This window comes from Danio aesculapii, chromosome 14 (genome assembly GCF_903798145.1).
Source record: "Danio aesculapii chromosome 14, fDanAes4.1, whole genome shotgun sequence".
NCBI lineage: Eukaryota > Metazoa > Chordata > Actinopteri > Cypriniformes > Danionidae > Danio > Danio aesculapii.
This window is the reverse complement of record NC_079448.1, coordinates 51,246,451-51,448,413: the sequence shown is the minus strand read 5'-3', so window position 1 is coordinate 51,448,413 and position 201,963 is coordinate 51,246,451. Positions and strand designations below refer to the sequence as shown.

General features: G+C 35.8%; 7 protein-coding genes across 9 annotated transcripts; 4 read left to right on the top strand and 3 right to left on the bottom strand.

Moving 5' to 3' along the window:
* Positions 1–7,249: 7,249 nt before the first annotated feature.
* Positions 7,250–27,018, bottom strand: rmnd5b (required for meiotic nuclear division 5 homolog B). The gene is made up of 10 exons (XM_056472462.1): positions 26,954–27,018; positions 21,492–21,665; positions 16,789–16,931; positions 14,607–14,744; positions 14,412–14,512; positions 14,164–14,330; positions 13,553–13,718; positions 10,986–11,088; positions 9,210–9,364; positions 7,250–8,755 (listed from the first exon to the last, which is right to left on the bottom strand). The coding sequence occupies exons 2-10, from the start codon at positions 21,628–21,630 to the stop codon at positions 8,692–8,694; spliced, it is 1,176 nt and encodes a 391-aa protein (XP_056328437.1). The 5' UTR covers positions 21,631–21,665; positions 26,954–27,018; the 3' UTR covers positions 7,250–8,691.
* Positions 27,019–29,597: 2,579 nt separating this feature from the next.
* Positions 29,598–95,970, bottom strand: nsd1a (nuclear receptor binding SET domain protein 1a). The gene is made up of 24 exons (XM_056472490.1): positions 95,634–95,970; positions 94,089–94,918; positions 87,493–87,634; positions 85,466–85,638; positions 82,123–83,881; positions 78,261–78,373; positions 76,667–76,877; positions 76,492–76,583; positions 76,344–76,397; positions 73,335–73,383; positions 66,239–66,375; positions 66,010–66,144; positions 63,027–63,150; positions 60,055–60,255; positions 55,403–55,582; positions 51,569–51,725; positions 51,178–51,383; positions 49,000–49,112; positions 47,742–48,011; positions 44,561–44,677; positions 44,339–44,480; positions 40,690–40,796; positions 37,796–37,997; positions 29,598–33,250 (listed from the first exon to the last, which is right to left on the bottom strand). The coding sequence occupies exons 2-24, from the start codon at positions 94,899–94,901 to the stop codon at positions 32,595–32,597; spliced, it is 6,153 nt and encodes a 2,050-aa protein (XP_056328465.1). The 5' UTR covers positions 94,902–94,918; positions 95,634–95,970; the 3' UTR covers positions 29,598–32,594.
* Positions 67,602–72,249, top strand: LOC130240835 (uncharacterized). Of its 3 annotated transcripts, none has more exons than XM_056472494.1 (3): positions 67,602–68,600; positions 68,702–68,792; positions 71,985–72,249. In XM_056472494.1, the coding sequence occupies exons 1-2, from the start codon at positions 67,894–67,896 to the stop codon at positions 68,787–68,789; spliced, it is 795 nt and encodes a 264-aa protein (XP_056328469.1). In that variant the 5' UTR covers positions 67,602–67,893; the 3' UTR covers positions 68,790–68,792; positions 71,985–72,249. The 3 variants fall into 3 exon arrangements, with proteins under 3 accessions (XP_056328469.1, XP_056328467.1, XP_056328466.1); XM_056472492.1 differs by having other exon boundaries at positions 71,977–72,249; XM_056472491.1 differs by lacking the exon at positions 71,985–72,249 and having other exon boundaries at positions 68,702–69,549.
* Positions 95,971–101,129: 5,159 nt separating the features above from the next.
* si:ch1073-44g3.1 (uncharacterized protein LOC797133 homolog) lies at positions 101,130–105,418 on the bottom strand. The gene is made up of 2 exons (XM_056472556.1): positions 105,192–105,418; positions 101,130–104,732 (listed from the first exon to the last, which is right to left on the bottom strand). The coding sequence occupies exons 1-2, from the start codon at positions 105,231–105,233 to the stop codon at positions 104,133–104,135; spliced, it is 642 nt and encodes a 213-aa protein (XP_056328531.1). The 5' UTR covers positions 105,234–105,418; the 3' UTR covers positions 101,130–104,132.
* Positions 105,419–107,542: 2,124 nt separating this feature from the next.
* On the top strand, positions 107,543–121,631 carry ppp2caa (protein phosphatase 2 catalytic subunit alpha a). The gene is made up of 7 exons (XM_056471808.1): positions 107,543–107,971; positions 111,265–111,474; positions 113,146–113,319; positions 114,159–114,248; positions 114,365–114,526; positions 117,845–117,963; positions 118,039–121,631. Exons 1-7 carry the CDS (start codon positions 107,870–107,872, stop codon positions 118,109–118,111), a joined length of 930 nt encoding a protein of 309 aa, XP_056327783.1. The 5' UTR covers positions 107,543–107,869; the 3' UTR covers positions 118,112–121,631.
* Positions 121,632–127,069: 5,438 nt separating this feature from the next.
* sfxn1 (sideroflexin 1) lies at positions 127,070–160,675 on the top strand. Its single transcript, XM_056472948.1, has 11 exons — positions 127,070–127,157; positions 137,057–137,226; positions 139,945–140,115; positions 142,454–142,552; positions 144,981–145,056; positions 145,175–145,260; positions 147,678–147,805; positions 149,044–149,093; positions 152,906–152,955; positions 153,048–153,095; positions 159,405–160,675. Exons 2-11 carry the CDS (start codon positions 137,063–137,065, stop codon positions 159,499–159,501), a joined length of 969 nt encoding a protein of 322 aa, XP_056328923.1. The 5' UTR covers positions 127,070–127,157; positions 137,057–137,062; the 3' UTR covers positions 159,502–160,675.
* Positions 160,676–175,318: 14,643 nt separating this feature from the next.
* On the top strand, positions 175,319–194,822 carry septin8b (septin 8b). Its single transcript, XM_056472548.1, has 10 exons — positions 175,319–175,369; positions 178,815–178,929; positions 182,265–182,460; positions 182,918–183,104; positions 185,224–185,385; positions 186,011–186,107; positions 187,493–187,661; positions 188,031–188,163; positions 190,486–190,664; positions 194,309–194,822. Exons 1-10 carry the CDS (start codon positions 175,340–175,342, stop codon positions 194,310–194,312), a joined length of 1,272 nt encoding a protein of 423 aa, XP_056328523.1. The 5' UTR covers positions 175,319–175,339; the 3' UTR covers positions 194,313–194,822.
* The last annotated feature ends 7,141 nt before the right edge of the window (positions 194,823–201,963 follow it).

The following is a 201,963-nucleotide window of genomic DNA, read 5'->3' as shown; positions in this document are numbered from 1 at the left end:
AGCTAGTGTGAAATAAACGTTTCAAATGTGTCTTCCAAACTGTACTTGCACTGTATTTTACTGTGTCTTATCCTACATTACACCTACATTCATGTAAAGAAAGTGTTTATAATCTGATATTGCTGTTAGTAATTTTGTATTCAACTGTACACAAAGGAGAAAGCTAAATACAGTTTGTTTTGTTTCACAGAAGGATTTAAAGAGATTTTCTTTACAGATTCATAATCATAAAAACCTATTTTTATGCAAACATTAAATAATAAATCATCTTCAATTATATTTTAACATGATTTTTGTTTTTTAGATCTTAAAAGTTTTTTTTTTTTATCAAAATGCTAAAGGTTTTCATTGATTCTATAAAGTTGTGCATTGCATATTACTTTCTTATTTTAGCCAAAAATATTCTGAGGGCTACCAAATTTAAGTGAAGTCATCAAAAATGCTGGCACTGAATGGCAACTTTAAAAAAACAGGGAAAGTTAATGTAAAGAAACTGTTTATAATCTGATATTGTCTTTAAATGTGTAAAAACTTATTTAGGATGTTGATTATAATCTTGTAATCAACTGTATAAAAGGAGAAAGCTAAATATATTATAGTTTGTTTTGTCTCACAGAAGGATAAGTGGATTTTCTTTACAGATTCATATTCATAAAAACATATTTTTAAGCAAACATTAAATAATAAATCTTCCCAAATTATATTTCAGACATGATTTTTTATTTATTTTTATTTTTTTATAAAATGCTATAGGTTTTCAATGATTTTATAAGTTGTGCATACTATTTTATTTTAGCCAAAAATATTCTGAGGGCTACCAAATTTAAGTGAAAGTCATCAAAAATGCTGGCACTGGATGGCAACTTTTAAAAAAACAGGGAAAGTTAATGTTTATAATCTGATATTGTCATTAAATGTGTAAAAATGTATTTAGGACGTTGATTATAATCTTGTATTCAACTGTATAAAAGGAGAAAGCTAAATAAATTATAGTTTGTTTTGTTTTAGAGAAGGATAAGTGGATTTTCTTTACAGATTCATAATCATAAAAATTTTTTTAGATGCAAATGTTACATAAAAAATCATCCTAAATTATATTTAGACATGATTTTAGTTTTTTTAGATCATAATGCTAAATGTTTTCCTTGATTCTATATATTGTGCACATTACTTGTATTTTATTATTTTGACCGGAAATATTCTGAGGGTTACCCAGTTTAAACCAAAAATGCTGGCAGTGACTGGCAACTTTTTAAAAACACACTGGCAGGGAAAGAGTTAATGAGATGAAAGCGTTCATAATCTGATATTGTCAGTTTTTTGCTTTGTTTTGTTTTTATTATGCAAGAAAGAACATTTAGAAAGATCCAATATGAACAAAGAGACAAAAAAGGTTACATAAATAAAATTCCAGCAGATTAAACAAGTTTAAATGATTTACACAAAGAAAGAGTTTTATATGCAATATAATTATGAGTCCTTTAAGGAGTTCACATATAAACTAAAATCCCTTCTGAAAATAAAAAAGGTGTTTCTTTTAAAATGTACATTTATGGATGTAAAATTCAGCCAGAAAGAGTAATATATTAATAATAAATTTACAATGAGAAGGATCTGAGTTCAGAGAGAAACCAAAGAACACAATTTTTGGGGAAATACAAAATTTAAGAAATAATACATTTTTAATGGAACTGGAAAAGTCAACTCAAAACACTTTACAGTACGTACACTCCCAAAATAAATGATTAAGTGTTTCGTCATATTGAGTTCAAAATGAGCATTTAGGGGAAATATTGTTATTAAATTTAGTTAGTTTGGTATTTATTGGGTAGCAGTAGGCTGTATACACAGCTTGTGTTTTTCAGCCAATGACGAACTTAGGTTTATGGCTATTTTCAATTTCATTAGGTTCCTTTTACAGCAACAATGTTGTAATGCAATTCAAATTTAATGATTAAACAGACTTAACTTGGTTGTTAAAGCGTAAAAAAAGACGAAAGACCGTTTCAACGTAGGGGCCATCATTTGCAACAGGCTAGCGCAGAATCTCTATTGAAAATACTGGAGTAAAATTAATTTCCATATTTTAAAGACATGGCATGAACATTTTTTTATTTAATGCAGTGTTTTATTGTTTGGTCTGACACTCACTTTATATCGTATCTCAGACAGGCAGTGAAGATCCCTGTTTTTTTAAAGAAATCATATCTTTTTTTTTTGATTGGACTATTCTACTCATTGTTTTTGTTAGTTTGTTTATCGTGTTTGCTGAACATTTCCATTTAAATGCATAACGAATCTTACAATAGGATATTCACATTTTAGCATAATATAAATAAGCAAAATAACAAAAAGAAAAATAGGAGGAGAGAAAAAATAAATAAATAAAGAACAAGAGCAGGTATACATGACAATTACCATAGAGAAGAGGAGTTTCATTTTTGGAGTATACTCGCAGTTCTGGTCGCTTTACAACTTGAAAGTCTTTTTAGAGTTCCAAAATAAAAAATTTTAATCAGGGGATGAAAAAAAACAGGACGACAATTCACCGGAAGCCCTGAGGCTGGTTCACTAAAGTTAAAAGTCTGTGTGCATATAGGCCATTATGAATGATTTTGATTGAGACTTTGACAGCTTTGTTAGATAAAGATTTTTTTTTTAAATGAAGAAGCCAAAACTGTTCCCAATCTGTCACCAAACATATTATTCCAAAAACCTATGCAGTTACATCGTCCTTAAATGTGTAAAAACCAGTCTATGGTAAAAACCTATTTAGCGACGTCGAACCTCTGCCTTATTAGCCACGCCCCCCTATTTTTACTAACCCGATCATGTCAGCAAACTCACCGTCTGTTTTCTTGTGATTTAAACTTCCAAAAGTCGCTCCAACGACGTTTTGGTGAACTCTAGTAGTCTCTGAACGCTAGTAGTCATGATTGTGCTTTTGGTTGTCGAGTTTTGTCAGTTTGGCTCCTGCAAACTCGTGAAAACTGCTCCAAATGCTCCTCGCGCGTTGTTAGCTTCCGTTTCCACTTCCCATATATGGGCCGCCCACTCAGAACGTTAAATAATGATTGACAGGCAGAATAAAAATCGCTAATTCGCTAAGCACACATCACACTTTTATTTATTTTGATTTATTATTTTACTATTTGCCAGTGCTACTACACTCAACTAAAATAAATGTAATATTTTTACTTAAAATATAACAGATGCTACCTGAAATATCTAAATTATACACACACGTTTATACATACACGAGTGGCAAAATTAAATACAAAACAAATAATGAATAAATAAACTTCATATTTATACAAAAGTTTTACTTTATCCAGTTTGAATGACTGAAAAATTATATATATGGACTTTTACTGCTTGTGGGGTCACGGTGGCGCAGTGGGTAGCACAATTGCCTCACAGCAAGAGGTCGCTGGTTTCTGTATTGGTTTTCATGTTCTTCCTGTGTTCGCGTGGCCTTCCTCCGGGTGCAAAGTCCAAAGACATGTTGTAAAGGTGGATTGAATAAGCTAAATTGTCCATAGTGTGTGTGAAAGAGTGTGTTTGCATGTTTCCCAATGATGAGTTGCAGCTGGAAGGGCATCCGCTGCGTAAAACAAAAGCTGGATAAGTTGGTGGTTCATTCTGCTGTGGCGACCCCAGATTAATAAAGGGACCAAGTTGAAAATGTTTGTTAGGGCTGCCCCTCAATATCTTATTCCAATTGGTTCCATATTATGATAAAATATTCAATATTTATCAGTGATTAATTTTGAGCATTTTATTTTTACTGTAAATTTTTTTACTGACACTTTAAATCATAATAAAACGAGCCAACAATCTTGAATAAATGCATGTAAGCTAGTCTGAGAGGAGGAATGTGACTCTGAGAGCCCCTGAACACCTGCATGATCAGATCTGGCTTTACTGAGAGGAATTCTGTGCTTGGTGAATCAGAAAGAGCCATTATCACACAGACAATACAGAGTCTATTCTGTCAGACCTCAGCTGCTCCATTAAAAACATCAAGAAGAAAGTCAGGTTTGAGAAACGTAGCCTACTAGGACACATACGTTAAAATTCATGTTACATAGTGAACATTTTTTAAATTAATAAATAAATAAAATAAAGCTTGCTGTTTTATCTTGTTTCTGAATGCATGGCTTTGTGCCCTATGGATTAGATTAGATTAGATCTTTATTGTCATTACACATGTACAAGTACAAGGCAACGAAACACAGTTTCGGTCTAACCAGCAGTGCAATAGCAGCAAGTGCAGGATACAGGTATAAGTTATAAAGTGCAGTTATAGAAAAACTATGGTGATATTTACAGATGGATGTACTATAAACATTATATACAGGTTGTATTAGCTATGAACAGATTTACAATAAATGAATATATGTACAGGATGCTATTAATAGCAGAAGTGTGCAGATAAACATAATTACAAATGTCCATGTGCAGTGGGTATGTACAGTTCAAGTATAAGTATAGGGTTATAGTCCTCATTTTATAGTCAAGCTCCTTTTAAGCAGGGTCAGAGGTCAGGTAACATTGCAATCATAGGTGGAAACTCAATGGACGAACAAGACAAGATACTCAATAACTGTAACGCAAATAATACATACATATGAAGAGTTCAGATGCGAAAACCTCTAAGTGCTGTCTGAAATTTCCATCGAAAAGGAACATTTTTCTCAGCCTCCTTTGTTTATGTTGAGGCATTTCAATTTAAAGACCAGGAAAAGGACTTAGTCTTTGCCATAAAAGTGAAATTACTGAACACATTAATATACAGTTGAAGTCAGAATTATTAGCCCCCGTTTATTTTTTTCCCAATTTCTGTTTAACGGAGAGAATATTTCTTCAACACATTTCTAATCATAATAGTTTTAATAACTCTAATAATGGATTTATTTTATCTTTGCCATGATGACAGTAAATAATATTAGACTAGATATTTTTCAAGACACTTCTATACAGCTTAAAGTGACATTTAAAGGCTTAACTAGGTTAATTAGGTTAACTAGGCAGGTTAGGGTAATTAGGCAAGTTATGGTATAGCGATGGTTTGTTCTGTAGACTATTGAAAAAAATGTAGCTTAAAGGGGCTAATAATATTGACCTTAAAATGGTTTTTAAAAAATTAAAAGCTGCTTTTATTCTAGCTGAAATAAAACAAATAAGACTTTCTCCAGAAGAAAAAATATTATCAGACATACTGTGAAAATTTCCTTTCTCTGTTAAACATCATTTGGGAAATATTAAAAAAAAAAAAAAAAATCAAAATCAAAAGGGGGGCTAATAATTCTGACTTCAACTGTATATATACAGGCCCATAGCCAGCCTGTTGAAATGGGTGGATCTTTTTGCACTTGTTTGCCTCATTTTCTATTTAGTTATAAGATTTAAATACTGAATTTAGGTGATTTAGGCATTTTTTTTACTTGAATTAGATCGTCTGATGGTCCTCAAAAGCAAAAATATTTCCTAAACATTTAGAATAAAGAAATATGACAAATATTTTTTAAATACAAATTTCATAAATATAATTAGAAAAAAAAACTTTGAATTAAAAACTGTAGCCTATTGTAATTTATTAGGCAAATAACAAGCTGGCCAGCACATTCAACTTTGCTCAGTCAGAATTTGGCCATTTGAATAACAAAAAAAAAAATTTAATATAATAAGAATAAGAATACATTTTAATAATAATAATAATTCATATTAATAATAAAACATTCATAATAATAATAAAAATAACATTAATACTATTACTACTACTACTACTAATAATAATATTAATAATAATAATAATGAAAAAATAATAATAATAAGTTAATAATATTAATAATAATAAAGAATAGTAATAATAATAATAATAATAATAATAATAATAATAATAATAATAATTATTATTATTATTATTATTATTATTATTATTATTATTATTATTTAGAGCATCACAATTTTTCTAGCCTCTCTTTTAAAATAGTACATTTGAAAATTCCTGGATAACATTATACAGCCAAAATATTCGTCAAACTGATTTTAATATGGGCTTCTTTTAGTGCTTTACACTTTTTTTATTGGTCATGTTTTCTTTCAAGAATAAGATCTAAGATTTAGAATAAAAAGTTACCTGTCAAGTGTTCTCTCTATTTAAAAACAATAGAGTAGCGAAAGACGATTTTGCTTATGTCAGATGTTTTCTTGCACAGCTGGATGTTGGACTCTTGAAAAATAGCTGTTTGCATTGGCCAAAACTGATTAACTAAAGTCACACCAGAATTCTGCTCGGTTTAAAAGCCTTTTTGGATGGGTTATTTTTACTATTTATATAGTAAAGGTATATCGTCAAAATGGGACAAATAAGATTATAAATGGGACAAATTCTGGACCTAGAAGAAGGCTTCCCCCTTGTGTGAGTAAAGGGTCAAAATCTTATTTCAACCATTTTGCTGTCCACTGTTTACAGTATTGTTATTAAAAGAATTAATAGTTCATGCAAAAATCTACATTTTAAGATGAAATCGTATTTTTTTATTTAAGAGACTTTGAACATGGCGTGGTTGTCGGTGCCAGACTGGCTGGTCTGAGTATTTCAGAAACTGCTGATCTACTGGGATTTTCACGCACAACCATCTCTAGGGTTTACAGAGAATGGTCTGAAAAAGAGAAAATATCAAGTGAGCGGCAGTTCTGTGGGCGCAAATGCCTTGATGATGTCAGAGGTCAGAGGAGAATGGCCAGACTGGTTCCAGATGATAGAAAGGCAACAGTAACTCAAATAACCACTCGATACAACCGAGGTCTGCAGAAGAGCATCTCTGAACACACAACACATCCAACCTTGAGGCGGATGGGCTACAGCAGCAGAAGACCACACCGGGTGCCACTCCTGTCAGCAGAGAACAGGAAACTGAGGCTACAATTCACACAGGCTCACCAAAACTGGACAATAGAAGATTGGAGAAACGTTGCCTGGTCTGATGAGTCTCCATTTCTGCTGCCACATTCTGATGGTCGGGTCAGAATTTGGCATCAGCAACATGAAAGCATGGATCCATCCTCCCTTGTATCAACAGTTCAGGCTGGTGGTGGGGGTGTAATGGTGTGGGGATATTTTCTTGGCACACTTTGGGCCCATTAGTACCAATTGAGCATCGTGTCAACACCACAGTTCAAATAAAATGCATTAATTTCTAAATAAACAGCTCCCAAAAGCAGAAAGCACGCTCAAAAGAAATTGAGTATAAATCTTTTATTATTTAGATGCAAGTATAATAAACATACTGTACTGTCAGAAGATAAATATTTACAATATTTAGCCTTGCAGTTGTTAGTAGAGAAAGCAGAGTCATTACTCAAACCACTGAATGAAAACTAAAAGAAAACACTTTGCCTAATCTCAGATCATAACACACGTTACTCTGCCTCAATCTCACAAACGTCAGGGAGGTAATAAATGATTGTCTACTTGAACAAACAGACAACACTTATTATCAGTGGCCACACAAGAGGAAAGACTTCACCCTTACCGAAATAAAAGAAAAACGATATCGGACATCATTTGCTGTGCTGGTTCATCCACCTCAGAGAAAGTAAAGTTAGTTTTTTGATCTCCAATAAGCCACTGGGTTTCAGGTCTGTCAGAAAAGCTCAATCACCGCAAAATAAAGAGCAATTTACAAACCACACGCTCTGCTCCTGCATGCACACCTCCAGAAACACAATCCCTATGGTGAAACGCATTAATCAGCAGTTACATTAAAGCCAATGAGGAATATCCTGAGGGATCAAATATTACTCCAGCGTCACCTGTACACATATAAACAGAGTGAACTTTACATTCAGGGATTATTATTATTATGGGAAACGCTCATCTCCACGAGGAACATTAAAACACACTCAGTCTACCGTCAACTGTACAATAATGGACAAATATTCTGCTGGCAAAAAAACTCAATCCACAACCCGTTTCGATTATACAAGCCTGAAAGCCGAGTCAGATCAGAGTGTGTGTGTATGTGTGTGTTTATTAAATACGCTACATATGCAATTACACTAATGGAGAAACGTTATAGTCACAAATCACTGCTGTTTATTAATTCAACTCTTAAAAACACACACAGAGCAAAGGCTTCCGCACGCAAACCCGCACTTATATCATCTCATGAATATTCCAAGCCTTTATTATGCTGAAAGGAGACGTGATTGGTGTAGAATAACCTGCGCAGTCTTTATTATCGGATGTCACGTTTAATATACATACTGAAAAGGCAAGTTTAAATCAAAGGATCTCTGTGTGTGATCTTAAAAAGAGGAAATTGTGGATGTGATCTGGCAACCCGCACAGATGCATCACACCCGGTTGCTTGAAAATAAAAAAATTAGGAGGCGTTCGAGAATGGGAACTTAAAATGTTCTGCAATTAAAACGAATGGAAGCGAAATGCACACATACGTACTGGCGAAAAGAAGAATGACGTGCCGAGGTCTTTTTTTTTTTTCCCTCTGCTTCTACAGGAACGCTGCCGTGGCCACCCGCCTCTGGAAACTAAAGCTTTGGAGAGGAAGGTGGCGGCGTTTTCAGGGGTTAAATCCGCCACTGGAGGCTCATCGTTGCCTGTGAAGGAGAATCATCTGAACTGCCTTCAACGTTTCATCCAGAAGAGAGAAGAGAGAGACATCAGAAGTAGATCTGTTTGGCATCTGAGGGATTCTGCTCCATTGGACAATACGGGCATTTAAGCCTGAGAAGAGAGAAAGAGAGAGTACAGTCAGGAATATTTTAGATTCACATGTCATGTCTTATATTTGTTATTTAAAGGGGACCTATTATGTAAAAATCACTTTTATAAGGGGGTTAAACACAGTTGTATGGCAGCAGAGTGAAAATATAACCAGCCTCTAATGGTAAACATTAATTTATTGTATGTTTTATAATCAGACTTGATAAAAACTGCAGCAGATTGCTTCACCATGTCTACATGCATTGAGTTGCTGCCATGTGATTGGCTGATTACAAATTTGCGTAAACAAGCAGTTGGACAGGTGTACCTAATAAAGTGGCCAGTGAGTGTACAGTGTCTTACAGACAACATGATCATCGAGCGTCATTTCTGGGTCGGTTTGCCAGCACAGATTAAACTTTAAATGCAATGTGGATATTAAGTACTCTTCAGGTGTGTGTATCTGATGCCTTACTTTCCAGCATTGGTGAGTTTGTTCAGAGCGTCTCTGGATATGACGTGTCCACAGATGAGCTTCATGGGAGGATTGCTCTCTGATGTTTGCTGCCTCAGGATAGGACAGGCGAACACTGAGTGATACCAGCACTTCTTCCCCAGGTCTATTTCAATCTGAATACACGCAAACAGATAAAGCACAGATATTCATGCGTAATTAAAATTAGCAGACAAAAAAATATATCTTACCAGTTGTAATCAATCTAAACTGCTTTGTGTTTCAGTGTTTTAATAACTGAGAGCAGTATAATGCAATTTATTACACGGGCGGTCTGGAATACTCAATTCTGATTGGTCAGTGGTGACATTACTAGGTATGTTATTCCCAGATAACAACCGCTAAATAACGCAGGCTTATTCGAGAACTGAGAATCACCGCAGTGAATACATTCACATTTATATACTTACATCCACATTCATATGTGTCTGCCTGTGTGTCACGATGCGTTTCTTGACTGTTAAATTAGTTTTTACTCTCCATTTTACATATTTTGTCCTCATATTACACAAGCAAAAAATAAATAAATAAATCCACCCACATCACAAGTCATCTCTCAAAAGACTTTTCACAAAGACCTGGTTAAACTGCAGAGTATTACAAAAAGAATATTAAAACATTACATAAACATAATGCATTAGTTCATATGGTCTTTGTAGAATAATAAAAGGTTGCCAGATTTTGTCAAATTGCTCAAGTTTTCCTTTCAAACTGTACCTAATTCGCTCCAAATCGCTTGTGACTAAATAATGTGCAGGTTAGTGTATACTCCATTCAACTAGTATAGTTTCTGTCAGCTTTGTGTTTTTGACTGTTTGGCGCCATCTTGTGTCTGAATAACATGCTGGTTAGTGTATACTCCATCAGCTGTTCTCCTTTCTGTTAGGTTCACATTTTAATAAATAATTAATAAACTACTATGGCTCAGAACAATGTTTTGTGGGAAGTAGCCTTGTAATAAGAGGGCTAAAATACTTCCAGGATGGTTGTTTTCAAAGAAAGAACCTTCAACTTTATACAACAGTGCTCCACTTCATATCGGGCTGCTCGTAAACCAGTCAGGCTTCATTCTGTGATAACAGCCTCCTGGATCAACTTTATTCCCTAACATTCATTCATTCATTTTCTTTTCGGCTTAGTCCCTTTATTAATCCGGGGTCACCACAGCGAAATGAACCGCCAACTTATCCAGCATATGTTTTACGCAGCGGATGCCCTTCCAGCCGCAACCCATCTCTGGGAAACATCCATACACACTCACTCACACTCATACACTACGGACAATTTAGCTTAATCAATTCACCTGTACCGCATGTCTTTGGACTGTGGGAGGAAACCGAAGCACCCGGAGGAAACCCAAGCGAACGCAGGGAGAACATTCAAAATCCACACAGAAACGCCAACTGACCCAGCCGAGGCTCGAACCAGCAACTTTCTTGCTATGAGGCGACATCACTACCAACTGCATCACTGCATCACCATTCCCTAACATACCATTCTAAATTTTAGTAGTATGTAATCTACAAATACATTTTAAAGTCTGTTCTTTGGGATATCTCAGCAGGTCTTCATTTTGAAACACTGATATAACTAAAACCAAACGCTGTTCCAAATAACTAGTGCATTCCTAATACTAATGTAAAGCTACTCTGTGGCAAGTAAAAGTTTTCAACAAAACCTTTTAGACGTCCCTCAGAGCACTGAATAAAAGCATTAAAGTGAAAGAGAGAGACTTACTGGCAGCTCATCCTTATGCGTCCAAACCCCACTGCACTGTCTCTGTTCAATGACCTGCTTGATGTTCATGAGCACAGGAAGTGCCATACAGCCGGACGCAAAACTGATGGAGACCAATAAATAAATAAATAAAAATCAGGATTTAGTAATAAAATATATATAAAAAAAAAACATTTGGGGTTTAACAGACAATACAAATTAAATGCAATAGTGCCTAAAACAGAGCACTTTAAATTGTAATTATTACAACAAGCTGAAAAATTGCACTGAATTATAGACACACATTTTCAATAAAAGCAACAACAACAACAAAAAAAAGATCACCCATGAAGATTACAAACAATTATACAAAACACAGAACTGGAGTAATGATTGTGAAAATTCAGCTTAAGTATATATATTTAAAAAATAAATAAATAGTGAATAAATAAACTCATACATAAAAAAAGTTATAATAAATAAATAAATACAAATAAAATAAATAAACAAATAAAAAACAACAATACATACAATTAATATAAATAAATAAATATAAACTATAAATAAATATAAATAAAAAATACAAACAATAAATAAATATTAATAAAATAAATAAACAAAAACACAAACAACAATAAATACAAATAAAATAAATAAACAAATAAAAAACAACAATACATACAATACAAATAAATAAATAAATATAAACTATGAATAAATAAAAAATATGAACAATAAATAAATATTAATAAAATAAATAAACAAAAACACAAATAACAATAAATACAAATAAAATAAATAAACAAATAAAAATACAAACAATAAATAAATATTAATAAAATAAATAAACAAAAACACAAATAACAATACAAATAAAATAAATAAACAAATAAAAATACATACAATAAATAAATGTTAATAAAATAAACAAAAACACAAGTAACAATAAATACAAATAAAATAAATAAACAAATAAAAAAAACAACAATACATACAATTAATATAAATAAATAAATATAAACTATAAATAAATAAAAAATACAAACAATAAATAAATATTAATAAAATAAACAAAAACACAAATAACAATAAATACAAATAAAATAAATAAACAAATAAAAATACAAACAATAAATAAATGTTAATAAAATAAACAAAAATACAAATAACAATAAATACAAATAAAATAAATAAACAAATAAAAATACACATAATAAATTAATATTAATAAAAAAAAATAAACAAAAATACAAATAACAATAAATACAAATAAAATAAATAAACAAATAAAAATACACATAATAAATTAATATTAATAAAAAAAAATAAACAAAAATACAAATAACAATAAATAAATGTAAAATTAAAAACAAAATCGATGGACGGATGAGTTATTTTAAATTGTTAAACAATCACTGTTTACTGTTTATTTGATCAACTAAACGCAGCATATAAGACTTGCAAAAACATTATAAAGTCTTACCAATCTCACATTTCAGAAGGAATTGAGCAGACAAGCACTGAATAAGTGAAAAATTTAGCATTTAAATTTTGAAAGTGTGTCTTGAGAGCTCTGCATTCAGCTCCATCTAAAACTTTCATAAACAATTGCAGTCATAAATAAATCAATTTTAAATCACTGGTTTTAAATGGCTGACATATTAGGGTTGGGCGATGTCGACCAATTTGGCATCGTACGATGTCTAATGTAAAACATCGCGATGGACAATGGCATCGTCGTCATAGGTGTCGGTGAATTAATTATTCATGAATAATTAATGAATTCATAAAGAATTAATAATTTGTAGCCTACCATTTCAACTACCTGTCGCGCATGGTCTTTGTTTTACCCATAACCAAATCATAAATAAAGTAACACACTAATTACTACCCGTCAATCACTTTTCCCGCAGGACTCTGGCATGAATAGGCAGAGTGATCTGTGTCGTTATAATGGCTTCCACAAACTTGGTTGGTAAAAAAAGCTGCACAACCAACAGGAACCAACCAACAATATCTGAGGTCTCACTAAAATTACTAAGTACAAGCGTGAAAGCGAAAGATTGAAGCAGTGTACTGACCCTGTGACACGTCACCTGATAGATTCAAAAGAGCGAAGAGTCGTTACATAGAGACAAGATCAATTAAATATCATGCTTAACAACTATAGTGAGACGCCATCAAGCGGTACATCCTTCATAAACTGTCCGAACTGCTTAAAGCATCCGCTAAGCTGGAGCTTGAGCTTAGACGAGCACATGACAGTATGCGTCTATGTGTGTGGTCACATGATGTGCGTTTTCAGCAAGTGGTGCTCGTATAGTGTGGACGAAGGGCTGTTCAGAAATGCTAGCTAAAACGCTAGTGTGGATGCCAGTGCGTTTTCGTTCTAAAATGCCACTTTAAAACTAAGACGTAGTGTAAACGGGACTTAAGTGTGTATTTTTTGTGAGCGAGTTTGCGAAAGGGGGCGTGGCGGAGGATCGAGACGTCTATCGACCCAACCCTATGGTATATGTTACAAATCTCGCAGAATCCGGAGAGATTTTAGTACTCGTAAGATCAGATGTAGCAGTCGTTTTTCTGACCTGACACTGAGTGGAGACTCCACAGAGAGGCCGAGCAGAGCACAAGCGTCCCGTGTGAAGATGTTACAGATCTCAGCCCACTGGTCTGTCTCCAGAAGACTGCGGTACGGAGAGTTCTCAATCCCATGGCGGAGGTACACTAGACTGCCCATTAAGATCTGAATATCTGAAGAGGAAATAAACAAAAGGTCACATGTCAGGAAATCTCTGAAAGCGCATTAATCCATCAAAAATATTAAAGTGCCCGTATTGTGCTAGTTTAAATGTTCTTGAATCGAATTTGGAGTCTCCTAAACTAATTAACTGTATCTGAATCTCACTTGTAAACAATAATACAAACACTAACAATGACATGTGTTCACTTTGTGTATTAGATTTTAAGTTAGCAGCAGAAAATAGCCCCTTCACCCAAACTAGGACTGGACAATATGACCTAAAATCAAAACTAAAATCCTGATTAATTGAACACTTGACCTCAATTTTGATTGCTGAATGATTTCTTTATTTTCAATATATTTATTTACTGTCATAGATTTAAGACATTAAGACTTCAGGACCCCGCAGACACCCTGTCGTAGTTAAAGCAGTATTTCCTGAATTGTTTGGCTCACCTCTCTGATGCTGTGATGCGAAGGGTTGGAAATGTCGAGCGTACTGTAACGCCTCCTGCTGTTTGCCGATGCCCCCGTTGAGCAGGCTGATGAAATACAGTCTGTGCAGCTTAAACTCAAGGGTGCTGTTCAGATCCAGCAGCCGCTGACGGTTTGTCACTGCCCATCTAACATAATCACACAAGTGAATGAGACCCAATGTTAGACCCAATGTTAGACCCAACAGAGCAGAAGGATAGGACACATACTCTAAAGCTGGTCTGAGATCTTGTGTTCTTAAAGCCTCTAAAATGCGGTTGAGCTCTAGAAAGGGTTGTTTCATGCTCATGTCGATTACTACACCAGACTCCTGAGAACACAGACCACAAGTCAACATGAATACATTATCTAAAAAAAAGCACTTTCACTTTTGCAGTATTTTTTGGGAAGAGATAAATCTGTACCTGGCAGAGGTCTTCTGCAACACTCAGCATGCCCTGTCGATACAGGTGTTCAACGATAGTTTCACTGAGGTATTTCTGCCTCTCTGGAGAGTCCCACACATTCTCAGCAACTACTGCACTCACCTCCGCATCAAAATTCTGCAGCAGGGAACATGACACATTTAACAAAGAGTTTCAATGTTTTAAAACTATGTTTGAATGCCATCTCAGCAGCATTGGCTATAAACATTGGTAATATATTCAATGCAAAACTCACAAATTAATAAACATTATTTTAGTGATGTTGGTGGCAGTTTTTGCTCCATTGACGTCCATTTTAATGACATTTTTTGATTGCAAAGCCATGACAGCATATAATCATGCTTTCTTGATTACTGCTGGTTTTCCCTGTTGACATGAAATGCGTAAATTTTACTGTTGATCATCAGTTGGCAGCATTAACCCTCTGGATAGGCCTGTGCAAAAGAGTTTCTAGCTTTTATATGGAGTAAAACAGCAGATTATAGTGTGTGTGCAGGAATATAATACTGTGTTTACTCTGTTCTGAGAGCTGAGCTGCTTTTTTTTGATTTTCTCAGACATACCAAGATAAGTGCGCAAAGGTGTCACTCACTCAATACTCCATATAGAAGGCAGAAAGTGTTTTTGCACTGCAACTGATGATCAACGGTTAAAATAAAACCTTTTACCTCTTCCCATCAGGTAAAACCAGCAGCAATCAAGAATGCATGATTATATGCTGTCATGGCTTTGCAATCAAAAAAAAAATGTCATTAAAATGTAAGTTAATGGGGCAAAAACAGCCACCAAAAGCAGTTCATCACTATGGATTTTTTTTTCTACAAGGCCGATCGGCCATTTAATAAAAAAATAATAAAATAAAATAAATAAATGCATTTTATATATAAAAATATAATTTTTAAATCTAACCTTTAATTTAAATTTTGACACCAACAGACATCATCACCAAATATAAATCAAAGAGGTATGACTTTCTCATACATAACCTCACTTCAGTTTAAAAAATCTATTGAATTAAATCCATCTATTGAATTAATCTATTAAAAAAAAAACATTGGCTAGAATTCTGCATTATAGGTCTAAATTATAGAGAGAAATAACAGATGAACCGAGACTGCAGTCAGATCAATGTTGATCTTTCTTAAGAGATGTCAGTGCAGAAATGAACAAAACAATAGGCCTAATACAACAAAACTAATACAACCAATAAAATATGAAAAATATCAGAGGATAATTTCTGTAAATTTTAACAGATAAATGGCACTCTGTAATATTTCAGCATGCTTTCATATCTATATTCGACATGAAATGCACATTTGCCAGTAGAAACGATGACATCCCGTCCTACTCATATTTCTCTCTTCATATAGCGGTATATATGGCTATTACACATGCATAACACACAGTGAGTGGTTCGTTAGTTCGTTTTTGTTTACTACAATCGAGCCGCTCCAGAGGTAGTTTCAATCGAGCCGAGACCACCTCATTTTGGCGATCTCTGACACATTCATTTGTCGTGGATCTAAGCGTAATCGTGGGATTCACATATGCCAAACGATCCGCGCTAGCTGGCCAAACAAGACAGGTTCTGAAACTAATGTCTAGTTGTGAAAGCATCCTGTTTAAACACAATTGACCTCCGGGTGCTTCGGTTTCCCTCAGCCCAAAGACATGCGGTACAGGTGAATTGGGTAGGCTAAATTGTCCGTAGTGTATGAGTGTGTGTGGATGTTTCCCAGAGATGGGTTAAGGCAGAAACGGCATCCGCTGCGTTAAATCATGCTGGATAAGTTGGGGGTTCATTCCGCTGTAGCAACCCCGGATTAATAAAGGGACTAAGCCAAAAAGAAAATGAATGAATGAATGACAAAGCAGCACTGGCCCGATTGGTCCAGTAACAATCCTGTGTACTGTCTCGAGTGTCTCGCACACTGGCCCTGAGCCAGCAGGCAGTCCTTAATGTCGAGCACTGAAAAGGGAAGTCAATTTGCCCAGTGTATAGTTCAATTTTTGAACATTTTCTACACATTTTCCCAAAATATGTGTCAAAATAAGAAACACGGAGAAAGTTGTGGCCAAATTAAGACTCAAAATCACCCCAGAGTGAATGAAAACATCCCCAACATAATACAAGGGTTAACAGCAGAACTGAAGCTCTTACTCTGTCGATGGCTTTGCCCACTTTGGACACGCTGCCGTGGATGTCCTTGTGTCTTGAGGCGAGCATCTGCACGGTTTCCTTGATCTCCTTACAGCACTGGGCCATAGTTTGATGCAGCACTGACAGATCTGCATCCTGAACACCTGAAGCACATTCAAACACAACATCACCATCATCATCATCATATATTTCCATTTTAATGGCTATTTTCATGGCAAAACACTTCATTAATACATATACTATTAAAACAACATACAAAAGAATACATAAATTAGTTAAGATTTTTAACATTTTGATGATAGGTGGCAAGGTGGCTCAGTTGTTAGCACTGTCGCCTCACAGTAAGAAGGTCACTGGTTCGAGTCTCAGCTGGGCATGGGTTTCCTCCGGCTGCTTCCTTCCTCTGGTTTCCCTCACAGTCCAAACACATGCGGTACAGATGAACTGAAAAACTAAACAAGTTTTCATCCGTAACCTTCGCAAGTTACAAAAAAAATTTGACCTCACGCTGCTGTTTGGCGATTGCATGTGTGTGTCCGTCGATACGTTTACCGTACAGCCAGACTCAGTTCCGGATTTGTTTACGCATGTAAATGTGCAAAGTATCACAACCAATGTCTCAAAATTCCACTGATTTCCTGAAATAAACTTTGCATTTGGAGATGAGGCTGACATGGTGGCTCAGTGGTTAGCAAGACAAGAAGGTCACCGGTTCGAGTCCTGGCTGGGCCTCTTATCATTTCTGTGTGGTGTCACAAGCAATGTATCAAAATTCCACTGATTTCCTGAAATAAACTTTGCATTTGGAGATAAGGCTGACACGGTGGCTCAGTGGTTAGCAAGACAAGAAGGTCACCGGTTCGAGTCCCGGCTGGGCCACTTATCATTTCTGTGTGGTGTGTGTGGAAACCGGGTGCTCTGGTTTCCCCCACAGTCCAAACACATGCGCTATAGGGGAATTGATTAAACTAAATTGGCCGTAGTGTGCGAGTGTGAATAAGTGTGTATGGATGCTTTTCCAGTACTGGGTTGTATAATAACAATACTACAAAGAATGCTACAGAAATAAAGGTGAATTAAATAAGTTGGCGCTGTGGCGACCCTTGATGAACAAAATGACTAAGCCGAAGGAAAATTAATGAATGAATTTGGGGATAACCCAGCGGAGCTCTTTGACAAGGAGCTGAACTCTCCTTCCTCTCTATGCAGTATTGGATGAACACAATATGTAGTCTATTCCTCTTTCTTTTTCTACTTTGAAAAAGAGAACAATGCATCACTGCTTGAATTGACTCTGAAATGGATTAATTAATATGCATCGAACTCAGTGTGCGAGGTTTGTGTACGTGACAAACGTTTCAGATATGAATATGAAAAAAACATACGAAAATTTTAGACTTCAGAGCGCAAAAGACCAAAGTCCAATGTGACATCTGCTAAAAAAAAAATCACTAGAACAAATCTAGTCTTAAAATGCATTTAAAATGAGTTGGAAATGTCAGGTTGTATTTTAAAAACAACAACTCAAGCTCAATCTAAACGGACATATGCTACTGTGACTCATCTCGGAAACTTTATGTAAGCATCAGCAAACCTACAGTGTGGGCTCGAGGTTATACTGTTAAACACAGCTGTTTGCATGTTCTGCAGGCTATTATTTATGCAGGCATCTGAAGTACACCTATTGTTCTTGACTTAATGTCACTGAATTTGCTTTTTTCAAAGCTGAAAAAGCACTTGCTTGACTTCCTCCTCCTCCTCCTCTGCTGCTTTTTAGACTTGTTTTATATTCTGCCATTGATATATGAATCACTCTCTCTCCTTCTCTTTTAGCGGTTTGTATTGAAGCTAAAAAAAAAGCCTGCATCACAGTATGATAGCATCATTTTGCACTTTTGAGTATTAATGCGCTGCTGTTAAGTACTGATAAGAAATTATATTGTAAAAATGAACTAGAGCGCTGTATTGAGGAAAAAAATAATCAAATTTAGTCTTGATGTGCGATGAATGAATCTGTATTTTAAGGATTTTCTCTTCAAAAACAAGATGTTTTGAAGAAATCTGAAAACCTGTAACCATTAACTTTCATAGAAGGAAAAACAAATACTATTAAAGTCAATGGTTACAGGTTTCCAGCTTTCTTTAAAATAGCTTCTCTTGTGCACTGTAAAAAACGTTGGGTTCCACACAATTGATTTCTGTTGGGACAACATTAAGAAATTAAGTTAACTAGTTTCTTATTTTTTACAAATTTAAGTGAATTGAACATAAAACAATTAAGTTGTTTCAGCTCATTTTATATAAGCCGTTTAAACAAACAGCAAACATCATTCTTAGAATATCTTTAACAGAAGAAAGACACTCAAACAGGTCTGAAACAAGTAAAACAGGGCGTCAAACTCAGTTCCTGGAGGGCTGCATCCATGCACAGTTTAGTTCCAACCCTGCTCCATAACACGACAGCTGCGGTCACACTACAGTTTGAGCATGCAAAATTCTGTAGTACGGCGCTGCGAAAAGGGGCGGGATTAAACAAGATTATTAGACATTTAAAAAAGTGAGCGATTGATCCATATTTTACATTTCTGCATGGAGAGTTCATGTTTTGATCCTCGATTGGTTTCACGCAGTCAAGCGATTTTGCAGGTCAGAGTTCACCAAGCTTGAACTTTCCAATGCAGTGAACTGCGAAACATGTCGCACGAGATTGCGTTTCCGGTCTGACGCATTAACGTGCGTATGAATGGAAGTCTATAGAGAGAAAAATCTAGTGTGACCGCAGCTTTCCCTGTAGGTTTTAAACAAGCCTGAAGGACTGTTTAATTAATCTGATCAGGTGTGTTTAATTAGGGTTAAAGCTAAACCATGCAGGGCTGTGGCTCTCCAGGAACTGAGTTTGACACCTGTGAAGTAAAAGGTGAGTAAACAATGACAGAATTTTCATTTTCGGGTGAACTATCCCTTGATAAAGAAAATGTAATCTTGAAATCAAAATCATTAATTAAATCGTGAGTTCAGGGAATCATTATTCATCTTTAAAGGGATAGCTCAGCCAAAAATGACCTCCCTCCTCCGTTCATTCATTAAATTGATTTAAGCGGTTTATATGCAAGCGTTATTGCAATTTATATGGGCTGAATTTAAACAAACAAATGAAGTTGAACACTACTAATTTAATTTGTATGTTTAAATTCAGCCTATATGAATTGTTTGCAAACACCTTAAAAAAGTGTAGTAAATCCAATGGAGCGTTTTTTTCAGTGTGTGGTTTAAACCTTTAAAAGTTTCTTTCTTCTGTTGGGCACAAAAGGAATATTTTGAAGATGAGCTGCAGCCAATGAAAGAGCATATCAGCTTGAGCTGAATGGCCATGTGCTCAGGAGATCAACAGAAACGCCTGTGATTGGCCAGAATGGGCATCGATGCACTTGCTTCATTCTGCGTTAAAACGGACACGAGAGTAGGCTAAATTAGCAGGAGAACTAGAATTCTGTAACTATTAGAATTACCATACTGCTCATTCTGACCGGAGCTATTTCGCTGCACAGTTTTGAAAGATATATCTGAAGTAAATTTATGTTTTTGCTATCAGAAAGTTTAAGTTAGCAGGAAGTTGCTAGGCAAAAAAAAATGCGTGCATATTTAAAGTCACAGCGAAAAGTAGCGGACATGAATGCAGTCATTTTGACCAAGGTGGTAATTAAAGGTAGAAATGCTCAGTTCTTTACTGTTTTGTAATTTAAAAAATAACAATGTTAGAAAGAAATACACAGATATTTAGGAAACGTCAGGGTGTTATAGATATGTTAGTTTTATTTCAAAGGGTTATTAAATTACAAAAATTAAAAACTCTCTGTGTATCAATCCACTCAAACCTTGGAGAGGAGCGATTAATCTGCTGATGCATCAGCTGACTGACGATGTTTTTAAATGCTGTCAGTGATGTCATCAGCACACAAGCAGTGTCCAGCTTTTTCTGACGACTCCTCCCTCAACATTTCATTGGCTGTGGTTTGGCAGCTGGACTGAGCTGTTGGGGAACTAGTTGTTGTCAGATCTTGTAGTGTGTCACCCCCCTCTTGTGGATTATTTACATAGTGTTGCGTAGTGTGAACGCCACAGTGATTAAAAGGCACAAAATCAAGTCATGTAGTGTGAACAGCACAGGGATCTGCCGATGTTTAAAGTCATGTAGTGTGAACTAGGCATTGGAAAATCCCATGGTGCTGATTGTTGGGGCAAGGTCAGATGAGTCTGGGCATTTAAAACCTTTGAGATTGACATCACTTGGTCTTACCAGACGATGATTGAGAACAATGCATGACGCTGTCAGATCTCAGCTTTCCAAAAGGGGCAGTGCATGCTATAAACTCTGCAGGGTGCCCAAACTTTTGCAGACGCCGTTTTTTTTGAAAGTGTAAATGATGGAAATTTGTAAATGATCAAAAACATTTTTTACATATTAAAAGAATGTCTAATCTGTAATTTGATACCTTTCGGAGATTTTTCCATCTTTCCTTTGCTTCTTTATGCACATTTATACAAGTTTTTACCTGTGGTGCCCAAACGTTCGATCCTCACTGTGTGTGTGTATATGTATAATATATATATATTATGAGCTCACAAACGTTATCTTTGATTACTGACAGAATCATTTAATTGTGGGTGAAATATTCCTGTATTCTGATCTACCAATTCCTCACCGTAAGCGAGCAGTCGACTCCTCAGCTCACAGACGTTATTTAAGAGTTCGTCTAGCCGTTCCTCTGACTGATGTCCATATGTGACGAACCGGTGCAACACCTTCTCCAGTTCTCTCTCCACACACGCACACTGCTCCATCGGCACAGCTTACAAACACACACACACGCGCCGTCCTGCAACACAACACAAACATCAACACAATTATGAGCGATTCCATGCAAATATAAACCTTCCCATGAAGAAAATGAGGCTGACCCAATTAGTGAAATCCTTAATGACTGTAAAAATACTCTACATATATGGAGCCAGATCAGTCTCAAAAATAATACATTTGCATTCATAAAATTCATAAACGCACAGCACAAATCAGAAATCCACAACTCCAAATCGTAAAGTCAAAACACAATTCAAAAGTAAAAATATTTCTGGTGTCTTGAACATTTCAAGCATTAAAATACTGAATTCAGCATTGAATAATTCTCACACATATGCATCTTACAAAAATACATTTCAAATGTTTACACCATTATGTATAGTGCTCAGAATATGAGTACACCCCCACAAATCTCTCATTTAAATTAGTATTTTCTATAGGATGCTTTACAATATTATATTTGAGCATATACATTAAATTAGTCAGTACTAGGGGTGGGCGGTACACCGGTGTTATAGTCATCACCGGTGTGACATTGCGCCTCGACATGGATTTTCTAATACCGTCAATACCGTAATAAATCAATTATGCGCCTTGAACGGCTGCATTTACATCAATAATAGCTCATTCTAAATAATAAGGCATTCAATTTTCTTCAAACGTTCAGTTGTGGTCTGAATACATGTCCTTATACTACAGGGCTCGAAATTGCAACCATTTTGGTCGCATGAGCGCCCGAAATTTAATCTATGCGCCCTCATAATATATTTTAACGGCTGAAGAGTGAAAAGTGCACAGGTTTGCAAACCTCACCTAAAGTTATAATAATAATAATAATAATGGCGCAGATGACAGCGATCATAACATGAGGTAAATGTTGATCCGCCAGCTGAGATCAATCGAGTGTTTTTGGTGAAGGTGCCCGAATCTCGATGCGTTGCATTCACCGCGTGTTCAGCGCAAATGTCCCCTAAATATAAAGTCTAATACTGTACACATCATCGCCAAAGAAACTCACCTTTACTAAGTTTACACTGAAACTACGGCTCATAACAGAGCGGAATTGGTGGTGGTCATCGCGAGAATCCTGCTCTGTCTGCTCATAAATTGGTGCGGCTGACTCGCCTGCTTTATTCCACCAACACAGAGAAATGAAGATCAGCTCATAACGAGACTGAGCATTTACAATGACCCAAACCAAAACTTTTAAAGAGTGATAGAAGTGAGACTTTCTTTTGTCCGTTCTTTCTTGAGATGTATATTATTTTGCTATTGAAAGTAATACCATGATATTATACCGTCACCGTTCAAAAGATGAAAAATACAGTGATATTAATTTTAGGTCATATCGCCCACCCCTAGTCAGTACAGAAGCCAAATATGGAGCTAATCTAACAAAATAGCTTACAATAATAGTTCAAATGTATGCTACATATGCATATACAAAAAATATATACAATTTTGTTGAAATGTTGTAGTTTGTAATTTCATTTAGCAATGTTTAGCTAGAATTAGATTGTATTATCTTTGCATTTCTGAATATGTTTGGTGACTAAAATATTATTTTAATAAATATATCCGTTTAATAAATCTGTTTTGTTCAAATGCACCAATATATATTACCAATAATATTCCTTTTCAAACTGGGGTGTACTCATATATGCTGAGCACTGTATATATGAAGTTCTTGGATTACTTTCCTCATGCATTTATGAATTATGTTACGTGTATTTATGAACCACTGAATGTGCATTGGAAAATGCTCACACGAGCATGGAGTCCTTTGAATTGGTGTGCGATACTTTTGAGACCTTCCTGGCAGGACACATCTTTTATTGGAGGATATTCTGTTTAGCCAACTGCTGTGAGTTTTTAATCCACCAATCAAAACACTCCTTACTGCAGTGTTTCCCCAACCCTGTTCCTGGAGGCACACCAACAGTACCTATTTTGGATGTCTCCCTTTTCTGACCCATTAACTTCAGGTGTTGGAGTCTCTTCTGATGTTATGATGAGTTGATTCAGGTGTGTTTGATTAGGGAGAGGTTGAAAATGTGTACTGTTGGTGTGCCTTCAGGAACAGGGTTGGGAAACACTGCCTTACTGAACAAACTCAAGAAGCTCCACCATTTAATTATCAGTATTTTATATAAAATAAATTGTTTTAGCAGTATTATAAGACATTAGTCATTAAAATAACGTCATTGTAAGGTGTTTTGAGCAATTTTATCTTAACAGACTGGCACAAATATTCAGATTCATCATACTTAGGTATTTTAGCATGTCATCTGTTTTATTTTGCTAACCAGCTCTCATAATCCGTGGTAAAACTAATGGTAAAACATGACATTATTAACATAATATAACATAGTTATTATACAGTTCATATAATATAATAAAACATAACATAATGTAACTTAACAGCATGTAACAGATTCTTATAAAACATAATAAAATTTTAAATATAATATATAAATTGTACTGCTGCTAATTAATCTATTAATATTAATTACGCGTTAGATCTCAGCACAAACTTCATGATTGCAACAGATCAAATTTTGACTAGTAAAAGTGTAATTAAGTGTGATTTTTTTGCTCAGTCATGACATAAGTGGCTAGACGTCTGACAGATTTGCTAAATTAATTTATGTAATTAAATTGTAATGCTGCTTATTAAGTTATTAATAGCAATTAGTTACTAAATGTCAGCACAAAATGAGCGCAACAGACCTAGTATGATGAAATTTAAAAGTAAATATGATAAATTAATCAAATATTTTGACTAGTAAAAGTGATTAAAAGTGTGATTTTTTTGCTCAGTCATGACACAAGTGACTAGACGTCTGACAGATTTACTAAATTAATTCATAGATAATAAATGACTGAATGAGGACTGATTAAATCAAGCTAATTACATTAAAGGGAAGACAAGTGTGCAGCAAGTCTGACAAGACACCAGAGTTAAATAAAAACCAAACCAACAATAATAACAACAACAAAACAGTGCTTAAATTAAACTTCCAATACATGTTGTTTTTCTTATCGGACATTACTCCATGAATTAATCTTGATAGGTCTGATGTTAAAGATACACTATAGAGACTCTGATGCTTTATGCACCACTAGCTTTATTCAAAAGTCAATTTAACTCAAATCTATTGTGTATTTTTCTTATTTTCACAGCATTTGAGAAAATCTAATGTGTTTTTATAATTATGTCACAATTTAAGTAAAATACAAAACATAAAATAAATAAATTTTTAATACAACAAAATAAGGAAAATAACAAAATCCCTTATTTTTACAGCATTTAAGCACTTTTTTTAAACTGTTACAATTAATTTAAGTAACTTTAACTTTCTGTTAAATTTAATAACCATATTAAACTAAAAATTAAATAGTAATGCTGCTAATTAATCTATTAATAGCGATCGTGTTAAATGTCAGCACAAACTTCATTATCACAATAGATTGGAAGTAAATATGATAAATTAATTAACATTTTGACTACTAATAATGTGATTAAAAGTGTGATGTTTTTTGCTCAGTCATGACACAAGTGACTAGACGTCTGACAGATTTACTAAATTAATTTATAGATAATAAATGACTGAATGAGGACTGATTAAATCAAGCTAATTACATTCCAGCTAAAACAAGTGTGCAGCAAGTCTGACAAGACACCAGCGTTAAATAAATAAAACATCAACAACCAAAAAAGTATTCTTCCAATATATTAGACATCCAATATCATTTGTTTTCTTATAGGCCATTACTCCATGAATTGAGCTCTTTAGGCCTGATGCTAAAAATAAACACTTTAGAGACTCCAATGCTTTGAACACCCCTAGCTTTTTTAAACTAAATTTTACTCAAATCTATCTCTATTTTTCTCATTTTCACAGCATTTAAGACAATCAAATGTGTTTTTTAGAATTATGTTACAATTTAAGTATAAAATAAATACATTTAATACAACAAAACAGGGTTAAACAAAGTAACTTTGACTTTCTGCTAAATTTGATAACCATATTAAACCAAAGATTTTATAGTAATGCTGCTAATTAATCTATTAATAGCAAATGCTTATTAAATCTCAGCACAAACTTCATGATCTCAACACATGTAGCATGATGGAATTGGAAAGTAAATATGATAAATTAATCAACATTTTGACTACTAAAAATGTGATTAAAAGTGTGATTTTTTTGCTCAGTCATGACACAAGTGACTAGACGTCTGACAGATTTACTAAATTAATTCATAGATATTAAATGACTGAATGAGCACTGATTAAATCAAGCTAATTACATTCCAGGGAAGACAAGTGTGCAGCAAGTCTGACAAGACACCAGCGTTAAATAAATACCAAACCACCAATAATAACAACAACAAAACAGTGCTTAAATTAAACTTCCAATACATGTTGTTTTTCTTATCGGACATTACTCCATGAATTAATCTTGATAGGTCTGATGTTAAAGATACACTATAGAGACTCTGATGCTTTATGCACCACCAGCTTTATTCAAAAGTCAATTTTACTCAAATCTATTGTGTATTTTTCTTATTTTCACAGCATTTAAGAAAATCTAATGTGTTTTTATAATTATGTTACAATTTATTTATGTATTTAAGTAAAATATAAAATAAATATACATTTTATTACAACATACAATTAATTAAATATGTTGTTTTCCTAAAATAACTAGATGTCTTATAGGCCATTACTCCAAAACTTGAGCTTTATAGGCCGGATGTGCAAAAAATAAACACACAATAGAGACTCCAATGCTTTGTGCACCACTAGCTTTATTACTTAAAGCTTTATTTTACACAAATAAATCAAATTTAACTACAAAATAACTAACCCTGCTCGAGAAATTAAAGTTAATTTCTCAGTTTAGAAATATAAACAAATATCCAAAAGCCTCTGTCAGGGTCAAGAGCTGTAAAGCCCAAACATTGCAGAATGATGAGCTAGAAACAGCCAACAACTACTATCATCGCTTTGTTTAACTTCTCGAATGAGGCACCGCAGTGAGGTTTGTGTAAAGCACAAGAAAATTATAAATATGATTGAAACTGTGCGCTGGAATGACAAACTATGTGATCAAAACAATCAGTTAGCATGCTAGCATAACCGGGACAAAATCTAGCCAGCAGTGCGAGTGCAATGCTCGCAAATTCAACACGTACACTGACATTTGCGACTGTTTTGAAGGAGGATTCGTCTATTAGTGATCTCGATTTAATTTTATTATGTTAAACCAAACGTGTAAATGGAATAAAACAGAATGTTCTTGCCTGTTTGACACCAGTTCACCAGCAGACGTCCCTGAAGCGCTGCAGTGAGCTGTTCTTCTGGGCTCGGACGCACTGCTGCCTGCTGCGGCTTGGAGGTGCAGCCGCTTTTACGTCAATGGTAAAACGAACAAAGCACATTGCCCTGATAATGTTGTTGAAGACAAATAAAGAACTATTTATTTATTTAGTAATAAAAGTTTAAGAAATGTGTTTCAGTCAAGAAAAATTTCTTTGGAATTCTCTAATAGACAAAATTAATTGGAAAAAGCTTGGCTCTTACCTTACAAATGTTGTGCTCCCAACACAGATAAAGAACTACATTTAAACGTGTTACTCAATATCTACCCCTCAAATGAGAGTGTATCTAAATTTGGCAATCCTAATTCAAATAGTGTCTTCTGTAACTCAAAATCGTTTTGTCAAATGCCCACGTTAAAGTGTTTTGGTCTGATTTATCCATCTTTTTTACATCAAAATGTAAGTTTAACATTGATTTTTCCATGTGTGATATAATTTCTTACTTTTCTCATGACAATCATAACATAGAATTTATAGGCAATTTATTTATTTTATTGGGTAAAAATTATACTCACAAATGTTCTTCATCATTACCTGTTAACCTCTTAAGGCCCAAGGTGTTTATTTACATGCATTTTTTATTTCTCTTTGCTATTTGGGCATATTAGAACATAATTAGAATAAAAATCTAAGAATCATCTTTTGATATGATGTACTTTATGTCTATATATGTGGACTCGTGGGCCGACTTTACATAAAACTTTTTCCTGAATGTTTTTAATGCATATTTAACAGAATCTTTTTTTGAACTTGCTTTGACTAACAGAGAGTTGAATTTAAACAAACAAATTAAATTGAGCAATGTTCAACTTAATTTGTTTAAATTCAGCCCAAATAAATTGTTTACAACCACTTAACGTAAAAAAAAATCTAGTAAATCCAAGGAATCATCTTTGAATAATTTTTTTTCAGTGTAAAAACAACATTTTTTCCCATTTTGGACAGTTAAATATAGTGTTTGGGACATTTCATATGCTGCAAAACATTTGCAGGATGACACTTTATGTCTCTAACAAAATATAAAACAATCAAAGTGTCTTAAACAGCCTCTTAAGAGCTGAAATGTACAGTCCGTGTGTGTGGACACTCAAGCCCTATAGAAGGTTAATACTTAAATTGTTTTATTACTACTTTACAAAATGTTTCCAGCAAAAAAGTGTTAAAGCTGAAATTTTATAAGGACTCTTTAAACATTATTTCATGTGATAGTCTGCCTCTCTACCCTGTTTTTATTATCTCATTATTTTTTTTATTATTAATAATAATTTTCCTTGTTTATTATTGTGCTTGATGTCATTCATTGTTATTGTTAATATGATTGTTTTGTTAAAACACAATAAAAAACAATTTTAAAAAATGTGCTGCAGATTTAACAAAAAATCTAATTAATTCCTCTGATGATCCCTGAATGTAAAGACATTCTGTTGACAGTATTTTATTTTTTGCATATTTTATTATTACTATTATTATTATTATATTCATTTTTTGCAGTTGTTTGTCTGTTCCTGTTAAATTCTGCAATAAATAGATAAAAAATACACTTTTAATGCATGTATTATGGTTTTTAGTGTTAAATGTTTAACATAGACCCACTGGCCACTTTATTAGGTACACCTTACTAGTAACAGTTGGACCCCCTTTTGTCTTCAGAACTGCCTTAATCCTTCATGGCATAGATTTAACAAGATACTGGAAATATTCCTCAGAGATTTTGCTCCATATTGACATGATAGCATCATGCAGTTGGTGCAGATTTGTCGGCTGCACATCCATGATGAGAATCTCCCATTCCACCACATCCCAAAGGTGCTCTATTAAATTGAGCTCTGCTGACTGTGGAGGCCATTTGAGTACAGTGAACTCATTGTCATGTTCAAGAAACCAGTCTGAGATGATTCACACTTTATGACATAACGTGTTATCCTGCTAGAAGTAGCCATCAGAAGATCATTAAGGGATGGACATGGTCAGCAACAATACTCAGGTAGGCTGTGGCGTTGACACGATGCTCAGTTGACATGATGCTCTTCTGCAGACCTCGGTTGTATCGAGTGGTTATTTGAGTTACTGTTGCCTTTTTCAGCTGGAACCAGTCTGGCCATTCTCCTCTGACCTCTGGCATCAACAAGGCATTTGCGCCCACAGAACTGCCGCTCACTGGATATTCTTTATTTTTCAGACCATTCTCTGTAAACCCTAGTGATGGTTGTGTGTGAAAATCCCAGTAGATCAGCAGTTTCTGAAATACTCAGATCAGCCCGTCTGGCACCAACAACCATGCCACATTCAAAGTCACTTAAATCACCTTTCTTCCTCATTCTGATACTCAGTTAGAACTGCAGCAGATCATCTTGACCATGTCTACATGCCTAAATGCATTGAGTTGCTGCCATGTGATTGGCTGATTAGAAATTGGCCAGGTTGGACAGGTGTACCTAATAAAGTGACCAGTGAATGTATATAAGTGTAATGGAATGAATGATTTATGTTTATATATGCAAATAAGTCCATGTCTTGGACTTAATACTTTGTCAGCACTCATCATAATTAAAAAACACGAAGCTGCTTTCTATTGTAAAATTGTACTTATAATATTTATTATGCACAAGGTACAGTACAAAATCATGAGTTTATCATGGCAGCAAACGTTTTGCCCAAATGTCCTCAGGAAACTGTCGTCTGCATTTCATCGTCCTCACGGTGTCACAGAGCGCATGTTCAACAAACATACAGAAACACAGAAAACAAGTGGAAAAGATTATACAAGGTCCATAAATACAAAGACACAAAAAGCATGACTGAAAGAAACGCAGCTAAGAAAAGAGAAGTACAAAGTTTCATGATGATGCTGATGATAAAAACACAGCTTTTTAAAAAAGCGTCTGAATGATTGAGCTGCAGAAAGAGATACAGAAATAGAAATAATGAGCATAAGGCCTAGAGGCATTGAAACACATCGAATATCAGTCATGGAAGATTTCTCCATTTCCTAAAACAGTTCTTTATTATGAGGCAGTTTTTCTTTTCAGTCAGGGATTGTACCTGGTGCACAATGATATATATATATTTATATATATTGCAAACAAAAGGTGCTTTCATCATTTCAGACAATACAATGATGGAAAGTTTTGATTTATAATCTTAAACCATACCACTGCAAATTTAAACCAAAATGTGACTTCATGAAGATCCACTATGACCAACATGTCTATTAATGAAATAAACATTGATTTTTTTGGGAGACTTTTGACTAAATATGCTTTTTAAGGGGTGTTCTGGATCCCTTCAATGTTAATGCACATAAAATCCCCAAATATACATGCATACTAAATATTTCAGCTTGAAATTTGGTAGATACCGCCCAAAAAAGGTGTTTTATGTGTATGAATGATGCTTTGGAGTATCTCCTGATCTCTGAAAAGTGCGCAAAACATTCAGAGTTCGCAGACATTTCAAGTTCACAAATAAACCAAGCAAGTGGACACGAATTCAACTTGCGAACACAGAATTTCCATAATTAGTCATTTCTGATTATAATTTTGAGAAGGTGGTTGAATTTAAAGGGAGAGTTCACCTAGAAATCCTATGTTGGGTGAGTAACTTAACAGGAAATGTTCATTTGTGTGTGAACTATCCCTTTAAGTACGGGCAGGCCTTGCGCAAGATCCAACTAAGAAGCAGAAACTCATCTTTTCTAAAAGCACGAAGACTCAAAGGCCACGAGAATGGAGGAAAAACAACACAATTACTCCTCTAGACTGCTGAGGTTTCTTCAGTCGCTTGCTGACAGGTGAAACAAATGATGAAAACACAAAAGTGCATGATTGAAATCAAGCTGGGAATGTCGTATTTCCTATTCATTTTGACTCTTTTTCTCATTTACAAATCAGTTGTATGGGACTCCTATCACATGTAGACCTGCTGACAGACAGACCTGGAGAAATCAGTTCAAGTACTGTTAAACTGTGGTGTTTAAAGGGTTAGTTCGCCTAAAAATTGTTGATATCCCTTGATTTACTCACCCTCAAGGCATCTTATAGGCGTATAACTTTCTCCTTTCAGTCCAATGCAACTGGAGATGTTTTAAAAATGATCTTGAGCTTTTCCAGCTCTACAATGACAGTGATTGTTCAAATTAAATCCAATAAAGAGCATCCACCATAATAAAAAGTGCTTCATAAGCTAATTAAACATCTCCTTTAGTGAATCCATGTGTTTCTGTAAGAAAAACATCTTTATTTAAGACTATATAAACTGTTTTGTGTAACTTCAGGCGAGTGGCATCCATAAATCTTCTTATTTTGGAGGTGTATTTTTGGTGCATTAGCGCCACCAGCTGGACTGGAGTGTGTTTTTTTAAATATCTTTAGTGCACAGGTGTCAAATCTAGTTCCTGGAGGGCCAAAGCTCTGCACTTTAGTTCCAACCCTAATTAAACACACTTACATGTAGGTTTCAAACAACTCAATTTGATTAGGTGTTTTTAATCAGGGTTAAAGCTAAACTGTGCAGAGCTGCGGCTCTCCAGGAACTGAGTTTGACACCTATGCTTTAGCGCAGTGTTTCTTAACCACGTTCCTGCAGGACCACCGGCTATGCACATTTTCTATGTCTCCTTAACCAAACACACCTGATTCAGATCATCAGCTTATTAGCAGAGACTGAAAGACCTGTAACGAGTGTGACAGACAAAGGAGACACCGAAAACATGCAGTGCCGGTGGTCCTCCAGGAACATGGTTGAGAAACATGACGTGCATGGTTAAAACGAACACAAACCCAACAAAAAAAAAAGACAAAGAAAACCCATTTTTGTCCAGCTGGTGGCGCTAATGCATTAAAAAAGTACACATATTACGATGGAGGTTGCCAGAAGTTTTAAATATGAATATTTTTCTCACTAAAGGAGACTTTTATACACACCATTGGATCCACGAGAGCTACTTTTCATGGATAGATTAGCTAATTGTTCTCATTGTTGAGCTGGAATAGCACAAGACACTTTTTTCTACATTTCCAATTGGATTCGACTGAAAGAAGAAAGTCATATACAACTATTTGATGCCCTGAAGGCCATAAATGAGAGAATAATTTACATTTTTGCGTGAACTAACCCTTTAAATCCATATTTGTGTGGGACGATGTGGCTAAACCGTTCATAAACGATCAGACTTGTTCATCAAAACTGATAATCATAACCTATATTCAGATTTCCTAAGTAAGACAACAACAGTACGGTCCATGATGCGCCATTTTAAACCCCCGTGAGGTCATCCTTCTGTTCAGATCAGAGAATGTAAACAATTCCAGGAGGAAAATGTAAAAAATAAAAGAGCACCAGACACTAATCATCATTATCCAACAAACGGACTGAAGTCACAATCCCACAGCACCGGATCCAACCCTCTATGAGGATTCTCCAAGAGGACTTGGGTTGAGAAGGCAAGCTCATAGCCAGATCAGTGTTCATCGTTCTCAATCCATGCTTGAACCAATCAGAAAAACAACGGCAGCTGATTTCCCAGCGTGTCGTCAGTCACAGTTCATATCCAGCAGGATCAAGCTCATTTTTCTGCTTCCACCACCTCATCCCATGATGTGTCCTGTTCATCTCCTTCCACTTCATCCCCATCCTCGGTCCCTACAAAGTCAACATTAACGAAGTCATCCTCATAGTCTTCAAACTCCTCCTCCTCCTCTTCATCCTCCAACTCCATTCCTCTGCAGTCGATTTCTTCTTCATCATCTTCATCATCCACAAGCTCGAGATCTTCCTCTTCTTCATCATCTCCAAACACCACCTCTCCGTCACTCATATCCTCCTCCTTGATGTCTTTAGGAGAAGATGAAGGTAAAATGTTATCCACCACTTCGTCTCCATACGGGTCTCTTTGGGATTGAAACGCTGGTCTGTTTTGAGCGGGAATGAAGAGCGGTGCTGCGGGTGGAAGAGCAGGCTGGGTAATCCTGCCAGATGCTGACATATTGGGTGCTTGACCTACAATGGATGTACTGGGAACATACTCTCGAATCTCTCCCGGTTCCAGCGGATCTGGACCGCAGGGGTCGTGTTCGCTGCAGGAGAGTTTGCCGTCCAGTTTGGATATAAAGAGCATTCCCTCGCGGTGCTGCTCGCAGTAGGAGTTAGGACACATCTCGCAGTAGGACGCCGCTTCTCTGCCGCATTCATTACACTGATGCCACGGACACTCCCAGCGGCCTGAAAAACACAAGAGAGGATTCAGCCCCATGAAATAAGCCAGAAGAGCTGATTCAGACACATTCTGAAGCAGTGGAGGTGACTAAAATGGCTGCCAGAATAGTAGAGACCGTCTCTATTATGTAGTATTACTAAGGATGCTTTAACACCTAGATGTTTGATTGGGAACCTGGTGCATTTGCCCCATTAGCTATGTTCGCTTGAGCATACATGAACACTGAAATCGTGATTAGATCCGTGCCAAAACAATCGGTCTGATATCACCTGAATGAAGTGGTCTTGGCTCAGTTGAAACAAACTTCGGAGCTGTTTGGGTGTGTGAGAAAGCAATACGATCCACAAACTAACGAACCAGGATATATCACACAGTATTATGGTTGTGTAATAGCTATACGTAAAGAGAATTATGAGTAGAGCAGGGCGTCATTCTACCTAACAAATGTGTGTTTCATGTTGAATATGGAAGTGAAAGCATGCTGAACTAACAACGAGTGCTGTTTATTATTATAAAATTCCACCGAAATGATCACCTGGTACTTTCTTCATATTTTAATCTCATCATATTTTATATTAGGCCTATTGTTTTGTTCATTTCTGCGCTGACACACAAGAAAAAATTCAACTAGGTCACTTGACTTTTTACTAAGCTTTCTTTCAAGTCAGCCGTCAAAGTTTTTGTCAAATGCATACAGAAAACGTTTGCATAATGTTGCTTATGTGAATGTAAACATATGGGAAAGAAATCATGTGTATTAGAATATTAATTCATCTGCTTCATGATCTGACTGCAGTCTCGCTTCATCTGTTAACCCTCCCTATAATGTTAAGCACATAAATAATGAAAACTAGAATAAAAATAAAAGTTATTACACGTCTTATTTTAATAACATTTTAAAACAACTAATTAAATATTACAAAAAATGACGGTCAAAAGATTGATTGATTCAATAGACAGATTTTGGGGCCATGTATCAGAAAGTCTTTCCTCTGATTTATATATGGTGATGACTGTGCGTGTCGGTTGGGATGGGTATCGTTAAGGTTTTAACGGTATTACTACTTTTATCAATAGCACTTATCGGTTCGGTACTTCGGTACGGTTCTCTTATCGGTAATTTTTGTAGTGTTTTTAACGAAGAAACAAAAAACAATTTGAACAGAATGAACACTTTATTTTATTATTATGTTTTAATGTAAAATAAAACAAAACCAATAATTGTAAAGCAAACAAATACATTATTGTCTGTTAAAAAATGTAGTGGAAAAACTTTTTTTGGAGAAAAATCAACATGTTTGCCTATTCTGGCAGAAGTCAGGATCTTTCTTAGTTTACTGTGCTCCCTGCAGTTGGCTATACCCTATTTGAGTTGCAAAATGCAGTTAAATGAGATCATGTTAATGATTTTTCATTGACGCATTCACATACATGTGTTATCAGTGTTTTGGGAGTTAACTGTGATTTTAATACAGTTTTGGAGCATTTTGCAATGTAAAAATAAGCAGTTTTTTTATCATTTCTTAATAAGCATAGTTTATTATTAGGCTATTCATATGCTATACTTGTAAATACTGCTGATGTAAAAGCATTTTTAATGTATAAGATTTATCTAGGCTACTGCAGAAAAAAAATACTGTTTTCATTGTAACCGAATGCGTGTTTATCAAACTATTAATATTATACTAATTAACGATGTGGATGATGTAATGTTACCGTTATTAGCTATAGGCAGTCAAAAAACATTTCATTTGTCTTTCTGCAGTTAATCCACTTTCGAAAGATCCTGTCACTAAGCCAGATTGCTTGCATTTTCGCTTATACAAGAAAACAACTTGTTGCGTTTGTTGCAACGGGCATTGTCGCTGACCACTCAGGAAGCTTACGAACTATGTGTGTGCGCTTAGCGCGAGCCTCCACTGAGCGCGTGCGCACAGCTGAGAACTGTGAAGGCTTTTATACTTGACGCGCTAGCTGGAAACACGAGCACTTCTCATGTGAGATTGCCAACTGTGCAGACGAATATCAAATATCGCAAATTAGAAAAGGTTAATTATGCTACTACTGTAAGTAATGTTTATTCAGCAATAATTCTCCAGTACCGATAGCAGAACGGTTAACGTCAGGGCTTATCGATACTTTAGTCTTTTATTATTCAGGTTCAAATCAGTCGGTCCGAGATTGCCTGAATGAGGTGGTCTTGGCTTGATTAAAATAATTTCTGGAGAGGATGAATTGAAGTGAAAAAGTAAAATGATCCAACGAACTAACAAACCAGGCTATATCACAGGGTATTATGGTCATCATAGCCATAAACAGTTGAAGTCAGTATTTTACCCCCCCCACAGAAGAGTAGTCTAGTCTACAGAACAAACCATCGTTATACCATAACTTGCCTAATTACCCTAACCTGCCTAGTTAACATAATTAACCTAGTTAAGCCTTTAAATTTCACTTTAAGCTGTATAGAAGTGTCTTGAAAAATATCTAGTCAAATATTATTTACTGTCATCATGGCAAAGATAAAATAAATCAGTTATTAGAAATGAGTTATTAAAACTATTATGATTAGAAATGTGTTGAAGAAATATTCTCTCCGTTAAACAGAAATTGGGGAAAAATAAAGAGGGGGGCTAATAATTCTTACTTCACTGTGTATATGGCTATTTGAATTGAATTGTAAGTAGGACGGGATGTCATCTGTAAATGTGCATTTCATGTCAAATATGAAAGTGAAAGCATGCTGAAATATTAATGAATTATTCGTTAGGAAAACTGACAGAAATTACTCTCTGATATTTATTCCATATTTTAATCTCATCATATTTTGTATTAGGCCTATTGTTTTGTTCATTTCTGCACTGACATCTCGTGAGAAAGATCAACATTGATCTGCTTCATGATCTGACTGCAGTGTCGCTTCATCTGTTATTTCTCTCTATAATTTAAACCTATAATGCAGAATTCTAGCCAATGTTTTTTTAATACAGTAGATAAAAAAAAAAAGTTAGATAAAAGAAAAGTTATGCTGAATAAAAAGGGTATGTATACAATTATGTTTGGCTTTTGACACATTATTTAAAATATGTGGCTAAGAAATAGCTATTAACATTTTTTTTTGGTGGGGCCAGTGAAAATTTTGGCAGGGCAAGTAAAAATCTGAACCACTGGTCCGATAGGTTGTAAATAATAAGAAAGACATGCACGTTCAAATTTATTACAGCATATCATAAAACATGCAACAATCTATGTAGTTTAAATTAGGGGTGGGCGGTACACCGGTGTCATAGTCATCACCGGTGTGACATTGCGCCATATGGATTTTCTAATACCGTCAATACCGTAATAAATCAATTATGCACCTTTAATGGCTGCATTTACATCAATAATAGCTAATTCTAAATAATAAGGCATTCAATTTTCTTCAAACGTTCAGTTGTGGTCTGAATACATGTCCTTATACTACAGGGCTCGAAATTGCAACCATTTTGGTCGCATGAGCGCCCGAAATGTAATCTATGCGCCCTCATAATATATTTGGGAGCATTTGTGCGACTGAATATAATGGTTGTAGTGCATTCTGATTTGATTTTCTCTAAAAACTTGCTTAATCGCTCTACCCTGCTGCTGAATTGGTTCATATTAGCTGTCAATCACTCAACGCTTCCCGCTGTCAGATAACAGGGAGCTTTTGTTACTGCAGGAAATGCAAACGGCTGAAGAGTGAAAAGTGCACAGGTTTGCAAACCTCACCTAAAGTTATAATAATAATAATGGCGCAGATGATAGCGATCATAACATGAGGTAAATGTTGATCCGCCAGCGGAGATCAATCGAGTTGCATTCACCGCGTGTTCAGCGCAAATATCCGCTAAATATAAAATCTAACACTGTACACATCATCGCCAAAGAAACTCACCTTTACTAAGTTTACACTGAAACTACGGCTCATAACAAAGAGCGGAATTGCGCCGGTGGTCATCGCGAGAATCCTGCTCTGTCTGCTTATAAATTGGTGCGGCTGACTCGCCTGCTTTATTCCACCAACACAGAGAAATGAAGATCAGCTCATAACGAGACTGAGCATTTACAGTGACCCAAACCGAAACTTTTAAAGAGCGATAGAAGTGAGACTTTCTTTTGTCCGTTCTTCCTTGAGATGTATATTATTTTGCTATTGAAAGTAATACCGTGATATTATACCGTCACCGTTCAAAAGATGAAAAATACTGTGATATTAATTTTAGGTCATATCGCCCACCCCTAGTTTAAATGTATTTTTATATCTATGTAAAACATATTTAGATGAGGCTTACACAGCACTAATAATGTGAGAGCATGTTCTTAGCTAAGGACAGAAAAAAGGTAAAGACAACTACATTCACGTATAAAGATATTTGTTAAAGTAATTTCCATGAGGTTTTTCTGTTTTTCCAAAACTTTTCCAGGCCTAGAAAATGTCATGTCAAGATTCCATGACTGTATGAACCCTGATTATTATATTCAATATGATTTAATGTTCATTTCAATGCAAAAGTGAGTTGTGTTACCTGCAGGTCTTTTGGACAGATTCAGACAGTCGGCGTGATAGACTTTGGGGCAGCCGGGTTTCTTACAGGACACGATCTGTCCTCCGTCACCACAGTAGAAACATTCATCCTCTCGCTCCTTGGTGACCTCCGACTGACTCTTGCGCTTCCCTGAAACTTTCCTCCTCAGTTTCCGCGTCTTGTCATCTGATGGGGGCTGATTCTAAACAAGCAGAGAGCTTTGTCAGATTACAGGCTTTTACACAGTGTTTTGTAAAATAGATCTGCGGATATACAGTTGAAGTCAGAATTTTTAGCCACCCTGAATTATTAGCACCCCTGTGTATTTTTCCCGCCAAGAGGCCGAATAATTTAGCCTTCCACTCTATGTGGAATGATTTTGAGAGGTGAATAGGATGTGAATACATATTAAAATAAAACAATAATAATAATTGATTACATGTTTACAAGGCAAATCAATTAGATCCACTTGACTGGTAAACAAAGCTGCAGCAGCTCTAACTTCTCCACAAATCGCCTAAACACTTGCATATTATTCAATAATGATATTTTAATATAAATCTGAATAAATACATATTTCATTCATTCATTCATTTTCCTTCAGCTTAGTCTCTATTTCAGAGGTTGCCACAGCAGAATGAACCGCCAATTATTCCAGCATATGTTTTACGCAGCGGATGCCCTTCCAGCTCACCCATACACACTCATTCACACTCATACACTACGGCCAATTTAGTTTATTCATTTCACCTATACCACATGTGGTTGGACTGTGGGGGAAACCGGAGCACCCGGAGGAAACCCACACCAACATGTGGAGAACATTCAAACTCCACACAGAAATGCCAACTGACCCATACGGGACTCAAACCAGCGACCTTCTTTCTGTGAAATGACAGTGCTAACTAGGGCTGTGCAATCAATTGAAAATTGAGTTTCGATTTTAGCTTCCACGATTCCAACATTAATCGAGATAAACGATTATCGCATCATATACCGCCCCCTTTCCACTGTTACACATTTGTTGCTCTGCAAAGCTCAGTTTCACATGAACATGGCTAAAAGCATGTGCTGTAATGTAACGTATGCAGCCCGAATGCGCATCGCTCACCCATGTGCATTTGAATCATTCATGCTTTTAAAAGCGCGAAAGAGATCGCATGCTGTTGTGTGTGTGTGCGCACGCTGAAGAGCACACGACCATCATCTTAATGTGAGCACTTTACAGGCCAAATACATGCACATTTGTGTCAAAACGTGACGTTTAGTGATTTATATTAACCCTCATTTATGTAATAAACAAACGAGTTGAGAATCAAAAGACAAGTGAAAGAGAAACTATAATCAGAACCACACTGCTCTTAAAGTGACAGCGCACAGTATTCCTGCTGCCGACTGTTTTATCATTAATCAAACAACAAAAGGAGAAAATCCCTCACTGCTCCTGACTGAAGGACTTTTGTAGCCATAATTAAAGTTCTTTATTTACAGTGAAGATGCTTAAAGCAGGGTTTGTTTCATATTTTTATTCTATTGTATTTATTTCCCTTATTATTCTTATTTTCAGGGAGGAAAATAACTATATACAGTTGAAGTCAGAATTATTAGCCCCCCTGTTTATTTTTTCCCCAATTTCTGTTTAATGGAAAGAAGCTTTTTTTTTCAACCCATTATTAAACATGATAGTTTTAATAACTCATTTCTAATAACTGATTTATTTTATCTTTGTCATGATGACTGTAAATAATATTTGACTAGATATTTTAAAGTGTGATTCAAAAGCTTAATTAGGGTAATTAGGCAAGTCATTGTATAACAGTAGTTTCTTCTGCAGAATCAAAAAAATGTGTTGCTTAAGGGGGCTAATAATATTGACCTTAAAATAGGTTTCAAAATATTTAAACCTGCTTTTATTCTTGCCGAAAAAAAAACAAATAGGAGTTTCTCTGGAAGAAAAAATATTATAGGAAATACTGTGAAAATTTCCTTCCTCTGTTAAACATCATTTGGGAAAATTTATAATAAAAAAAAAACTCACAGGAGGGCGAGTAATTTGACTTTAACTGTATATCATTTTGAACAATCATGATTACAATTATGACCAAAATAATGGTGATTATGATTTTTCCCATTATCGAGAAGCCCTAGTGCTAACCACTGAGCCACCGTGCTGCCCACAGAGAAGGGTAGTAACAAATTACATTTACTTTGTTACATTTACTGCTGGGTAACGTGTACTTTTTTTTTTACATTTAACTATTTTTTACTCTTAAATTTACATTTAAAGATGTGTACTTTTACTCAAGTAAATTATTAGAGAAAACTCATTACTCTTCGCTACATTTGGCGGCGTTCCTCCATTACGCTGAAATGCTAATAAATATGGTTCATATGACTTGTTTGCAAATATTGCAAGGTGCTGCATTGGAGAGGTTGTGTCGCGAGAGGTCACTATATATGCTCCTGCTTTCGGTTAGAGCGCACGCGTCTATGTTGGAGTGACTATGACGGCTGAAGTCGAGGAAGACGTGCAAGTTTTTACTGCGGTCAAGCCATGGCCAACTGAGGTTCCGAGAAGGATAGTCACGCTTTCGGTGCGGTGAGTTTATCGGACCAGGTCACCTCTTGGTCTCAAGTTCAGTCTATGTTTTCACTTAAAGACGTCAACAAGAATAGTTTGATTGTTAAGTGTAATAACTGACTAGCCCTGCAAATTCTAGTCGTTCACAGTGTTACTACTCTACCCACCTCTGGCTGCCCATAAATATATATTTACATAAGCAAATGTATAGAAACTAACCATGGGTTATCGCTATATAAACCCTGCTTTAACACCAGGTAAAAGAACATTAGCCTAAGTGTTACCCTTTAATAATGAGTTTAGTATATCCTACCTTTGGTCTGACTCCCAGGAATCCGCTACAGTTTGACGCTCCACATTTACACACTGTTTTCCCGTTACCCAGACACTCCAGGTTATAATTAAACGTGAGTTCAACACCTGAAACAATGCCAACAAAACTGTTTCATTAACACTGCAATGTATGAAGAGAGACACTTGCATTGCAATTCATTAAATATACTTATGTATACGCATGTATAACATATTTATTTATACATGCTGTGCGGTCACTGAATGCTTGATTCTGATTGGTTGATGAGTGTTCTTAGGCAGGGGTGCAGAGTTTAGTTCCAACCCTGCTTCAACACAACTATCTGAAGGTATTAAACAAGCCTAAAGCACTTAATTAGTTTGATCAGGTGTGTTGAATAAGGGTTGGAACGAAACTGTGCAGAGCCGCGGCCCTCCAGGAACTGGATTTGACACCTGTGTTCTAAGGTGTGCTATTATTTCCAGATAAACGCACAGTTAAAGTAGTTCTGGCACGTTTTGAGCAGGTTTTTCAGTCATTTCACAGTCAAAAATCACATCAAAACACAACAGAAGGATGAGATAATGATTAGATGAGAAACTAGTGCTGCACACAGGAGCAGTCTGAGGACAAAAACCTGAGAAATGTCTGAAATACAACATCTAAGCAGTGGCTTTAGCTGTGGGAGTTGCAGTATAAGCAGAATAATTGACTCAAGTCCGTTGAATGATTAAATAATAATGCACTCCAAGGTGTAATGTCCAGTTATGATTTGTTAGGAGACCACAATATTTGTGAATTTATCTGGATTTATCTAGGATTAAATTGTTAAAAAAATTTAATTAGCAAAATCCCCTTAAAAAACAGTACTTAGCCATGCATATGACTTATCCACAATTAAGTTGATATATTTACAGTGGTAACATTTATATAATGTCTTCACGAAACATTATATAACACGAAACACAACCTTTATTTAGTATTCTAATCATTTTTTCCACAAGAAAAATAAAATAAAAAGTATAATTTTATACACGCAATGTATTTTTGCTCTTCCTACTAATTTATTTTATATGTTTTATCAAAAGTTTTTATGGTCCAGGGTCACATCCAGTTGAAGTCAGAATTTTTAGCCCCCCTGAATTATTAGCCCCCCTGTTTATTTTTATCCACAATTTCTGTTTAACAAAGAGAAGGTTTTTCCAACACTTTTCTAATCATAATAGTTTTAATAACTCATTTCTAATAACTGATTTATTTTATCTTTGTCATGATGACAGTAAATAATATTAGACTAGATATTTTTCAAGATACTTCTATACAGCTTAAAGTGACATTTAAAGGCTTAACTAGGTTAATTAGGTTAACTAGGCAGGTTAGGGTAATGACTAGGGCCAGACAGAATCTGCAGATTTTTTTTCTATTTCTGTGGACAATGATTTTCGGGAGTATCATAACTAAAACCTTAATATATGAAATAAAAATAATAGCTTTTAAACTTTTATTCAATGTTTACAATGCAAATCCATTTAAATCCACTTATTAGGTAAACAAAGCAGGTTTGTCATATAATATTTCTACTAAAAGACAGAAAATATGACTTTACAACCTGTATTGTCAAAAAAATCATATGAAAATTTTCATATTAGACAATAATTATACTGAAATTAATTTAAAAACTCAATAAATATAAATGTACACAAGTAAATAAATAGACTCGATGATGGGCTAAAATGTGCGGAAATCTGCATCGCGCAGGTTCCGTGTGGGCCTAGTAATTAGGCAAGTTATTGTTTAACGATGGTTTGTTCTGTAGACAGTCGAAAAAAATAGCTTAAAGGGGCTAATAAATCCGACCTTAAAATGGTTCATAAAAAATTAAAAACTGCTTTTATTCTAGCCCAAATAAAACAAATAAGACTTTCTCCAGAAGAAAAAATATTCAGACATACTGTGAAAATTTCCTTGCTCTGTTAAACATCATTTGGGAAATATTTAAAAAAGGGAAAAAAATTCAAGGGGGGGCGGGGGTCTTCAACTGTTTATACTTTGTTCCTATATGATTGCAATGACAGCGTATGATCATTCGTTCTTGATTGTTGGCGATTTTCCCTGTTGGGAAGAGGTAAAAATTGTCATTTTTACTGTTTATCATCAGTTGCAGTGCAAAAAAAGCTTAGTTTCTGGCTTTCATATGGAGTATAGTGTGTGTGACTTATATTGATATTAGGGGTGGGCGATATGACCTAAAATTAATATCACGGTATTTTTCATCTTTTGAACGGTGACGGTATAATATCACGGTATTACTTTCAATAGCAAAATAATATACATCTCAAGGAAGAACGGACAAAAGAAAGTCTCACTACTATCACTCTTTAAAAGTTTTGGTTTGGGTCATTGTAAATGCTCAGTCTCGTTATGAGCTGATCTTCATTTCTCTGTGTTGGTGGAATAAAGCAGGCGAGTCAGCCGCACCAATTTATGAGCAGACAGAGCAGGATTCTCGCGATGACCACCGGCGCAATACTGCTCTTTGTTATGAGCCGTAGTTTCAGTGTAAACTTAGTAAAGGTGAGTTTCTTTGGCGATGATGTGTACAGTGTTAGATTTTACATTTAGCGGATATTTGCGCTGAACACGCGGTGAATGCAACGCATCGAGATTCGGGCACCTTCTCCGAAAACACTCGATTGATCTCAGCTGGCGGATCAACATTTACCTCATGTTATGATCGCTGTCATCTGCGCCATTATTATTATTATAACTTTAGGTGAGGTTTGCAAACCTGTGCACTTTTCACTCTTCAGCCGTTTGCATTTCCTGCAGTAACAAAAGCTCCCTGTTATCTGACAGCGGGAAGCGTTGAGTGATTGACAGCTAATACGAACCAATACTGCGGCAGGGTAGAGCGATTCAGCAAGTTTTTAGAGAAAATCAAATCAGATTGCACTACAACCATTATATTCAGACACACAAATGCTCCCAAATATATTATGAGGGCGCATAGATTACATTTCGGGCGCTCATGCGACCAAAATGGTTGCAATTTCGAGCCAGTATAAAGACATGTATTCAGAACACAACTGAACGTTTGAAGAAAATTGAATGCCTTATTATTTAGAATTAGCTATTATTGATGTAAATGCAGCCGTTCAAGGCGCATAATTGATTTATTACGGTATTGACGGTATTAGAAAATCCATGTCGTGGCGCAATGTCACACCGGTGATGACTATGACACCGGTGTACCGCCCACCCCTAATTGATATGTCTAAGAAAATCTAAATAAGCAGCTCAGCTCTCAGAACAGAGTGAACACAGTAAGTGTATTCCTGCACACACACTATAATCTGCTGTTTTACTCCATATAAAAGCCAGAAACTCTTTTGCACAGGCCTATCTAAAGGGTTAATGCTGCCAACTGATGATCAACAGTAATAATTACACATTTTACCTCTTACCAATAGGGAAAACCAGCAATAATCAAGAGTGCATGATTATATGCTGTCATGGCTTTGCAATCAAAAACTGTCATTATAATGGAAGTCAATGGGTCAAAAACAGCCCCCAACATAACAGAAGGGTAGACAATTAGAACAATACACAATCTTGAATCATTCGCTCATTCATTCTAGTACTGATTCCTCAGCGTGATATTTGTCCTCACCTTTAGGGATATCCTCTAAAGCAAACAGCCCGACTCTGGTGTCTCCATTCACCGTCCACTTCTGAGTCTCGCAGTTTGGCTGGCAGCTGTGGTTCATGAAACGTGACTCGTTTCCCTTCGGCCCGGCATCTATAATGCGATCCTGAGTGGATGAGAAAACCCAAAGTGAGCAGAGAAGAGATTATTGGGTAGATCTGGACTGAGGATTGACCACTGACTGACCTTATCCAGTGTGAGCATGTAGAAGTTGCAGATGTCGTTGTCTTGTGCGCTTTTGATTCTGTTTCGACACTCCTCCTCATCAATGACCTCGCCAACATACTCGTTCACAAACGCTCCCTGCGGTGGAGCAACAGACTCATTATTAATAGCGCATCAAAACCCAATTGATAAGTTAATAAAATGCTGCACAATATATCGTTTCAGCATCGATTTCGCAATGTGATCATTCGCAATAGTCACATCGCGAGTGTACGCAGTGTTGAGTCTGGATTATAACTGATCATTTCACACGTGTTTTCAAAGCCTGTAACTCTGTGAGGATTTGAAAAGCATTCAGGCTTAATAAATTGTACTGTTGGTAACTTTAACGAATTAAAATGATACATTTTATTATATTTGCTTATAAAACGAAGACTATGCTGTATTATTTTATTATATATCATTTGATTATTGCACTACTGTATAGCTGAATATAGTGCGACTCCTCAGAAAACTATCAAATGCTGTTTATTTAATTTGTATTTTTTTCTTCATTGAACTGATCTATGCTTGTAGACTGTATCTTATATTTTACGCATATGCAGTAGTGTTGTCACGATACCGGAATTCAGTACCAATTGGTACTGAAATTTAAAAAACGGCAATTTCCCGCTAACATTTGAGCGCCATCTTAAACAGCGCTGATTTGCCATTGTGTTCACGTGCTCAACAGAAACGACTGTGATTCTTTGTGAAGCTCATCAGTTCACCGAACTCACCTCTGTTTACTGAGTGTAACCACAGACACAGAGACACTGGAGCATTTAAAGTCTCGTCAATCAGCTGGTTTGGTTATAAGCGGACATAGGAGCGATTCGATGATGAATGGCACCTTTAAAAGCGCTAGAAAAAGCGTTGCTGTTAGAAAAGTGATGCTGTCGGATAATAAGTATTCAGACTTTAACTTTTCCAACACTGAGTGAAAGGCTTGAGGAAGCCACCATATGTACTCTCACTGAACTACTCAATGCATTGTTTCCTGCCTAAAGCTCTAGTATCACCTTACCTTCTTCGGTGACATAAGACATTTGCTATAACCAGGAGTAAAACTAAACGTCATGAACTCTCCTTTATTCCTTGTGCTCTAAAATTGTTGTATTAAAAGACTTATAATTTATAGTGTTTTATTTTTATTATTGCTTTGAATTTCTTTGTTTATCATGTGTACAGTGCATCCGGAAAGTATTCATAGTGCTTCACTTTTTCCACATGTTTTAATGTTACAGCCTTATTCCAAAACGGATTAAATTCATTTATTTCCTCAACATTCTACACACAATCCCCCATAATGACAATGTGAGAAAGAGTTTTTAAAATTATTGCAAATTTATTAAAAATAAAAAAGCTGAAAACTCACATGTACATCAGAATTCACAGCCTTTGCTCAATACTGTGTTGATGCACCTTTGGCAGCGATTACAGCCTCAAGTCTTTTTAAATATGATGCCACGCTTGGCACACCTCTCTTTGGGAATTTTTGCCCATTCCTCTTTGCAGTTCCTCTCAAGCTCTATCAGGTTGGATGGGAACTGACGGTGTACAGCCATTTTCAGATCTCTCTAGAGATGTTCAATAGGATTTAGGTCTGGGCTCTGGCTGGGCCACTCAATGACATTCACCGAGTTGTTGTGAAGCCAGTGCATTGATATTTTGGTGGTGTGCTTTGGGTCATTGTTCTGCTGGAAGATGAACCGTTGCTGCATTCTGAGGTCAAGAGCACTCTGAAGCAGGTTTTCATTTAGGATGTCTCTGTACATTGCTGCATTCATCTTTCCCTCTATCCTGAGTAGTCTTCCAGTTCCTGCTGCTGAAAAACATCCCACAGCATGATGCTGCCACCACTAGGGTTCACAGTAGGGATGGTATTAGCCTGGTGATGAGCAGTGCCTGGTTTTCTCCAAACGTAACGCCTGGCATTCACTCCAAAGAGTTCAATTTTAGTCTCATCAGACCAGAGAATTTGGTTTCTTATGGTCTGAGAGTCCTTCAGATGCCTTTTGGCAAATTCCCGGTGGGGAGTGGCTTCTGTCTGGCCACTCTACCATACAGGCCTGATTGGTGGATTGCTGCACAGATGGTTGTCCTTCAGTAAGGTTCTCTTCTCTCCACAGAAGAATGCTGGAGCTCAGACAGAGTGACTATCGGGTTATTGATCACCTCCCTGACTAAGGCCCTTCTCCCCCACTCACTCAGCTTAGATGGCCGGCCAGCTCTAGGAAGAGTCCTGGTGGTCCCAAACCACTGTGCTCATTGGAACTTTTAGAGCAAGGACTTCCCCAGCCTTGTGTCTCAAGACAATCCTGTCTTGGAGGTCTACAGACAATAGTTTGTGCTTTGACATGCACAGTCAACCCTGGGACCTTATAGGTGTATGCCTTTTCAGATCATGTCCAATCCACTGAATTGACCACAGGTGAACTCCAATGAAGCTGCTGAAACATCTCAAGAATGATCAGTGGAAACAGAATGTACCTGAGCTCAATTTAGAGCTTCACGGCAAAGGGTGTGAATACTGATGTACATGTGATCTTTCAGCTTTTTATTTTTAATAAATTTGCAAAAATTTCAAAAAAACTCTTTCTCACATTGTCATTATGGTGGATTGTGTGTAGATTTTAGAGGAAATAAATGAATTTAATCCATCTTTCCGGATGCACTGTAGATATTAGTATTTTTATTAGTCAAATGTTGTTTGGAGTGAGTGTTTGACGCATTTCAGGGAATTGTGCTGCAATACCTTGTCCTGTCAAATTTTAAATAAACTAAAACCCCAAAACAAATATTTTTTTTACAACCCTATTTGCTGAAATAATAAAAGAAAAACTCCATGACGATGTTAGACTTTCAGAAAAAAGAGCCAGAAGAGAGAACAACATCAAATTTACTGTCCTGCCCCCTTAGATGCTGCATTACAAATGCCTCACATAGGATATATAAGTAATTCATAAGTAATTTACATAAGTAATTCCTTATTCTATTAGTTGATGCAAAGACGATATAATTCATACAAAAATACATATAAATGTTCATACATTTACTACAAAATCGAAACATAAGGATTTAAGATTTTGATGACCGTTAAACGCGTCATAACACTCATGTGAAAAGGGTCTAGGTTAAAAATAAAAATATCAGCAAATACCTTCTTGATGTCGGATATGCTGCGCAGTCCCCATCCCCGTGACAGAGTCCTGAAGATCTCCACCTCGGTGTACTGGCGTTTGGTGAAGCTCTGGTTCTGACAGCGCTCTCCTGCGGGACACACTTGCGAATGACACTCGTACAGCAGCATGCGGTTGATGCACTCCGAGTCGATGCCGCATGGGTTCTCATCAGTGGCTTTACAGTTGCAGCGTGGGATTTCAGACAGATCCGCCGTGATGATCAGCACCTTTCCTATTTGTTTGTTCACCTGAGGGAAAATGTATATATGTTTGCATGAGAGATGGCACGTTTTAAAGGGATAGATCACCCAAAAATAAAAATTTCCTTACTACTTCCTCTCATTTTTATAAACTTAACCCTTGTGTATTTAAATGTACTACCCTTTCATTATGTTGGTGGCTGTTTTTGTCCCATTGACCTCCCTTTTGATTGCTAAGCCATGACAACATATAATCATGCGTTCTCTATTGTTGCTGGATTTTCTTGTTGGGTAGAGGTGAAATGTGTAATTATTACTGTTGATCATCAGTTGGCAGCATTAACCCTTTAGATAGGCCCGTGCAAAAGAGTTTCTGGCTTTTAAATGGAGTAAAACAGCAGATTATAGTGTGTGTGCAGGAATACACTTACTGTGTTCACTCTGTTCTGAGAGCTGATGGGCTTATTTTGATTTTCTTAGACATATCAAGGTGAGTAGGAAAAGATTTCTCTCACACACACACTATACTCCACATAACTCCGTATAAATGCCATAAACTAAGCATTTCTTTGCATTGCAACTGATGATCAACAGTAAAAATGGCAAATTTGACCTATTCCCCATCAGGTAAAACCAGCAACAATGAAGAATGCATGATTATATGCTGTCATGGCTTTGCAATCAAAAAATGTCATTATAATGGAAGTCAATGGGGCAAAAACAGCCCCCAACATAACAGAAGGGGAGTCAATTTAAGTGTATTGTTTAGTTTTTGAAAAACTGCAAAGAATTTTCCCAAAATATGTGTCAAAATAAGATTTGTCCCCAAAAATCACTCCATTTGCTGAAACAGAGAAAGATGAAGGCAAATTAAGAGTCAAAATGAGCCTACAACAGCACACAAGGGTTAAAAGTTATTTTGTTAAAAAGACAATTGCTCATAACAATAAAAATTGGGCAGTACAAAAAAGGTGTTACATACAAGTTAACTTTGTTTAAAAATAAATAATTGTGTTAAATGAATGTTCATCATTACCTTGATGTGTTTGTATGGAGGAGGTTTCTTATCATTCTTTCGGTCTTCCTGAAGCTGCCTCATCTCCTTCTCTTGCAGCAGTTCTCTGAATCTATCAGCCGCTTCATTTAAAGCTGAGACAAAGACAAAAACAGACTCTAAAACTATTTGCTCGCTATATATTATAGTAATCCACACTTTGAAATAAAATCCATAAATGCTGCATCAGAAAGGCTCTAAACACTTTTCCTTTCACATTGTTTTGTATTGAAACCTGTATTTACCTATTTACCTAAATTGTGACTTTTTATTTAAATCAGAATTGAATGTATTTTGAATTAAAAAAAATTATAAATCTGAATTTCAAATTAAAATTGGATTTTTAGTGTACTACTTGCAATTCTAAAAGCAAAAGATGCACATGCAACTGTATTTTTTATTGTTTAACTGTATTTTATTATTTGTATTTTTTAAAACTCCAACTTTACTTTGATAATTGCGAGATTAGAGGTTTTTAGTCTCACAATTCAACCTTTTTTCTATCAGAACTATGACAAACCTACAATTGCACATAAAGAAAATGCAAAACTGCAATTCTACAAACTACCAAATTATAATCTTTAGCAGCAAGAAATAAACTTGTATTTAAAAGAAGAAAGGTCCACATTGCAACTTGCAGAAACAATATACAATAGTGTCTAGGGCTGGGCGGTATATCGAGTTCTGGGGATATATCAATATGATTCCCCAACACGATGCGGTATCCAATATTGTTCACATCGATATGGGTTGAGGCCACACGTGCGCATTCTGCGCGAAACAGATCACTCCAAGGTAGCACGTGAGCTCCACTTGCACAAATGAGCGCATGCGCAAATGAATGATTCACTCCATGAGTCAAATAAAAGATTTGTTCAAAATGAACAATCGTTCAAGAACGACCCATCACTGACACGACATTGAGTGACACACAGTGCCTGCAGCAGCTGTGACAGCGGTTTATCAGAAACCTTTTATCGATCATTTCATCCGTAATAGACTGCAGAACAAACATACAAGCCTCCTCAAATTGACAAGCAGCACCTGAATGTGTTAAAAGAATTAAAAACGCCAAAATGGGACGAATTTATACCGCATTACGAAAGTGAAACCACCTCATATTCACTGATTATAAGTTCAGGATTTATTACACGACGGTCTCTTCTTTACATTTACATTGTACACATGTAGCTCTGCGTTCTGCTCTGTTATAATGACTGTTTACATTTATATGCTTAACCAGCACTTCATCACAGCACTCTGAAACTATTTTGTTACTTCTCATTTCTATAGTCTATTCGTTTTCATCTCCTTATTTAATATTTAGTAAAACAAGTTTAGTCAAAACAAAAGAAAAAGTGTAGCATTTTTTACATGGAGTGAAAGACTTGTGCACTGTTTAATAATTGTGCATAATACATGTAAACGTATAACTAAAAAAACATATACAGCTGATTCAACTGTTGTCTATAAATCACAGAACTATGGTATGCAGGATTACATATAACACTGTAATTGTGACAATACTGTGATCATATTCACATTCAATGTGGTTCTTTTCTATCCTACAATACTTTTGTTGTGTTACTATTTAAGTGTGTTCCTTTTTTGCTCTGACAGTGTAGTTGTTTTCTCTACGGTTCTGTTTAGTTTGTCATTTGCACAACAGCACAGTAGTGTTGTGTATAGTGTTAAGCAGGAAAAACCCTGAACTGTATTTGTTTTATAATTTGAAATGTTGTGCAACTTATAGCTTTAAACAGGAGCAAACCTGTACTGTATTTTATTTATCAAAGATTTTGTGCAGCTGTTATTTTTTTGTGCAGCTGTTTATTTGTAAACAGGGAGGGAAACCCCTGTGTTTGAATTATATTTTGCTCAAAAATTGTTTAACAAAGTTTTAATATATCATATTGGATATATATCTTATACCGTCATTCCTCCAAAAAATACCGGGATATGATTTTTTGCTCATAATGTCCAGCCCTAATAGTGTCAAGATACATCCAATACCTAACAGATTACAAAAGGATACAACTATTTGTCCAAACTAACTTCATGTCAAACATTATTTTCGCTACAAAATGCAGAGGAGTATTTATATGCATTAAATATGCTCTTACTGACTGTGATATATGATGTGTTTTATAATAAAGCTACCTTTCTTATAGACGGCATCTGCACCCTTTCCCATCTTCTCCTTATTGTTGGCGTCTCCTTCCATATAGGGGAAACATCGAGCCTGATACGTCCACACGTAGTCTTTAGAGCCGAAGAAGTGCACGGGAAACTCTCCGACCTCGTGTTTCATGCGGGAGATGTTTTCAGGAACGCTTTTGGGTTGCGTGACTTCAGCAGGCCACCATCTGCCAGAAAACACAGCAGACAAACTCATCAACACTGCGTAGGGTCTTCGCCTTTTTAAACAGTGTAATTCAAATACAAATGCACAGACAACTGCAATAAAATATCAAGGTAACGATTATTTTTTGATATTTTGTACAGCTTTGATGAGGAAAAATCCTGATGAAACACACACACACACACACACCTGTAGCGTCCCACTTTGACCCAAAGTATGTCCTTGTAATGAGGTTTCTTTCCTGCTCGACAGTCGTTGCAGAACCAGCTTCCTTGTGGCATATCAATACTCAGACACTCTCGGTGAAAGGCAGCAGGGCAAGATTCACAGCACAGCAGACTCCCGCCTGTTTAATGGCAAAACAAACCAATTCAATATGATTCAAGATATTCAATATAAAGTATGAGTCAATAATGAACTAAAATAAACAAAACTCGTAGAGCATTTATTAAGCATCTGCGTCCCAACATGAAGCAGAGGAATGTTATAAGCTTTATTCTGCAAAAACTACCATCATGGATGTATTTTATAATGCTTATTACACGGTTAAATGACATAATATAAAAATAGACACAAGATGGCGCCAAATACAGTAAAAAAAAAAAAAAACTGTGGATGTGAGTATATTGTTTTGAAACGTGTTTACTGACAGTGATTTGTAGCACCCGGATGAGCCGGTGTTATTCAGCAGTTGTTATCTGAGAATAACATACTATCAATGTAGAATAACTGATCAATCAGGAATAAAGGAATCCCCTTCACACTGAATCAGATGCTATTTGTTATAGTATTCTACACTCAATGGCCACTTTATTAGGTACACTGTCCAATTGTTTGTTAACGCAAATTTCTAATCAGCCAATCACATGACAGCAACTCGTGGACATGGTCAAGACGATCTGCTGCAGTCCAAAGCGAGCATCAGAATAGGGAAGAAAGGTGATTTAAGAGACTTTGAACGTGGCATGGTTGTTGGTGCCAGACGGGCTCTGAGTATTTCTGAAACTGCTGATCTACTCGGATTTTCACGCACAACCATCTCTAGGGTTTGCAGAGAATGGTCTGAAAAAGAGGAAATATCCAGTGAGTGGCAGTTCTGTGGGCGCAAACGCCTTGTTGATGCCAGAGGTCAGAGGAGAATGGCCAGACTGGTTCCAGCTGATAGAAAGGCAACAGTAACTCAAATAACCACTCGATACAACTGAGATCTGCAGAAGAGCATCTCTAAATACACAACACGTCCAACCTTGAAGCGGATGGGCTAGAGGAGCAGAAGACCACACCGGGTGCCACTCCTGTAAGCTTAGAACTGGAAACTGAGCCTACACAGGCTCACCAAAACTGGACAATAGAAGATTGGAGAAACGTTGCCTGGTTTGATGGGTCTCCATTTCTGCTGCCACATTCGGATGGTAGGTCACAATTTGGCATCAACAACATGAAAGTATGGATCCATCCTGCCTTGTTTCAACGATTCATATGTACTCAAATGGCCTCCACAGATGGCCTCTAGAGTTCAATCCAATAAAGCACATGATGCTATCATGTCAATATGAAGCAAAATCTCTGTGGAATATTTCCAGTACCTTGTTGAATCTGTGTCATGAAGGATTAAGGCAGTTCTGAAGACAAAAGTGGGTCTAACCTGGTACTAGTAAAGTGTACCTAATAAAGCGGCCGGTGAGTGTATCATGTAGTTTTCGATGGAAATTTTTGATGGTAAGTTTGCTCCAAGCAAATCATTAAATTACTGTGATTTACCCTCTTAAAAAGTCATTTATTCAGATCATAATATGTCATCTTTCATCCTAAATTTATATTAATTTTAATTTTATGAACACTGGTTCGAGCCTTGGCTGGGTCAGCTGGCATTTCTGTGCGGAGTTTGCATGTTCTCTCGTGTTCGCGTGGGTTTCCTCCAGCTGCTCCGGTTTCCCACAAGTCCAAACACATGTGGTACAGGTGAATTGGGTATGCTAAAATTGACAGTAAAGTATGGGTGTGAATGTGTGTGTGTATGGGTGTTTCCCAGTACTGGGTTGTGGCTGGAAGGGCATCCACTGCTTAAAACATATGCTGGATAGATTGGTGGTTCATTCCACTGTGGTGACCCCAGATTAATAAAGGGACTAAGCCAAAAAGAGAATGAATGAACTGTTCACTCATGAATTTGCTTAATCAAAGGGTGCAGATAAAAAAAATTGAATAAAATACAATAAGTTCACACTACAGCAATAGATAAGACATAAGATATAGAAATACCCCTCGATCCAGTTGTGTGCTTATTGGGAGCACTGTCCAAAGAAATGTTTAATGAAGAAACAAGATTTGTACTAAGGATATTATTACTGGTTGCAAAAAAACAGTGCATTGGATGGACGAAGGTCCTCCAAAGGTGGCTCAGTGGATTCAGAGACTTAAACAGGTCTATATAAAGGAAAAGATGACGGCATGTCTACAAATGAAGACATTGATATGATAGACATATTGATATGACATTGATAATGATATTTTTCTGAAGAGGTGGAAAAGTATCATGACATTATAATATATATGTATATTTAGAGGTTACTTAACCTATCACCACTGTAATTTGAGGTAACTACAATGTAACTTGATGTAGAAATGTATCCCCCGAAAAGTAATTATGATGGCAATACCTTTTATTTATTTATTTTATTTATTTTCTTTTAATTATTATTATTTTTTTAATAATTTCATTATTTATTTATTTGTATATGTATTCCCTCATCTGTAAGGGGTTAAATTGTTGGGGAAGGGGTTGTTCTGGAAAAAAAATATACTGAAAAATCTTTAATAAAAAGCTTTTACCTGCATTTCGTTGCCTTGTACTTGTACATGTGTGATGACAATAAATTGAATCTAATCTAATCTAAAAAAATAAATAAAATAAAAATAAAAAGATCACACTGCAGCCACATGCACAGATTTTGGAAAAGTGAACCTAACATTGATTTTAAATTAAATTAGATGGTTATTTCTTACCCATTTAGTAGGATCAATTATTCTGAATGCAAGACGTTTCAAGCACTTTATTCATAATCATAGCTCTTTTAAAACCTTAAAAAACTACATTAAAAGTAACTTAATGTACAAATGTATCCCCTGAAAAGTAATTATGATGGCAATACCTTTTATTTATTTATTTTAATTAATTTCTTCTAATTATTATTATTATTTTTAATAATTTCATTTATTTTTATATGTATTCCCTCATCTGTAAGGGGTTAAATTGTTGGGGAAGGGGTTGTTCTGGAAAAATATATATTGAAAAATCTTTAATAAAAAGCTTAAATAAAAAGATGACGCTGCAGCCACATGCACAGATTTAGGAAAAGCGAACCTAACATTGATTTTAAATTAAATTAGATGGTTATTTCTTACCCATTTAGTAGCATCAATTATTATGAACGCAAGACGTTTCAAGCACTTTATCCATAATCATACCTCTTTTAAAACCTTAAAAAACTACATTAAAAGTAACTTGATGTACAAATGTATCCCCTGAAAAGTAATTATGATGGCAATACCTTATGTTTATTTATTTTGATTATTTTCTTTTAATTATTATAATTTTTTTATAATTTCATAATTATTTGTATATGTATTCCCTCATTTGTAAGGGGTTAAAATGTTGGGGAAGGGGTTGTTCTGGAAAAATTATATTGAAAAATCTTAAAAAAGATGACACTGCAGCTCCATGCACAGATTTTGGAAAAGCGAACTTAACATTGATTTTAAATTAGATGGTTATTTCTTACCCATTTAGTAGGATCAATTATTATGAACGCAAGACGTTTCAAGCACTTTATCCATAATCATAGCTCTTTTAAAACCTTAAAAAACTACACTAATAAGTCAAGGACTTCAAGCACGTGTTCACTTTAAAGGAATAAGACAAGCTGCTTTGGAATACAAGCTAAAAAAGACGACTTATACCATTGAAATAGCTCTACTAAGCAGAACTAAGAATCAACAGAATAATATAGACTGGACTCGTACCTTCAGAACACACAAAGCACCAGCTGACGTTGATGTGTTCGTGGTTTTTGCAGCCTTTACGTGGCGTGAAGTGGTTTGGGCACAGAAAGCTGTTATTGGCCAGAGGAACGCTGCCCGCTGCCATACAGTAGTCATTGGCATGGTAGGCCACAGGGCAGCGCACGCAGCGGGTCAAACGGCCTGTGGGATATCAGACAGAAAATCATATGATGGTTAGAAGTTCTGTTTGTTCATATCAGTGTGTTTTAAAGAGCAGGTCATATGGGTTTGCAGTTTGTAACTGTTCCTTTAACGCTTGTGTGCTGTTGGGCATGTTTTCATGCACTCTGGGGTGATTTTGAGTCTTAATTTGGCCATAGCTTTCTCTGTGTTTCAGCAAATGGAATGATTTTTGGTGACAAATCTTATTTTGATGGATATTTTGGTAAAATGCTTTGTAATCTTTCAAAAATTCAACAATAGAAATATTTCAGTTCTTTGCTAAGGTTTATGATTGTGTTTTACTGCCTGACCCAATGATAGCAATTTTTGGCTGGTCAGATTTTCTTGAGACTCTCAACTGAAATGTATGGTTACCTGTTCAGTAATGCGAGATCATAGCTAAACAAGTTATCCTTTGTTTTTGGAAGAATAATGTTAGGCCTCTTTTTTCTGACAGGCTTCTTGGACTCACCTCTACTTTACATTTGGAGAGAATAAGATACACCACCTCTGGGAGCTCTGCGAAATTTGATAAAATGTGAGATCCAGTCTTTTATTTTTCTGAAACACCGTAAAGACTGATAGTGTTGTTTAATTTCTGAAGATTTGTACGTTTTTTTCTCTCTACATCTATTGCTGTGTCTTTTTGTAGGTCATATATGTTTTGTATGTCGCCATTTTCTCTTGTTTCATGCTTTATTTTACATTTTGCACAGATTATTGTTTCATGATGAGTTTGTCTGTCTGTTCGTTGTTTTTCTGTCCGCAAAAATTATAATAAAAAAATACTTTAAAATACTTAATATATATATATATTCAACAATAAACTCAAATCGACTACCCTTTTGTTATGTCGGTGGCTGTTTTTGCCCCATTGACTTCCATTCCAAGGACACCTCTCACCCTGCTCACAGACTGTTTTCTCTCCTGCCTTCAGGCAGGCGCTTCAGGCTCCCCCGGACAAAAACCAGCAGACTGAGGAACAGCTTTTTCCCCAGAGCTGTCTCCCTTTTGATCTCTGCCCCTCACTGACTCTTTTGCCCCCCCAATACATCCCCCACACTCCTCTAACTTATACTCCTCACAATCACTGCACTATTTAACATTTGCACATTTAAAGTTTGCACATATTCATTGCACTGATTCACTTATTTGAACTGTACACACCCACAGCACATGGACATTTGTAATTATGTTTATCTATCTGCACACTTCTGCTATTAATAGCATCCTGTACATATATTCATTTATTGTAAATCTGTTCATAGCTAATACAACCTGTATATAATGTTCATAGTACATTCATCTGTAAATATCACCATAGTTTTTCTATAACTGCACCTTATAACTTATACCTGTATCCTGCACTTGCTGCTATTGCACTGCTGGTTAAACCTAAACTGCATTTCGTTGCCTTGTACTTGTACATGTGTAATGACAATAAAGTTGAATCTAATCTAATCTAATCTAATTATAATTTTTGCTGCATTTACACTGCATGGTTTTCTCCCATGTGGCATAGATCGGATATAGCCCATGTACATATAAACAGGAAAAAAAATCACATTGATTCCGATTATTTCAGGCCTTGTTTATATGTGGAAATTTATCCAATATGAATCGGATCTGTGTTCTCGTGTCTGCAGTGTAAGCAGGTAGATCAGATTTTCACCTGTCAATGCGAGTCGCACATCATTAAAAACCTTAGCGAATGACGTCAAGTCTGACACTTTCATTTCAGAACAGACTTCAGCAGAGCCCCAAGCCTTAAATCTCATACACGAGGACTTAAAAGCTTTTGTTTTGTCATGTAACACAAGCATTTGAGCATGTTAACTAGAGAGAGAAAGAGAGAGAGAGCGCAACGTCCGCCACGTAAACAATATAAACTAAAACGGTTGCATAAATCACGCCATAGAAATGACATTAAGATACCTACTGGTTTAAAATGCCTAGATTAAAAGAAGATGGCAAAATAAGAACTTTTCTGCCATAAACTATAGTTAAAAAAGAACTTAAAAAATGAAACCCTGCGACCAGATTAAATACAAGTGGAGAAAAGAGCGCTTTTATTAGCCGCTGTCAGTCAGCGCCCGCTCTTATTTTCCTAGTCATTGCGCCTTTGCCGTGTGCAGTGTAAATGCAGTCAATCAGATACGGGTCACAGTTAACAGATGATGCAAGTAGGTCATCAAAAAAGTCAGATATAGTCACAACATTGGATTTGATCATCAATATCTGCAGTGTAGATGCAGTCTTTGATTGCAAAGACAGCATATAATCATGCATTTTTGAGTGTTGCTGGTTTTTGCTGTTGGGAAGTGGTGAAATTTTTCCTTTTTAATGTTGATCATCAGCTGCAGTGCAAAACAAGCTTAGTTTCTGCCTCCTATATAAAGTATAGTGTGTGTGTTAGAGAGAGAGAGAGGGATAGAGAGACCTTTGGGCACTCACCTTGATATGTCTAAGAAAATCAAAATAAGCCCATCAGCTCTCAGAACAGAGTAAACACAGTAAGTGTATTCCTGCACACACACTATAATCTGCTGTTTTACTCCATTTAAAAGCCAGAAACACTTTTGCACAGGCCTATCTAAAGCAGGGCTCGGGAACCTTTTTTCAGCAAAGAGCCATTTCAGATTTTTTTTTTACCAAATGCTTTTTTTTAAAGAGCCATGTGTGTAAATAACAAAACCTTTTATATATATATTTTGTTTATTTATTTATAAAAAAAACCTTCATTTATGTCCATGAACAACTCAAAAATAAGAGAATTTTTATAGATTTCTTTACTATTTTTGCCCTTGCCACTTCTGAATGAATTGGTGTCACAATTCAAGTTAAACCACAGGGCCACACATGAGCATTAGCTCAAATGTCCATTTATTGTAAACTGAGTTTTTATTTATTTTGCCGTAGAAATGTGATATAAAGGGAATTGCGATTGTATTTTCAATAGGAAACTGATTTCTACTCACAGTTATGATTTGTTAAACTTTAAAATATTATTGAAGAGAGACAGCTGGAGAGACACATATGTTTGGTGAAAAAGCCACATGTGGCTTCCGAGCCATAGGTTCCCTACCCCTGATCTGAAAGGTTAATGCTGCCAACTGATGATCAACAGTAAAATTGACAAACTTCACCAATTCCCAACAAGGAAAACCTCCAACACTGAAGAATACATGATTATATGCTGTCATGGCTTTGAAACCAAAAAAATTATAATGGTAGTCAATGAGGCAAAAAACAGCCCCCAACATAACGAAAGGGTAGCAAATTTGAACAATACAGTCTGAAAAATTGTTAATCGAAAACGTGCCTGAAACATAAAGTCATCGTCTCTCAAAAGAAGGCTTTAAATCGGTTTAAAGGCAGAGACACTCCAACGTCTAATCTGATACTCAGACTAACACTATCCTACACACTGGTTTAGAGCTGCACGATATTGGAAAAATCTAAGATTGCGATATTTTGTTATTGTGTGATATATATGTACTGCGATATGAATATAATTCCTCCAAAGACTTGATATCTCTACTTGGAAATCATTTAGTTTGGGATTGTTCTGTAAGGCAGCGCATCTACATATAATCTAATAAACAATCTACGAGCGTAGAGAAATACATATAAAGATACAACTGAGCAGTGTTTTATCATTTTCCGAGCCGAACGGTATTCTTGTACAGTAATTAAATAATGAAAATAAAAATAACTCAAAATTAATTGTTATTAAACTTACAAACGGTACAAATTTTTTTATGCCTGAATGTTATTAAAATCCCAGGCCTGAAATTATAATCCAGACTCACCTTTGCATATTCTGTGATGTAACAATTGCGAACGATCACATTGCGATATCGATACTGAAACGATATATTGTGCAGCCCTACAGTGGGTTAACGTAATAATCCTCATACTAATCGCATACTATCTAGGGAGTTTCATTTATAAAACAGAAAGAGTACTCAAAACATACTTGGCCAGCTGACCAATCAGAGCAGAGTTATCTTAAGGGTGGGAGGGGTTTACAGACCCTAAGCTTCGAATTTACTCAAATGCACCATTACAAAAACATTGTACAATCATTCTCATGTTAAATGCGTATTCAGGCAATGTTTACTGACCTCAGATGCATGTTGCAGGGAACTCCAGGACAATGTTGGAGCACTTTAAAATACCATGAGCTGCTCTTTAAATTGTGTTTGCACATGTAACACCTGAATGTTTGTGTTTAACACCATGCCAGCTTCCATGGCTATATTCATAGTCAGAAAATGTATACTGTAGTTAGAGATGAAGTTTTTTAATACATTTTAGCTAAAATCTCTGACACTTTAACAGTTTTACAGCTTGACGGTGTTAAAAAAATCAACCTAATAGAAGAAAATCCTCAGATATAAAGCAGACACACACTAATGCTTTTTATGCAACATCTGAATGCCCCTCACCTTTGGAGATGCCAGGGTTGTTGGGGTTTGTGATGTAGCAGGACAGACAGACGTGGATGGAGCAGCGGAAGCCTCGATTCTGTGCGACGGTGGGGGAATATTTTAATATGCAATCCATGTGATAAAACTTCCCACACACAGGGATCATACACCTCCTGACCTCCTTGTCAGGCTTTTTACACACAAAACACGTGTGCACACCTAGAGGAATGAAAAGGAAAACAAGTGTCAAATTAAAGTGTTGTTGATTAATATGACTTTGCGGGTTTATCTCGTCCATTAGAGTAAACACTGAATCTCCTATGCAGCATTGAAACATTGAGAGCATACCACTATAAGCTGTCAATCACTTTCCAGCTCAACCAATAGCGAGAGCTAGGGGTGTGGCTACTGCAGCAGCAGGCTGAGCCAGAGGGTGTTCAACCAGTGTGTGTACCTTTTAGATTTGCTTACAGAAGAAAACACTTTATAAGGTTGTATTAGTTAATGCATTTACTAACATAAACAATAAACAATCAATTTCTTACAGTATTTATTTATGTTTGTTAATGAAATAGCTGTTCATTGTTAACTCACGGTGCATTAACTAATGTTAACAAGCTTGAATTTGGATGTTAATAATGCATTAGTAAATGTTGAACTATGATTAATAAATGCTGTACAAGTATTGTTCATTACTAATTCATGTTAGTAAATACGTGTAAATAACATTAATGAAACCTTATTGTAAACTTTATTGTGACCAGCAAAATTAGATGAGTGGTCATTAAATGCAGAGCTTTCACACGGTGGAGGGATTTACTGTAAAAATATAAATAAATAAATAAATTTAGCTGCACATGAGCTGTTTACTATTAAGGCCCATATTATTCAAAATGTAAACAGAAAATCAGTAGCGATGATTTTTTATGTGAAATTTATGTGACGTGGTGGCGCAGTGGGTAGTGCTGTCGCCTCACAGCAAGAAGATCGCTGGTTCGAGCCTCGGCTGGGTCAGATGGCATTTCTGTGTGGAGTTTGCATGTTCTCCCCGTGTTCGCGTAGGGTTTCCTCCGGGTGCTCCGGTTTCCTCCACAAGTCCAAAGACATGCGCTGTAGGTTAATTTTGGTAAGCTAAATTGTCTGAATGTATGAGTGTGAATGAGTGTGTATGGATGTTTCCCAGTAATGGGTTGCGACTGGAAGAGCACCCGCTGCGTAAAACATGTGCAGCATAAGTTGGCGGATCATTCCACTGTGGCGACCCCTGATTAATAAAGGGACTAAGCCGAAAAGAAAATGAATGAATGAATGAATGAAGATACACAAAGTAAGTAGCTTTAAACAAAATATGACTTTGAGTTTCTCATAGATGGGATTTTTCCTTTTTACAATTTAAGATGCAATCAATTGTATCAACAACAATGCTTGTCAAGGGCAAAGAGCATTTTAAGGAATCCAACCCACCCACCAGTGGTGGAAAGAGTACTGAAAAGTCACTCAAGTAAAAGTACTATTACTTGCCTAAACATGTAGTGCAGTAAAAGTATCTGTTGTAAATATTACTCAAAGTATGAGTAAGGGCGTACTCACACTATGTACATTTGACTTGAACCGGGCCAAAGCACGCTTGTCCCCCATCCCGTCTCCCCCGACGGCCCGCACTCACATTACATTCGGCCTGGGCACGCTTACGTCATCGATGATGCACTGTTCAGTAGAGAAGCGTTCTCGCTCAGCTCAGTGGAGATTTCTTTAGTTATATCGTTTAAGTCATTTGATATGCAGCGACATGCATATCATAAGTCATAAAGTCCTTGTGCTGCGGGAATTAGGAGGTTTGCTAAAGGCGCATCTGCGGTGCAGTGAGGAGTTTGCGTCTTCAATAAACTACCACAGTTTGCGTTTATTGAACGGTAAGAATGATTAATAAATACATGTGAATCAGTCCCTTAAAAGTCAAGTCTCGCTTTCAGTTTCGGCCTTAGGCGCGTTTTCCACACACACACACACACACAAGCGTACCGCACCAAAGCCCAAGTGAACCGTGCCTGAGCCCGATTCAGAGCACTCACACTTCTCAAACGATCCGGGAAACGGGCCTGGGCACGGTTCGGATAGCATAGTGTGAGTAGGCCCTAAAAGTAGCCCTTTCAAAAGTACTCAAGAGTAGTGGGTATTACGCTGTAAAAAGCTGATGCGTTTAGATTAGATACATGTAATTTGTACATGTGTGTGTAAACGTAACATTCTGTAGTGTATTTAGTTATTTCCCAGCAGGCGCACAATGCCATAAGACATTAATATTAGGTTAGATTTAGGTTGTGATGTCAGGTGACCAAAATTCAACGTCTAGCCAGCGTCCAAGGACAATGTTATTTTGATGTCCAATAACAACATCAAATGATGTGATATTTGGTCGATTTTAGGCTGTTATAAAGTGACCAAAATCCAACGTCGAGGCAACATCTTAAACCAACGTCATATTGACGTCAAATACTGACATTTATTCATCAGGTGTGGCAACCAAATCCAACATCTGATAGACGTCATAGGTGAATTGAATAAACTAAATTGGCCGTAGTGTGTGTGTGTGTGTGTGTGTGTGTGTGTGTGTGTGTGTGTGTGTGTGTAAATATGAGAGTATATGGGTGTTTCCCAGTACTGGGTTGCAGTTGGAAGGGCATCCACTGCATAAAACATATGCTGGTATAGTTGGCGTTTCATTCCGCTGTGGTGACCCCTGATAAATGAGGGGTTAAGCAGAAGGAAAATCTAATGAAATATATATTATTTAATATAATTTTTTCCTTACTGAGTGTCCATGTAATGGAATATCATTCTGCATTACATCTACTGATGTGCTGAATGACAAAAATAAAGGAAACTGAACTGAAACTTAAGAAACAGGCATCGCCACGTTTTCTGCCACAAGCTGACAGGACAGTATGGGATGGACGGCAACCCTAGCTGCTGGTTTGCAGGTTTCTTACCCATCTTACACTCCTGACAGATGAAGCGTCCTTTAGGAGTCTCTGTGAGGCCGATGCACTGCAGATGAAAAGCTCCACAGCACTGACCCTCACACAGCAGCAGCTCTCCGGTCTTCTCACACACCTACAGAAAAACACACTCACAATCTAATACACACAATACACAGCGTCTTCTTCCCAATAGAGAGGTTAAAGTCTGCATGAACGGGAAGCTGCGACCGTTTTTTACGTTCGTTACAGTTTCTAGAGAAACGGAATATTAAATGGGAAGCAGTGGGCGTGGCTTGTCTTCTTCTACTGCAAACTGATTAGATGTAGTAAAGTAGGTGTTTCATTCAGAAAGATCTGGAAACGAGGGGGGGAGGAGTTATTATAAGCTAACAGACTCCTCCTCGCAATTTCTGTTTGTTGTCAAAACTGACAGCTGGAGGGGCGTGGTTAAGTGTGTTAGCCACGCCCAATACCTCAGACTGACATAATCTGAGAATTTAAATGAAAACAAACATGAAGTGCCTTTTCAGATTTCACTTAAAGATTACAAGAGCAAACTATTTAGTTTTTCTTAATGACATGCACAGATGAATTGTTCCACACAAAACTAGCAAGTTGAACAAAATCAATATGGTTAGTTTTGATTTCATGCGTACTTTAAAAGAATATCATTTTTGTAACCCTTATAAATATCTCTATTTTCATTTTGTATCATTTCATGCATCCATGTCAAATAAACAAATGGCACCATGTTCACGTCTAGCCAATATAGAGAATAGTGGTGTGAACCTACATTGGTCTCCCGGTTCGGTTCGGTTACGATTATCCTGCCATTGATTCGGATCAATTCGATATCTCGGTGCATTGACGATGCTTTCCATACATAATTCGATTTTTTTTCTTCACAACACAATAAAAAAACTGTTTTAAAATCTATAAATATATTAATATTTATATATTATTTGTAATTTAATTTTGTTCTTTAAAGGGCCCATAGTTGACCTCTTTTTTATGATTTAATATTAATATTATGGTTCTTCTGAGTGTGCCAGTTTAGGTTCAGTTTAAAACACAATTCAGATTTTTTTATTATAATGTGTTAAAAAGTGTCATGTTGGGGGCGTGTCCACAGCTCGCTGATTTAGGGGTGTGTTGCTTCACATGTAGACTAGTTTCGGCTTCCCGCCAACGTAACAAGGGGGAGGGGCCATGAGCTCACCCGCTCTGCATTTGCAACAGATAGGTAGACGGAGAAGGAGAGAGAGAGGATCCCCATTTAGTCGTACATATACGACTCTGACACAGACCAAGCAGAGAGTACAAAATCATTTGTGTCTTTGTACAGTTTTCGACTCACGCTGAAAATGGCGGACGTGAATCAACAAACTATGGATATTGTGACGCGCTTGTCAATCAATATTGGTGGGCGGGGGGACCACTCTACTATGTCAGGTAGCGGTCGATTTGAAAACCGCTGCAATTGGTCGACCGTTTTTATGTTGTTAAATTGAAAAAAAAAAAAAGCTCTGGGTGTGCTTATATCACCCTAATATGACAATCTATACAGCATACATGCACATATGTCTGTCCAAACAGCTTGAAAAGTAGATTTTTTACCATAGGTGCCCTTTAATACAAGCAGTCAGATATATGAACTATGCTTATATTTTTTTATCCATTAATATAAATACAGAACCCTGCTGAAAAAAAAGCTTAAACCAGCCTAGGCTGGTTAGCTGGTTTTAGCTGGTTGTCCAGGCTGGTTTTAGAGAGGTTTTGGCCCTTTCCAGGCTGGATTCCAGCCATTTCCAGCCTGGTCTTAGCTGGTCAGGCAGGAAGATGACCAAGTCAAGTCAAGTCAAGTCAAAGTTTATTTATAAAGCGCTTTTTAAAAACAACAAGTGCTTACCAAAGTGCTGTACACACATACACCATTTAAAACAAAGGACAAATTCAACAGACACATGACTCTCATATGGTATTAAAAGCCAAAGAGTAAAAATGGGGTTTAAGACTTGCTTTAAAAACAGAAAGGGTTGCAGTCTGCCTAACATAGGGAGGCAAATTATTCCAAAGTTTGGGGGCCACCACTGCAAAGGCACGGTCCCCCCTGGTTTTTAACCTTGCGCGTGAAACAGCCAAAAGTAGCTGATCAGTACATCTAAGTGCCCTTGATGGAGTGTACAATTGGATTAATGAGGACAAGTATCTCGGTGCTAGTCCATTTAGGCATTTAAACACCAAAACTAAAATCTTAAAAACCAGCTAAAACCAGCTTGACCAGCCTAACCAGGCTGGGAGCACAGCCAAAATCAGCTATGTCCAGCTTAAACCAGGCTGGAAATGGCTGGAAACCAGCCTGGAAATGGCCAAAACCCCTCTAAAACCAGGTTGATCAACCAGCTAAAACCAGCTTAGGCTGGTTTAAGCTGGATTTTTCAGCAGGGAAACAATTTATTTTCTGATCTTAAAGGGACGCATTATGCAAAAGTCACTTTAAATAAGTGGTTTAAGCACAGTTGTGTGGCAACAGTGTGAATATAACCAGCTTCAAATGATTTTAAAAGATAATCTTATTTTTAATAATCACACTTGATAAAAACAGTCTGCAGAAGCACTTTGATTGACATTCTGTCTTTGTACGTGTCATCAGAGGGGGAAAGCCCCGCCCATTAGTGACCATCTCCCCCTCATCAGCATAGGACATTATAGATATGTTTTTGAATCTGCCACTATGCTGACACACAGGCATTTGTAGCTCCGCCCTCTTTTAAAAACATCACAACCTCATTTGAATTTAAAGAGGCTAAAAGGGTCAGTTTCAAAGAGTTATAACACATTATTTGTGTGGTATTCTAAGCTGAAACTTTACACACACGCTCTAGGAACGTCAAAGACTTATTTTACATCTTGTACCACAGTGTTCTAGATGATGAAATGATTTTGTCCCTCAATTTTTGTCCCTGGCATTTACTATATGTAGTCATTTTACCTGGCAGACATTCTCCTTCAGCGACGCACCTCCGCCTCTCTCCACTGATCTTTTATTGGTCGAGAGTCCAGACAAATCCCCTGATAATGAATCTCTGCTGGAAAACGCACTGTCATTGAGTCCTGCACCAAAACCCTAAAACAATCAAACACAAAAAGAAATTTTAACACACATTATAAGTCTTAATAATCTCTACAGCACTTAATAATTACAGCAGGTGAATAAAGACCTCAGAGATCAGCGATTCTTCGTTGTTAATCTGAGGTTTAGATGGACTGCTCTGCTCTCCTTCAATCGGGATCTGACCCACACTGGAAACATCCGGCTGGATCGGGGAAGACGTTCGTATTTCACCCTCACTTTGTGCTGTAAATGAGGTAAACAGAAACTGTAACACTTTTAATGGGATCAATTCTTATTATCACCTACCTAGTCAGTTCCCAATTTCGTGCAATGGTCATTTCTATGTAAATGAGTTCTATTTTCACAAAAGTGCATCAGACTACTTAGATATGTGATGGAAATTTTTAATATTGATGATCATATATTGATTATTGACGATTGATTAAAGTTTTGCTAAAGTAAAGATCAAATGCATTACAATCCTGTGTAATCTACCGGTTGTTTGAGAGTTAAGGAGCTGCAGAGAAATTCTTATCTAAAGCATTGTCTTTAGTGATAAGGGCATTAGAGTGGTGGGTGATGTTATTCAGGATGGTACTATTCTCACATTCCAACAGATTAAGGACAAGTTCAGGATTTTTAATGTGGACTTTAAGTATCTACAGGTTAAAAATTTTACTTTGACAAAATATAAAGATTACCCACGAGGATTTAGTATTTCCCCCAGTTGAATCACTTCTGGCCATTGATAAGCAGGTCAAATGTATCACACGGCGTGTCTATAACACCCTTTGTAATATCAAAACTGATAACCTTGACTCACTTAAGTGTAAATGTGAAGCTGAACTGGGTGGTGTAATTGACAATGATTTCTGGCTGGATCTATGTAGCAACCCTCTTGGTGTGTTAGCCTCAAATTCTGCTTGGGAAAGACAATTTTAAATTTTATATAGACTGTTTATTACACCTGAGGTTAGACATAAAATGAATGCAGGTCTGTCTGAGCTGTGTGTGAAATATAAATCGGACATTAGATCTTTCTATCATTGTATGTGGAGTTGTCCTCTTATACAGCAGTTCTGGAACTTGATTAGTCTGCAGCTCAACGCCATCTTTAAATGTACATTACGACTGGGAGCAAAGACTTGCTTACTGGGTCTCAATGATGATATACCTCATACTTTTCGGAAAAGAGACCTTCTACATGCCTTGGTTTACTTTGCTCGGAAATGTATCCCTGTAAAGTGGATTAATGAAGAACCGCCCAGTTTAAATCAATGGCTGCTGGCAGTCTGTAGTATTATCCCACTTGAGGCTTTCTCCACAGCTATGAAGAACAAAACCTTTCCTATTTTATCGAACCTGGGACCCTTTCTCATGCGGCTCTCGGTCCCGCCCACACTCGTCAGCGCTACCAAGCCAACCAATCACAGAGCTTGCGCTATGCGTCATTGCGATGTGTAGTCACTGCTTCGCTGCGTTTGTTTGGAGTTCGCTGCGTTTGTTTGGAGTTTAGATTCGCAATTTACATTTTTATCTTAAAATACTTCCTCATTCACTAAATATTTATCTCTCCTACTTGGGGTGAACAACCCCCCTAACACACTCATACAAACAAATCTACTTTTAAACGTTCTGTTTCTCGAGCATCCGCTTGGTGTTTGTAGCTTTAGCCTGCTAGCACCGCTGGTCAGCTAAAGCTACCAACCCCTTTCACACATTTATTTTCTCACTTTCTGGCTTTGCTCTTCACCTTGTACAATGTCGCTTGCGTGTCTGTCCTTGAGTGCAGGAGAGGCATCGATGGAGGCGCTGGAGCTGGAGCTGGAAGCGGTGGAGTCCCAGATTCGCTCGCTGGAGACGAAGCGAGAGGGCATCAGGGCTCTGCTCTTAACCCGTACTCGCTCGTCTGAGGTAAGTGTCCGATACAACGACAATCTCCCAGTTTCTTCAACCCCGCGTGTTTCTCTGTCCAGGCCCAGCGCACCGAGGACGCGGTGCACCCAGGCGTCGTTCACGCCGACTCCCGGCTACCACGGCCCCTGGGTGCAACCGCGTAAGGTGCTTGCCAGGTCCCGGGGCAGAACGTCTCCTCCTCCGGTGTTCGAGATCCCCACGGAGAACCGCTTCGCCCCTCTCCGCGAGACGGGTCGCGATGTTGCCATCATTGGCGACTCAATCGTCCGCCACGTCCGCTCCACTTCCTCCAAAGGTAACAAAGTACGCACTTTCTGCTTCCCTGGTGCCCGAGTTAAGAATATTTCTGCACAGATACCTACTATCCTGAGCGCTGCCGAGAGCCTCGGTGCCGCCGTCCTCCACGTGGGGACGAACGACACCGGGCTCCGGCAGACGGAGATCCTGAAGAAGGACTTCAGGAGCCTGATCGAGACGGTTCGACGCACTTCGCCCGCCACGCAGATCATCGTTTCTGGACCGCTTCCTACCTACCGCCGAGGAAATGAAAGGTTCAGTAGACTTTTTGCTCTGAATGAATGGCTATTAACATGGTGTGAAGAACAGAAATTGCTCTTTGCCAATAACTGGAATCTTTTCTGGAGCGTCCTAGGCTTTTCCGCGCTGACGGGCTGCACCCCAGTCGAGCTGGAGCTGAACTCCTGTCGGACAACATCACCAGAATACTTCGCTCTATCTGACTAGTAAGTAAAAATTCACAAAACTCACAAATTAGCCACACAGACTCCTATTCGTCCCACAAAAATAACAGTAATGCATACCTAACTAACCACATAGAGACTGTGTCTGTTCCTCGTATTATTAGATCAAGAAACAAACGTACTGTGTGCTCCAAAAATAATCTATTAAGAATTAAACCAGAAAAAACACGAAAAAGTGAAAATACAAATTTCATGAAGCTTGGTCTCCTAAACATCAGGTCACTAGCACCTAAAGCACTTATCATAAATGAAATAATAACAGATAACAATCTTAATGCACTCTGTCTCACTGAAACCTGGCTGAAACAAAATGACTATATTAGTTTAAATGAGGCAACTCCTCCAGGATTCTTATATAAACATGAGGCTCGTCAAACTGGTCGTGGTGGTGGAGTTGCGTCAATCTTTAGTGATATTCTTAATGTTAATCAGAGAAACGGACTTATGTTTAGCTCCTTTGAAGTACTAGCGCTTAATGTTGTCCTTCCAAACACTATGCAAAAACCTATGTTATCTCTCGCTCTAATCACCATATATAGACCTCCAGGACCCTATGTCAATTTTCTAAAAGAGTTTTCTGATTTTATCTCTGACTTACTAGTTAAAACTGATAAAATACTAATTGTAGGAGACTTTAACATCCACATAGATGACGCTAACGACACGTTAGGGCTCGCGTTTACGGACTTGCTGGTCTCACTAGGAATAAAGCAAAATGTTATTGGTCCAACTCATCGCCTAAAGCATACACTAGATCTAATTCTGTCTTATGGAATTGAGGTCACTGATGTAGACATTATACCACAAAGTGATGATATTACAGACCACTACCTCTTACTATATAAGCTGTGTTTACCTGAAATTAGCAGATCCGCTCCGATATATCGTCCTAGTAGAACTATTGTTCCATCCACTAAAGATGAATTTATAAATAACTTACCTGATCTTTCTCTACTTCGAAATGCACCCGCAAACGCAAATGACCTTGATGTAGTAACCAGCAGTATGGATGCCATCTTTACTAGCACTCTAAATACTGTGGCACCCATCAAACTAAAAAAGACTAGAGAGAATAAAACTACACCGTGGTATAATAGTCATACCCGCGCTCTCAAAACAGCAACCCGTGCCCTGGAACGTAAATGGAAAAAAACTAATTTAGAAGTCTTTAGAATTGCATACAAAGACAGTATGTCCAGCTATAGGAGGGCTTTAAAATCTGCCAGGGCTGAGCACCTCCGCAAACTGATAGAAAATAATCAAAACAATCCTAGATTCTTATTTAACACCATCGCTAAATTAACAAATAATCGGTCATCTTTGGAACAAAACGTTCCACCGCAAATTAGTAGTGATGACTTCATGAATTTTTTCAGTGATAAAATAGAAGGCTTTAGACAGAAAATAGGAGATATTAAACTTTCTGCACCGCCTTATACTTCAGATCCAGTAAACACGCCACTGAATCTAAATAACCTACAGTGCTTTAAAATCATAGAACAGGAAGAGCTAGACAAAATTATAAATAGCTCTAAATCAGCTACGTGTATATTGGACCCAATTCCAACAAAGTTACTGAAAGAATTGCTACCTGTTATAGGAGAACCTCTTCTTAACATTATCAACTCTTCTTTATCTTTAGGCCATGTTCCAAATCCCTACAAGTTAGCTGTTATTAAACCTATTATTAAGAAACCACAACTGGAACCCAGCAACTTAGCTAATTATAGGCCTATTTCAAACCTTCCATTTATATCTAAAATACTAGAAAAAGTTGTTTCTGCTCAATTATGCTCCTTTCTGCAGACCAACAATGTTTTTGAAGTGTTTCAGTCAGGTTTCAGAGCTCATCACAGTACAGAAACTGCATTAGTGAAAATAACCAACGATTTACTCTTAGCTGCTGACCAAGGGTGCATCTCGCTATTAGTTCTACTCGATCTTAGTGCGGCATTTGACACCATTGACCATGGTATCCTTATTAATCGCTTAAAGTCTACAGGTGTCCAAGGACATGCCCTACAATGGTTTAAGTCATACTTATCTGACCGTTACCAGTTTGTAAATATAAATGGACAGCCTTCACAAATCAGCCCAGTAAAATACGGGGTGCCTCAAGGATCAGTTTTAGGCCCTTTACTGTTTACAATATACATGCTACCCCTGGGAGACATTATTAGAAGACATGGGATCAGCTTTCACTGCTATGCAGATGATACTCAATTATATATTTCAACTAAACCTGACGAGACGTCTAATCTGTCCAAGCTAACTGAGTGTATTAAAGATGTTAAAGACTGGATGACCAACAATTATCTTCTCTTAAACTCAGACAAAACAGAATTATTACTTATTGGGCCTAAATCCTGTACACAGCAGATCTCACAACTCGATCTACAATTAGAGGGATACAAAGTTAGCGTTAGTTCTACTATAAAAGATCTGGGTGTCATATTAGACAGCAATTTAACTTTTAAAAATCATATTTCCCATGTCACAAAAACTGCTTTCTTTCATCTGAGAAATATAGCTAAGTTACGAAGTATGCTATCCATCTCAGATGCAGAAAAGCTAGTCCATGCTTTTATGACTTCTAGGCTGGACTACTGTAATGCTCTGTTTGCTGGCTGCCCAGCATCCTCTATTAACAAACTTCAATTAGTACAAAATGCAGCTGCCAGAGTTCTAACCAGGTCTAGAAAATTTGATCACATCACCCCAATTTTATCCTCCTTACACTGGCTGCCTGTTAAGTTTCGTATTGAATTTAAAATATTGCTTCTTACATATAAAGCTCTAAATAATCTAGCTCCTGCTTATCTAACCAATCTTCTGTCTCGCTACAATCCAACTCGCTCTTTAAGATCTCAAAACTCAGGACTTCTGGTAGTACCTCGAATAGCAAAGTCGAGTAAAGGAGGTCGAGCCTTCTCATTTATAGCTCCTAAACTCTGGAATAGCCTTCCTGATAACGTCCGAGGCTCAGACACACTCTCCCAATTCAAAACTAGATTAAAGACCTATCTGTTCAGTAAAGCATACACTTAGTGCACCACTTAGGGGGCTTCCACACAGGTTATGCATCTTGCTGATATACACTGTGAACATCAGCTACGCTAATTATTTTCTTTATTCTCCATTTCCACCTGGGGATACTCTTCCCGAGGCCCTCAGACTATGCAGAGTCACTGATTCGATCCAAGACCAACGACGAGATGATCCCAAGGTTTCCATATCCTGGACCTGGCCGAATCCTGAACAACTACTGCGATGGTCATGGAAGAGTGGAGAACATGAGACTGTTTCCTATGACGCTCCAGAGACAGACGAGTCTTCGCTGAGGCCAGCTTCCAGCCTCCGCCACTGAGACTGCAGCTCTGCACAAGACGTTTGGCCAGCGGAGAAATTAAAATGGTCGTGCCCAACTGAGCCTGGTTTCTCTCAAGGTTTTTTTTCTTCACTTCCGCCTTTAGTGAAGTTTTTTTTCCCTCTCCGCTGTCGCCACTGGCTTGCATGGTTCAGGATCTGTAGAGCCGCGCATCGTTGGATTTGCTCTTCAGTGTTTGGACTCTCAGTAGTGATTATTAAACCACACTGAACTGAGCTAAACTGAACTGAACTTAAACACTACAAACTTAACTACACTGTTCCTATTTACTGTGACCTTTTATGTGAAGCTGCTTTGACACAATCTACATTGTATAAGCGCTATACAAATAAAGGTGAATTGAATTGAATTGAATAGTTACATTTTTTCAGAGATGCGCGTCAGTGACGCCACGGCGAGGGCTATGCATCCACGCTTTAATTCTGAAGTGAATTTGACGTGCGAATGAAGCGAATTTGACACGCGAATAGAGCGGATTTTGATGCGCAAATGAAGCGAGTAAACTCAAATGTTTACGCGTCTATTTAAGCATGAATAGCGCGATTTATCCACACGTTCCGCATCTAGTGTGAACACAGCACAAGACTAAAAGTTTGTCTGTTAGATTCAGCCGGGACAAAAGAAATGTAATATGCCTTTATATAATATAATTTAGTATTTTATGTCATAATTATAATTATTTAATTTGTTTGTTTATTTAATTACAATCTAATTTATTTACTATTATTATTTCTCTTATAACTTTTTTCATGTGGGGGTCAGAATCCAAATCAGAATTCAAATGACATGTATGATAGATATTATCTTTTTACTCAATGTAATTTTCTGACATGTTTTTGCACTAAAAATGTTCAATAAAAATATATTTAAAAATAAAAAATAAAATGAATACATTGTCTTTAAAAATGCCTGTGAGCACATCCTGGTGTATAATTAAAGCAATTAAAAGACAAACTTTGTCTGACTTCTATGTATTGTCTGTATTATACTGTATTCAATTTCAGTCTTCACATTAAAACATATTCCTTGTGAACAGGAAGAAAATAATTTGTCATTACACATATAATGCAAATAAATAAATGCTTGCTGTTCAGATGAAAGCTGTGTAAATTTAATCCACATACGAAAAAACAAACCTGATACAGCACATGGGCTTGATGGTGGAGGTCCAGCCTCTTCCTGTTTCTGAAAAAAACATCAGCAGCATTGCTTAACTAAATTATTGTTTTAATAACAGTGGCATTTAATAATGTTTAAGTGAAGGTTTAAAAAACTCACTTTGTTAATTATTAGAGCTGTAGCAAAAAATCCTTTGAGAAATCAACTCAGTGGCAGTTTTGAGATTTTTAAAATGCATCACTATTATCTTCTGAATCAAATCTAGGCTTAGTCTTTGAAAGCAAATGGTGCTCTAGGCTATGTTTTAACAGTAGATGGCGCTCTGGGCTACTTTTGAACAATAAATGGCGCTCTAGGCTACAATTTAACAGTAGATGGCACACTGGGCTAGTTTTTACCAACAGATAGTGCTCTGGGCTACCTTTTAACAGTAGATGGCACTCCAGGCTAGTTTTTAACAGCTGATGGGCTACCCTCTAGCCTAGAGTGCCAACTGCTTTTAAAAACTGGTCTAGAGAGCCGTCTGCTGTTAAAAACAAGCCAAGAGCTAGAGCGCCATCTGCTGTTAAAAACTAGCCTAGAGTTCCATCTGCTGTTAAAAACAAGCCAAGAGCACCAACAAAAACTAGCCTAGAGCGCCATCTGCTGTTAAAAACAAGCCAAGAGCACCATCAAAAACTAGCCTAGAGTGCTATCTGCTGTTAAAAACTAGCCTAGAGTGCCATCTGCTGTTAAAAACAAGCCAAGAGCACCATCAAAAACTAGCCTAGAGTGCCATCTGCTGTTAAAAACTAGCCTAAAGTGCCATCTGCTGTTAAAAACAAGCCAAGAGCACCATCAAAAACTAGCCTAGAGCACCATCTGCTGTTAAAAACTAGCCTAGAGCGCCATCTGCTGTTAAAAACTAACCTAGAGCACCATCGGCTGTAAAAAACTAGTCTGGAGCACCATCTGCTGTAAAACAACTAGCCCACAGTGTTGTCTGCTGTTAAAAATTAGTCTACAGCTCCATCTGCTGTTAAAAACTAGCCTTTAGCACCATCTGCTGTTACAAACTAGCCTAGAGATCCGTCTGCTGTTCAAAACTAGCCTAGAGCGCCATCTGCTGTTCAAAACTAGCCTAGAGGACCATCTGCTGTTCAAAACTAGCCTAGAGCGCCATCTATTGTTAAAAACTAGCCTAAAGAGCCGTCTGCTGTTCAAAACTAGCCTAGAGCGCCATCTGCTGTTCAAAACTAGCCTAGAGGACCATCTCCTGTTAAAAACTAGCCTAGAGAGCCGTCTGATGTTCAAAACTAGCCTAGAGCACCATCTGCTTTTAAAAACTAGCCTAAAGCACCATCTGCTGTAAAAAAAAAACAGTCTGGAGCGCCATCTACAGTAAAAAAAAACTAGTCCGCAGCACTGTCTGTTGTTAAAAATTAGTTACTGTTAAAAAGTAGCCTACAGCACCATCTACTGTTAAGAACTAGCCAAGAACGCCATCTACTGTTTAAAACTAGCCTAGAATGCCATCAACTCTCAAAAAAAAAAATTAGCCTAGAGTGCATCTTCTGTTAAAAACTAGTCTAGAGCACCATCTGCTCTCAAAAACTAGTCTAGAGCGCTGTCTGCTGTAAAAAAACTAGCCTGGAGTGTCATCTGCTGTTAAAACTAGACTAGAGCAGTGCCATATGCTGTTAAAAACTAACCTAGAGCATATTCTATTGGTACTAACTGTACTCTCTCTCTCTCTCAAAAAAAAAAAAAATAAATAAAAAATAAATAAATAAATAAAACACCTTTTTTTTACTAATGTTTTGCTTCTTAGACTTTACACACCTGAAACTTGTCTATAGCACTTTTTCACTGTTGCTCTTATAGTTGTGTAAATTGCTTCCTTGTCCTCATTTGTAAGTCGCTTTGGATAAAAGCGTCTGCTAAATGACTAAATGCAAATGTAAATGTAAATGGTAAAAACTAGCCCAGAGCTCCGTCCAGTGTTAAAAACTAGCCTGGAGCGCTGTCTATGCTTAAAACACTAGCCGAGAGGATTACCTGGTGTTAAAAACTAGCCTAGAGTGCCATCTGTTGTTTAAAACTAACCTAGAGAGCTATCAGCAGTTACAAACGATCCTAGTGAACTATCTACTGTTAAAAAGTAGCCTAGAACACCATCAACAGTTAAAAAAGCAGCCTAGAGCGCCATCTGCTGTAAAAAACCAGCCATCTACAGTAAAAAACTAGGCTAGAACATTATTTACTGTTAAAAAGTAGCATACGGCGCCATCTACTGTTATAAACTAGCCTAGAACGTCATTTACCGTTAAAAAGTAGCCCACAGCGCCATCTGCTGTTAAAAACTAGCCTAGAACACCATCTACTGTTAAAAAAGTAGCCTAGAGCACCATCTGCCGTTAAAAACCAGCCATCTACAGTTAACAACTAGCCTAAAACGTCATTTACTGTTAAAAAGTAGCCTACAGCGCCATCTGCTGTTAAAAACTAGCCTAGAACACCATCTACTGTTAAAAAAGTAGCCTAGAGCACCATCTGCTGTTAAAAACCAGCCATCTACAGTTAACAACTAGCCTAAAACGTCATTTACTGTTAAAAAGTAGCCTACAGCGCCATCTGCTGTTAAAAACCAGCCATCTACAGTTAAAAACTAGCCTACAACGCCATCTACTGTTAAAAAAGTAGCCTAGAAGGCCATCTGCAGTTAAAAATCAGCCATCTACAATTAAAAACTAGCCTAGAATGCCATCTACTGTTAAAAAGAAGCCTACAGCGCCATCTGCTGTTAAAAACTAGCCTAGAATGCCATCTAGTGTTTAAAACTAGCCTAGAACTAGCCTAGAATGCCATCTACTCTCAAAAAAGTAGCCTAGAGTGCATCTTCTGTTAATAACTAGTCTAGAGCGCCATCTGCTGTTTAAAACTAAGCTCAGAATCTATGCAGAATCAATTTCTCAATCTCGCCACAGCTCTACTAATTTCTATAATATTACCATTCAACAAAAAACATTCCATATACAAAGCATTACCTGCAGATCTCTGACACCTGAGTCTTCTGAGTTCGATTTGTGTTGTTTACTCTCCTGATTTAAGAATAATAAAAAAACAATAACATTAAAATACAACAAATGCTAAAGTCTTAAAAACATTTCACATATGCAGACCACACACACTCACCCCTTTCTTTGGGACCTTAACACACTCCCCTTGAATGGCGCAGTCTAGAACTTTTTGCACATACTTGCGTGTCCTCTTTCTTACCAAAGGAGCTGCAAGTGCAATATAAATCAGGTTTATACATTCAGCTGACAATTACAAGTATGGTAAGCTATCCTAAACAACCCATTCTCACCAGATTTCTTCTCACACGGCTCTGTCTCTAAGGATGGGGTACAGGATGGAGATTTGGGTGCTGAAGGAGAAACAGGAGCATCTGCAGGGGGTTTCTGCTTTTCTGGTTTGGAATGTTCAGAGGGTTTTTCAGCTGAAGAGCTCAAAACAGCATCAGGTGTGATCTGGTCTGACGCCGGCGGTTCAGGAGTAGTGTTAGAGATACAAGATCCCTTCAGGAAAGACATGAAATTATTTAATTTATGCTCTCACCTCAAGATTTGGTCAATTGGCTGTACTCGAATGTAAAGTTAACGTACTACTGAATATGCTGTTCTCTTATGGCCCGTTTCCACTGAGTGGTACGGTACGCTTTTATGGCCGTTTCCACTGTCAAAAGGCGTACCGAACTGAACCGTACCACTTTTTCGGCACCCTTTGGAAAGGGTACCAAACACGAGAAAGGGTATCAAAAGGAGGAGCTAGATGCGCAGCTGAACGCTATTGGTTTTCAGAGACACGTCATTCGCTTACGCAACAAGCCAGAATGAAAATAAAAAACCCGCCATGTTTAAAATACACAGCGAGAGATTACAGCGGGATTATAAATGCATATAATAACGAGCCATGGTCGACCCGTGCTCAAACAAACGTTGTCGTCGTCTTGATGAACAGCCACAAAGGCAAAAAGAGCAGATTTACCCTGTGCCCCTTAGTTTATTACGAGCCAGTCTGAGGCGCGAGCGGTTTCGCTTTCTTGCCTGTGCGAGCTGCACATCTATATCTGAAATAACAAACTTCTTGAGCTGATGATAATAACCTGCGCTTGATTATTGGCGTGTTTTTGAAACCCGATCCTGTCAGACACTGACAAACGCGAGAGTGAAGCGTGAAGAAACAAAGGAGAAGCCGGAAAAAAGGAGCACATTATTTTTTTCAGCAAACGTGATTAAAAATGCCATGTTTAATTATTATCTTCACCTTTTGGACTATTATGAACTCAGAATGACGGAATTACTCGAACAGAGGCTACATGTGCTGCTGAAGATTAAAGACACTGACTGTGAGCTATATTTCATGTTGTTTTTGAACCTAAATAAGGACTAAATGTCCACTGTGTGTAGTTCTTCTGTAGTTGGTAACATATCGGAGACTGTAAGGGGCTGTATGTGTTTATATATGTTCATTTATTTATTTATTTATTTAATATAATTACAGACGTTACAGTAGGCTATTTTGCACTGTCATTGATCTGCAGTTATAATCAACTCATGTTCATAGAAAGGTTAGTAATAAACATTTCTACAAAAGTATTTATGTGTATGAAGCATCTGTTTTTTGAGAAGTGCTTCTCATATGATATGTGAACAACCTATACAGCTTTACTGTAGACATTTTCTTGAGCGAGAATGACGTTGAAACTTTCTTTCATACACCACGCCCACCAAAAGGGTACCCTTGGTAGTGGAAACGCAAGCCTGATAAAGGTGACCCATACCGACCCGAACCGTACTGTACCAGTCAGTGGAAACGAGCCATTATTTATGCTGTCTAAACCAGCGGTCCTCAGTCCTGTTCCTCACTGGTCTAAATCATGGAGAAATGATGTAGCTTACCGTTTTACAGGACTCTGCGGATTTCTTCGTTTTCTTGTTAGTGGGAAATATTTGTTCATATTCTTCACTGCATTCAATCAGCCTCTTGCTTGGCTTTCGAAGTCTTTTGTTTTCTGAGAACACAACAATTTATTTAGCATAATGGATATACATGATATAAACAGGAATAAGAGAGTGAAATTCAATGCCATTTAGGACCTTTTTAAAACTCTTTCCGTACATTTTAAAACCTGTTCGCCACTTAAGGTTTCAACTGGTAACACTGACAACATTTTAACTTACAGTATATTTATTAAATACTGATAGTAAGAAACTAATCCTAAACTAGAACATTATTCATATACTGGATAAAAATGCTAATCCAGCAGCAGGAATAATGGCGTTGCCTTGGTTACAGCAGTAAACAAAGCAGCGTAATGTTAAATCTAGCAGGACCTTATCAATTTCATAAACCACAGAGCATCCAAATGTCACAGATTAAAGGCAAACTTTAGCATGTTTAATCAAAAATTATACAAAATCTAATAGCTTGTAACATAGCATTTAGACTTTTTAAGGGCTTTAAATTACTCTAAATTGATTTATTCAATTCAATTTTTCACCTTTATTACTTTTATTTATCAATTTATCAATTTTTATTACTTTTTAAGACCCCGCAGACACCCTGTTAAACTTCTAAAGGTAATTGTACACAAAATGTGAAATTTTCATCCCAAATTTTTGCACAGCTTAAGCCTGGTTTATACTTCTGCATTGAGTGACCAGCGTGACCCACGGCGCATGCCTTCTGCATGCTGTTTGTGTTGCTCTGCAATAACACGTCCGGAACACTAGCTAGCAGTAGGTTTTTATGTTCCTCTGTGTCGAGTTTCTTCGCTGGTGTTTGTTTTTCTAAACGCTACCTTTTTGTAGAACAGGGGTGTTAAATCTAAACTTGGTAAAGGCTACAGTGACTGTTGTGAATAAACTCAGGGGCTGTACATGCACATTTAAAAACATTATTTATTGGAGAAAATAAAAGTGTATTAACAACTGTAACATCTCTTACACTTCATTAAACCACATTTATCAAAATAGCCAGGTTTTACATTTAATTTGGACCACATTTATGTCACAGCAGCTTTTATCTCTATCAAAACATGAAGCTCTCTAACCAATATAAGCATATAACCGTACAGTAGGCTAGCATAGAACAGTAGTCTACTTTAAAAGCCATTTCCTATTCAGAAAAACTGATAATAAAACAAAAAGCCAACAACTGATATACCACATCATAACAAGCAACAGATGGATTCTGATATTGTATTATTAAACGTATTCTTTTAGCTTTAAAAAGGCAACCTAATGATGAAATGATCCATGCCAACTGTCGATGCCTACAACTGAACCTGTGGATTTTAGCAGAAAAAAGTTAAAGCAATATATTTATTAGTGGGCTATTACAGATAAATGGTAGCCTATATAAAAAATAAATGGTAAGACATTTTATTATTTCGATTATTTTGCTTCAAAGGACACTTGTAATATTTGAATAAATATTTTGTTTCCCACCTTGGTTGAAATTGTTGATATTCTCTGTCCAGTCTGTCTGCGTTTTTTTGCCATTGTGCTAGTCCCAGAAATATTTTACCTTGTTTACATTTAGCGTAACGTCTAAATTAGAGAGCAGGGTGAAGCGCAACAGCACCACCTGCGTCTCAATATTGTAATGGTCTCAGACCTAATATTTAAAGTGAGCGCGGGCAACTTCATTACCAAAACTTGTTGTCGGGCCTGATTAAATGTTTTGACGGGCCGCATTTGGCCCGCGGCCCTTGTAATTGACACATGTGTTGTAGAAGTAGCTCAAACTTGCTCATTTTGAGAAGGGAACCGGGGGACATGCAACCACTTTAATCATAAGATAAACACAAAACAGTTTCTATCTGGAGCTCCTTCACAGGACTTGACACTTGACACTAAGGCTATGCAATTAATCGAAAATTCGATTTCGACGATTATGAAAAAACATTAATGGAGATAAACGATTGTTGCATCATATACCGCCCCCTTTCCAGTTGTACACATTTGTTGCTCTGCAAAGCTCAGTTCCACATGAACATTACTAAAAGCATGTGCTGTAATGTAACATCTGCAGCATGGAGTGCGCATCGTTCACTGATGTACATTCGAATCATTCATGTTTTTAAAAGCGCGAAGTGATCGCATGCTGTTGTGTGTTTGTTAGTGTGCACGCTGAAGAGCACACCACTGTCATCTTAATGTGAGCACTTTAATGGTCAAATACATGCAAATTTGTGTCAGAGCGCGGTGTTTAGTAAATATTCATATTAACCCTCATTTGTGTAATAAACAAACAAGTTGAGAATCAAAAGACATGTGAAAGAGAAACCATTAAACAGAACCTGCTTTTAAAGTGACAGCGCACAATATTCCTGCTGCCGACTGTTTTTATCAATAATCAAACAACAAAAGGAGAAAATCCCTCACTGCTCCTGACTGAAGAACTTTTGTAGTCATAATTAAAGTTCTCACAGTGAAGATGCTTAAAGCACAGTTTATTTCATATTTTTATTCTATTGTATTTATTTCCCTTTTCTTATTTACAGGGAGAAAAATAACTATATACAGTTGAAGTCAGAATTATTAGCCCTCCTGAATTATTAGCGACCCTTTACCGCAATTTCTTTTTAATGGAGAATTTTCTTCAACACATTTCTAATCATAATAGTTTTAATAACTCATTTCTAATAACTGATTTATTTTATCTTTGCCATGATGACAGTAAATAATATTTGACTAGATACTTCTATACAGCTTAAAGTGACATTTAAAGGCTTAATTAGGGCAATTAGGCAAGTCATTGTACAACAGTAGTTTCTTCTGCAGACAATCAAAACAATTGCTTAAGGGGCTAATAATATTGAGCTTTTAAAATAGGTTTCAAAATATTTAAACCTATTCTAGCTGAAATAAAACAAATAAGCCTTTCTCCAGAAGAAAAAATATTAGAGGAAATACTGTGAAAAATTGCTCTGTTAAACATCATTTGGGAAATATTTATATATATAAAAAAATTCACAGGAGCGCAAATAATTTTGACTTTAACTGTAATCGTTTTGAATAATCATGATTATAACTATGACCAAAATAATCGTGATTATGATTTTTCCCATAATCGAGCGGCCCTACTTGACACTCACTCCAACGGGTTCGCATGGATCTCGGTACCGCCCACACTCGTCAGCGCTACCAAGCCGACCAATCACAGAGCTTGTGCTACGCGTCGTTGTGACATGTAGTTACATATTTGAGAGGTGCGCATCAGCTTCGGCCACGGCGAGGGCTATGCAACCACGCATAGGCTGCGCCAGAGCATACGTGTGCACTTGACACAGAAGTATAAATCAGCCTGTACATTAACTCTTGTGCAAACCTCTTAGTAATAAAGCTTGAACAGACGTTGAATCCAAATAACACACAAATGCAACTTTATGAAGAATTGAGAAATATTGAGACTTCTTCATTTAAAAAATAGTTTGTGTTTCTCTAAACAGATGCAAATCAGATATCCTGCCACAAAATAAGCTCTTATTAATTCTGAAAATGATCCTTATTTTTGCAAATGTTTACTTTGTTCCAGTTTGGATGGACTGATACAATATGTCCTCGGTTTTATTTTGAAGGAGAGAGAGGAGAAACAAAGCATCACTGACTGAATTGACTCTGAATAATTTTTTCCCAATGGATTAACGTATCGGACCAGGTGTGTACAGTTTCTGTGCATGACCAAAAAAATAAATAATCAGACTTCACTGTGCAAAGATTTGAATCATTGACTATTCAATTTTTCAGGACTCACCTGAAGCATCTTTTTTATCCGGGACATCAGAGTGAGCCGATTCCTGAAGACTGTCTTTGAAGACTCCATTGGGCTCTGTGGACACACTCTTCACTTCATCTAGAGTCGAATCAACCTGATCGCTCTTTGGCTTGATGCTTTTCCCAAGTTCAGACTCAAATGTTTTCCAGCGCTTTTTAGGAGCAACCTTGGAGATGGTTGCTTTCGCACAAACATCAGTAACCGCAGCAGAAACATTACTAGACTTTGAAAGATCTCCTAACAGAGGCAAACTTTTGTCAAGTACATTCAAAGCTACAGGCGAGATTGGTTTCTTTAATGGAGAAACTGAATCTATAGCGTCAGGCTTTTGAGTCTCCTTTTTCACTGTTGATTTCAGATTGGCTTTGCTTTGTTTTGAGTTGTTCGGTGTGGATGTTTTTCCAGGCAAGCTGTTTTGCTCTGCAAACTCCTTTTCACAAAGCACCTCATTTGCTGCATCTTCTCCAACAGGGATGAGTGAAGGTTCTTCCTTTATTAATGAAGATGGAGATGTTGGAGGAAGAGTTAAAGGTTTCCCTTCCTTCTCCCGGCTGTCATGCAAATCCTTCAGGAGCATCAGGAAAGTGCTGAATTTGTAGTTGGAATCAGCACGGAGCGACGATTCTCCAGAGCTGCATTCCTCTTTAACAAGAGATCTAAAGGAAAGCTCCTTGATGTCTTGGAAAGCCTCCATTGGAGATATTGAAGGAGATGGGATGGATGAAGATGACGTGTCTGAGAACATGCTTTCATTTTTTATTTTAGATTCTGATTGCTCGTGTGATTTAGACGGACGTCCTTTGTGAATGCCATTTTTCTGTTTCCGGAGGGAAATTCTGGTGAATTTATTTAGAGTTGGGTTTGGCGGGGTGTCGGAGGCATCTGTTGATTCTTCACTAGACTCGCTGTTATTTTTTACCTGCCATTTTTGTTTTGATACCTCTTGGTTTGTAGGGGACGAGTGTTCAGAACTTGGCGAGTGAGAATTTGGCTCATGGCTTACGTCTTTTTCCTCGGTTTCTTCCCCGGCGGCAAGTGCTCTCGAGATTAAGCCACTGCTGGCAGGCAGATAGTGAGAGTGCATGGCAAAAGAGCCATCCGACGAGCCCGGGGAACTGCTTTCCTTCAGTCTGGAGCTTGTAACTTTAAGTGTTCTGTCTTTGGGAGTCGACTTCTTCAGCTTACTGTTCTTCATGCATGTTACATCAGATTTCTTCCCCGGTTTGTCCATGCTGTTTTTGCTCGTCTTCTTACATGCTGGTACTTTTGTAGTTTTAGCGCTCAACTCTTTCTCCAGCGATTCATTGATACGTTTTGAACACAGAATCCTGGGTACCGAGTCGATATCTAAATACGGACTATCTAGGGGCTCTGTGGCTGTGGAGGGTTTATCTGATGAAGGGTTTGATTTGGATTTAAATAATGAAGGGGTCTCGCTTAATCTGATTGATTGAGATTTGACCATCTTTTTAGTTGTCTTCTTTTTGCCTGCAGTGCCTGGTTTTAGTCTGTTCTTAACGGATGCATTGAGTCCATTGGACAAAAGGGAGCTTGATGATGTGGATAGCGTTGTAGACTTTGGACAAGCAGGACTTTTTTTGGGTGCCTTGTCTTCTGTAATTGGCACACACACATCCCGGATTAAAGTCAATGGAGGTTCGCTGTTTAACTGTTTGGTTAACGATGCCTCTGCCTCTAAGACACTAGCTTTCCATGATGGGATTAGACGCTTGGGAACCTGCAGAGCAAACATCTCTTATTATGCTACGTTTGTGCAATGAAAATACATAACTAAATAAATAATCAAGATGAAGCGTGTAAAAGGTTATAAGATGCATTTTTTAACTCTTTAAACTAATCAAACACTTAAAACAGGTGCAACACATTGATATATTTGATATTTTATGTTTCTTTCATTGTGACATGCTGAACGCTGCAGTTATTTTCTTTGTTTATGCATAATATTTACAGTAATAACAGACTACTGATGTGATGCTAACAGTCATTCTTAATCAGAATCTTCTTGACTTTTTAGTTTAGTTTTTTAAGTTCAAATCTGATTGTTTATATTTTGGTTAAAAATATTTGAATGTTGTATTTTGAATAGTAAAAATACTATTTTATTGCTGTTATTTCTGAAATGTGTTTATACAATATTTACCTTCTATACAATTTGACCTATTTACCATTACTTACGTAATTTATGCAACTTTTCTGCATAAAGTATTATTTTATTATTATTATTACATATTTATTGCCACATCAGCAACTTATTGGCTATTTCGTGGCCAAATGGATATACATTAAAATATTACATGATAAAAACAAATTCGTATTATATATATATATATAAAAAAAGGTGACTTAGACAAATATATAAAATATAAATAGATAAAATTTACAAACAAATTTATTCAAAGTTAAATAAGGTTTTTCAGTTCTATTTTTGATAAAAAAATGTTAAACTCTTCCTGGTGGTACCTTTTTAAAAATGTCCATCAAAGTCCTCTCCTTATAAAAATTTTGTCTAATGGAATTTAAACTTCTACATTCCTAAAGTATTATTTTAAAATATTTAATAAGATATTTTAAAGATATTTAATACATGCTTTGTTTTACATTTACCCCATGCGCAATCACTAATTTTATTTAACAGTAGAAATAAATCAACTTAAATTGAAGCTAATTTGAGGCTAAATATGTACATTTACTCATTTAGCAGATGCTTTTATCAAAAACCACAGTCAAGTAAGGTTATAAGAAACTCTTCAAATCAACAGAGAGCAGCAATCTATAGATGCAATGACGAGTCTATGTTTTATTTAATAAACAGAGTAATGGAGTGTTTGCAGGAAAGTGTCTGGTGCATATGGAGGTGAAAGAGTGTCTTCTACAGGTGGTTTGTCTACGTGAGGCACACTCAGAATTAAGCTGCGGTCACACTAGAGTTTGAGCATGCGAGATACGGTGTGCGGTGTTGCAAAAAGGGGCGGGATTAAACAAGATGATTAGACAATAGAAAGCGAGCGATTGGTCCATGTTTTAAATTTCTGTCCAGAGAGGTCATGTTTTGATCATTGATTGGTCTTACGCAATCATGTGATGCGATTTCGCAGGTGAGAGTTCACCAAGCTTGAACTTCACACCAACGCAGTGAACTGCGAAACGAGCTTGCATTTCTGGTCTGCCGCATTCGCATGCATGTGTGTATGAATGGAAGTCTATGGGGAGAAAAGTCCAGTGTGACCGCGGCAATACACACTGTTTTGGGTATAGCAGCAAAACATGCACACACCGAAAACTATAAAAACAAAAGGTTTACCGTGTACTTGTAATCCTTATCCTTCTGTCTTCCTCTCCGTCTCAATACCGGGAGTTTTTCAAACTGATCACCTCCTTCAAAAGGAAAAGTGGCTTTCGCTGGGACCCAAGCTTGGTCCACGATCTCCCCAAACATCCTGACAAAATAGAGGCGGCATGGCCGACGACTGGGATCTACAAGAAAAAAATGCCATCATTGAGACAATATTACAATAAGGAATTCTAAGGCATTTTCACACCCACAGGTTGTTTGCAATCACGTGATTCTGGTGATGCACAAAACTCAGATGGAGGGCAGGAAGTAAAAAAAACTGAATGGAAGAGATTGAGGAAAGCTCATATGTGATATGATACGTATTATGAAGAGGAACAAGTGTTTTACTGAAACATATTTGCCTGCCATCAAGGCGGTAGATACTGTAAGCTTCAAGAAAAAATACTACAGTAAATACTAGTATTTTACAAGTAAACTATAGCTAATTACTTGAATTTACTTTTGTAATAATTCTATGGTTGCTATTGTACAACACAACTATAGTAATATAAACTAATTATCCAAAGGGCTGTACAGTTTTCTACACTTTAGTTATACACCATCACAATCCACTACTATATTTATTACTGATTATCAGTTTACTATACTACAGGCTGTAGAAAGAGTTTTACATTATACACTTTACTATAGTGTAGTTTAAAAAAACTCTAGTATTTACTATAAATTACTATAGTATGTTTCATGCAGATACTGTTCTCTTCCAGACACCCTTAAACAAAAAAAAACAGATGAAAGCATACAAAAGTGCGAACGCTTAGCCTACATTATTATTGTTTTTATTGTTTTGATCGCAGGGGTAGCATGGTTTTTTTGTTCTGTTGATGAACGTAACCAGCAATAATCAATAAAGCTGCTGTGCATCTCGATGTTAATGTTATGTTGTTCATTTTATTCCGGCAGTAAAAACATGCAAAGTTATTTACATTCTGTTGAATTTCGCATAAGTGTGGTGGTGATTGTAGTATATGTTTTATTATATAATATATTAACATATAATACAAACAGCCATTGGCTGTGTTGAGAAATATTCATAACAAGCCATCTTTTCTTCTGTTTTTCTGTCGATTTTTTTACTTTTCCCATTTATGAGCAAAAACCTTTGGAACTATAAAAAGCGTTTCGGTAACACTTTATAATAACAACACACTATGAACCATTTATTAAGCAAATGAAAGCTTATCATTGGCATGTGTTTTACTGCATTTTAAGAGAATTTGGGCACAAAAAGTACTACATTAGTAACTTTAATGAAGAATAATCTTACTGAAATATTAATACAAGGACGACTGCACAGTATTGTTTTACATTTGACATTTAATTGTTCAATTTCTGTCCCTGAATACTTTTTTCTTTGCTCTATTGTAATTATTGCTGCTTATTATTTTTATACATGATTCACACCCTTACAAAATCACCCAGTCTATCTGAATAGAACTATTCAAGCCATCTGGTAAAATTGCATTCATACCGCAATATATATAGCAGAAAAACTAAATATCGCGATTTTTCCAATATCGTGCAGCCCTACTTGGCACATAAGATTAATTTTATCACCTCTCTCTGCGATACAGATATTGCATATACTATTAATCGCAATAAAGATAATGTTTAAATATATTGTGCAGCCCTGCCGACGCCAGTGGTGTAGTGGTTAGTGCGTCGACACATGCACTCCGGCTCACGGCGACCTGAGTTCGATTCCCACCTCGCGGTCCTACGCCGACCCTTTCTCTCTCTCTGCTCCCCATGCTTTCCTGTCAGTTCTCTCTACTGTCCTTTCCAATAAAGGTGAAAACCCCAAAATAAATAATTATATATATATATATATATATATAGTGCAGCCCTAAATGAGCAGAAAGCTCATGTCCTTATATCACATCTGTCCACATCATGTCCATATATCACAAATGTCCTTATATCACATCAGATGGACCATCATAACACAATGAATGATAAAGATCAAAATAAATCACCTTTCATTTTGGTGTGGACATCGATCTGTGGGTCAGTGGTTACATGACAGGGCCACCAGGGTCTGCGGTTGAATTTGGCCCACACAACATCCCCAATAGAGTACTTCACACTGAGCAGCTGCTTCTTCTTTGGGCTGTTTGACTTCAGATGAAAACACAAGCATGTCATTTTCAGGATCACCCTTAAAACATCAATGGCAACTGTTAAAACTACATCAAAAGTACTCTGTTAGCATTTCAGATACCTTCAGAAATAGCCGTTTGTGGTTACAACTGCTTGCTATGCATACAAGGGAGTGAACTACAGGTTTTGCGCGTACTATGGCCTGTGTCCTTACTATGGCAAGATTGTGGTCAGATAAGTAAGTATGAAGCATCAAACACACTCAGAGGAAAACAAAAGCTTTGTAGGTAATGATTCAATGCACTTTTCTAGTTCATCTGTGTCCAGCTTAATAAAAATTACATTCATGTTTTATAAACAGCTGGCCAATAACATTTGTAAATAAGCAAATATATAGTAAAGGTGTGATCTACTACAATATCATATGTTAGTTGATGTGTAATGTAGCTGTGTGAACATAAACAACATCTCTGAATGTAATACGCTCAAAGTTCAATGCAAAGGGAGACATTAGCCGCGTTTACACTGTCGCGCCTAAAGCGAGCAAACCAGGGACAGTCGGTTGTCCACTGTCACTTCCAGGGCCTGATCGGGCCAAAGCAGGGCTTTCTCTGGGCCATCGGCCGGCCTTTTTCGGCCCGCCGAATACCTTGGGTCGAAGAGGGCCAGCTGGGGCTTCGGGCGGAGTGAAAGGAGAGGCGGACTTTGCCCGAGTCTCATAAAGATGTCATATTGTCATTACACTAGTTTTCCGATTGCACACGAGTACATGCGCCAAACAAACAAATAAATAAGGGAAAGAAAACATACAGCTGGTCAGTTTAAGATAGGCTATTCTATAGGTGAGTAAATAAATATAATGAATGAAAACACACAGGCCTGTGCGTATAGACATATAATGTAATGCGGTACAGTAACGTGTCATTTGTTTGTTTCGGTTGTCTTCAGTTTAATCGTGTTGTGATGATGTGATTGTGTACTTTATCTGCCTGATTCCCGCTGAAGTGGGCGGGTTGTGTGACGTTTGATTCGGGGGACATTCTGGGGATGGGGTTTGCGTGACGTGTTCCGAGCTACTAGCCTGACAGTGGAAACGCGACATGATTTCGGCCTCACTACTCAACCTCCCGGGCGATTGGCCTGGCCCGGCCCGATAAAAGCCCTGGCTCGCACTGGCCTGACAGTAGAAATGCGGGCCTTGGCTTTTACAGAGTTAGCTTAGCAAAGCCTACAGCGAACAAAGTTTGGGGACTACAAAAAAATACATCCGGGTTAATGATGTCATAAACCCTTCAGGTTCCATGCATGTGAAGGGGCGTGGCCAAAGGTGCTGTAATGTTATAACAGAGACGCTTCCAGGTGATGTGAAGCTGATCTGTGAATCACAGCACATTATGTTAGCTGACCAATCAGAGCCTCTTGAGGGCGGGCTTTCAGAGGAACTAGGAAATATGTTAGCTGAGTAGCTGTATATAATCAAAGTAAGATATATGATAAAATAACATGACTTTTTTACAAATGAAGCATGAGCACACATTGATTTGCATCTTATAAACACAACCAAGCCTTAAAAATACACTCTGGACCACCCCTTTAGGAGTACATTAAGTCTAAGGGTTTGATTTCTGTACCCCTAATGTGACCAAGCTGAATTGCAAAAATAAGTAGCACTACCTCAGCATGCTATTGGTCAAAAACACAGCCTCACACTATTGGTTTGAGCCAATATTAGTGTGCCAAAGTAGGGCTGGGCTGATAAACGATATCATATCGAATCGCGATAAAATGTCGATAACGATTAGGGATGTTAACGATTACTCAATCATCTAATAATTGTCGATAAGCCTTTAATCGATAGACCTTATCGACACGATTTTATACAAATTAGCTACTAAATCAAGAAGTTACGAATTGCAGTGAGTTAGCGTTGATCTGTCATATATATTTACAATAGCACAAGCCACTGTTCAGCTCTTCTTTAGCCTCTAGCCTACTATATAATAATTTGTATATTTTTACATATGTTACATTACGTATAATGTGTTTATTTTTATAGTTTCTAAATAAAATAAGGCGTCATGGTGGCGCAGTGGGTAGCACGATCGCCTCACAGCAAAAAGGTTGCTGGTTCAAGCCTCAGCTGGATCAGTTTGTAGTTCAGTGTGGAGTGTGCATGTTCTCCCCGTGTTTGCGTGGGTTTCCTCCGGGTGCTCCGGTTTTCCCCACAGTCCAAAGACATGTGGTACAGGTGAATTGGGTAAGCTAAATTGTCCGTTGTGTATGTTTGTGAATGGGAGTGTATGGGTGTTTCCTAATGATGGGTTGCAGCTGGAAGGGCATCCGCTGCGTAAAACATATGTTGGATAAGTTGGCGGTTCATTCTGCTGGGGCGACCCCTGATTAATAAAGGGATATTCCGCTTATTCTTCCACAATTAATATCTGTAATTCTCCTAATGAATATGGCGTGGGTGGATTGTTAGCCTACTTGAATGTACCAAAACTGAGAGGTAATCAACGATTGATTGATCTTTAATTTAAATTATCTTAAATGATCATCGATCACATGATTTTGAAGAAATTACCATCATAATAACGATGATAAGCTATGGATATTTTTACTCGATACAGATCAACTAAGAGCCAATCACACAGCAGATATTTGAAACAACAGGAATATGTAATTGTGTTGATATTAGAGATATGCTACCCAGTATGGTTTAGCGAGCTCGATTCACTTTGACGCCAGCAGTATTTGCTGTTAAAGTGTTGTTTATTTTAATGACTATTTTTACCATTTATAATTAAGTAAAACATTTATTTTTAAATATTTCTGTAATAATTTTTTTTAGAAAATACAATAAGTATATTTTGTTTGTGTACTGTATATTTGCTTTCAGTTCGACTTCATCAGAATATTATATTTTATATTATATATTATAAGTATAGTACCGAAAATCTGAATCTCCCAAAAAATCTGAGTGATGTGTAAACTTGTTGGGATACTCTTTTAAAGCTGGAAGCATCGACGACTTATATGGAAATATATGTCATTCAATATGGAAAAGAATTATCGAGATTGCATTTTTGCTATATCGCCCAGCGCTATGGCAAAACAATGTTTTAATGGAGTCCGTGTTTACTTTTTAGGCAAATCAGCCAATAAATCACTCGAGTTTCTGGATATTAAACTGAGATCCGAGAAAGCATGCAAAAATTATGCAATCATTTCTGTGATGCTCATTAGCATGTTAAACAACATGGATAATGTGACTACAAGGTTTTTTACATATAAAAACAGACTAGTCATACAGTACCTGACAAAAGTCTTGTCACCTATCCAAGTTTTAGGAACAGCAAATAATAACTTGACTTCTAGTTGATCATTTGTTATTAGAAGTGGCTTATTTGAAGGGCAAAAGCCTCTAGATTACAAATATTTTACCAGAATAAAACATGATCATGCCTTGATTATTTAATGATTTCATTAGGACAGTAAGGCCTGACTTTGCTTAGACTAAAGTCTTGTCACTGAACAGCAATAATGTCCAGTATAGAATATGTGGTCATGCTGCAGTGGAAACAGAATGAATATTGTGTCTGACTCCATCATGAGCTTGGAGGACTGCATCCATACATCTCTGCAATGACTCAAATCACTGATTAATAAAGTCATCTGGAATGGCAAAGAAAGCGTTCTTGCAGGACTCCCAGAGTTCATCAAGACTCTTTGGATTCATCTTCAATGCCTCCTCCTCCATCTTACCCCAGACATGCTTAATAATGTTCATGTCTGGTGACTGGGCTGGCCAATCCTGGAGCACCTTGACCTTCTTTACTTTCAGGAGCTTGGATGTGGAGGCTGACGTATGAGAAGGAGCGCTATCCTGCTGAAGAATCTGCCCTCTCCTGTGGTTTGTAATGTAATGGGCAGCACAAATGTCTTGATCCCTCAGGCTGTTGATGTTGTCATCCACTCTGCAGATCTCTCGCACGCCCCAATACTGAATGTAACCCCAAACCATGATTTTTCCTTCACCTAACTTGACTGATTCTGTGAGAATCTTGGGTCCATGAGGGTTCCAGTAGGTCTTCTGCAGTATTAGTGATGACTTGGATGCAGTTCAACAGACTGGAAATTCACCTTCTGCCACTTTTCCAAATGATCAACTAGAAGTCAAGTTATTATTCGTTGCTGCTTTTACAACAGACTTTTGTCAGGTAGTGTAGACTAAAAATATATATTTTTTTAAAGATCTGTTTTACTATACTCAACTGACAGAATACATAACAAGAGCTTTGTTAGAAACATTTTTCCCATTTAAAGTTCTTAATTCATGTGTAGAAAGTGTGCCAATCTGGGTTTCATTTTAAAGGGATAGTTCACCCAAAATTTTACTAATTTATGCACACTCAAGTGGTTTTAAATCTTTACTCGTTTAAACACAAATTATTTTTTTTTAAATGCTGGAAACCTGTGAGCACTGACTTTCATAGTATTAGTTTTTCCTACTATGAAAGTCTATAGCTATGTTTCCATCCAACTATTTTTATGTGCATCTTGGATATGTGCAACAAAAAAAAAAACGGTTGATGAAAACGCTAAGATGCGCATTAATTTTGAAAATGCACATAAAAACATATGCGCATAACTGAGTAGAATATACTTTTTATTCGATAAGATGCGCATAAACTACAATAGGAACACTTTTACTGAACAAATTCCAGTATGCGCATTAAAAAAAGTGTTAAAAGAGATCATGTGATGACGAAAATGTGCGTGAATGGACAAACCAGCAGGCTGAGCACATTGTAAATGTTGTTTTGGTAACTCTTAAACGCCTAAATCATTTCAGTATTAGCGTTATTATATTATTAATGACCTCCAGAAATCTCAAGAGCGTCTGTACTCCACGTCTCACGCCTTCAAACGCCACCACGTGTTCATTGCGTGTCGGCATCGTCTTCTGAGGCAAAGGTCATTTATTAAATGAAGAAACGATTGACGCAGCTTCTCCTACCTTAATAAATTCCGTTTTTACTTGTGATATTTGGCGCCAGTTAATCAGGAAGTGACCCTTTGGTTCTCTTTGGCTCATTGGATGGAAACGCTGCTTTATTCGCACGTCTTTAATGCGATAATAAAGTTTTGCGCATAAATTTAATTTGCATGTTTAGATGGAAACATAGCTAATGGTAAGAGCAGGTTTCGAACATTCTTCAAAATATCTCCATTTGTGTTCAACTGAATAAAGAAACTCATGAAGGTTTGAAACCACTTGAGTGTGAGTAAATTTCCAAGTTTGGGTATCCAATCCCTTTAATTGAATATTACATACAGTGGGGTCCAAAACTTTTCTGTGAAAATGTGTCTGTAGACCAGGGGTGGGCAAACTCATTCCTAGAGGGCCGGTGTCCTGCGAAGTTTAGCTTCAACACTAATTAAACACACCTGAAGATGCTAATCAGTGTCTTCAAGATCACTAGGAATCTATATGTAGGTGTGTTTGATTAGAGTTGGAGCTAAACTGTGCAGGACACCGGCCCTCCAGGACCGAGTTTGCCCACCTCTGCTGTAGACCATTTCAATGTGGTGATGTCATTGGCCCATGAACATTTCCTGCTTGTTATCAAACTATTTCATAACTATAACAAGAGGCAATTCAATCATAACGTAATGTTAAAACAGCTGTCATAACATTAGTTATCAATTTGTGTCTCTTGTTTGATTCTCAGAAATTATAGTAATTAAAAATGTAAAGCAGGAAATACATTGGGACCACTGTTTTTGTTTGCATCCCTCAAAATGATCTATAAAACACCTCAATTTTGCAGTATTCAAAGTGCTTAACATATTTACGTAAAACCTAATGGTGCACGATTTATGATGACCTAAAAATGTCACACATTTTTGGCAGAAAAAATTGTGCAGAATATTAAAGTGAGATCTGTTATAATATAAGCGTTGACATGGTGGCTCAGTGGTTAGCACTGTCGCCTCACAGCAAGAAAGTCGCTGGTTTGTACCCCGGCTGGGGCTTTGCATTTCAAGTCTGCATGTTCTTCCTGTGTTGGCGTGGGTTTCCTCCGGGTGCTCCGGTTTCCCCCACAGTCCAAACACATGCGCTATAGATGAATTGAATAAACTAAATTGGCCGTAGTGTATGTGTGCGAATGAGTGTATGGATGTTTCCCAGTACAGGGTTGCAGCTGGAAGAGCATATCCTGTGTAAAACATATGCTGGAATAGTTGGCGTTTCTTTCCGCTGTGGCGACCCCTGATGAATAAAGCGCCGAATGAATGAATGAATTATAATCTAAACTTCAATGTAGTTTTAGTCCTTCAGACCCCACTGTGTGTGTATGAATGTGTACACATTAGTTGAAAACTCACTCTCAATAACAATGTTGTACACCTGTTGGAGGGAAAACACAACACAACAATAAATCCTTTGAATAATAAACCATCTTACAGGATTTGAATGGGAGTCGCTGGGTGAGTGTGCTCTTTTGGAGAGATTGAATATTGATGCGCAGTTCTCAGTGCTGGGCAGATCGCAGTCACTGTCAGAATAATCATCCATACTGTCAAAATCCTCCATCATGGCCTCCACCGGTAAATGTGAAGGACTCGCTGGAGGGTCCGACCTTGCTGTGTTTTTACTACTATGTTTGTTTGCGTCCAATCTGTGGCTGCTCTGAGTTTTTGTTTTTGCCACATTTCGTTTCTGGCATTTCTTTGACGTGCTTTTAAACGTCGCCACCTCTCCATTGGCATCCTCATCGTTATCCTTGCTGTCGCCGCTGTCAAACAGGGTCGACCCGAAATGCAAAAATCCATTGGGGATTGGGGAAAAGTGTTCCAAGCTATCGGAGCTTACTGGCGAGAAACCATTCTTGTCCAGATCCTGAACAGCAGTGTTTGCTTGTGAATTGGTTGTGTGATAAACGCCTATCCCGAACTCGTTCGCACCAATGGGATTGTGCATGAGCAATTTGTTTCGCCCGTGGAAGTCCTTGTCCTGCAAACCTCCGTCCGCATGGTTCACCATAGTGGTCAGGTCCTGGAGTCTCCTCAGCGGGCTGTAGCTGGATTCTCTCTGGTTGTACGCAAACGGTGCAGAGAGTTTGTAGCCAGGGTTTAAGAAATGCATGGCAGAGCTTTGGTCGGCCTTGGTGCTCTGCTGTCCACAGGAGCCGATTCGGCCATCAAGAGCCCTGCTGTCCTGTGGATCTCCACGACACTCCGAGCCATCCCTGCCGGCCACTTTGTAGGACTGATTCATGTTGACATGGCTCCATCCTGACACATTCAAAATCAATAGAAAAACAGCATTAGGATGCATGATTAGACTTGTAAATTCTGAAGAATTCACATATAATGTTATATATTAATCAAACAAACAAGATTATTTGATATCTATAACAAGACAAACACAAGTACTATGTGTAACAGGAAAAACCCTACTACTATGTGAAACAGGAAAAACACTGTACTACTGCAAAACACCGCATGCACGTGCATTACATCTCCCTGCTGGTGGAAATGCTAGCTAGTTTGTAAGTTGTAACTAACAACCACTAATCTAAAATCTAGCACAAGGTGCTAAACGTGTATTTTGAAGCAGGTCAACAAGCTAACACCGGCTAAAAAATCAGCTATCACGCTCCAAAACACAGCTAGCATCTTAAACTGAGGGTGGCTACTCGGGTTTAAGCCGCAAGCTCGTAGGCCGTCTTGTCAAAAAAAACCCATCAAGACAAAGATGAAAGAGGTTTAAAACCTCCAAATAAATCGCGATGTCGAGGACACTAAGACATGCCCCTGCTGGACTGCCTGAAGATGACCTCAGCTTGAAAACGCGGCAGAAGTATGATACATTATCATCATCATGTGCATCAACAGTTCCCATACAGTCAGTCACACAACAGTAAAGTCACCCTCGACGGTCAGATCAAAACCGCACCAAACAAACAGCACCACACAAGCTACATTAGAAAAATCGCCGGTTTCTTACCATTAACGACTCGGTCACGACAGAACCACCGGAAAGCCCTTAAAATTCGAGCATGTAGCGTTAGTTTTTGTCAATTTGTGAAAGCGGATCTGCAAAATCCCAGCAGCATTTGCACCAGTAGGCCCGACCTCGGCACTCATTTCTCTCTCCAACATCAAAAATGGAGATTCATGAATAAACGAGAATGAAACTGGCCGCCTGTCACTTTCCCCCGAAGCATCACGTCAGTGAATCAAAAGCACGTTTTTTGTCAGCGGCCACGATTTCTATTGAAATACATGATTGTTTGCCCCGCTTGCCGAGTGCCCCTGGATCTGTGTATGTGTGTGTGTGTTAAAACGAGTGACTGACTGCGTGTGTGTGTGAGTGTGTGCTGGGGAGAGCGACCAATAGGCACAGCACACCCAACCCCCAGTCGGTATACATTCACATCCACTTAACCCGATTCACTATTTTCCAGGTACATCTCTTACACTTGCGCTAAATGAGTGTGGATAATGTGCACGCAAACGCAAGTTCCTCTTCATAGTTTCAGCGTTCATACAATTGACGCGCGTTGCTTGCATCTGAAACCACACAACATCCAGCGTTTGCTTTTTAACCCTCACGCCATTTGTTTCCTTGTCCTAACAAAGGCGTAACTTCCTCCATTTTAGAGAGACGGCTCGTGGTTTGCAAGGTAGCCGACAACTCTGGGTCGTATGAGGAGAAAACATTATTTATTTGTCTCGATTAATGGGAACAGGTTTCAACGTGCTTCATTTTCTAAGTTTTCTTTGCGGATTTTGTGGGTGGTTGGAAATTAGGCCATGCCACGCATAAGTGTAATATGTCAGGCAGCTATGGCAAGCGGGTTTCACATGTAGCCTATTTATTTGCAGAGCTGACGCCACCGACAGGGGGCGATCGAATGCATGCAAATACTGTGGTGGATTTTTCGATTTTGTGGTGGTAATTCCCAGAAATTTGCGGACAATTTTGTTTATATATATATATATATATATATATATATATATATATATATATATATATATATATATATATATATATATATATATATATATATATATACACAGTTATTAGCCCCTTGTTTATTTTTTCCCATTTTCTGTTTAACAGAGAGATGTTTCCAACACATTTTTAATCATAATAGTTTTAATAACTCATCTCTAATAACTGATTTATTTTATCTTTGTCATGATGACAGTAAATAATATTTGACTAGATATTTTTCAAGACACTTCGATTCAGCTTAAAGTGACATTTAAAGGCTTAACTAGGTTAATTAGGTTAACTAGGCAGGTTAGGGTAATTAGGCAAGTTATTGTATAACGATGGTTTGTTCTGTAGACTATCGAAAAAAAAATATAGCTTAAAGGGGCTAATAATTTTGTCCCTAAAACGTTTTTTAAAAAATTAAAAACTGCTTTTATTCTAGCCAAAATAAAACAAATAAGACTTTCTCCAGAAGAAAAAATATTATCAGACATACTGTGAAAATTTCCTTGCTCTGTTAAACGTCATTTGGGAAATATTTAAAAAAGAAAATAAATTCAAAGGGGGGCTAATAATTCTGACTTCAACTATATATATATATATATATATATATATATATATATATATATATATATATATCAGGCCCGTAGCCAACCTATTGAAAGGGTTTTTTTCTAAAAAAGTAGACTTTTTTTGCAGTTATTTGGTCTAAATACTACATTTAAGTGATATTTTAAGCACTAAACTTTGCTGGATTAGCTTGTTGGATGGTGATTATAACTACACTTTTTGATGTATCAAAATATTTCCTACAATCTTGTCAAAGTCCTTACCATATCATTTTATGATGAAGTATTTATTGACAAATTTGCATTTAAACTGTAAAATATTACAGTTTTAAAAAGTTGAGGTCAGCATTTAAAATAAATTTTTTTATAAAATACTTATTTTTAAATACAAATTTATTATCATCCATCATTTATAAAATCTGAAATCTGGTAAAACTAGTTTTAAACGAAAAAATGTAGCCTAGAGGTGAATAAAAAAAATCTCATTCAACTTTCCTCGGTAACAATTTGGCCACTTTATGGCATATCAGTCAAAAAGGGGACAAACGAGCACAGCAGAGGAGGGTGGATCTTTCAAACCACTCGAACCCCTCCCCCCCATATCATTCATTCATTCATTCATTTATTCACTTTCTTTTCGGCTTAGTCCCTTTATTAATCTGGGGTCGCCAGTTATTTAGAAAAAAAAACTTCAGAAATACAGAAATAGCAAGTTTAAGCTGTTATCATTCACATCAATTGATTAAAAACATGAAATTATAAATAAATTCTACAAATATATAATACAAATAAATGTACAATTGTCCCCATGTTTCTGTCAGTCCTGTCACAACTGCATTAAGTTCTGTCGTTACAAACATAGTTAATGGATTTGGCGTTTTCCCAAATCTGTCGTTTCAACTCCGGAGCTGTAGTTAGTTCCTGAGTGTGTTCTATTCCTAGTTATCCCCCCTATGCCCTATTCATTTAAAACTTTCTGACATTTAAACTTGGAATTATTTTAAAAGCATTAAAGTCATCTCTCTTAAGTGTAACTTGCTTTCAAAGTATTTTTACAGTTCAGTTTTAGTGATCTTCATGTTTACAATTGCGTTCCCTTCACAGTGCACCTTGACAACATTGATGTCATTGTGAACACAGCCGTGGCTCATGATGAAAGATATAGATGACCTATTATTTAAAAGATAAATTTGTTACGTCTCCAAAGCTTGTGAAAACAAAAAACATAGCATACGTTAATGCTTTTAATTTATAGCAGGTTATTTATGAAGTATCTGTACTGTATATGACATGAGCCTGCTGGTTACAGCATTTCTGCAGTGGTTTGCATGTGTCAAATTTTAAAAGTAGACATTTCAATAAATAAAAAATAAATAAACAATATCCTACTAATTAAAAATAAATAAATACAATAATAATAATAATAATAATAATGATAATAATAATACTAATAATTACCATCATCATTAATATTATTATTATTATTAAAGTTGAATTTTTTTTCATTTCCTAATAAATAATAAATATTAAATTTCATTTCTTAATAAATAGCCTTATTATTTATTTATTTATTTATTTATTTATTTATTTATTTATTTATTTATTTATTCATACATATGATTTATATGTTATATTGGAATACGTGCTAGCTTTTGTAAGTGATTTCATGTTAATTTAGATTAGAATATGTAATGTTCTCAATAATATTTGTAAAAGTCCTATTTGTGCCATATACATATATTTCAATTAATATGGAAAGCGAGTGCATGTTTTTACCAAAACTAGTACTGGATTTTTTTTAAATGCATGTGCGTTTAAAACAATATAATTTGCACTGGTTCTTCTCTAAAGAAGTAGTTACTCCACCCCGTTTAGCGCATCATTTTGGGCGTTTTAAGTTATAACTAACGTGGTTCAAACGATGGATCTGCGACAGAGAAACTACGGGTTTTGGGAAACACTCGTCACTACATCGTTCTTTTCCCAAACGATGCATCGTACTATGATAGTTCAGCAGCGAGTTACGTCGTTGTTTGGGAAAACGCACCCAGTAGGCTACTTTTTCAGACAATGTAATAATATATGAGTAATAATTATATAGCTTAATGGGCGACGCAGTGGCGCAGTAGGTAGTGCTGTCGCCTCACAGCAAGAAAGTCGCTGGTTCGAGCCTCGGCTGGGTCAGTTTGCATGTTCTTCCTGCGTTCGCGTGGGTTTCCTCCAGGTTTCCTCTGGGACATGTACAGGTGAATTGGGTAAGCTAAGTTGTCCGTAGTGTTTGAGTGTGTATAGATGTTTCCCAGAAATGGGTTGCACCTGGGAGGGCATCCGCTACATAAAATGTGTGCTGGATAAGTTGGCGGTTCATTCCGCTGTGGGAACTCCAGATTAATAAAGTGACTAAGCCGAAAATAAAATAAATGAATGAATATAAAATCAATTATATAGTATAAAGTTACTATATTATTATTAGACAGTGGTTCTATTCCAGTTGTTAATATTTATATTATTGAATATTTTCAAGAAAATTATGCTTTTATTTAATTAAATTACATTCATTTTAATAAAAAAAAAACCCTGTATATAAATATAATTAAGATATAATTAAGCATTAAATAAAGCCACGGTCTGGCTTGCAGTGCTCATTAAAAACAGCATGTCTCTTGAACTCTGGAGCTACGTTTGTCTAATTACGAACATGATGAGTCTGGCACGTATAGACCATTTTGAGGGATGTAAACAAAAACAATGCTCCCAACATATTTCCTGTTGTACATTTTGAATTTCCATAGCCTCCGAGTATCCGAAAAGAGTCTCATATTGATCAATAATGTTATGACAGCTGTTTTAACATTAAGTTATGACTGAATTGCCTCTTGTTACAGTTATGACATTTGATAACAAGCAGGAAATCTTCATAGGCCGATGACATCACATTGAAATGGTCTATTGTTCTGCAGACAGATCTAAAAAAAGTCCCAGTATATATGAAACTGTAATTACAATCCATATCAATCATTATTGGAAGAGTCAATACTAAATAACATCCACTAACCTGCACTTCTAACAAAGAAACAGACCACATTTAAGGTTAGAAATGTTAAAATGGCTTGCCACATACGTGCGCCAACCTCTATTGTGTCATTAGATAAAATGTCATTTGTGTTCGAGCCTTGATGTTAAGATTGCACATACAAAATTCAGTAGTTGCAATACATTTGCAATTAAAAATATTCTAATATGTTAACTTATTAGAATTAGAATTTTATTAGAATTTGCTCACGTTACAGCTCAATACCACTCTGGTATTGTAAATTGGTTTAAAATCATAACAAAAGATAGGAGAGGACATTTTGGTCTAATCTACCTCCTGTTTCCATAAAAATATTCATCATTATAATAGGTCAAGACATTCTAAGTTACTTTATAATAGCCACATTTAATTCCTTTATGTAATACTGTTAAAATAAAGCAATATTGCAAATATTTTAGCCACATATTTTCTATTGTTGAAGCTTGAGTCACATCATAAAGCACATTAATGTATATTGATAAAATAATTGATAATTAGATATGCATTTGAGCACTTTTGAGGTGGCACAGTCGCTCAATGGTTAGCATTATTGCCTCACAGCAAGAAGGTCGCTGGTTTGAGTCCCGGCTGGACCAGTTGGCATTTTTGTGTTTGCATGTTCTCCCCGTGTTCCTCCGGGTGCTCCGGTTTCCAGCACAGTCCAAACACATATGCTATGGGTGAATTGGGTAAACAAACATGTGTATGTGTGATTAAGAGTGTGTATGGGTGTTTCCCAGAACTGGGTTGCAGCTGGAAGGGCATCCGCTGAGTAAAAACATATGCCGGAATAGTTGACGGTTCATTCTGCTTTGATAATCAGAGACTAAGCCGAAGGAAAATGAATGAATGAATACGTTTTGAGTGATAATAGTTTATTATTATCAGATCATGTGTATTCAATAACACAAAACTGTGACGTATAGTCCAGCGGTTAAAAAGAAAAACAAAAGTAACATGGGGCGTCTAGACAGAATCACTGGAAAACAACTTCGGGTGGAACGAAAACACACTGACTGATATAAACTCACAGCTATATTTACAATGTGTAAAGGTTATGCCATTGCTGAAATAGCTTATCAAAAATCCATCCTCAGTCTTAAAAGAGCACCAGACGCGTTATAAATACAACAACAAAAGTAAACACGTGGTTATGGACATCACAAACAGAGCACTTTTACATACACGTCAGGTGGAGATATTACTAGCCATCAGTCCTAATAAAATCTAGAGCGATACAAACCATGTGTGATGAAGTAACATCAAAAGCATCAAGGAAAAAGGTTGAATGTAAAATAAAAACACCGTTGAAGTTCTCTCCACTCGAGCAAAGACCGAAAAGATTATTATACTGCATGTTCAATACTGTAACTTTATTTCACGATACTACCGTCATGCACATCTGTATAACAGGTTAACATGCACTGTAAACATGTCTGTAAATTAGCAGTTTTCTGTATTTTATGATTTGTGTTTTTGTTTTTCCACATTTATTTATGCTTCTGAATTGCATTATGGGTGCTTGATCTTTCTTCTGACTTTTAACCTTGAAAAGTTTTTTTAAAAGTTACTTTTATTAGCATTTTTAATAGTTTAAAGCAAGGGCGCAATCAGAGCCTCTCGAGGGCAGGACTAGGAAATATGACAGTCGTTTTCATGTTAGCTGAGTAGCTGTATATAATCAAAGTAGGATAATTTTCTACAAATGAAGCATGACATTGCCTTGCATCTTATGAACACAACCGAGCCATAAAAATACACTGTGGACCAACCCTTTAAAGCACGTTCAAGTCCATTGTTCTGTCATAAGATGCACACCTGTGATGTATTCTTCAGTGGAATTTTTATAAAAGCTTCTTAAATACCTTAATTTAACTAGCACTAGGGCTTAGTCCTGGCTTAATCCAAGCCCTGTCTTTGAAACTGGGCTTAATAGTCTAAGCCGGGAGTGTCCAAAGTCAGTCCTGGAGGGCTGGTGTACTGCAGATTTTAGCGTCAACTTACTTCAACTTTGCATGGATGTTTCTAGAAAGTCTAGTTAGAGCTTGATTAGCTGGTTCAGGTGTGTCTGATTATAGTTGGAACTAAACTTTGCAGGACACCGGCCCTCCAGGACTGAGTTTGGGCACCCCTGGTTTAAAGTGATATACAGTATTGTCTGGGTTGATGTTGTTTATTACGCTACAAATACCTTGTAATAAACTGCCAGAACATTTTCTGTTATTTCACAGACTTATTTTATTCATTCATTCATTTTCTTTCCAGCTTAGTCCCTTTATTAATGTAGGGTCACCACAGCGGAATGAACCACCAACTCATCCAGCATATGTTTTATGCAGCGGATGCTGTTTCAGCTGTAACCCATCCCTGGGAAACATACTTTTTTCTCTATTTATTATTTTTTAAACATCATATTATTTCACCTGCCAGTATTTGTCTCTGAAAATCTTGAGTGGTTGCTCTGAATAACACAGCTAAGTAACTGTACTATGCACCAGGTTTCGGGCAATCGTTGCAATCGGATACCAAAGTCGGCAATCTGAGGTGAAATTGCAGGAAAAATAACAAAATAAGAGGGTGGCGACTCTCAGACACTCAGAAATAAAGGTATGCGAGCTGTCACTGGGGCGGTACCTTTTCTAAAGATAAACATTTATACGTAAAGGGTCGATATTGATACCTCAAAGTTACATATTAGTACCTAAAAAGTACATAAGTGTTCCTCTTAAAAGTTTTTAGGTACTAAAATATACTTTTGAGGTACCAATATGGACCCTTCAAGTACAAATATGTACCTTTTGAAAAGGTACCACCCCAGAGACAGCTCGCATACCTTTATTTCTGAGAGTGTGAAATACGGGAGACTCCCGGGAAAAAACGGGAGTGTTGGCAGGTCTGTATTACTTTCCCAATGCTGGGTTGCAGCTGGAAGGGCATCCGCTGCGTAAAACATATGCTGGAATAGTTGGTGGTTCCAAGGGTGTAGAATTGGCATGGACAGAGAGGATGTGTCCCCATCAGAATCCACCAATTACTGGAATGTTCCTAATAATAAATTAATCAACTTAAATAAAATAATGCTGTCAACACTTAGTAACCTACACATGCACAAAGTCAAGTTCACTACGAGTTCACCAATATACTATTAACCAAGGCTGTGCAATTCAGATTTGATTTTGGCCTCCATGATTATAAAAAACAACAATGGGGATAAAAAATGGGGAAAGAACCTCTCTAAACTTCTCTATATTCACATCTCCCCAAAGCCCAACTGCAGTAACAATGTTAATTGACTGTTGCAGCATTGGACGTGATTGTTATTTATATTATTAAATGCTTATTTTATAGTATTAAGTACTTTATTCATGTTTTTAAAAGTGCGAAACAGAATTTGTGCTGTTCAATGCATTGGCTCTAGGGATGTGTGTCCCCATCAATGTCAAGAGCTAATCTACACACTTGGGTGGTTCATTCTGCTGTGGCGATGAATAAAGGGACTAAGCTGAAGGAAAATGAATGAATGAAGACTAAAACATCAATAAAAGTCACGTTGTTTAACTGCTTTCAACATTAAAAGTCAACACAGAGCCGAGATCAACATCCCATAATGCAATTCACAACTGTAAATAAACTGAAAACTCAAAATACTGTTCATTAACAGCTATGTTTTACAGTGTAGTAAGAAACGCTAATGATATTTGGGAGGGGAATAATAAAAGATACACAAAAGGATAACACTAGCACATACACATGAGCTGAAGTATCAAAAAATGGGTTTCTTCTTCCTCGCAAAACACAATTCACGGCCACTTTGGACATGCACCCTCATCCCCCCGCTTGCGAATAAATAAAAAAAGGTTTTCACTCGGTAGAGTCTTTCTCTTTCACAGTGGCTTCGCATAGGGCCGTCTTCTGCATCATGGTGTATGGGAACGGAGCACCGTTGCATGTGCCAAAGTCCAGTTTGTTAAGCCTCGCCAGTGTTTTGATGCTGCCCGGAGGCCGACCTGGGCTCACTTTATAGCCTGCGGCTTTAGTGGTGCCAAGTGGCCGTCCTGGGCTCGTTTTAAACCCCGCTGCTCTGGTGGTTCCAGGCGGCCGTCCTGTACTTGTCCTGTAGCCTGCAGACTTGGTGGTACCCGAGGGCCTGCCTCGTCGCCCAGACTTCCCCATGCCCTTCTTCTTCTTGGAGCCTTCCTGAGCATCCCGCATTCGCACGTTCTGGCCGTGGAACTCATTCTGGGAGTCCTGCATGTGGCAGGACATGGGCTTGATCATGCTCTGTGGCAAAGGGGGCAGGTTCGGGAGTGGCAGTTGCAGCGAGGGAGGTGGAACGCTGGGGTAAAACTTATTGGATTGTGAAGTGCACAACTCAAAGTGACTGGCTGGGTGTTGGCCATCATCCCCAATGCTACCCAGACCATAGTCGTTGCTGTTGCTTGCTACTTGGTGCATCATTTTCTGTTAAAATAGTAATAATAATAAGAATTTAAATAGAATGCAGGGGGTTATTAGAATGTGTTCTGTATAATAACAACCGACTTCAAAGCTTTGATGTGTTTCATCTTCGAACGCGTTCCATTGAGCGCGTGCACGCAAATGATTGATTGGCGACGTCAATCAAAAAGAAAACAACAGGCCTGTGTGAATAACAGCGGAAAGTTAAAGCAGAGACAGTCGTGGCCATACAAAGTGTGTAATAGTTGAAGAATAACGACTGAAATTAAATGTTTACAAAATGCAGAGCGCGCGGAATATCGCGTATGCAAGTCCACCGTTGTTCTGTCGTATTAGCTGTCTTTTATTCAGCGCTATTCGGTTGTTATTATAAAATATTAATATAATTCCAGCAATTAAACTGAAATTTAATATAAAATACATGACATTTTTTGCGTTTAATAATGCAATAATGTACTTTACCTCATCTGGAACGCGGATCACGGAATGTAATGGGTTAAACATGAAACAGATCTATCTTCCATTCTTGAGAGCAGAAGCATAATGTTATTTACGCAGGAACAGGCGCATGCTTGAAGCGCGAGATGTTTTCCTCTTGAACGATCGTGCTGTTTCTGGTTTATGGGATGGATGTTTTTTCCATGAAGCGCTGAGGTTTAATGCTGAAAGGCAGCCATTTTCATTAGAAAAAATAATAAAATAGTAAGAAGAGCTTATACGCATGCGTCAGCCGCTGGTGGGAATTTATACTATTCTTCAGCAAATACCACAAGGCCCTTGTGTCAGCTCACGCGCCACTTTTGTTCTCGATATTTGTTTATTTAATATATGTTTATTTGTTGCTGACATTTGAAACTGTGGCTATGCCTTTTGAAGACATAAAAAAACTGTTTAATGAAAAAATTTATTTATTGTGAGAGATCAAAGTGATACATAAACTGGACTAGGCTCTATGATATATATTAAGTAATAATAATAGTATAATAATAATACTTATTAATAGTTTAGCATATGTATATAAATATAATAATAATAATAATAATAATAATAATAATAATAATAATAATAATAATAATAATAATAATAAGTAAACTGTTTAATTAAAAACTCCATTATTATGAGAGCTCAAAGGGATAATTCTGCATCACATAAACTAGACTAGGCTATATGAGATATATTAAGTGATAATAATAGTAGTCTATAATATAAATAATAAAGTAAATATGCCAAACACTTCCCTGTTTATAATAATAATTATTATTATAATGATAATAATAATAATAATAAACACGATATTATTATTATTATTAGAAATTTTATTTTTAATACTTATTAAAATATTAATTGTTTAGCATACGTACATTATTATTATTACTATTATTATTATTATTATTATTATTATTATTATTATTATTATTATTATTATTATTAGTATTATTATTACTATTATTATTATTTATTACTATTATTATTATTATTAGTATTATTTATTATTATTATTATTATTATTATTATTATTATTATTATTATTATTATTATTATTATAAGTAAATTTTAATGAAAAAAAATATTTATTATAAATAAGTAATTATTATAATAATTTTGTGCCACATAAATAGTTTGACTAGGCTATATGATATATATTAAGTGATAATAATAGTAACCTATAATATAAATAATATAAATAAGTAAATATGCCAAACACTTTCCTGTTTATAATAATAATAATAATAATAAAAACACGTTGTTATTGTTATTATTATTACTAATACTTATTATTACTTATTGTTTAGATCATGTACATTATTATTATTATTATTATTATTATTATTATTATTATTATGTAAAGTGTTTAATAAAAACTATTTATTATGAGCTCAAAAGAATAATTCGGAGTCACATAAACTAGTCTAGACTATATGATATATATTAATAATAGTAGTAGCATATAATAGAAATAATTAAGTAAATATGCCAAACACTTCCCTGTTTATAAATAATAATAATAATAATAATAATAATAATAATAATAATAATAATAATAATAAACAATTTATTATTATTATTATTATTATATTATTATAGCTCAAAAAGATAATTCTGCGCAGAATTATCCCTTTGAGCTCTCATAATAAATAGGTTTTTCATTAACCAGTTAACTTATAATAATAATAATAATAATAATAATAATAATAATAATAATAATAATAATAATAAACACGTTATTATTACTATTATTATTATTATCATTATTAATACTTAACTATTATTATTTGTTTAGAATATGTACATTATTATTATTATTATTTTATTGTTGTTATTATTATCTATAAATAATTATGGATTGTTTTGCATATGTACATTATTATTATTGTTATTATTAGCGTAATAACAACAACAACAATAATAACTTTTATTCTTTTTATTGTTTTTTGCATATGTACTTTACTATAAATTGTTTTCATCACTATTGCCATTATTATTGTCGTTATTAACAGAAAATCTAACAATAACTGTCTCGCTAAAAACACATCTCATTTTCAATCCTCTTGTGCATCAATAGGGGGTACTAAAAGCACAAAAGACAAAGCAATGCATCTGCGACAAACACTACTATGGCGAAGACTGAACCGCTCAATATTAACATTATTAATCCGACGTTTACTGACAACCTTCCTATTGCAAACACGGAACTCATGAATATTAATTAGATCAGCGCCGTAAACAACCAATGGAGACGGCTCGGCTCAAAAATATTAAGCATCCAGCCTTCGCGGTAGTAGGATTCGTTATTTTGAATGCGGATTAGGTGACGTCAACCTACATGAGCGGATTCTTCGTCGCTGCTGCGCATCAGAGTCTGACCGAAATCAAAGGAGCTTTCGGGCTGTAACGTTGGTTTTATTCGTTTACCGTTCCCGCTGCTCGCAAAACAACAAGAGGTTCGTCGTTTTATAACCAGAGGGAGAAAATTAACCGTGTTTCGGTTCATTTCGCGGCCTTACAAGTGTTAGAAGTAACTGCGGACTCCCAACGGCTTTATTCCAAAGCGGGATCGATACTTTGACGCATGACGCTAAACCTACGTCAATTATTTTGATTTATTTAAGCATTATTGTCATTATTACGCTTTTGAGAGAATGGACGAAAAGGTTTTCACGAAAGAACTGGACCAATGGATCGAGCAACTGAACGAGTGCAAGCAACTGTCGGAAAACCAAGTGAAAATACTATGCGAAAAGGTGAGTTTTTCAACACTTGTGTGTCATTGTATGCTAAAACACGTGTTATGACAGGCGCAGCAGCGAGCAGACCGTCTAAATTTGTTTTCGGCACGGATACAGTTGCTCTGCGCCCTTCCCACTGGCCGCTGAGCCGAAGATGGCGGTGCAGAATTAGTCTATTATTGGCCGTCTGTGCGCCATGAATCTGACTATTGGTTGTCGGCTGTGCGGCGCAGTTGGCAACCAGAACTCGTCAGGTTGTGCCCACTTTACTGTTATTCGTTGTCAGGCAGAGTTTTGGGTTTGTATTAGGCATGGGCCGGTGTGTGACAATCTGACGGTCTGATATCCTTGGATTAAAATATCACGGTATTGCGATACTGCCCTAAAATACGTTATATAAACGCTTAAACTTCCTTCATCATACATGATATATTACATTTTAAGAAATATTTCGGAGCAGTAAACATGTAAGGGTAAATAACCCAAATAAATAATTGACTTCTGACATCATTAGTTTCAAAATCACATTTTTTATTACTTAAAAAGGAATCTTTGGATATCTATCTTTTCTTTGGATATAAAAGTAAACCACTGTACTGTTCATGTCTATAGCATGCTTGTATGTTGGTGCATAAAAGATTTGGGTTTCAGATGTTTGCTGAATTGTGGGCTGAACAGTAGATTTTAATTCTGGAGAGATTGCTGCACTAAAAAACTTAATAAATGAGTCGTAAAAACATGCATGTACTGGAAACCTTGACTTTTCCAAACCTCTGTAAACCCTAAAACCAGTTATAATCCCATGCCTATTGTCTATTGTTTTCTAATCATGCAATCTGACTGTAAAACACTCAAATAAGTCATTATCAGTATCACTAGTAAAGGAAATTAAAGAACAAACAGCCTAGTTCTAGGTTATAATGTAATTTATATTCATATTATGCATTTATAACGCACACATTTTATTGAAATTGTTTAGCAGTATTATGAGTGATGTTAAAAGTAGTCCACTTTCATGAATAAATATGTATTTGGTCTTTTTTAATCTGAATATGTGGTGGGTACCTTAAATAGTTGACCTAAAAATGAAGATTCTGTCATCACATACTCGGCTCGCCCACATGCTGTACAGCCTACTGTGTGGAGCACAAAGGGATCTGCCTGTGTTTGTAGATATTTATAGATTAAATAAGTATAAATTCTTTATACTGTTATTATAGTAGCATTAATGTCAGTTTTTATTATTGTCTTCAGTTGATTTCCATATGAAGTACATTTTCACATTTGCTCTATTAATGGATCAAAGTCGAGACATCGTAATTCATTTGACAAAATTGAGTTTACAGATAATAAGCATCTTATAATTCAAGCTAAGTGCTTTAAAGTTTAAAGTTTGGTGAAAAAATGTTGAAATGCGAGTACAGAGTAGGGCTGTGCAATATTGGAAAAAAAAAGCAAATTATTTTTTAAAATCTGCAATATATATTGTGATATGAATATAGTTTCACAAGATGTCTATTTAGAAATAAACTGTGTTGCATCTGCATAAAATATACAAAATTATATCAATAAAGCACAGATGAAAACAATAGAACAAAGATAAAAATTAAATAACACTGGTTTTTGGTGCAGTCTAACAGTATTGAGATATAGAAATGTCATAATCAAATGTAAAATAACAGTTTCTTTTTATAAATATATAATTTCTTCAATATTATATAATGCATATACTTTTTCCTCTATTTATAATCATATAAACCCAATCAATTAAATCTAATCTAATTGTTGAAGCAGATAACATTGTCATGTCTGGTGTCCAAATGGTTTAAATGAATCTCTTGAGATCCTGCGATGTGACTATTGCAGATTTACACATTGCGATATCGATGCTGCAACAATATATTGTGCATCCCTAATGCAAAGGTTTTATTATTCAGTGTAACCTACATATGTTAAAAAATATGTTCTCAGTGTCTCTACATATGTTCTCAAACGTAAAATGTATTATATATTAAGTGATAAAAAACATCTTGTTAACAAATAGGTCAAACCAAGAGGACGTGATTTATAAATGAGGATTAATGGGCTGCACCGTGATCTTTAAGTAGTTTTGGTTAACACTACTTATTCTCAAATGTAAAATGTTTTCTTAAAATCGATTATATTTTAAATGATTGCTGAAAAATGGCTAAAACCAATTGGAAGTGGCAAAAAAAAAAAAAAGTAAAAATGAGAATGAATGAAATCTGTCTTAATAAAACACAGAGATACCGACATATTGGTATTTTGATGTCAAATTATTCATATTTTATTTAAATATGTCTGATAAAAGTCTTATTGTTACGGTGAAGTTAATTTATAAACTAATTTCGAGAGGACCACGTGCTTATGATTACACCAATTCCAATTTATGATTCACCAATCAGACGATTCCTAAGCCGTTATAAATACTCCATATTAGTTATAATATATTATATTTATATATAATAGTTCCATATAACAGCCATCTTCATTTTGAAGAATCCCCCCTTCCACCCCTACTCCTCCTACTTTCTTAGATGGGTGGCACGGTGGTTAGCACTATTGCCTCACAGCAAGAACGTCACTGGTTCTATTCCTTACCAAGCCAGTTGACGTTTCTGTGCGGAGTTTACACATTCTCCCTGTGCTCATGTGGGTTTCCACCAGGTTCTTTGGTTTCCTCCCACAGTCCAAAAACATGCAACTTAAGTTAATTGACTAATCTAAATCAGCACCATAGACATGCTACTAGTAAGTAGTTATCTCTTAAGAGCAATCACTATCTGTTCATAAGCTACTACTACAGGGGAGTACTCGAGATCTACCTGAGCTCAAACTCCCCTCTCGCCTTGCAAATGGGAGGGAGCCCCGGGCTCGAGGATCTTAAGAGATCAGAGATCTCTTCCAGGACAGGATGCCAAACCAGCTTTATAATAAATTATTAGCTAAGTGTTAACTCTTGAAATGACAATTAAGGGAGTGTCTTCTGTAAATCAGAAAAATGTATGAATCAGGATTTCAGTAATGTTTTTGTACATGTAATACAACAAGTATAAATAATTCATGAATGCGTTCATGTTAGAGACTGCTGAGTGATTCACTTAAGAATTTACAGTAACTGTATTACCTTCCTCTAACCGTACTTAAGACAATAAACTCTAAGAACGAAGGCCCATTAAGCATCTGCCAATATTGATTCACCACTGGTGCATGTCAATAGTTTGATTTTAAATGCATTTTATGGTTAATTACTGAGACCCTTGCATCTGTGCATTTGTGTATTACAGGCTAAAGAGATTTTATCTAAAGAGTCAAACGTTCAGGAGGTGCGTTGTCCGGTCACAGTATGCGGAGACGTACACGGCCAGTTTCACGATCTTATGGAACTGTTTAAGATCGGCGGTAAATCACCAGATACCAATTATCTGTTTATGGGAGACTATGTGGATCGAGGTTACTATTCGGTCGAGACAGTCACACTGCTGGTGTCTTTAAAGGTATGTAAATAGACAACGCATTTAACATTGGTTTTGAATGTAAGAGTATGTGAATTTGTATTGTGTTGATGACAGTGCTGGGCTATGATTAATTGCATCTAAAATAAAAGTTTGTATGTACCTTACATAATATGTGTGTAATGTGTATATTTATGTATATGTATATTTATACACACACACACACATGCATATAAATTATGTGTGTTTTGTATATTTTTATGTATGTGTGTGTGTATAACTTGATTCCGATTGGCTAATGAACATTGTAAAGCGTGCCGTTATTTTAAGATGAGTTCCAAGCAGATTTTAAATGCATTACAGTTCCATATCATTACTCTGTATGATTTCTGTTATTTCACAGCTGGACCAGTAAAACAAAAAGCTTTTGGATAAGATGTAAGAATCTACATACAGGATCAAATACCTGAGAAATGTCTTTAAATACAACATGTAAACAGTGTCTTTAGCTGTGGGAACTGTAGTAAAAAACGTATAATTGGAATAATTGACTCTGATCTTGAAAAGAACCCACACCTAAGGTTTAATCGCCACTCTGGTTTAACTTGTATGCATTACATTTAAATAAATAAATATACATATACTTTACTACACTACCTGACAAAAGTCTTGTTGTCAAGCCCAGTTTTAAGGGCAACGAATAATAAATTGACTTCTAGTTGATCATTTGGAAAAATGTCAGAAAGTAGAGATTTCAGATGAGTCGTCTGTTGAACTGCATCCCAATCATCACAAATACTGCAGAGGACCTACTGGAACCCTCATGGACCCAAGATTCTCTTAGAAATCAGTCAAGTTTGATGAAGGAAAAATCATGGTTTGGGGTTACGTTCAGTATGGCGGCGTGCGAGAGATCTGCAGAGTGGATGGCAACATCAACAGCCTGAGGTATCAAGACATTTGTGCTGCCCATTACATTACAAACCACAGGAGAGGGCAAATTCTTCAGCAGGGTAGCGCTCCTTCTCATACTTCAGCCTCCATATCAAAGCTCCTGAAAGCAAAGAAGTTCAAGGTGCTCCAGGATTGGCCAGCCCGATCACCAGACATGAACATTATTGAGCATGTCTGGGGTAAGATGGAGGAGGCATTGAAGATGAATCCAAAGAATCTTGATGAACTCTGGGAGTCCTGCAAGAAGGCTTTCTTTGCCATTCCAGATGACTTTATTAATCAGTGATTTGAGTCATTGCAGAGATGTATGGATGCAGTCCTCCAAGCTCATGATGGAGTCAGACACAATAATTATTCTGTTTCCACTGCAGCATGACCACATATTCTAGGCTGGACATTATTTCTGTTCAGTGACAAGACTTTTGTCTAAGCAAAGTCAGACCTTACTGTCCTAATGAAATCATTAAAAATCAAGGCATGATCATATTTTATTCTGGTCAAATAAGCGTAAGCTAGAGGCCTTTAACCTTCATATAAGCCACTTCTGATACCAAATGATCAACTAGAAGTCAAGTTATTATTTGCTGTTCCTAAAACATGGATAGGCGAAAAGACTTTTGTCAGGTAGTGTATACGTAATGTATATATACCTAATAAAATATACACAGTATATAGACTTATATTGTGTAAAAACAAGCGCTTATTTTGCATGTGATTAAATCGTTTGACAGCACTAGTTAATGGCTTAATTTCCTCCAGGTTCGATATCGAGAGAGGATTACCATTCTCCGTGGCAATCATGAAAGTCGACAGATCACACAAGTTTATGGCTTTTATGACGAGTGCCTGAGAAAATACGGCAATGCGAATGTTTGGAAATATTTCACAGACCTCTTCGACTACCTTCCTCTTACAGCCCTCGTAGACACACAGGTTTGTGATCAACAGTATTTCATCCATGCAGGCCTGTCACAATAATCAATAAATCAGCTTCACACAACACATAGACATGACCACAATCATTTTTGGTGATGCAATATATATCAGCCATACATAAAAACAATTCTAGCAACATTTTAGCAGATTGTGCAACATCGTGATCACTATTGGAGGTGTCAGTGTCAGTATGGTTAAAGAAACACCCTAGTATTTAATATAAATTACTGAAGTATATTCTCATGTGGGTGTCTGACAGCTGATAATAGATCTGATAGCAGATATTGCAATCTCTGTTACTCTTAACTTGCATTTTTGTGTTGACATTTATTATTATTTATTTAGGAGATGTGTTTTCACATTCTGATTCTAATGCCTGATTATTAAATAGTTAAAATGACTATAATTAAATTAAATAATCTTAAGAATAAAATATGATGTGTTCTTTGGAGGAGTGTATCTGCATTGTGATGATATTATATTGTTATTCTGTCATAAGTGGCATGAAATGGTCTTAAAATGACAACAATATTGTTTACCGCAATATATTTTGGCGCAATATATCATACGATAAAAAATAGATATCATGACAGGCCTACATCCATGTAAAAAATGAACATGTATTAACGTTAAAACTCCTATATAACTTATGAATTCATTTGTTTGTTGTTTTTAATTCGATATTTAATAATGATATGTTTTTGCCATGTAAATAGCCTTTGTTGCTGACATGGCTTTAAATAAAAATACATCATCATCATCTTCATTCATATTAACAGTTTCAATAAACACAAAAAAAGTAGACCTCACTGACGTCTGTTTGCTTCCCTGTGCAGATTTTCTGTCTCCATGGAGGATTGTCACCTTCAATTGACACGCTGGATCACATTCGGGCTTTGGACCGTATTCAAGAAGTTCCCCACGAGGTATAAATTGCACCTGTGAATATCCGGCAGATGTATAGTGTTGCTATCGTTTCAAAAGTGCTACGAGTGCCAGCTGAGAATAGTACTCAGAAACTCTTATGAAATCTGCTTGGCAGGGGCCCATGTGTGACCTGCTGTGGTCAGACCCGGATGACCGTGGAGGTTGGGGAATTTCCCCCAGGGGTGCTGGATACACATTTGGCCAGGACATCTCAGAAACGTTTAACCACGCCAACTGCTTGACCCTGGTCTCTCGAGCTCACCAACTAGTGATGGAGGTAAAACTGAGCTTGTTTATGAAGCATTTACAGGGACAGTACACACTAAAATGAACATTTACTCACAGTTTACTCAGCCTCAAGTGATTCCAAAGCTTTATGAGTTCCTTTAGTTCAACACAAACTAAGATATTTTGAAGAAAGCTGGAAACTGCTAACCTAATACATTTGCTAATAAAGGAAAAACAAATGCTGTCAATGGTTTAACCCTTTTCAAAATGTTCTCTTTGTGTTCAAAAGAAACTCAGACAGGTTTATGATACGTGAAGGGTCAGTAAATTAAGACAAAATTCAGTTTTAAGTGAACTAATCCTTTTAACATCTCCAACAAAGAGGATGCATAAATATGTATTAAGGCAATATATCAAAAATATCATGCTTTTTTCCTCAGGATAGATCTGGAATCTTTATCTTCTGATTCTTTATCTAGCACCAGCTTTGCTTAAGTATTTAATAATGTAGTGTAAATGTAAACATGGGTTTGCTGTATTGGCAAACTAATATTTATAGGATTTGTTTTTGATAGCAATACTTATATTCCTAATTAATCAATCATTGAAATGTTGATGTTAATGATTCCTTCAGAAATGTAACTTGGTTAATTATTTGAAAATATTAATGAACAAATATTATATTATGAGATGTTTGGAAATATTGTCATTAAAATAATGTGCCTATAATTTTTTTTCCCCTGATAACAATAATTATATTTCCTGCTGGTATGTCAGCTTGTTTATTGTTCAAACAATACATTTAAATTGACTTCTTCATTTAGAAATGATGCAAATAAAACATACGTAATATTAAACTACTCTTTCAATTCATGGTTATTTATTTAGGAAGCTCTGATATCCAAATAAGTAAATCTGATAAATACTTGATATTTTAATAATAGCAGCCAAACCAAAAGACACTGGTTACTTCCTGAATCCCCAACTATCAAAGAATGGCTAGAGATAGTATATAATATTTATCTGATAGAAAAAAATTACATTCTCCATTCAACTTCAGATTAGTGCATGTAGAAATATCTGGTCCAAGTGGACTGATTACATTAGATTGCTCCATCCAATCTTCATAGAAATATAAAAATATTACTATCTTAATTCCCATCCACAGAACAAACATTTGTCCAAATTACGACCCATTGCACTCCGTCTCTGTTAATTCTGTCTTTAGATTAGGAATTCACAGTTGATAATAACCTAAAGTTGAGTGAATAAATAAAGATTTGACCCTCTCTGACCTATGTATATTTAGTAATGATATTATTTATGTCACCATTTTATTGCTACTGTTATTTTTATATATTTTATTTGATGAAACCTTTTTTTTGTATTGTGTTCTGTTACTTTATAGTTTGTTAAAAAGAAAAATGTTAAGCATTAGGAAGTGTACACTCTTTTAAGTGGAATCATTGTACTGTATTTATTGCTACTACAAAAAAAATGGTGCAAATGACTCAATCAACCAATGAATCATTGACTAGTTGTTTATTGAAAATGATTAGAATTTATTGATAAGCATTTTTCCTACTAATTTTTCCAGTTTATTTTCAGTTCAGACAAAACTTTAGCAGGGTTCATACGGTCATGGAAAACCTGGAAAAGTCATTGAATTTTGACATGGCTTCTCCCAGGCCTGGAAAAGTTTTGGAAAAACCCACAAAGTTTTGAAAGAATTGTTGGAAATTAGTTTAACAAATATCTGTATTCTTGAATTAGGGCTGCGCGATATTGGAAAAATCTGACATTACCATATTTTGTATCTCTGTGATGGATATTGCGATGTGAATACAATTTCACCAGATGATTTAACTGGTTTATTTGGATTAATTGGGGGGGATTTTGTGGAGGAGTGAATCTCCAATAATATATAACAAATAAATTACAAGCATAGATAAAATATAGTAAAGATAAAAGTGAATGATAGTTTTTCAGAAATTAACCATTCAGGTACAGATATTGAATAATCAACACTGCTTAGTCTTCATTGTGTGTTATTTAATCTTTATTAAAGTTACAAACATTTCTTGTGGCCGGATGTTTTAAAATGTGAAGTATTGAAATGTTCACACAGTCACAGGCCTTAAAGAGAGAGTTCACTCAAAGATTAAAATGTACTCTCTATTTACTCACACTTCACTTGTTTCAATACTACAGGAGTTATTCAATAATATTCTTTTTGTGCTCATAAAAAAAAAAAAAAAATGTTTGAAGCAAGTGAAGGCGTACTGAAAATGGTTAGTAATTTTTGGGGGAACGATCTCTTTAAAAATGCATGCGGATGATAAACTTTTACTTCATTATGATTAAACTCTATATTAAACTATAAACCCAACAATGCATGTCCTGCGATGTGACTATTGCGGATGCACACATTGCGATATCGTTGCTGAAACGATATATTGTGCAGCCCTAACTTGAATACAGGTTAGTTACTTCTTTTCTGTTCTTGGCCAAAAACATGCTCTCACATTGTTAGTGCTGTGTAAGCATGAACAAAATCAATTTTACATAGATATAAAAACTAATTTAAACAAAATAGATTGTTGCGTGTGCTATGATATGCTGTAAATTTGAATGTCATTGTTTTTCTGTTTATTTAACATGTATATGTAGACATTACATGAAACATTACGTCATGAAAGTGTACTTTAAAGTTCTGGAAAAGTTGTAAAAGTCATGGAATTTTAGTAGTAAAAATGTGTTTGAAGCAATTAAGGATTTAAAGACTACTTTATCAATCATAAACATCTCATTATGTGTTAATAACTTCTGTAAACAGGAGATTACCTCTGGAATTTGCAATAAATATTTGCTCGCTTATGACAGTTCTTTACAGTATATTATAATATATTTCCTGTAAATGTGTAAATTCTGTTTCAAATGTTATAATTTAGATCACAAGATGAAAAGTAAAATAAAAATAGATGTTTAAGCAACTCCTAAATTCATTCATTCACCAAAAAATTAAATTTACTCACTATTATTTTTCTCCCTCAAGTGGTTTTAAGTCATTATGAGTTTATTTCTTCTGTCGAACATAAAAGAAGATACTTTGAAGAAAGCTGAAAACTAGTATCCGTTGACTTCCATAGTAGGAAAAACAAATAGTGAGCAAGTCACTTGTTACAGGTTTTCAGCATTCTTCAAAACATCTTCCTTTTGGTTCAGCAGAAGAAACAAACTCGAACCGCTTTGGAACATGAATGTGAACTGTCCCTTTAAATTGTGTTTTTAAGTCAAAATAGTAGCACATCGATATTAAACCTACTGACTGTTAATAAGTTGTTATTTTTTTGTTTGTTTTTAACAGGGCTATAACTGGTGTCATGAACGTAACGTTGTAACAATCTTCAGCGCTCCTAACTATTGTTACCGATGTGGAAACCAGGCTGCGATCATGGAGCTTGATGACACGCTCAAGTACTCCTTGTACGTATAAAACAGATGAATAATAATTCTACATCCTGATTCTGTAACGTTAGATATTAACACACTTTCCTTCAGTTTACAGTTTGATCCTGCTCCACGCAGAGGAGAACCTCACGTCACTCGTCGCACTCCAGATTATTTCCTGTAAAATAGGAAGGCCTTTTTTTTCTAATTCCAGTATTGCAGCACTATCTGACCAGTGGACAATGATTATTCATAGAAGACATGCTCATCGGATCAAAGTTTCACACACAAACCCCTGCCCTTGGACCAAAATGATGTGCCATATGTCTATGTTACTGCAATAACACAGATGCAGTCATCACAACACACTAATATAACAGTAACATCTCATTCTTTCGGTGGCCCAGTAGTGCACAATGCAGCAACATTTCAGAAAGCAAACATTTATCTCACAACACAACTACATTTCAAATTCACATTCATATTTCTTAAGCTTAGTCCCTTATTTATCAGAGGTTGCCACAGCGGAATGAACCACCAACTAGTCCAGCATATGTTTTACACAGCGTATGCCCTTCCACCCGCAACCCAGTACTGGGAGACGCTCATACATACTCACATTCACACACATACACACAAAACAGACAATTTAGTTCACCTTGTTCACAGTTCACCAATTTAGTTTATCCTATTCACCTATAGCGTATGTGTTTGGACTGTGGGGGAAACCGAAGCACCTGGCGGAAACCCACACCAACTGCCAACTGGCCCAGCCGGGATTCGAACCAGCGACCTTCTTGGACTGTGAGGCGACAGTGCTAACCACTGAGCCACTGTGTTGCATACACATTTCAAATAGCAAACAATAATCTTAAAACACAGCATTAAAATCACAATGGAACTACATTTCAAGCAAACATTATTCTCAACAACATTAAGATTACGCAACACAACATTTCAAAAAGAAAACCTTAATCTCACAACACAGTGACATTAAGATCACAATGCAAGGACATTTCAAAAAGCAAACATTAACTCACGAAACAACGACATTAAAAAAGAAAAAATGTATCATCTCGCAGCACAACATTCTAGAGAGCAAAAATTAACCTCACAACACAACGGAAATGCTCCTGATCACTAGGTGGCAGTGGAACACACATTACTTCTGATTGAGTGACGAGCTTCAGCAAAATGGCAATTACTTCTAGACGCCACAAGGAATTCATCAGCAGTGTTGGGGAAAGTTACTTTTGAAAGTAATGCATTGTAATACTAAGTTACTCCTTAAAAAAGTAACTACTTGCTTTACTTTGGTAATTTTTATGTGGGTTACGTTACTTTTGAGTTACTTTCATGTGACTTTTTCAGACCTGGCTGAGGCTTGATGTCTTTCAGAACTTGCAGGGTTTTTTCTTCTTTTTTTAAAATAGAGGAGCTCTGCAATTAACAACACACTGTATAACCTCCATTTATTCATTTTCGTAGTCCCTTTATTAATCTGGCATCTCCACAGCGGAATGAATTGCCAACTTATCACAGTTTAACGCAGTAGATGTCCTTCCAGCGGCAACCCATCACTGGCACACATCCATACACACTCATTCACACACATACACTATGGACAATTTAGCTTGCCAAATTCACCGCACTCAGAGGAAACCCACGCGAACACGGGGAGAACATGCAAACTCCACATAGAAATGCCAACTGCCCCAAAATGCTCGAACAAGCGACTTTCTTGCTGTGAGGTAAACGTTGTACTCGCTATGCCACCGTGCAGCCCAACCTCCATTTACCTTAAAAAAAAAAGCATAAATTTATGTAGGATAATGTTATCTTCTGAGAACTTCCTGACCCCATGCCGTATAATGACGTTTAAAGCAAGGCATCTGCTACTTTTCTACTATCACTGTCCATTCAGATAATCCTCTTTTCCTTTTCCTCCATGTGTTTAAAATGCATATTTCATAGCAGAAATGTAAGGCCCTGCCATCTTGATTTCTGTCTGTTCCTGCATTGTATTGAGTGCAGGATTCAACGTGACTACATTCATTTTAATTCAGCAATTTGTTTATTAAAAGCGAATTAAGCAAACTAAAAAGTAAAGTAAACTCAAACATTACAACTTATTTTTATTTTTAATAATTATTTATTTCTGGGGTTTAATCTTTAATTGAGAATACAGTAGAGAGTATTGACAAGAAAGTGTTGAGCAGAGAGAGGGAAAGGATCGGCATAGGACCACGAGGCGGGAATCAAACTCAGGTCGCCGTGAGCACCGGAGTGCATGTGTCGACGCACTAACCACTACACCACTGGTGCTGACTACAACTTATTTTTTTTAAGTAATGCGTTACTTGTTACTTAGAAAAGTAATATTATTACATAACTCACGTTTCATGTGAGGTGTTACCCCCAACACTGTTCATCACAATACATTGCTAACAAGGAGCAAGAAGCTGGTTTTACCTCTGGGCTTATGCATCTCCAACATCCCCAAAGTTCACGAATACTCGTGAGATCTGCGCACAATTGCTCGTTTGTGGAACAACTGCCACCTAGTGGTTGGGAGCATTTCCGTCGTGTTGTCAGCTCAATGTTTGCTTTCTGAAATGCAGTTGTGTTGTGATCTTAAATTCTGCATGAACCAGAAGCTGCGATTGTTTAGTTTTTTTACTATTGTTTCTGCATATTTTTTTTTTAGAATAGTTTCTGCAGTCCCTACAGAAACTGAATATTAAATGAGAAACAGTGGGCGTGTCTTGTTTTTTCTACTGCGAGCTGATTGGATGTAGTAAAGTAGGCATTTCATTCAGAAAGATCTGGAAAAGGGTTTGGGGAGAGTTATTACAACCTAACAGACTCCTCCTCCTCCTCACTATTTCTGTTTGATGTCAAAACTGACAGCTGGAGGGGCGGGGTTAAGAATGTTAGCCACGCCCAATAACTCAAATTCTTAGATTAGGTCTGTCTAACTCAAAACAACCATGATTTCTTTCTTAATGACATGCACGGATGAATTATTCACCACAAAAATAGCAATGTGAGCAAACAAACTCATATGGGTAGCTTTGATTTCATGCGTTCTTGAATGTCGTCGTGATGTGAGAGTAGTTTTCGCTTTTTGAATCGTCCTTGCACTACTGGGCCACCATACATTTTGCATATTGGTCATTATTCTCTCTCTTCTGTACTAAAACAAGCCGCTGTTGTGTTTTTGATCAGGATAATAAGGGTTTCTTTAGACTAACGGGTTTGTGTGCATTCTTCTAAAGCGCCGTGTTTTGAAATAACGACATTTTAATATACACTAAATGCTTCTGACTGGATAATGTACAAGTTGTGACGAGCTTCAAAACAGTGCTGTGTGTTATCGCTGCATTTGCTGCATGGCCGTGCGGGTTCATAATGAGCCGTCAATCATCAGGCTAATTTCTGACTGCTGTTTTCTGACGATTCTGCCTACCGCAGTGTTTTTTTACAGGTGGGTATGAGACACTTTAGTTTTAGTCCCTTCTCGGTGTCCTTCAAGCACTTTTTCAACGCAGTATTTGTTATTGTGCTTAGTTTACAGAGCAGTGCTTTTGTTCGTTTGACGCTTTTCTATGTTACTGCATTATTTCCCAATCATTTGTAAACCAGAGCACAATTAAATAGGGATTTGAACGGCAATAAAGACTCATGCTATTTATCTACGTAAAGTCTGTTTCATTTGTTTCTGTTGATATTTTAGGGAGCAAATTATATTGGTGTTGTGAAACTTGGAGTATGTTTTCAGCACCAATATTAAAGGGCACCTATTTTACTCCTTTTACAAGATGTAAGATAAGCCTTTGGGGTCTCCAGAATGTAAAGTTTCAGCTCAAAATACTGCAGCATGACTTTATATTCTATACTGGACATTATTTCTGTTCATTGACAAGACTTTAGACTAAGCAAAGTCAGACCTTACTGTCCTAATGAAATCATTAATAATCAAGGCATGATTATATTTTATTCTGGTTAAATAAGTGTAATCTAGAGGCCTTTTCCTTTCATATAAGCCACTTCTGATACCACGTGATCAACTAGAAGTCAAGTTATTATTTGCTGTTCCTAAAATTTGGATAGGCGACAAGACTCATGTCAGGTGTATGGTAGCATACAGTAGCTTATGGGTTTAGTATAATAACCCAGGTAGAAAATAGAGGGAAGATGTCCACCTAAATTAGAGAGAACACTTATTCATTCATTCATTTTCTTTTCAGGTTAGTCCCTTTATTCATCAGGAGTCACATCAGATTTTACACATCTGATGCCCTTCCAGTTGCAATCCAGCACTGGGAAACACACATTCACACACATACACTACGGACAATTTAGCATACCCAACTCCCCTATAGCGCATGTGTTTAGACTGTGGGGGAACCAACATGGGGAGAACATGCAAACTCCACACAGAAATGCCAACTGACCCAGCCGAGGCTCGAACCAGCGACCTTCTTGCTGCGAGGCGACATACCCACTGCACCATCATGTCACCCCAGAACACTTTTATATTAATATTAATTTATAGCATTAATTCTGTACAATATTACAACCTTTTTTTAATTGATGCTTTAATAACAAACATACAATTTCGAACCTACAATAAAAGACAGTGATACTAACAACGATAGTAACTTAAGAGCAGGTTAAATTATATTATAAATACATATAAATATCATTTAAAAAAAGAACAAAAATTAAAATTAAGGCAAAGTGGTGGCGCAGTGGGTGGCACGGTCGCCTCACAGCAAGAAGGTCGCTGGTTTGAGCCTCGGCTGGGTCAGTTGGCATTTCTGAGTGGAGTTTGCATGTTCTCCTCGTGTTGGTTTCCTCCGGGTGCTCCAGTTTCCCCCACAGTCCAAACACATGCGCTATAGATGAATTGGGTATGCTAAAATTGAGTAGTGTATGTGTGTGAATGAGGGTGTATGGATGTTTCCGTGATGGGTTGCAGCTTGAAGGGCATCCGCTAAACATATGCTGGATAAGTTGGCGGTTCATTCCATTGTGGCGACCCTAGATTAAATAAAGGGACTAAGCCGAGAAGAAAATGAATTAAAATTAATAATAATAGAAATACAGCAAGAGGAAAGGAGGACTTATGTATTTGTGATATTTTCAAAACAATTATCGTAATATTTACAATATTATAACTTAATATTTAGCAAAATGTTAGAATTGTATCCACTGTGTAAAAATTATATGCTGGATAAATTGGCGGTTCATTCCACTGTGGCGACCCCAGATTAATGAAGGGACTAAGCCGAAAAGAAAATGAATGAATGAATGTTGTAATTATATCGAATAATAAAATCCTGTAATAATCTAGCAATAAACACCAGTGCTCAGTGGTGATGCCATTTATTCATGTTTTGAATGCAAAAATAACTCATGAACTGAAATAATTAATTAAAATATTTAAAACATCCTTATTAAAATTCGATAAAAGCGTAACAAAAGCTCTTTTACCATTACAAATCCTTTAATATTTTGCATAACATGAATAAAACATCCGCAAGAGGGAGCCATTTTATTAGCCCTCTTAACTAAGTCTTGCTAATTAAACCTTTATTCTTTAAAGGGGTGATTTGTTTATAATAATGATGATAATATTATTATCATTTTAAGTTATTTTGCTTCAAGAAGCTTCTGATATTTCGAAAAGGCCTTTTGGAAGTAATGATATAATCAACAGCTTCAATCGTCTCTATGTGCAGTGATTCAGTTTCCATAGCCGTCAGTGTGTGATACACAAATTACATGCCAATTTAAGAAATGGCCGATTGTAGATTTACTTTGTAAACAAAATCCATACACACGTATTAAACTGTTTTGTAATATGTTGTTTATCCTACTAAAACCCGTAATGTCATATAAACTTGATTTGGGAACATCTCTGAAGTACATTCAGTACTAAAAAGACATTTGCGTTCATTTGATTTCATAATAAAAGTCTTTTCGTTGACTGACTATTTCTTTTTATGTAACTTGTTATAAGCAAGCATTTAAAATTGGGTTGTTGATTCTTTCTCTTTTTACTAATGCCTTTGATTGCGACTCGAATTTTATGTTAGTCTTTAGACTTTATTTCGAACATGTAACCCTGCTGAAAAAAACAGCTTAAACCAGCCTAGGCTGGTTGGCTGGTTTTAGCTGGTTGACCAGGCTGGTTTTAGAGGGGTTTTGCCCATTTCCTGGCTGGTTTCCAACCAGTTCCAGCCTGGTCTTAGCTGGTCAGGCTTGAAAATGACCAGATAAATCGAGATAAAACCAGCTTGACCAGCCTGGTTTAAGCTGGACAGAGCTGGTTTGGGCTGGGCTCCTAGCCTGGCTAGGCTGGTCAAGTTGGTTTTAGCTGGTCATCTCCCAGCCTGACCAGCTAAGACCAGGCTGGAAATGGTCAAAACCCCTCTAAAACCGGCTGGTTTAAGCTGTTTTTTTTTCATTAGGGAAATAATAAATACATAACTACATTTAATAAACAAAGCGTAATACAACACATTACAACTGTAACTCACATGTCCGAAAATATATAGTAAGAAGCAAATGATAATTTAATCCTAGCTCTTCTCCACTCTGAATCAATTATAACTAGCAATCCAAACGATATTATCTACAATCATCAAATTAACGCAACGCATCCGTCATCTCATTCTTATCCTAATACACTTGTTATGTTCTAACTATATAGACTGTAGGAACACCAACCAAACCAGTTCTTCTTAAACATTCATTCTGAATAGCAGAACAGTTGTCTATAAAATATTTGGTGACAACTTGTTTCACTGGATAAATTAAATTCATTAGTTTATATACTCACCGACAACTTTTTTAGGTACCGGGTTGGTTCCCTTTTGCCTTCAGAACTGCCTTAATCTGTTGTGGCAGAGATTCAAGAAGATACTGGAAATATTCCTCAGAGATTTTGCTCCATTTTGACATGATAGCATCACGCAGTTGCTGCAGATTTGTCGGCTGCACATCCATGATGCCAATTTCCTGTTCCTCCACATTCCAAAGGTGCTCTATTGGATTAAGAACTGGTGACTGTGGAGGCCATTTGAGTACAGTGAACTCATTGTCATGTTTCTGAGATGATTTACGCTTTATGACATGGTGCGTTATCCTGCTGGAAGTAGCCATCAGAAGATAAGTACACTGTGGTCATAAAGGGATGGACATGGTCAGCAACAATAGTCAGGTAGGCTGTGGCGATGACATGATGCTGAATTGGTACTAATAGGCCCAAAAAAAAAAAAATCCTCCACACCATTACACCACCACCAGCCTGAACCGTTGATACAAGGGAGGATGGATCCATGCTGTCATGGTGTTGATGCCAAATTCTGACCCGACCATCCGAATGTGGCAGCAGAAATGGAGACTCATCAGACCAGGCAACGTTTCTCCAATCTTCTATTGTCCAGTTTTGGTGAGCCTGTGTGAATTGTAGCCTCAGTTTCCTGTTCTTAGCTGACAGGAGTGGCACCCGGTGTGGTCTTCTGCTGCTGTAGGTTCCGCCTCAAGGTTGGATGTGTTGTGTGTTCAGAGATGCTCTTCTGCAGACCTCGGTTGTAACGAGTGCTTATTTGAGTTACTGTTGCCTTTATATCAGCTGGAACCAGTCTGGCCATTCTCCTCTGACCTAATAAAGTGGCCGTTGGGTGTGTGTCATTTCTTTAACTTTATTGGTGCAGTATTTACTAGGTCAATTCCAACCTTTTTCTCCCATTTAATCTGCTGAAATAATCCCAAAAAGGTTTGCATTAAGGAAACAACGTGGTTTTGCATAATTTAAATGTAAAAGTTATTACTTAACCACACCATCGATACTTAACTAATTAATATGTAATAATAAACTCGTGCTTTCATGTTATGTGTTTTTTTATTATAATGTACAGTTTCATTATACAACAAAATCATTTCACATTCCTTAGAAGGATTAAACGAGGAAAGAAAAATTAAATAAAAGAAAATAATAATCAAAAAAGAGGCTACATAATGATCAAATTACACACAAATGTATATATATATATATATAGATATCAAATTTAGTTATTAACAGAAGTTATTAAATGCACTTTTATAACAGAAAATACACATATACAAACATTTTATGCAAAAAAGGAGCTCAGATTGACCGTTTTAATAGCTTTTCTATTTGGTTAGCTTTTTAAAAAATCACTTTTATACATAATTTAATCTCTTTTTCTAGCACTATGAAGAACTTTTGCAAACTTGCATTCGTGTATGTAAAATTTACATAATAACAGAATATAATAAAATAAAGCGACGCGGTGGCACAGTGGGTAGTATGTTCGCCTCACAGCAAGAAGGTCGCTGGTTCGAGCCTCAGCTGGGCCAGTTGCTGTTTCTGTGTGGAGTTTGCATGTTCTCCCTGTGTTAGTGTGGGTTTCCTCCGGGTGCTCCGGATTCCCCCAGTCCAAAAGACGTGGTATAGGTGAACTGGGTAAACTAAATTGTCCATAATGTATGTGTGTGTGTGTGTGTGTGTGTGTGAATAATTGTGTTTGGATGTTTCCCAGTAATGGGTTGCAGCTGGAAGGGGATCCGCTGCGTAAAACATATGCTGGATAAGTTGGCGGTTCATTCCGCTGTTGGTACCCCAGATTAATAAAGGGACTAAGCCGAAAAGAAAATTAATGAAAAACAATAAATATAGTAAGTTTATAATAAAACCAGCATCTTTAAAAGCGCGATCATTAACATAACCCAAAATCACGTTTATAAGATAAGGAACATGTTATTTTTAAATATTTCGAGCAATAAAAGGTTCAAATTTAATCCCAAAAATGTTAATTATATTGGCAAGATCATGACAAATGTGAAATAGTTTCACAAAAAAAGCATTTTAACTCGATATCAATTTTAAATTTTTGTAGAAATATTTGTGTAAATGTATGCATTAATTTAAACGATATTTCTTTAGCCTGATTTAAAATGAAATATTTTTGAGATAATGACCATATTCGAGTCCAGTTTACTTTATTAATGTCACATTGTCAATGAGTTAAACTATAAACCTTTATTTTGAAATCTGAGCGTCCTCTCTGATTGGTCGGCGTTTGCTGCAGGGTGCTTCACACTCATTCGTAAATACCAAATTAGCGTCAGTGCGCGAGTCTCATCTGATATCCGCTGCTGTGATTCCCTGACGCCGAGATTTGCACTGTTGCACTGTAAGTAACCGGGCTGTTCTTTAGACATTATCTCCACAAATGTCATCCTCAAGACATTGTTTTAAATCTCCTTTCCCCCCTGTCCGCATCAGAATGTAAAGCTGGATTTGTGGAGTGGATTTGTGATGTGGCATCCAGAGGTTGATGGAGAGATGCACAGCTGGAGTTGCACTGATGCTTTTACTGATAAAATTAATATTTATTAAGATCTATAATATGGAATATACCTCTAATATATATATTTTATAATGATATTTATAAATAATATCATTCATATTTAGGTTTATGACATATTGGAAGCCTCAATGGAAGCCACCTAACCGGTACTGACTGGTTTTGAACCATTCTTTGCCATTGGGGTACAATTATGAAATTATAACTGTTGATTTTATAACGACACACAATCATAAATCATTTCATTTCTCTTGTATAGTTTTGGTGTTTAAAGAGAATTGATGTTTTAAAATATAACCTTTAAAGGATGCATGAATACTAGGCTTACAGACTGATGAAAGCTCAATATTGTGCAAGTGTTTGGGGAAAGTGTCATAAACGCGGAGAGTCGGTTCAAAGTTCATTCCGGATCAAGAGGCCCGATTATCGATTAATATCTTATCACTGCAATGTACAACGCGGTGCTCTGATGTTTACAGGCTTGCGAAGCATCATTTGTGTGTAGTCTTCCTTGCTGTGTCCGATTCGTGAATACATTTTTGAGTAGGATCTTTCACGAATCGCTTTCACTGCATGAATACATTGGTGATAAGACGATTCTCGGTTCAGTGAGTCAAATGTTAATTCGTTTATTCTAAACGATTCAATCCGAAGTAATTCGAATCAACATTTGATTCGAGTGATGAGGCGATTCTCAGTTGATGTTGTGACTTTTTACGGTGAGACGATTCTCGGTTCAGTGAATCAAATGTTTATTTAAAACGATTCAATCCTAATCTTTTCAAATTTGATTTAAATGTTGAGATGACTCTCAGTTGGCCTTTTCTGTAATGAGACCATTCTTGGTTCAGTGAATCAAATGTTTATTTAAAACGATTCAATCCTAATCTTTTCAAATTTGATTTAAATGTTGAGACGATTCTCAGTTGGCCTTTTCTGTAATGAGACCATTCTTGGTTCAGTGAATCAAATGTGAATCAAATAGCATTAATTGTTTTATTAGTAAAATTATAACTGAAAATAAGAAACTGAATTGTGATTCGAATGATGAGACGATTCTCAGTTGATGTTGAGACTATTTTCTGTAATGAGGCGATCCTCGGTTCAGTCAAATGTGTTAAATGTTAATACAAAATTCGATCCAAATAATTTCGAATCAACATATAATTCTAACGATTAGACGATTCTGTTGATGTTGAGAAGATTTTCACTAATGAGACGATTCTTGATTCAGTGAGTCAAATGTTGATTTGAAATTATTCAATCTGAATCATTTTGAATCCACATTAAATTCGAACAATTAGACAATTCTGTTGATGTTGAGATGGTTTTTGGTAATGAGACCATTCTTGGTTCAGTGAGTCGATTTTAAATGATTCAATCTGAATTACTTCGAATCAACATTTAATTCGAATGATGAGACAACTCTTGGTTGATGTTGAGACTATTTTCAATAATGAGACGATTCTTGATTCAGTGAGTCAAATGTTGATTTGAAATTATTCAATCAGATTCATTTGGAATCAACATTTGATTTGAATGATGAGATGATTCTCTGTTGGTGTTGAGAAGATTTTTGGTAGTGAGACGATGCTTGTATCAGTGAGTTAAATGTTCATTCAAAATGAATCCCTCTGAATCATTTCAAATCAACATTTTATTTGATTGAGATGATTCTCGGTTGACATTGAGACGATTCGTGTTGATTCGAAATGACTAAAATTGTGTATACACAGCGCTCAGCATAAATGAAGACACATCCTTCACAGATGAGGATCATCTCATAACTGAAAAATCAAGAGAAACATAAAAAAAATCATAAAATTGTGTCGAAATTTAGTAGTTTGTAATTTATTTTCGATAACTAATTAGAATTGAAATGTATTTTAAAGATGTTTGGTGACCACACTATTGTTAAATGGACATAACGGTTTAATATAACGTATTATATTAAAATATGGTCTATATTCACTGAAAAAATAAAAAATATACATTTTCAAAATGAGTGTACTTATGTATGCTAAGCATTGTATGTGTATATAATCATAGATAGGCCTGAGCATGTATTAAATCCCATTGCAATGTCAAAGATCACACGATGACATTTTTCTTTTCAAAGCTTTTTAATTATCTATGCATTTTTAATCAAAATGTTCATAATAATGAGCTGGACTTTCATAATAATGGATAATGAGCTGGACTTTCCCTCATCACCGATTCTCATTATAAAGGGGAAGCAGCACAATCCACATTGCATCAGACTCGCTCAGAGCGAAGTCATCTCGTGTGAAACACATCAACCATGATGTGATTTTAAAAGGGACTCACACAGTTTTATGGTCAAGTCTAGATGGGATACACATGCGGATACATCAATATAGCATCACACTGTGTGATGATAAATAAGATTTTTACATTACTGTGAGGGTAGGTTTAGGGTTGGGGTAGGAGTAGACGTTAATAAAATACAATTTAATGGGTCATTTCATAAATAATATGAATAATACTCTGTATAGCTACTGTTTTTACATTACTGTGATGGTTGGGTCTAGGGTTGAGGTGGGGGTAGATGTTAATAAACCACAATTTAATGGGTAATGTAATAAATACTATGAAAAATACTGGGTATAATTACTGTTTTTACATTACCGTAAGGGTTGGGGTAGGGGTAAACATTAATAAAATACAATTAATAGGTGATTTCATTAATAATATGAACAATACTCTGTATAATTACTGTTTTTATATTACTGTAAGGGTTAAGTTTAGGGTTAAGGCAGGGGTAGATGTTAATAAAATACAGTTAATGGGTCATTTCATTAATAATATGAATAATACTCTGTATAATTACTGTTTTTACATTACCGTAAGGGTTGGGGTAGGGGTAAACATTAATAAAATACAATTAATAGGTGATTTAATTAATAATATGAATAATACTCTGTATAATTACTGTTTTTCACATTACTGTAAGGGTTAAGTTTAGGGTTAAGGCAGTGGTAGATGTTAATAAAATACAGTTAATGGGTCATTTCATTAATAATATGAATAATACTCTGTATAATTACTGTTTTTACATTACTGTAAGGGTTAAGTTTAGGGTTAAGGCAGGGGTAGATGTTAATAAAATACAGTTAATGGGTCATTTCATTAATAATATGAATAATACTCTGTATAATTACTGTTTTTACATTACTGTAAGGGTTAAGTTTAGGGTTAAGGCAGGGGTAGATGTTAATAAAATACAGTTAATGGGTCATTTCATTAATAATATGAATAATACTCTGTATAATTACTGTTTTTACATTACTGTAAGGGTTAAGTTTAGGGTTAAGGCAGGGGTAGATGTTAATAAAATACAGTTAATGGGTCATTTCATTAATAATATGAATAATACTCTGTATAATTACTGTTTTTACATTACTGTAAGGGTTAAGTTTAGGGTTAAGGCAGGGGTAGATGTTAATAAAATACAGTTAATGGGTCATTTCATTAATAATATGAATAATACTCTGTATAATTACTGTTTTTACATTACTGTAAGGGTTAAGTTTAGGGTTAAGGCAGGGGTCGATGTTAATAAAATACAGTTAATGGGTCATTTTATTAATAATATGAATAATACTCTGTATAATTACTGTTTTTACATTACCGTAAGGGTTGGGGTAGGGGTAAACATTAATAAAATACAGTTAATGGGTCATTTCATTAATAATATGAACAATACTCTGTATAATTACTGTTTTTATATTACTGTAAGGGTTAAGTTTAGGGTTAAGGCAGGGGTAGATGTTAATAAAATACAGTTAATGGGTCATTTCATTAATAATATGAATAATACTCTGTATAATTACTGTTTTTACATGACTGTAAGGGTTAAGTTTAGGGTTAAGGCAGGGGTCGATGTTAATAATTTACAGTTAATGGGTCATTTCATTAATAATATGAATAATATTTTGGTAAAATCACTGTTACATTACTGTGATGGTTGGGTCTAGGGTTGAGGTGGGGGTAGATGTTAATAAAACACAATTTAATGGGTAATGTAACAAATACTATGAAAAATACTGGGTATAATTACTGTTTTTACATTACCGTAAGGGTTAGAGTAGGGGTAAACATTAATAAAATACAATTAATAGGAAATTTAATAAATAATACGAATAATACTCTGTATAATTACTGTTTTTCACATTACTGTGAGGTTTGAGTTTAGGGTTAAGGCAGGGGTAGATGTTAATAAAATACAGTTAATGGGTCATTTCATTAATAATATGAATAATACTCTGTATAATTACTGTTTTTCACATTACTGTGAGGTTTGAGTTTAGGGTTAAGGCAGGGGTAGATGTTAATAAAATACAGTTAAGGGGTCATTTCATTAATAATATGAATAATACTCTGTATAATTACTGTTTTTCACATTACTGTGAGGTTTGAGTTTAGGGTTAAGGCAGGGGTAGATGTTAATAAAATACAATTAATGGGTCATTTAATAAACATATAAATAATTCGTGTTAACTTCCAACCACAGCTGTATCCCTTCTAGCAACAACCCAGTTTATCCACTGAGGGAAATGCATGACTAGGCCTGTCACAATTGTTGTGCAATACTCGGAGATGACCTCAAAAAATTAAGTAATAAAGTCCTCCAAAAAATAACAATCCCTCGCTGAATCCTTCCAGCAAACATACCCAACTGGTTCCGAAAGACACATGAAAATAACAAAGGCAGTGTGAAGCTTAAGATGGTTTATTTATGTTTACTGAAGTATAAATATATTTATTTGAAACGGTCAATTTATGTTTATTAAATTCACATCTATGCTTATTTTCAAAATGTAGGAATTGATGTGTTTCCCAGTTTGTACACAGGCTACCAGCAGCTGTGAGATTTCACTGTTGATTTTTTTAATATACAATACACTAGTAGCTAGTGTACTTTTCTTGACTTTGAAGTAAAATAAAGGAGTATTGCAATAAATTGTTTTAATTAAATTTAAGTCTCCTTAACCTCTTACTGTACCTATTGCTTAAGCATAGAATAGCAAAAAAAACAACAACACTTGTGTCAAGCCATCAAAACCGAACCAAAATCAGTGTTAAAAAAAAAAACGGGGTATGTATTCAACCGTAAGCTAACTGTATTGTTGCATAAATAAAATATGACAATGACCTTTTTAACATCAAATTATAGAATCTTAACAACCTTAAGAATACTAAGGATTATATATGGTTTATTAGCTATATGGTTTATTATGCAGTTATATAAGCTTTATATAATCAGTGGCATCAAATGATCTCAAAATGACAATAATATAGCTTATGGCAACAACTTCTTTAACAATATAATCGCACAACAAAAATTCCTTATAGTAAAGACTTTCTGTCCATCCTCCCTTTATTCATACAGATGCACCGTCAAAATCAAAATCTCCCAAAGCTGCACATTTAGTTCATTTAATTCTGATGCTAATGAATGGTTTTATCTGAATCTCAACCTTAAAGCATTTGATAACTGCTACCAGAATAAAAGCTTCACAACCTTCACTTTCTTTTTAAGAAAATGATGCAATGAAAGTGAGCATTTACTCAGACGGACAGGGCTTCCTCTCTTCTTGAAAGTACTTGAATTTCAGACAGCTTTACAAAACTGCATTACAATCAAACTGGGAATAGATAAGGTTATTAGTTACAATAACTTTTAGTTCCTAATAACTTTAATTAACTAGTAACTAATAGCTTTTAACAGTTATTATATCTAAATGTTGTTAACCTGCAGTTATATAGTATATAGGCAGGGGCAGATTTAACCAATAAGCAAGGTAAGCAGTCGCTTAGGGCACCAGGAAATTTGAGGGCCCCCAAATAAATACCCAATTGTATAAATTATACCTATAAATTATATACAACATCATTTTATATCAAATTTTATGATGAGGGTGTAAAAAAAAGTTTAATGGAAATATTACATCTGCGCAAATGTGTCCCCCATGCACCCCCAGTGCATTTTAGGACTTTTGGGCCCCCAAGTCACTAAATCCACCCCTGTATATAGGTGATGTCTGTGTACATGTTCAATGAAGTTTATTTGTGTATTAAGCATATGTGTTGTCCTTTAAAAAAATATATATATAGAGAGACTATATAGAGACTAGAGGCGCTGGTTTATTATTAAAGCAGCGGCGTGACTGATGTTCAGGTCTTTCTTTGGTCCGCTGCTCTGCTCAGTGTCTTTAACAACTACATGCTGAATCAGCAGAGCCTTAATCAGGAGAGGAATGTCATGTGCCAGCATTATTCAGCTCAGTTTCTGGGAGAAAATCTGGTCTTTTAGGACACCATTTTCTCCATGTAGCGCATTGAAAATGTAGGGTTCAAAGAGAAATGAAGATCATGTTTGGATTCACATTGCTATTTAAACATTAGTATTGATATATTATATATAATAATTCATATCGTTACTTCATAAGGATTAGTGCTGTATGATGTGGGAGTAACTAATGCGTTGGAATTTTGTTTTAAAGAGCCCATATTATGGGTTTTTGAAAATGCCCTTCCATGTAGTGTGTACCACAGCTCTAAGTGAAGTGAAATATCCAGCTATGGCTTAAATCTGTACGTGTACAGTGTTTAAAACTATTGATTCATCTATGAAAGAGTCGACTCGTAGTGCTTCAAACGAGTCGTCTTGATAACGAGTCATTAGGTGTTTCGCGATGACGCGGCTATGAAACACAAGCCTCGCCAGTAGTTACGCGCGCAAACCCGGGAGATTTGAAACCTGCGGCCCCGCCCACTAACACAGAAAAAACACTAGACACACACACACAGACGCCGCCGGTCGAATGAAGTCATGCTGTGCTCAGATGGATAATATTGACAGTCTCTACCCAAAGATGAAACTGTGAAGAGTCAGTGGTTGAGGTTTATTCACTAGTGTAAGTAAGTGCGATTAAAATTGTTGCCTCGTTTACTCTAGCTTGCAAATTATGTATTTATTGTGTTTTGTTACTTGTTAACCTGGTACAGTACACGCGGTTACTCTTTATATTCTCATATCGCATGTAAGCCACGTTAAAAACGCGACGCGTGCCGCTTTGTTTACGGATTTAACGTTAAAGGCTTTTGTGAGCTCGCGTTCCACTGCCGTTTGTCGTTGCTATGGCCATCGTAAGCTAGGAGACTCGTGTCGATCTCCCTAGTTCTGAGGAGGAGCGTGATGTGTTTGTGTTTGTGTGTGTGTGTGTGAGAAAAAGAGCAGGTCGAGTGTGTGACGGCTAGGGGCTAGGAGACAGGAGACTCGCGTCGCTCTCCCTAGTTCTTCTGAGGAGCGTTGTGTGTGTGTGTGTGTGTGTGTGTGTGTGTGTGTGTGTGTGTGTGTGTGTGTGTGTGTGTGCCTTACACTATGAAGCGTGTATGCACTGTGACTACTTTTATATAGTTGATTACCAGCTGGGCATTTCACTCTGTCTCGTGCTGAAGCCTGTCACTGTCGACCAATCGCAGCAGGCTGTCATCCGTCCAATCAGCGCAGATTAGCTTCACGCTGAGGACGGGTTTGGGAACAAATGAATCGCTGAACGATTCATATGGGAGTCGCTGGGATAATTAGGTAAAAATAATTGCAGATTATAAGACCATCAAAGTGTTTTTTGACCTTGCATGCATATTAGACTGTTGTTGGAGACACTTACAACCTACATATGACCCTATTTCATGTATAATATGGGCTCTTTAAAAAGTGTGATCACTGCTGGGGAGGTTGCTTTGGAAATGTAATGGATTACAGATTACAAATTACCCTATTTAAAAATGAAATAGTGTACCTTTTCATATATTCTCATATATTCATATTTCATATATTTTCATATACTCTTATCGCGCATAAAAAAAATAAATAAATAATCGCCGTTAATCTATTCTCAAAGTTGGGAGCTGGGTCTATTCTACGCAAGCTATGATGACTTACACCTTGATATTTTTGCGTGGATGTATACCTGACAAACAAGGTGCCCTTCTGAATCAAATCAGCAGGATGCCTGACTTTAGCTGCAGTTCGGCAGTTTCACTTTACCTCATGAACATTTCATTCATATGCCGTGACAAACTGGGTTATTAGACGCAAATAAGGAGCAAGGACTGGTGAGAGTGTTATAGAATGTAATAACGCTCGCCAAACGTAAAGAAAAAAACTTCCGCATTTCGCGGTGTGTCTGTGCGTGTATATGCGTGTTTTGTGTGCGGTCCTTTACTGACAGCCACCTGTGTCTTGGATCTTGTCGGAAAATATGGTGACAAGTCCTACATGACGGTAATAGTTTGACTGCAGTGTTTACTTCAGTAATGCCACTAATATCTGCATACTCCACATGTCTTAATTCCATTTCTGTTTAGTTCAGTGATGACTTTAGTCACATTAAGGTAATCAAAAATCTCTGTTTGCATGGTAGACTGTAATACGATTTTAATATGAATACTCAGATTAAAAGTATTGTTGCCCATGTAAACATACTCAATGTTTGACACCGTGAGGGCTCTGTGAACTTGGCATTGAGAAGCAGCATTTTATGTATGTACGTACATCAAAAGCAAGTATAAAAATTGCTGTTTGGAGCTTATGTAGGCCTACAGTTCAACATTTATGTTTAACTGAATAAACAGTTAGTAAACACAAGTACATCTTATTGAACATCATTTATTTTCATCACCAATTATCATTAGTAGAACAGTTTCTCAAGCAGTTTGTGATGCATTTTGGAAATAGGAGATGAGCCCCTGGTCTATTGCGCCACCTGGCTTGAGAAACCCGTTCTCAAATATTTATTATTTGGGTAGCACACATATTCTGTTTGCCTTCGGCAGAACTCAAATGAGCCATTTTAATCTAGATTAATCTAGATTAAAAAAATGTAATCTATGCCCACCTATAATATATATATATATATATATATATATATATATTTATATTTGACAAATCAACTGGAAAATGATGCTAAAAAATGATGTTACAGTAATAAACTTCACTTTGCACTATTTCACTCCATTTTTAATTAAATAAATCCCCTCTTGCTAAGACTTACAGACAGCTTTTTTTAACAGTATTGTTCTTGCTATTAAAAATTACTCATGTCTTCCATGACATTTGCTGTTATATGTTAAAGCTATTTAGGCTTTGATCCTAATTGTGCCGTTTTGGTGACTGTGGCTTTAAATTCAAATGAGATTGTGCTCTTTTGCAGAAGAGGGCGGGGCTACAAATGCCTGTGTGTCAGCATAGTGGCAGATTGAAAAACAAGACTGAAGTTATCTCTGAAAAACAAACTGTGTGCAGAAGTATCTCAGAATACATCAGTCTATAGAGACTCCTGTGCTTCATCTAAAACTCCACATTTATAATCCTTTTAGTGACTTCTTCAGCAGCTCAAAACTAATATTGGACAGCTGCTTCTCACTTAGGGCTGTTTATGCTAATGAGGGAGAAATCAATCACAAATGAGCTGGGCTTTCCCCCTCTGATGACACGTACAAAGGGAGAACTGTCAATCAAAGTGTTTCTGCAGACTGTTTTAATCAAGTGTGATTATAAAAAAATGTAATGAATACATTTGTACCATTAGAAGCTGGTTACATTCACATGCTCTTGCCACACAACTGTGTTTAAACCCCTTATAAAAGTGATTTTTGCATAATGGATACATTTTACCTGTGTAATCTCTCCACAGTGTACCATGGCAGCGACGATCTCCACCTCCATAAACATTAAAGAGCCGCGCTGGGATCAGGGAACATTCGTGGGTCGAGCCAAGCATTTCTTCACCGTCACAGACCCCAGAAACATCCTGCTGTCCAACGAACAATTAGAAAAAGCACATCAGATTATTCAGGATTACAAGTAAATCTCATCCATCTGTTTATAATGCGGTCTACAGCTGAAAATTACTCGCCCTCCTGTGAATTTTTGCTTTCTTTTTCAAATATTTCCCAAATTATGTTTATCAGAGCAAGCAATTTTTCACAGTATTTCCTAAAATATTTCTTCTTCTAGAGAAAGTCTTAATTGTTTTATTTCAGCTAGAATAAAAGCAGTTTTTTATTTTAAAAAAAATATTTAATGCAATATTATTAGCCCCTTCGAGCTATATTTGTTTTGGACTGTCTACAGAACAAACCACTGTTATGCAATGACTTGCCTAATGACCTGACCTTAACCTTATTAAGCCTTTATCACTTTAAGCTGAATGCTAGTATCTTGAAAAATATCTAGTCAAATATTATGTACTGTCATTAGGGATGCATCGATATGGATTTTTTGGCTGGTATCGATAACTGATAACTCTTAAGATTGAGGCCAATAACCAGGGCTTGACATTAACTTTTTGGATCACCAGCCACTGTGACTAGTAGTTTTCCAACATTACTAGCCAGTCGCCATTTTCACTAGCCACAATTTTATTTTAAACACATAAATATGACTTTGACATGCTAAAATGACTTGATTTAGATTTAGCGTTATCTCCACATGCCTCCTCATTCATTTCACTTATTGTGTGTTGTGTATGAGCTCAATAATCATGAGCAAATGGGTCATGGTTTCATAGTGTTACAATTAGCTTTTATTTCACATAATTTTCAGAGCTCAAAATGAAGGATTTACCAAATTTATCTCTGACCACACCAAACATAAACAATTAATTATTTCCTAGCCAAAAACAAGCAAAATATAGCTGTATACTATACTTTTTATTTAACAAACCATATGCACAGTAATCTGTTCTGGGCAAAAGGTCAAAGATCAGCAGTTAACTACACATAAATGGGGAGTTAATCTTATATTAAAGCAATGTTATTGTAAAAAATGATAATTAAACCATATTAAGCAGGTAAAGAGCATACCGTGTGATAATGCAAGTATGATCACACACACACGGTTAGCGTTAGACCCATACATAATCTGTTCAAAGAATGGTTAAAGCGAAAGCAACCAGTGCTGCTTACAAAAAATCTGGAACTCTTGACAGCAGAAAGACTGTGGATACATGTTCATCACTTTTAGTCTAGTCTATTTGAAAGGGAACCGATCACACCAGTTGTGTTTCTAGACACAGTTGCTTCACGCAAGGAAACGGGAGCACGCACGCGTTTTAAACAGTCACGCGCATCACCTCAGCTGTTACAACAAGTGATTATCCTCTCATTCGCTATTCACCTGCTTTCTATTGCTCGCCCGAACGCAATTATTTTTGTCAGTCGTGTTGCTTCTCAATTCTAAGATCGCCTTTGCATGCATATTGGACCATGCTTATTGTCGAACCCTGCTTTCAGAATTATTATCTGAGAAAATTATTTTCAACCAGCCAAAGTGGCTAGTGGGAGTGTCTGTCTTACCCACCACCGCTGAAATCTACCCGCATTTAGCGGGTTAGCGGGTGTTAATGTCAAGCCCTGCCGATAATCGATATACTATACAACTCTAAAATGTTATATTTTTATACAATGAACAACTTCATAAAAGTCAGAGTAAAATAAGAGTCAGATTTGTCCTCAAGTCAGATTTTGATACACCTAAGCATTGAGCACAGATGACTTTATGACAAACACAGTGCATAATATAAAGACAGACTGTGGCGGATGGTTGAGAACACCTATGATGGATTCAGTGACTGGCACACGTCTCCCCTGCTGCGGTGAAGGCTCTGATGGCTCTCTAGTCACTATATGTGTGTGCGTGGTAATAGCCATCACGTGCGCTCGTTATAATCATTATAAATATGCCAATCAAACTGAATACACTCTTACATCAACAACACATGTGTTGATAACAAATAATCATATTAGATTACAAACAAACTAACGAGTTGTTTAGCACGTGTGCATCGCTGCTATTATGTTTACACATGTTGTATTTTCCCTGAGGCGATTTAAACCAAAATACACAGTGATGCTCTATCAAACATATCTACAATGATAAGGAACATGGTTACTTACGGAGTTATTAACGCACAGCAATACCACACAAAGAAAGGACAGACTTTGAAGGAATAAACAATGTGAGGAAAGCTCCATTATAGTGCACTGGACAAGTCTGACCCGCGCATGTGCAAGCAGGCAGTTCTGTACAATTACATAACCTATTGGCTTAAAGATATCGGCCTAATTTTGATATCGGATCTATAACGATAACATTAAATATAGCATTTATAACCATAATGATATGGCTGCCGATATATCGTGCATTCCTATCAATATTATTAGCCCCCTTAAGGAAGATTTGTTTTGTATTGTCTACAGAACAAACCACTGTTATACAATGACTTGCCTAATTACCCGAACTTAACCTTATTAAGCCTTTATCACTAAGTTGAAGACTAGTATCTTGAAAAATATCTAGTTAATATATTATTTACTGTCATCATGGCAAAGATTAAAGAAATCAGTTATTAGAAATGAGTTATTAAAACTATTATGTTTAAAAATGTGCTGAAATCTTCTTTCTGATAAACCGAAATTGGGAATAAATATACAGAAGGGCTAATAGTTCAGACTTCAACTGTATATTACTATATGACAAATGCACAATTGTCATATTTGCTCTTTGTTTCAATCCTCAAAGAAAAGGCGTGGTAGCAGCAGATCTCACGGAAGATGAATTATGGAGGGCGAAATACGTTTTTGACTCCGCCTTCCATCCAGACACAGGAGAGAAAATGCTGCTGATTGGTCGCATGTCCGCTCAGGTGCCCATGAACATGACCATCACTGGATGCATGATGACCTTCTACAGGTAAACGCTTGCGTGATATAATATTGATGTAAAATGCAGTCAAAAGTTTGGCATCCGTAAGACTTTATTTGACTTTTTAATTATTTTAGCACTAAGCAAAGATTGTGATTAAATTGCATCCAAAATGAAAGTTTATTTTGACATGATATATGTATGTATTATTTATATTTACTATGTATGTGTGATACACACACATATATAGAAGCAAAACAATGCATTACATTCATGCACAGAATGAACTGCCAACTATTCCGGCATATGCTTTACGCAGTGGATACCGTTCCAGATGTAGCCCAGTACTGGGAAACACCCATACACACTCATTCACATTCATACACTACAGACAATTTCGTTTATTCAATTCACCTATAGCGCATGTGTTTGGACTGTGGGGGAAACCAGAGCACCCGGAGGACGACTGACCCAGCCAGGACTCAATCCAGCGACCTTCTTGCTGCAAGGCGACAATGCTAACCACTGAGCCATCGTGCCACCCTCAATTTTGCTACATAGATATTTAAATTTATATATAATTTGTATCATAAATACACATATATATCTAAATATAAATAAACTTTCTCAAATATATGCATGTGTGTGTGTTTATATATGCAGAATAAATATACACAACACACACTTAAATTGTCAAAACAAACTTTTCTTTTAGATGCGATTAATTGTGAGTAATTTTGATTTTAGTGTTTTAAAAAAAGCATATTCCGTTCACAAATACTGAATTTTTATTTAATCAAAAGTACTATCAAATTGGAAAATGTTATTGCAATATGAAGTAATGGTTGCTTTACTGAATATAGTTAAATTTTATTTATTTCTGTGATTGCGTACTGAATTATTAGCGCATTGTTGCTTTATTAACATGATCACTTAGAAATCATTCTAATATGCATATTTGCAATTCAATAAACAGTTATTATCATTGTATTTTGAATCTGAATAGTTAATGAAAACTGATGGGATGTTTCATATTTGTGGTCGAATTTGATGCATAGGGTTCTCACACTCCTTGAAAGTTACTTGAATTTGAGACACATGAATTCAAAGCCTTCAAAGTACTTGAAAACAAACATGGGTCCTTAAAAGTGCTTGAATTACATTTGAAATTACATTTATTTAGAGACCTTTACTTGTAAATTTACCAATAAAGTCACTATTGAGTGAATGTGCAAAACAGATTTAACCTTGTTATTACATTAAACAAATAATAATTAATAAATTACATTTGTTTAATTACATGTTGTACAGCTACAATAAAATAAAAAACCTATAATGCATATTTTAAAAACTACACCTATGCATTCAAAACATCAACATTACTCCGACATTTTTAATGTTAATATCAAGTATAAGTGAAATCATAAGTAGAGTAAAGACTTTACTGACGGTGCATATAGTATGCTTGGGGTATGAACTACCAAGGTGGTCGTCCTTGAAATTGCGGTACATAAGAGTGGAAACCCTGGATACAATAATATTCAAAGTACCAATCAAGGACACATTATAATTGTTAATATACACATACACCAAATAAATGCTGTTAATTAGTTAAGTTTTCATTAAGGAATCATAAAAAAAGAAATGTAAATATGTAAATCAAAATTTACCGAAAAAATATGAAGCAGGCGTGGAAAACATCAAGACTGCTAATTAGAAGAATCATTATTAATATTGTACCAACATTAATAATAATAATAATATATCATCAAATCAGGATATTATGATGATTTCTAAAGGATGTGACACTGAAGACTGGAGTAATAATGAAGGAGAATTCAGCTTTAAATCACAGGAATAAATCACATCTGAAAACACGATTATTTAAATCTTAATCGCTCAGTGGTTAGCACTGTCGCCTCACAGCAAGAAGGTCGCTGGTTCGAGTCCTGGCTGGGCCAGTTAGCATTTCTGCGTGGAGTTTGCATGTAGTGTGTGTTGTGAGAATGTGTGTATGGGTGTTTCCCAGTACTGGTTTGCAGCTGGAAGTGCATCCGCTGCATAAAACATTTGCCGAAATAGTTGGCGGTTCATTCCGCTGTGGCAACTCCTGATAAATAAGGGACCAAGCCGAAGGAAGATGAATGAATTAATGTTATATAGATGAATAGAATGATTCGTGATGGATTTGCATTTTGTAAAGCATTTTTTTGTATCTAATTTTATAATTGAATGCTTTTTACTGTGTTTATTTGTTTCATAAAGGCTGCATTTGTTTGATGATAGTCTTCATTTAGAAATGTTATAAAAAATCTTTGTAGGATTTGGTGAATGAGTAAAAACCAAACTCCCGCAATAATGAATTAGTATTTTTCTGTGCTTTCAGAACGACTCCAGCGGTTCTGTTTTGGCAGTGGATCAATCAGTCCTTCAATGCAATAGTCAACTACACCAACAGGAGCGGAGACGCACCAATCACAGTCAAGTGAGGGCACTTCAATGCACAAACAACACTTCAATTCAATTCCCCTTTATTTGTATAGCGCTTATACAATGTAGATTGTGTCAAAGCAGCTTCACATAAAAGGTCATAGTAAATAGGAACAGTGTAGTTCAGTTTGTAGTGTTTAAGTTCAGTTCAGTTGAGCTCAGTTCAGTGTGGTTTAATAATCACTACTGAGAGTCCAAACATTGAAGAGCAAATCCAACGATGCGCAGCTCTACAGATCCTGAACCATGCAAGCCAGTGGCGACAGCGGAGAGGGAAAAAAAACCCCCTTCACTAATGGCGGAAGTGAAGAAAAAAAACCTTGAGAGAAACCAGGCTCAGTTGGGCACGACCATTTTAATTTCTCCGCTGGCCAAACATCCTGTGCAGAGCTGCAGTCTCAGTGGTGGAGGCTGGAAGCTGGCCTCAGCGAAGACTCGTCTGTCTCTGGAGCGTCACAGGAATCAGTCTCATGTTCTCCACTCTTCCATGACCACCACAGTAGCTGCTCAGGATACGGCCCGGTCCAGGATATGGAAACACTTCCATTTCTGCATTTATCTGTAGCCGTGTTTCCATCCGAAAACGTGAAGAAAATTAAACAATGATTTTAATGAGGCTGAAGGATACTGGGAAATTATGTGATGTTGTTGTTGAGTGTTAAAATAACGGTATTTCTTATGACATAACTAACTATAAATAATGCTAGTTTATAAGCAAGGTGCTGTATGTAAATTTTTGACTCTTCTAAAGCATTAAAATACCATAATAAGTGTGCAGATATTCAAGAAACATGTCAAGTGAACATTCTTGATTATCTGAAAAACAATGCTGAAGTCAGATATTCTGCTTTGAAAATCAGCGTTACATGCCGGAACGTCTGTCTTTGAATTGCTTCCTTTAACCCGCCCAATAGGGCTGTGCGATTAATCGAAATCAAATCACAATTGTGATGGGAAATGTTGTGATTAGCTAATAGCAAAAGGCTGTGAATATATACAGTTGAAGTCAGAATTATTAGACCCCCTGAGTTATTAGCCCCCTGTTTATTTTTTCCCCAATTTCTGTTTAACAAAGAAGATTTCTTTTCAACACATTTCTAAACATAATAGATTTAATAGCTCATCTCTAATAACTGATTTATTTTATCTTTGCCATGATGACAGTAAATAATATTTGACTAGATATTCTTCAAGACACTTCTATACAGCTTAAAGTGACATTTAAAGGCTTAACTAGGTTAACTAGGAAGGTTAAGGTAATTAGGCAAGTTATTGTATAATGATGGTTTGTTCTGTGGACTATCGAAAAAAAAATATTGCTTAAAGGGGCTAATAATATTGACCTTAAAATTGGGTTTAAAAAACAACTGCTTTTATTCTAGCCGAAATAAAACAGATGAAACTTTCTCCAGAAGAAAAAATATTATCAGACATACTGTGAAAATTTCCTTACTCTGTTAAACATCATTTGGGAAATAATTAAAAAAGAAAAAAAATTCGGGGGGGGGGGTTGGAGCTAATAATTCTGACTTCAACTGTATGTATTATTTAATTCTTACTAGCCAATTGAGTGAGCACACTTTCGTTCTGCCCAATCAGAATTGCGTAATCAAACTTTCAAGAGTTCCCACTTAGATATGCTTGGCGTATAAAGCAGGTTTGGCATGCTGTCCCAGGAGAGAACCCTGAGCTCGGAGATATTTGAGCCCAGGGCTCCCGCCCGGTCGATAAGCATATCAGGAGATCTGAGATCAGGTCGGTCTCGAGAGCTCCCCCTTTAGAAAAGGGAGGTAAAGGAGGAGATGGGGTGGAAGGGGGGATTCTTCCAAACCAAGATAGAAACAGTAGGGAGAAAATGATCCATTTATAGTAAACTAGGATCACTCTGATTGGATTATTACTGATTACAGATGAGTGGCCAGATGTGCTCAATCATATCACGTGCTCCTCTCGAAATTAGTTTATGAAACTTCACATGTGGAACACCCACAATAAAACAAACAAACAGGAAAGCACGGACGAGTGGGATGATGGCATTTTCTGCATCATATCCGTCTATTAATGCTTCTGATGTACTTTCAGAGAAAAATGATGTGCATATATGTGGACTCGTGGTCCGACTTTACATAAAACTTTTTCCTGAATTTTTATTAAACATATTTAACATAGAAAAATATTTTTTGAACTTGCTTTGACTATCAGTGAGATTAATATCAAAGAAAAACAGGACATTTGTAGTACAGGAATATTTTGGTTTCAAAGTCACAGACACTGAACAGAAATGGGTCATTTGTCAGAGCTGTCGTAGAATTGTTGCTACAGCACAAGGAAATACACCAACCAGCACCTAAAAACTAGGATGGAAACATGGCTTGTGTTCTACTTACAATATCTCTATAACATCTTAATAATTGTCTTTGCAGCCAGCTTGGGACAGCGTATGTATCCGCCACCACCGGCGCTGTGGCTACTGCTTTAGGACTGAATGCATTAGCAAAGGTTTGTTAAATCGCTTACTAATTCCTTTATAAATATATAAACACAGTGTTCATTGCTCAGTGTTCATTCTGACTGTAATAATCATCATCATGAAACGACTGAATGTTTTGTCTTTCAGCATGTGTCTCCACTCATAGGACGCTTCGTCCCATTCGCTGCTGTCGCTGCTGCTAACTGTATTAATATTCCACTCATGAGACAACGGTAAATAATTCTCTAAAACAAACACGCAGAGCTTTGACCGGATTTTAATTTGGTTGTCCAGATGTGGTTGTTTGGTATCGTGATCACAGAAAGATTCCCAATGCATGCATGAACAGCTGAACGCAAAATTATTAATCCTCCTGGGGTTTTTATATTTATCAAATATTTCCCAAATGATGTTTAACAGAGCAAGGAAATTTTCACAGTATGTCTGATCATATTTTTTCTTCTGGAGAAAGTATTATTTCGGCTAGAATAAAAGCTGTTTTTAAACCTAAATTTTTAATTTTATGCTCAATATTATTAGCCCCCTTAAGCAATTGTTGTTTTCGATTGTCAACAGAACAAACCACTGTTATACAGTGACCCTCCTAATTAATCAAACTCACCTATTAACCTAGTTAATCAGAATCAGAATCAGTTTTATTGCCAAGTGTGCTTCACACACACACACAAGGAATTTGTTCTGGCTACAGAAGCTTCCAGTGTACATAAAGTGACAAGTGACAACACAAAATAAATCTGAAAAAAAGACGATAAATATTAAACAGATGCGGTTAGTCAAGAAACCTGGATGTTGAGTTGTATGTACAGATTGTTATAAATATACAGGTTATGAGGTGCTGTGTACAAGTGCGAATGTAGAGAGTATTGCATTGTATATTGATATAAGGTGCTGTGTACAAGTGCGAATGTAGAAAGTATTGCACATATTTATTACACAGTAGGGGAATATTTAACTGTTCATAAGGTAGACAGCCTGAGGAAAGAAACTTTTCCTGTGTCTGGCTGTTTTGTGCTTGGTGCTCTAAAGCGCCGACCAGACGGTAACAGTTCGAACAGGTAGTGTGCTGGGTGCGAGGGGTCCAGAGTGATTTTGCGAGCCCTTTTACTCACTCTGGAAGAGTACAGTTCTTGAAGTGTAGGAAGGGTAGTGCCAGTGATTCGTTCAGCAGTCCGAACTATTCGCTGTAGTCTTATTTTAGGCAAATAAAGCCCATGAGCAAAATTCATTTTGATTTATTTATGTCTTCTTGGCTATCATTTGAATTACCCTTTGAATACATCTACAGAAGCCAAATTTTAAACCACAACCAGAATTTTTTTATTTGTTGCAGTTCACACTGCTACAGCTGTAAAAAAAAAATATTAATAATAATAATACTGGGTTCCACACAATTCCTTAATGTGTTTGTGTCGAGACAACATGAAGTTACCTTAATGTTTTACAAATATAAGTGGATTAAACATTCATTCATTCATTTTCCATTAGCTTAGTCTCTTTATTCATCAGGGGTCACCATAGTGGAATGAATCGTTAACTTATCCAGCATATATTTTACACAGCGAATGTCCTTCCAGATGCAACCCAGTATTGGAAAACACCCATACACACTCATTCACACACATACACTATTTAGTTTATTCAATTCACATATAGCGCATGTGTTTGGACTGGAAACCGGAGCACCTGGAAGAAACCAACACAGGGAGAACATGCAAACTCCACACAGAAATGCTATCTGACCCAGACAGGACTCAAACCAGCGACCTCCTTGCTGTGTGGCGACAGTGCTAACCACTGAGCCCTTTGAATTAAACATTAAACAAATAAATTGCCTAAAAAATGACAAGTTCTGGCTTACTTTAAACAAGCAGCAACAATAATTTAAGTGTACTTGCTTTTTCAATCTTGAATATCTCTTCTTCTGCACAATATCTTGCATTTCATGATATCATTCATTTATTTTACTTAGGGCTTAGTCCCTGATTTATCAAGGGTAGCCACAGCAAAATGAACCGCCAACTATTCCAACATATGTTTTATGCAGAGGCTACCCTTCCAGCCACAACCCAGTACTGGGAAACACCCATACACTCTTGCAGTCACACACTACGGCCAGTGTAGTTTATTCAATTCCCCTATAGCGCATGTGTTTGGACTGTGGGGGAAACCGGATCACCCGGAGGAAACTTACGCCAACACGGGGAGAGCATGCAAACGCCACACAGACATGCCAACTAACCCAGCTGGGACTCGAATAAGCGACATTCTTGCTGTGAGGCCACAGTGCTCTCCACTGAGCCACCACAATACTGTTCTGTCTTATATAAAAGTACTTGCGTAGTCCGTCTCAGGTTATGTGTATAGTTAAGTATTTCTAGTTCAGTATGTTAGTATATATAGGTTTAAAATAGCTCTTTTATCCAGTGTTGTGTTCATTTTTATGATTGTGTTTATTTATGTCCTACGAGATACGACATTACAACATTATCTCCACACATGTAGTGGAATGACACTAAAGCTCAGCTTGACTTTCATAGGGTGTCCTTACATTTTCCAAATGTGTCTATATGTTGTGCATCACGGTTTATGTAATGAAATGATCATGCTCTTCCTTTTGTGTTTTAATCAGGGAACTCAAACACGGTATTCCAGTAACAGATGAGAATGACAATCGGTTAGGAGAATCTTCAAAGGCAGCTCAACAGGCCATCACACAAGTGGTGGTGTCCCGAATCCTCATGGCCTCTCCGGGAATGGGTATGTTTTCTCTAAAACTCACTGTCAGTGAAGGGATCGTTCACCCAAAAATGAAAAATGGTTCAAATACTGTTTGATAATGTTAATTAGTTTGTGCTATGGGCTATGCGTGTTTCTTTATAGCTTGTATACATTTGATTTGTATGTTTTGTTTAGTTTTAGACATCAGCTCTTCTGTATTTTGAAGCCATCCTTTGTATTACAAGGAGGACCACAGTGGAAATAAGCCAAGGAATTTATTATGCTTTTATACTCGATAGTTTTGGGGCAGTGCGGTGGCGGAGTGGGTGGCGCTGTCGCATCATAGCAAGAAGGTCACTGGTTCGAGCCTCAGCTGACTCAGTTGCTATTTCTGTGTGAAGTTTGCATGTTCTCCCTGTGTTGTTGTGGGTTTCCTCCGGGTCCACAAGTCCAAAGTCATGCGCTATATGTGAATTCGGTATGCTAAATTGTCTGTAGCGCATGTGTGAGAATGAGTGTATGGGTGTTTTCCAGTGATGGGTTGCAGCTGGAAGGGCGTCCGCTGCGTAAAACATATTCACTGTAGTGACCACTAATTAATAAAGGGACTAAGCGGGAAAGAAAACGAATGAATGGATGAATGAACTCGATGGTTTTATATCAAGATGAATGATGGGATGCTTTGTTTTTGTACAGTTTGTTAAATGATGTTAAATAAAATTCAGTTCAGTTAACTCGTATTTAACTCAAGACTGGTTCCAAACATTTAGGAGATTTCTTTTTATGTTAAACATAAAAGAAGATATTTTGAAGAATGTCGGAAACCTGTAGCCATTCATATCAATTGTAGGAGAATAAAAATACCATGGAAGTCTACCAATTTTCCAACATTGTTCGAAATATCTCCTTTTGTGTTCAATCGTAGAAACTCAAAACCAGTTTGGGGAAAGTCAGGGGTGATAAAATATGAATTTTCATTTTTGGGTGAACTATCCCTTAAAGCCGATGATAGTCAAATAAATTTTGCAGATATGCTTATGAAATCTGAGACCAAATATAAAATCTATGATTCAAAATGGGGCTACTTCAGTAAACTAAAGCTATCTTTGTTAGCAAACTAAATAAAATACAAATAATTTCAGATTTTCAGCCCTCACTGTACTTGCTGTCTTACACATGAAATGTTGATTTTATTGAAGTGCATGTCTGGTAACGCAACGCTGTGATTGCAATAATTATTTTAATTAATGTTTTGTTCATCTTTCTCCGTCCTTTAGCCATTCCTCCATTTTTAATGAACTCATTGGAAAAGAAAGCTTTCCTGAAGGTACATTTTAAACATGATTTGTTTACATGACTGAAAACATTAAAGAGGCCTTATGATGCTATTTTAAATGCTGATATTCTGTTTAATGGCTGCATTAGGAGGTTAACATGCTTCAAAACACAAGATTTTTCACATATTGTTTATTGTGGCTCAGTGGTTAGCACTGTCACCTCACAGCAAGAAAGTCGCTGGTTCGAATCCCAGCTGGGCCAGTTGGCGTTTCTGTGTGGAGTTTGCATGCTCTCCCTGCGTTGGCGTGGGTTTCCTCCAAGTGCTCTGGTTTCCCCCACAGTCCAAACACATGTGCCATAGGTTATTTGGATAAACTAAATTGGCCGTAGTGTATTAGAGTGTGTGTGAAAGTGTATGGGCGTTTCCCAGTACTGGGTTGAGGTTGGAAGGGCATCCTCTGCGTAAAACATATGCAGGAATAGTTGGCGGTTCATACCGCTGTGGCAACCCCTTATCAATAAGGGACTAAGCTGAAGAAAAATTAATGAATGAATGAATACAGCAGATCTGTTATTCAGTCTGAAACGCTCTGATTGGCTGCATCTGAAATCGCATACCTCCCTATTATATAGTATGCAAGTCGAGTAGTACATCTAATTTCAAAGTATTAAAAAAATACAGTATGTGAGCTAGAGGTGTAAACCTATACTGGTCTCATAGTTTGGTTACGATTATCATGCCATCGATTCGGTTCAATTTGATAGTTCGGTGCATTGACGATGCTGTCCATACACAGTGTTGTATTTTGGGGGGTGGCTAAAACAAGCTGTCTGTATAAACACACACACAGCACCACACTGTCTCTCATTCACACACAAACAAACAGACACACACTCACACGCTACGCTTGCTCGCTCGGGAGCGATATTGTGAGATCGCCCACTCCTGTTAAAATTACACCAGGAGTTACCGACCGCTCTTATTCCTGCGCCGCATGAAATGTGGTCGGGTCCCGCAACAATGTACAGGTACAGCCGCGGGAATGCATACAGGCTAGAGGAAAAGAAAAATCACACCAGCAGGTGAAATATATATGCGAGTGAGTGAGTGAGTGAGTGAGAGAGCTTTCATTCATTCCCTCAATCGCAGAGAAATAGGGGCTTCTGCTGTAAATACCCGCGCCTGCGACAGAGCGCATATGAGATAGATGACGTTAGTACATAATAACCGGTTATGATTATTACTGAACCGATGCCGAATTGTCCGCGTCTGCATCGCGGTGCACCGAAGAAACAATTAATTTTGACACCACTAATGTGAGAAATACCCAGATGACTTTCTACTTCTGGCAAGATTCTGTAGTGCGCACCCAATGGAGGTTACGATATCCCATGATACAGAATTCATAAATGGGAGTGGAGCAATGAAACTGACGTGGGTAGGTCACATGATTATGACAGAAAAACCAGAAAAAGTTGGGACTGTTTGGAAAACGCAAATACAAAAAAAAAGTAGTGATTCCTAAAATTGACTTTGACTTGTATCTCATTGCAGACAACATAACAAACATTATTTAATGTGCTCCTCATGATTTTTATTTTCCTCAAAATAAACACCTATTCCTATTTTGGTTGTGTCCTTTCCCTTGGCAATGGTTACTTGCACTTCTGTGATAGTAACATTAATGCTGAAAATACATCGAGATTTGAGCACGATATGCTGCCTCCTTTTCCAGGGACGCCCCAGCAGGGTTTCTACAGGTTTCATTAAATCAAATTTAAGACTTTGAAACCATTATGAATGAAATTTCACAAGGCTAAACTCTAAGGATGTTTTTCTAAGGGCCCAGTTTAAACGTTAAATAAACCATTAAAACAAATATTATTATAGGGAAGATAATTAACCAAATGTTTATAAATAGAGTTGGTAAATAAAGTTAATAAATAAGAGTAAATAAATAAACTTGTCAAAACTTTTGAGATGGAATGATTGTGATTGATGGGGTGTTGGGCCGATTGGGTAGCTTTACATGGACATAGGAAAATTAAGACCTGTTTAAAATGTTTCAAGACCTACAACACAGTATTTCAGTGAATTTAAGACTTTTTAAGGCCTGAAATTTAGATTTTGACAATTTTAAGACTTTAAGACCCTGCAGAAACCCTGCCATGAATATTTCAGGAAGACCATGCACAACCACATTCTGCACACTTTACAAAGTCCTGGCTGTAGAGGACACAGATACTTGACTGGCCTGTCTGCAGTCCCGACCTGTCTTCAATAGAGAATGTGTCACATTTTGAAGCGCAAAATGTGACAATACCCTGTGTGCTGTTGCCCACCTTAAGACTTGTTTGCAGAAAGAATGGGACAAAATTACACCTGAAACACTACCTCATGTGTCTTCACTACCTAAACGTCTTTTAAGTGTTGTAAAAAGGAACGGCAACATTACAGTGGTAAAAGCTTTACTGTTTCAACTTTTTTTAAATGTGTTGCAAGAACCAAAACTGTAATACATAAGGAAAACCACGAGGAACACATTAAATAATGTTTGTTGTATTGTCTGCAAGGAAATACAAGTCAAAGTCAATTTAGAAATCAATACTTTTTTTATTTTTAATTTGGTTTTTCACACTGTTTTTAACTTTTTCTGATTTGGGTTGTACTCTCATTCATACTATAATAGCACATAGTTTGTTTTTTTACGATCATGTGGTTAATTGTGATACTAAATGTGATTTAAATGTAGAACATACTCGAGTATAAGACTATTTCGAGTATATTTCTGATGCAGCCTGCTTTATATAAGCCCCGCCTTCCCAAAAGCCCAGAGAGTCAGGAGCTCAGTTTAATGTCATCCGAAAGACAGCACCCACTGACAGTATAGTGCCTCCTTCACTTTACTGGGGCATTAGGACTCACACAGACCACAGATTGAGCGCCCCCTGCTGGCCTCACTAGCACCACTTCCAACAACAACCTAGTTTTCCAGCCTGATCTCACGAGAAAACGTAAGTATTTTACATTTGGACAGTTTAGTGGCTAATTAGAGTTCAGTCGTACGAAAATTGCACGATTTTAAAAAGGAGGCATGGCACCTAACCCCACCCCTAACCCAACCGTCATTGGCGGATGAGCAAATCGTACTAAATTGTACGAATTAGATCGTACGAATTCGCCACTAAATCAAAAAGTTACGAATTGCCGTGAGATTGTGTTAAGTTTTCCCATATGGTCTCCCATGCAGGTACTGACCAGGCTCAGTCCTGCTTAGCTTCAGTGAGTAGCCGGTCTTGGGCTGCAGGGTGATATGGCTGTGGCTATATTTGTGATTGGCCGAACATCTCAAGTGTGTTTCAGAAACGTAAATGCAAAGTTAATAATATCGTGTGGGTTTCACTGTATCTGTTTGAGCCAAATTCTGACAATTTGAATAATCAAGCAGATCAAAACCAACTTTGCTGGCTTTAGTTAAGCATTTGAGTAGCATAATGATGATATTTCCAGTTGTGCGATGGGGGTATGCAGAATGAATATGGATTAATGCGTTTTAAGCAGGTCTAGATCAGATAAAATAAATAAATGCCTTTTTTGGGAGACTGAGTTTTGAACGTTTGTAAATATCACGCATGCAAAACAAACTTAAAGCATCATATGGCCTCTTTAGTGAACACTGCAGCCTTAGCAGAGTGCACACACACACACTCTCTCTCACACATATACACATTCACACACTGCCTCTTACACATACACGACTACAATGTTTGCTTGAGTGCATCAGCCCTTACAATGGCCCCATAGAATCATGGGCTTTGTTGCCAGGTTGATTTTTTTCCCCCCCTTTTATTTTTTTTCAGAGGTTTCCGTGGATGAGTGCACCCATTCAAGTTGGCTTGGTTGGGTTTTGGTGAGTTGCCAAAAATAGACTTAACATTTAATAAATGCTTATTTTCAGACAGGCATTCAAGAACTTATGACCCATGCTTTTCTTCTTCTTAGCCTGGTGTTCGCAACCCCGCTGTGCTGTGCGTTATTCCCACAAAAGAGGTGAGATCTTTCTCCAAACGGCCTGAAAATTAGTGCATAGGCATGCATACACTGCGGCTAAACTCAGTCGTGAGTGCAGCTTTTGTGGTGCATATCTAGCTGTATTTTACAACCAAATTAACTAACAAGTAATGCAAATAATGAGGAATCTCATTTATAAATGTCGTCTGCACAAACAAGAGCAGAAATGTGTGCACGCCACTTCCTATGCAATTGTGATTTATAAAAAACAAACTTGATGAGGGATTGTGCACAGCTGTAAGTAAACCTATTTAAACTTAAATACTGAATTAATATAACCATTTTAAATCATCATATGAGCCATAATCATTCATAAATAAATGACAATTTCTTCTGGTGTACGTTCACTTTTAGGAAGGTTTCTATGCACATTTGATTAACTAGACGCCTGGTAGGTAATGAGTTAATAATAGGTTAAACAACTATTAATACCACAATCAAATATGCAAAATATTTCAAATATATTAAGCATTTTGCATTATTTTACATTATTAATAGATTCAGTTTACTGACAGTTATACATTTGTCATAGATCATATTACAGTTTAAGAAAAACAACAACAACACTAATAATAATAATGATAATAACAACAACAACAACAACAACAACAACAACACTAATAATAATAATGATAATAACAACAACAACAACAACTACACTAATAATAATAATAATGATAATAATAATAATCATAACAACAACAACACTAATAACAACAACAACAACAAAAAATAATAATAACACTAATAACAACAATAATAATAATAACACTAATAATAATAATAATAACAACAATAAAAACAACAACAACAACAACAAAAATAATAATAACAACACTAATAATAACACTAATAATAATAATAACAACAACACTAATAATAATAATAATAATAATAATAATAATAATAATAATAACAACACTAATAATAATAATAATAATAATAATAACAACACTAATAATAATAATAATAATAATAATAATAATAATAATAATAATAACAACAATAATAATAATAATAATAATAATAATAATAATAATAATAATAATAATAACAACAACAACACTAATAATAATAATAATAATAATAATAATAATAACAACAACAACAACAACAACAACAACAACAACAACAACAACACTACTACTACTACTACAACAACAACAACAACTACTACTACTACTACTACTACTACTACTACTACTACCAACAGCAGCAACAACAACACTAATAATAATAATAATAATAATAATGATAATTATAATAATGATAATAATAATAATAACAACAACAACAACAACAACAACACTAATAATAATAATAACAACAATAAAAACAACAACAACAAAAATAACACTAATAACACTAATAATAATAATAATAATGATAGTAATAATAACAACAACAACAACAACAACAACAACAACAACAACACTAATAACAACAACAACACTAATAATAATAATAACAACAATAAAAACAACAACAACAAAAATAACACTAATAATAATAATAATAATAATAATAATAATTATAATAATGATAGTAATAACAACAACAACAACAACAACAACAACAACACTAATAATAATAACAACAACACTAATAATAATAATAATAACAACAATAAAAACAACAACAACAACAACAAAAATAACACTAATAATAATAATAATAATAATAATAATAACAATAAAAACAACAACAACAAAAATAACACTAATAATAATAATAATAATTATAATAATGATAGTAATAACAACAACAACAACAACAACAACAATAAAAATAATAATAATGGATTTATTCATTCATTTTCTTTCGGTTTACTCCTTTTATTCGCCACAGCGGAAGGAACCACCAACTATTCCAGCATATGTTTTACACAGCGAATGCCCTTCCAGCTGCAACCCATTACTGGGAAACACCCATACACACATTCACACTCATACACTACAGCCAATTTAGTTTATTCAATAGAGCATGTGTTTGGACTGTGGGGGAAACCGGAGCACCTGGAGGAAACCCACGCGGACATGGGGAGAACATGCAAACAAATATTTTTATGTTGCTTAAAAAGTTAATCAGGTTTCAACCGAATTCAAGTTATACAAAGTTTAACTATATATTTTTAGTCTGTTTGATTAATGGAGTTGAGATGACTAGAGGGCGACACTGTGGCTCAGTGGTTAGCACTGTCGCCTCATAACAAGATGGTCGCTGGTTCAAGTGCCGGCTTGACCAGCTTGCATTTCTGCATGTTCTCCCCGTGTTGGCGGGGGTTTCCTCCGGGTGCTCCGTTTTCCCCAACAAACACCTGCGCTATAGGGGAATTGAGTAAACTAAATTGGCCATAGTGTATGTTTGTGAATGAGTGTGTATGGGTATTTCCCAGCACTGGGTTGCAGCTGGAAGGGCATTCGCTGTGTAAAACATATGCTGGATGAGTTGGCGGTTCATTCCACTGTAGCGACCCATGGATAAATAAGAGACTAAGCCGAAGGAAAATGAATGAATGAAGTTGAGATGACTAGAAAAGTACATTTAAAAAATAAAATATTTAAGGGAACAGGAAATATTTTGGAATCACTTTATTTTGACGGCCCCTTTAGCATATTTTGTTGTATTTAAGTTACACTAATTCTCATTAGATCATAAGTAGACTGTTAGGTTGGGGTTAGGGTGTACATGCACTTGCAAAGTTTCTTATAGTCAGTTAAATGAGCAGTATCAGCAGATATTAAGCAGACAGTCTACTAATATTCAAATGAGAATTAATTGGTATGTAATTGCAATGCAACTTAGTCAACAAAATGTGCAATAGACTCTTCACATTTCCGGGTTTCTCAGTTGCGAAAGTCGTCATAGCGGAACTATAAGGTAAACTTAAAGCGCAGTGAATAGGAGAATACAACAAATAATTTTACAATATTATTTTCTGAAATAATAAAAGAAAAATGCCACAATGGTGTTATCAAGACTTTCAGAAAAAGGAAAAAAAAAAATAGTGTGAGACTGATATAACGGCACCCAGAAGAGAGAATAACGTCTAATTTACTCTTACCCCCATAAACACTGCACCAGAAACACCTCGCATAAGCGGTAATTCTTTTTTTTTGTCATTTAAAGCAAATGGGATTTAAAAAAATAAAAATAAATAAAAATATTAAAAACTTCAAGGATTTAACATTATGATGACCATTATATGCGTCATAACGGCCTTGTGAAAAGGGTCCATCAAAAAGTCTTACCAATATTTTTTTTGTAAAAAGGGATTACTAAAAACAGCGAGTAAACCCACTGCCTTAAAAATGACAAGTTGATTTTACTTAAAAATGTAGGTATTTAACTTAGAGCTGTTAAGTTCACTTAATTTAATGTTTATAATTATACATGTAGTTAATTTACTTAATAATTAGAAGGCAATGAGTTTACTCACTTTTTCAACTAATTGGTTTTTACAGTGTATATAATAGATCACCTCACATTTGAACTTCATCTGTGAAAACTGGACTGAAGCAGATTCAATTTGCTAACTTAATCTATGCTAAGCTGCTCTGACACAATGTACATTGTAAAAATCGCTATAGAAATAAAGATGCATTGAATATAAAGTCACAATTTCCTAATTATATTATTTATTCAGTGGTGGAAACGGATGTCATGAGCACACTTACACGAAGCATTACAGTCTATATGTGGCCTTTGAATCTTCTTGTTTTTTCAATCATCTGAAATGATTAATTTTGCTTTGTAAATCATTCATCATTGATTGATTGATTGATAATTCATCATATTTTCTTTTTTGGAAACAACATGTAAAATGTTATTATATTGGGTAACACTTTACAACCGGGGTCACCAAACTTGTTCCTGGAGGGCCGGTGTCCTGCAGATTTTAGCTCCAACCCTAATCAAACACACCTGAACAAGCTAATCAAGATCTTACTAGGTGTACTAGAAACACCCAGGCAGGTGTGTTGAGGCAAGTTGGAGCTAAACCCTGCAGGGACACCGGCTCTCCAGGACCGAGATTGGTGACCCCTGCTTTACAATAAAGGTTGCATTGGTTAATGCATTTACTAACATGAACAAACAATGACCGATACAGCTATTACAGTATTTGTTACAGTTGTTCATGTTAACTCACGGTGCATTAGCTAATGTTAACAAGCATGAATTTGGATGTTAATAATGCATTATTAAATGCTGACCTATAAGTGATGTACAAGTACAGCTCATTATAAGTTCATGTTAGTAAATACAGTAACTAATGAACCTTATTGTGAAGTGTGACCAATTTTGGTTCCAGTTTAAGTGATCATTAATTACTTATAGATCAAATTGTTTGTACTTTGTTTGATTGGTTTTGTTGTCTGTAGGCCTGTCACAATAATCAATATATTTGACTTATCGCACAACACATGGACATGACCTCAATCATTTTTTGTGATGCAATATATATCAGCCATACATAAAAACCAATTCTAGCAACATTTTAGCAGATTGTGCAACATCTCTATATCTATTGGAGGAGTCAGTGTCAGTATGGTTAAAGAAACACCCTAGTATTATAAATTACTATAGTATAATCTTATGTGGGTGTCTGACAGCTGATAATAGATCTGGTCGTAGATAAATCGCAGCCTCTGTTACTCTTAACTTGCACTTTTGTGTTGACATTTATTATTATTTATTTAGGAGATGTGTTGTTTTCAAATTCTGATTCTAATGCCTCCTTATTAAATAGTTAAAACGACTATAATTAAATGAAATAATCTTAAGAATAAAATATGTTGTGTTTGGAAGAGTGTATCTGCATTGTGATGATATTATACTGTCATTCTGTCATTATATAATGAGTGTCATACAATGGTACTAAAATGACAATGATATCATTACCACAATATATTTTAATGGAATATATCCTACAACAAACAATAGATATGACAGGCCTAGTTGTCTGTTTGTTTTGATGTTGTAATGGCCCGTTTCCACTGAGTGGTAAGGTACAGGTCACCTTTATTAGGCTTGCGTTTCCACTGCCTAAATGGTACCAAGGGTACCCTTTCGGTGGGCGTGGTGTACGACAAGGTTTCAGTTGACATTATTCTCGCTCAAGAAAATCTTGCTCAAAGTAAAAGTTGTACAGGTCATTCACATATCATATGAGAAGCACTTCTCACAAAACAGATGCTTTAAATGTTCCTTACTAACCTTTCTATTAACATGATTTGATTATAACTGCAGATCAATGACAGAGTGAAATAGCCTATGCAACATATATGAACACATACAGACCCTTACAGTCTCTGATATGTTACCAATTACAGAAAAAATTACACACAACAGACATTTAGTCCTTATTTGGCTTCAAAAACAACATGCAACATATAGCCCACAGTCAGTGCAAACCTGTCATCTGTGTCTTTAATCTTCAGCAGCACATGTAGCCTCTGTTAGACAGTAATTCTGTCATTCCCAGTTCATAATAGTCCTAAAGGTGATGATAATAGTTAAACATGGCAGTGTGTTCACGTTTTAGGCTGCTGAAAGAATCATTTGCTCCTTAGTTTATTCTGGCTTCTCCTTTTGTTTTTTCGCTCGACACTCATGTTTGTTCGTTTCTAATAGGATCGGATGTCAGAAGCACTTCAATAATCACGTCCACGTTATTATCATCAGCTCAAGAAGTTCGTTATCTCAAATATAGATGCGCACGCTAGTGATCGCGAGCTCCCTGGAGAAAGTGAAACCGCTCGCATTTTTAAATGGCCTTGTAAAACAAACAAAAAAAAAGGACACCGATATTGTTCTTCTTGGCTTGTGTCTGTACATCAAGACAACAAGGTTTGTTTGAGCTCGGGTCGACCATGGCTTGTTATTATATGTATATAGTATTACGATGTAATGTCTCGGCTGTGTATTTAAAAATGGCGGTTTCTTTGTTTCCATTTTTTTGCTTGTGTATGCATACATGAGTGACACTTCTCTGTAAACCAATAGCGTTTAGTTGCGCGTCTAGCTCTGCCTTTTGGTACCGTTTTGTTGCGCTAGGTTTGCAAAGGGTACCAAAAAAGTGGTACAGTACGGTTCGCTTTTAGATACCCTTTGACAGTGGAAACGGCCATAAAAGCGTACCGAACTGTACTGTATCGTACCACTCAGTGGAAATGGGCCATAAGGGACCCCCTCAAAAATGAGATTGTTCATCATCTCAAGGAGCTGTCCCATTTAATGAATTCAAATGAATAAATCCTAATTCATTATTTTGCATCATTGCTCCAGCTCTATGGCAGTGAGCCGCCTGGAGCCGGAGTTGCAGGAGAAGATTCGAGCCAGTCATCCTGGAGTAGAGACGGTTTATTTCAACAAAGGACTGTAGAAACAAACCCCGGTGAACCTGCTTACTGCTGTAAAAGTTTCACGTACCATCTAAAAACATCTCTTTGTGTGCCAAAGTTCACCCGTTCCTCTCCAGGACATCCTGATTCAGTCATTTTGTAAGAGTTTCTCTTTTATTTTTGATCTGTTTTAATTGTTTTTAAGCTGATTATTGTTGCCGATTTGTGTCTTTTGTCTGACATGTGTATGATGGTGCTCTCTGCTGTGTATGTGTACACACTCTAAAAAATGCTGGGTTGTTGTAACTTCGATACCTTTTAGATATGTCGACCATTTCTGATACCGTGAGGGGTAAAATAATTCCACAACATTAAGAGTATACAATTTTAATTTATTTCGAATAGTATAATCCACTCTTTAAAACAACTTTCAAAACACAAATGGATTTCATGATGATCAATAAAACATCTTCATATCTGTGTAAACTCAAAAATAACTATTGATTTTAATCTGTTTGAAATGGAGCAGGATGAAACATAAGATTATCCGCTTGTCGTGACGTATGAAATATTGTTTCCGGCTCCAAGCTGCTATTCATTTTAATTGAGAAAATATTGGTTTATGACCACTTTTTAGTCGTATCACACATTAAACTGAAATTTATCTAAAATCATGCTGTACACACCAATCTCTGGACTTTCTGCATTACAGACACCAATATTTAACAATTTATAAAAACTCAAATCACTTTTTGGCCATCGGATATTAGGCATGGAGATTGTTACGGTTGCCGTATATTGTTAGGATTTTTGCCTCCCGTTTTCTCTCTCTCTCCCTCCCTCTCAGCCAGTCATATCCTTTAGGTCCGCCTTCGCGACAGCCGATTGGTTGGGAGACCCGTCACTCATCATTGGGTGACGTGGTGCGATGACATAAAAGGACGCCAAGGAGAGCGCTTTTCCTTTGATCCTGTTTTTTGTGTTTTGCCGACATGATTTTGTTATTCGTTGTTTTTGCTTAACTTTCGTTTGGATAAAATTATTTGTTATTAGTTCTGCCCATTTTTTAACTACTTTGTGATTTTTGTACATCTTTATTTCGATTGTTTGTTTGTAACTTTTTGGTCCAGCTCTTACCTGGCAAAAATCAAAAATCATGTCGGCAAAACACACAAAAAACAGGATCAAAGGAAGAGCGCTCTCCCATCCGCTCTCCATGGCGTCCTTTTATCTCATCGCGCCACGTCACCCAATGATGAGTGACAGGTCTCCCAACCAATCGGCTGTCGCGAAGGCGGACCTAAAGGATATGACGGGCTGCGAGGGGGGGAGAGAGAGAGAGAGAGAGAGAGAAAACAGGAGGCAAAAATCCTAACAATATACGGCAACCGTAACAGAGATACATATACAGTTGAAGTCAGAATTATTAGCCCCCCGCTTATTTTTTTCCCCCAATTTATGTTTAACAGAGAGAAGATTTTTTTTCAACACATTTCTAATCATAATAGTTTTAATAACTCATTTCTAATAACTGATTTATTTTATCTTTGCCATAATGACAGTAAATAATATTAGACTAGATATTTTGAGACACTTCAAGTAAAATAAAATACCGTATCAAGAATGTCAGCAGTTCCTAAGTCCAAAAAGCATTAAATTACTAGTAAAAAATAAATCAGAGCGGTTTTATCTTATTTTCTCATTAAAACAAAAGTGTTATCTTAATATTCATTCATTCACTTCCGCTTTTCCGGGGCCGGGTTGCGGGGTCAGCAGTCTCAGGAGAGAACCCCAGACTTCCCTCTCCCCAGACTTTTCCTCCAGCTCCTTCGGGGGGATCTCGAGGTGTTCGCAGGCCAGCCAAGAGACATAGTCCCTCCAGCGTGTTCTGGGTCTTCCCCGAGGCCTCCTCCCGGTGGGACATGCCTGGAATACCTCCCTAGGTAGGAGTTCAGGAGGCATCCAAAACAGATGCTTGAGCCACCTCAGCTGACTTCTCTCGATGTGGAGGAGAAGCGGTTCTACTCTGAGCTCCTCCCAGGTGACAGAGCTCCTCACCCAATCTATAAGGGTGCGCCCTGCCACCCTGTGAAGGAAACTCATTTCTGCCGCTTGTATCCGAGATCTTGTCCTTTCGGTCATGACCCAAATCTCATGACCATAGGTGAGAGTAGGACTGTAGATTGACTGGTAAAGCGAGAGCTTTGTCTTTTGGCTCAGCTGCTTTTTGCCACACCGGGGACCGGTACATCAACCACATTACTGCTGCCGCTGCACCAATCCACCTGTCAATCTCACGTTTCATCCTTCCCTCACTCGTGAACAAAACCCCAAGATACTTGAACTCCTCCACCGTGGGTAAGAACTTTCCTCCAACCTAGAGATGGCAAGCCACCTTTTTTCAGTGGAGCACCATGGCCTCGGACTTGGAGGTGCTGATTCTCATCCCAGCCGATTCACACTCGGCAGCAAACCACCCACAAAGCCAACAGAACTTCATGGGGGTATGCCCAACCAGTCCACATCTTAATATTAATATTAATATTAATATAATTAACATTGTATGGACCAGAACTAACATTATTTAAATAACTAATTCATAATTAATTCTTCAAAAAAATTAACTAATTAACTAATAACCCATATATGTTTGACCGATTTGAGGGAGATAATTATATTAACTTTAGAGATTTAAAAAGAGAAAAAACAGGGACAAAACACACACGTATACACACTTAACAAGCAAGAGAACTAACCATTATTGATACGAACCAAAAGCAAGACCGACTCGTTTTAAATATTTCAGTATCAATATTTTTGACACTTCTATGGAAAAACCCAACAATTAAAGTTAAAGTGTCATTTAAATTTTTATTTTTAAAAACCCATCTTCGGGTTTGTCCATATTTGACCCAATATTGGGTTACAACAACCCAGCATTTTTTGTTTTAAGAGTGCACAAAGTATTTTTTTCTTCTTCCAGAAATCATTTTGTATGATGCCAGATTATTCCATGATGTGCCATTCAATGTTATTGTCTGTAAGGATCAAAAGCGGCAGGCTTGTATCGCATCACTGTTGTTGTCAGTATTTCACATTCCTCTCTTCATGACGGTTGCAGTTTATAAGGTACTGCCAATGTTCATTTCATTTCCAAGAAAAGTCAAGCGACCTCTTATAAAAATGACAATAGTGCAATCTGTTTAAAACCTTTGCCAAATATAAACCTCTGCTGCGCATTTCTTTAGATGCAGGTTTAATACAGCGACAAACTCCAGCATGGGTTTTCAGAAGAGTTTGATCTATTTTACTATCCTCAGTATTGGAGTTAAACTCTAAGGATGTTATAGTGTGTGTGTGCGTGTGCGTGTGCGTGTGTGTGTGTGTGTGTGTGTGTGTGTGAGAGAGAGTGAGTGTGCATATAATTTCTTCTGCCTGCCGATGGTGCATGAACAAACTTTTTTTGTAAGTGAAAAACAATGTGAGGTTAAAAGTCATTGACTGTTCCAAAGTCCACTCCTCTAGCAGCTCAAGGTAACATTGTTTTTCAATGCAAATTGCCATTTATTTCAAAATAGTGCCATATTTTTGTTGTTTCTCAAGCCTCACATTGTCTTAGAATAACTAGAACGATCAGTATTGTGGTTAATGATGACTAAAGGAAGATAAAGTGCTCGTTTGATGTATTTTTACACTCATTTTGAGAGAGTATTTTCCATTGCCTTTCTGTGAATCCTATTCCTGCTCTTGATGGCCAAAAGTACACAAACAGGCCTTTTGATTGGACATTCAAGTCACTTTTGAGGACAAATATTAAAGCAACTGCATCAGTGTTGGGTGAGTTACTTTAAAAACTGGATTCAAATTACTTTGTCTGAATAATGTAATCTTGTTTTTTTGAAGTAACTCAATTTATACAGGTTTTATAGGGATTTTAAGTATTATTGAGTCTTACTTATGGAGTAATTAAAATACTTTTCTTATTACTTTGTCTGAAAGTGTAATTTAGTTACTCAAAGACTTAATATTACTTAAAATTCTTATTAAAATGCCAATAAATCGAGTTACTTCAAAAGAATATTTAATTTTTCTCATTACTTTGTCTGAAAAGTATTTTAAATAGTTTTTTGAAGTAACTCGATTTATTGGGATTTTATTAAGATTTAGAAGGATTTTAAGTAGTGTTGAGTTTATAAAGTATTTGAGTTTATAAATGACTTATTACTTTGTCTGTAAAGGTAATTTAATTACTTAATATGTAGGACTCAATACTACTTAAAACCCCTAGAAATTGAAATAAAATCCCAATAAATTGAGTTACTTTAAAAAAACAAAACAAATATAAAATAAACAAATAACTATTTTTATTACTTTTCAGACAAAGTAATGAGAGAAAAAAATCTATGTATAGGGATTTTATTGGTATTTATAGAAAATTTAAGTATTGAATCTTCTTGAGTAATTAAATTACTTAAATTACTGCAAATTATTGTGAATTTTTTTTTTTGAAGTAACTCAGTTTATTGGGATTTTATTGGTATTTATATGAATTGAGTAGTATTGGAGTCTTAATTATCGAGTATTTAAATTAATTTTCTTATTACTTCGAAAAGTAATTTAATTACTCAATAAGTATCCACTCATCCACAGCCAAAAATAAAAATTTACATAAATCTCAATAAAATCCCAATAAATTGAGTTTCTTCAAAAAAACTATTTAAATTATTTAATCTGAATAATTAAATATTGTTATTTGAAGTTACTTAATTTATACAGATTTCATAGAGATTTTTAGTAGTATTGAGTATTACTTGGAGTAATTAAATTACTTTATCTAAAAAAGTAATGTATTTACTCAATAAGACTCAATACTACTAAAAATCCTTATAAATCCCAATAAAATCCCAATAAATTGAGTTACTTAAACTGTATTTTAAATGACTTCATCTGAATAATTAAATATTGTTTTTTTTTGAAGTTACTCAATTTATACAGATTTCATCGGAATTTTAGGTAGTGTTGAGTCTTGAGTTATTAAATTACTTAATACTCTGGAAAGGTAATTTAATAAGACTCAATACTGCTTAAAATCCCTATAAATTGCAATAAAATCCCAATAAATTGAGTTACTTCAAATAACTGTATTTAAAATTATTTTCAGACAAAGTAATGAGAAATAAATGCATTTATAGGGATTTTATTGAGTGTGTTTAATAAATTGTTACATTATAGGTATTTTAAGTAGTATTGAGTCTTACTTGGAGTAATTAAATTACTTTTCCTATTATTTTGCTTTTACTTTTTCACTTTTACTTTAATCTTATATTACTCAATACTACTTAAAATACCTATAAATGTAATAATGTATTAATACAGTTTAAGTAACTCTATTTATAGGGATTTTGAGTGTATTTAATACATTACATTTATAGGTATTTTAAGTAGTATTGAGTAATAAGATTAAAGTAAAAGTGAAAAAGTAAAAGCAAAATAATAGGAAAAGTAATTTAATTACTCAATAAGTAAAGCTCAATACTTAAAATACCTATAAATGTAATTATGTATTAAATACACTCAATAAAATCCCTATGAATTGAGTTAAACTGTATTTAAATTACTTTTCAGACAAAGTAATGAGAAAAACAAATACAATTTTTTGTAAAGTAACTCAATTTATTGGCAAGGCAAGGCAAGTTTATTTATATAGCACATTTCATACACAGTGGCAATTCAAAGTGCTTTACATAAACAGGAATAAAAGAAACAAGTATAAGAGAAATAAAAACAAATAATAGAAATGGTAAAAAAAATAAATAAATAAATAAATAAAATATATTGGGATTTTATAGAGATTTTTAGTAGTATTGCGTGTTATTTATCGACTTTTCTTATTACATTGTCTGAGAAGTCATTTAATTACGCAATTCTACTTGGAAATCCTTATAAATCTCAATGCATAGATTATAGAAATTGTTTTTGTTTTCAAGTCAGACATTTTCTTAAGTATTAAATCAAAAAATGAAATACTCAATAAATGTATGAAATATGCTGTCATTGCCATCAGAAGTGTCATGTTTGATCAATATAATATTTAGTCATTAGTTTCCTACTCGATTCATTGTTTATCCAGCATGTGAAATTGTCCTTCAGTTGAAATATTCTGAAAAATATATTGTATAATAAAAAAAAATGTACTCTGAAATGATTTATACAGATCTGTTGAGTTTATTGACATTAAGGCATGTATTTAATAACAAGTAACTGTGATTAGATTACTGGAAAGTAATCCCTGCTACTTTTTCAGCTAAACAAAAACACCCAACACTGAACTGCACTGAGAGTTACATTTTAAACTTATATAATATAATAAAAATCTAACTTACCAGCACAATTTGTTTAAAATGAAATTCTCTGGTGAACATTATTAGAGAAAATGCAATCTGTTTAATCAGCAAACATGCTTATGAGGATTTTTCTATGTACATTCAGCTATGTATTTTTAGACTTGTGAACTTTGCGTTAAATTGACTTGTTCTCCATGTGTCGTTTAAACGTTTAATATGTAACCTACTGATGGTTATCTGTGTTGTTGTGAGTGTCGATGTTCACGTTTGTTCAGTTGATGAATGTAGTGTTGGCAGTAATGAAATCAAACTGAGATCTTGTTGGCTTTTTTGTTTAAAGTGTGACAAAATAATCCATGTTCTTTAAAATGTACCTGCAGGTTTTCAGTATTACGCATCGGTTCATATGTTAGAATACACTGTTAAAAAAAAAAAAAATAATAATAATTTTTGCCTTGTTTCTATTCCAAATATCTTACAATTATTAAATCAAGAAGCATTTTCTAGACAAGCAAAAAAGTAGTTTATTATTTTAGAAATAATGAGTTGAAATTAAGTGGGTTTTTCATTAAAACGTGCAAAATAATCTTATTTTTCGCTTTGAAATGAAACAGGCCTTTTGATTTGAACATTCAAGTCATTTTTGAGGACAAATATTAAAGCAACTGCATCAGTGTTGGGTGAGTTACTTCAAAAACTGGATTCAAATTACTTTGTCTGAATAATTAAGTCTTGTTTTTTGAAGTAACTCAATTTATACAGGTTTTATAGGGATATTAAGTATACACTGTAAAAAGTGAAAACTTACACAAATTACTTTGACTTGTTACAAATAAATGAATTAAGTTTGACAAACTTAATTTCTAACAGTGTTCAGTAATAAATGAAGTTATTTTAGGTGTAACAATTTTTAGTAATTTATGGCAAGTACAAGTAATGTTTGCTATTAATAGTGAACAATACTTGTACTTGCCACAAATTATTATATTAATATGGGAAGAATTTTTTTTTTTACTGTAATAAAAGTATTTTTACCATTATTATTATATTAACAACATATTAAAGGATTTGTACTGTACTGTATGTACTGTTCCATTCTTGTTTTCTTAAATTACTAACACTTATTACATCTAAAAGAGCTAGAAAAATTATTTATTACTAAAAACTGTCATAAATTAAGTTTGTCTGACTTGATTAATTTAATTGTAACAAGTCGAAGTAATTTGTTTCAGTTTTCACTTTTTACAGTGTACTGAAAAAAGTGTTGCATGCAAAACTGTTGCAATATTTATTTGTGTTGAATTTAAACAAACAAATTAAATTGAGCAATGTTCAACTTAATTTGCTTGTTTAAATTCAACCCAAATAAATTGTTTACAACAACTTAACGTAAAAAAATTGAGTAAATCCAAGGAATCATCTTTGAATCATTTTTTTCAGTGTATTCAGTCTTATCGAGTAATTAAATCACTTTTCTTATTACTTTGTCTGAAAGTAATTACGCAATAAGTAAAATCCATGTAAATCTCAATAAAATCCCAATAAATTGGGTTATTTAAACTGTATTTAAATTACTTTTCAGACAAAGTAATCAGGAAAAATACTATTTTATTGAAGTAACTCAATTTACAGGGATTTAAGTGATATTGAGTCTTACTTAGAGTAATTAAATTACTTTTTTAGATAAAGTAATAAGTAATTTAATTACTCAACACTACTTAAAATCCCTATGAAACCTGTATAAATTTAGTAACTTCAAACTAAATTTTATTATTCAGACAAAGTAATATAAATACAGTTTAAGTAACTCGATTTATTGGGATTTTGTTGAGAATTATAGGGATTAAGTAGTATTGAATCTTGTCGAGTAATTAAATTATTTTAAGACAAAGTAATAAGTACTTTAAACACTCAATACTACTTAAAATTCCTATAAATCCCAATAAAATCCCAATAAATTCTTTTTTTTCTCACTACTCATTATTTTAAATACAATTTTTTGAAGTAACTCGATTTATAGGGATTTTATTGGGATTTATAAGAATTTAAATAGTATCGAGTCTTACTTAGAGTAAATACATTATTTTTTTAAACAAAGTAATAAAATAAGAAAAGTAATTTAATTATTCAATAATTAAGACTCAATACTACTTATATTTCCTATAAATCCCAATAAAATCCCTATACATTGATTTTTTTTATCTCATTACTTTGTCTGAAAAGTAATTTGAATAAATTTTTTGAAGTAACTCTGCTGAGTCTTTGCATAATTAAATTACTTTTCTTATAACTACCTAAAAAAGTTAGTTACTCAATAAGTAATACTCAATACTACTTAAAATCCTTTGAAAACTATAAGTTGAACTACTTTAAAAAACAATTTTAAATTATTCAGACAAATTAATTTAAATACAGTTTAAAGAACTCATTTTGTTGAGATTTTATTGGGATTTATATGATTTATTGAGTAATTTACTTAGTTAAGTAATTAAATTACTTTTCAGACAAAGTAATAAGAAATTTAATTTTCTCAATAAGTAAGCCTCCATACTACTTAAAATTCCTATAAATCCCAATAAAATCCCAATAAATTGATTTTTTTCTCATCATTTTGTCTGAAAAGTAATTTAAATACATTTTTTAAGTAACTCGAATTATTGGGCTTATACTGAGATTTATAGGGATTTTAAGTAGTATTACTTATTAAGTAACTAACTTTTTTAGATAGTTAAGTAATTTAATTATGCAATAAGTAATACTTACAATTCCTGTGAAATCTGTATAAAATGAGTAACTTCAAAAAACCATATTTAATTATCAGATGAAGTCATTTAAATACAGTTATTTGAAGTAACTTAATTTATTGCGATTTTATTGGGATTTATAGGGATTTTAAGTATATTGAGTCTTACTTGTTGAATAATTAAATTATTTCAGACAAAGTAATAAGAAAATAAATTTAAAAACTCAATTAAGAGTCAATACTACTTAAAATTCATATAAATAAAATAAAATCCATATAAATTGAGTTACTTCAAAGAAATGCTTTTTTTCTCATTACTTTGTCTGAAAAGTAATTTAAATGCATTTTTTGAAGTAACTCGATTAATAGGGATTTTATTGGGATTTATAGGAATTCAAGTAGTATTAAGTCTTATTTATTGATTAAATTAGTTTTTTAGATAAACTAGAAAAATAACTTATTTACTCAATAAGACTCAACACTACTTAAAATCCCTCTAAATCTCAATAAAATCTGAATAAATTGAGTTACTTAAAAAAAAATTCTCTCATTACTTTGTCTGAAAAGTAATTGACATACAGTTTAAGTAACTCAATTTATAGGGATTTTATTGAGATTTAGAGGGATTTTAAGTAGAATTGAGTTGTACTTAGAGTATTAAATCACTTTTCTAATTTATCTAAAAAAGTAATTTAATAAATAAAGACTCAATACTGCTTAAAATCCCTATAAATCTCAATAAAATCCCTATAAATTTGTTACTTCAAAAATAAAACTCTCATTACTTTGAAAAGTACTTCTTAATTTTGACTCCTCATTTCTAAAAGCAAGACCATCTATTTTACTTGTCTAGAAAACGCTTCTTGATTTAATGTTTTTTTTATATCTTGACTAGAAACAAGACAAAAACTCATTTTTGTTTTGTTTTTTTGATGTATTAAATACATTTTTTGTGGCCAGATCAGGGTAGTTGCTTGCATTCGCAGGACCTGGGATAAATAAAATAAAAATAAAAAAACATCCTGATTAGTGACACCCTCGGCCAAATAGGTGCTTAGATGTTTATCATTCCTGTTTCATGTGAAATCTGTGATACTTACGAGTCTTAAAATTAATTAATAACTAATTAATCCTAACCTAAACGCACAACAACTGCTGACATTTCATCCATGAGGATCTTTTTTAGACAGGAATTGAAAACATTCCCTTGTGCATTGAACATACGCTGTTTATTATTTCCAGATGCCATATATACTAGTATGTACTCAATGAAATCAAGGCGTTTGCATATGTGGAACAAAACGGGAACACAGAGGTGAATCTTTACACAAACAAAGTGTCTCTGATTCATACAATAATTTGTTTACAGTAAATGAGATGACGGCTGTAAGATTTTCAAGATGAATATTTTAAAACGGTTTCTTATTTTACAGTAAATGGGGGTGTTGTACTGTGTAGATTACACTGTACTGTGTGGATTAGCTAAATGAAATAAAAAGAGTATAAAGCAATGGATCTTTGTGTTGGTTTGTTTGGCTGCTCTTATTTGAAAAAACCTTATTACACAAGTTCATACTGACATGGAAGAGAAGCATGCAAATCTCTAAAACCTTGCATTAGGGCTGAAAAAATCTGACATAGCGTTATTTTGTTTTTCTGCGATATATATTGCGATATGAATACGATTTCACCAGATGGCTTTAATAGCTCTATTTGTGGAAAGAAAATCATTCATTTCAATTGGTTGGGTCGATTTTGTAAGGAGTGACTCGTGTGTGTGTGTGTGTGTGTGTGTGTGAGTGTGTATATATATATATATATATATATATATATATATATATATATATATATATATATATATATATATATATATATATATATATATATATATATATATATATATATATATATATATATATGGATGGATGGATGGATGGATGGATAGATAGATAGATATTGCTGTCGCCTCACAGCAAGAAGGTCGCTGGTTCGAGCCTCGGCTGGTCAGTTGCCGTGTGGAGTTTGCATGTTCTCCCTGCATTCGCGTGGGTTTCCTCCGGGTGCTTCGGTTACCCCCACAGTCCAAACACATGCGGTACCGGTGAATTGGGTAGGCTAAATTGTCCATAGTGTGTGTGAATGAGTGTGTGTGGATTTTCCCAGAGATGGGTTGCGGCTGGAAGGGCATCTGCTGTGTAAAAACGTGCTGGATAAGTTGGCGGTTCATTCCGATGTGGCGACCCCTGATTAATAAAGGGACTAAACCGACAAGAAAATGAATCAATGATCAAAAGAGCAAAGAAATCAAATAGAGCAAAAGAAAAAAGTCAAATAAACAGTTCTTCATGGTTTTCTGGAGAGTGAAACAGTATCCAACAGATACAAAAATGTAATAATGTAATGTAAAATAACACTATAGTCGTCATTGTTTTAATAAATCAGAAAAAATTCTCTTCATTAGTTTTACAAGTTGTAAATGTTTAACGTTATTGTGCCCGAATGCTTTACACTTTCTTGAAATGCCTTTAAAACACATGCAAATGATAAAGATTCACTCTATTATGGTTATACGCTGCAGTGACTCTACAAATCTCATGAATTCTCAAGCATTGTTGATCGACTATAATCCCAATTTAACACTGCAAATCCTGCGATGTGACTGTTGCGGACACACGGACACACACACACACACACACTGTGATATCAATGCTGAAATGATATATTGTGCAACCTACATGGAATAGCTTGTTTGCTATTTACTAAGGAACAATATTTTCAAATCATTTATGACCCCAAAACAGACTTTCATTATTTATTTATTTAAAAAAAACACGTTTCACGTCATTTTGAATTCAGTATTTAGTCTATGGAGCACATTTAGGTGTCAAAATACTTTGAAGTAAATATATAAACAAAGATATACCCACATGAGAAAATTATTTTACCCAATTCTCACATACTTATATGGCTATTGGCAAAAGCAATATGAATTATTTAGACAATATAAATAAAAACAATGTAAAAGAAAAGAATGAATATACTAAACTTTATTTTGGCTTTTAAACATTTAGACTAATATTTATATTTTGGTACAAGTAATAATGCAGGTTTAATATATTTTGGCTGTCTGAGAAATTATGACTTAATCATTTCCCGTAGTGTTGATAATACTATATTTTGATCAATATTAAGAACATACGCATACATACACACACACACACACAGAATTTGTCCCACACATGAGCTCGTTTGTCTTATTTTGACTGCAATGCCATCATAAATTGTGAAAAGAATCGATTAAAAAAATGCTTTAAAACCAAGAAGAATCCTCTGTTGTCTGTCACTTCGATGTGACTTCAGCGAATCAGCTTTGGCCAATGCAAACAATTATTTTTCATGAGTTGAACATCCAGCAAGTAAACACAATCTGATGTAAGTGACGTCATCTTTCGCTACTGTATTGTTTTTGAATAGGGAAAATATTTTCAAGTAACTTTTATTCTAAAACTTGGATCTTATTCTTGAAACAAAAATGACCAATAAAAAGCTGTGAAGCACCAAAAGCGGCCTATATTAAAATTAATTTGAATACTAATTTTGCTTTTGTTGTCATCCATGAATTTTTAAATGGACATTTTTACAAGAGAGGCTAGAAAATTGTGAAGCTCTGGATTATTATTATTATTATTATGTTTACATTTTTTTTTATCATTTGAATGGCCAAATTCTGACTAGGAACAGTTGAATGCACTGGCCAGTTTGTTATTTGCCTATTAAATAACAAAGGACCACAGTTTTTAGTTTAAAACTTTAACATATTATTATTTTTTCTAATGATATATGATATTTTTAATATTAATTTGAATCATTTTTTCATATTTTTCAATATTATTATATGTGAATCTTTAGGAAGTATTTTTGTATATCAAACTGTGTGGTTATGATGACCATCTGACAAGCTAATTCAGCTACAAATTGTCCTTAAAATGTCACTAAAATGCAGTATTTAAATCTCATAATTAAATAGAAAATGAGGCCTATAAGTGCAAAAAGGTCCAGTTTTTCAGAAAAAAAGAACCAGCCTTTTGACCAGGTTGGCTACGGGCCTGTATTTAGTACAGTACGTTTGTTTAGGAATATTAAGTTATGATTGTTTCATAAAAGTCTTTTGTTCTACTGCAAACAAACGCAAAAATGTTGAGGTAAAGTTGGTTTTGTATTTGCACATTCATTCAATGACAACTTGTGACAGCTCCCTATAGTGTTTACCAGGATACATTGAGAACATTTAATTAAATCACTTAGATTAATTGATAAGAAATGTGCTTCTTTCTTGAGTAAATATGATGAGATCGTTCTTGCTACTTGAATTGTTTATTGCATTTTTATTTCTTTTAATTGTTTATTTTTTTTATGTACTTTTTTGGGGGGTTTTGCTCTTTATCCTGTGCATCTAATGGGAATATTGTGTAAAATAACTGTTCACTTTTACTGTATTCTGAGTTGTATTACAGTTTCTTGAAATAAAAAAACAAAAACAAAAAGAAAAAAAAAACATGACACATTGAATATTCGGTCTGAAATCACATATATGACTTCAACAGCGCTGTCCTTGGGTGTTTAAATGTTTAGACTATGTAGAACTTGCAAAAAATACTTTTTTTTTTACTGAGAATATAGACTATTATTAAGGAGACAGTCCGAAAGTGTGACTATAAAACCGACTTTACCTCAATTTCGAAAATCCCATTTTGTTTGTCTTGAGAGTTAATGTTAATTAAGATATTAGTTTGCTTACCTTCAGTTGGTTGTGGTGATCCTTAACCGCGTTCAGATTAATGTCATAGCTTTGGGTAACAAAACATTACAAATAATTAGTAAAAAAAAAAACAATACACTAGTAAACACACTTCAAACTATCAAGATGCTCGGAGTTAATGTGATGAACCTCACCTGTGGAAACGAGGACAAATTCCTTTTAAATCTCTCTAAAAGTATTCACATATTTTCATCGGAAGTCACATTTCTATAAGGCCTAAAACCATCTTTTCCAGGTGTCACTTGATTAGATGTTTATTTATCTTCTTTTCAATAAATCTCATTCGGCTGCTAATTGCAGGTGTGCGGTATAAATACAGCGGGTAAAGAGCGACACCTTCTGGTCGCGTCTGGAACTCTAAACAGCGCCTCAGCAGTGCTGGCGGTTTTCTGTCTAAACACAAAGCTGAGCACAAAAGCAGGGGTGCCCGAATTTTTTTTTATAAAGGGCCAAAAACCACACTAGATTGAGGGCTTTGAGCCTAAGGTAAATATATCAAACTGTATTAGAAACTTTCCATGGGTAATTTCCAAAAATCTTTAAAAAATTGTACATTTCCTTAATCGTATTTACCAATGCTATATATATATATATATATATATATATATATATATATATATATATATATATATATATATATATATATATATATATATATATATATATATATATATATATATACAGTAATATATAAAGTCAGAATTATTAGCCCCCCAATTCCCCAATTTTTAGTTTAATAGAGAGAAGATTTTTTCAACATCTATCTATCTATCTATCTATCTATCTATCTATCTATCTATCTATCTATCTATCTATCTATCTATCTATCTATCTATCTATCTATCTATCTATCTATCTATCTATCTATCTATCTATCTATCTATGCATCTATCTATCTATCTATCTATCTATGCATCTATCTGTCTGTCTGTCTGTGTGTCTATTAGTCTATTATTCCATCTATCTATCTATCTATCTATCTATCTATCTATCTATCTATCTATCTATCTATCTATCTATCTATCTATCTATCTATCTACCTATCTATCTATCTATCTATCTATCTATCTATCTATCTATCTATCTATCTATCTATCTATCTATCTGTCTGTCTGTCTGTCTGTCTGTCTGTCTGTCTGTCTGTCTGTCTGTCTGTCTGTCTGTCTATTTATTATTCCATCTATCTATCTATCTATCTATCTATCTATCTATCTATCTATCTATCTATCTATCTATCTATCTATCTATCTATCTATCTATCTATCTATCTATCTATCTATCTATCTATCTATCTATCTGTCTGTCTGTCTGTTATTCTATCTATCTATCTATCTATCTATCTATCTATCTATCTATCTATCTATCTATCTATCTATCTATCTATCTATCTATCTATCTATCTATCTATCTATCTATCTATCTATCTATCTATCTATCTATCTATCTATCTATCTATCTGTCTGTCTGTCTGTCTGTCTGTCTGTCTACCTACCTGTTTATTTATTTAAATTACCGGTTTTTATAATTTGTAATAAAATTGGTTTATTTGAATCGAAGTCATTTTATTACATTTATTAATTCATAATTATTATGTTTATTAGAATATTTTATATCCATACATTTTATTTATTATTGTTATTATTATGTTACGTTGTGTTCATGTAATTTGTGTAAATAAAAGTCACATTCGCTGTTAATATAAATTTATTTTTAATTGTACTTTAAATGTCAAAGTAATGCAACTAATTTCTAAGTCATTAAAGGTTTTTAGGAGTGTATTTTACTTCAGCTAGGAGGCGTTTCCACGATTCCGTCGAGTGAAAACTGTGAGAGAGAGAGAGAGAGAGAGAGAGAGAGAGAGAGAGAGAGAGAGAGAGAGAGAGAGAGAGAGAGAGAGAGAGAGAGAGAGAGAGAGAGAGAGCGATCACGCTCAGTAAATGAAAGCAGTTGTCAGTACTCTCACATTCATCTGCATGGCTGCCACAGAAGTAAACACATATCCAGTAAGTTAAATACATCCTCTTCTATTTACTGCACATTCTCATCAAGACACGCGTATTAATTATTCATAAAGTAAGATTTAAACATTTCCATAGTTTGCATATAGCCTATGTTTATGCAATTAGTTGCAGTGGAGAAAATATGATTCAATGAGCTTTTAATCAACACAACTCTAAATAAAATACAACATTAATACATAGTACAATTTGAGCCATAGCTAGCCTACTATAGTAACTGTTTAACACTATTAATGAACGCTCCGGCATATTGTACTACTACAGTGAACTGATAAACTAATAAATACCGTAGTATATGTAGTTTTTACTACAGTAAACTGTGCTGTATTGCAGTATAATATACTATATTCAGTTATATAAAACTACAAGATTTAGTAATTTGTTTATATTACTATAGCTGGTTGTTGTGTTGTCATAGCAACTTTAAAATCGTCACAAACTCGTTAGCATCGTACGGTCTAAAAACACTATATTTACTATAAATTACTATAGTATCTTTTTTTTTTTTTTACACGTGGGTTGTTTTAAAACCTTATACTTTACTTTTATAGTTTACAATTAGTGTGTGTAAATCCACTGTCAAAGTCATTTCAAGCTGATTAGCTCTAGTAAGCAGATCAGCTTTGGCTCTTCAGTCTGTTGTGTAGTGTTCGTGTTGGAGTAACGTTAAACTAATATTACGCTTTTGAGGTGTCTATATTTATCAATGCAGCACTGAGAGGATGTTTGTCGGGGTGATGGCAGTGGAAAGCTTGAGACTATGTATAAAGAGCTCTTTGTATCCGGCGAGTGTGTTGAAAATAAAGGCTGTGAAACACTTCCTTGTGTTTGTAGACACTGAGAGCTGTGAATACCTCAGCATGCTGCTATTCTCTGTCATACACGCTCAGAGCTGCATACTAAAATTACACTCATAAAAATGCCTACTTAAGAGTTTTTGCCTTGTTTCTAGTCCAAATATCTAAAAAAATGTGTAAATTAACAAGCATTTTATATAAATAGTCAAATTTAGGGTCGAAATTAAGTGAGTTTTTCCTTAAAACAAGCTAAATATTTGGTAATACACTTCAAATGTATTGTTCCATTAGTTCATGTATAATTAGTATTTATTAATATGAACAATTAGTTGCCTGATGCATTTATTATGGTATTTGTCAAACTTTGTTAATGTTATTTAAGTTAAATAACATTTGTTCATGTTAACTCACTGTGTATTAACCAATGTTTAACAAGAGCAGCTTTGGATTTTAATAATGCATTAGTTAATGTTGGACTATGCTTAATAAACTCTTTACAAGATTATTTATATTTAGTTAATGTTACGAACTACATTAACTAACATCAACTGACCGGGGAGGCATGGTGGCTCAGTGGTAAGCACTGTCGCCTCACAGCAAGAAACACTGTTGGTGTTTCTGTGTGGAGTTTTCATGTTCTCCCCATGTTGGCGTGGGTTCCCTCCGGGTGCTCCGGTTTCCCCCACAGTCCAAAAACATGCGCTATAGGAGAATTGAATAAGCTAAATTGGCCGTAGTGTATGAGTGTGTGTGCAAATGAGCATTTGCCAGCACTGGGTTGCAGCTGGAATGGCATCCACTGACAAAATCCATCCACAAACATATGCTGGATAAGTTGGCGGTTCATTCCACTGTGACAACCCCTGATAAATAAAGGACTAAGCTGAAGGAAAATAAATGAATGAATGAACTAATGAACCATTATTCTAAAGTGTTACCAAATAATTTGCCAATAGGGTAAGCAAAATAATAGTGTTTTCGCAATATAAAAATATAAAAGGAAATACTGTGGAAAAATCTGAAAATGATTCTAATATGTTAATTTACAGCTTCATTTCTTGTCATTATTAATGTTGCTTGATATTTAGAGGAAGTATATTGTTTTAGCATGACTCTTTAATGAATGGAAAGTTCAAAAGGACAGAATTTATTGGAAAGGTTATTATTTTGTAATACAATACATAAATAATAAATAAATAATACTAATTTCACTAAAAATGACTTTTGCTACTTTTTCAAACTACTTATTTAAAATGAGTTGAAAGAACACAATTGCTATGTTTTTTAGAGGACAACTTAATTGTTTTAGATTCAATCTAATTAAATTTGTAAAAACCATTAGGTTAACTTAATCGATTTGTTTTAAGACAACACACTCGAAAATGACTTTTGCTGCTTGTTCAAACTACTTATGTAAAATAAGTCGAAACAACACAATTATTTAGTTTTTTTTTGGGACAACTTAAAAGTTTTATGTTCAATCTACTTAAATTTGTAAAAACGATTAAGTTAACTTTCTGTTGGGACAGGATGAAGGAATTGTGTGGAACCCATTTTTTACAGTGTTGCTTAAAAAGTACTAAAATTCACACACACTTTAAATCAACCCAGGCTCATTCTGATAACATACCGCAATATACATTTCTGGAGAGCGCCAAATATGTCCCAGGAGCTACGTTTTTGTTTTTGCGAAACCACCAGAGGCCTCTGTGTATGCTTTTTGATATCTCAAATTTCTCTCGCGAGTGCCATTTGTGCTTCTTCTCACGTAAATCCACCAGAGGCCTATGTCAACTGACTGACCGATTGAATGATACACTCTTTCCTTCCCTAAACCCAACCAACAGTGTTTTCAAAAGCAATCCAGAAAAAGAAAAGCCCTCGCGGCTGCCTGATTTTTAGATTTTCAAACTTTACCACATTCTCACCCTGTTATTTACTTGTTTATTTAGTTTTTTTGGCTTCTGTTTTTGTCTTACCCGCTTTCTGGAATCGTTCTTTGCCAGACTCAAACTCTGTTGTCGCGGTCAACTAATCTCCGTGTCTCAAGTCCGCCGATGTATATGGCGAGCTAATTGGAGAAACTGGTAACAGTGGGAAAGCTGTTCACATGGAGGTAAGCGTTCAGTTGGTAAGCGTGAAAAGGAACAGCGTCATACCGCACAGTAGCGTTCGTTTTAAAGACGAAATGCAGCCATACGCACCCCTGGCTACATAAATCGCGATCTCCAGAAATGCATATAGGGCTATGTTTTCAGAATGAGCCTATGTTGCTTTAAATAATGTTCCATTACTTAATCGTCCAAGTAATATTAATATCAATTATAATATAATATCAACTGCATGATTTTCAGCATCATTTACTGGAGAAAAGAACTGATTCATTGGATTTGTTAAATGTTTTTAAAGTAGGTGCTTGCAAACAATTTATATGGGCTGAATTTAACCAAACAAATTAAAGGTAGTAATGTTCAACTTAATTTGTTTGTTTTAATTCAGCCCATATAAATTGTTTGCAACCACTTACCTTAAAAACATTAGTAAATCCAATGAACCTTTTTTTTCAGCATCATTTTGTGAAGCATTTTTACAAAGTGTCGTGTAGAGTTTTCCCGAAGTGCTGTGTTTTTCAGGCTGAGGAGATGCGGAGTCTGTCTCTCAGTGGTCATGTGGGTTTCGACAGTCTTCCGGATCAGCTGGTCAGTAAATCAGTCAGTCAAGGATTCAGCTTCAACATTCTCTGCGTAGGTGAGAGTGACGTGCTTTAATGATGCAGATCTGACGTGAAGAGGCACATATTATTACAACAAAAGTCTTATAACCAGCTAAAGCAGGGGTGCCCAAACTCGGTCCTGGAGGGCCGCTGTCCTGCAAAGTTCAGTTCCAACCCCAATCAGACACACCTGGGCTAGCTAATCAAGCTCTTATGCTGCGGTCACACTAGAGTTTGTGCATGCAAAATTCTGTCGTGTGAAGCTGCGAAAAGGGCCGGGATTAAACAAGATGATTAGACATTTAAAAAAGAGAGAGATTTGTCTGTATTGTGTACAGAAAAGTCATGTTTTGCTCATCGATTGGTCTCACGCAGTCACGTGATGCGATTTCGCATGTCAGAGTTCACCAAGCTTGAACTTTGAAATGCAGTGAACTGTGAAAATTGTCACACGAGATTGCGTTTCGGGTCTGCCGCATTCGCATGCGTATGAATGGAAGTCTGTGGGGAGAAAAGTCTAGTGTGACCGCAGCTTTATCAAGCTTTCTAGAAACATCCTTGCAGATGTGTTGAGGCAAGTTAGGGCTAAAATCTGCAGGACACTGGACCTCCAGGACTGAGTTAGGACACCCCAAACCTACATTTCCAAAATGTATTTTTGCTAATAATTGTAATAATACGGTAAGATAGGGTCTATGCATATATATATATATATATATATATATATATATATATATATATATATATATATATATATATATATATATACATATATATGGGTCGTGACACTAGGAGATTGCCAAAAATCTAATTAATTTTATTAAATTATTAGAATTACAATATTTTATCCATAACCTATATATAGAGTTGAAGTGAGAAATATTAGCCCTCCTGTGTATATTTCCCCAATTTCTGTTTAACGGAGAGATTTCTTCAACACATTTCTAATCATAATAGTTTTAATAACTCATCTCTAATAACTGATTTCTTTCTTGTTGCCATGATGACAGTAAATAATATTTGACTACATATTTTTCAGGATACTAGTACTCAGCTTAAAGTGACATTTAAAGGCTTAACTAGGTTAATTAGGTTAACTAGGCCAGTGGTACACAAAGTGGGGCTCATGGGACAATGTAGGGGAGGGGGGGTGGGGGGTCGTGACACTAGGAGACTGCCAAAAATCGAATTCATTTTATTAAACTATTAGAATTACAATATTTTATCCGTAACCTACAGAAGAAAATAGAAAATAGTAGTTAATAGTAAATGTAGTAGTAAATAAAAAAACAACATGCAAATAAAAAGCCATCAGCTTTCGATTTTTTTGCGATTACCCCTGGTGTGATTACATTATATTAAAGACTCAGATGCAGAACATTTTAAAGAACCAGGTTAAACTTTCTGATACCTTTATGGCACTCACATACATTAAAAACAAATACAGGCCACTACTGAACATGGAGGATGGTCTCCGAGTGGCGTTCTACAAAATTAAATGGTTAATAGACTTAGGTGTGCACCGTTGTGTGCAAGGTTTATAGATTTATAACCACCTCAGAGAATAATGGGGGTCACGAGTCACTGGCATTGTTATTTTGGGGGTCGCAGGCTGAAAAGTTTGGGAACCCCTGAACTAGGCAATACTGTAAAAAAACTCCTTGCTCTGTTGAACATAATTAGGGAAAATTAAAATATCATAAATTTGTTATTAGAAATGAGTTATTAAAACTATTGTTTAAAATCGTGGTAAAAAAATCAATCACACTTTATTTTGATGGTCAGTTTGTTGAATTTAAGTTACATTGCAACTACATGCCAACTAATTCTCATTAGATTATAAGTAGACTGTTAGGTTGGGGTTAGGTTTGGGATTGGGTTTAGTGTAAGTTGACATACTTGCAAAGGTACTTCTAGTCAGTTAAATGTCTGTAGAATGTCTACAAATACTCAAATGGACCATCAAAATAAAGTGTTACCAAAAATCTTCTCTCCATTAAACAATATCTGAGAAATGTTTATTGTCAGATTTAAAATTTCACAGGAGGGATAATCATTTTGACTCATTCCCAGATACATTTTGCATTTTCAAAAACTTTAATGAATCAGTTTTAAATAATAAGACAAATTATCTGAAGTTATGTCTAAAAAATTATGTTTATACAGTTGAATTCAGAATTATTAGCCCCCCTGTTTATTTTTCCCCCAATTTCTGTTTAACGGAGAGAAGATTTTTTCAACACATTTCTAATCATAATAGTTTTAATATCTCTAATAACTGATTTATTTTATCTTTGTCATGATGACAGTAAATAATATTAGACTAGATATTCCTCAAGACACTTCTATACAGCTTAAAGTGACATTTAAAGGCTTAACTAGGTTAATTGGGTTAACTAGTCAGGTTAGGGTAATTAGGCAAGTTATTGTATAAGGATGGTTTGTTCTGTAGACTATCGAAAAAATATAGCATAAAGGGGCTAATAATATCGACCTTAAATGGGTTTTAAAAATTAAAAACTGCTTTTATTCTAGCAGAAACTAAACAAATAAGACTTTCTCCAGAAGAAAAAATATTATCAGACATACTGTGAAAATTTCCTTGCTCTGTTCAACATCATTTGGGAAATATTTAAAAAAGAAGAAAAAAATCAAAGGGGGCCTAATAATTCTGACTTCAACTGTATGTGTAATTATGGACATTTTGATCATGAAAATATCACTCTCACTATTACTATTTTTGACTGTCTCCGGTTATTACAATTAATAGCAAAAATAATGTTTGGAAACATAAACTTATTATTTCCTCCAGACACACTACAGTAAAACATAGAATTAACTGACTTGAACTCCTTTATTATATAGCTACCACTACTGTACACTGTAAAACAATATCTGTTAACGAACAGCTTCTGTATTTTGTGATTCACAAGTGTTTTTGGTTTATTTATGGTTGTAAATTACATTGTGTGATGTTGATCTCTGCTCTGTCGACTCTTGATGTTGAAAAATCAACTCTACAGTTTAACAGAGTGACTTTTATTCACATTTTAGTAGTCTGAAATCATATAATGGATAATAAACAATAACTAGAGAAATCAGTCTATAAAATAGCATGTAATAAATGTACTGGCGGTGTAGTACAAGTTTTCTGTAGCGTAATATACAACACCAACCCAGACAATATATCACTTTACACTATTAAAAATGTTAATTAAAGTCACTTTTTGGATCTTTTCAATCTTAAAAGTTGTTGGAAAACAGATCAAGCTCTCATAATGCAATTCAAGAGCATAAATAAACAGGAAAAAATAAAAACATGAATCACAACGTAGGGAAAACTGCTGATTTACTGGTCTTGTTTTGACAGGAGAAACTGGGATAGGCAAATCCACATTAATGAACACACTCTTCAACACGACATTTGAGAATGAAGAGGCCAGTCATTTCCACAACGGTGTGCATTTACGGCCCCGAACCTACAGCCTGCAGGAGAGCAATGTGGACCTACAGCTCACCATTGTGGACACTGTGGGATTCGGAGACCAGGTTAATAAAGAAGAAAGGTAATTAATCAGGTTACAATATCAGCGAATAAAACAGTGCACATTCTACATGGAAACAGGTATTCCTCAGCATATCCAGTTTATAAAGAGGAGGTCATATAATATTTAGGTTGTCCTAATATTGTGTCAGGATGTCTACAACAGGTTTAAATGCATCTAAGGCCAGAAATCGTTAATTACTTATGAGTAATTAACAACAAAAGTGACTAATGTTTTCACATTACTGTGATGGTTGGGTTTAGGGTTGGGGTGGGGGTAGACATTAATAAAAAATAATAAATGGGTCATTTAATAAATAATATAAAATATTTTTCGTTAACTTAACATAGATTAGCTCCTCAACAGCCAATAGCGTTTTGTTTTATCACAGCCTGACCAGTGAGAGAGTGTCAAGTGTGTAAAGGGCACATTGACAAAAGTAAAGGGTCAAAATATTTCTTTTCTTCTTTCCCTGCAGTTATAAGCCTATTGTGGACTACATCGATGCCCAGTTTGAAAACTTCCTTGAGGAAGAGCTTAAAATCAAACGTTCCCTTTATAACTATCATGATTCCCGCATCCACATCTGCCTGTACTTCATCGCTCCCACCGGGCACTCGCTGAAGTCGCTGGATTTAGTGACCATGAAGAAACTGGACAGCAAGGTACTGTTTGTCATTTAGATGTTATTTAATGCTGCCATGGAACTGAAGTCAAGATTGTCCTTTTATTCCACTATTGTGACATACATCCACTTGAAACGGTCCTGAAATGAGAAAAAAAAATGGAGCGGTGTATGATTTTGTCCTTTGTGAACCGACTGGATTGTTGGACAATGTTTGTTGCTAACAAAATGAAGGAAAATTGATGAATGGATGAATTCAGAACAAAAATGGGACACACGTTTTTAGGCCCGCCCTAAAGGATTAATAGCCAAGCATTGATAGCTAAAGAACTGATAGCTCCACACTAATGCAGTGACAGCTCCTCCTTAAAGCACTGATAGCCCCGCCCTAAAGGACTTATAGTCTCACCCAAAAGGACTGATAGTCCAACCCTAAAGGGCTGATAGCTCCGACCTAAAGCACTTATAGCTCTGCCCTAAAGGACTTATCGCCCAGCTCTAAAGTACTAATAGACCCACCCCTTATGACTGATAGCTCCACCCTAAAGCAGTGATAGCCCTGCCCTAAAGGACTGATAGTCCAACCCTAAAGGATTGATAGCTCCGCCCTAAAGCAGTGATAGCCCAGCCCTAAAGGACTTATAGCCCAGCCCTAAAGGACTGATAGTCCCGCCCTTAAAGACGGATAGCTCCACTCTAAAGCAGTGATAGCTCCGCCTTAAAGGACTGATAGCCCAGCCCTAAAGGACTGATAGTGTTGCCTTTAAGGACTGATAGCTCCACTCTAAAGCAGTGATAGCTCCGCCCTAAAGGACTGATAGCTCCACTCTAAAGCAGTGATAGCTTCGCCCTAAAGCACTGTTAGCCCGCCCTAAAACACTGATAGCCCCGCCCTAAAACACTGATAGCCCCGCCCTAAATGATTTCCATGTGACCAGAAGTGAAGAAAAGTCTTTCGAGGGGAAGAGAAGTTTAAGGTATTTAATTAAAGTTTATGAGGGCAAAAAAATTGTACAAAATAATGAAGTGCACAGATAAATCATTTATAACAAGAACTATAATATACATATAAAATAAGAATAGTTAATTTTGATTTCATGGCAACTTTAGGTCTTAAAGTGCACCTGTTATGCTGTTTTAAAAGATTAATCCACCCAAAAATGAACATTCTGTTATTAATTACTCACCCTCATGTCTTCTTAGACCATCGTTCATCTTCAGAACACAAATGAAGATATTTTGGATGAAATCTGAGAGCTCTATGACCCTATACAGACAGAAATGATCCAAAGACATCAAACTTACTGTCAAAACATTCAATGTGACTTTGAGTGGTTCAACTGTAATCATACGGAGCTCCAAGAACAATTTTGTGAACTAAGAAGATGTAAACTTTTTAACTTTACTCACCATTGTTTCCATCCATCTATTTTTATGTGCATTTTGTAATGTCGCATTAAAAATGCTTAATGGAAACGCCAGGATGCAAATAACTGAGTAGTATAAACTTTTTAACCGATAACAAAAAATGTGCATAAACTATGTTGGAAACATTTACCAAATAAACTCCAGCATGTGCATCAAAAAAGTCATGTGATTTAGTTAAACAGATCATGTGATGATAAAAAATGTGCGTGATTGGACACATTAATGGACAAATCAGCATTTCGAGCTAATTGTAAAAGATCTGAAATTGTGGCCATTTTACTTTTGCACATTCTAAAATCCCTCAGCCAAAGTCTGTCATCACAGTGGTTCAGTATTATTAATATTATTCCCTCCAGAACTGTCTTGAGCATCTGTCTGCGCTCCCAAAGAGCATCTCATGCCTCTAAAAGTACTATATTGCGTTCATTGTGTTTCATCTTCATGTTCTAAGGTGCAACTCATTTATTAGAGAAGAAAAAGCCCACAGTGGCCTCTCCCAATGCATCAAACTACATTTTTCAGTCTGATTTTTGACACCAGTTTATCAGGAAGTGACAATTTAGTTCTCTTTGTCTGATTGGATGGAAACACTGCATTATTCGCAATTGTTTATTGCAATATTCCAGTTTTGCGCATAAATCTAATTTGCATCTTTGGATGTAAACAATGTCCTCTTGCGATTGAGCTTTTGTGATGCATATAATTAATACTTACTTTTCCTTGCTAACCAGGTCAACATTATTCCCATCATAGCGAAGGCGGACACCGTTTCCAAAAGCGAGCTTCAGAAATTTAAGATCAAGATCATGAGTGAACTGGTCAGCAATGGAGTCCAGATCTACCAGTTCCCAACAGACGACGAAGCGGTGGCTGAAATAAACTCTTCTATGAATGTAAGATATGTAGGATATACAGTTAAAGTCAGAATTATTAGCCCCCCTTTGATTTTTTTTTTCTTCTTAAAATATTTCATAAATGATGTTGAACAGAGCAAGGAAATTTTCACAGTATGTCTGATAATATTTTTTCTTCTGCAGAAAGTCTTATTTGGTTTATTTCGGCTAGAATAAAAGCAGTTATTAATTTTTTTTAAACCATTTTAGGGTCAAAATTATTAGCCTCTTTAAGCTATATATTTTTCTGATAGTCTACAGAACAAACCATCGTTATACAATAACTTGGCTAATTACCCTAACCTGCCTAGTTAACCTAATTAACCTAGTTAAGCCTTTAAATGTCACTTTAAGCTGTATAGAAGTGTCTTGAAGAATATCTAGTTAAATATTATTTACTGTCATCATGGCAAAGATAAAATAAATCAGTTATTAGAAATTAGTTATTAAAACTATTATGATTAGAAATCTGTTGAAAAAAATCTTCTCTCCATTAAACAGAAAATAGGCAAAAAATAAACAGGGGGGCTAATAATTCTGACTTCAACTGTATGTCGTGAATATGAACTGTCAGATTTTTCACCATTGATCAGACTACATGCTCCTGTAATATTTGTTTTTTTAGGCTCATCTGCCTTTTGCTGTGATTGGGAGCAGTGAAGAAGTTAAAATTGGGAACAAAATGGTGCGAGCCAGACAGTACCCGTGGGGAGTGGTACAGGGTAAAAATTGTTTTTAAAGATTATTGGAATATGTTTTATAAGAATATGCTAGTCCAGTTTTCGCCTTCAAAATGTCACAATAAGTTCAGCATGTTACCTGCCATTTATCTGTATTTAGAGTTTTTTTTCAGAGTAATTTGTTGTTTTCCCTTTCTCAGATTGAACACATAGACCAGGGGTGTCCAAAATCGGTCCTGGAGGGCCGGTGTCCTGCATATTTTGGTTCCAACCCCAATTAAACACACCTGAACCAGCTAATCCAGCTCTTTCTAGGTATACTAGAACAGTGTTTCCCAACCCTGTTCCTGAAGGCACACCAGCAGTACACATTTTCAAAATCTCCCTAATCAAACACACCTGAATCAGCTCATCAGAACATTGGAAGAGACTTCAAAACCTGAAATGAACAGGTCAGATAAGGGAAACATCCAAAATATGTACTGTTGGTGTGCCTCCAGGAACAGGGTTGGGAAACACTGTAATAGAAACGTCCAGGGAGGTGTGTTGAAGGAAGTTGGAGCTAAACTATGTTTAACTATGAGACACCTCTCGCATAGACCAATCATAACTGACTGGGTAATCAGACCAATCACCACAGATTAGCATCACGGAAAGGAGGGGTTTGGGAAATTAATCGCTGTACAAATTAAATGGGAGACTTTGAGATATTTAAGTACAAATAAACGCATATTATATGACAATGAAAGTGTTTTTTGACCTTTCTTAGACCCCCAAACCAAACTATGACCTTTTATAATGAATAATAGGGGCTGTTTAATTATCTGCTTTAATATATTTCATTTGATATTTCCTGACAGTAAATTCCTAGCTTACATGCAGGCTAGTCTGTGAACATTTAAGTGACCTATTATGCAAAAATCTATCTTATAAATGGTTGTCTGGCGACAGTGTCTGCATATAAGCAGTCTCTATTCGTAAAAATTTATTAATTCTATTTTTTATAATCACACTTGATTAAAACAGTCTGCAGAAATACTTTGATTGATATTCGTCCTTTGTACTTGTCATCAGAGGGAAAGCTCCGCCCACTAGTGACCGTCTCTCCCTTATTAGCATCGGATGTAAGTCTTGTTTTTGAACCTGCCACTATGCTGACACACAGGCATTTGTAGCTCTGCCCTCTACTGAAAAGAGCTCAATCTCATTTGAATTTAAAGCGACAGTCACCAAAACGCCACAATTAGGATCAAAGCCTAAAGGGTCATTTTCAGAGAGTTATTAAACATTATTTGTGTGGGATTTTGAGCTGAAACTTACATAATACATAAAGGGGCATAATACCGTAGGTCTTCTTTAATGCATAATAAGTAAACTGCCTTGATGAACGAAGTCACGTTGTTCTGTGTGTTCTTTGTTGTGCTCAGTGGAGAACGAGAGTCACTGTGACTTTGTGAAGCTGCGAGAGATGCTGATTCGAGTCAACATGCTGGATCTGAGAGAACAGACTCACGCCAGACACTACGAGCTTTACCGCCGCTGCAAACTGGAGGAGATGGGCTTTAAAGACACCGATGCGGACAGCGAACCCTTCAGGTACTGCAGAAAAGCATAGAATTATAGCTGAAAATGACATTATTTTGTGTATTTTCCTAGAACAGGTTAAGTATAAAGGACATCCAGCTCTTCAGTTTTATACAACAGCTGCACATAAGCCTAATTAACCTAGTTAAGCCTTTAAATGTCACTTTAAGCTGAATACTTGTATCTTGAAAAATATCTAGTCACATAATATTTACTGTCATCATGGCAAAGATAAAATAAATCAGTTATTAGAAATGAGTTATTAAAATTGTTATGATTAGAAATGTGTTGGAAAAATCTTTCCATTAAAGAGAAATTGGGGAAAACATAAACAGGGGGGCTAATACTTCTGAATTCAACTGTATCTGTCCTTACATGCAGTCTGCAGGAGACGTATGTGGCCAAGAGGAGGGAGTTTATTGGTGAGCTTCAGATGAAGGAGGAGCAGATGAGGCAGATGTTCGTCAATAAAGTGAAGGAGACTGAAGCGGAGCTAAAGGAGAAGGAGAGAGAGGTACGAACACTGCACAAAAAATAAACTTTGCATGATGCGGAGACACTTCATAGTAGTTTATACAGTTGAAGTCCAAATTATTAGCCTTACTGTGAGTTTGTTTCTTTTTCAAATATTTCCCAAATGATGTTGAACAGATTCAGGAATTTTCCACAGTATTTCTTTTAATAGTTTTTCTTCTGGAGAAAGTCTTATTTGTTTTATTGCGGCTAGAATAAAAGCAGTTATTATACGTCAGAATTGTTAGCCCTCTTGAATATTTTATATCAAATTCCTTGCTCTGTTAAACATAATTTGGGAAATATTTGAAAAAGAAAAAAATGCAGGAGAGTTAATAATATTGCCTTCAACTGTATATACACTCACTGGCCACTTTATTAGGTACACCTCCAACTGCTTATATGACCGAAGAGACCGACCTGGCTGATGTTCAATCAACATGTCTGACAGATAAAAAGGTGCCAGGCCATTTAGAGATTTAAAAACCAGGAGAAGCATTTTTAAGTGACTCGATAGTGCACAGGCAGTGCAGAGAGCGTAAAACTGGTGTAATGTGCTCATGTTTCTTGGTACCTGTTAAAAGCCTTGCAGCAGCATTTTGAACTAATTGTAACCGGGTTTCTGACTAATCCCAATGTGAAGTGAGTTACAGTAGTCCAGCCTAGTGGTAATAAAAGCATGGATTATTTCTTCAAAGATTTTTCTAGATAAAATAGATTTGACTGTTTTTAAGAGTCGAAGCTGAAAGAAGCCGGATTTGACCACTGCGTTTATCTGTTTGTCAAAGCTCAAGCCATCATCCAGAATAACACCCAGATAGATAGTAGTTATAGTTCCTATGCAATGTTTTTATGGGTTGCTGAGAATACATTTCAGGTGTTCAATACGTTGTGTGTCAGTCTTGAAAATAAAAATAGGTGCTTAAAAGTCCTTGATTGTCCTTAGGCTATGCCTGTATGAATAGTCGAATAGTTCAGACTGCTGAGCGAATCACTGATACAACCCTTCCTACTCCCCAAGAACTGTACTTATCCAGAGTGAGCAAAAGGGCTGCCAAAATCACTCTGGACCCCTCACACCCAGCACACTGCCTCTTTGAACTTTTACCTTCTGGTCGACGCTACAGAGCACTGCGCACCAGAACAGCCCGACACAGAAACAGTTTCTTCCCTCAGGCAATCCATCTCATGAACACTTGATGATAATAATTGTGGAACCAACATCACTACTTGCTATACACTTTATACACATTTACACTTATTTAACAACACACTTTACATGCCAATTAGCACATAACAGCTGCACATATAACATTGTATATAGTAATAAACACATACATAAACTTGTCAATCTGTATATTTGCACTCACTACTTACTTCTATTTTTTAAAATATATTTATGATCTGTTTTTGTCCTGTCTCTGTAATTCTGTTGCACTGTAGAAGCTCTGTCACCAAAACAAATTCCTCGTATGTGTGAACATACCTGGCAATAAAGCTCTTTCTAATAAAGCTATTTCTAATATGAACCCTGGCCATAATCATAACAGCGGAGCATTAATTAAATGCATATTTCCTGTGGAGCTATTTGAGGTAGCCTGATATTTTTATTTGACAGAAGAAAAAACATGATTGGACAAACAGCAGACCCTCAGCCTCCTCCACTGTACCAGCTTCATCTTCTGGTCCAAATGTCTTAAAAAGAAAGAGTTTGCAGGACTTTGCTTATAACCCAGAAAAAAGTAAATATAAGGGATAATGGCCTTGATTTCACTTCTAATCTTCAGTTTAGCAGCTCAGTTCTTTAGCACTTTGAGCACTTGTTATTGTTTAGAAGAAAACACTTTATTTGACATAGTAATTTTAAATAAATGGTACCCCAAAAAAAAGTTCAGGCTCAGGATTTTTTTTTTACTTTAAGCCCTGCATAGAAAAACTTAATTTAATATATATTTTTTTTAAGTTCAATAGAGCAATCCAATAGATCTCAATCCAATAGAGCACCTTTGGGATGTGGTGGAACGGGAGATTCACATCATATATGTGCAGCCGACAAATCTGCAGGAACTGCGTGATGCTATCATGTCAATATGGATCAAAATCTCTGAGGAATATTTCCAGTACCTTGTTGAATCTCTGCCACAAAGAATTAAGGCAGTTCTGAAGGCAATAGTGGGTCAAACCTGGTACTAGTAAGGTGTACCTAATAAAGTGGCCAGTGAGTGTATGCGTGCGTGAATACCTCATCACTATAAACTAGTGTTGATCGCCTCTACAGGAATAATGAAATGAGCTTCTCAGTAGATAAGTTTGTGCATTGCAGCTGCACGAGAGGTTTGAGATGCTGAAACGCACACATCAGGAGGAGAAGCGCAGCCTGGAGGAGAAGCGCAGAGATTTCGAGGAGGAGATGAACACCTTCAACAGGAGGAAAGTGGCTGCAGAAACTCTTCAGTCGCTGCAGGGCTCCACAGGCCTCAAAAAAGACAAAGAGAAGAAGACGTAAGCCTTTCTGTGCCTGTCTGTTCTCGTCTCCATCTGTGTGTGTGTTTGTGAATGCGTTCATGAGCATCTGATGTCTGTGTTTGCTTTTCTGGTGTCTGATTTATTCAAATTTGCATCGAAACCTTCCGAAAGGTGAACGCACAGCAGATTAAATGGTCATTTATTTACGATTATAGCTCATATGAGGATTTAAAGTACACATGAACTCAAAACTAAACATTGATTTTGTTAGCTCACATTGCTAGTTTTGCAGTGAACAATTCAGCTGTGCATGTCATTAAGAAAAACTAAATAGTTTGCTCTTGTAATCTTTAATTGAAATCTGAGAATGCACTTCCTGTTTGTTTTCAGTTAAATTCTCAGATTAGGTCTGTCTGAGGTATTGGGCGTGGCTAACACACTTAACCACACCCCTCCAGCTGTCAACTTTGACATCAAACAGAAATGGTGAGCAGGAGGAGTCTGTTAGGTTGTAATAACTCTCTTCAAACCCTTTTGCAGGTCTTTCTGAGTGAAATGCCTACTTTATTACATCCAATCAGCTCGCAGAAGAAAAACAAGCCACGCCCACTGTTTCTCATTTAATATTTTGTTTCTGTAGGAGCTGCGTCACATGGTTGCAAAAACGGTTGCAGCTTGCGGTTCATGTGGATTTTAAAGTGGTTCAATTAAGTCAGTATTTAAAGGGTACTAATTACGCCCCTTTTACAAGATGTAAAATATGTCTCTGGTGTCTCAAGAGTGTGTGTGTGTGTGTGTGAACTGTCAGCTCAAAATACCACACAAATAATGTTGAATAACTTTCTGAAACTGACCCTTTCATGCTTTGATCCTAATTGTGGCGTTTTGGTGACTGTAGCTTTAAATTCAAATAAGATTGTGCTCTTTTCAAAAGAGGGCGGAGCTACAAATGCCTGTGTGCCAGCATAGTGGCAGATTCAAAACAGGACTAATGTTCTGACGCAAACGAGACAGCTGGTGTTAATGCAGCGCAGAGGATTCTGGGATAGCAGAGCATTAGTGTTGTGAAGTCTGTGTGAAATCTAAATTTACAATGTTTATTTTGATAGCAGAGCTCACTTTGTTATACTTAAGGTGAATTTAGGTTTTTTTTTTTGTAGTTTTGAGTTTATGTATCGTAATTGAATAGTTTATTGCAATTCTGACGTTTTGATAGCCTCTAAACTGACAATTGCATTGAAAATGGGAAAATCCTTCCTGAGGTATAGACATTTATTTATTTGCACAATTGTAAATCATATCAATATTTTATTAACATGATCATTCATTCATTTTCTTTTCGGCTTAGTCCCTTTATTAATCTGGGGTCGCCACAGCGGAATGAACCGCCTAACATGATCAGATGCTTGTTATTTTGTAAAAAGTATTTGGTTTTAGCTTTCTTGCACTACATTTAGCATAAACCAAAAATCTAATTTACCCATTATTAAACTGTTGTATCATTAATAATTATGTTCAGCAAAGATAAAACAAAATAATAATAATAATAATAATAATATTAATAATAATATTAATAATAATAATAGTAATAATAATAATAATAATATTTATAATAATAATAATAATAATAATAATAATAATAATAATAATAATAATAATAATAATAAATTACCTTTGAAATTCCCAGCAAACTGAGAGCTCTGGAGACTAAACTTTTTGAAGTGATTTTTCTTGTTGGTAATTTTGACTGGGTTTTCACCACACAGCGACATCTAGTGGACATTTACAGCATTACTAAACCGAGCAGAGAATTTGAGAAACAGAGAAGAACGAGTTAAAGTGTTATTTTACTCTAAAATAAAAATAAAAAGATCATTTACTCACCCTCATGTTGCTCCGAACCCTGTAAAAAAATCCTTCTGATTGGGAACACTGTTCATCTGAGAGACTCTGTCTGACAGACCGTGACACATTTAAAAATGATAAATAAAAATATATAAATTTAAACCATAAACTAAAAATAATTGAAACCATAAACTAAAAACTTTTTTAGTGGTTTGCTGTAGCCTACATCATGTCAAACAACAACTTCTAGGCTTTGTTCTGTTTTTTCCCTGTGGTGTGGGCGTGGGCTAAATGTGAACTGAACTAATGAGGCCTTTTACAGTCTATGAATGAAGAATCTGAGAGTACAAAGGTTTTTCCTTTTCTTTTTCTGTGCATAATTCTGTAAAAAAATCTAATAAAATCTGCGGATTGATTTTGAGAGAAGCTGAAAACTAAATATATTTATTATAATTTTTTTTACAAATTTAGAGTGTAACATAAATGCAAATTAAACTGAAGAAGCATCTGAGCGTCCAAAAACCTTTTTTTGTGTTATTTCTGCACACAATTCTGTTAAAAGAAGTAATAAAATCTGCAGATTTATGTGGGTTGATTTTGAGAAAAGCTGAAAACTAAACATAAAATGAAAAACTAAATTTAGGATGTGGTCTAAAAGCAAACTGAACTAATGAAGCGTGTCTGAACGTCCAAAAAACATTAGTCTTTTTTTGTTATTTCTGTGCATAATTCTGTAAACAAACTAATACAATCTGTGGATTTATGCAGAGTAATTTTGACGGAAGCTAAAAACTAAACATAAAATGAAAAAATGAATATATTTTAGGCTGTGGTGTAGCTGCAAACTGATAGAAGAGTGTCTGAAAGTTCAAAAAATGTTTTCTTTTCACTATTTCTGTGCATAATTCTGGTAAAAATGTCATAAAATCTGTGGATTTATTTTTATAGAAGCTGAAAACTAAACAAAATAAATAAAAAACTTGGAGTATATGGTCTAAATGTGAACTGAACTAATGAAGCATCTGAGCATCCAAAAACTTAATATAACTCTGTAAAAAATCTAATCAAATCTGCAGCTTTATGCAGGAATATTTTTAGAGAAGCTGAAAACTAAACAAAATGTTAAAAAAAAAGAAAAAACCTGTGAACTTTCAGTTTTTACAATGCAAACCCATTTATAACCATTTATTTATCTATATTTTTAGGTGAACAAAGCTGAAGTAGCTCTTTCATATAATACATCCACCTAAAGACACAAATCGTTACCACAGCAGAATGAACCGCCAACTTATCCAGCATGTGTTTTACACAGCGGATGCCCTTCCAGCTGCAACCCAGTACTGGGAAACATCCATACACATTTATTCACACACACACACACACTCATACACTACGGCCAATTTAGTTTACTCAATTCATCTATAGCGCATGTGTTTGGACTGTGGGGGAAACCGGAGCACCCGGAGGAAACCCACACCAACACGGGGAGAACATGCAAACTCTACACAGAAATGTCAACTGACCCAGACGGGACTCGAACCAGCGACCTTCATGCTGTGAGGCGACAGTGCTAACCACCGTATCGCTCAATTATCGAAACATTTGCATAATATTACTGAAATGAATATAAAAACTGAATAAATATATATTAACACAAGTAAATGAACAGAATGTGGAAATCTGCTGAGATTTACGTGGGTTCAGATTTTGTGTGGACATGCTTATTATAAGTGAATAAAAACCCAAATATTATGTCTATTCATAAGGTGAATTTAACATTTATTTTTATTCTGGCTGAATTTAATCACACCTATTCTTCTTCATTCTCTTGACAGATGAGAGACGAACACAGGAATCATCAGCATCAGCATTTTTCCCAGTATTTCAAGCAGCATGTCTTTCTTTCAGGTGATGATTTTATGATTATTAATTAAAATAAGCTCCTAAAATTGTTGTTGCAAACCTAAAACATCAAATAAAGGCTATATTTTTGGCCATACAGTAGATGCAAACACTCCCAAAATCTTGGGAGTGGAACAACTTGATTGGGGCAAACTTTCTGACTTTGCTCTGTTTAACTTTGTATTGATTTAATAAAACATCAGTAAACACATTGTCTTATTAATCAATACATGAATTAATACTTGACTGTGATAACTGAACTGTCAACATAATTTATAATTGATTGTTTTGTACATGAATGTTTTTTCCTCTAAAGTTTTACAAAAGTCCTGTAAAAGATTAATTGAGGTTTGTATAGATTTATAATGACCAGAATAATGATATTTGTAAATGTTAAATGTAATATCTGCTGTTACAGCTCACCTGAAACTCTAGTTCACATTTATAATAAAAATACCTTTAAAGTCGTTCTTTTATTTCATTTCTCAGCTCTCTGCAAGTAAGAAATATCAAAATATGTGAATAAATCAATCTAAAAATGTATTAATTCAGAAGTAAAATATAAAATAAAAACACATTTAAGTTTTGTTTTAAGTTCTTTATTCATTTGTAATGTATATATATATATATATATATATATATATATATATATATATATATATATATATATATATATATATATATATAAATATGAAAATGACTTAATAATGAATGCTGAAGGTTTTATTTACTATTTTTAGGGGGATATACAGGAAGGGTTTGCTCAAAAATCGATTTGTCTAAATCCTTTGCAATACATTGAGTTGTTCTCCTAAATTTCCAAATATTAAAAATAAATAAATAAATATGAAAATAAAGTCAGAATTATTAGCCCTGTTTATTTTTTTTTCTGTTTAAAGAGCCCCTAATATGGGTTTCTGCAAATAACATTCTATGTAGTGTGTAACACAGGTCTAAGTGGAGTGAAATATCCAGCTAAGGCTTCAATCTGAAAGTGCGCCATGTTTAGAACTATTGATTCATTTCTAAAAGAGTCGACTCATAGTGCTTCAAATGAATCATCTTGATAACGAGTCTTTAGCCATTTTGGCGTGATGTCGATACGAAACTTAAGCTCCGCCCAATTGTTGTGCGCGCAGACCCGGGAAAATTGAAACCTGCGGCACCGCCAACACACACTGTAGCAGATCCTGGTTAAATGAAGTCGTGAAGACGCTGTGCTCAGCTGGGTATTATTGGAAGTGTGAGGGAAAGTTAGTGTTATTTTCTCTACCCAAACATGAGGCTGTGAAGAGTCAGTTGTTGAGGTTTATTTTTGCAAAAATACCTCAGCGTTATCGACCCAGCCAAGTGCGGTGTTCCCTGGAATCTACACGCTTACAACGGGGGATTGAAATTACAGGAGTTTTCCGGGATAAATAACAAGGGAGGGTGGCGGAGATAGGTCTGAAATACGGGAGTGTTGGCGGGTCTGCTCACACATACACTCTGACTACTTCAATATTGTTGATAAGCCGTGATGGGCATTTCACTCTGTCTTGCGCTGAGTGCTGTCGACCTACCACAACAGGCTGTCATCGGATCAATCAGCGCAGATTAGCATCGCGCTAAGGAGGGGTTTGTGAACAAATGAATCGCTAAATGATTCATACGGGAGTCGCTGGGATAATTAGGTAAAAATAAATTCATATTATAAGACCATGAAAGTGTTTTTTGACCTTGCACGCATATCAGCCTGTTGTTGGAGACCCCCAAAACCAAAATATGACCCTTTTTAATGTATAACAGGGACTCTTTAATCTTCTCTTTGTTTTTTCAGCACATTTCTAAACATAATAGTTTTAATAACTCATCTCTAATAACTGATTTATTTTCTCTTTGTCATGATGACAGTAAATAATATTTGACTTGATATTCTTCAAGACACTTCTATACAGCTGAAAGTGACATTTAAAGGCTTAACTAGGTTAATTAGGTTAACTAGGCAGGTTAGGGTAAATAGGCAGGTTATTGTATATCGATGGTTTGTTCTGTAGACTATCTAAATAAAATAGCTTAAAGGGGCTAATCATTTTTGTACATGAATGTTTTTTCCTCTAAACAGTTTTACAAAAGTCCTGTAAAAGATCAATTGAGGTTTGTATAGATTTATATAGCTGTTTATATAGATCCATAACTGTTTTAAATGAAATAATTACTCCAGTCATTATTGCTTTTATTACTATTAACATTAATAATAATAATAATAATAATAATAATAATTAATATTGTAGTGATTTGTAAAAAATCATGTGCTCTAAAGACTGGAGTAATAAAGCTGAAAATTCATCTTTAAAATCACTGGAATAAATGATTAAATTAAGTTATAAACTACGTCTGAACAGTTATTTTATAGTGCAATAACATTTCACCATTTTACATTGTGTTCTGTGTTTGTCATGAAATAAATGCAGCCTTGGTGAGCAGGAGGAGCTTATTTTAAAACATTTCAAAATCCTACTGACACCAAAATTTATGACCGGTAGTGTATATATATATATACATATATATATGTGTGTGTTTGTGTGTGTGTGTCTATATATATATATATATACATATACATATATTACATTAACTGTAAATAAACTCTAAAAATATCTGTAAATCAGCAGTATTTTGTGATTCAGGCTTTTATTTTTATTTTTCCCTGTTTATTTATGCTTTTGAATTGCATTTTTAGACTTTGATTTTTCTTCCAACAACTTTTAACCTTGAAAAGCTTGAAAAAAAGTGACTTTTATGAACATTTTTGGTGTTGTTTATTACGCTACAAAAACCTTATAATAAACTGCCAGTACATTTACAGGCTTATTTCTCTATATATTATTTCTTATACATTATATTATTTACTAAAATGTCAATAAAAGTCACTTTGTTAAACTGTGGAGTTAAATTTTCAACATTAAAACAACCGGAAATAAGCAGAAAACACTTGTGAATCACACAATAATTGGGTCTGTCTGCATATATTCCCTGACCTCAGAAACTACTGAACTAGAAGATTTGTATCAGCCTTAGTGGCTTTTGTCAAAGGATTAGTTTGTGTACTTAACCAAATCCCAAAAGTACTTAAACCAGCAGTTACTCACTGAAATCACCGCCATTCGCAGATGGTGCGAAGCAGAACACAAAACTAAACATCTATAATCATCTACAGTTCAAGCCAATATTATTCGCCCTTTTGGGATTTTTAAAAAATATTTCCCAAATGATGTTGAACAGATTCAGGAAATTTTCACAGTAGTTCCTATAATATTTTTTCTTCCGGAGAAAGTCTTATTTGTTTTATTTCAGCTAGAATAAAAGCAGTTTTTAGTTTTTTAAACCCATTTTAAGGTCAATATTATTAGCCCCCTTAGCAATACTTGTTTTGGATTGTCTCCAGAACAAACCACTGTTATACAATGACTTGCCTAATTACCATAACTTGCCTAGTTAACCTAATTAAGCCTTTAAATGTCACTTTAAACTGAATATGATGTGTTGAAAAAATCTTCCCTTCATTAAACAGAAATTGAGGAAATAATATACAGGAGGGATAATAACTCACTGTATGCTCATAATTGATAAAATGGCACTAAACAATTAGGAACTCAGCTTGTGTTCACTCTCGAATCAGTTATTGTTCTGGTGAAAACGTGTTGCTCAGAGTCAGCGGCATTAACACTGAAACACTCTCATGAAACACTGAAGGGTTAAAAATAAAAACTCAAGCCCAAACCCCTTAGAAGAGTTATAAAGGCACGATAAGGCCGAGGTGGAAATGACAAACAGATTTAAAAACAAAACCTTGCATGTGTCTCTGCATAAGCGGTTTATATCTTACACTTCTCCTCAGCCTTCAAAAGATAAGATCCACGTCTGATCTGAACACAAGCGAGAGCTGGAATGTGCTTTTCTGCAACAGTCAGAAATATATATATATATATATATATATATATATATATATATATATATATATATATATATATATATATATATATATATATATATATATCACACACGCACACACACACACACAGAAATACAATCAGCATCACAACTTTAGTGAATCCTCAGTCATAACTGTTTATTAGTTATTAACTTATTATTAGTTACACTTAGTATTATTTTTACATTTCTAATTTGCATATGGACATGTCAGTGTCTCTGATAGGGTGAACACAGCATGTGACTCATTTACATAAACACTCTAGTGTTGTTTATACCCAGTAGGTTGCCATATTTTATAAATCCAGTTTCTACTTCACACCAATGTATGCATTTTCTTTTTTTTCCCACCCCGTATTATGTAAATATATGCAAATATGTCATATAAATGCAACCTATATTTCAAAATACCCATTTACAGTGGTTTTCACAGGTTTTTCACACCTGGATTTGGGGATCCTCTGCCATTATTAACAGTATAACAACTATGTGACTGTTCTTGAATGGCCCAGCCAGAGCCCTGATTTAAACCCAATTGAGACCTAAAAATGGCTGTGCACCATTGTTTACCATCCAACCTGACAGATCTGAAGAGGACCTTCAAGGAGGAATAGCAGAGGATCCCCAAATCCAGGTGTGAAAAAATTGTTGCGTCTTACCCAAAAACATTCATGGCTGTATTAGATCAAAACCTACTGAATACTGAGCGAAGGGTCTAAATCAGGGGTGGGCAAACTCGGTCCTGGAGGGCCGGTGTCCTGCAGTTTAGCTCCAACTCTGATCAAACACACCTGCTTATAGATAATTAGTGATCTTGGAGACACTGATTAGCTTGTTCAGGTGTGTTTGATTAGAGTTGAAGCTAAACTGTGCAGGACACCGGCCCTCCAGGACCGAATTTGACCACCCCCTGGTCTAAATACTTAGGGTCATGTGATATTCAGTTTTTCTTGTTTAATAAATTGTAAAGATGTAAACAATTCTGTGATTTTCTGTCAGTATGGGGTGCTGTGAGAACATTACTGAGGAAAAAATGAACGAACGATTTCAGCAAATGGCTGCAATATAACGGAGTGAAAAAATTAAGGGGCGTTAAATTTAATGCAGCTGTTGCACAACATAATGTACTTTTGTTTTTTATATATAATTATTTTTTAGGGGTTTTTCACCTTTATTATGATAGGACAGTAGAGATTCCAGACAGGAAAGCATGGGGAGCAGAGAGAGGGGAAGGTTCGGCAAAGGACCTCGAGCCGGGAATCGAACTCAGGTCGCCGTGAGGACGTCTGTGCTATATGTCGGCGCACAATACCACTAGGCGCTGACCATAATGTACTTTTGAGGCTTTTTTTAGTTGAGAATGTAGTTGTTTAGATCGCAACTATGCAGTTGATTTACAAGGATACTGTCTATTTTAAATATTTATAATTTTGGAGATTCAGTGAATTCAGATTCAGGCTACCATCAGACTGTCTGAGCAGACCAAAGACGGTTGATGTTTTGCCACAAGATGGCGACATAGACCGCATAATAAAGTTCTTATGGGAGAAAAACTCAGCATTTTCTCAGCGCAAGTTTTAAATTACAGCTAAACAAATCATTATAAAACAGGTAAGTGACATTCTGAGTCGATCTCTCTCTTTTGTATGTTGTAGTGCTGCATTTACACCACAGTAATCTGCAAGTGTCGGCTTTGCTTTGGCTTTTTCAGGGATAATTATTGTGATCTCCTCATTGCAACAGAGAAATCCTGGGAAATCTCTGTAGACTGATGGCATTTCATGCCGTTCAGCCTTATAATCTTAAAACGTGAGCAAAATCACCTGTTTAACAATACTTTAGACATTATGCTAGAGCAGGGGGAGGGAACCTATGGCTCGGGAGCCACATGCGACTCTTTGATCAATAATATGTGCTCCAGCTGTCTCTCTTCAAGAATAATTTAATGTTAAAAAATGATAACTGTCACTAGAAATCAGTTTCCTATTGAAAATACAATTACGATCCCCTTTTTATTGTATGTTTACAGAAAAATGTATAAGAACTCAGTTTACAATAAAATTGTTTCAACCAATGTGCGTGTGGTGCTGTGGATTAACTTGAATCGTGACAGCGATAAAGGGCAAGCAACTTACATTTCTATAGTAACCTCGCGCACGTAAATTCAAACAACATTCATGACGAGTGATGGTGAGAAAAAAAATTATATGAATTTTCCTATCTTCATACATTGTGATGCGACATATGTTTATGCTTAAGAACTGCAAATGAGCAGTGTTCTAAATAAGCCTAAAGCTACTCTTAAAAACCCTGCATATAAATAAATAAATAAATAAATAACATATGCTTTCACATTACTTTCCTTAAAAAGTAGCTAAGTAACACATTTAGGTACTTTTTAAGTGACTAGAGTGTAATGTAGGCCTATTACTTTCCCCCAACACTGCAATTAAGACTTCATTTAATGCTGAAAATAAGTTAAACCAGAATAATATATTATTATACTTCTCTCCTAATACTGATTTGTCATTTTATTACTTAAAGAGCCCCTATTATACATGAAATAGGGTCATATTTAGGTTGTAAGGGTCTCCAACAACAGTCTAATATGCATGCAAGGTCAAAAAACACTTTGATGGTCTTATAATCTGCATTTATTTGTACCTGATTATCCCAGCGACTCCCATATGATTGTTCAGCGATTCATTTGTTCCCAAACCCCTCCTCAGCGCGAAACTTATCTGCGCTGATTGGACCGATGACAGCCTGTTGTGATTGGTCAAAACTGACAGCCTTCAGCGCGAGACAGAGACAGATAAATGGCAAGAGAATCATTCAAACACTAGCTCTAAAGTGACGTTGGTGAATAAGCAATGGTTTCTGCTGTTCTGACGTCAGCTGCAGATGTGAATGAATGGCGGAAGAAAGTAGTTCCTCATACAAAAGTGTTTTTGAGAATCTATGTCTGATTTTCTTTATTATACACATGATTGTACCGTTAAACTATTGTATAAACGCAATATCACACTCATAGCAGTGCCATATGGCTATATCGGCACTGGTGGGGGGGCACTAAGGCACTCTGCCTGCAGCCTCAAGCCAATGCACGCCTCCCACAAGTGCCGATATACAGCCATATCGCACTGCTATGAGTGTGATATTGCTCATATATGTATATGTATACACATGTGTGTTTATATATGCGTATGTATATGTACAGTACATGTGCCTACAGTACCATTTTAATCATTTTTCAAATGTGCTTTTAAGGGCTGTTTTTACAGAGAATATTTTTCCAACACTTCTTAAATAGTTTTATTTACTGATTTCTTTTATGTTTGCCATGATGACAGTACACTATTCAACTGGATAATTAGCAAAAATATATTCAGCTTAAAGTGCCATTTAAAGGGGTAACTAGGTTAATTATGTTAACTAGCCAAGTTATTGGATAATAGTGTTTTGTTCAAGCTGAAAAAAACAATTTCTTAAGGAGGCTAATCACAGGCGGAGGGTGAACTAACTCCAGAGCAAGGCTAAGATAAGCGCTGCCCTTTAATGATTTAAAAAGATTTGAACCGAGGCTCCGACAAACGCACCGCCTATCAACAAACGTCTA

Bases quoted from the DNA above. Each gene is read 5' to 3' on its own strand.
- nsd1a (XM_056472490.1), bottom strand. From the start codon at position 94,901: ATGAATCAGTCCTACAAAGTGGCCGGCAGGGATGGCTCGGAGTGTCGT. The intron at 78,374-82,122 runs GTGAGTCCTGAA...TTGTGTTCTCAG, and splicing joins GGATAAAAAAGATGCTTCAG to AAAACAAAAGACTTCGAAAG. The intron at 66,376-73,334 runs GTTTGTTTTTTC...CCTCATTTACAG, and splicing joins AAGCCCATGTGCTGTATCAG to CACAAAGTGAGGGTGAAATA.
- rmnd5b (XM_056472462.1), bottom strand. From the start codon at position 21,630: ATGGAGCAGTGTGCGTGTGTGGAGAGAGAACTGGAGAAGGTGTTGCAC. The intron at 14,513-14,606 runs GTACAGATTTAT...CTGTGTTCTCAG, and splicing joins TTGCAGAAGACCTCTGCCAG to GAGTCTGGTGTAGTAATCGA. The intron at 13,719-14,163 runs GTGAGCCAAACA...TTTCCTCTTCAG, and splicing joins CGCATCACAGCATCAGAGAG to ATATTCAGATCTTAATGGGC.
- LOC130240835 (XM_056472494.1), top strand. From the start codon at position 67,894: ATGTCGCTTGCGTGTCTGTCCTTGAGTGCAGGAGAGGCATCGATGGAG. The intron at 68,601-68,701 runs GTTCAGTAGACT...GGAGCGTCCTAG, and splicing joins TACCGCCGAGGAAATGAAAG to GCTTTTCCGCGCTGACGGGC.
- sfxn1 (XM_056472948.1), top strand. From the start codon at position 137,063: ATGGCAGCGACGATCTCCACCTCCATAAACATTAAAGAGCCGCGCTGG. The intron at 152,956-153,047 runs GTGAGTTGCCAA...TCTTCTTCTTAG, and splicing joins GTTGGCTTGGTTGGGTTTTG to CCTGGTGTTCGCAACCCCGC. The intron at 153,096-159,404 runs GTGAGATCTTTC...TCATTGCTCCAG, and splicing joins GCGTTATTCCCACAAAAGAG to CTCTATGGCAGTGAGCCGCC.
- ppp2caa (XM_056471808.1), top strand. From the start codon at position 107,870: ATGGACGAAAAGGTTTTCACGAAAGAACTGGACCAATGGATCGAGCAA. The intron at 114,527-117,844 runs GTAAAACTGAGC...TGTTTTTAACAG, and splicing joins CTCACCAACTAGTGATGGAG to GGCTATAACTGGTGTCATGA. The intron at 117,964-118,038 runs GTACGTATAAAA...ACTTTCCTTCAG, and splicing joins GACACGCTCAAGTACTCCTT to TTTACAGTTTGATCCTGCTC.
- si:ch1073-44g3.1 (XM_056472556.1), bottom strand. From the start codon at position 105,233: ATGTTTAACCCATTACATTCCGTGATCCGCGTTCCAGATGAG. The intron at 104,733-105,191 runs GTAAAGTACATT...CTATTTTAACAG, and splicing joins TGATCCGCGTTCCAGATGAG to AAAATGATGCACCAAGTAGC.
- septin8b (XM_056472548.1), top strand. From the start codon at position 175,340: ATGGCTGCCACAGAAGTAAACACATATCCA. The intron at 182,461-182,917 runs GTAATTAATCAG...CTTTCCCTGCAG, and splicing joins CAGGTTAATAAAGAAGAAAG to TTATAAGCCTATTGTGGACT. The intron at 187,662-188,030 runs GTACTGCAGAAA...CCTTACATGCAG, and splicing joins GCGGACAGCGAACCCTTCAG to TCTGCAGGAGACGTATGTGG.